A 288,358-nucleotide genomic window follows, 5' to 3' on the forward strand; every position below is an offset into this window, starting at 1 on the left:
TTTTCTTAACTTTTTACTCTAGTTATCTGACGATATGCGTTAAAGATTTCAGTATATCGAGTTTGAACAAAATCTGATATAAAGTTTGAACCAATTGTACCCCCAAGCTCTGTTTGTTTTAAAGTTACTATAGAAATTTTATTAAAAACAATACCTATTTTTTCACTAAAAATTTTCTTTTAGGAGTAAATTATTAGAATATGGTATCCAACATGTGGAAATTTGCGAATAATAGATCAATTGACCTTAATTATGATTGGTTCTGTTTTACATCAGACCATATTATTTGCACGATTTTTGATATTTTCGTCATTTTATAGTGGTTTAGTTAATTTTTAAGTCCAATATCAGCAGAAGTGGCAGAAGTACAATGATTTATGTTGTTGCATAAAACCTAATTGTTAAAATATGCAAAAATACCATGAATGCTACTGCAAAAATAGCAGCCTATTTTAAAAGAAGGAAAAATATCAGATAAAGAATGCTGTTCGGTGATTTGGTTGCTAACCAACTCTTTCTCAATGCAATTTAAAGGGACAAATCGATCATAGAGTTAACAGTTCAACTGCCATAAACTTCACAACAGTGCCACTTGAAAAAAAAAAATCGATTGAAGGTAGGAAACACTTAGGTATGTTGTAAGGGTTAGCAGTTGTTCGGTAAAAAATGTAACAGTGTGACTTGAAAGAACAGCCTATTACAAAAAGAAGGATACATCTCTGATGGAGTGAGCATTATAAGCAGCAGGAAGTATAACCTGTGTGACGAAGTGGGCATGGTGATCATTCTACCTGTGGATTCAATGAACATTCGGCCTGATGTCCATTCGGGCTATTTTCCATTCGGCTCTATGAACTTCGTCCTAATAGCCGTCGGACGTACACTTTTTCCTAGTTATGCAAAAATTTCTATTTAATTTGTATAAGAACCCCCTACACCCTCTGGAAGGATTTACAATATCATGGACATTCCATGCCTTCAAAAATGTCCACATGCCAAATTTAGTTCGTTTTGTACATATTATGAAGACATTCTCTGTATTCTGTTTCATTGGGGTGACTGGGTGTTGCGCCCAGATGAAGGATGGGTCGTTGACCCTCAACTTTTGAAACATTCCTTGTCTTCAACACACTCTACATGCCAAATATTGTTTTATTTGCTTGATTAATCTTTGAGTTATGAGTCATGTTTTATCTGTATGAGAGCGTTTACCTTTTCCCACCACCTTAGAAACATTTCTGGTCTTCACATACCTTCTCATTTTTAGTAATAAGAAGTCAAACTTCTATCAGTATATGCGTATTATCTGGGAAACTCACAATTTGTGTTTAATTGTCTGAATAAATATTATCTTATGTCGATTTTTTTTTCTAGAATGCCCACTCCTTCATTACAGTGTAATGCGAAAGATTTACCTATTTTCAAAAGAAAGAAAAATCACAGATAGAGTGAGCAGCATAAGTATCAGAAAGTACAACTTGTGTGACAATGCGGGAATGATGATTATTCTGCCTGGTGGCATTTTGGTTCAATGTCTATTCTGCCTAATGTCCCTTCGGTCGCTTGCGTATATTATTCATTTGGCTGCATGACGTTCGGCCTAATGGTCTTTTCCCTTTTCATAGATGGAAGGGAAGCGTTAAAACTTCCATATGCCAAATTTAGTTCCCTTTGCTTTTTTACGGCTTTGTAACCGTTGGGTTACAAATGATTGGTTTTTGTTTCGTATTTTATATTGAGTTTCGGACCTTTCACGTTTCTTGTGTAAAAACAATAGGAAAATATAGAAGTGAAATAGTTTGTCGCTACCAATTATGTAACATTGCTATAGAAATGAGCGACAACGAAATAGCAAATGACGGGAAAGGGAGAAAATTAGAATTTTAGCGGCCACCGCCTTAAATCAGCAGCTATTGCTAACGACGTCCGTGTGCTGTGCATGTTTAATCCTTTATAAGGCAGTGGCAACTATATTGCCGCCTAAACTTTTTTTTCTGCTCGATAACAGCTTATATCGAAATTCTTTTTTGGTACACTCATATATTGTATTAGGGCCCATATAGCCGAGGCGGTAAACGCACGGGTATTCAGCATGACCATGCTGAGGGTGACGGGTTCGATTCCCGGTCGGTCCGGGATCTTTTCGTAAAGGAAATTTCCTTGATTTCCTTGGGCATAGAGTATCTTCGTGCCTGCCACACGATATACACATGCAAAATGGTCATTGGCAGAGGAAGCTCTCAGTTAATAACTGTGGAAGTGCTCATAGAACACTGAGAACACATAGAACAGCTGAGAAGCAGGCTTTGTCCCAGTGAGGACGTTACGCCAAGAAGAAGAAGAAGATATATTGTATTACTAACAACTCTGGGTATGCTTTTGATCCTGAACTAAACTAAACATTAACATTTTGATCCTGAACTAAAACCGATGAGGGGACTAATAGCTCGGCCCGAAGGCCCTAAACGCAAGGGAGCCAAATGTAACCAGGCGTCCGGGTGAGTCAGACCGAGTGTATTGAAGTTCCGTAGAGTTTGTATTAACCACCCCCCACTCCCCTTTGTTAAGGAAGGGATAAGGATTGTATATCCAGAATACCTCCATTCAGGTAAATCTGCAACAACCTCATTTCCATTGGCCCACCAGATAAAAAAAATTATCCACTTTAGGACCTCGTATCCGATATATTGTCTATCCGGTTGGAATCAAAACCGACATTCAATCAAAAATTGCCATTTTCTTAGTCTACATGTGTCGCAACTATTTCGCATCTAGTGCGCTGTGTTGCTGACAACAACGAGAAGGATGCGCACTACTTTTGACATCAAGGGGTACCCGGATAAAAACTAACCATAGGGTATTTGGTGAAAACCATTCCTGTACCATACAGTGTACCAGCTACAATATAGTGTATTGTAATGGAATGGTTCGCTAAAAGCTTTGCACATTGGTAGCTACTATACATTTACATCCGATCTTTATGTAACAATATATTATACTGTTTTTCTTACGTTTGAACCATTCACTATTCCGAAACAATCTTTTTCCGTGCATTTTTAATTATTTATTCAGTTTATGATTTTTTCCGTGCTTTGTTTTGTTGATGTTCGTGACATTTTTGTTGCAAAGGAAATGAAAGAGAAAAAAGTGAATAAGTTGAAACATCTATTTAAAGTCAATAAAATGTTTAAATAAAGTGGTAAACCAGGTGTCCTAAGGACTGCATATCCAAGAGATATGGTAGGCTAGGTATGTAGAGTGCGATGAGAGGAATACGAATGTAGGTCAACCCGGAAAGACGCAGTCCAGATTACCGTAAATCAGTGGATGAGTTCAACACTATTCTTTCTCTTCTTCTCTCATGTGAAATTGCCTTGTACAACAACCGAATTAAATGCGATTTATCTTTGACATTTTTAACATAAGGACTGGACACTGAAAAGACTTCTGATATAAGTTCGTCTTTGCTTTTTAACCTAACTTATAGTTGAATCGAACTTGACAGTTTTCTCATGAGTTGTTATGTACATATTTCATAGTTCAGTCAAACTGGAGCCTCAATATTGCAATAACGGTTAAGCACGCTGTAATGATACTTATGTACCTCGTCACCCACTTCATGCAACTACATTAGTGGTCTAATAACACTTAGCGCGCTAGGCATAGTTCCATCATGCCGCTCAAAGTGTTGCCACAAATAATGCTTAGTTTGCAAAACCCAGTTATCTGGCTGGTGGGACATGGGAGCCTACCCAAGTAACCACAAGCATTATATCATTGCACGAATTAGACTGAATATCAACCTTTGCAATGCGAAATGCAGTAATTCCACACTTGTCATGCAATAATCCTTTAGATTGGCATTATCAATGTAATGATGCATTGCATGTTTCTTTACATTAGGGTTCATTAAATGGTGATATAAGATATTTCAATAATTCAACACTGCAAAAACTGAACAAATGCAATGCACAAACTAGCAAAGTTTGCTCTAACAATACAATTATAAAAGCTTGACTCTAATAGTAAACAAGTGAAATCAAAAAGATTGAACAAATTTACGGTCAACTCAAGCGGTCTTCAACGTTTCTGGTTCGACTCCCGGCCAACTTAATCCCCGTTTGAGCCACCGATCGACGACAGCAAAACCTTTTTAGAGATGACCTTTTCTCTTTTCTGTAGGCTGCTATCACATGCCAATAATGATGGAAACCACAATTAGCATATGAGCAGTATGCGAAGCGAAGGGTGTTTTAATCGTGCCTTTAATTTTCTTATATTGATTAAATATCTTTGAAAATGCATTATGTATTTATCAGTAATTTATCAGATTGTGATAAATTACTGTATCCTATTACATATGACATAGTCATTTTGCCCTCTACTGCAATGATTGAGACAGAAGAACAGTTTCCTTTAAGTTAATGAAATATCTGTTGTTATCACTGCAGCAGAAACGGTCCAAGGCACCAGCGCGTATGGAAACCATCTAGCGGTCTTCAACACTTCTGGTTCGACTCCCGACCCGGCGACAAAAAAATAATGATCAAAACATTCATGTGGGCATCAGTACCGTCGATAACAAAACCGGTGCTAAAAATAGATTTTTGTTTTGGTTTTTCTAGTTGCACGTATCAAGCATGTGCAAATGCAAATGTACAGCACATGCATTTATGTTACTTTAGCAATGGCTGTCAGCGTGCTGCAATATGTGGCACTAATTGGATTTTAGTGGGGCCCTTTTCGACTTTAATATTGCTTCAATGAGGTATTTAAAGTAATGCAGCATTATATTCACAATTTTAATTGTCAATATACGGCAAAATTGGTGCACTTATATATGGCTTCGTGGTTACTTGGGTAAGCTTCAACTGTTAATGCAATCAGAGGCTACTCAGACTTAGACGAGTTTAGGTTAGTTTGGCTAGAACTGCCATTATCGAAGGAACATGACGAGATAATATAACATTATATGGTTTATCTAATGTAAAACAATACAACATAACAAAAGAGAACCATTCCAAAACCATGATTAAATTTATAACCTGTAGTGAAATTACAATTAAAAACAATATATTTACGGTACATTTTATTGTTTGAAACCATACGTGTACCATACAATGTACGGTATATTAAAGCCCACGTATCAGTATTTCAAACATTTCATTTACAATAAAATGTATGGTTTTGTAAAAAAATATATATGGAGAAAAATATTTTTTTATATTGTTACGATATTAGAATAACTAGCCACAGAAGTCCAATGTCGCGACTGTTCGTGTGACTAACATCTAGTTTGCCACGCCCTTACAGCGTCAGTAACGGTACTAGAAGTGTCAAATCAATTTTGTTTACCAAAACAAAAGATCCTCTACAAGCTTAACACTTAAAATCAATCATTTATTACAAATTAAAATATTAATTTAATTAAATAGGGAAAGTGACTACAGCGCCATTGGAGTTCTAGTGTATTTCTATTGTTACGATACTTAACAACCCGTATAGTATATTGTAAAAATCTTATTTACAATTCACCATACAGTTGTCTACATTACATCTTATTGTTTTTGTATTTTTTATTTTTACAGTGGTGTTTATTGTAACAATATGGTTCTAAATAGTACTGTTACAATACAACATTTGGTTTTTCTACTGTATTTTTTATTCGGGTAGTCACTCTACACAGTGTGCCTTGGGCACACCGGGCACACCAGTGGCACCGAGTGGCACAGATGCTATAATGACGGATGCTATAAATAAATTTGACAATATATGTGCCAATCCCAGCAAACCTTGATTCCGAAGTAAATTAATTATCTGTCATCATCAGAATTTTTAGGTTGATTGATTTGTATGTATCAATTTTAATTATATTATTTCTTATTCTAGGCCAATGGCGTTTGGACTTCTATTTACGCAAGAACAGAAATGAACCTAAGGCAGCTTTCGTGATTAGCTTACATTACTGATATCTTTGAAAGCAATGAAAGATAGTCCCTCTGGTTTCTTCTATCATCCCCATTTGTAGATATTTAAATACATTGTTTAATCTACAGCATCAACGATTCAGTTTGTCATTCCGGTACCGAATTATCGTTTCTATTTATGCTGTTCAAGACACTTCTAACTGTCAGATATTCCCGGACAGAAGCTAGATCTGGGAGCCCTCATAGCGCTTATCAGTTTCGTTCTTAAGCGGTCCAGCATTCGATTTACAACAATTTACGTACAAGCCTTAAACCAGCCATCTCAATCCATTCCAAAAGCAGGCAAGCTAGACATCCATCTACACCAGAGCTTCCCTGCTCTGCAGGTCCAACCAATCCAGACAATACACAGACAACGTTCCAATTACGGTGTGAAATATTTTGAACATTCATAATCGAAAAGTAGTTAGATCATGTAAACCTGGGACAATTAATAAACTGTTCAAAAGTTTTGTTTTTATAAGTAAAAATACAACATAAAATCAATTCATTATTTTTTTTCAAAAGAAACATTCCAAAAACTCAGACCGGAAGGCTGGAGCTTGAGCAGCTCTTCTCGCTGGGATTGAACTTTTGGGATGTTACAGCGATGCCGTTTTATTTGTGGTCTTTCATTCTCACTTGGCGAATCCTGCTGGATAGTGCTAGGCCAGGAAAACATTGGAAATCTTTGGAAAAACTTGTGTATTTTTTCGCTACAGAATCCAGTTTTGGAAGACAAGCTTATCACGGAAGTTGCGATGACGAGTTGAACAATAGTAAAATCGGGTGTTAGGTTCAATCCTGTGCTTCCGTCAATATATGTAAGTCCAAATGCCATTAACCTAAAATTAAAAAGAATACAATTAGCAAGTTCTCTTCAATTTTGAAAAAAATATCCTGCAAGTATTTTCGTTGACAGTTTAGGAAAAAGCAAAAACAATTAAGTACTATAAATTCCACGGTTGCTAAGAACAAATAATGCCAGTGCGGCGCCGCTTTTTTATAGCAGTCACCATAATACATTTTGGAGCCTCGGCACCTCAGCACCTCGGCACACTAAGGCACACCAGTGCACACTGGTAGGCACCGTTGGCACAAATCAAATGTGTAGAGTGACTTTTGACATGATTAAAAAACGTCGCGAGTTGGGTCGCGTCGCGACTTGATTGTGCGAAGTCCGGTTTGGTGGCGGCCCGACAATAAAACGGTCACACACGGCGGCTCGGGAGTCAAGATGGCTCCCGAGTCTAATAGCAAAAGACCCGCCATCGTCCACTGCAAGACGATTGCCTCAGGCCATTGGCCTTAACCGTAAAGGAGGGTTTCTTCTCGGCACGGTCGTTCCGGTCTCGTCCTGGGCCGTGCCAATCACGACAAAGATGCCTGATGCCCGAGTCCATCCATCAACGCACGCTTGTTCCCTGTCGGTCGAGCACTGACCCGACGTACCGCCATTTCATTCCCGAGCTGCCCCGGCGGCGAAATTCCGGCCACACGGTAGCGTAGGAGCAGCTGTGTGGGTCATAGCAATGAGGCGGTAGTCCGTAGCAGCAGTGAGTAAATAGGCACAATTAAAAAATCTCGCTTACACACTTTTGGAATTTTGATTGTGATAGCTGTCTCGGCAAACGTCGTACTGCCTGCCTACTGTGTTTTTTGACGTGCAGCTCCATAGGGACGTTCCCCGCAAGGTCATTTGTATGGGAGCCCCCCGTTCCAGAGACCGGAGAGGTCTCACACCAAGCTAAGAACCTTCCCCGACCCCAAAAGTATCCTCATACAAAGATTCAAGCCGATCGGTTCAGTAGTTTCTGAATCCATAGCGGTCAGACAGACAGACAGACAGACAGACAGAAACCCATTTTTATATATATAGATATAGATACACCTCGTCCTTTTTTTACGTCCATGCTTGGCTAAGCCACAAAAAAATCTACCCCTAAGACAATGAGCAAACTCGACAGTTCGTGATTGTGAGAAGTTAGTGTACAAAAATATAAAAATGTGTATTTTGATCATTATTTTGCCGGTAGAATTTTTTTTCGCTAAGCCAATAGTGGACGTAAAAAAAGGTTTGGGTGTATTTATGATAGTACACTATTATACATGATCATGAGCTGAAAATTTCAATGTTGCCAATAATTCACATGGGAAGTTATGGTTCCACTGGCAGTATAAGCTCCTATGATTTTTCTTAAAACTGAACTGCCGTGAATCGCAAGTCAGTCCCATATGTAAAAAGTAGGCATTGAGAAAATGGACCCTGAAGATTTCAAATTCGACTTCTATGTGAAACCTTGTGAAACTTTAAAAAATCGTCATGATTTCTGAGAAAAATTTAAAACAGAATAAAACAGTGTTCGGTTTTGTACTGCAGGGTACACAAGCTGATAATGGGACTGACTTGCGATTATTTTTCATTATGGGGCAATCTGACTTGGTGTTGTTTTTCGGTTTTACTGAACAAACTATATATTTTTATTCACGCAGCTGAAAGATCGAAAACTGCTATTAACTCAATTTTGCCCAAAATGCAGATGGGACTGACTTGAGATTCACGGCAGCTGAAGGCAGTTATAACCAGTGGTGGAAAGCATCATGCGCTTGACGTGTTTTTTGGTTCGCATCAAACACAATCTTTGCTCACGCGCTCGCGAACCCAAAAAGAGAGAGCGGTTCACGATTTCCCGGATCGACGAACCAACACAAAACAAATGTCGAACGAGCAGAATCGCAGTTGGTTCGCAAGAAGAATCACAATGTAGAACACTTGGTTTGTTGCCATTTTTTGTACACTTAAAGGTAATTACAAATTCAAATAAAAGTCTAACAAAAAATATAAAAAACTGAGTAGGCCTTAAAAACACCAACTTAATCTTCGACAACGTATGGTCCACTGCACGAATTTATGCTGGCCTGCTTACTCTCAAGGGATATTTGACGTTTGAGCGGTGCCGACACCGCTCAAACGTCAAATTTCGTGTGAGAGTAAGCAGGCCAGAATATATTCGTGCAGTGGACCATTCGACGAAACAAATTAAAGTCAATCAGTGAATATACTGATACATAGTGAACACGACGCACTGGTCATGCAGTGCAGTACACCGACGAAGGAACCAGGGGATCAATCCGGGGAACTTTCGGTATCACGCGTAAATAGTGGGAAACAACGACGTACTATGAGGCGATGTTTATTGCACGGGCTCTTACAGTGAGCTGTTAAATGCAAACCTAATATCAATTTCTTACGCTGAAATCAATTTCATTGTAATCTAAACGACAAACGTGTTGTTGAAATCATAAGCATGAAATTATGTTAAATGTAAATACCATAACATCAGTTAAATTTACTAAAACATTAGGGGTAGGTATTCACTAAACAGATTAAATTGCTTTGTAAAGCGCTGTTTCGTGTTCAAAAGGAATCGCTCACGAAACTTCTTGAGTGATTCCTGGTAGAAACTTTCTACTGTGACTGCCATTTGAACTGTCATTTCTTCGCAACTGCGTACTGCGATAGAAGAAAATACCGTTTCTTGAGCGATTCAGGCAAAGAATTTCCCATGCATCAAGATAAGCCCAGTTTCGTGTTCAAAAGGAATCGCTCAAGAAAATTCTTGACCGATTCCTGGGAGAAACTTTCCACAGTGACAGCCATTTGATTTGTTATTCCTTTGCAACTGCGTACTGCGATCGAAGAAAAACGGTTTCTTGGGCGATTCAGGCAAGGATTTTCCCATGCATCAAGATAGGCCAAAACATTCCTTCTGAACTGCAAACAGCCCTATAGGCTGAGAAATTCCTTGTGAACTGCAAACAGCGCTTAAGCCATGATTTTCTGCTTATTTGAAATGTTTCATGATTTTGCGAATGAAATAACCAAAGATTGCCTTGGTGATCGCAACGTTTAATCAGTTTTATCAGTTCACGCGGTTAAGTGAATCCTCTATTGTTGTTCTGAACTTATATTATGGCAAAATTACCCACTATCATCAATGCACAATCCAATCGTGGTTTGTGCTTTCCGATCGTCCTTCGTCCACTGACTGGTCCCTACCGCTGGCTTCACGTCACTGATCACTGCTCCTCTCTGATCAGGAGCATTTCCATGCGGAAATTCCAGATTTGCCAATTCTGGGTTGTTCAACCTGGCAATCGCAAACTTGGTCATATCCGCCATTTTGTTCTCAAGCACACACACCGCTGCAGCAATCACACATAATTTCACACACGGCGCATACGAAAGAATCACTTTTTCTTCGCGAACCGGAACCCTTCCGTCGGAACTCCTGGGCCCATAACCTGTTGGACAGAGATGGACACAACATACGCAGCATAAACGCTGTTCACTTAATCACGTCTTGACTCGTCAAGCTTCACATAACTCTACGGCGCAGCCAGCATCCAGAAAGTGGCCGAAGACGGGAGAATATTGAGGGATTTGCACAAAAGTGCACGCGGCCTATCGCTTCCGAAAGGTACAGCCGCGGTTTTCCTACTGGCGACAGCAGCTGGAACAATTCCCACAACAGCCAATTTCATGCTAAACAACTAAAAATCACATGGATCTGCTAAATCTCATAACTATTTTTCATTAGGCAGTAGAATTTCAACTCAGAATGTTCGGAATTCTTCAGGAATTTGGAAACTAAATTTGGAATTTTCCACATCTCAATAGTAAACAAAGCAGCCACTAGCGCAGTTTGCAGGCTAACACAGGAAACTCGCCCCTGTAGTGTCGGAAGGTGGCTTTCGGATGCATCACAGAGAGAGACGTGTACACTCGACGTTGGTCTGAAAAGAACTGACTTCTTTATTTACATATGTATCCACTACGAGTAGGTGACAGCAAGCACTCTAAGATTTATGCACACAATATTCTTAATAATAGTAGTGCGGACACTACATTCCTCCCTTTCTTTACATTGTTTAGAGTTATTTATTTAAAATCAATGCTATCCGTCCTTCGAATCATTTCTCCACATTTAGGACCCACATATAAGTTCTCTGTATACATATAAGATTTTCTTTTGAATTTTTACATTGCAATCACTTGAATGCTTTAACTGCTTGATAGTTCTTCGTAATCTTGCATGCCGCTCTAATCTGCTTTATGCTACACGGTATACATCTACTGACTCCTCTCAATCGTTAAGTCTATTAAGCTTGTAACGTCCTCTGCTCATTGTTAACAATGCGCATTAAGTTTTCCATCTTTTCCATATCTGCATCTAGTTCCTCATCCAATTCGCCATCTTCCAACAGTTGATAGTGCATATTTTCTTCCACTTTTCCTATTTGACAACCGAATTTCCCGTCCCGATCGTATTTGGTATTACTTCATCATCATCATCATCATCATCGGTCAGGCTAAGGCCGGGGTGGCATCTGCTGTACATAGTAGCCGCCTCCATTCCACTCGGTCCATGGCTGTTTGTCTCCAGTTCCGCACTCTGCGTAGGGTCCGCAGATCGTCCTTCGCTTGATCGACCCACCTAGCACGCTGCGCACCACGTCTTCTTGTACCGGTCGGACGACTATCGAGAACCATTTTGGTCGGATTGCTATCCGACATCCTGATGACGTGACCCGCCCACCGTAGCCTCCCTATTTTCACGGTGTGGACGATGGTTGGTTCTCTCAGCATTCTACAAGTCCTGTCTTCCATATGCACTCCGCCGTAGATGGTACGCAACACCTTCCCGTTGAAGAACGATATGATATTACTTCACGGCTAATCTTTTCCTACTTGGTAACATTATGCATGAGGACAGTGTACTGCTTGATAATCGTTGATGGATCACTACTAATTTCCAACTGAAATTTGAGCCTTCAGCGTCATACTTTGAACCGCCAACACGGTTTGAAGTTCCTTTGAGGCAACAAAACTCAATAACGAATAAACCGATCAGCATGGCTCTTGCATGGTTCGATTCGTATTTGTGGTGGCTGTGTTTATATGTACTATAAGTTACGGAAATCTATTGAAAAAGTAGGAAAATTGTAAAATTACTGATTTTTCATGAGTTGAGAAGAAATTTGACATGATTGAAATAAAACCAATCTAGAGTGCGGTGCTGCAATGACCTCAACAGTTGTCAAACCACCACAACCGGGCAAGACAAAGTTTGCCGGGCCAGCTAGTATAATATATAACTAGCTGTCTCGGCAAACTTTGTCTTGCCGTCTTGTGGTGGTTTGACAACTGTTGAGCTCAAAATAGCACCGCATTCTAGATTGGTTTCAATTCGATCGTGCTGATTTCCTTCCCAGGCCATAAAAAATCAGCATTTTGTCTATTTTCTTACATTTTTAGTTCATTTTCCTTACTTTTTTGAACATATAAACACAGCCACCATGAATACGAATCTAACCATGCAAGATTCATTCTGATCAGTTCAGCCGTTCGTGACTTTTGTTGCCTCAAAGGAAAGTCAAACTCATTTTTATATAGATATATAGAATAGATAGATAGATAGATAGATATAGATATAGATATAGATAAACAAATTCTGATTGCTAGATTGAAAATAACAGCAAAGTTAATACAACACCAACCACGTGGTAATCATAGCAACTCAAGCGGATATATGTGGGAACGGTTAGGTACCAATCGCGCGCATACGCGGCTGCACTGGCGATGGCATTGCCTCCTTTTGGCGGTCGTCCTGGAAGCGACACTGCGCCGTATATGTTTATTATTTTCCCTAGACAGTTTTATCGCTTTTCCATCAAAAGTGTGCAAAAATAAAATAGTTTTCCCGATTGATTGCAAAACCAGTCAGAGACGGTCGCACATTTCGTTGAAATCCGGATTGATTGACAATTTTTGCATTGGCACTGGAATCTGGGACGAAACTTGGGAGAACGAGGAGAACAAACGTGCATAGCTTTCGCGCTTCACAGGGTTCTGTGGCTTTCGCGTGACACCGAGAAGTGCATAAATAACTGGAACGAAGTGTCCCAGTTATTGGCCGTCGTATCAACACAAGCTGTAAAGGTATGCTATTCCTATTAGGTATCCGATTTATTGTTTATGATGGCTTTCTGTGCTTATATCCATGCAGTATTTCTGGATTCGGAAGGAAATTAGATCATTGCGTGACTCTCGCTTTCCGCAGGCTCGCGGATTCGGATTGAAGAGTTAGAGAACCTGGCTTTTCCGACATAGAGCCGAGTAGATGTCAACTTCGGAGCCCAAGCGAGTTTCCACCAATTTGGCCACCATTTACGGCAGGTGAGTTGACTGACGAAGGGAAGGTCGCCCGAATTGGGCGGTGGTCGTATATGCCATTTTATGTTTTTCAATATGAATAGTGGGCAATAACCGCATATTCTTGAAGTCGCGTTGCATAAGCGAGACCTAGTTGTGATTGGGTCGTATTGAGGTAGGTGGGTCACCTGCTTCGGAGATGGTACAATTTCGGTCGCGGTCTCAGTCGAGAGGTGCCATCCGAGGGAGATCGATCTACCTGCCTTGCCGTTGTTATAGTGAATCGTGAACGTTAGATGACTACGCGGTTCAAGAGGATGCGACGTGGTAATTGTGGTTTTGTTTCTAAATAATCAGGTTCTACAGAGCGTTAGTGAATAATCTATGATTGATTAACTTATTTTTAGTAGGGTCTGTGACCATTTGAGTAGGAGCACCTGTTTTGGGCACTTGCTGCTACCACTTGGTCAATTTTAAACCGATTGACTTGAATTTTCGCACATGGCTGGATAGGTGCTCCTACCCAAATGGTCCAAGATCCTACTTGAGGTGAAACTATATTTAGTTTCACCTTAAGCCATTGATAGTGTAAAAACCCGATTTAATCCACCTATGGTGAACAGAACCCTTCTTACAATTATTAAAACTATAGTTGCGTTATTTATATTTATTTTGTGTGATGGGCCAAAAGTTCTAGAAAATATTGTGGATTTGGTATCTAGCAGATTGGTTTGCAAAACAGCATCATGGACCATGGACTAAACTACCAGAAATGCCAGACAGCTTCTAGAATCTTGTATGAAATTTTTTAAAAATAGCTTACAAATTCTGGAATATTGTATCTTTTGTTAACTGCCAAAAGATCTTGAATCGATTAACAAATAGATAAGAAAATCAGCGAGATACACTTTGTCTAATATCTCTTAATCAGTCGAATAAATTAGCTCCGAAGTACTTGGTATTCATGGTTATGGTGTAAAAAGAACAAAAATGATATATCTACTATGCTAATCAGTTTTGGAATTCGCTAGTTATTTTGGCTGTCCAGTTCTTGCATTTTTCCCACAATATATAAATTCAAAGCTTTCATTCAACATATTGTTATTTTTCATAGAATTCCTGTTTATTTGTAATTTGTTATTTATAATTTTATTGAAAACAATAACCTGCTAGTATACACTTTATATGAGGTCAGCATTATTTATTGAACAATAATTTCCCATAGACTGGTCAAAAGCTCATGCAAGATAACAAACGAATATAATAATAAAAACCCGATTTAATCCACCTATGGTGAACAGAACCCTTCTTACACTTATTGAAATTATTGTTGTATTATTTGTATTTAACATATTTATTTCGTGCTATTGACCAAAAGTTCTAGAAAATATTATGGATTTGGCATCTAGAGGATTGGTTTCCAAAATATCATCATGGACCATGGGCAAAACTACCAGAAATGCCAGACACCTCCTAGAATCTTGTATGGAATGTTTAAAAAATAGCTTACATATTCTGGAATATTGTATCTTTTGTTAACTGCCAAAAGATCTTGAATCGATTAATAAATGGATGAGAAAATCACCGAGATACACTTTGTCTAATATCTCTTAATCAGTCGATTAAATTAGCTCCGAAGTACTTGGTATTCATGGTTATGGTGTAGAAAGGACAAAAATGATATATCTACTAAGTTAATCAGTTTTGGCATTAGCTAGTTATTTTGGCTGTCCGGTTCTTGCATTTTTTCCACAATATATAAATCCAAAGCTTTCATTTAACATATTGTTTGTTTTCATAAAATTCATGTTTATTTGTAATTTGTAATTTATAATTTTGTTGAAAACAACAACCTGCTATAGTATACACTATATATGAGGTCAGCATTATTTATTGAAAAATAATTTCCCATATACTGCCGTTCTAAGCATATCTGTACCATGTTGTTTTTCTACGCATACTGTCCCACCGCTCTAAACTAAAACAAAAAACTAAAAATCAATGTCAGAAAGATGCTTGACGTTATCGTGGAATATTTATTTGTAATGCAAAATGAAAAAAAAATATTAAATTAACTTCAAATGGCTCTGTTACTGAGAAAAACACGGTAAGAATGCAAAACAACATGGGATAGATATGCTTAGAAGGGCAGTATAATGGTCAAAAACTCATGCAAGATAACAGTGAATATAATAATAAAATAAAAAAAAGAATTTATTGAAATACTCTTCATAAGATATCTCAGTAATCAAATGTCGAATCGTAATAAAATTTCAGGGCCTTTTACAAGGATACTGCAGCTTTCATTTGGTGCTAAGAGAACCCAAATCGGTTGACAGACGGCTGGCATATTTATTATGGTACCCTTGGTCAAAAATCTCTCAAAAAGTTAACATGTATTACTCCCACGTACTCTTCGAAACATATCTCGGTAACTAAATGTCCAATCCTAATGAAATTGTATAGGATTCTACTTGAATGTTGTAGCTTTTATTTGGTGCCAGGAGAACCAAAATCGGTTGACAGACGGCTGAGATATTTATTATGATACACTTGGTCAAAAATCTCAAAAAGTTTAGTTGTATAAATCCATAGTACTTAGGAATCGAAAGCTATCTCTGTAACCAAATGTCCAATCGAAATAAAATTTCTGGGCGATCTACTAGGATGCAGTAGCTTTCATTTGGTGCTAAGGGAACCCAAATCGGTTGACAAACAGCAGGGATATTTATTATGATACACTTGGTCAAAAATCTTAAAAAGTTTAGATGTATGACTCATAAGTACTCTTCGAGAGATATCTCGGTAACCAATCGTCCAATCGAAAAAAAATTCAATAGCGTTCTACTAGGATGTATACTGCCGTGAATCGCAAGTCAGTCCCATCTGCAAAAAGTAGGCATTGAGAAAATGGACTCTGAAGTTTTTAAATTTGATTTCTATGTGAAACTTAAAAAAATCGTCATCAATTGAAAACTTCTGCGATCATCATGAAACTTTCACACATTGTTTCAAACGTGAAAACGTGAAAAATATAAAACTGGCTAAAACAGTGTTAAGTTTTGTATTGCAGGGTACACAAGTTCGTAATGGGACTGACTTGCGATTACATTTCATTATGGGACAATCTGACTTGGTGTTGTTTTTCAATTTTACTGAACAATATTTTTATTCATGCAGCTGAAAGATCATCCCAAGAAAGGTCGAAAACGGCCATTAACTCATTTTTGTCCAAAATGCAGATGGGACTGACTTGCGATTCACGGCAGTATAAGCTTTCATTTGCTTCCAAGAGATCTCAAATCGGTTGACAGACGGCTGAAAAACGTGCGTGACTTTTTTTGTGACGCACACACATACACACACACACACACACACACACACACACACACACACACACACACACACACACATACAGACATTTGCCCAGTTCGTCGAGCTGAGTTCATTGGTATATGAGACTCGGCCCTGCGGGCCTCGGATCGAAAGTCGGTTTTTCGAGCGGTATTTATACCCTTCTTATGGGTGTAACAAGGGTAAAAAGTGATTTACAGACCTTTTGGCTCACGGTGCACTTAAAAAAAATGTTTCGTGGTGCACCTCTTCATTATTGTCAAATAATGCAATATCACTTTTTAAAATGTCATAAACATATTTTTGCAATTTCTCATCGTAATAGGCTGTTTTACCTCACGCAAATCTGACAGGAAAAGGCCTACTTTCCCACACCAAATTAACAGTGCTGTAATGCGTTGCGTAATGAACTATTACAGCACTATTTTCAGTTTTGGTCAACTTTTTGATGCTTTCTGGACGCAGTTTTGAAAAATTGTGACAACTGCACAGTTTAACCTATTATAATCAGATTTTCTTAAGCATTGGCTATGAGCATCAGTGTGCAGTTTGATGAAAAAGTTTTGTTGAAAACTATCCTTAAGAGTAATTTACGAAATTGCAAAAAACGTTGTACGCAACTCGGTGCAGAACTCGATTTTTCCAGCACTCGTCGTAATTATCCAACTCGGCAAGCGTCGTTGGATAAATGTACGACTCGTGCTGTAAAAATCGTCATTCTGCACCTTGTTGCGTAAACTACTATTCCCACACTTTTATAATAACATTGGCTGGCAATTTGTTTTTCGTTCTTGTAGAAACTTAGTACGAGTAAAAGAATAGTTCGAAATGGAGTATTTTTATACTGTGGATATTTCTGGAAACTTTCAATCAAGATCCTTCGGAATGTTGAAGATTTTCAGCAAATTCATAGTGAAATACCAGCCAAACCAGTGTTTTTTTTTGCAGGTTTCTAATGAAAACGTCGACGAAGTCCTACGTTGACTGTTTGACAATTTATAGTATACTTTTTGATAGAAGTTTTCTCAAGACTATTACTGGATTTCTGGACAGCAATCCATACAAAGTCATTGGAAGCATTATTTTAAAACTTCGGCATATTGCTGGTAAGTTTTCCGTAAATTTCCTCCGGATTTTCTAGCCAACTCATTAGGAGAACGAAAAACTTTTCAGTAGAGTTCCTTGTAAACTGATTTAGAGATCATTGATAGATCCCGTCTCAGCCCTTAAGTAAAACCACAAACATACTAGTTAGATTGCTTCTGATATCTTTAGCAATGAACTTGAAGGTACATTGCAGATGCTTGGTGCTATGCATGTCCATGACGAATTCTTGAGAAAAACTCTCATTACTTGGAAAGTAGAGGCAGAATTTCTGAAGTGTCGCAGTGCACTTTTAAAGCCTTTGTGGTGCATCAAGATTTGGAAACCTCTGGTGTATGAGATTATTTGAATTCTTGACAAGAATGTATGTATGTACAAACATTTATTTTACCTACATTTTAGAAATCAACTATAAAGCGAAACTTGTGAATTTGTTAAGCAATTTGTGGCAGAATTTATAGAATTTAAGATATTTAAGCAATCCAAGCAAAAAGCTTTAAACGAATATGTCTACACATTTTTTTTCTATCCATGAATTGATCAATTTTTTTGAATCCATGAAGTATTTTCTGGCCAGAAACTGGTGTATTTTTGACGTTGTCACAAGGTATTATTTTAACCGGTTAACGCCTAAGATATATCAAGATGATGATAAATTATACATGCATATGTATCATCATAAATTCATCATCATCATCATCATCAGAATTTTATTATTCACTGTGAGTTGGTATGGGTATAGGAAATCATATATTTTTAAGAATTGTATTAGATTGTTTTCTTTCATATAGGCCAAAAATATGTTAGCAATGTTTTTATCAGTTTCGAAAAACGATGAACTCAACCGAAAGATTCTGGGATTTTCGTTTTAAACAATTTCTGGGATTTTCGTTTTAAATTAGTTAATTTCGTTTCGATTTAGTTTTTTCTTGAGATATATTCAGAAGTTCTTCCGGAAAATCCACTAAGAGTTCTTCCAGGGATTCTATGACAGTTTTTTGGATTTCCATTGAAAGTGCCAACAGCAATTGCTTCATGAGTTCCTACCCATGCGATTCCAGAAGGAACTTCTCTAGACTATTTGTAGAAGAAACTTTTGAAAGTGATGATGAACCAGGGCGTGTTAGTGGAATATCTGTAAGTAAAAAAGAAAATTGGGTTAAGTACTGCTCCATAATTCTACTAAGAATTTACATTGTTTGACAGATATGTATTTCGACCTCAACTATAAGGTCGTCTTTAGAGTCTCGTCAGTCGAGTCAAGTACGAGACACTGAAGACGACCTTACATTTGAATACAGTTCAGTCGAAATACGTATCTGTCAAAGGATGCAAATTCTTAGTGGAATTAATAGGAACAGTACTTAACCCGATTTTCTTTTTATTCAACTTTTGGAAAGTTTTGGTCTAGAAGTTCCTTGTGGAAGCGATTCAGGGTTTCTTTATGGGAATCTTCCAGGAGTTCTTTCTAAAAATCCGCCAGAATTATGAAAATTCTTTAGGAGCTCCTTGTGATAATCCTTCAGAATACCTGCACGACTTCCTTTTTATGGGGATCATCTAGTATTTTTTTTTTCTAAGAATTCTCAAACAGTTCGTAAGTATCCTTTAAGCGTTCCTGGAGAAGTCCCTGAACCAAATTCCTGGATTAATCTCCAGAAGAAATTCTCGGAACAGTTCTAAATTAATGGAAAGGGGGATGACTTTTTCAGTCTTCGAATCAATAACGATTTTTTATCTACAATCCCGTCGTTTTGGCTTTTTCTAAATTAAACTTATAAGAAACCTCTGAAGAAATTCATGGAGAAATTTCTAGAAAGAATCCATAAAGAAATCTGAACGAATGCACAGAAGCCATTCGTGGAGAGATCTCCATAGGCAATTCCTGAAAGAATTCCCAAATGGCTTCTTTAGTGGTGTTGAGATAATTCCATATTTTGAATCTTCACGCCAAACTGAGCCAAAATCCAAATTTAAAATCAAGTTGAAGTTTGTGTGGAAGAGATTTGTCGAATCACTCCTCGTCGCATGTTGTACTGGGCGGAGCTGTCAAGCAGCTGCTGAGCTATCAAAAGGTGATATGTATTAAAAAATCTGTTTGAAATTGATTTTAGGTATCAGAACAAAGTTCAAACAATTTGAAAAAAAAAAACATAGTGGCTCAGAAAAGGGTGCTCTTTTGTATAAAATTTAAAAAAATCAACACATTTTTTTTAAATTTAAAAACCCAATTGGAAGGAACACTCTGGAATTTTTGGAGTAATCCCCAGAAGGACTTCTTGAAGGAATTCATGAGATGTCTATCGTAACCGATATAGAGTTCCAGGGGTAATTTTTTTTATTGACGGTTTCCCTCCTTATCGAACGCGACGATTTGAATCCGTCGCGGATGAAAGCAAAGTGTAACGACTCATACGAAAATTTCTGAGGTCTCATACAAAAAGTGTGATATCCCGAGCAGAAGAAAATAACAAGTGAATTGTTAGGTATTAGTGAATTGAATTAGGTATTTATCTTAAATACTACCATACCTTGATATGCCCTTCATTAGGTGGTAATAAGAGGCAAAATAACAAAAACGAATACCAAAATTGTGTATAAATAACACCTAGGAAATAACAAGTCGTGGTATTTCAATAATGAATGCATACCTTAAATTTCAAAAGCCGTATTTGTTACCTAAAATTATTGAATAACAAACCAATAACATTTCTTGTTATTAAATGTTTCATATGTTCGATGCCTTCATGATGTAATAGCAAATCTTGTTCTTCGGTTGTTTTCACTGCTAAACCAACAAATACTACATCAATATCAAACTCTGCTCAAATACCTCCAACGGTTATTGTGATGTTTTCATAACATTTCGTTGAATACCGCAGCAATAACAATGTCAGGTATTAGAGCACATGATGTTCTTCGCATGGTATTTGTAAGGTATGTCCTTCTGCAGGCTAGTGTTATAGAATCGTTTCAGGGGGTTTCAAGGGCCTTCCATGGTGTTTCAGAGGCGTTCCTAGGAAACCCCTAAGAGTTTCAGGAGCGTTCCAGGATTTATCCCTGATATCCTGGAACAGTTTGAAACCGTTATGAATATTCTTTGAAACTTCCTTGAAATCCTTGACTGAAAAATTATGGGATGTTGGGTCAAAGTCGGGTGAACTTGTATCTAATTTTGGACCACTGTTGGACCCACGTCCGATAACTGTTTGGTCTATGTTGGATTTGGCGGCCAATATAAAAAAGGTCTATATGGCAGGTTTATGTCGAGTTATATACGTCATCAATTACGAACAAAGCTTGAAACATTCGTGAATCGTCAAACATTGGGATAAGCTAGCCTAACGAAGCCTTCAACATTTGGGCTACATATTTCCCTTACAAATGTTATATTTTCTCTTAAAAAATTTAATTCAAGGGAATTTAAATTCAACGGAAAGCATCAGAAATAAGTAGGTCTAGAAGTTCTCTGGATATTTTCCAACAACAGTAGCATTATGCACGGAAAAACAAATGAAAGCAAAAATTTCAGTACTAATTGTTGACCAATTGGGCTCCAGGAATCTCCGTGCAAAACTATTTTTAAAATGCCTTTAAAGTTTGTGTGGGGATAATATTTTGTCCGGGGCTAACTGTCATTTTATCGATTGAACTGTCATTCTATCCACGGAAAATTTTATTTATTGAACAAACAAATAAATCGGAACGTAATAAAAATAGCTCTATCGATTAACGCTATAGGTTCCCAAACTTTCAAGTGCGAGACCTCCTTTCACCAGCAGACGTACTTTTCACAACCCACCTTAGGGATGCCCTCATTTGTTGTCTGTTACAGTAAACACCCCCTCCCCCTCCTGGTTATGGACTGGCGATCTCTCTGGGGGGTCGCGACCCACAGTTTGGGAAACAATGGATGAGGCCAAGGATGAGGCTATAGAAAAAAGCAACAATCCAATTGACGAATTATCCTAATCTTTGCAACACACTTTGCGCCACGTGGTGATCTAATTTAGAAGTAATTGCTTATCAAATTTGAAGCATTATTCTTGTGAATAACTGCGCTTTGAAGACAGTATGTTCGAATATAACAAATTTTAGTGACAATTCCTCGAAGACATTTTGGCAAAAAAAATCCAATCTATGTTAACCCGGGAGCGGTCCATGAAAAATACACGCTTGTGGTACACAGCGTGAGCGCGGCGTCGCTGCAGGTAGTCAAAGACGCGACTGCTCGAGGATTAATGGCTGAAGGCTTAATTTCTCAAATAAAATACTTTTCATACAAACCAATATAACATGGCATACGAGTATGATTGTTTTTTTTTTCTATTTTATTTCCTTGATCAAATCAAAAATTGGCGATTAATCATTTGATCAATCACTCTCGCTCTGGTTCTAACCATGAACTGACTTTAGAATCGCTGCAGGACACGAACGGATGAAGATATGCTTCTGCACGGATTTGGACAAATCCGTCCTGATCAATAACTTTGAGAAGCGTGGTTGGGTCCAGGTGTCGGCCGACGATGACTGGAACTTCTACTGGGCCGGCACGGGAACATGTCGTAACATCTTCAGCGTGGACAGTGGCTACCGTATGCACGACAACCAGCTGATAAACCACTTCCCCAACCATTACGAACTGTCGCGGAAGGATTTGCTGGTGAAGAATATCAAACGCTATCGGAAGGATCTGGAACGGGATGGTAATCCGTTGGCGGAAAAGACGGAAGTGAATATTCCAGGGGGATCGAAGTATTTATATTTGGATTTTATTCCGGTGACGTTCGTTCTGCCAGCGGATTACAATATGTTTGTCGAGGAGTATCGGAAAAATCCGCAGAGCACGTGGATCATGAAACCGTGCGGGAAGTCACAAGGGGCCGGCATATTCCTGATCAACAAGCTGTCGAAGCTGAAGCGGTGGTCTCGAGAAGCCAAGACTTCGTTTCATCCACAAATCGGAAAGGAAAGCTATGTTATTTCCAGGTAGGTGCAAACATAAATGAGTTGATCTCGTTTGGCATTCCTTTGGTATAATAGTCATCTCCGGAGGTTATCACGATTTGAACAAATACAGTGGTACAAATTCGTTTAAACGCACTTGATTTTTGAATGGTAAACTTTACATTAAGGCCATCTGTGTTTTAGTGGTATATATTTTGATAGACACTCACGCAATATACTTTCTGCATGAGTACACGCTCAGAAATCCGTTCTGAAAAACGTGAAAAAACAAACGCAAATATGAGAACAAGCAAATATACACCGTGAACTGGAACTAGTTCCAGCTGTCAATATGGGCGTTCTAGAAAACGTGAACTCTAGTTCACGGTGTACATTTCTTATTGTTGTTATCGTTGCTATGCATAGTTCCCGTTGCCGTGACTGGGAGTTCACGTATATCGGAACGGATTTTTTTGCGTGTACCGAAGAATTGTTTTCAATTCGTTTTATTTTTATAAAGGAATATCTATATAATTTTTGGAGGAAAATTCGTTTAAACGCACTTTTTTCGGGTTTTCCATATTTGTTATTGGTGAACTATTTCACAATTTTTGATATCAATATACATATTAACAAGTACTATTACTAGTGATAGTTGGAGCGTTATTATCATAAATTTTGATTTGCAGCAACACAAAGAGAATGTTTTAAGAAGTTAGTGCGTTTAAACGAATTTGTACCACTGTATTCTAAATCTATGAAAATTGTAAAACTTAGTTCAAAGTACTATTCACATCTTAGCCAATTTAGGCGTTTCTAAAAGACCGACGCAACACAAAACGAAACCGAGGAGGACAACTTAACCGAGGGCTCCGGACGAGAGAAAGAAAGACACGTTTATACTCGTTGGTAGTCAAACTCGAAGTGAAGATTTTATTGTCATAAACGGAAATACATAACGCTAATAAAAACAAGTGTTGCCAGAAAGGCTGCATACTTGGTGTAGTCGGTTGCGTACTCTTACACGGTTAACACCCCCCTTCAAGCCGATACACCTAGTAACTTACGTAATTTTTCGAATTGTACTCTAGTCAGACCCTTGGTCATAATGTCAGCGATTTGCTCTTCTGATGGCACATACTCTAAACGAACTATTCCCCTTTGAACTTCGTCTTGCACGAAACGGTAGCGCACGTCGATGTGCTTTAGGCGTTTCGTCATCCTGTCGTCTTCAGCTACGGTGATGCAAGCTTGATTATCTTCGTGAATAACCGTAGGACCGCCAACATCTCGCTGGAAATCCTTCAGCAGCATCCTCAGCCAGATCGCCTCCTTTACCGCACCGCTCAACGAGATGAACTCGGCTTCAGCCGACGAAAGCGCCACAGTCTTTTGCTTCTGTGCTGTCCATGAAACGGTCGACTTGTAGACTTGGAACACGAAACCGGATTGGGATTTTCGATCCGCTGTGTCGCCGGCCCAGTCCGAGTCGGCGTATCCTTCTACCAATGAACTGCATTCGCTGCGCCTGAAGGTCAACTTGAAATCGAGGGTCCCTTTTATATACCGCAGTATACGCTTCGCATGATTCCAATGCTCGTCGGTGGCGCAGCTTTGAAAAGAACTGTAGTAGTTGACAGCTGCTGAGATATCAGGACGCGATGTAACTGCTACGTAACTCAAACAGCCAATGAGTTCACGGTAGGGCTTGGTTGTACATTTATTCGGGTCGGTGCATTTCTCTAATTTCACGCCAGCTTCCAGAGGTGTCTGTTTCGGTTTACAATCGGTCATACTGAATCGGTCCAGAAGCCGCTCCAGATAACGCTTCTGATTGATGTCCATGACGCCTTCATTCTGTTGCCGAACGATGGTCAGTCCCAGAAATGTTCGCACCTCCCCAATGTCAGTCATTTCGAATTCGGCCTTCAGCTTTCCCTTCAATTCGTCAATTACTTCCAGTGAATGACAAGCGATTAGTATGTCATCAACATAAATGATTAGGAACACCGACTTCCCAGCGATTGTCGCAATGTACAGACAGTTATCGATTTCGCTGCGCCGGAATCCGAGGGCCGAAACGAATTCATGGAATCGGGAATTCCAGGCTCGTGAAGCCTGTTTAAGCCCGTATAACGACTTCTGCAACTTCGCTACCAGGCCACCAGAATCGAATTCTTTCGGTAAGCGCATGTAGAGTTCTTGATCCAAATGACCGTTCAAGAATGCAGTCTTTACATCAAGTTGATGCAGATGCATTCGCTCCTGGTTTGCGATGGCCAGTAAAACCCGCAAGGTTGTCAAACCGGCCACGGGGGAATAGGTGCTGTCATAATCGAATCCCTTGCGTTGCGAAAATCCTCTCGCGACTAATCGCGCTTTATACCGATCGATTCCTCCCACATCATTATGTTTGATCTTAAAGATCCATTTACTATCGATAAGGTTCTTACCTGGGGGTAGCGAAGTCAGAGTCCATGTCTTGTTCTTGACGAGGGAAGCTTTTTCGTCTGCGATAGCAGCTTCCCATTCCGGCCAATCGCTCCGCTTGCGAAGCTCTTCCACAGAGCTCGGGATGTCCTCGACGAAATTCTCGGCGCACAACGCAGTTTCAGCCAGTTCATAGCAATCAAACCACGCTGGCTGTCGCCGAACTCGACCGCTCCTCCTCACATCTGCTGGCTGCTGATTCTCAGGTTCCGAATCCGAATCATCGTCCGGACCAGCCACATCAACCGGATCCACCGCATTCTGATTCACCGCATCATCACACACTAGTTCAACCACTTTCGGAACTCTTTTCTTCTCCAGTTTATTGTCACAGTACAGAGAGTTCTCATCAAACACTATGTCTCTTCCGACCACGATTTTCTTCTTCTCGGCATCCCAGAGTCGATAGCCATTCACAGTATATCCCACATGATACAGCTTTTTGCACTTCGGATCTAACTTTGCTCTTCGCTCTTTCGGAATGTGGAGATACGCCGCGCTTCCGAAAACCCGCAGCTTCGAAACGTTGGGTTTGCGACCATTCCAAAGCTCGAACGGCGTTTTCTTTTCATCCACAGCTGACGTTGGACACCGGTTTGTAATGTACGTGGCGCAGTATGTTGCTTCACCCCACATTTCTTTTCCAAAACCACTTTCCGCCAGAAGCGCCCTAGCTCGTTCCATCAGCGTACGGTTAAGGCGCTCCGCCACACCGTTCTGCTGTGGCGTATACGGCACTGTTAACTGCATCTCGATTCCCTTTTCCCGGCAAAACGCACGCATCTCGTCGTTAACGTATTCGCCGCCATTGTCCGTACGGAGTTTCGCAATCCGCGTACCGAAATGCGATGTCACTAGCGCTTCATATTCGCGAAAACGATCGATCACTTCATCTTTTGTTGCCATTAGGTAAATCACAGAAAAGTGCGAGAAATCGTCCGTAAACGAGACAAAGAACCGCTTTCCGTCCCACGTATGTGGCGTAATCGGTCCACAGACGTCACTGTGGATCAGTTCTAGAACCCGCGACGAACGTCGTTCTTCCGCCGAACCGAACGGAAGCCTCTCGATTTTTCCCGACAAGCACGGTTCGCACACCACTGCATCAGCGTCGAAATTGGTCAGCGTTAATCCATTTACCATGTCGAAGCGCACTAGTTCGCGAAGGCTATCACAGCCGACGTGGCCATATCGTTGATGCCACAGCACAGCATTTCGCGACACTTTTCCCGTAACTAAAGCCGACCCCATTTCACTCCGTTTACAAAAGATGTTCAACTCATACAGCTTGCCTCTTAACTGCCCATCAGCCAATGAGGTACAGATACAGGTGGCGCAGATAAACATTGCAAACCACTGGTTGTCTCTTTTGTTCTCCCGCTGATCAAATGCAACTCAATTAGTGACGTCACTAATTGAGTTGCATTTGATCAGCGGTAGAACAAAAGAGACAACCAGTGGTTTGCAATGTTTATCTGCGCCACCTGTATCTGTACCTCATTGCCCATCAGCCACCACTGTGTCATTATGCAGAATCTCAGCCTTTTCACCATCAAAACACACACGCAGTCCCGACTTCGCGATTCGTTTCACCGAAAATAAATTACAGCTCAGCTGAGGCAAATACAAAACGTTCTTTGCCTCACACTTTTTCACCGTTTCGCCGACCACGGAGTACATCGTGACGTCACCACAATACTCGGCAGACACCTTTTGTCCATTCGCGACGACGATTTCGACCGGCGGGTCGAGCTTTCGCATCGATGAAAAGTAGCTCGCGTCACACAGCATGTGTTCAGTCGCGCCGGAGTCGAGGTACCAACCAACACGAACAAACTCATCTTCTTCGGCCGTCAGAAAAGCGATTTCGGGTTTTTCTTCTTCCGTTCCCACGTTCGCTTTTTGACTGTTCACATCTCGCTTCGCTTTCGGGTTGTTTTGGTGATTCGCTTTCGGCTGTACGTTCGCACGATCGAGCAGACGACACTCGGCCTTTCGGTGGCCTAATTTCCCGCACTGGTAGCACTTCATTTTTCTCTTCTGCCCGTGTTTGCTCGCCATCGCAACGCCGTTCTCACTACCACAAGCATCATCCACTGCACACACATTTCTTCGCTTCATGTCGACATCCAACAGGCGCTTTTTCACGAAGTCCATTGTGATGTCTCCCGGTAGCGTCTCGATGGCAGTGACGACGGAGTCGAACGAGGCCGGCAGCGTTACCAACAAATGGCACACCGCGTCTGCCTCTTCCACCGTTGCCCCGCTCCCTTTCAGCTCACGAATTAACTTGTCAAATCGCAGCAAATGATCAGCCATGCTCGTGCCTGCCCCTTCGACATATTTCAATGTCAGGAGCTGTTTGCGGAGAAACAACTGTCCGGCGACACCGCGTCGTTCGAAGACGCTTTTCAACTTGTCCCAAATCAGTTTCGGCGTGGGGCAATCTTTTATCAACTCTAACTGATTGTCACTGATTGCCTGCACGATTATTGACTTGCACTTCTTCTCTTTCACTTTCCACTCGGCCATCTTCTTTTCTTTTTCGGCACGCACCACCGCGGTATCGCTTGCTTCAACGCGAAATTCGTCGATTTCCGCCGCTTCCCGCTGGAGACATTCGAGCAAATCGTGCATGTCCAAAACCGTCTCCAAGCGGAATTTCCAATTATGGAAACCACTTCCGTCGAACGCGATAATCTTCGTTTTGTCATCCATTGCTGGGCCCATAACCTAAAAGACCGACGCAACACAAAACGAAACCGAGGAGGACAACTTAACCGAGGGCTCCGGACGAGAGAAAGAAAGACACGTTTATACTCGTTGGTAGTCAAACTCGAAGTGAAGATTTTATTGTCATAAACGGAAATACATAACGCTAATAAAAACAAGTGTTGCCAGAAAGGCTGCATACTTGGTGTAGTCGGTTGCGTACTCTTACACGGTTAACAGTTTCCATGCTGTTTTCGCTCATATTTGATAGATATGTAATAGGCTTATTTATCTGATTCCTCTATATTCAACGCTTCTTACCTTTAGATACATCGAGAACCCGCTACTGATCGGTGGTAAAAAGTTTGATCTTCGATTATACGTCTTAGTTACTTCATTCCGACCTCTCAAGGCTTACCTGTTTCGATTGGGATTCTGTCGTTTCTGTACCGTCAAATATGACACCAGCGTTACGGAATTGGACAACATGTATGTCCATCTGACGAACGTCAGTGTTCAAAAGCATGGCGTAAGTTGCATTTGGGTTGCTTCCTTTCTCATGCTAACAAACCTTCATTTCTAGGGTGAATACAACAACCATCACGGTGGCAAATGGAGCGTTCAGAACCTTCGACTCTTTCTGGAAGGAACTCGTGGCAAAGAGGTTACCGACAAACTGTTTGGCTCTATCACCTGGCTGATCGTACACTCGCTGAAAGCTGTTTCCAGTGTGATGGCAAGTGATCGACACTGCTTCGAGTGCTACGGGTACGACATCATCATTGATAACACCCTGAAACCGTGGCTGGTCGAAGTCAATGCATCGCCCTCGCTCACGTCCACGACGGCCAACGATCGAATATTGAAGTACAAGTTGATCGATAACATTCTGAATATTGTGCTTCCTCCCGATGGAATTCCAGAGTATGTTTGATATAAGTAAATTATTGGAACTGTCATCCAGCTTTATCAAGGGAATTTCTTTCAGCGTTCGGTGGAACAAGATCCCCAGTCCCGATATGCTCGGCAATTTTGATCTGCTGATCGACGAGGAGATCGCTGCCCAGGACGAAGGTGCCCCCAGCAACAACGGCAAAAATAGATCGAACAACAATCGGTGGAAATGAGAGTAAATCGAAACGTGCGTGCAATTTTCTTTTATTTTCGTTTTATTTTCAATAATTCAGTTTCGGGACATTTCCCCCGTTTCTTAAAAGATTTGCTTGGTTCTCTATTGAAAATCGATTTGATTCGCTAGTTTTTTTTTGTTCTCACAAATTCTGACTTCGTGTTCAAATTGATTGATTCAAATGCAAATGCCACCAGCGTGAGCGAGTGTGGCTCCAAAATATGACAAGTTTTTCCAATTTGTCTATTGGTGGCTTCGTTGAGGATATCAACATCAATAAACTGCGTCTTTGCCATCTCGAATTTACTACAAAACTCAAATTTCCAATGCTTAATCAATCGATTGAGTAGATTTGTTTTATCTTTTCATTAAATATTTTTCTCTATATGTGTTATCTTCTGTTATCATCTGTCTTTTTCGATTCTATACAATAATTGTGCGAACGTTTTCTTATTTGTCGTTATTTCCAAATATCAAGTCTCTCGCCCGAGAACGGATCAATACCTACCGTGCTATTTAAGTGTGGTTATATAGAAACAAAAATCCAGAATAACCTAAAATCAACCGTAACTTGAAAGTAGACATTACACATTTCGCACGAATAATAGTGAAAATAAATAGCAGCAACAACTAAAAAATAGAAAATTTAAAAGTAGTCTGTAGAATGGAAATAATTAACATGGTTTCGTACACACTTACTACAACATGTTTGTACTTAGTTAGAACTTTACCGTATAGTGTTCAATAAACTTCTTAAATAAACAAAACAAACTACTTTTGGAATCATAAATAAAATGTAACGTTTGCTTCTGTTCCTGATGAACTTTAGTATTAAACACATACAATAACAACCCAAGCAAACCAATCTGTCGCTGAAAAGATTATCAAAATGAGATCTCGGCAAAATGGTTGTTTGCTGATTACTCGGCTGTGCAAATCTCGGCAAAAGAATGGGAAAATGTTGACATCCCGGCAATCTGAAATAAGTGTGTAGGAGTTCCTTTGGATTGTTTTCGGTAATTCCTTTTGAAACTGCTTCGGCATTTTTTTTAGATGATTCAGCCCTTCCTTTAAAAAGCTCGGTTGCATTTTACGTGGGAACTCATACAGAAATTTCATAAAAATCTTCTTTGGCTATTATTTTGAGAATTATCAGGCAATTCCGTTGGAAACATGTTCGGAAATTTCTCAGGAAATGTCTTTATAAAGAATAGCAACACAAAAACGAAAACATCTCCAGGAGCTCCTTTCAAGATTCTTTCAGGAAATACTTCAGGGATTGCTTCAAGAATTCCTTCCGGGATTTGTATGTTAATTCCACTGAAAATTCTTTCTGAAATTCCTCCATGAACCTCTTCCGCGCTTCCTCAAGGAACTACTTCCAGGATTCTTTTGGGAAATCCTTCCGGGATTCCTCATGAAGTTTTTACAGGATTTCCTTGCGGAAATACTTCACTAAGTATTTTCTGATTTTCTTCCAACAGGTTCTTCCGGGATTTCATTACTCCAGAAATACGTTTTGGAAGCCAAAAAAAACTTCTTAACACGTTCTTACAGAAGCTATTAGAAGGATCTCCGATGGAATTCCTGGAGGATTCACAATAGTCCTTGAGAAATCCCGGAAGAAATCCTTTGAAGTCCCAGAAGGAATCCCAGAAAGAATCTCAGAAAGAATCCTGGCAGGGGTTCCTGGAGGAATGTCACGCGGAACCTTTAAGGAATTTCAAGAATTTAAGAAACTTCTGAGGAGAACCCCAAAAAATCCAGATATAGCTCACTGAGGAATTACAGAAGGAATTCCTAGAGGGATCCTAGGATAAATTTGTGGAGAAACCACGGTAAGATATCCACATAGTCACCTACAAGAATACCAAATTGATTGAGCGCTTACAGCGCCACCCAGCGGCAAAAATCGAATTCTGCGTACGTTTTGCCAAGTTTCCCCATACAAATTTCAAGCTCAGTGAGCGCCCTCTTAATCTTAATCGAATACGCTCAAATTTTGAACGTAGTTTCTGGGCGCCCAAAACAACTGACTCAGGAGGTATGTTTTGCATTTTTTTCAACATTTATTTTGAAATTTATTTCCGATATTTCCTTGAAACCATTGAAACCATTCATGAATAAGGTACCACTTCGTTAGGCCGAAGTTCATAGGGCTGAATAGGTCAGTAGTGTGCTGGATCGTTATGACGCAACAGTAACACTGGCCGAACTACGTTAGGTCGAAGTACATCAGGTCGAAAGTGTCACTAACCCGAATGGGTTATTAGGCCGAATGACTTTAAGAAGACATCAACATAACATCAGAGAATGCAAATATGGCTGCCACAATGACCCACTTGGTCCCCTACTCACGTTTTCAAGAGCACAAATCTTGAAAATGCGTTAACAAATGCGCTCGATTTTGAAAAGCTGCCTCTTTTTGCAAGTGAGCAAAGCCAGGAAAAAAGGGCGGCTTGATTCGATGCTTCATTCGTCAGATTTGTGCCTCCAAAGTTTGTATGTAAAATACAAATTCTTGATGTTTCACCGTAAAAATAAGAACTGGTACATGGCAGCCAAGTTAAGTGATTTGATGATTATATATTCCATAAAGATACTTCGAAAGAATAGTATATTTTTTTTTAAGAAGTTGAAATAACTTTGTTTCACAAAATCAAGATTATATAAAAAATAATGGAAGAAGTTTTGAAGAAGAATCATTTTTTATATATCAACCAAATTTAACTTACCTGACAAAAGTATTCATTCCATATTATACCGAATTTATCTACCTGCCTTATCGGGTCGTGATGAACATGTTGAGCTCATGAATTGATTTACCATGATGAAAGCGCCAAGTTTAGCATCTTTCAAAAAATATTTCAGAACATATTTGTCGCTCTCAAGAACTGCTAGGTACTGTAAAACTCAGACAGGGTACAAACTAAATTATAATAGTTTTCAAATTATGCAAATTTCGTATAACACTGGAAGATGCATGGCAATATCATACACACGAACTATGTGTTATAAGGATAATAAACTTTTTTACAAATCTTTACGTTTCTCATGGCCCATTTGAAAGTGGTTTCAATCATACAAAATTGCATGTTTTCATTAGAAACTCTTATCAGTTTCAAAATTGGAATTCAATGATTTTTTTACCAACTTTTAACATTCACGTAAAAGAAAAATCAAAATGTTCACACTACTGACAAACAGACGTAACACTCTTCAAAAAGGTTTGGCACATGCATTTAACAATCAATTCAAATTTCATTTGATTTGCGCGATCCTTCCGCCAGAGGTGCTAGTGTTCGATCGCTTTGACGTTTGCCAGTGTACACGTTGCTGAATGATGCAATCGAAAATTACAGGCGATTTGTGTAGTAGTGTCACAGAGAACAGACATTTAAGCTCGAACAAAAATACGTCGAAATCGTGTGTAAAGGATTTAAGTGAACCTCAACGCCACCAACGGAGACTGCCCCACTTATAAAGTCGATTTGACCCCACGATGGCAGTGATCACCGTTAAAATACACTAGCCCACAAAGCGACACGAGCGCCAAACGGCCAAAAACGGCGAGCACTGAAAACAAATATGACAACACAACAATGTAAGTGATGGGACGCTAGCGCCGCGCAACGGGAGCATAACCACATACTCTGATATGACCGTTGCAAAGTTTTACACAAGGTAGAAAGCGAAGATAGACGTCTGTTCTCTGTGGTAGTGTGCGTGTTAGACAAACGTCAAATCGAAATTCAACATGGCCGACAGTGTCTCGCGCGGTTCTACCAACAGTGGGCTCAGGAAAAAGACACCGGGTAAAAGTTTTAGATGAATTTCCTCTTAGAGTTACGTCTGATTGTCTGTGTTCACACCATGATCATTTCGGAATCAATTCAATTAAAAACTATGTAGCCAGCCCGGGCGATCCGTCTTAAAACACGTGGCTTAAGCGCCACTCCACAAGGGAGACCACATGCCCAATTTCAATTTGCCCGGATGAGACTCTCCTGAGGGCGAGTCCATTTAATATTTCCGAAAGGAATTTTACGGATCGTTCCAGCCAGCCTACGAACCAAACGACCGAACGGGTTCACCCTATTACCTCAACGCAACCATTAATCCCGAAGGCACTCAGAGAGTTCGGTGAGAGAATCACGCATGCTCAAAGTGAGACAACATTCGCGGTTGCTCACCAATTCTCATCACTGGCAGACAAGTCACTCGCCGCGATACGCAACAGCAAAGAGGAAACGGACTGGGAACCCCATCAATCAAACTCCGATGGTGGAGGACGGGAACGATAACAAAACGCGTAGTGACGGGCAATACATGAAAACTAATCAAACATATTACAGGGGGACATAATGAGGGTTTATTTAACGGTCAACTTAAACACTACATATTGGTTTCAAACAAATATTCTTGGTAGATTTATTTCTTACATGCTAGCATTTATTCATTTGGTTGTGTGTATGTGTTCGTTCTCTCTATCTTCCTATCTTGTGTGCGATTTTACTCTCCCTCTCTTCCTATCTATCTAACGTGCTCATGTGCTCTACGTGTTCCTGTGACGTCACGACCTTCGGCGGCGCATCTGCGGGCTAGTCTGCGCTCCTGGTGTGACAACCGGATCTGCGGCGGCGGCAATTCGTCACGCACGCACGACGATCTCCAAACTTCTTACGAGGCTTTAGCGGCACATCGTCTTCAGTCTGTGACTGGCAAAAAACACTCCGAGGCGCCCTCAGCGGACGCCCCACTCCACAAAAAAAAAGTTTTGGTTGGACTCACCGACTTCGCTGGCTTACGTTACCGCTGTCGTTGACCTGTGGCCCAGGTCAGTGCCCCGTCCGAGACGGGCGTGTTGAACGGCGATCACCAATGGCCGCTATCGGTGAATGGTGTATCGCTCGTTGTAGCCAGTGACTGTAGACTTGCAATGGCGGCCGCAGTCCGCTTGATGGAGTAGTTGGCTTGGCCACCGATTCCACGAGGTCCCCTGAGCCTCACTCGGTCGATTTGGTGACGGATCGACCGACTTCCGGCAGGTTGACAGTAGGCCGGGAGGAGTTCCGTTCGTCTAGGGGAAGTTCACGCGCTTGGGTGCGGGTAGTATCGCTGCGAATTAAATAGCCTTACGGCTAAACCGAACACTCAGCACAAGCACAAGCACAATATGGCACAAATGAGCACAATTACCTATTCTTAATTGCTGCTAAGCTACTTCGCACACAATTCCTACACGACGCACACTTCGTACAACTAGAGAACGAACCAAATATATTTAATTAATTAAACATGCACTAACGTCACTTTAAAAATCCATACTTTGCTATGGCAACGAACAAGTTACAAACGCGCACACTTCTTATTGGCTGGGTAGTCACGAACGAAATGATCGAGTCTGTGATCCTCAGATTAAGACAAGTGAATTCTCGGACGAACCGGAAATTCGTCATTTCCCGAAAACTCATCGTACGCTTTCGTGATCGCAAGTCACGAAGGATAACTCGATACAATGGTCGTGCTGCTGTCCCTTTCCAACCTTTCGAAGACAAAAGTGAGCCCGCCTCAGGAGAGATTCAGCAAAATGTTCGCAACCTTCGATTGCCTACGCTAAGGGAATTCTATTCATTTAAACTTATTCACGCTCAACATTGATTGAGTTTTCATAGTCTGATTATCGACAGACATTTATATAATATTTACAAAATTTACATTAGAATATACACAAAAATTATATACAAATTTCCTGACTGCTACATTGCACCAGGGCTATTTTACGAAAATTTGGTTTAAGGACTTAAACCAAATTTTCGTAGTGGTAAACTGTACAAGTTATGTACATTATTTCAATAATATATTCCCTTAGCCAAATCATGTATAAATATTTCAAATTCATCCGGGTTCCCAACCTATTCTCCATAATAATAATACCGAAAAAATCGAAAAAAACTTTTATGTACACACTATTCCATATTTATATCTACAACAATATTTACAAAACTCAGGTTCACCCCAAGGAAAGATTGAGCTGCTTGACGTTCTCAGACTAGGTAGAATATCGACACCAACATATAATCTCAAACCCCAAAGAAATCCTAAAAACTGCATTGCTGCTGAAACCTTTCAGTCTCAGCAGAAGCATCATCCCAACAACACGTCATTAACTAACAGAATATCTGATACTCAATGAACATACACCAACACAGAACAGGTACATATGGAGAAATCAAACACCAAACCTAAACGTTGATTCCTTACATTTCTCCCATATGACCGCACACACTCTACAACATCTCTGGATCATTCAGATTCGAAACTACACCAATCCTTGATGTTGGTAACACGTTTCTCCTCTGAATTCACCGCAACGATTCTGTCTCACAGAGAACCACCGAGCCTGCTACCCGGTATCCATGCCTCTGTGTAGGACAAAACGTAAACATCAACCACAACACAAAAACCGCCACAACACCAATTAACTCGCCAAAAATTCTCTGGCTTACGCTAATCCATGTGTGCGAATCCTAAATTCTCCCAAACAACCATTCCAATAACGTTTCATACGCCGGAGGTTCTCTCCAGCTCTCACGAAGCATTATTAAATGAGAAAACACAAATCACTCACAATTACGTCACTCAGAGAAATTTTTCTCCGGACACTCACGACACTCAAACTCTGATATATCTACCCTTCCTGAGAACCGTCAAACGTAAACAAAAACATTGAAAGTGCAGTGGCAATTAAAAATCGTGAAAGTTTTTAAGGTAATTTTCCACGAAAAACGGACCAAGAATGGCTGCAAATATCGGAAAATCACGGGAAAAGTAACTAATAAACTGTAAGTACTAATGTTTTCTATTTTCTTTGTGGTTTAGGTCAAATACGGAAGGAAAATGACTGGCTGACGTAGGCTTGAGAAATCCTACGTACAGGATTCGCTCGCTGTACTGGATCGGGATATTGGAGAACGACCTAGCCTTTGAAGACCACCTCGCCGGCCGGATGAGGCTGCTTCTGGAGACCTGGCTGTCAGGTGAGTGTGTTTCCAATCACTTCACAGTAATGGAAACGGATTTTAATGCTTTATTCTTGTTTTTAGGTACTATCGGACGGACGACGAAGAGATGACGTCACAGAGGGGTTGCCATGCTCAACATAAAGCAACATAATTTTAAGTTAATTTTAATAGAAAAACAATAAAGAAAAATAATTTTAAGTACTAAATTAGACATATAAGATTACCTTTGTGAACTACCTTACTAACATTATTTACAAATTGCCAAAATCTCCCTGAAATGTCTCCATAAGAATGATAAATTTTGAAAATTTTCACTTTCGGGCAGTACTCCCACGATAGAGCCATTTTTTTGAAGTTGTTGTGCTATCGCTCGATTGACTCGGGTTGCTCAACACCATTTTTGATCGCAAAAACTTCTGAGTCTTTCTTTTCGATCAGCGTCTGGCAATCCCCAATGCCAGACTCACGAATTAAACTTCCTTGCACAGTACTGCTCGTCATCGCACTACGGCTCTAAGCTTCTGGTTTGAGATCATCGCCCGGGAAAACTTCCAGGGCTCTCTCTGACTTCTGGTCGAGGGGATCGCGAATAACCACAACTACTTCCTTCCAACGGTTCTACTTTGAAAGAACTGACTAGTTCCATTCTTCAGCACACTGCAAAGCTTCTTCTTGGACTGTTGAACAGTCCAAGGATGCCCCTAGTAAGCAAAAGGTTTTGTAGGGGCGGCAGCTGATCCAAAGATCAGCGCTAAGCTTTGCAATGGCGAGCCAGTATGTTATTTACCCGGAGCACAGCTTCGACGGGATAAGAGTAACTCTTGGGTGAAACCCAAGAGCCTCATAGCTGGAAAAAGGTTCATTTCAAGTATTTTAGTGAGACCAGACCTTTGACTGGTTCCTTGTCACTGCTTCGGAAACAGTTACATAGCTGAAGGTCATGCAAGGTCAAACTATGGAGAGCCTGCTCTGGCAAGTTTTTAAAGAACTTGCAATGGAAAATGCCAAGTCGTTTCCCATCCAAACTCTCCAAATCATTCCAATGGCTGCCTATTACCCTCTTGATGGTTGCTGGAATGCATTCCGGTGCCAGCTTAGCCGATAGTACCAGACAGCAACTAATCTCAACGGATTGAATGACAAATTCAACTTCCGTTAATAAAATTTTCAAAAACCATACGTTCCATCGTTCCGAAGTAAACGACCACTCGATCAGCCCTTCATTTACTGTTCTGACATTCGCTGTTTTCTTCGTTTTCTTCTCCTTTCTCCTACTCAATCGATCTCTTGTCTTTCTCCGACCCTTTCCGCTTCCTGAAAATCCTCGCCACGGAACTACCTGTCTAGAATGCCTTTCTTTACTCGCGGATCTCAGAACGTCATATTCCCGGAACAACGTTTGTTTTACTGGCAAAACAGGCCCTATTTTCTCAGTCTCACCGGCTATTTCGTGATCTGCCATGAAGCAGTTTCCTAGACTTGCATTGGCCACCACTTCTAGCTCTGAAGTCCTGTTACTCTCGGTCTCGCATTCCGGTACAAGACCGCTTGCCAATTCTGGCTGTTCCTGTCCTTTTCTCGCCTTCTCTTCATCTAACTTACGCCAGAGTTCAAGAGTCCTCTTCCTTCCAATACAATCATCTACCACGTGATCGTATCCCTCACAGTACCAACATGTTGGTGATTCTGGTAGAGGTTTCCTCTCATGGTGCTTCGTACCCTCGACTATCAACTGCTCTAATGCAACACTTTGGACCACCTCACATTCTTCCTGTCTCTCTTCCTGCTTACCGGCTCCTCTCATTCTCCTTTCAACCATTGCAATCAATGATTTCAGCCTAACCACTTCGGCCTCCAGAGCCCGAATCCTCTCACTCCCCGGATCTTGCTCACCCCCTACACCTACGTTGCTCTCAGTACAACTCATATTGTACTCTTCTATGTTCTGAATCCTAGTTTCTAAACAACTCGTAAACGCATAACTGACCCAATTCAAGAACGATACCACGTAAAACACACTCAATTAAGGTCGGACTCATAGACTCCATCATCCAAATCCTATTTCTCAAACGAGTACCTCAATACCGGAATTTTCTCAACGTCATTTAAAACCTAATCAAACTTCCCTCACATTTCCAGTTCATAGCCAACTTCCTCAATAATCAAGCGGTCCATATATGCAGATTTTGCAGCCATTTCAATGAAATAGTAATAATTCAACAAAATACACGAAACGAAAATAACCGAAACTTTGTCAACAATAGATACATAAATACTGATAACTCAACACTATATTCTACTGCACAAACTCAATCTTTATTCTGCTCAATACTTCCCAAAATGTTCCTAAATTCACAAAAATCACTTAAACACTCAAAGATCATCCACAGAAACCAAATACGGATAAATTCACATCATAATCCCAAAACTATCAATAAGTGAACCTCAAACTTTCCATAAATATCACAAAATTCTTAAATACACATAATTTTACATCAGAAACTCCACAAATACCCAAATATTTCGAAAACCTTTAGTTGGGCGCCAATTTGTAGCCAGCCCGGGCGATCCGTCTTAAAACACGTGGCTTAAGCGCCACTCCACAAGGGAGACCACATGCCCAATTTCAATTTGCCCGGATGAGACTCTCCTGAGGGCGAGTCCATTTAATATTTCCGAAAGGAATTTTACGGATCGTTCCAGCCAGCCTACGAACCAAACGACCGAACGGGTTCACCCTATTACCTCAACGCAACCATTAATCCCGAAGGCACTCAGAGAGTTCGGTGAGAGAATCACGCATGCTCAAAGTGAGACAACATTCGCGGTTGCTCACCAATTCTCATCACTGGCAGACAAGTCACTCGCCGCGATACGCAACAGCAAAGAGGAAACGGACTGGGAACCCCATCAATCAAACTCCGATGGTGGAGGACGGGAACGATAACAAAACGCGTAGTGACGGGCAATACATGAAAACTAATCAAACATATTACAGGGGGACATAATGAGGGTTTATTTAACGGTCAACTTAAACACTACATATTGGTTTCAAACAAATATTCTTGGTAGATTTATTTCTTACATGCTAGCATTTATTCATTTGGTTGTGTGTATGTGTTCGTTCTCTCTATCTTCCTATCTTGTGTGCGATTTTACTCTCCCTCTCTTCCTATCTATCTAACGTGCTCATGTGCTCTACGTGTTCCTGTGACGTCACGACCTTCGGCGGCGCATCTGCGGGCTAGTCTGCGCTCCTGGTGTGACAACCGGATCTGCGGCGGCGGCAATTCGTCACGCACGCACGACGATCTCCAAACTTCTTACGAGGCTTTAGCGGCACATCGTCTTCAGTCTGTGACTGGCAAAAAACACTCCGAGGCGCCCTCAGCGGACGCCCCACTCCACAAAAAAAAAGTTTTGGTTGGACTCACCGACTTCGCTGGCTTACGTTACCGCTGTCGTTGACCTGTGGCCCAGGTCAGTGCCCCGTCCGAGACGGGCGTGTTGAACGGCGATCACCAATGGCCGCTATCGGTGAATGGTGTATCGCTCGTTGTAGCCAGTGACTGTAGACTTGCAATGGCGGCCGCAGTCCGCTTGATGGAGTAGTTGGCTTGGCCACCGATTCCACGAGGTCCCCTGAGCCTCACTCGGTCGATTTGGTGACGGATCGACCGACTTCCGGCAGGTTGACAGTAGGCCGGGAGGAGTTCCGTTCGTCTAGGGGAAGTTCACGCGCTTGGGTGCGGGTAGTATCGCTGCGAATTAAATAGCCTTACGGCTAAACCGAACACTCAGCACAAGCACAAGCACAATATGGCACAAATGAGCACAATTACCTATTCTTAATTGCTGCTAAGCTACTTCGCACACAATTCCTACACGACGCACACTTCGTACAACTAGAGAACGAACCAAATATATTTAATTAATTAAACATGCACTAACGTCACTTTAAAAATCCATACTTTGCTATGGCAACGAACAAGTTACAAACGCGCACACTTCTTATTGGCTGGGTAGTCACGAACGAAATGATCGAGTCTGTGATCCTCAGATTAAGACAAGTGAATTCTCGGACGAACCGGAAATTCGTCATTTCCCGAAAACTCATCGTACGCTTTCGTGATCGCAAGTCACGAAGGATAACTCGATACAATGGTCGTGCTGCTGTCCCTTTCCAACCTTTCGAAGACAAAAGTGAGCCCGCCTCAGGAGAGATTCAGCAAAATGTTCGCAACCTTCGATTGCCTACGCTAAGGGAATTCTATTCATATAAACTTATTCACGCTCAACATTGATTGAGTTTTCATAGTCTGATTATCGACAGACATTTATATAATATTTACAAAATTTACATTAGAATATACACAAAAATTATATACAAATTTCCTGACTGCTACAACTAGTATGCACCTTACCTTTTTATGATTATTTTACCAACTTTTAACTACATTCACGTAAAAGAAAAATCATAATGTTAACACCACAGATAAACAGACGTATCACTCTTCAAAAAGATTTGGCACATGAATTTAATAATCAATTCAAATTTCATTTGATTTGCGCGATCCTTCCGCCAGAGGTGCTAGTGTTCGATCGCTTTGACGTTTGCCAGTGTACACGTTGCTGATTTGTGTAGTAGTGTGCGTGTTAGACAAACGTCAAATCGAAATTCAACATGACCGACAGTGTCTCGCGCGGTTTTACCAACAGGTGGCAGTGTGCTCAGGAAAAAGACACCGGGTAAAAGTTTTTGACAAGGTTGCGACCATTCATTTGCAAAGATTTACATTCATTTGCTATTATCTCAGTTCAGAAGCATGCTATCGAAAAACAATGTATGGATGAATTTAACCTTGTAGTTTTATCTGAAAGTTTGCCGAATAACATTGGGGTCGCACACGCATTCCAAAGTCGTGAGCGAGCTGTGAAGGCAACTTTCCACAGCGTGAATGAAATTTACATTCACCGCTTGGAGAGTTGCCTTCACAGCTCGCTCACGACTTTGGTATACGTTTGCGACCCTAATATTATTCGGCAAACTTTCAGATAAAACTATAAGGTTAAATTCATCCACACATTGTTTTTCGATAACATGCTTTTGAACTGAGATAATAGCAAATGAATGTAAATCTTTCCAAATGAATGGTCGCAACCTTCGTTTTAGATGAATTTCCTCTAAGAGCTACGTCTGATTGTCTGTGTTCACACCATGATCATTTCGGAATCAATTCAATTAAAAACGAGTATGCACCTTACCTTTTTATCCAGTTAATCCTGCATAATTTACCTACCAGACATACTAAATACAGAGATGTGCGTGTGAAAATTCCGTCTGCTAATTCGGCAACACTGTTTTTCTTGTTTACAAACTTGCCGGAAAATTATGATCAAACTTTATCATGACTTTGTCGTGTTTGAAATATTTTTGTTTATGTTTGCTCTTTATGGAAAATATATGATAAGGTGGCAAAAGTGAGGGAAACAGCAAAGGGTCAAAGTGCCATTACTAATCCTATACTCTTAAATTATCTGATAAAAAAGCGATTACGGCACCGAATTATTATTCCATTCTTTTTCTTATTATACGTGCTCACATCTTACAAAAAAAAACAAATTAGAAACAAAACAAACAGCATTTAAATCTTTCGTTTTAAATAGGATAACATTGAAAGCAACTGATGGAATGGTATCACCTTTATCTTTTTCTTTAAACATTCTCATTTCTCATAATTTATTTGATGTCGACTTTATTCCTACAAACGATAAACTTTTTCATTTGGCTCCCACTTTGACAGTTTTCGCTGCTTTATTGGCTTACAATGGGCAGTTGCGCACATCTCTGTGTTTAGAATTTCCATTTCCAACGTTATCAACAAACGCATAAAGTGTTCAACATAAAACTGTACGGATCAGAGAGATAGATGGAATAGAACAAGTCATAAAGGGAGAGGAAGTAAGTGGCTGCGTGTAGAAATGATAGTAATCAAACACACAATGGAATTCAGTGAGAAAGAAAATCGTCTAATTCATTGGGTAATTGTTCATTTAATTGGCTTGTTTTATTAAAAGAAATTGTTAAAATATATATTTAATATAAATATAAAGACCAAATAAAATTACAATTTTCTAACCACTATACACTGTTCTTTTGTTCATAATTGTTTCTCCGTTTCCACGTCTGTCTTGAACTGTTTTCTGCTGTTTAGTAATTTCATTCGGTTTCAGTGTCTCCATGCTCTAAACTATCGAAACGAGTGGGTTTCATTCGATTTCCTGAATGACCTTCGTTACATTGTCTTCGTCTTCCTACCTTTCGTCACCATGGATTCTAATTTTTGTTGTTTTTCCATTACTTTTTTAAATTTTATTAACTAGTATTTACAGGAATTTATTTATACTCGCTAGGATTAGAAACTTAACTAGTGATAGTTACATGACAGTTAATTCATTTTTGTCCTACCATACATTTTGTTTAGTTCAATTTAGAGTTAAATTTTATTGTATGATTTTCTTTATTACAGTTTTGTTCGTCTGTTCTATTTAATCTGACGTTGAATACAGCGCAATCTATATCTCACCGGCGCCATGCTACATTGCATTCATCAAAAGGCCAAAAACTTAGGAGAGTATCTTCAAATACACAGTCTAAAAACAGAGAGCATTTTGTTCATTGTTGTTTCCGTTGTCGAAATGCAATTACTAACGCCCACACGTGTTAGTGTGCTTGTGAGTTCTGCACTTTTGTTTGTGTTTTATTCACACTTTCTTTGTTAATTGGAGCTGATTTTTGCTTGGCAAAAAATAAAATAACAGCGCAGAACGTTTATACCATATATACCTACTATGCTTCTCGCGTACAATATTTACAGGCACACCAAATACGCAAATTGTCGGGTCGAAAGGCATGACAGAAAACCGCGGCTGTCACACGAGTTGAACACAAACAAATTTCTACATGTAAACTCTGATGCAGTAAATTGCGATGGTTTTCTATGGGTTTATTTTCTCAGTTACATTGGTTGTTATTGTTTGTGGTTTGACGAGCTCGAGTACGTAAACTATACTATCGTTTACTTGAGTTGCAATATAGGTGTGGTTTGCTCTAAAAGTACACACACAGACATATCTTATATTTTTCCTCTTTTCATTCGTTTATTTGATTTACTCTTTCTTCTCGTCTCTTATTCAACTGGTTCAATCATTAAAACTTTCAGTATTGATTCATCTTCATAGCATTTGTGGTATCGGATATTGGAGATAAGGAACTCATATTTTCTTTTTCGACTTGCGCTTGTGTTCGGGAAAACAAACTTATTTTCGAGCTGACTGGTATTGGTTGTTGTTATTAGTCAATTTTTTTTAAACTTTCGTTCAGTGTGTGTGTGTGCTTCAACCCTCTTTTTCATGTATTTTATTAGAGTCTCCAAAATGTCGTTATGGTTTTCGTTTTTCGTTACTGATTGTTAACAGTTAGAATTTCTTCTATTTATTTTTACACTTTTTTTCCTACAAATAAAAATGCACTTTCTTACTGTAATCAAAATATCGTCTTTCTTTCTTTACCTTCCTAGCGAATGTGTTTGATTGTTTCGTGTTGTTTATTCTTGTTCACTGTCCTTCTATTACTTTAATAGCGTAAATGTAAATGAGGAGAAAAAATGTTTTGGTACCGAAAATAAGACTTGGTAATAAATAAGTTACACTTAATAATTAACTGAAGTTGACTAGAATGGGACAATTGACCGGTTGTGAACGAAAACATTGAAACAATAGCGGCTTACACATTCAATTGTAGCAATGTATCTGTATTGGGTAAGGGTCAACACTTGGGTAAAGTGCATATCTTGGTAGTAGTCACTCGGTATTGGTAAGTAAACCAAAACTACACTTAAGCCACGCTGCTGTTTCGATAGAAACAATCACGGTCACGTCACGCGCAAAGAAATAAATAATGTACGAACAGGGTTATGCGCCACTTTTTTTGTTTGTTTAGTAATAGGGGCTTTTTACATACTATTCAACTATTATGTACAGTTGCAAACGTTTTTGTTTATTCTTATACATACTGGTTTCGACATTTTTTCACTGCATTCTGCCTCACACTTCAACACGTTACATTCCTTGCAATACTATCAACGTCAGCAATTTTGTTTGCGATCAATTTGTTAGGTCAGGAATGTTTTTTGTGACTACCGGTATTGTTTGATTGGAACTAATTTCCATAGATGCATCTCAAATCGGATTTTATTGCTTGAAATAAAAATTCTAAAGCAGTTAAAATTGAAAGTTCTCACTTATCCGACAAGATTTCACTCCAATGTGAGGAAGCTAATCGACTCAAATTCAATGTGTATCTTTTCAAATGTTTACTATATACTACTTACACTACCATAGCAATGCAAAAAGTAGGCATTAAGAAATGGACTCTCGCGATGACTTGAAAAATACTACAGCTATCATGAACATCAATACATTAAAAGACACGGAAACGTTCAATACATAACTGTAAACAAAACTAAATTAGCTTTACATTTTCTCAGTATAAAAATCTATTGTGGGGCTGCTTTTCGAGTACTTTCATTATGGGAAAATTTGACGTGATGTTGTTTTTCTATTTTACTGAGCCTCTGGAGCCACAACACAACATATATCGCTATCTAATATATGGTGGCTCCAGAGAGGATTCGACTGAAACTAGTTCGGTACGACATTGACAAATTGACCGTATGTATGTATGTGCCTATAATCAAAGAATAATAATATCAAGAATGCTCATTCCCGTGGTGGTCGGGGAGACACTTCCACATCACTATCTCTGGATCAAAGTTGAATCACCATGTAATTGTATGTGTTTCTACTTGCATGCGGAGGCAATAACATACGCGCAGCATCTTCTTTTATGACAGATCACGAACACTAATAAAGAGAGCTTCTATCTCAATACGCCTAGAAAGCGCCACTTGTCTTGTCGCTTGACGTTAACATAGAAAAAGGGCAGAGTTGCCTTTCTTTATATTTTTATTCTTTACTATAATGTTACCTCACAGCAGCTTTTGACAAAATAACGTCGAAGAGGCGTAACGCCTTGTCGAGCAAGGCAACACAAAAAAAAAAGATTTTGACCTGCTTCTCGCTCTCTTAACGTTTTCACTTCCTCGTCTTTGCACACTCCAGCTGTTGTTAGGTGGAACTTTTTTGCTTATTTTAGTAGCTATTGTGATTTCAACGATTAAAATGTTACTCAACAACTCATGGTTGTGCTGCTCAAGGCAAAACTGGAAGCGTTTCTTCATTTTTTGATTTTTGATTTTTTATTAAATTACGAAGCAATATTTTCAGAATCGGTTTTCTGCAAAAATGGAAAACATTCTCCACCACGAAAAAAAATCAGAAGATACTGTGATCCATGTTCTACACGTGTACGAAAACCGGTTTTGGAAAAAATGAGGAAATGCTTCCAGTTTCGCCTTAAGCAGCTTCATGCCCCAGAATGTGCTATCAGCGTGCGCTGATTTTATCTTCCGCGTTATCCTCAATATAAAAAATGACTGCAAAACAATTACAGCTTAAATTTCCAACCCGATATCCCAGAGCTATTCCATAGTTGATAAAGTATTTTTGTTCCCTCTGCGATAATTCCCTCTTCCGTCTTCAAATCCTTGTATTCAGCACACATTTTTCGATAAAATTAGGTGCGGTAATATTTCGATGATCATGTTTCCAATCCAAAGCAGCTCCAGCAACATTTGCTCAAAAGCTTTTGGACGAATAAAGGAAACACGAATAAGTAGCTGAGATGTCTTAACCTGTCAACAAGTGAGTAAAACGCACGGTATGTGCTGTCAAAGACATAACATATGTATCTCCCATACTTTTAACTCTTAACATTTGGGTTAAAATGCATCCCGATGTTGACAATGATTGAACAATGAACAACCATCATAATGCGTTTTCAGCTTTATCTGTTGAACGGTTCTTTAAAACGGTGCTCTACAAAATTTGTGATATGTACTCCAAGTGCCCAGTCCTTAACTAAATTTTGTTAAAAATGCCTATGGGTCTGACTTGCGGTTCACGGCAGTAAACTTCGACAAAATCTATAGACGCTCTACTAATGCAGACTGTCGTAGAAATGCCAACCAGGTCAAGTTCATAAAATATCGGGTCTCAGATAGTATTACATGGTGGCTCCAGAGAGGACTGCACTACACTGCTTAAAATATGAAGCATTTTCCCCCAAACGAAAAAAAAATTGCTTCTCTTTGATCGACGCTTTTCAATCAAGAGCGGTAGCTATTTCCTTGCCGTGGCAAATGTTGAGTCATTCATCATTCAAACTATTCAAAGTTTTGTGTGCACGAATCAAACACTAATGAATGTTTTATTTTTTTTAAGACACTAAGAACATAGAAAACAAAAGAGATTGGTAACAGGCATTAACTCAATTTGAATGGAAATGCAGATGGAACTGGCTTACGAGTCATGATAGTAACCTTTGTCGAATTATATATCATATGGTGGCTCTAGAGAGGAGTCAATCGAAATCTGTTTGAGACGGCAAATGATGGAACATGAACCACTTTTGAGACAATGCTTGAATTATAAAAACCTGAAGAATAGGTTACTTCATTGACAATAAACCACCAACGTATCTTCCAAGCATAACTTGATGCTAAATGAAATCCGAAAATGAAACACTTCCATGGAATTCGTTCCAATCAACCTCACCTTTTCGAAGCCTTTTCGCTTCAACTGGACAAAAGTATATATGCTTTTACTCGCACTCCTCCATAGCTAACAACGAACCGATCCCCCCGAGACCAGCTTTCTTTTGATTTGGGTTTCATTTCATTTAGCGAACTTTCGTTATAGACCTCCTAAGCGTTGTTGTGTTGTTTTTTTGTCTCTTGTTTGTTTGCAATTTTCAACGTCTTTGATATATACTTATTGACTTCTTACTTGATGCGCTTGGTTACATTTTTCGTGTCTTATTTTTCGTTTAACTTTTTTTTTGTTCGTCTGCTTTCTTCGTTCGAGACCATTTGATTGATTGAAAAGACTGAAAGATAGAGCGAGAACTGGAGAATAAATGTTTGAGAGAAATTTCGCTGACGGTAGATTTTGGATTGAATTTGGTATAAAGTATTGTTTTTTTGTCGTTTTGGGCGATTTACTTTAGTGTCATAACCGTATTCTAGATTTCATTTGTATTTGGAGTTAAAAACTGCATTTTAAGTACAAAGTGGCTAACTTTTTCTTTTGTTTCAGGAATTTCTAAAAAACTCGCCTTACTATGAATGTGATTTGTTTGTGTTTTGATAAATTGGCTCAACCGCTTGTTCAAATTACAAAACAATTGTACACGTAACTACGCAGGTAACATAGGCGTTCACATAAACATCTTGGAGCATTTCGTGGGTGTGGCTGAGACTTGGGGCCAATGGTTTGTTACGAGAGAATATCGATGAATTTGAGTATGGGACAGGAGCCTGGGAGTCGAAGGGAGTGCGAACTGCGCTTACCGTCGGGTGATGATCGTGGGACTGACCAGCTCGTTCCTCGATGTGATGAGCTTAGTTACCAATGTACCTTCGGAGAGGTGTGGCAAACGGGGTGGTCTCGAGGATGGCGGTCGCATCGGATGATAGCGATCGTTTGAGTAGCTTCTTCGCTGTATGTGATGGGTTTCTGGAGCGTGACTTCGACTGATGTTGTGCCTCCTGCTGCTGCTGTTGCTGCGTCGTGCGGGTAGAACTTGGCTTTGGTATTGCTGATGCTGATGTGGTAGATGAAGCTGATTGAATTTGTTGCTCTGGAGTAGCCACAGCTGCTGCTGCTGATGATGGTGGCATAGTCGTGGCTGTCGTTGTGGCGGGACTACTGCTGTAGTCTTCCTTCGGTTGCGGTGATGTCTTTGGGGTCGTTGTTTGCGATGATTTACTATTAGAAATACTATCCTTAACACTATCATTTGCAGGAGGCCCTTCAATCTTTCGTAGTTCATCGTCATCACAACGATCATCGTAACGGCAGGTGATCTTACCGTCCTGTGGTGGGTGTCGTTGCGTAGCGTCAGGTGCCGGACCGAGTTGCCGTATAGCCAGGGAAGATAACAATGGAAGGCGCGTTCGATTGTTTTGCGTATTTCATAGCAGGTGTGTGTGGTACAAATGTGATCGAGTGTCGGTGAATGGTCGTTGCAGGTGAAGTTTGTTCGACGGCAGTGATTGTGGTGGGAGATAAAATCGTGTGTAATGTTCACAGAGTAGTGTCGTTGAACGCAAAAACAAAAAAGGTGGAAAGAAGAGAGTGAAAATTAAAATCTGTGGTTTTCGGCTTTGTACAATGTATTGTTGTATCGAATACTTCTATTTCTCGTGCAGATTGGTTGCAGTGAGCTGGTCGTTGGTACGACCACTCACGTTGAACCAGAATGAAGAAGATGGTGGAATGCTTCAATCCGTAAGAGATTCCTCAGGAATTCCTCCAAGGGTTTCTCAGGAATTCCTCCAGGGATTGCTCAGGAATTCCTCCAGGGATTCCTCAGGACTTTCTGCACGGATTCCTCAGGAATTCCTTCAGGGATTCCTCAGGAATTCCACCAGGGATTCCTCAGGAATTCCACCAGGGATTCCTCAGGAATTCCTCCAGGGATTCCTCAGGAATTCCTCCAGGGATTCCTCAGGAATTCCTCCAGGGATTCTTCAGAAATTCCTCCAGGGATTCCTCAAGAATTCCTCCAGGGATTCTTCAGGAATTTATCCAGGGACTCCTCAGGAATTCCTCCAGGAATTCCTCAGGACTTCCTCCAGGGATTCCTCAAGAATTCCTCAGGAATTCCTCCAGGGATTCCTCAGGAATTCCTCCAGGGATTCCTCAGGAATTCCTCCAGGGATTCCTCAGGAAATCCTCCAGGGATTCCTCAGGAAATCCTCCAGGGATTCCTCAGGAATTCCTCCAGGGATTCCTCAGGAAATCCTCCAGGAATTCCTCAGGACTTCCTCCAGGGATTCCTCAGGAATTCCTCAGGACTTCCTCCAGGGATTCCTCAGGAATTCCTCCAGGGATTCCTCAGGAATTCCTCCAGGGATTCCTCAGGAATTCCTCCAGGGATTCCTCAGGAATTCCTCCAGGGATTCCTCAGGAATCCCTCCAGGTATTCCTCAGGAATTCCTCCAGGGATTCCTCAGGAATTACTCCAGGGATTCCTCAGGAATTCCTCCAGGGATTCCTCAGGAATTCCTCCAGGGATTCCTCAGGAATTCCTCCAGGGATTCCTCAGGAATTCCTCCAGGGATTCCTCAGGAAATCCTCCAGGGATTCCTCAGGAATTCCTCCAGGGATTCCTCAGGAATTCCTCCAGGGATTCCTCAGGAATTCCTCCAGGGATTCCTCAGGAATTCCTCCAGGGATTCCTCAGGAATTCCTCCAGGGATTCCTCAGGAATTCCTTCAGGGATTCCTCAGGAATTCCTCCAGGGATTCCTCAGGAATTCCTCCAGGGATTCCTCAGGAATTCCTCCAGGGATTCCTCAGGAATTCCTCCAGGGATTCCTCAGGGATTCCTCCAGGGATTCCTCAGGGATTCCTCCAGGGATTCCTCAGGGATTCCTCCAGGGATTCCTCAGGAATTTCTCCAGGGATTCCTCAGGAATTTCTCCAGGGATTCCTCAGGAATTTCTCCAGGGACTCCTCAGGAATTCCTCCAGGGATTCCTTAGGAATTCCTCCAGGGATTCCTCAGGAATTCCTCCAGGGATTCCTCAGGAATTCCTCCAGGGATTCCTCAGGAATTCCTCCAGGGATTCCTCGGAAATTCCTCCAGGGATTCCTTAGAAATTCCTCTAGGGATTCCTTAGGAATTCCTCGAGGGATTCCTCAGGAATTCCTCCAGGGATTCCTCAGAAATTCCTCCAGGGATTCCTCAGGAATTCCTCAGGAATTCCTCCAGGGATTCCTCAGGAATTCCTCCAGGGATATCTCAGGAATTCCTCAGGAATTCCTCCAGGGATTCCTCAGGAATTCCTCCAGGGATTCCTCAGGAATTCCTCCACGGATTCCTCAGGAATTCCTCCACGGATTCCTCAGGAATTCCTCCAGGGATTCCTCAGGAATTTCTCCAGGGATTCCTCAGGAATTCCTCCAGGGATTCCTCAGGAATTCCTCCAGGGATTCCTCAGGAATTCCTCCAGGGATTCCTCAGGAATTCCTCCAGGGATTCCTCAGGAATTCCTCCAGGGATTCCTCAGGAATTCCTCCAGGGATTCCTCAGGAATCCTCACGAATCCTCCAGGGATTCCTCAGGAATTCTTCCAGGGATTCCTCAGGAATTCCTCCAGGGATTCCTCAGGAATTCCTCCAGGGATTCCTCAGGGATTTCTCCAGGGATTTCTCAGGGATTCCTCAGGAATTCCTCCAGGGATTCCTCAGGAATTCCTCCAGGGATTCCTCAGGAATACCTCAGAAATTTCTCCATGAATTCCTCCAGGAATTCCTGAGGAATCCCTGAAAGAATTCATTTGGAATCCCTGAATTCCTGAAGAACTCATAAAGGAATTCCTGATTTTGACGAATCCCTACAGGAATTCCTGATCCTGAGGAATCTCTAAAGAAATTCCTGAGAAATGTCTGAAGGAATTCCTGATGAATCTCTGAAGGAATTGCCCAAATGAATCTCTAAGGAATCCCTGAAGGAATTCCTAAGTAATATCTGAGGAATTCCTGAAGGAACTCCTGGGAAATCCCTGCAGAAATCGTCGGGAATTCCTAAAAGAATTTCTGGAAATCCCTAAAGGAACTCCTAAGAAATTCCTGAATGGATTCCCGAATAATCTTTGAAGTGGGGAAATCCTGAAGGAATCCCTGAAGAAAATTCGGAGGAATCCTTGAAGGAATTCCCGAGTAATGCCTGAATGAATTTCTGGAAAATTCCTGAAGGATTTTCTGAGAAAATCCTAAAGGAGTTTCTTAGAAATTCCTGAGGAATCCTTGGGAAAATTCCTAGAATATCATTCAAGGGACATCTAGAAAAATCTAGGAAGGAATTGAGGAATCCTTGAAAAAGTAAATGTTTAGGAATTTTTGAGGAAACTCTTTATAAATTTTCGCTGGAACCGACGAAAACATTCTTGAAGGAATCCCTGAAGAAAATCTCAGATATAATGTTTCCAGATTGCTGGATTCCATATCTTCTTCATTTTCTGCCATCTACATAAAACAAATTTAAACTGTTACAATCGTGTGCTGGTATGGATAAATGTAGAAACCGTGTTTGTACAGATATGTACAACTAATCACATAGATGTGTTATGTTTTCAGTGTAGGATCAATAACAGATTACTGTGCACTAAATCGTGAATCAGTGAAAGGACACATCTAAAAAAATATCTCCAATATAGGAACAACTGTACACAACGAAATCTTTGCTTTTGCACACAGTTGAGAACTGAAGTTGGCGGAGGTCGATCGGTTGGTATTCAGTTCAGTGTTAGTTTAAATTAGTCTTATGCACTATGCTAGACTAGATCTACGCTACTATCTGTCTACGTTCTAAAATGTATTTACAAGCATGCGATTAATTGGAACAGAAAATTCGTTAAGAGTCTACGGATACATAACTAAACATAAGAAGACGAACCCAAATCGGATTCGGAACGCTCAAACGGTAAAACGAGAAAACGAAAAATAGAAAATTTGGAACCCAAATGGATCTCTAAGATCGTTCTTGTTTGGAAGGAGAATTGAATTTGCTTCGATCTTGGTTGTGATGAGAAATGTTGTGTATGATGAATGTGAGTTCTTTTCGTTGCGGGTGGGGAATGATTTTCGGGAAAATTCAGGACTCAAAGCTCTCGTTTAACACCAATCAGAAGGTTTGAGTGTGCTGGCAGTTTGGGAATGATGTGTGCGATGAAACTGATCACTGATTGTCGGAGAGTTGGCGGGACTTGCAGGCCACACTTGAACATAAGAAGAGGTAACGTAAATGGATAAATCGCTAGAATTGAAGAACGCTAGTGTCAGCAAGAGATTTCGTTGGACATGCTAATAAAAGTCAAAAGGGAATATAATCTAGGCAAGCTCAACGAAAAAAAAAACGGATTTGGAGTTTCGTCGCCGAGGAATGTCAATTGACAACGAAACCGGTGCTCGGTTGGTGCTGTGGTGCAGAGTGAACTCTTAGATTTGCAAGAAAATGTCGTTGCTCTACATTGATTGCGTTTTGAAGAATTGGTTGATTGCCAAAAGGGGTGTGGCTGATGTAGTTGTTTGAAGTAAAATAACTGTAAACGGATAAACAAAACTGATAACGAAACTCAGGGAACTTAAAATAGGTTCAGAACTGAGTCGCTAAATGAACGAAACTGAAACAGTTTAACCAGTGTGGATAGTAGGAAGAGGGATTGTTCTTTCTAGTAGCGGAACATCTATGAAGGTGCAATTTTGACTCCTTGCTGCGAGAAGGGAATTTCTTTATGACTCGGTGAAATATGAATGAAGCGTTAAGAAATGTGATCAGTTTTTTTATTTTCCTCGATTCAAGATGAACAATTTATATACATCTTTCAAGGGTGAGATTTGGAAAACTGAACGTGCTTTTGATAAATACAAAGAAGTGTTTGTATTTACATTTCTGTTTGATTGAGGAAAAAAGGTTTTTTTTTGTGAAATTGCTAGAAATACACAAACATTGCTCATTATGGTTATAACAGTGAGGTGAGTAAATAGAAAAATGTGATTCATTGTGATAGAGGAATTGAACGAAAAATAATTGAACTGATAAATCAAACCTTCCGGCTGGGAAACCACTTGAGTTCAATCAGAAAGCAGTTGAACACGTCAGCGTTCAACATCCACCTCGAACCAACCCAAGCAACCAACCCAGCCGGAATCGGTTTGCATATACATAATCTGAACTAAGGAAAAAAGCCTTTTGGAACCGAAGAGGAAGATCAAACAGTTGGCCAGAGGAACGCAATGGAAACGATAATTGTAAAAACCAAACCGAAGAATACCAAACCATAAGGTCAAAAAACGAATGTTAGTGTAGTTAAAGAGTGATTTTTTACCGATGCACACAACACGCGGAATTGCTCACCAGTTGGGCACAGTAGGGGACCTGGAATGTAATTTGTTCGCAGGTTACAGTGTTATAGGTTAATATTATTCGGTATTTGAAATTATGTTTTTTTTATTAATACGGTAACTATGATTAGATAAATGATATGGCTGCAAATGTGTAAGGGAATTTCATTGTTTTTTTTTATAATTTGCGTTAGTGTTTATGATGTAACTTTGCATGGAAAAGGAGAACATAACAGAATGAATGGCTCACTACCAAGCGACGATGATACTTTTCAGACAGATGAGGTAACAGCGAACGAGGAGAAACGAATAAGATATCAGAAAAGAAACTTCCGAAACGAGTATGTCAACAAGAGAATTTTGGCAGATGGTTGTTAAGTGATGAAAAGGTGGAAGCAATACTTCGAAGAACACTCGAACAATTTGAACATAGGGGCATTGAGAGAAATGATTACATCAATGTAGTGTCTACATGTCCTTAATATCATTCTTGTTTATACTTGTAGGCCCCAAGTATGATTATTTAGTCTACCTTTCTGAGCTGATGATGGACATTTGAGTCACAGGGCAAAGACTGTTTGAGATTCAACATGTTACTCGTTTTATTCTCTTCATTTTAAGATATAGAAGCCAGTCCGACAAACAATCAATGTTCAAGCTATGTGTGGCAATGATAGCCATGAATTATCTAAACAACAATAAGTCAGCCAGCTAAGTGAATATCTGAGCTGGAAGGATTTTAAAGTCGGAGTAGTAGGGTGGCCCACACTTATATCAAAAACAAAAATTTCGAAAAATGCCAAGTCTTACCTCCTAAATCAGTTGTTTTGAACTCCCAGAAGCTACGTTTAAAATTTGAGCAAAATCAGTTGAGCCCAAGGGACGCTCAAAACGCTTGAAGTTTGTATGGGAAAACTTGGCCAAATGTATGCAGAAATTTTAAGTTTCCGAATTTTGTCGCTAGGTGGCGCTGTAAGCGTTCAATAAATAAACCCTTTGGTATTATTGTAGGGGACTATATGCCAAAAAACTTTGTCGAAGACCGCGGAGTGATCCGACGGCTGTGAAAAAAGTTGTACCCTGGGCAAAGTGAGGCAAAGTATGGAGATTTCATTATTGATATTATTCCTTTACATGTATTGGAAAAACAACAATAAAGTTTAGCCTCACTTTACCTAGGGTAAAACTTTTTTCACAGACATTGGATCACTTTGCGGTCTTCGACAAAATTGTTTGACATATAGTCAGCTACAATAATAATAAAGGGTTTGATTATAGAACGCTTACGGCGCCACCTAGCGGCAAAATTCGAAAACTTAAAATTTCTGCATACATTTGGCCAAGTTTTCCCATACAAACTACAAGCGTTTTGAGCGCCTTCTTGGGCTCAACTGATTTTGCTCAAATTTTGAACGTAGTTTCTGGGCGTCCAAAACAACTGATTTAGGGGGTAAAACTTGGCATTTTTCGAAATTTTAGTTTTTCATATAAGTGTGGGCCACCTTACGGAGCAGGTATTACGGTAGACGGCTGGTTTCGTATTACGTGAACGGAATACATTGACCAATCTTAACAAGCAAATTACATGTTGCCCTTAAATGGCATTTTATCAGATTTGCTGGTATGTCTGAAACAATCTGGAAAACTTGTAGTTAGAAGGAACGAAATGTTGCTAACTGACAAATTGAGAGATGAAATTTGTGAAAAAAACGCGTTCTGGTGGGATTCGAACTGACGTCTTCGTATTTGCTAGACCGGCGCTTTAACGAACTAAGCCACAGGAAAGGTAACGACTCTGCGGAATAGAAAGCCAAACTGACTTCAAAGCAACACCGTGGACACTCTTTTTCACAAACCCATCTCTCTTGCGGCTTAGATGCCAATCCACAACACACTCGCGTTTGTGCTCACTAACTACAAGTGAGAGCAAATTGTCTCAGCTTCATAAAAACAACTCACTAGTGTTCACGGTGTTGCTTCGGAGCCAATTTGGCTTTCTATTTCGCAGAGTCATTACCCAATGAGAGTATATCGCAGGTGGGTAAGAAGAAGAGATGGCTATGTATTAGTAAGGAAAGAAAAATGTAAACACAAATAGTGACGTCACTATTTGACACGCGTTCTTATGGGAGCTCGCTTTGCTTGTAGTAGTGACATGTTTTGCACCAGACACGGATCTGGCGCACACGAAGTATCTTCTTCCCCACCTCTATTGGACTCTCATTGGTCATTACCTGTTCTGTGGCTTAGTGGATTAATCGTCGGTCTAGCGAATACGAAGTCATGGGTTCAAATGCCACCACAACGCGATTTTTTCACACATTTCATCTTTTAAATTGTCAATTAGCAACATTTCGTGCCTTCTAATTACAAGTTTTTTCCAGTATGTTTCAGGAGAATTGTCAAATTTAAATGAAACTCACCATCGCTTGACTTAAGATCTTCATATCTACTTTTGATCATCAGTAAATATTAGAGAACGAACAGAACTGAACATCTACGATACAATACTTAGTAAATCCGGTCATGGTTCTGCTTCACATATGTCATACATGAACCACGAGCTCTCTATACTCTAAGCTGAACGCAGCATCCTGAAAGTGATCAAAATTTGGAATGGTACAGTAAGCAGAGCATGTTGCAAGAATGTCGGACAACAACAACAATTGGTCTTTACCACCGGCCCGGTTGATACAAGAAGGCGAAGAGCGCAGTGTGCAAGATGAGAGGACCACACCGAATGCAATGTTGGGAGCATCGCTCCATCATAACCGAGCGCCGGAAATCATGATGGAGAGCGTCGGCCGCAAACCGATCATTAAGGCGGTATCGGTACTCTGTATCTCCTTGAAATGAAAAGCAGGACGGTAGTTTATGAGGGCTATTTTATAACTCGAGTCGATTAAATCGGGTCGCCTGCTATCACTGTCGAGTCGAGGAGAAAAGCTATGACAGAAACCGACTAGCTCGACAGTCGACAGCAGAAGAGTGGTCGATTCGCGATTTTGACAGTTTACTGAGAAGAATTTTGTTTACACAAGTTTTACACGAGCGGCCGGGTCGTTAAATATTGATGTCTGCAGCAAACATCTCCAGCTGTGTGATGCGTGTCTGGTAGTGGTCATGTGGAACTGGCCAACCCAATCTGGTCCTGTTGCAGGCATCGGAATTACCCCCGCGGGGACCTGGATCGTGGACATTTCAGTCAGGGCACCAAAACCAGGCATGCGAAGGCTCTATCTACATGATTTTTTGAATTTATCTACTTGGTCACCGTAAAACGTCAAACGGCCTCCCTGGCCAACCACTGGTCAACCCGTGGCCACCGGAATGTGCTCCTGCATATTTTATTTATTTATTTCTTAAGGAACTCCTGGAGGAATTTTATGAGGAACTACCTGGGAGAATTCCTGGAGTAATTCCTGGAAATTTTCGAAGCAAGTCTCGGAGAAATTCTTGTAAAAACTCTTGCAGGAACTTTTGGAGGAGCTCGCGAAGGAACTTAAGAGGGAATTTCTTGAGAATATTCCTGGAGATTTTCTTGGAGGAATTATCGTAGGAACTCCCGGAGAAACTCTAGGATTATTTCACTTAGAATTTTCCCGGAGGAATCCACGGAGAAGCTCCTGAAAGAATTTTAGGCGGAGTTTCTGGAGAAATTCTTTGGGTGATACCTGTTTGAATTTTCGGAGAAAACTTCTGGAGGAACCTCCGGACTTTTCGGAGGTAATTTGTGCAAGAGTGTTCGGAAGCATTTTACGCGAAATCACCGGAAAAGAATTTCTGGGAAATTATCTGTTATTAATTTCTGGAGTAACCCCCACAACATCCAAGAAGCATGTCTAAAAGGAATTCTTGGAGAAATCCCCGGAAGCAAATCCCAGTAAGAAACTCTAGGAGGAATCCCTTAAAGGAATTCCTGTGACACTTTCCGGAGGAAACTCCGAGAGGAATCCTCGGAATGAGTTTTTGCTATTTGAGGAATATCCGGAAGGCATTCCTGTATGCATTCTCAGAATGAATTCCCAACAGTGGCAGTTTCTGGTTCAAAGCATAAATATTAGCAATTAATAGCAATTAATGGTTCCGCTCGCGAACTCCAGAAATGCCTTGAATACCAGGTCGCAACGCATCATCTGTTCATCGACTTCAACGCGGCATACGGCAGTATCGACCGCACGGAGCTATGGAGAATCATGGACGAAAACGGCTTTCCTGGGAAGCTGACTAGACTGATTAAAGCAACGATGGACGGTGTGCAAAACTGCGTAAGGGGTTCGGGTGAACTATCCAGTTCATTCGTTTCTCGCCGGGGACTGCGACAAGGTGACGGACTCTCCTGTCTACTCTTAAACATCGTGCTGGAAGGTGTGATGCGACGAGCCGGGGAACAGCCGGGGAACGATTTTCACAAAATCCGGTCAATTTGTGTGCTTTGCGGACGACATGGACATTATTGCCAGAACATTTGGAACGGTGGCAGAACTGTACACCCGCCTGAAACGCGAAGCAGCAAAGGTCGGACTGGTGATGAATGCCTCAAAAACAAAGTACATGCTGGTAGGCGGAGCCGAACGACCGGATCCGTCTGGGTAGTAATGTTACGATAGACGGCGATACTTTCGAGGTGGTGGAGGAATTCGTCTACCTCGAATCCTTGCTGACGGCTAACAACAACGTGAGTAGTGAAATTTGGAGGCGCATCATCAGCGGAAGTCGGGCCTTCTACGGGCTCCAGAAGAAATTGCGGTCGAAAAAGATTCACCCACGCACCAAATGCACCATGTACAAAACGCTAATAAGACCGGTGGTCTGCTACGGATACGAAACATGGACCACGCTCGAGGAGGACCAGTAAGCACTCGGAGTTTTCGAGCGACGCGTGCTAAGGACGATCTTCGGTGCAGGAGAACGGTTTGTGACGGAGAAGGATGAACCACGAGCTCGCTGCACTTTACGGCGAACTTAGCATTCAGGAGATGGCCAAAGCCGGAAGGATACGGTGGGCAGGGCATGTTGTAAGAATGCCGGACAACAACCCTGCAAAGCTGGTGTTTGCTACTGATCCGGTTGGCACAAGAAGGCGTGGAACGCAGAGAGCATGATGGGCGGACCAGGTAGAGCGTGATCTGGCGAGCATTGGGCGCGACCGAGGATAGAGAGCGGCAGTCACAAACCGAGTATTGTGGCGTACTATTGTTGATTATGTATTGTCTTAAATGTGATGTTGAACAAATAAATTTATGTATGTATGTTAGAGAGTCAAGTTAGGAATTTAGTACTTCGAATATAGAAACATAAAACAATCAATGACAGCTATGCATCGGAATGATATGCAGAGACTTTACGCAACCATTAAGATCTGGCTGTACAAGACTGCACAAATTCCTATCAAATGGTATCAAGTGGAAAATGTGCTGACTAAAAGACAAAAGTGGTAGACAACAGAACTGAAACTTCGAGGGCGGATGGATCACATGGTCGCAGGCTACAAATTCTGCCGTAAGATTATCCCAGTACGAAATGATGCTGTGAAATTGGAGTTCCATGTGGTGTGTAGGTCTGTTGAGAAAACTTAAATCCCTATGTAGTTGTAATGTATGTGTGATTTTGAGTGAGATACATTCAGCTAACTCATGAACTGTCTTAATTCTGACTAGCGTGATTGCTTTCAAGCCACTGTAGGCATATTGCAACGATTTGAACTGCTTTTAATGAATGAAAAATAAAAAGGTTAGAAACAGAATACGACAACATAAAAGATATCATAAACAGGAAGTTATTAGCGGACGGCACTAGCGATACATATCCGATTGATTATATGTAATTAGGATGTACTATCTTTTCGGGCTAGTAATTAAATGTAAGCTCATAGTTGGAAGCACAGCGAAAGTTACATGCCATTATTTGTTGATTAGTTTGCTTTTTAGTTCGATTAGTTGGACGGCGGATGAATGCATGATCGAAATGAACGGAAACCGATAGAGCAAATCAATCCTAATCAACAACAGTGACTTTGACTTTTCGAAAAGGAACGTAAAAACGAGGAACGTTGAAACATAAAATGTCTGCTCTAGTAATATTATTATCCCTAGTCGAAATTACTGAAAGTAGGGTTTCCCGAGCAATATAACCTTCTTACAGACTAGGGTTTATATGCATCCACTGGACGAATGAAATGAGAGGAATGCCATTCGTCCAGCGATGCAAGTAAGGGAACAAACGGATCAACTCACCTTACAGGAACAGGTGGCACACTCTCTGGACGAGTACTTGAACGACTGTCCAGAGGCGTAGATGTGCTGGTCGTACAGGCACGAGCTCCCGGAGCCACCGGTGATGCCGTTGGCAGCGGTCGTGTTGTCCAGCCCGCACATGTCATCCGGACACCGTGGACAGCAGTCACCCGGTCCCAGCGGGAAAGGATTATCACAAGTCAGCGGTGGACACTCCAGCTTCCAGCAGTCGAATTCACCGTACTGTACGAGACGGAAACCATGTTGACCATCATCAAGGAATATCCAGAGTAACCCTCCGAAAAAATAACTTACCAGACACTCGCACGTCTGACACTGGTAAATCCACTGCTCGCCGCTGCGGAACGTCACGTGCTTCAGCTCCTGGTGCTGGCAGGACTCTTTGGGATCGCACTGCGGACAGCACAGGTCACGCCCGCTACCCCTCCGCCAGGTCGTACAGTTGCACGGTGGTTCCACGCAGCTAATGACCCCCCTGGAGCAGGTGCACACCTTGCAGGGTTGGTTCCGGGGCGAGATCTGCCCACCGTCCGGAATCTCACTGTCCTCGAACACACAACTTAACCTACAGTCGCGGGACGCGCCGACGAAGCTGCTGGACGACAAGGCGGCTAACGTCCCGCTGGATGACCGCTCCTCCGCGGCGACGGCGGCGGCAGCAGCAGTGGCCGACGACGGGCATACACACTCGAAATGTCCCTGCGTGTTCACGCACCGGGCCGTCGCGTGACAGCTGTGCGTGTTCAGATAGCACTCATCTATATCTACACACTCTTTTCCTTTGGTTTCAAATCCAGGCTTGCATTTGCAGAAATACCTGTGGGGAAGAGAGTTTTGATGGCTGATTATTAAAACATTTCCTTATTTATTCTTAACGGTACAAATAAAAATAATGTCATGATATGTTTGCTTGTTTATATTATTCACACTAGGAAAAACTTGAAAATTAGAAGACACAAAGTGTTGATTAATTGGCAAATTGAGAGATGAAATTGTGAATCTGGTAAGATTCGAACCCACGACTCCGTATTCGCTAGACCGGCGCTTCAACCAACTAAGCCACAAAACAGGTAGCGATTCTGCGGAACAGAAAGCCCACACCATGAATACTCCTATTTTCGCAATTCCATCTCTCTTTCGGCTTAGATGCCAACTTCTCAACACGCTCGCGGATGTGCCTTCCAATTATACAAACTAGAACGAATTGTTAGTCGCCGGCTTAAAATAGCACTACGGACCACCTGCTCCGGGGATAAATGCGCCAGTTGAGCGGGGTTCAAATAAACTTGATAGTTAACGGAGTCTGCGAGATATCAGGGTAACCCTCACAGTAATTTGTGCTATGCCGCGATAATGCAGGGCTTAGATGCGGTCGACCTTTTTTCTCGAGGTACTAGTGAGGTATAACGTTTCTCAAAAAGTGGATTAACTAGGTTTCCCTAATAATCGGCTTCGTCTTCTTGAAGAGTTGTATCAGCAAGGATGGATAGCAGGGATTGCCAGAACTCTGGAAGTTGATGCTAGCGGCCAAACTAGACAACCAGAATCTCACGGCAGCGCCAGAGCCTGTGAAGCTTGGCACCGATGTCTGATCTAGACTAGGGCATTTGCATCGCGGAGAGCCCGATCCAGACGCAAAATGCGATTGCGTACAATAAGCAATCGAAGAAGCGCGTCAAGGGATGAGCCACCCGTTGATACTCGCCAGGCAAAGAGAGTGTTAACCCAGTTGGGAAGTTCAGAAGTCTGGGTAGGACAGGTTTGAAAAGCTGGCCCGTTCCTGGATGAAGGTAGTAGAGGGCTGTAACCTTGTGGGGGTCACCACAGGTCAGGACGGGTCAGAGGATGAACGCACCTTGGACCCTAGTGGAGAGGATGAAAAAAAAAAGAAGAAGACAAAGAGGAAGACGATGTAGGAACAGGTGCGTAGGGACGCTAAGCCAAGGAAAGGCAGGAGGCAGGTGACAAGCGAGAGAAGAGTGACACGCTCGTAATCAAGACGGACGAGTCTAAGTATTTGGAAGTCTTGAAGGCGATGAGGAGCGTGGATCTCGGAGCCGACGTATGCAGTATTCTACGTACTCGTACCGGAAAAATGATACTCGAGCTCAAGCGTAACAAAACCTGCAAGGCGCCGCCTACAAGTGTCTGGCGGGACAGGTCCTTGGTATGTTGGGGTTATCGAGGTGAGGGTTCTTATCGTTGAAGTGACTCTGAAGGTCAGAAACTAGGACAAGATCACGGACGCGAAAGCCTCGTTACGGCACTGTGCAAACAGTGCGAAGTACAGGTGGCCACCGCAGTCGTTCGGTTACGGAAAGGCCCTGCAGGAATACAGGTGGCCTTGGTTCAGCTACCTGCGGCAGCGAGCTAGAGGTGGGCTTGATCGGTTTATTAGCTGGTCAATGGGCATACACGAGCTACCGGAGTTTGCTTCAGATGTCTTGAACCAGGACACAAGCCTTGGTACAGTAATGGCGCTGACAGGAGCAAGCTTTGTAGGCGATGTGAAGATGAGGGTCGTAAGGCGCAAGGTTGCTCAGTGCACATACCCTTTAGTGCTTAATTTGTTTTGGAAAATCTGCGAAAAGCACTCAACGGTAGACCCAAGGTGCCCGGCTTTTAAAGGAACCACAGATGCCATGTCACAATGCAAGCAACGCAGTCAAACGTGAAACACTGTAATATAACCTAGCAACTGCTGTGTCAAACAGTCGCTAAGTAGTAGGGACGGATATCGCTATCACTGCGAACCCATATGGAGTATCCGCCGGTAATAGCAACTGGGTCGTGGATAAATTCAAAATGGTGGTGATATGAACAATGTGGTAATATCTTGTCCATGAATTGGTGTCTACATCCTACGAAAGATTCGTGGTCGCCAAGATAAACGGGGTCTTCTCTAGCTGCCGAGCATCGATCGAGCAGTTCATGCAGATGCCAGACTGTATGACGGCCCTGTAGACAAAACGGTGTCAGGCCATTCGGACGAAGGCCATTCGGCCGAAGGTCATTAGTCCAAATGGTCATTAGGCCGAATGGTCATTAGGCCGAATGGTCATCAGGCCGAATGGTCATCAGGCCGAATGGTCATCAGGCCGAATGGTCATCAGGCCGAATGGTCATCAGGCCGAATGGTCATCAGGCCGAATGGTCATTGGGTCTTCTTCTTGCCGATACGTCCCCACTGAGACAAAGCCTGCTTCTCAGCTCAGTGTTCTATGAACACTTCCACAGTTATTAACTGAGAGCTTCCTCTGCAAATGACCATTTTGCATGTGTGTATAGTGTGACAGGCACGAAGATACTTTATTGATGCTGAATCTACTGATATTTTACCCACGAATTTTTCCTTCTTTTAAATATAGGCTGTTCTTTCTAGTATCATTGCTAAAATAGTTTTTGGCGCTGAAACTGCTGAAATTCAATTCATAAATTTTTCCTTCTTTAAAACATAGGCTATTCTTTCTAGTTTCATTGTTAAACTAGTTTTTGGTAAAAAAATGTTGGAAAAGGTAAAACCAACGGCTAACTTTCAATTTGTCCTGATGACCATTCGGCCTAATGACCATTCGGCCCAATGACTATTCGGCCTAATGACCTTCGGTTTAATGGTCTTCGGTTTAATGACCCAGCATCAAAACGACGGCCAGTGGTAATAGCGGGTGACTTCAATGCCTGGATATTCGAGTGATCAGCATGAAAGAGCAAACAGGGATTGCAAAATCAGGCGTGGCTTTAATCAGACGTGGATAACTGACACTGAGGAAGGAATCAAAAGGTACGAAACTGATTACACTCATTCGGAGAGGGTATTCTGCTTAGAGGGTTCGAAAAGTCGGCACAAGTGGCTTTAAAGTTAGACGTTGCAGAGGACGTTGTAAGGACGACGGAGTCTTCCCAAAGGTTTGTAGGGGTCAGAACCTGGAGATCCGTCGGCATATACCAATATGCTTGCTCGACATGTCTAGGAAGGTGCTCGAGAGGATCTTCCTCAGCAGGTTGTTGAAGCATACTACTGAGGGTGTAGATGTCTTGAGCTATCGCCAAGATGGCTTACTAATGTATGAGGAGCAGAATTCGCTACTGTGCAGTAGTGACCCTTGACAAGGGATGCGATCAATAGCGTCAGCTAAGCAGCTATTCCCAGAGCGCTCCTAGTCTGGAGATTCCAAGCACCTATATGTACAAGCTTCTCGAAAATTGTTTATGCAATTCAGTATCATAATTAACATTTTATATAACTCATTTTGGTATCATAATGGCCAATTTTTCCGAACTGGCTCATTATGCAACTGAATTGAGTTGCATAATGAAAAATAGTTGTATAATGTTTATAATGCAACATTATGCAACTCAAATGGGTTGCATTATGAAAAAATCATTGCATAAAATTTTGTATGGAACTCGTTGCAAAATTAGATTTTTTCAGTACTCTTCGTATTTATCCAACTCGGCAAGCCTCGTTGGATAAAAGTACGACTCGTGCTGAAAAAATCAACTTTTTGCAACTCGTCACATAAATAACTATTTCAGTATCGAGTACTGGTGTACGACATTGGCACACATGTCCCAAATAAAGAATAACATGTCTCTAGAGCCGGCCTTTTTATACTGGTATACAACACAGAGGTGGATCGGAAGTGCTTTCGCATAACCTCAGGAGTTCTGTAAGGTTCCATTCTCGTCTGGTGTTGTGGAGACCTCTGAAAATTTTCTATGGGTCGTCACACTTTGCTGAGCCCTCTGAGCGTGTCGAAATTTATGGATGTTACCCCCGTTTGCCGCCTATTGTATTAAACGTCTTGGGTATCATTTAGTGGGTATTAGTGTACTATAACGAAAAAATCTATTAGAATATTTGCCATTTAACAAGAATTACTCACCATCCTGGCATGTTAACACAGTTCGTTGTCTCCTTACACCGGTGCACCCCGGTCGCACACTCATCCAGATCCTTCTCGCAGGATTCACCGACATAGCCGGCACGGCACGTACACACACCGGGCGTCCGGCATTCGCCCCCATTCAGACAAGTTTGATTGCACACCGCTGCGGAAAGGAAAAACAATAGAAACTTTAGTCAAAGAGTGACCTTTGGATAAGTAGATTCGCAAAGTTCAACTCACGTTTACAGTCGTACCCGTCGCCCTCGTAGCCCGCCTTGCAGCGGCAGTGATACGAGCCGGCCGTGTTGATGCAGTCCGCGTGCTGGTGGCAGCTGTGCTCCCCGGACTTGCACTCGTCCACCTCGACGCAGTTGAACTTGTCCAGCTGCCGGTAGCCGGGCAGACACTCGCACACGTACGAACCGAACGTGTTGACGCAGCGCGTGTTCAGATGGCAGTGATTGCCATTAAGACCACCTTGCTGAGCGCACTCGTCGATGTCTACCGGAAGGATCGGGAGGTGCGGTGAAAAGGAGAAATTGGTGAGTGAGTTTCGGGGACCAGATTTGGCGCCGACCTGGGGCCGACTGACTCCACGACCGATCGAAGATGTTCCGCACGTGCTAACAAACTTGCAAAATCTCTTCCAGCTGTTTGGCAGACGTTTCTCGTGTAGGGGGCGATCAGTCAGTCAGTCAGTCGGCCGGCCGGTCGCGCCAAATCGTAATCGCGGATGATGTTTCGAGTTAGTATCACATCGTGTTGACAAGTGTAAAATCTCACACATTAAAATGAAATATAATTTCTAGGGAAAACCGAGATGAGCGGGGGTTAGCTTGGTCGTTGAAACAAATCAAACGACCATTTTTCATATGGGGGTTATATGGATATGAGAGCGCTAGAGTGGAGAGTAAAAAATGTTATAAAACGCATTCATATATCTTCACCTTCTGTCGACTGAACCACCTCGTTTTTCTTTTTCTGTGAGTGTTTATTTTTGTGGTGTTGACGTCTACCGTGCGTACGCCGTCGTCGTACTTTGCGCCTATGTGGAGTATCTAAATTATTGAATTATTTATTGCAGTTTTCTTAATTTATTAAGATGTGGTTTTAATCTGTGACTTGTGTTTTATTTTTTAAGTCTTTCCCATTTCGAAGAATTCAGGAGGAGAGTGTTGACGGAGCATTACCCTTTGAACAGATACATGTGTAATTACTAATAAATTGTCAGACATGATTTCTGACAACTTGACAATGATTTTTCTCAAGGGCCTAACTGACTTGATCGATTTCTCTTCGTCGACTCTCTCTTTCGCTAATAACTTGATCAAAACAAACAAAATCATTATTCTTTCTGTTTCTAGAGCAAGATGTAGTCGTCGTCTTTGCATTTCAACCAAAAAATCTTTGGAAAACTTAATACACTTTCCGTAATAACACAAAGAGAGGATCGATGAAGAGAAATTGAAAATGTCAGTTAGGCCCTAATGAAGAATTAGTGTCGAGCTATTCATTGAACGATTGTTCTATTTGAATAACTATCATAATTGGGGAAAAATGTAACATGAAGTTAAACTTTTGAAATTTTGTCGAATGAACTTTGATTACTCATCAGTTGAAATTTTAGCTTGTACGGCATTCTTTTTGTCAGACACATGTTTGAAAAACTTCAGAACCCGTCTCAGGATAATCGTGTCCGACCTGTACATCACGTTACGCAAAAATGCCTTTTCCAAATGAAGCTGATACGCGCAATGGACTAAAACTAAGTATTCGGATCGCAGACGAAGTATCTACCTCGTTTGTGACCTTGGATGAATTGAAGCAGGGTGATACTCTTTCGAATTTGCTGTTCAACATTGCACTCGATGGAGCGATTAGGAGGTCTGGTGTGCAGAGGAATGGCACTATCATCACACGGTTGCACATGCTCTTTGGCTTTGCTGACGATATTGATCTCAGCGGCACCGAACCTAGGGCAGTGGAGGAAGGTTATGCTGCTTTGAAGAGAGAAGCAGCGGGGATAGGCTTGACGAAGTACATGATAACGGGTAGAGACAGAGGCAGGCCTAGTGGTGTTAATGATGAGGTAGAGATTGATGGGAATGTGTTTGAAGATGTGACAATGACGTTTCCCGTGAAGTCAAAAGCCGTATTGCAGCTGCAAATAAAGCCTTTTACGGATTGCATAATCAGCTTAGGTCCCGTAACTTGCAAAAGCAAGCGAAATTCGCTCTAAAACTCGGTCACGTGGCGTGGAGGTTAAAGGAGATAGACCAAAAAGCTTTCGAAGTTTTTGAGAGCAAAGTGCCGCAAGAATCACGAGTTGTTCCAAGCGTACAAAGATGCGAATATAGTGAAACATATAACATACGGCAGACTACTACAGGGCTGGACATGTCGGCAGAAAGAATAGCGAAAACAATATTCAGCAGGGAACCAAGTAGATGTCGGCAAGATCGTGGGCGGCTGCGAACACGCTGGCTACACGCGGTTGTAGAAGACCTGCGATCCCTACACACTCGAGGAAACTGAAAGAACATCGTCCAAGACCGACGCAGATGGTGGTCTACTACAAGTTCGGCGTTGGAGTAAAGATATTTTGTTGCCAACAAGGTATCGAGGTAGGATAGGTACCTTCTTATGCTTATCATACAAAAAATCAGCTTATTAGTACAAATCTAGTACTCCACCGAACGTGCCCCATTATCAGAACAAGTCGTGATAAGGTACATTATTGATGCTGCCTCTGCCAACTGAGATTTTTTGAACTTCCGGGAATAACTACACTGGATCCGCTTTTTATGGTATTAGCTGGGAGTGTATAAGTTAAAAATGTAAATATAAAGTCAGAGCTTCAATGAGGGAATCTAGCTAGTTAATTGTTCCTGGGTAATTGAGATGGGGTCATGGGGATACCTAGGAACAGAACCAAAAAAAAAAACCGGGAGTTTTGGAGTTGTTTCAGAGATTTTCAGGTGCCTTTTAAGGGCGTTCTGTCAAGTTTCGTTGACGTTTTAATGGGATTCATTAAAGTGATTAACAGTATTGAGGGAGATTCAGAGGGCATTTCAAGAGGTTTTAAGGACCACACAGGAGAGGGGGTCTCAGGAGCCTTTAATGGGTGTTACAAGCAGTTTCAGGAACGGCGTTTCTAGTGTTTCAGGAGCGTTTCATAGAATTTCAGGGGCATTTTAAGGAGTTTTCATGTACGTTTCAGGAGGTTCCTGGAGCTTAAAAGGTAATCTAAGGGGTTTCAGGGTAATTTCAAATTGATTATGATGATTTCAACAGTGTGCAGGGGATTGATTGCAGAGGTTGCAGGGGCGTTTCGAGACATTTCAGGTCGTATTAGGAGGGAGAGGTTTCTGAAGCAGGCGTTTTAGGAGCATCCCAAACCCTTCAAAACCCCCAAAAAGGCCTCCGTGATACCTCTGGCATTCGCCGAAAATTCTATCACCGGACCAGAGGCGGAAAATCTGCAAGGACCATTGCAAGATACTCTGGATAATTTGTCTGCTTGGGCTGTAAAGCTGGGTATCGAATTCTCTTCGGAGAAAACTGAGTTAGTTGTATTTTTTAGGAAGCGTGATCCAGCCGATCTGGAGCTTCAATTTTTGGGTAAGGAACTCACTCAAGCTCTTTCGCATATGTATCTAGGGCTCTGGTTCGACTCTAAAGGCACCTGAGGAAAGCACATCAATTATCTGTATCAGAAGTACCAACAACGAATCAACTTCATGCGCACACTCACCGGAATATGGTGGGGAGCCCACCCGGAAGATCTGATAAAGCTTTATCGTACAACGATCAGTTCAATTGAGGCTATTTGCTCAATGAGGCCGGTAAAGCACTCCACGTATTTCCTAAGCGAAATACGATCATTTTTGAGTGCTCTATCGAATCAAGCATATAACATCACCTTGGTTTGGATCCCTTCGCATTGCTTGATCCCGGGCAATGAGAAAGCGGACTCACTCGCCATGGTGAGCGCTATGGAAGGTGATATTTATGACCGTCATATCGTCTTCAATGATTTTTTTTTCGATGGCTCGTCAGCATGCCTTGGTCAGTTGGCAACAAAAATGGGATGCAGGAGAGTTGGACAGGTGGTTACTTTCAATCCTCCCACAGGTATCGAAGATGGCATTGTTCAAGGTGTTGGATATGGGTCGAGATTTTATCAAGATAATGTGCCGACTTATGTCCAATCACTACTCTCTGGGCTCGCATTTCTATCGAACAGGGCTCACAGATAGCAATCGTTGTACCTGTGGTGCAGGCTATCAAGATATCAATCATGTTGTGTGGGAATGCCCTGAATACGGTATTGCCAGATCCGATTTATATGCATCCCTCAGGGTCCGAGGGAAACCAGAAAAGGAAGACATTAGAGATGTGTTGGGTTGATCTTGAGTATATGAAGCTTGTGTACCACTTCTTGAAGTAAGCTGAAGTCTTCGTTTGATATCCCCGTCTTGTTGTTCCACTTGTCCTATCGATCGGTAGCTTTTTCGGAATTCACACTCCGTTCATAGGGGTGTGCCTATATCGCAGCGTGTTCTACCTATTAGCTTTTTGGATAGAACACTTTTCTTTTAAAGCCAAACTTTTTATATCATATTCTGATTTATCGACCGTACTCTATTAATAACTTAATCATTTTATAGCTACATCAGTCTTTATCTACTCAGAGTATAAGGGAGTAGAGATCAAAGTGGATAATGAAATGATAGATATAGTATTCGCTAGGTTGCGAACATGTATGATTTTTTTTTATAGAAGGTGAAATTAGGCAAGTAGGCCATGTATTGAACGAATACATCGAATGCGTGAAACTTCCACTTGTTCCACTTGTCCACCTCGTGTCTTTGTTTGATATCCCAGTCTAGTTGCTCCACTTGTCCACCTCGTGTCCCATCGAAAATCGTCTTATGTATCGTTTCAGGTTGTTTGTCCACTCTACGTTTGATCAACAGCAATACGCCACACCATGCTGTTACGTGTCAACGAAAAGCCCCATCACCCTATCCTTTCCTCAAATATTTTTGTTCCCCCTAACCTCGACCAAACCGCGAGTTTTTCGGTTCCCTTAAACACTAACATAGTTTATAAGTCAAAACAAAAAGTTTTAATTGAATTCGGATCCGTTATGCCTGTTGGCGCATGAGCCTAAAATAAATGATTAAGTAAAAAAAAATCGCCGAAATTCTCTGAAGTTTCGTGTAGAATGCCATCGAAACCCCCTTAAAGTTCGAACGCACATGAGATTTTCCGAAAGCTCCGAAAACGCCTCCGTAACGCCTCTGAACCTCACCAAAAATGCTCTAAAACCTATTGAAATACCTACAAAAGTCCTCCTAAAACTCCCACGGCTTTCATGTAACGCACCTGAGACCCTCCGAAATCCAAAAAAACCCCTGCGTTACGCCTCTGATGTCCGCCTGAAATTCTCTGAAATTTCGTGAAATGTCTCCGAAATCCTCCTAAAACCAACCTCGAATTTCATGTAACGCACCTGAGACCCTCCACAACCACCGAAACGCACCTGTAACGACACCAAAAACAACACACCGTCGAAAATCCTCTGAAACTCTCATCAATGCCTTCGGAAACCCTCTAAAAAACGCCCATGAAACCCCTGAAATACTCTGAGACCCTCTGAATCGCCCTAAAGATCCCATGAAACCCCGTAAAGCCCTCGGAGAGGGCTCAGAATCCTCCTTAAACGACTTTGATATCTCCTGTTGCCGTCTGAAACCCCTGGGACCCCTTTGAAACGCCCCTGAGATCTCCTGGTACCCCACTGAAACTCCTTGGATGGGGTTCCCCTGAAACCTCCCTTTGTTTTCCTCATAAACGCCACCACGGGACGGGAATAAGTGCATATGACGAAGTAAATTTTTACCCAAGAAAATCGACCGTGATGGAAAAATGTATTGTAGCTATTGCAGATTGTATCGTTGATTTATTAAAAACCAAAGTTTATTTTCCTCATATTCACCGATAATATTTTGATCCGATCACCGCTCATTTCTAAACTCTTTGATCCCGTCGAAGTGAAAATGACACGACCAAGGTGTTTCGTTTATTTCTCTCCCATTTGCACTTCACTTTGCATCGCTTGCACAGTGCAGTACGTATACACATGCACCATTTAGAATCAGTGTCAATTTATGTGCGCCGGATTTCCCGATGATTTTGGCAAATTAATTAGCTGGCATTTGCCCGTCTCGCCCAATCAAGCCGCCTCATTTATTAAGTCACCCGCAGTCAACACACTTGTGCGCCGAATACGGTGGTTCCTCCATGTAGTAGGACAAATTTAATATCATGCTTGTCTACCTCGGATCCTTACTGATGGTTGACAACAAAGCTAGCCGTGAAATACGTAGGCGCATCATCAGTTAAACTCGTACCTGCTACGGGCTCCAGAACAAGCTGCAGACTAAAAAGATTCACCCACGCGCCAAGTGCTCCATGTACAAAACGCCAATAAGACTGGTGGTCCTCTACGGACACGAGACATGGACCATACTCGAGAAGGACTTGCAAGCACTCGGAATTTTCGAGCGACGCGTGGTAAGAACCACCTTCGGTGGTGTGCAGGAGAATGGTGTGTGGCGGAGACGGATGAACCACGAGTTCGCTGGTCTTTACGGCGAACCCAGCATCCAGAAGGTGGCCAAAACCGGAAGGATATGGTGGGCAGGGCATGTTGCAAGAATGCCGGACAAAAACTCTGCAAAATTGGTGTTCGCAACTGATCCGGTTGGCACAAGAAGGCGTGGAGCACTAGAGTACGATAAGCGAACCAGGTAGAGCGTGACTTGGGCAGCATTGGGCGTGACCGAGGATGGAGAGCTGCAGCCACAAATCGAATACTGTGGCGTACTTTTGTTGATGATGTCTTATTATCTTATATGTAATATTGAACAAATAAATGCATGTATGTATATATGAACCGCAGAAGTCTCCATTTACGCGATTGTATAGAGTTTCAGCGTTTGAGCCAAGTAATTGGTTTCCTTTGTTGAACTAATGACCATGCGTCTTCATTTCTGACTTTAAGCTTAGTGATTACCCATTTAGTCAAAATCCCGAACGCAACAACGCGACAAACGGGACCAATCGGTGCCCTCCATGCGAGGGTTTACTGTACTGTCGTTTGCGAAAACCGTGACCGTCACGTTGAATCTACCGGCCCGGCCTGGCCCGGCGCTAGTGCTTCCAATGATGTGGTTTTATTTATTCGGCCGAATTATGAAGAGATTATTTGCGAAACGTGTCTGTCGTGGGAAACACATCACGCCACGCCACCGCCACACCTCCGTGCCGTTACGGTTTTCATACGACACCGACCGGGATGGATCGTCTGTCGCCAATGTTGTTGGCAGGGGCGTCCCGCTTTGTGGCGGGATTTTGGTTGATGATGGCGGCATTAGCCCGAAACGAGATGAAGACTGGGAATAATTAAGGCAAAAGGAACCGGCTCACCACACACGAAGCAGTGTGTGCAGTTGTGAGATAAACTATTTTTGGGGTGACAAAGTTTGGCTGCGTCTTGTGATTCGGTCTCTTAATAACAAGGTGTTTTCTGGTAAATTAATTCTGATTTGCTGGGGACGTAGGTGGAATCGCATGGGAACCGTTAATTTGCGGAAAACATCGGCGGAGAATGTTTACCAGCGGTAAGCCATTTCCGGATTCGTGATTTGTGAATGTGATTTGACGATGAGTATGAGATTTCATACTGTGTCGACCCTGTACACCGTCATGGACGCACAGGACTGAAATCAACGACTAATGCTTGCAACACATCGAAGATGCACTACAAACATTAAAGTGGCTAGGCTTACTGTTCAGCGTTATTTGATAACTTGACTCCACAATAAAATAATAGATTGGGGACATTTCGTACAAACAACTCAGTAGCAAAGCAAAATACGCGAAAAAAGATTGAAGTGACGTTGTTTAGAAAGTTGATGTCACTATTAAGCCGTAAGCTTTCAAAGATGGGACACAGATATTCCCTCAGTGCCATTGTCGCTTCGAAATAATATTTTGTCGATTATCGATTTTTTTAGTTTGTATCAGTTACCTTAAATGCGTGAATATAAGAGCTTTTCACTTTTAGAATGTTAATTCCACATATTTTGGTTTGTTTGTACCGTCATGGTGGACAAAATCTCACAGTAAAACTACCTATCGTTATGAATATTATGAACGAGCCCAAAGGACCATCTACGCCACCCTCTCATTAAAAGGCTTCTAATTAGGACCACTTTTCGCCCTCAATTATGGTGGCATTATGAAGTAAGCCTGGACCCGCCCTCTCCCTCTTTGCCACCGCAAGTTACACGTTGAAATCCTCTCTCTCGAAAATCTCTTGCCACTGTGCCGGTCGGTATACTTTGTGTTTGTGTTGTGGTAGAGGTATTATGGTATGTTACTACATTATGGTTTGATAGTACACACTTCCAGCACCGTTTACAACAATGAGCAAGGGTGGTTATTAAAGAACCATTTCAACCTAGTTTTGCGGCCCTCGCGAAAACAGCTGTACGTTGTGAGCTTGTGTTAGACGATGATGGTGATGGTATGGTGACGGTGACCCGATCAGATCCTGAGCGACCAGGTGAGTTTCTGTATGATGTCGGGAAGGTAGGTGAGCGGGTGATACTTTCCCATTTCGTTAATGGTGTTTTGTGTTCTTGGAATTCTCTGTTATTAAATATTATTATCGGTTAAGTGTTAAAGAAGCTTTTACCTGTGTACCCGAGAAGGGGTACGTAGGGGGAGCTACCTAAAGAGATTATCATTATTATGGTGATTATAGTTTTCCTCTTTATGTTTTAGTTGGTTCGTTACAATGGCGTTGATTAGGTTGCTCTACCTGATTGTGTGGTGGTGTTTATGTTTTTGATTGTTGTTGTGTTGGTTTGTTTGAATGTGTGTAGGCCCTGGTTAAATGTTGTTGACCTCGCAGTAGGAGACGCTAAAAAGTTAGGAGTGTTTCCTGTGTATCACCTGGGTTATCAACGTTAGATGTGTTGTTGTTTTTGTTGTTTTCAACTAAGCCCAGTATGAGAATGTTCAGGGTTGTCACCCGGATTAGATAATGAATGCGTTTTATAGGTTAATCTCCGCCGGTTAGACTCATTAAAATGGATGTTGTGAATACGATGTTCAACTATACTTGTAAAGAAAAGACAAATAAAAATGGTTAAATGGTTGTTCCAAATATGACTTACCAGAGCAATCATACCCATCTCCGTGGAAGCCCGAGCGACAGGTACACGTGTACTTGGTGTTAAGATTAAGACACGTAGCGTTAGTATGACATGCGTGACCCTTTGAGCAATAGTCCACTCCTGGAATTTCGATGAGCGATCAGGCCGAAAAGCATCGTTGGGTCATTGAACACCCCGTGGAGTCCGTTCGCAAAGGGTCATTGTGCGGTCACGGGGTCGCACATTGTTGGTTAGTCCAAGATGATGGAAGATTGTCGATTTTGACGAAGATGTGTTAGCAAGTAGTAGCAACATAGCCCAATCGAGGGGTTATTTAGAGAAGCACAGCGGGCACAGCCAATTTTTGCGGTTTGATGAATTCACGATATGTGGAATCGTTCCGATTAATTTCAAATGGTTGAAACAGATATTCAGCAGGACAGCAGTGGTAGCAGAAGAAGCACGTCACATAATACGATTTTTGATTTGAGTGGTAGGGCACAGTTTTTGAAGAAAGCGAATTTTGGATGGAAAAGAGTAAACATAGAATGAAAATTGGGTTATTATTAGTATACGAAACCTGTGAAAAGATTATGAAGCTCTCTTGGAGGAATTATGTCGAGGGGAGCACCGTTGTTAGCATCCAGCAATAAGTCATACGTTAATCAAAGCGTTTTAGGAACATAGTTTGGAATGATTTGGTTACGGTTCAGAATAAATAGTAACAATTCATAACAACAAATAACCGCTAATATGCAGATTACGCTAGTCGCAAGGAAGAGAAATGAGAGAAGAAACAAGAGATAATGTTAAAACACATTATACCAAGTACAGTGACACCCGCTTGAGAGCTTAATGAACCAACAAAGTAGGATTGAATTCAACGTGTCTCTTCCGCGGCGATTCAAAAAAACTTCCTAATCAAATACGTGTAACAATAACAATTCGAAGCGGGACTGCATAAAGTGGGCTATCGGTCGTCCCGATCTTCAACAAATTTGGTATCGAAGCTGGCCTCTCTCAGCTCGTCTTGCTCGACTTCGTCAACTTCCATCTGAGCAAACGACTCATGACTATTGCTGTTGCCGTTGGTATCCGTCGGGCCATAACGGATAGCGACGCTATCGGATCGGAGGCCGCCCGACTCCAGGATAAACAATCGCTCCTGCCCTCCTGTACCCTGCTCCTCCTCCTCTTCCTCATCCTCCTGATCATTCTCCTCTTCCCCTCGTAGTACTTCCTCCGGCCGGTCCTCGTCGGGGCCGCGGTGGCGGGCCAGCGCCGACGTGGACCAGAATGATCCGTCGGCTTCGACCCTGACGGGATCCGGGTAGTACTGGCGGAGGTACTGGCTGGCGCCCACTATACCTTGACAAAATTTACAGCACTCGTCCGTCACCGACATTTGCTGCTCCGGGGGGCACTTGAGCTCCGGACACTGCAGCATATCACACATCATATTGCCGTTTATGCACGAGCAGTTTCTACAGCCTAGGATCTGCTTCTCGCCGTGTTCATAGTCTTTCTTATTAATATAACAATTTTCTGAAACGAGAAGAGTGGGTAAAGGTGATAAAGAATGGAAAATGTATTAGTGGAATAGATATATTTTCCGTTTTTTTAAGAGCGAAATTTATATAAAAAATCATAAATACTCGGTTATGTCATACGTTCTTTCGAAAAAGTATTCGACAGTAAGTTTTTTCCCATTCACCTGTGTGATGTATAGTACGGTATCAATTTTTGCTATCCAATTACCCAAAGTGTTCAAATGGTTTGTATTTTGGCGTACATCAACATTTTCCTAATGAAAATTTAGGCCAAGTTAAACTTTGATTTATAGTTTTGTGACATTCACATAATTAACACAAACAGCAGAACATATCTCCGCTGCAGAGAAAATAAGTCATTACAGTTACGGTTGCATGATGTTAATCACGAGATAATTACAGGCGATAGACATAATGATCAAATATCAAACAAAAAATATCAAATTTTCACTACAAGTTGATCAACGAGTTGTTTGTCAGTGGTCCAAATTTTGGGAAAGATCGGGCTATTCTACATGAAGCTTAAACATTCTAGTTTTCAAAATGCATAATTATGTGATGGCTAACTTTAAACTGTTATATATCTGGATTCAATTAAACAAATGCAATGAATTTGTATATTATAGACCACAACAATGATACACTATGCCCAGAGAAGTCGAGAAAAGTTCCCGACCGGAACAGGAATCGAACCCGAGGTAGTTTTGACTCAAAAACAACAATGTCTTGAAATGCTTATATCTCATGGAATTGGTAAGATATAAAAGTTCTTCAAGAGGCATTTGAATGTGTGACCTAAATACAGCGTTATTTTTTAGATTAGGATAAATCGACTCCAAAAAGCCCCTTAAAAAATCGAAAAACTACATATAACTCATACAATTTTGAAGATAGAGTCAAATTGTCTTCGAAAAAATGTAGGTTTTTACCATGCCAGGAAATCCAGTACAATTTCCTATGGAAATCTTCCTCAGATTTTAACCGGAGTATTTTCTATGGATTCTGTTTTTTAAACGTATCTCCTGAGTTTCTGAAATGTTAGTTTTTTTTCTCTAAGGTGTCAGATCGAAACTATTTCGAAAGTACCACTAAAAATGACGACAGAACTACACACTCTATTCTTCCCCCAGAAATTTTTTAAGAACCCATGGCACATGACGAATATTTGACTTGTTCATTTACAATGAACTCCTTAGGAATATTGTCGCTGAGTTTCGTAATTTTTAATTACTGCATTCTAACTTCAATTAGGAATTTCTAGAATTACAAAAAATATCTTCTTTGAATTCGAATTAATCTTTTAAAATCGGCTTGAAAATAATATAACTTACCGGGAATTTCCTTACACACCTAGAAAAAAACTATGTAATTTTAGATTTCCTGAACCTGATATGAATATACACAGTTCTAAATTGTTACATCTAGTTCGCTATAACCTCAATTGCTCTCAAGTCTCTATCGCATTGTATGGTTGTCTGCAGTATGGAGCTTATCTAAAACTTTGCACACAAGAAATTATTTTACGTAAAATTCGTAAAATTAAATTAAAATGTTAATGTTCTAACATCTACTTCTAGTGCAGTTTTATGAATTTCTTTCTACACAGCAAAAATTTCTGAAAATTACATCCGACGTAAACAAATTTGACACACACATTTATATTCCATCTCACTGAATTTTACATTAAACAATTTCTTGTATGGAATATCGAACGCAAGCTTCCTACAGAGAGCAAGCTGTAAATTTGAAAACTGATGGTAAAATGTATGCGATATGACGGAGTCCTTTTGTTACAGGTTAAATGATGTAACATTTTTTAACTGTGTATATACGAACGTCTACGAAGACGTAAATTAACATCTTGTGAGACTTAATTCTTATCGCGTTGCCTACAATTTCCGCCGTTCAAGCCTGAGTTTCACAAGCAAGACATAATTTTCAGCGTATTGTTTGTGGATTTGAATTGTTTTAATGTTCACGTAATGAGTAAAGAAATTTTCGTCTCATGTAAATTTCATTTTTTCTTAGTGTGTAGCCATTGCAGGGAATGGGCATTTCTTCAAAAATTCCGCTACATATACAGTCAGAACTCCTCAACAATGTCTCAGTCGAGAATCCTTCCTTTTGTGTTATCCAAACAGAGTATGATAAAGAGATAACAAGTTCAAATTCATGAAATCTTTGATCTGTGACCGAATGACCATCAGTATTTAATGTACCGAAAAGATGCTTACTACGTGAAGGATGCCACGCTTCCGAGAATCCGGAAGATTTGTCTAAAGGTCATTGGGTGATACCATTAAACTAAGATCCTCAATGTTTCGAGGAAGCAAATATCTTAAGTATATCTTAAGAAGATGCGTGCTGTTCTAGCATTATTATTGATTTTTTGTAACATTTTCGAACAAATTTATCTCAGTTATATAATCTTATGAATAAATCATCATAATTCTTAAGAACTACAATAGTAGCCTTGGGCCCCTATAGTCACAGCTGTAGAGGCGTGGGTTTTCATGACCATGCTGAGGATGATGGGGTCGATTCCCGGTCTGTCCATGAATATTTATTGTCTTGATTTTTTTAGGCATAAATTATCTCCGTGCCTGCCCCACGATAAACATATATACTTTGAAACGGTTCTTAACTGTTCTAGAGTTTTAGATTCAAGAGAAAAAAAAATCGATTTTTTTGTCGAATGAGCATACGCTAATTCTAAAAAATTGAATTCCATTGTGTTTAGACATTTTCCAATCGCAAAAGCTAGCTCCCCGGGGTCTTTTCGGCCGTTTCATAGAAGCTTAAGAAACGTTTTTTTTTATCTCAAATCACGTGCAATTTACAAATTTTGCGTAAAAACATTTTTCGTGCAGTTTAAATATAACCATATTTCTTAAACTGGCAACTCTGCCAATTTTTTTTTTGTTTCACATTCTCTTATTTAAGACTACGTACACATCAAAAAACACCTGATAACATATAAAAAAATGTTTTTTTTATTAATTGTATTTGGTATAATAGTTAGTTATTTAACGAGTTGCAAAAAGCTGATTTTTTCAGCACGAGTTGTAAATTTATCCAGCGAGGCTTGCTGAGTTGGATAAATACGAAGAGTGCTGAAAAAAAATCGAGTCTTTTTACGAGTTACATACAAAATTCTATGCAACTATTTTTATCATTATACAGCTCATTTGAGTTGCACAACGTTCATAATGCAATCCAAATGAGTTGTATAAGGGGCTGTCCATTAATTACGTAAGGCTTTATGGGGGTAGGGGGGGTTTTAGAAATCTTACGCGCCATATAAAAATTTTTGGGTTCTCATACAAAAAATCTTACAAGGAGGGGAGGGGGTGTCGGAAAATCGCTAAAATTCCCTTACGTGATTAATGGACAGTCCCTAACGAACATTATGCAACTATTTTTCATTAGGCAACTTATTTCAGTTGCATACTGAACCAGTTTGGAAAAATTGGCCATTATAATACCGAAATGAGTTAAATAAAATAGAAATTATGATAATGAATTGCATAAAAGTTTTTATGTAATTGAGGTTTTTGCAATAGTATTGCTATATTTAGGTAGAACTTCCGCAAATAATAAGATTTAAAAATATAGAACAGCAATTAAAATTCATTCTTATCCATTACACATATTTTTTTTAATATGGTTTTCTTATTACCTTGGTCTCATTTAGTCCAAACCACCTTTAAATTGTATCCAAGAATGTTTTCTACACGAAATTTGTAAATTGCACCTTATTTGATATAAAAAAAATCCAAGCTTAAAAATGCTGTATCTCTGGAACGACTCAAAAACCTCGGGGCTTGCCTCAGGGAATTAAGCTTTTTCGATTTAATAATGTCTGATAAACATGATGGAATCAACATTTTTAGAAAACGCATGGGTGTCCCTGAGAAAGTCATCGGCCTCGTTGAAGCACAGTACGGGGCATTTTAGTGCAGAGTACTGTACAAAGATGTCTTGTCCGATCCAATACTGGAGCGAGGCAAGGATGTATCTTATCACTGCTACTCATTACTCACTGAGGAACAATAGTAATCGACGAGATCCTGATAGGTGCGATTGATCGTTAACCAAATGCAGCCCGTTACCATGGAGCACCCAAAAGACCATATGTTTCGTGGTGGCATGCCAGTCTTGACAAAAATAAAAACACTATTTATTTTATTTTGTCCGACGTTTCGGTCCGTTTGGAACCTTCTTCAGGGACTCAATAGTTATAGTGTTCTCGTCCAGTGTGATTCGGTAGTACCTGTGACTGTCGTTTTGGACAATCACACAATCGCAGCCAAATTGGATGCCCTATCGGGGGAAACCCGTTCCGAAAATTAGGACTCCGGAATTTAGAACCTACTTCGAAAACGATCACCATAACTTTCCATCGACGTCAACAAGATCAAATCGTTGGATGTAAACATGGTCAACCCTTCCACCTTCACGGTAGCTGGGCAAGCAGTGGAAAATGTTGAAAGCTTCCAATATCTTGATAGCCAAATGGCGGTCGAAGGTGGCACCAAGATCGACATAGGTGCACGGATCAAGAAGGCGAGGGCTGCCTTTGTGAGTTTAAGAAATGTATGGAAAACAACTAGATTAGTCGACGCACCAAAAACTTGGTGTGTATCAGCGGAGAACACTCAACGGCTGCAGGTCTTCGTCAATAGAAGTCTGCGGTATATAATTCCTGCATGGTGGCCTAACAATTGGATCTTCAACGTGGAACACCATCGTTGATGTCATCTAAAGCCAATAGCGACAGAAATTCGGGAGCGAAAGTGGATGTGGGTGGGACGCAGGGGCAGGAACGAAATCTGCAAACAAATGATAGATTAGAACAGGGGTTCTCAAACTTTTTCAGCTTGCGACCCACTTTGGTTTTTAAAAGAATTTGGCGACCCACCAGCACGCAATTTCATAAAATACGTGATTTTTGCATATTTGGACTAACTTTTTAAGTAAATACAATTTATCACTTTCAAAGGTTTTGATAAACTTACGTTAATAGTACTCAAACTTTTTAACAGTTTTAATTATTGATGGTGCTCTTTTTTTTTTTTTTTAAAGTCTGAGTAAGTTTAAGGAGCCCTAACCAGTTTAAGTATACTCTTAGAATTTGAGATAAGTTTCCAAGTTTCTAATACATTTGATCAGTCTTGCTCCATGCAACACTACATTCTCACACATATTTTAAAAGTGAACAACAATCATTCAATTTATACAAAGGATTTGAAAACATAGTGGCAAAAGCATAAACTGCAGAACTTTAAAATCTACTTCAAAATGAAAGATCGATTTGAAAATGCTATAAATATTTACAGCGAGTGGGTGGACATCAACTAGAGATGGTCAGGAATTGGCTTTAGTCGTATGCTACATACACACTTATTTTATTCCAATTTTTATTGACTCCAGACTTAGACTTATAAAACAGAATTTTGAAAAGAATTAAGGAGAAACTGAATTCCAAGAAAAAACAGCCGAATCTCCAAGAGAATATTTGTAAATTTGAAAAGCAAACAATATCATTTGACTTAAGCTAATTAAAACATTTATTACAATGTTGCCCAAGCCTTCGCGACCCACCAGAAATTAGCACGCGACCCACCAGTGGGTCGCGACCCATAGTTTGAGAAACGCTGGATTAGAACCCAGCAGGACATTGCAACAGAGGCAGACCCAGAGGCTCATGGTGGCGCAGCCTCAACAGAGAAATAAAGGAAGTCGGCATACTTCACCATGGGCAGCACCATGGGTACTCAGGAGGACTGTAAGTAAGTAAATACAAAAAAAAAAAAAAGATTTTAACCCTAATAAGATGTTGGGGTTAATATGACCCAGATAGGCACATTGGGCGTGCACTACACCAGCATGGCGCACCAATCCTAACATCCAAGGAGGGTTAAATAAAAATCGAATAATAACATATTTGGCAACACTGTATCAAACAATTTTTTTTACTAGAATCCTCAGACAATTTAAAAAAAAAGCCGAGGGTTAAAAATGTGTAGGATTAAATTAAAGCAAGAAAGCAAAATCTTGAATTTTTCTTGTACATTTTGGCAAAGACGAGGGGTTCTACTACGGTCCGATCGGCACCAAAATATGGATTTTTTCTGCCCCCATTAAACAAACATTACATCCACATTTTGGTCTATATCCGTAACACTTGATGTGGTGTTAAAATACTTGTTCCATTAAGTTGTCATGTGAATTATAGCTTTTGAAACTCAACTTTCAAATCCGCCTTCCAGTTTTATCTTTTCTCAACTTTTTAGCTACTTTCGTTTCAACTGATACCGTACCATACAAGCCCGCCCCCGTCTTACGAATCAATCGATCAGTCATTTACAGCCCCGTTCAGAGGGGCCATTATTTCTCATTACCACCAATAGCCATCGAACTCAATGCCAAAACCATTCCAATTCTCAGGTCGTCCATCTTGGGACTTCGATCGAGGTAATCAAAAGTCCAAACACACAGTAGTGCTACACAACACACGTCTCAGCTACACAGGTAATGCAACTTTTCTAATGTCTCACTTAAAATCGTCTTATCCGCGAAACACCTACCACCATCCTTTTTAAGAATGGGATCCTGTTAATTGTACCGTATGGGTCAATACTTTTGTTTTTTTATTATTCATAACAAGCGGCCAACTATAAAGGTCTATTTATGAGCCTGAGCCTGGCACAAATTTCCCAAATGGAGGAGAACGTGCCTCTGGAGCCGACCTACTGCTACCTGAGTCAATAGAACTTTTGACAATGCTTCAGATATAGGTATCTTTAGATTAACAAATATCTTCAAGAGATTTTTAAATCAAAAAATAAGACAAATAGCTGGTGCAATGTGAAATAACTAATGTAAAAAAAGCATCATCAAAATTTAAGTTATATACTGAGTTGAAGTCAGGTATTTCGTCGAATTTGTTTATAATTGGTTCTGATAACCCTCGAAATCGAATGAAAATCGAAAAATATGCTAATTTATCGATCGATACTGTAAACAACTAAACGCGTGCGGATCACCCCAGGGTAATAGGAGTTAAAATGCAATATCGAACCCACCCGTCAACCCCCTCCTGTTGGTGCTTGGGGGAAGGGAACGACGTGTATCGATCCTATGACAATTTATTGACAGGTACACGTAGTTACGCGGGGGGCGGGCGGTAGTAACTTGGTTTCTATCTGATTGTCAGGTTGGTTCAAACGCAAGTGGTGGCGGCGGCGGCGGGATGAGTTTGCGTTTGCCGGGGAGCCGTAAAACTTTGAAATGCACGTAGGATCGTAAAAGATGGTAGTATTTCATTCGCGTGTGCATTTCCCCTTTGCTTGCCGGGGTTTATTAAGAGATATAAAATAATCTAGCGGTAATAAAGTGAGCTTGTACGGTGGGTTAGGGGGGGGAAGTATACGTAGATCAACGGTTAGGGTGTCGCTTCTTTATAGTTGAATTGGTAAAGTACGGGGAAACGTATATTTGGTGCTAGAGTTACTATTTGAAATTACATTGTGATGTTTTAAAAAACATTCATAATTTTAGCTAAATTCTGAAAGTAGTTTTACCCAATCCTAGATGGACAGTTTGTCAAGGAACTGAGTTACACCCTAATCCAATTGAATCCATTTGGGGACAATCGTCGAAGTTGTTGTCACCGTTGTTGTACGCAGCACAATGAATTGATAATTAATTGAGGCGTCGTAAAATAAGGGATTAGTGTTTAGCCGTTTGATAATGATCGATATATACTACCGTACGTCGTGTTGGTTGGATGAATGCAGATGAAGTCTGAAGTTGGAAGACCAACCGCCGTGCCGTTGTTCAGGTATATTGATTCACCAACTGTCAGCCCCATTAGGAGAGAAATACGACTTGGGAAATGGAATCTCGATGGGTGGTAATGAGAAATTAGTGCCGCCGGTATCTTAATCTAAGCCAATAAAGGGGAGGGTGCCATAATTCAATCATTTCCGCCATCGATACAGGAATACTTACTTAAACACTTAGGACAACATTCACCCTCCTCTAATACTGGATGTTTACACTTAACCTCTGGACATGGTCTTGGACCACACGTGACATCACCACGCTCACATTTACACTGACTGCAACCTATATCCCATATATCACCATCGTTTTTACTTGTACCATTAATTAGGCATGATTTTTTACAATCACATTCCTCTATACTCGAAACGCGTTGCTCTGCAGCCACTAGCTAATGGAGAAGGCACATGGGTTAGTCAACGATATTTGTCGAAACTTGCAAAATCATTAGATACTCACCCTTCTTGATAAATGCGTAATCATTTCTTTTAATCCTAGTAAAGCATTCTCTAACTCTAAGTACTGCCCGCAGGTGGGGCATTGTGCATCCATTAGTTCACATTGTGATAAATAACCGTACGGGCCGGTGATAATACGTGCATCTTTTAATTCACCCTGCCGGTGTCGATGTTGTTGTTGGTATCGTTGACGATGGAAGCAGCCGAGGTGTTCGGATTTGGGGAAGAAACAGAGAGAACGAGAGAGTCCAGTTGGGAAAACGGAAACGATTAGAGATGGGGCTGGAAGTTGGGTAAAGTGTTTGGATTTGGAAATGCGTGATGGGAGACTGGATAGGGTTGCCGTAGTTATGGTGGTTGACATTGTAGTAACTAGTGGGCAACCCTATTATTTCTTCTATACTCATAGCAGAATAATTTATGGAATGTGCCATTTAAATGTGTTCATTTATTACTTTTGATTATCAATTTTGAAACTGCTCAATAATTCACATTTTTTTGTGATTATTGTTTAAAACCTTATCCACTTTTTTTTTTACCAAAAACATTGTTTGATTTTGTGACATCGCTTATCTTATTAGTTCTTTAATACCCAACTCTGTCTTAAAAATGTTTTTGATAATTTTGATCGATATTTTTGTCACCTTTTAAGTAATTGTTTCTTTTAATACTATTGCCACGATTTATATATTTTGAATTGTCTTCTTAATCTTTCTATCACATTCAAATTTTTGTATAGTTAAACGAGAATCAAAATAGAATAGCGAACCATTTGGGCAGCGGCCGATATTTTGGACACTCTTGGCTATAACGCAATCAATTCCAAACCAATTGACTTGAAATTTTGTACACGGCTATATACTATTCGTATCTCATCGCGTTTCAAAAATGGTGTCAATTGGTTCATAATTGGCTGAGTTATAGCAGAAAAGTGCCCAAAATAGGACCCCTGCCGAAATGGTTCCACTTCCCTACATTAACAATTATCACAAAATATCCAAATTGTGTAGACACAAAAAAAAGATAATTAAGCATAGTGCTCCCTATCCTATGAAAAGGGTGGATTAAAGCGCTGTTTGCTTTATTTTTTTGTATTTTTTTCTACAAGTGAGCTATATGAACGGAACAAATCGGTGCTATAATCAATAGTTGAGTTTGGAAACGTGATACTACTAGTGGCTCTGAGATCCTACTACAAATGCGCTGTGTGGAAATTGAACTGCGAACAGTTTGCAAACATAGTTGTGTTCGCTACTAAATTTATTCAGCGGAAATTGTTTCACTCACTCTATTTGTAAAGCGTTTTGGTAAATCCTTGGCAAGTTTTAAGGCATTTTTCGGAATTGCCACCGATAATTTCTTCATTATCTTTTCGACATATATATTGTGAAAATTCTTGGTTATTAAATAACCATTGGGGAAATTTTCTTCCCGACTTGGAGATTCAAAGAATTATAACTCAATTATATTATATTATTTTATAAATGTTGTTCAATAACTCATTGTGAAAAAAAAAAATAGTTTTGATTCTTTGACATTTAGAAAATAATGTTACTAGACGTGTGCTCCGAAGCAGTTTTCATCGGCGGCGGCGTTTATAGTAATTTGAGGCAGCGACGGCGGCGACGCGCGCCGGCGCCACGCCGTATGCCCTATTCGGCGGCGGCGTAATCTTCGTGACCTTTTTTTCAAGTGAGGTACAAAACGTCAATACAGAATCATTTGTTCCCTGTACCTAAAGTACAATTTTCTTCTATTTTGTAATAAAGGCTTAAAAGCATGTAAGTCAGAAGTTACAATAAACACTATCCTCATAAAAACTAAGCTATACATTTTAGAGTGAATTCTTGAGGACGTTTACTAGGAAAATTATCAAGGATTTCTTAAGATAGATATTCACAACATCGCACGTGTCTTCGAAGGATAATATTTTTTAAAACTCATTTCAGGAATTCATCCAGGCATTTTTTAAGGTTAGTTTCTTCAGGAATTCCTCCAGAAAATACTCAATAGATTATTTGGGAAGTTCCTCCAAGGGGCTTCCTAGAAAGATATTCCTTCACGGGTGGGATCGTAAACTTCTCTAGAGAATCATAGAATCCTTCTTTCAGAGATTCTTTCAGATTTTTTTTTCCGATGACCCTTAAAAATCCCTTCAAAGATTCTTTCAGGAGATTTTTTAGAAATCATTTCAGGATTTATTTCTTGACGTTTCTCCAGAAATATCTCAAGAAATTCTTTATGGAATTACTGCACAGCATTCTTCAGTTGTTCAGGAATTGCTTTAGAGATCCCTTGAAAAAAAAATAATAAATATTAAAAAAAAATATTTTGGCGATACCTTTAAGAATACTTCACAAGTTCCTTTAGAGAAATTGTATTAGAGAATTTAATCCACTAATACCATTCAAACATTCTGCAAGAAATTCTTTCAATTTCTTTCAATCCAGAAGTATCTCCAGGAGTTCTTCCAAGGTTTGTTCCAAATCATCCTTCAAAAGTTTATTTGGAGATTTATTCAAGAATTACTGTAGTACCTCTATCTGCAATTTCTGCACTGATTTCCGGAGAATTTCTTTCTAGAATTCCTTCAGAAACTTCTTCATGATTTAATTCGGAAATTCTTCAATGATGTGCTTCAAAAATGTCATCAGGGATTTTCTCAGAAACTTCTCCAGGATTTTTTTTTCCTAAAACTTGCAAAAAATTCTCATAAAATTCTTCTACAAATTTCTCCAAAGTCATCTCAGGAGTTTTTTTCTCCTACCCCTCTGTTATTGAAATTAAGCCAATTGACTGAACTTTTGTGGCGAATCTCAGGAGTTCCTCCAGGTATTCCCCAAGAACTTCAACGATTGTTTCTGAAAATTTTTCTATGAAATAAAATCTGAACCGGGAATTTTTAAACATTTCTATAGAAATTCCTTCGGGTAACCCCAATGGTACATGTTCATGTACATGTTTTATGTAATTTCATGAAATACTTCTGTAAACATCTGTGGATGAATATCTTTAAGAATTCAAGGAGGAATCTCTAAATATTTATAAATATTAAATAAATATTTCTGAAAAAAAAATACAGCACGAATTTCAAAAAGAAACCTAGGCATATTTTTTGCCACAATAGTTCAGCCTATTGGACGCAGTGGCTTAATTTCCCCAACAGGGGAGGAAAAAAAAACCTAGGCATTTCATCGGTAATTTCTGACGAAATTCTCTAAGGGACTCCTGGAGGACCCTTGGGAAAATTTTCGAAGCAATCGCTGAAAATTCTCTGAACATTCTGAGAATCAAAAAAAAAAAATCAATGAAAAAATGTTTGAGGAAACTCAACAATTCCCAGAGGAATTCATGAAGATATTTTTTATAGGAATCCCTGAAACAATGTCTGAAAAACTCTTTTACTTCTGAAAAGATTTCTGGAAATTTCCAAAGGGATATGTGTAAAGCTTTCTAGGAATTGCTACTGAAGATATTTCTAAATTTCTTAAAGAAACCGAGTAAAAATTTCTAATTGTATGCTTAAAATAATTTTAGGAGGAGTTTCTGGTGGAATACTCGAAGGAACTAATGGAGGAATCTCTATATGACTTTTTTTTGTATTTTTAAATCACTGAAAGAACAACCCGCGAAGAAATTCCTGAAGGAACCCTGGGATTGCTATGTAAATATATATCCTGGAGTTATTTCTGAAGGGGGAACGTCCATAAGTTACGCCACGCTTTGAGGAGGGAGAAGTTCCGAAAAGTGTGATTATTTCAGGTCCTATATAAATAGTGTGCCTTAGGGGAGACAGGGGTTAAAAATGGACTTTTGTTGCGTGACCTAATTTATGGAATCCCTTATAAATAAATCATTTCAGGAGGTTCTCCATAGAAATTCTTTGGAAAATTTATGGAAGAACTTAAGACAAAGTATTTCTGAAGCAACATTTTTTTTAAGAATCACTGGAGCAATTCCTCCAATGAAGGGCCCATATAGCCGAGGCGGTAAACGCACGGGTATTCAGCATGACCATGCTGAGGGTGACGGGTTCGATTCCCGGTCGGTCCAGGATCTTTTCGTAAAGGAAATTTCCTTGACTTCCTTGGGCATAGAGTATCTTCGTGCCTGCCACACGATATACGCATGCAAAATGGTCATTGGCAGAGGAAGCTCTCAGTTAATAACTGTGGAAGTGCTCATAGAACACTAAGCTGAGAAGCAGGCTTTGTCCCAGTGAGGACGTTACGCCAAGAAGAGGAGAGAGAGAGAGGTGGAGCAATTCCTGAAATTATTCTGGACTCTTCATTTTCTTAAAATAAAACGCTGATAGAAAGTGTGGAATCTATGTATGGTAATCTGGAAGATTCACCAGAGAAATTTCTGAAATAATCAATGGAGGAGTTTCTTGAGCATGGATTTTTTTTTAAAGAATTCTTGATAAAATATCTGGAGGGTTCTCTATAAGAACTTATGATGATTTCATGGAATTTATGCATCTAATTATTCATAAATTCCAATTTTCCAAAAAATAAACAAAGAATATATAGAAGAATGTGATTGTGGACTTAATGAGAATATCGCCAAGAATTTTGTTGGTAATCCGTTATGGCTTATTACTTAAAAAAGAATTAGTGAGGATCTTAAAAGTATTGCTAAATCATTAAATAAAGTCACAAAATTGTTACTAATGATTCACAAGGTAAACTTTAGAAAAATACGCTTATATGCACAAGAAAAAAATAGAAACTGTTTAAAAGTTACCACTTCATTGCTATCACGTTTATAAGGAGATTCGTTAAGTGTCGACGAGAAAAGAAATGTGTGTCGTTTTCGCATCGGCGTGAGAAATTTTGTTCGGCGGCGTGGAAAAATATGAACAGCAGCGCGCCGGGTCAATATAACTGGCGGCGGTGGCTTGGAAAAATCGTCGGCGACGGCAGCGCGGCGCGGCGGCGCACACGTCTAATTACACAATATGATAGAAACTAGTTTCCTAGACACTAAAATTCATATAATATTTGGCTATAATTCTGATCTTATTGTAACAAAATAAGTTATCATTTTGATTTGATTGGTGTACTAGTTACAATTTTAGTTATTTTAACATCATCCGGCATCTAGTTTATAACAAAATAAGTTATTGAAAAATTTTATGACATCATAACACAATGTGTTATAATCTTGATATATTTTCATAGTCGGGTTTGGAACTCCTTCGAATTCGTTAATAGCTATTCGTTAATATGCTAGCCTAAGGCTAAAAATCTCGTTAATACAAATAAGAAAAAAAAACAAATATTCGTTTATAGCTTTGAAAATGCCGAGTAGTAATCTTTTAGAATCAACTTTAGTGAATTCCTTCAGTTGCTCATATGAAAAAATAAGCAATTTACATGTAAATTCTTGTAGTTTCTTAATGTCATAGACATTTTTTAAACTTCTTTGGTAGTAAAATTGAACACTGTTTCGGAAATTAGAAAATTCTTTCAGGCATTGATTCGGTTATTACTGGAAAAAACTTAGAATTTAGTAATTAGAATGCACAAAATGTTGCTAATAGACAAATTGTGATATCAAATTTGTGAAATTTGACCGACGCTTTAATTAACTGTCGCTATACCGACGCTTTAACCAACTAAGCCGCAGAATATGTAATGATTCTGCGGAATAGAAACCAAACTAGCTTTCTATTTCGCAGAATCATTACATTTAGAAACAAGCCTTGTAAATTGAATAATATTGTATTGTTTTGATGCATTTTCTCGACACGAATGCACCATAACGGTGTAAAGTGTCGTAAATAAATAAAACAACAACAACATTACATGTTCTGTGGCTTAGTTGGTTAAAGCGCTGGTCTAGCTAATACGTAGTCGTGGGTTCGAATCCCTCCAGAACCCGGTTTTTTTTCTTTCAAATTTCATGTCTCAGTTTGTTAATTAGCAACATCTCGTGCCTCTTCTTATTATAAGTTTTTCGTTTATGGTAGGATTATTGAAAATAGCTCTGAGTAAAATTGATGTTATATAGTAGTTTTGTTTTAAAAAACGTAAATAAAAGAAAATCGGGTTAAGTACGGTTCCTTTGAATTCCACTAAGAATTTGCACCCTTTGACAGATACGTATTTCGACCTCAACTGTAAGGTCGTCTTCAGTGTCTTGTACTTGACTCGAGTCAAGTACAAGACACTGAAGACGACCTTACAGTTGAGGTCGAAATACGTATCTGTCAAAGGATGCAAATTCTTAGTGGAATTCAAAGGAACCGTACTTAACCCGATTTTCTTTTATTTACAGATATTCCCCTAACAAGCCCAGGTTAATCATCATCATTAAAAAACGTATTTTCCAGAATTTATGGCGATTTTTTAAGAAATTACCTACCCTTAGGCGTTTAATGTGGGACATTCAGGAACTTACTACATTTGATGTTATTTTTAACATACAAAATACACTGCAATTCGTTGTGAAATTCTTCGAAAATTTCTTGGGAATTTCTTAGAAAAATTCATTTGGTCATTTTGATAGAAATTTCTTCAGAAACTACTTTCTTTGTAATGTTAATCTTTTGGAAAATTATTTAGACAACTCCTTTGAGAATTCGTTGAACAATTATTTTGTAAATTTCTTTGGCAATTCTTATAGAAATCCGATTGGCAATTCATTTTAGAATTTTTTTGGTAATTTGTTTTAAATTTCTTTGTACTTTTTGGAAAATGACTCGACAATTCTGTTTTGAAATTACTTCGCCATTATTTGAAAATCAGCGATCTTTGAAATTTCTTCAGCATTTGTTTTGTGAATATCTTCGTAATACATTTGAAAATTGCTTTAGCCATTAATTATTAAGATAAATCCTGAGATCCTGATGTTCTCCAGAGCTCTGAGAAGTATTTCCATATTTGAAGTTCTGTGAGAAATTCCTCCAGAATTTTAAAAGAGACACTTCCAGAATTCCGAAAGGAATTCCTGTAGAATTATGAGAGAGATTTCTTCAGAATGCTGAAAATGATTACATCAGAATCCTGAGTGACATTATCTAGAAAAGAAAACAGAATTCTGCTGGGATTCTCGTAGAATGCTGAGAAGGGTTTCTTCCGAACCCTTAAAGGTATCACAAAATCTATACGAGGGATTCTCCAAAATTCAAATTTCTCTAGATAGTTCTGCCCAGAATCTCGTGAGAGATTCTTCATTTATTAATAATTCTGAAAGAGAGGGCCCTAGAATCTTGAAAAGTATAACTCCTGAATCCCAAGCATTTCTCCAGAAACATGACACAAATTCCCCAGAATCTTGAGAAAAATCCTGACGGGGATTACCACAGAATCCTGACGGGGATTACTACAGAATGCCGAATTTTCAGAGAATCTTAAGAAGAGTACCCGCAGAATACTTAGTGATATTCTGCCAGAATCTTAAAAGGAGGATCTAACGCAGAATCTTGAGAAGGATATCAATAGAATCCGGTTGGGAATTCCTTCAGAATCCTAAGAAATATTCTCCCAGAATTCTGAGAGGAATATCGCCTCACTTTTGAGAATGCTGAGTATAATTCTCCAAGAAGTCTGAGAGGAGCAGTGTTGAGAATACTCACTTGCAAAAGTGATACTCACTTGCTTCTATCTCAGTCCAGAAGCATGCTATCAAAAAATGATGTTTGAAGGGCTTTTAGATTGTAGTTTAATCTAAAAGTTTGCCGAATGAAGTAAAGATCGCTGACGCATTCCAAAGTTGTGAGAGAGCTGTGAGTACGATGTGAGTAAAATTCGTGTAATTCATACTCACCTTGTACTCACAGCTCTCTCACGGTTTTGGTATGCGTGTGCGAGCCTTAACTTTATTTGGCAAACTTTTAGATTAAACTACAATCTAAAAGTCTTCCAAACATCATTTTTTGATAGCATGCTGCTGGACTGAGATAGAAGTAAGTGAGTATCACTTTTCGCTAGTGAGTATTCCCAACACTGGAGAGGAGTTTCTGAGAATGCTGAGAAAGAATTCTCAGGATTCTGAATGGGATCCTAAGTGAGGGTCTTTCAGAATCCTTAGAGGAATAAATCCAGATCATCCAGAAATGTCTTAGAATCCTAAAAGAGATTTCACCCGTGATAGGGAACCCTGGTAGGAAAAACCCCAAAATCCAGGAATAAATTCCCTTGAAATCCAGAGATTCCCTAGAACTCTGATAGGTGTTCCCATATAATACTGCTGAGAAAAATCCTCCAGAATGTTTAAAGCGACTTTTCCATAACTGTGACGATTCCTTTAAAATGCTGTGAGATATTCCTTCAAAATGCTGAAAATTATCACTCCAGCATCCTGAGAGAGCATATTCTAGAAAAGAGGGAAAGACTCTTCCAATAGGAATTCTCCCTGAATTCTAATTGGGATTTCGCTAGAATCCTCGGAGAGTTTACTCCGATTTTCTGAGATGGATTCTCTCAGAATCTTTAATAGAAATTCTTCCAGAATTCTGAGGGATTTCCTCAGATTCCCGAGATGGATTCTTCCTGATTCCTGTGACGGATTGCCTCAGAATATTGGGATAAGTTTTTGCTCGGGATTCCCCCAGAATGCTTAAATGAATATCCCCAGAACACCCTGGCGGATTCTTCCAGAATCCTGAGAGGGATTCTCCTGCAGTATTGAAAGACAACCCGTTAGAATTGCCCAAGAATCCTGAGAGGGATTCTCCACATTATTAAGAGAAATTCATCTAGAATCCTGAGAGGAATTCTAAAGAACAAAAAAAAAACCGCAATCCAGAGATTGACTGACCTAGAATCCTGAGGAGGATGCGCTAGAACCCTGAAAGGGACTCTCCAGACCATAAGGAGGATTGCTTTAGAACCCTGAGAAAGATTCACTTAGACTCCTGGGAGGAATTGACCAAGAAACCTGATATAGAGGTATGTCTCGATTTAGTGGACCCAAAATTATAATATAATATAAGTCACATTAGAAACAAATACTTACAAAAGTTAGATGTGAACTGTCAACTAGGGAATCGCGCTACTTGGGCGGTGGCATCTATATTCGTCTGTTTTCCACTATAACTCAGTCAAACTTGAACCAATTGACACAACTTTTGAAATGTGGTGAGATAGGTATAGTACCTACCCGTGTACAACATTTCAAGTCAATTGATTCAAAATTGACTGAGTAATAGTGGAAAACAGACGAATATAGAAGCCACCGCCCAAGTGGCGCGATACCCTACATAAGCAGATTTTTTATAAATATTGTTTGTGGAGAACAAGCTGTTGAGTGCAAATAATAGTAGAATTATTGAAAATTTGAATGGCAAATCCCAAAGACTTCATTCCGCCATGAGTATAGAAAGATTTTATCTCCATATTTTCTCGCTTGATTTACGTTAACCCATCCCCAGCAGACTTACCTTAAATAAATAATGACTATTTGAGTTTCTTTGTCCGACGAATAATTGCATATTGGAAGCACTAAAATTTCTATCTGGTAAAAAATGAGTCACTCGTTTATACAGTGGATGGCAGTCGATGTACAGCTGCACCTCGGTGCCGCTGACCGTTAGCGCCACCTTGTGCTCGGCGTCGTCGGCGAGTCGATACGGAAAGGACTCGGTGTGGATCTGCGTCGCGCCCGCTGCTGTTATGTGTGTGTAATGAAAACGTATTTCGTCACGTCTTCCACTTGATTGTAATTCTAAATACCTTAACATTAATATTAATTATTACATTGTTTCGATTAGGATTAGAAAATAGATAGAAAGTTTTTTTTTGTTGTGTTTCGATAGATAATGAAGGGAGTGGGAAGGGGGAGAAGGATGGGAAGAATAAAGAGCAAGAGAATGCTGCAATAATCGTCGTCGGTTGGTCCTGTGGGATTCGCGTATCGGACGGACCGTGACCAACGATTATTGCCATGATTACTGGCAATCAAGGAAGGGAAAATAAATGGGGAAGCGCAAATGAATAAGTGAATTAGGAGCTAATGACAGTGGCGGCGACTGGTGGTGGAAGTTTTTATTGCAATGATTCTTCATTACTGATTCCCCCTCGGGGATCATTAACGAGGAGAAAAATTTTCCTTTCAGCGTGTGCCGACGACAGTTGAAAATTTATTGACACCAGTCAGTGCGCGTCATTAGCTCGGTAGGGACGAAGGACGAATTCCAGCAATCAATGGGAGGGAGGAAGAGATGCCGGTCAGGTTTATCAAACATAACAGGATCTAAGGACGGGAGCAAGTCGGTGCGGTTGTGGGTGGTGGATGAAAGTCGGAAATGGAAAACAAACGACATCGAATTGAACGAGAAACCTACCTATTGTTTTCGTACGAAAAGGAAACGATGGCCCCACAGTTAGCTTTCTCCTGCTTCAGGACGACGGCAAACGTGAAATCTGGCGTCCGCTTCATCTGGTCCACGGCCCGGTGAAAAACCGACGTCGGAAGGACAAGATTTCGATCGCCACCTGTGTGTCGGAGAGGGGGAGAGAAAAAAAAAACATCGAAATGGATTTAAAAGCAAAAGCTCGTTGTGATAAATTTCAAGAGAGATGGGTATTTATTTGTTGTCGAATGAAACAATTTAAGGCACATATACGTTGTTAACATTCGGGGTGAAACGGACGACAGAGTACAAAGAAAAATTGTAAAAATTTCATATAATCTCATAAGTTTGTAAAACTCTGGTTTATGATTTATTTATTTGTTTTTATTTCTGGACGAAAATTCGCCACTACTTGTTTATTAACAATTTAGATACATGAAATGACGACTTCAGCACGACTGAATGACGACTGACATTCTTGATATACAGGGAATGGCTAAAATGTTTGAAATAGGCAACTTTTTTCTCTCACACTCTCTGTAACTTTTCATAGAGTGCATAAAAAAATCTCAAATTTTGACTTTATGTAAATCTATGGTATGTGCGTCATTGGTACAAATTTGAGCTCGATTGGTTAATCTTTTGCGAAGCTAGATGCGTTCTCGTAAAACACTATTTTTTAGTTAACTAATTTTTGAACTGGAATATGTCGGAAACCAGTGAACCGAATTGAATGAAATTTTTAACGTTTATCAACAATATATTGCTACTTGATACGACGTTTTAAAATGTCATATTTTCTCACAACGAATAAAGTTATACCAGTTTGACATTTTCATCCATATGTAGGAAAATAAGTAAAATTTATAATACCACACAAAAATTACTAAATCTCGTGAACAGAAGTAGAAAATCTTTGTATCTCAAAACTCAAATGTATTGCCATTGATGTAAAAAATACATTTTTTCGAGAAAGATCCAAAAACTGTCAATCCATCATAACTTTTTTCTACGTTCAAAAAGTACCTATGCTTTAAAGACTTCTGAAGCAAAAATATGTAGTAGATAAACGTTAAAAATTTAATTCTATTCGGTTCACTGGTTTAGGAGATTTGACAATTAAAAAATTAGTTGATTAAAATTGAATTAAAAATTAATTGAACAAATGACGTTCTTTATTTGCGCGACGTTCCGACACGGGGGTTGTGTCTTCCTCAGGGGTTAAATATTTGTACCGTTATTTGTCCTATGTTTGGTCTTACTGTAGGGTAGGGTAATTGTGTATAATGCGCCCCACCGGGGCAAAACGCCCCCTTCATTTTCTAGCGATTTAAGCGCTAACGTGTACGTGTGATCGACTACAAATCTTAAATACTAAAACATAATTGCTATCACGCTGATCAGTTTATTGATTGGTACAAAAAATCAATAAAAACATCAATAAGTCTGAAAACGAGGGTTTTGACGTAACGGACTTGGTGGTCTAGTGGCTGCTGCTTCTGATTCATATGCAGAAGGTCCTGGATTTAATTCCTGGCCCGTCCCTTTCCTTCTACTTTGTATCCACTTTCTCTATACCAATCATGTGTATCCATATGTTCATAGCCATCGCTAGAACAAGAATCGGTTGAAAAGCCGTTTCCCTTGCTTCCAACTTTCACAGCACAGTGATTCTATCAGATAACGCCTACAAGTTATGCAATCAAGCGAACTGCGCCGTTTTAGCCTCATATCAATAATCGCACTAATCTAACATCTTACGCCTGGCATCCACGCACCAATGTGTGAGCCCTCTGCCAACCATATCCCACTAACACTCCGACATCAGCATAAGTTTGTGCAGTCGCAGAGGTATAATTCGGTCTGATGTGGATACAAACGATTGCAATAATCACTTCCTTCCCTTTCCCTACATTGACCTGCAACCTGACGCGGCAGGCGCCATTGTCGCCTAAAAATAGAAGATCACCAAAACTTACACACTGAAGATGCCTGCTAGTCCCCGGCAGATAATTTCATTGTTTCTTTGTGTGAATGTAGCTGGTCTGGCGATACTGGAGTAGATGCGGTCAATCAAGCTCAAGCTCAAGCTCAAACGTGGTTTTTGACGCAATATTCTGCCTCTTGTAAGCAGACTTCATTGTTCGTTCCCTTGTGCTATTTTGCAACTTTTATGCAGTTAAACAGTTGTTGAAATACCCTTCTATGAAAAGCATGTTGTGAAATTATCCTCTGGGACAGTTTTATCACGGGGCTGAACGGTTTTTCCTTGATGGAGCGTATTGCTCAGGTTGCTTTGAAACGGCAAAATTTGAAACGTTTTGGAAAAACGCACAACTTGTACTGTCAATGGCACAATCTTTTTACTTTATAGTCCCTCGTTTCAAATACTTACTCCCTGAGGAAGACACAAACCCCGTGTCGAAACGTCGGGCAAATAAAGTACGTCGTTTGTTCAAATACAGTCGGGACCCGCTGGTTGGTAGTTTAATAGTTGGGTGGCTTTTTAGTTGGGCCCCCGTTACTTGAGCTGTCAGCCAACTAAAAAGCACATGTATGTCATAATTCAATGTCGAACTAAAATGACAACCATTGTGTAACTCCGAGGGGCGAGCAAATGAGTTTTTGGTTTCAACTTCACTGGTAATCGAGAAGAAGTTCTATTTCATATTTCTTAAAAAAAAAACAATAAGTTCAAATATTACGAAACAAAAGCAAAACATCGGCAAACTTTATTTTGTCGATCATTGAAACCGTTTTGTGATTGCACTTTGGTCCGGGTGGTTTCATAATCATCTGTATTTTCACTTCACCGACTAAAAATGGATGAGGATAATTCATTCTCGCATTGGTTATATATGTGTCTTGCAAAACGTATCAGTTTTGCTCTAAATGTGAAACAAATGGAAAATATATAAAATTTTACTTTGTACTTTCAACCTTAACATGATAAAAAAAGCAATGCGCACACTCCTTGTGCTGCTGTCACTTCACGCAACTAACGAATTGAATTCGTTGGTTGGGTGGAATTTGTGACTCAACGAGCGAATTCCGACTGTAATAACCGCGTAGCCAAGCAAAGTTAAAAATAGTGTTTTACGAGTTCTAGCTTCGCGAAAGATTGACCACTGAGCCCAAATTTGTACCAATAATGCTCATATAATATGTTGACAAACAGTCCAAATTTGGGATTTTTTATGCACTTTATGAAAAGTTACAACATGTTAATTGATTCAGAGAGAAAGAGAAAAAAGTTGCATATCCCAAACATTTTGGCTCTCTCCTGTAATTTCTGTGCAAACGTATTCACAGATTATCAGGAACATTTCATTTCCGCGGTCGAAATATTTTGTATTTTAAAATAGATATCAGACTGCATAAATTCTAAGATTAAAAATAATGGTGTCCGGCCATTTGGCCGAATGGATCGTTGGTTCCAATGCTGGTTGGTCGAATCAAAATAATTCAGAACAAGTTTTTGACATTTTAACTGCTAATATGACCATCAGAAATATTTTTTCCTTTAGGCTATTCTTCTTAGTTTTGCCATTATGTCATCAAAAAATCTACCAGTTTTATCAGTCTGAAACGTTTTGAATTCCTTCTGAAACGAATCAATGACAAAAGGTCGAAATACATAAGGTCGAAGGACAAAAGGTTGAATGGACAAAATTTCGAATGGGAAAAAGGTCGAAAAGGGCAAAAAGGTTAAATATACTAAAGACAAATTGGAAGACATTAAAAAGTGATCATAATTCGACAGAAAAGCGACGATAGAATTAGTGAGTGCCTATAAATTTAAGAAGGAAAAATTCCTGAACGAAAAATCAATCTAAATTGGCATTAAATCAATATTACATTAACACAACTTGAAAGAACAGCCTATAAACAAAGGAAGGGACAATTTCCTATAGAAACGTTAGTGGCTGAAATGCATATGATTTCTTTAACAGCAGTACCATGTTTCTCTCAATGAGCGGCAACAAAGACTTCTCAAACATGTTTGTTTTATAAGTAAATTGGTCTATTAACATTTTTGTTCATTCGACCTTTTGTCCCATTCGACTTTTTGTCCCATTCAACCTTTGGCCCCTTCGACCTTTTGTCCATTCGACCTTTTGTCCTTCGACCTTCTGTCCCAAAGCCCTCTGTTACTACTAATATGGTAATCTCAGATTATACTTCATATGATGAAACAAACACTTATCATTACATATGTATAATCAAATCATTTGCAGTACAGTACATACGAGGCAAATTGTTAAAAAGAGAGGGAAGATAGGAAAATTAACACGGCGTTCCGTATCATCTCAAAACGCCTCGAAAATACCACTGAAACTCACCTGAGAGCAGGGATCAAAAATGTATTTTCAAAAACTGTAGGCTTTCATTTTCCCTACAACTACTGTATCTCCCTTGAGATCTTTCCAAATCCATCAATATTCCTCTGAACTCCGCACGAAATCCACTGAAACTTCCTGAAATGGCTAAGAAAATCCTTGAAACCACTTTGGATCCCACGTAACGCACATGGGATTCTCTGAAACTTTCAAAAACGCCCCTGCAATTCGTTGCAAATGCGCTGAAAATGCTCTGAAACTTCTGAAGTGCTTGCGTATCTACCTGAAAACCCATTGGACTATCTGTAATGACATGAGTCCTTCCGAAACCCCCGAAAACGCCCCTGTAACGCCTCTGGATATCATGAAAATCCTCTGAAACTTCCTGAAATGCTACCGATAATCCTATCTCCTCGTACCCTATGTTACGCACCTGAGACCCTCTGATACCCCAGAAAACACCTATGTAATGCCCGCGGAACCCCTTGAAGATCATCTGAAACTGTCTGAAATAACTCCAAAAACCTCCTGGAGTTCCCTCGGACCCTCTAAAACACCCAGAAAAGGCCAGTAAAGCCTCTGTAATGCCTCTGACGCACCCAACTGAAACTCCATTAAATGTCCTCTGAAACCCTGAAAAAAAAAGTTGAGGCAGTCCCGATTCAATACCTAAATGGAAATTTGGGTGTGCTGAGATAGCAGGCGTTGTTGTCCCAGTGTTCCACACTTCCAAGGCAGTTAAAAAGGCCAATTGCGGCACCGGCTATTTTCGGTCACAAGGGGAGCATTGTTAGTTCGATAATTGTTTTACTAGAGACCGTATACACCTCTGCATATTCACAATTGCCTCGGGAAGGAGGATTTAGGGTATGGTACAATATTAAAAATCAATACTCGTAATTGAATTTGCCTTATTCTAGATGCCTTGTTTTACGGCAGTGGTGCTCAGCAATTTCCGAATTTTTGCACAACATTCGAGAAATCAATAAGTTTATTTCAAACGTTATTTTAGCGACACTAAGTGCTAGATTTTTCAAAACATATGAAGCTAAGCATTGTATACCCGAGCAAATTCCAACAACATAATGATAGCAAATCCAAAACACGATTTGTAATCAGCAGCAAATTTATATCACATTTTGATATCGGTTTATCTTGCTTATATTTGATTTCAAATTTTGATTTCGTTGTGCTGTCACTTCAAATTATCATAAATATTAAATTGTTTAAGTAATTTCAAAACTTCTAGGCATTCTAGTATAATTGGTTTAATCAAACATCATTTGTACAATTATCCTATCGCATTTAGATTTCCATATTAATCGCAAAAACTCTACATTTCAAGATTTTTTTCATTTTTTGCACTGATTGCAAAAACAGTTATCAATTTGATATCACTGATGGCAGGAGCTGTTTTCAACTTGCTGTTACGGGAACATTTTTCTGCTCTCATTTTTGATTTTTAACCGTTAAAACGGCCAAAACGACAACAACCTGAGCTATCAAAATTTGCAATATCACAACATCAAAACTAGCTTTCAATTTGCTATCTGACTTGACTCGGGTAGCCACCCACGATGTGTACAATCGCCTATACTATGATATGCTATGCTAACATTCGATTAGAAATCAATAAAAACTAAAAAGAAGTTTTACAAATTTATGTTTAATCCAAAGCTTGGTGTTGTAGCTAACTTTTTATGAAGACAAACTTTTGTCATATTGACTATCTTTCGACATTTGCCCGATTGAGAAAATAATTTGATGCGGCCCGCACTTATTATTGCCGAAAATCGTCAAACTACAAAAAAATTCCGAAACTAACTTCAGTTTAGTTACTTTGTACTCAGTTTGAATACAAATTTGCATGTCATGCAAGTGGTTTTTGATAAGTTTTAAGCAATTTTGTTGAAAAAATGCGAAAAGTGCTGAGCACTACTGTTTTACGGTATTTTCGAAAAAAATTGTCACAATTGCATGCCTGACTTCACTTAGAAAAGTGTCGCACCTAATTTAGGTCTCACTTCCGCACACTATCTCATGTGATGCAGAATGCAACCGAACGCATGTTCACACGCGATACAATTTATTGCACCAGAAAGGAAATGAAAAATGTCACAACATCACTCTTCTGATACACTATTTTCACACCTCTGTTTCTGCCACCCATCCGTCTTATGGTGGCCTGATCGCCACGGGTAGAACGAGTTGCCGCAAAGCCTTCTGAAATGTCCGCGTGGGAAAGCATAACAAATTATTTCAATTTCAACTTTGTGGCAGCCCGCAGCACTGATAGAATCAAAGCAGAGATAATTTATTCCGATTGCTACCTAATGGCCTATTTCCCGTTAAATTTCTATTCTAAAGCGGATCCTCGAGGCACTAAAACCGCCACAGAGTTCGATTGGTGATCAATAGAAACACAAATGGAAAGTGCACTGTCCCACTCCCAATAAAGTGGTGAATTGAATATGCGAAGGCGTTATTGGTACTTAGGTGACAAATTACCACTCGCCCAGAGTGTAATAAGTATTCACATGGGCTTTGCTGCTGCGCACATACAAACGTTAATTGGAATTTTATTGAAGTAATTTTTCACGCTGCCGGGCGCCGAACATGGGACAAGTTGTTTCCTACTACTTTGTTTGGACACGGGGCCGGTGTGCGATTGACTAGAATCGTGAAGATCAAGCAAATGGATTGAAATGAACCTAAAACAACTGTAAATTCTGCTGGTTGGCATCGATCACCGTAGTTTGCGGTTTGATGCAAGCGAGATATGGCAATGGGGAAACTAGATAAGTCGATAGAATCGGTAAATGATAAATTTGTGAGTGTAATTTAGATGTTTTTGAGAAAAGAAAAGCGGATTTTAAAAACGACTGACTTTTAAATATATTTCTAGGAGTTGTTTTATACAAAAAAAAAAGACAAACCATTCATAATAGGATGCTATTGAGGGTTTAATATGGGAAAAAATCTTAGAAGTTTTTGTACAAGCCCTTCAAGTTGTAACTTGACACAATTTTCCTTACTTTCTATATAAAGTCCCTGCCGAATAGCCGTTGTTTCCCTTGAAGTGATATGATGTCTCTTTAATACGGCGAAATTGGCCGTTACTGTCGGCGGAGTGATTTATGTTTCAAAACAAATCTTGCCCATTCCTCGACGACGGTCGGCGCGCGGATGCTGCCGGGGAAAAGGAACCACCACCGTCTCATATGCCCAATGCCCACAGTCAGTGAGTGTGTTCACGCAACTGTGACTGCTCTCTGATCTCCGCGCGCGCGAGAGCACGTCCGTCTTGTTTTGAAATTTTTCTGCCACTACTACCGACTGCTGGCTGGCTGGTTCGCGGCACCAGCTGTGTGTTCGATATTCTACACACGGAATATTTCAGGGGCAAGACCGAAGACGTGACCGACCTACCGACCGACCGACCAACAGCCAAAGGAAGTGACAGTGCATGCTTTCACACATGTACCGAACCAGATTCACACACTGACTGTAATATGAAGATCACGACGAAGGATGGCGCGATGATGATGGTGATTTATGGCGAGTTATGGGACATTTGTTTACTAAGTGAAAAATTTGATGGGTATATTAAAGAGTTGGGTTGTCTCGTGAGAATGGCATTAAATCATTCGATGAGAATTAAAGTGGTCCGGAATTTTACCGACTGCGGCAGTTGTTTGTGAGTTCTTATGTGTGATGAAAAAATACCAATAATTTAATTGACATGTGCTTGCGTCGATTTGCATTTATATACAAAATGAATAATTCAACGCATCAAGACCTTTTCAGATGTTAAACTACCCAGTCATACGCGCATTATATTCAATCCGACAAGTCGCACATATATCATAACCGAATCTATAAATGTCTTCAACGGCCACCTAGAGCGGAACGGTCGGTCGGTCGGTAATGAAAACTAGTGACACCATATGAAAGCCATTAAACATCCAAGCTGACGTTGGCGCCACTGGGAATCAGACGCGTAATTGTCATAAGCCAGTCATAAATCTACCGGTTTAAATTTCCCGCAAATGATGTCTCAATAGGTGCTCCAGTCGCTCCACAGCACCCAATATTCTAGGTTTTGGATTATCAGAATGACCTCTGGTTGTAACACGAAAACAATAGCTATAAAGCGTATATCAAATGGTATCCGACGGGAAGGAGGCAATCCTTGTAACTTTGGTCTAGGGCTGTACTACCTACGAAATTTGCGCGACTTGCTTAATGCTTATGTTTACTTTTTCTGTGGTAACCAGGTAAATGATTAAACCATGACAATTTCTTATACGCTTTTTCGCCAAGGAAAGCATCCCATTAAACCCCATCCAATTTCCAACTCCAGATATCTATGAAGTTGGCCAAGTTCTTGGACATCTTCTAAGTAGATATCTAATCAACATTTCCTCCCCATCCCCGCTGATCGTAAGGACCTGACCAGGTGTCGAGAGTTTGTTAAATGAAAGGTTTGTCAAGTCCCAGGCAACCTTTCATGCGCATTAAACGTCTCTATCGACAGTCACCCAGGATGTGTACGGTCGGATTTGCTATGCTATGCTATGCTATACTCACAAAAAAGATCGTTTTTTGTCTGCAAAAGAAGACAAAGAGAATAACGAAAACTGTAACTCCCTGTTTTATTTTCGGTTCATCTTCGTCGTGGTTTCTTTGTCGGTCGCTGATGATGGTGCAAGTGACGGAGTTTTATTTGCTGACAATTTTTGTTTAGTTTTCGTAGTTGGTCGGTGACGAAACATTTTTTTAATGTGTATTTTAACTTAAATGCTAATTCTCAACTAGGTGACGAAACAGATGGTTGCCAACCCTGATCCCCATTATAATCATTCTCATTTCCAATTACACTTTTAACACATATTTCATCTCTCATCTACCATCTCTTATCTATCATCTCTCATCTCTCACAAATCCTATCTCATCACTCATCATCATCTCATTTCTGATTTTCCTTCTTTTATCTCTCACCTTCCATCTCTTATCGCTTATCTCTCATTACTAATCACCATCTCATCTCTCAGCTTTCATCTCTTATGTCTCATCTATCGACTCTCATTGCATCTCTCACCTCTCATCTCATCTGTCATTTCTCTTCTCTCATCTCTTATCTCTGATCTCTTATATCTCACCTCTCATCTATCGAATCTCAACTCTCCTTTCTCATCTCTCATCATCATCTCACATCTCTTATCCATAATCTGTCACCTTTCATATTTTATCTCAAATCTCTCATCACTCACTTCTCATATCTCATTCTGTATCTCTCATCTCACCTCTCATCTCATCCACTTATCTTTCATCATCATCTCTCATCTATCATCTCTTACCGCTCATCTCTCATTACTCATCTCTGATCTCTCATCTCTGATCTCTCATCTATGAACTCTTCTCCCATCATCTCTCTTCACTCATCATCATCTCATCTCTCATCATTATCATTTTCACCATCCTCATCATCATCATCATCATGAACATCATCGTCAACAGCTTACCCTCTCGGGAAAATTCGCTTTTTACTATGGCTTACCCTCTCAGAGGAATTCAGCATTGGCTTACCCTCTCGGCAGGAATTCATCATCGGCTTACCCTCTCGGGGGAATTCACTGGTAGCTTACCTTCTCGGGGGAATTTGCTTTTTACTATGGCTTACCCTCTCACGCGACAAAATAAGGACTACGATTGGAAACTTGGAACATGGAATTGCAAGTCACTAGGTTTCGCAGGATGTGACAGGATAATCTACGACGAAGTACATCCCCGCAACATTCAGAGCTCATTATATAAGTCGTAAATGGTCAAAATTTCATTGCATTTGGTTCATTGAATCCGGAGATATAACAGCTCAAAGTTGGCTATCGGATAAATATACCTTTTCCTAGAATCTTTATAACTTCGTGCAGAATATCCCGATCTTTTCCAAATTTTAACCACTGATACACAACTAGTTTATCCACTTACAGTAAAAATTTGAGAATATTTGATGCACTTTTAGAAAACTTACAGCTATTTGAATATTTTTTGAGAAGGGAAAATTTTGCCTGTCCCGATCATTTTGTCTATCCCCTGTAGGTAGTACCTCGGCTACAGCACTAGGCTTCGTGACTCCGAATCACAGAAACGACTGGTACGACGGCGAATGTGAACAGTTGAAAAACGAAAAGAATGCAGCATGGGCGAGAATGCTGCAACACCGTACGAGAGCGAATAAGGCACGTTACAGACAGGCGCGGAACAGGCAGAACTCAGTCTTCTGGATGAAGAAGTGCCAGCAGGAAGATCGAGATCGCGAAGCAATGGAAGAGCTGTACCGCGCTAAGGACACACGAAAGTTCTACGAGAAGCTGAACCGCTCGCGCAGAGGCTTTGTGCCACAAGCCGACATGTGCCGAGATAATCACGGGAATATTCTCACGAGCGAGCGTGAGGTGGTCGACAGGTGGTGGCAGCATTACGATGAGCACCTCAATGGCGGCGTTGCAAGTACCGAAGGTGGCGTGGTAACAGGAGTATGTGCACAGGACGAAAGACTTCCGGCCCTGACCTTCAGGAGATTAGGAGGAGGTTGGCCGGTTGAAAAACAACAAAGTCGCTGGAGTAGATCAACTACCAAGCGAGCTTCTAAAATACGGTGAAGAAGCACTGCGGTGCGAGCACTACACTGGGTCATTACCAATATTTGGGAGGAGGAAGTATTACCGGAGGTATTGTGTGTCCCATCTACAAAAAGGGCGACAAGTTGAATTGCGGGAACTACCGCGCGATCACACTACTGAGCGCTGCCTACAAGATACTCTCTCAAATTTTATGCCGCCGTCTATCACCGATTGCAAGAGAGTTCGTGGGGCAATATCAGGCTGGATTTATGGGCGAACGCGCTACAACAGACCAGATGTTCGCCATCCGCCAGGTGTTACATAAATGCCGCGAATACAACGTGCCCACACATCACTTGTTCATCGATTTCAAATCGGCGTATGATACAATCGATCGAGAACAGCTGTGGCAGATTATGCACGAATACGGATTCCCGGATAAACTGATACGGTTGATCAAGGTGACGATGCATCGAGTGATGTGCGTAGTTCGAGTATCAGGGACACTCTCGAGCCCCTTCGAATCTCGCAGAGGGTTACGGCAAGGTGATGATCTTTCGTGCTTGCTGTTCAACATTGCTTAGAGGGTGTAATTAGGAGAGCGGCGATAAACACGAGTGAAACGATTTTCACGAAGTCCATTCAGCTGCTTGGTTTTGCTGACGATATTGATATTATTGCTTGTAAATTTGAGACGATGGCGGAAACGTACATCCGACTAAAGAGTGAAGCCAGGTGAATCGGACTAGTCATTAATGTGTCGAATACAAAGTACATGATGGCAAAGGGCTCCAGGGAGGAATCATCGCGCCCGCCACCCCGAATTCATATCGACGGTGATGAAATCGAGGCGGTTGAAGAATTCGTGTACTTGGGCTCACTGGTGACCGCCGACAACGACACCAGCAGAGAAATTCAGAGGCGCATTGTGTCATGAAATCGTTCTTATTATGGACTCCGCAGAACTCTACGATCGAATAAAGCTCGCCGTAACACGAAATTGACTATCTACAAAACGTTGATTAGACCGGTCGTTCTCTATGGGCACGAAACATGGACCCTACGTGCAGAGAATCAACGCGCCCTTGAAGCTTTCGAACGGAAGGTGTTGCGTACCACCTACGGCGGAGTGCAGATGGAAGACGGGACTTGGAGAAGCGAATAAACCATCAACTGCATCAGCTGCTGAGAGAACCAACCATCGTCCATACCGCGAAAATCGGGAGGCTACGGTTGGCCGGTCACGCCATCAGGATGTCAGATAGCAACCCGACTAAAATGGTTCTCGAGAGCCATCCGATCGGTACAAGAAGACGTGGAGCGCAGCGACCAAGTGGAGGACGATCTGCGGACCCTACGCAGAGTGCGGAACTGGAGACAAACAGCCATGGACCGAGTGGAATGATGGCGGCTACTATGTACAGCAGAGGCTACCCCGGCCTTAGCCTGATCGGTAAGGTAAGCAAGCCGCCATCGTTATCAGAAGCACCCTCAACCGACTCAAAGCGAGTGACATCCCAGACAATCAGTTCACGCCATCGCATCGTATTGCTGCAGGCTGTGAAAATCACCATCCTCTTCATATCTACACGCTTTGGTATGTAGCAAGGCATGTAAGTTAGGCCCCTACCGGCTGCCTTGTTGACGACCGACGACACGGTTGCTGTTGTTGTTACATACAGCAAGCACATGCAATCAGTACTGGTGCCGCAGTTTTACCGCCTTTCTGCTTGTCGAGCAGAAGAGCGGGCGACCGACCGCACACAGACAGTGCATGCAATATGCAAATTAGTGCATTAGTGACAGTGATAAATTGTGAACCAGTACGGCAGATAGGAATAGTTTCCAGCGCCGACGCCCGGTGGCGTTAGTGGAGGAGACCTCCGGCTGCTGTAGGCATGGCGCGAATGGCGCTCTCTGTGTCAAAACGCTCTCCACGGGAGGTATCGTAGCTTATATACTAGCGCCACTTGTAGAAAATTGTCTATAATCCCTTCAGGTTTGTTGTTCTAGTTTTGTTCAATCCATATGGGCTTGGATGCAGGAGGGTGTGGGAAATTATAATCAGTGCCTAAAGTAAACTAAAGCGGTATACGCGCGAGTGCACAGCTGAGATGCTGAGGGTGTGTGGGTTAGATTCTTGTCCATCCATAGGAAAATGATTGTTGAGAGTCGTAAAAATTAAAATCAATACCAAAACCCCAGAACTAAGTTTGAATATCGCTTTCGGAACCTGCGCAGAACTAGTTGAAATGCAAACTGCTTCTAACATAGGACAGGAAAACATACCTTAAAGGGCTACTAGCGAGGTTAATTACATATATCATAAGAAGATAAAATCTTATGAGACATCATTCCATCGATCAAAAACGTCCTTGAAAATCCTTACTGATTCTTGAAGCCCAACAAAACCATCTCGGCCAATCAACGTGCCATATCAATTTGCTACTGCCACCGCTGATGATGATTATTGAAACGATAGCACACAGCTGACCCCCTACCGCCAACCCTCGACTAAATGTGTGGGATTGGTAAATTTATTTTTATTGTTATTATTAAATTTGTTACATTTTGATAAACGCCGGCCGCTCCGTCCGAGATTCGAGGAGAGGGCCTCTCCGGGCCGGACGTGACAGCTGTTCTCTAAGCAGTCGTCGTCACCACCGTCTACCCATCATCGAGTCCGTAGGACGCGCCGCGTAGATAACAATTTAAATCAATTTGACTACCGACGACCGGCTGAACCGGACCATAATAACCGTTACGGTGGGATGATAGCTTCCCTCTGGTGTTGTTGATTCGGAGACTGGAGGAGACGCATGGTGTCTCAATTGAGGCGAACACACGTTGGTGGTGGAGATTTATTTTTATCTCCAGATGGCGCACGGTGCGGTGGGCTGACGAATGATGTCGTATGTCATCCACCCAGCTCAGCAACAACAGCACCTGATGCAGTTATGTTCCGTCAGCTACGCGCTCCGCTCAGCAGTCTCGTGCCGTTAGTGCGAAAGGAAACTGTTCCGTGCCGCATTATGGAACGCAAGGTGGTGGTGATATTTGCCGTCGTCATAGGTCAGCTGGCAATGATTGGCTGGGGTGCGAATATAGTGTACATCAGCAGTGTCGCGTCACCGAGTCATTTTCTTTGGTGGGTAGGTGATTTTGGGCAAGGGGGTTTCGGTGTGCTGCAGATCAGTTCTCGAAATGGCATATGTTTGGTTAATTTGAACGTATACCTTCGATAGTTTTATTGGAAACTTCTTTATGTCGTGTTCGATGGTATCTGCAAGGCAAGCCAAGGCAATAGCACAAAGGCAATCTATGCGAAATCATTGATAATCGTCTAGCATAGGTGAAAGAACCACTAGTGGAGTGCTTCGGCTTAGCGCCCGTCTGTTCGGGAGCCGATCGTGCGTTCCGGTTCTTTTCACTTCTCATCAACAGATTCATCAGTGAGTAGTAGCCGCTTGACTTTAGATAACGCAAAACATCGATGATAGGAAGTGATAAAAAGGAACAGAAAGGCACCCATCGACTGTTGGGCTTACAGATCGGACCTTTACCCCATTTTGTGGCATTCTAGCTTTGCCCAGAACGTTGATTTTGATATTCTGAGCCAACTGCGCTCTGCCCCAAGTAACATTTTAAGTTTTGTTCGGCTCTACAAGAGATCTTCATGGCCAATTTTATAAAACTTGCAATAAAACTGAATCATACATCAAAACCTCTTGATAACCTCTTTAAGAGAAACTTCCAGCTAAGTGGACCACTCTCGGAGAGGTTTTGCAAACCGCATTAAGAGTAGCAATAAACTTGTTTTAAAGAAAAATTCTCGATTGTTGTTGTTTTTTTTCAACAAAAACTATGACAGCTCAAGATGCAGAGAAGCTTCTTCGATGGCACGTAAAGTTCAGGAGGATACACAATTCGTATGTAGAAAGCAAATATTTCAAAGCAATATTTTAGTAGTTATTGTTATAGGCTTATGCGCATTCGAATTTACCGTAAATATTGGGGTTGCAGAATCATCAAATCAATGCGCTTCGAAAATAGTGAATATTATCATTTTGGAATGAAATAAATCAATTTGTAAATTTAGTAAAACTATCTCGAATCACAAGAAAACTCAGCAGAGAGAGTTTATTTATGTGAGCATGTTATGAAAATGGTGGCAACTATCAATTCATTGCTAGTTTAAGCAAAATTAACGATTTTCAATTCACGTAAGCTAATTCTTCAATATGGCGACGACCATAGGCAGCGAAAATAAAACGAAAGCAAGTTTACTTTTATGATGACCGCAATAAACCTAGCAGTGTCGTAGTTCTGCTTTTCCATCAATAGATGTCGTTACTAATCAAACGGATCGCCATCTGTTGAGAGTTTTAACAGTTTTATTGTGGTAATAATGATTGCCAGAAGGTTTACATATCGGAAAGTTTTGTTTACTCTTAAAATCTGTCTTTATGGATATCTTCAAGTATACTATAAAACATTTTATCAATGGTTTTCATAAAAGCAGTCATAAAACTGTGAGTTTTAATTATTGCTGTAATAAAACCCTAATAAAATCAAAGAAAACCAATCAGCAATTAAATTGTTACTTGGGGCACCACATACTACCGATATTGTTACATATCAAATTAGATCCACTAATCAGCTTTACTTGAGTCGGTCCAACAGATAATTTGATTGATCTGAATGATTATATCCAAGGTCTTACGTGGACCTGCGTCGATAACGGTGTTATGCAACTGTAGCTGAGGAACGGAGGTCAACTGTAATGGAGCCAATTCCGCTTTGTAAAGTTCAAGGTCTTCGGCAGAATAATACCCCAGAATGCATCTTTGACGAACTCAAAAAAATATTGTCCTTAAATTTCTGTAGCAGTAGTGCCCAGTGCAAGAACAGATCTTGAACTGTTCAGTCAAAAAGACCCAAGGGATCGTAGATCTTCTTCACGAAGTGCAACACCACCCTCTTTGTCGGTGCAATTGTGCATTCTGATCGTAAAGCAGCACAAATGCAGGTGCTTTTGGAAAGTCTCGTTTGTTCTCCATTGCATTGCGGTTCTCGACATACCGATACTGCACAGGAATGCATGATGCTTTGGAGATGATGACGGTAGAAGCCTCATAGTAACTAAAAGTTTTGTTCAAAGAATTAGGGAAGACAAATAGCAGAGTACACCAATGCCGTTTCCTGATTTTCACATGCATAACGACATAAATTTTTGGGAATTTTTGAGTGTTCTTCAAATTTTTTCTTTGTGATGAAATGCATATACTGCTATTTTCTTATTGAAATACGCTAGATGTGGAACAGAGGCTGCATCTCAACTTGAGAAACCCTAAATAGATTTGCCGGATGAGTCCTAGCAGAAATCCGCGGTGGAATCACGGGAGAAATATTAGAGAAATTCCTGGAGTCATACTTGGATTCCTCCAGAAATGATTGCAAAAATTCCCCGTGCAATTTCAGCTGAGAATCCTAGGTACAAAAAATCCTGTTGTGATTGCTTCAGGCATTTTTTCAAAATTTCACGCTGTAATTCTTTCAGAGATATCTTGCAGTAAGGAATGGGAACCATCTCGGCAGGGCTGATGGCACAAATTTCCCAAATGGAGGAGAACGTGCCTCTGGAGCCGATCTACTGATCTCGGCAGGGCTCCTATTTTGGGCACTTTTCAGCTATAACTCAACTATTTTTGAACCAATTAACACAGTTTTTGGCACGCGGTCAGATATGAATAGTACCTAGTCGTGTATAAAATTTCAAGTCAATTGGTATTCAATTGATTGAGTTATAGCGAAAAGTGCCCGAAATACCGGCCAGTGGCTCATTTCCCTATTCAAAGCAAAATTCCAAAAGAGAGAAATTTTGAAAAAAAAAACACTAGAGGTATTTCTTTAGCAATTCTCGGAGAAATCACAGGAAGAATTTCTATATGACAACATGGTCAAACCTCTGGAGCAATCTCAACAAAAGTTTTCCATCAGGCACTTGTGAAAAAATTCCAAAAGGTCTTTACCGAAGATTTCTTCATGAATCCCCCAAGAGTTCCTCTTGGCATTTCTCCGTGGATTTCTCCAAAAGTTCCTTCAAGAATTTCTCTAGGGAATCTTCCACTTGGATGCCTGCAGAAGTTCCATCTGTGATTTCTACAGGGATTTTTTTTGTAAGAATGCGTGTTTTTTTGTAAGAATGCTTGTTGGGATTCTCCCAAGAGTTCCTCATGTGATTTCTCCAAGAATTCCTTTTGAAATTTGTACAAGAATTACTGAACAAATTCACCCAGATTTTTTTTTGCTGGGAATCCTTCAGAATTCATTTAGAGATTCTTCCAGGAATTTAACTTCATATTATTCTGGAGATAATCTTCCTTTGAGAATTTCTGTTTAAATTTCTCCTGGAATGCTACTGTGATTTTTCCAGGCATTCTTGGTGGGGATCCTATAAGAAGTTTTGTTGCAATTCTTCAAGCAATTTCTGCTAGAAATATTTAAGGAGTTCCTGGAGGATTCCCAAGACTAATAACTGCAGAAATACACACCGGGAATTGCTTGGGAATATTAAGCACGTTTGCTCGTAGAAATTATAGTAGGAGTTTTTGAATGAATCTCAGCAGAAATTTTAAAGGTATTTCGAGAGGAACCCTCAAGAAAATCTCTGAAAAAACCACCGGAGCAATTGATGGAGAAATCCTAGGAGTTATTCATGAAGTAATTACAGAAAATTCTAGTGGAACATCATCAGACATTTCTTGAGGAATTCAAAGGGGATTTCTAAATAGGTTTTATCAGCAGTTCCTCTCGAAATTCCTCTAGGGATGCCTGCTGGGGCGTCTCCAAAAATTTCTCCTAGGATTCCTACTGGGATTTTCAAGGTTTTTCAGAGATACCTGCTATGATCCCTTCATAGATTTTTTCAAATATTCTTATGAGAAGTGCTCTTTGTAGGCCAGTGATTTCTACTGAGATTTTTTTCTGGAAATTCTCAAGCATTTTCAGCAAGAATATCTTAAATCATTACTCTTGAGAGTCTTCAGGGAATTCCAGGATGATTCTCCAGAAAATACACCTGGAGGAATACAACTGCCAGAAATGTCTAAAGCAGTGGTTCTCAGCTTTTCAGCTTGTAGCCCACTTTTGATTGTCATTGAATTTGGTGCCCCACCAGCACGTATTTTCATAACATACGTCATTTTAGAAAATTTGGACTAACTTTATGACCCATTTTGATGCTTTCATAGGTTTTGATAAACTTACGTTACGCAGCAAATTTCACAAATTTATAAGTTTTTTATATTTATTTCCAGTACTTTTCAGGATTGTTGAGGAAGTCAAAATTCCCACCACTGGATCGCGATCCATAGTTTGAGAATCGCTAGTGTAGAGGGATGTGTTACAAAAATAAAAGAAAATAAATTATTTCAAAGGATAATAAGGATACACAGAACCTTACAAATGCACAAACAAGAGACATTACCAATTAACACAGGACGACACCAAATATAAATGTGCCCTGTTATCCAGATGGACAACAACTTCCGATAACGAGGTTTCATTAATTGGGTTGGGTCCATCAGTCATCCTGGAATTGTGTTTTAGTTGGCAGTTAGCCTTTTAGTTCACAGTCTTTGTTCCTGTGTTCATAGCTATTTTTCGTCTAGGAAAACTAATCCTAATCGGGCATCCCGTTTCGGGTTTCATCACTAGAGTTCTATGACTTGAGATCTGTGCCAGGGGAAGGTTTACGTCTCTAGTACTTAATCGCGGCCCGAAATGGCATGAATGTGGGCAATCGAAATAGTATTGCACTTCATAGGCCTCTTTTCTGCCAGAACGCTATAATTGTTAATTAATACAAGGGGAATATTTTAAAGTTAAAATTCAATATGTAACACAAAGAACGCACGAATATTACACTTTCAACACATTAAACAATTATTCTGTTTTATTAATGTAACAAATACTTATACCCGTAACAGATGCCAGCAGCAGTCCAAGAGCAATCCTAGCAGTAGTTCCTAAAATAATCTAAAGAAGATTCCTAGTAGGAATCAAGGTGTTTTAACCTTGGTAGGAATACTCAATTTCTAAAGAGATCCATTGAGGAATCACTGGAGGAATCTCAGCAAGAATTTCCAGTGGTAATGCAAGCTCCTAATGCAAGCTGGTGGCCATCTGGTAGTATCTAAACAGTCCAAAACTGTGTAGAAACAATGTTCGATGGTAAAGTTGTAAGTTTTAATAGGAATAGAGTTAATTTGGTTGCGAATCATGAAAGAAAATACTCTGAATACCGGAAAAAAAGCAATTTTTTAGCAGAATCTGACCCAGTGACCCGGAATTCCGGTTCTCTGTCCACAGTACGATCGTACTGTAATTTTTTTTTTCAAATCCGTTGAGTACACTAGTTTACAAAATAAAACGAAAGTCATGAACTTCTGGCAACGACTATTTTTTTTAATGTATTATTATGTTCTGATATCAAGGTCGTGCTTCAAAAAAAAAAAAAAAATTAAGTGGAAAAGTTTTTCCTGAAAATCGAACACCATTGTTTTTTTTTTTAAATATAGAATTTATTAAAATTCAAATATTTTGCCATGCAGTCAACGAATTTTTAATCTTTTTAGATAAATAGAAACCTGAATATAATATGTTTCAATAAACTAAACATATTTTTTGCATAAAATTAGTGGGGTTCGAGATATTGGTGATTATATAGACCAATCTCCTTAAAGATGAGCAAAATTTTCAAAAAATAATGAAGATTTGTATTTATTTTTCAGTAAGAAAAAATCAATTATAATTTTTTTCTCAACATACATTTGAAACATTAGATGTTAGCCAGTTACAGTAAAAAATCAGCTCAATCGGAGCATTGGAAATAGAGATGTATGAAGAGAGCAACTTTTCTTAAAAAAAGAACAAAAATCGATTTCAAATCGACAGCCTTGTATGGAAAATCAATAAAAAATTCGCTCTATTGTAATTTTTTTTTTCTCACGGTTTCGAACTCAGGGCATGATTCTTCACTATAAATGATCATTAGCTTACCGAGTTCAAAGATGCTGTAAACTAGTGGTATTAATTGAACAGCGAGATTTTTGGAACTCTTTGAGCTAACTTCACCCAATCTGCAAGTTTTACGGTTCTCCAACTGACAGAGAATATTAAAAATTAATATGAAATCTCCCGAGCAGAAGAAAATATCTACAACATAATAGGATATGTTATTTTGGCATAATAACTGTATGATGGAATCAGTAATTTTTGTGTTATTAGCATATCTTATTATGTTATAAACTTGTCTGTCATAAGCGGCAAAATAACAAAAATCATAACAAAAAAATGTTCCTAGAAGACCAACTTAACAACATTTGTTGGATTCAATAACAACTTAATCACAATGAATTTTGCAGTGAATTGGTAAACTTGTTATTGTTGTGTTACAGTTCGTCACAATTTTGTACATTTTCAATAGTAAGAAAACATCAAAACTTGGCCTACAACAAAGTATATTATTAAAATGTTATTGAATGGATGAGTCTCAGTAACTTGATCATTGCAAAATAAGATTGCCCAACAAAACATGTTATACAAAAGCAATACTTTGAAAAGTTAATAATAACAAATTACGATATAAAAACAGGCTATGTGATTCTGTTGTTATGAATTTGATAATCTCCTCTGCTCGGGCTTTGAAACATATTCAAATGAACCTGGCTCCGTTATGATAAATGGCGCATGAGCCTACAAATAAAAAAAATAAATGAAGCTGCATACATACGACATATATTTTTAAGTAGTTGGACTCTATTGAATCTAGTGACTCCAGCGATTTTGAAAAAACGTTCATGTTTTCATAAATAATCCTCTTACAGTAAGGACCTGATTTTGTCAGCCCCATTTTGCGACAAACTTTTGGCTCTCATTATCTTTCAGTCAAATTTTAATTAATTTATTATTGTTTATCATATAACAATATGCAAAACATACAGGGATAAAAAGTTTAAAAACTGTTTAAGTTTTTGCAGAGAGCAAAACATGTGTTCCAAAAAAGGGCTGACAAAATCGGGTCACTTATGTATTTACGGAGCACTTAGTGAACTCTCACTTGTAAATTTTATTAATCTTTAACCACAATCTGTGCTATATTTCCAGGAGCCAACGGCTGTTCCAACGGTTGGCCAAGGTAGGCCACAACGTAACGGTGGTAAATCTCTACAAGGAGGGAACGGTACAAGGCGTACACTTGCTGAAATTGGATGGCGTAATTGATGGTCTGGATTCGGAAGATGCGAAGCTAGGGGAAGAGCAAGACTTCGTTGCGTTTGGACAAATGAATCCGATTGAAATGCACATGGCATTTGCGGAATTGGAACTGCAGGTATGCGAGTTGGCTATTCAAAGTAGTGGATTTAAAAGACTGTTGGAAGATTCGAGGAATATCCGAGTGGACTTAGTAATTCATGATCATTTAGCCGGACCATGTTTGCTATCCTTAGTGCCTGCATTCAACTACCCTCCACTCATCCTGGCGTCAGCATACAATCGAATCTCAACAATATCCGTACCATTAGGTACGTTGATACATCCAGGTTTTGTACCAAACCAAGTCTATGACGTAAACGAGCCAATGAGTTTCTTCACAAGAAGCTTCAACTTTCTACTTTCATTCTGGGAGCACTTCTTCAGAGAATGTGTCTATTACCCAAAGCTGGATAGATTTGTCAAGATGAATCTCAACCAATCGGACTGCGTTTCTGACCTAGAGAAACGCTCCTTACTGGCCATTTTGAACTCGAATCCACTTCTAGATCATCCTGAACCAACAACCGAAAACGTGATACGAGTTGGTGGACTACACATACGGCCGACAAATCAACTTCCAATAGACTTAATCCATGTAATAGACAATTCATCAGACGGCTTCATCTTACTCTCACTTGGCACAAATGCTCGAAGTGATTCGCTCGATTCCGCGATACTTGCTGAAATCCTCAAAGCCATGAGTGCCCTTCCAAGCATCACCTTCCTCTGGAAACTGGACTCGGAAGATTGTCTTCCAACCACCAACAAGCTACCACCGAACGTCATCACTTCGCCGTGGTTTCCCCAGAACGACCTGTTGGCCCATCCGAGAATTCGCCTATTCATCACCCACGGTGGGCTGCTTAGCAGCCAGGAAGCGGCTTGGCACGGAGTTCCGATTGTTGGGTTGCCCATTTACGCGGATCAATTTGGAAACGTCAATCAGCTGGTTCGGAAGGGCGTTGGACGTCGGCTTTCGATTGTGCAGTTGAAAGCGGACGAATTGATTGGTTGCATAGACGATGTCATTCGAAACGAAAGGTAAATAGTTAAAACTCACTTTGAAATGTTGAAATATAATTATATTTCTTATGATTCCAGTTACAAGGAAAATGCCATAAGGTTATCACTACTTCTCCGCGACCGGAAAGACTCCCCCTTAGACGTTGCCGTTTGGTCCATCGAATGGGTACTAAGAAATTCCGAGAGCAGTCACACGTGGAATCAATCATTAGTCAATTTGGGATTTTTACAGAAGCATTCGTATGATGTGGTTGCCGCTTTTGTTTGCATTGCAGTGGTGGTGGTGGTTATACTTCTAGTGATAGCGATTCCCTCAAGCATACATGTATTATTCAAGAAGAAAAATAAATCAAAAATTGAATGAAACTTCTGTCTCTAATGGTGTGTATACTTTCAGGTAAACCCCATCCCCAACTGAACATTAATCCTGCCGAGAAATAGTGAAGCAAGATACCGTCACGAACAGCAATTTCCCGACAAAATGTGTTGAAAACCCTGAAAGTTGTACTCTCTTTCGCCGTTAGGCTATATGGGGACTCGGTAGTGGACTGCGGCAGTCATGCATGGTTTGGGATATTTTTCGGTTCAAAGAATGTTTCTCAATGGAATCAACGGCACGTGAAGATTGAAAACAATATCTGCTGTACTAATATTGGAGTTGTGGTTTGTGGAAACGATGTGGTAAGGAAAAGGAAATATTATATTGGGATAGATTTATTCTTTTATAGATACTTCAACTAAGAAAACCCCAAATTTTCAAGTCATTTGGTCAAAAATTGAGCCTTGTAGATTTTTTCAAAGTTGAGGTTTTGTGTGGTACATTACTAGTGTTGTTTGTCTTTATTTTATGAGCTTTCTTCATGTAAAACTCAGGGAAATTTGGATAATGTGACAATATTATTGGTGTTTCTGGGTATAAATAACCAATACATTTCAGGGTTTGTTTGGCATCTAATCACAAAATTATTATGTTTTAACAACATGTAAAAATATTGACTTTTATGAAATTTTTAAGAAAAACTTCGTATTAATGAGATCCTGTACTTGTTTAGGAAACATCAGAAAACGGCGCCGTATCCTGGATCTGACGTGCAATTTTGTCTAGTTTTTGGCTCTATAGATCACAGATTGCGCATTTTTGCGCTAAGCACGAATTTTTTTTCTGTCAGGTCACAATGGAGCCGCATGGTTGCGGAAGAAGTAATATTGTTTGAAGTTTATATTTTATCTTAACATAATTCAAATTAACTTGAGGTAATTCTGATTCTAGTAAGATGCCTTCACTAAGCCACGTGATCATAGAAGGAGTGGGAGTAGAATATGGGAGGGGGGGTTGCTGGATAACGTAATGGTCACAGTCTGACATTTTTTAGTTATTTTTTTCTTCAATATTATTTTATTTTATGACCGAAAATCACAACAAGATGGGTGTTTCAGTTAAAAAAAAACATTGAACTGGAGAAGAGGGAAGTGATGGCTAAGAATGATTAAGTCTTTATTTACTTAGACACTATCTACATTCCGATTGTAGCTTCACCAAATACTCTTTTAACCATAAAAAAAATAAAGACACTACACCGTCTTCAGCCAAAGGCTGCACAGACTGAACATTACCATACACGAGACAACGGACAACACACTTAACACCCAGTGGCCCAATGGAGAATTTTCCGTTTGACGAAAAGTTTTCCCCGACTGGAGCGGGAATCAAACCCGCACTCCGAGGCTTACGAAACGCCTAGACGGCTGACGCCGCTAACCGCACGGCCACGAAGCCCCAATAAAGGTTTAACAAAAACTCTTTTAACCATAAAAATAAAGGCAAAAAACAATTGTGAAACACATGTGACAATAACTACAAACCATTGCTCATTGGTTTTCTTAAACTGGTCGTTTTTTCGTTTCATCTTAATCGTTAGAATTGTTCAAAAAGCTTGGAAGCAATCCATTCACGAACTTCTATCGTAGTTTCAATATTGCATCTTTTGCACCGTATTCGACCCCCTGCAAAAATTTTTTGTCCCACCACAATACCCAAGTAACATAACTTGTTATAATAATGTATATAATACATGCTTCATACAAACGTCTATGTTTTGTTTCAACTATGGAAAACTTATTTTCGTACACTTATATCACCGAAAAAGTGCAAAAAATGGCGGCTTATAAAACATCTTCATGATGTTACAAAAGATGTTTTTCCATATAAGATAACATAACATTAGATATCGAATATGTTTTCAGCAACATCGTAAGAACTTAGTTGATGGTAGCAGAAACATCACGATTTATCAAATGAACACTGCAAATAATTGTGACACCTATTATGTGATGTTCAGTAATGGCTGAAAATAATGTTCATGCCTTACATTTCATTTGTAATTAATTATCTCGATGTTCAATCACTATGACTTATTATCATGTGCCATTCGAAATTTATGGTGAAATAAGCACATTCACCTTTGATGTATTCATTCGCTTTCCATCAGATCGAGAACAAGAAGGAAGGTTTTAGTCATCTCTCTGGTTTTTGTGAGATTTTTGAACAAATTTCCAGACATGCAACATGGTGGCTACTTGACACAGCACCGTTTGGAAGTTTTGAAATGCTACTTTTAATCATTGTACTAAAGATTTACTTGTATTCGTTATATATAAATAAGGAAATTAAATCACTTTATTGAATGTTTGAACTGCCCCAGATAAATATTTTTTGGATAGGATCAATCATGATCAAACGGCTATATATACAAATATTAGTGTGAAACATTTTAGCAGGCACTGTAATCAAACAGTCCTGATAGGCAAAAATCCCGAATATTATAGTTACGTTTTAATAACATCGGGTGTACATCACAACAACATGTTTTTCGAATACTACTTGAATCAAATGAAATACATTGAAATAACATCGTAATAACGTTTTTGCAACATCTTTTTCCAAATGACATACAACGATGTGATTGTTGTTTTTGAATACCTGTTATGGACATAAATATAACAATAACAAAGTTGTAGTGCAGTTTCTGACTCCAATCTAAAAAATTTGGTTTCTAGTGTATCGCGGAATAAAAGTTAGAGTTTCTAAGTGAGATTTCGCTGTCACGTAAGTACCCAAAGTAATTTTTAAATGGCATATAAGGCCTGACACTGAGGTGAAGCTCAATGGTGACTTTCCTCTGCTGACCCATTAGGACTCGCCAAGAATTTTTTGAGAATATTCTTATAGCCGTTAAGCAAATTTGGAGCCTGGATGACAACGAAATATTAACTCCAGGCATTCAACAATCGCAAAGCATAAAATATTAGGGTTGGATTAGTTGAAAAGCTTCAAGTGCAAATGATTTTTCATAAATAATGTTCAAGTGAGAGAAGAGAGATATCAAATTGATAAACTTATACACCAACGTATTTAATACGTAAATTTAACGCATTCTTAAGAATCTTAACATGCTTCAGCCCAAAGGTTATAACTATGTGCTGTTGATGTTTTTCATAAAATCTTGAATTGAAGGAAGACAATGATACAAAACTCTAGTGCAATTGACGTTTAATTTACGTTACTCTAACTTGTGGTTAGGTTGATAACATTTTTCAGTGACTTGTTATTGCCAAACATAGTTAAAACATGATTTTAACATAGGATGTGTTCAGATTCGATTATAGTACTATACTACAACATCTTTTTCGAATTTAACTTTCAAAGATGTTTTCTGTGTTACTTGGGTATGTTCCGACCAGTTTTAGCATTCATTGGTTCGTTTCGCTGCTAGAATTTTTCAGCGTCGGTTACATTTCTTGGGAAGAGCATGGAATAATCGGTTTGTTTACTTGCTACTTCCTTTGGTGTTTGACGTGTGAACAAATATTTTAAACATTTGAACATTGGTAATCTAAAGAGCAAAGCAAGATGCAATATATAGAGACACAAATTCATCGACATCTACGCGTTTCACCTTTACACTCACATCGCTACAGTTCAAAGCAGCTGTCATCTATAAAATATAAAAAGAATTCACTAAACGGCGTAAAACGCTACGTTAAATATTTTTCGCGTTAACAACGCGATCACCAAGGCAATCTTTGGTTATTTTAATCGCAATTTTATGAAACGATCATTTTACGCTCTTTAGTGAAACCCCTTAATGTTTTATTGTATGTTATTCATGCGATTTCGTAGAGCACATTTCCACTTAACGACACACAGAGTTATAAAGATTTTGAAAATATTTGCTGGTGCTCTACTGTTCATCAATATGATTTCCAATCTCTGATGATCGTTTATCACCCTTCAATATTGCAAATATGTATTGCCATTGAAGAATTGTATTGTATTGAAGAAGATATGCGATCCCTACACGCTCGAGAAAACTGGAGGAACTTCTCCCAAGACCAACGGAGATGGTGTAACTCTACTCTACGCTCGGCGTTAGAGTAAAGTTACGTTGTAGCCAACAACGTGTCAAGGTAGGTAGCAGACAAAATTACATATACACTCCCGATCAAAAGTTTGGGGTCACCCCCTCAAAAACATGTCATTTTTTTAGGCCCATATCTCCGCCAGTTTGCGCCCGTTTTCAAAACCCTAGATCATAAGTCAAAAAACATGATTAAAAAAAACTTTTTCAAAAAAAAAAATGTAAACTTGCCAAATTTTCTAAAAAATGAATATATACTTACGGCAGTGTCGCTGGAAATTAGGTCGACCAAATTTTAAGATGAGAGTGGTAATATAACCCATTTTCTATAAGCTTTCAACTCCTTTTTACAGAACTTAGCTAAAAAATCTAGAAAAAAAAGTTACCAAGTAAATTAACTCTTCATGACATCGACCAAAAGTTTGGGGTCACTTTCGTAAAACATGGAAATGTGATTTGATGATATCTTCGTCATCAATAGTTCAATTTTAATTCTTTTTGGCTCATATAAAAGATAATTAACTAAATTTAGGTTTGATGTCTTTAACTTAACGTATTTAACGATTTTTGTATATAAAAATGTTACGTAAAGATAACACATTTCACCACATTTCAAAAAATGAGGCAACTTTACGTTAAGTTTTAGTATATCAATTTCAACAAATATGTGTGGTTCAATGTCTATGCAGTAAGTATCATTTATCATGTTTCAAATAAGCCAAGAAGAATTGAAATTGAATGAAAGATGACAAAGATATCAACAAATCACTTTTCCATGTTTTACGATAGTGACCCCAAACTTTTGGCCGATACATCATTTTGAGGGGTGACCCCAAACTTTTGGTCGATGACATCAAGGATTAATTTACTTAATAACTTTTTTTTCTAGATTTTTTTATCTAAGTTCTGTAAAAAGCAGTTGAAAGCTAATAGAAAATGGGTTATATTACCGCTCTCATCTTAAAATTTGGTGGACCCAATTTCCAGCGACACTGCCGTAAGTTCATATTCATTTTTTAGAAAATTTGGCAACTTTGGGTTAAGTTTACACACAATTTTTTTGAAAAAGTTTCTTTTAAATCATGTTCAAAGTTTCTTTGACTTATTATCTTTTGAATGAGACCTAGGGTTTTGAAATCGGGCGCAAATGACCTGTTTTTGAGGGGGTGACCCCCAACTTTTGATCGGGAGTGTATATTAATTTAATTCCATTAAAGATCTTATGATCAAAAATGAAACAAGAAGCACCCGATTCTTTTTTGCACGGTTCAATCTATAACCGATTCTGATGACATTTTCTTCCCATGTAGGTACAATTAGTACCGTGTATGTAAAATCAGGTCATTTGGTTCAAATTGGCAGAGTTATAGCAAAAAAAAACGAGCCTGGAAAAAAATGTAGAACCATTGTGCACTGCAGCAACTTTCACGAGTAAAAAAGAGAGAAAATTGAACCGGAGATGCATGTCAAATGAAAAATCGAGACGAATCCGGTGAATCACACACCACGTGCTGATCTGTGACATTTCTCGACGTCAAAATGTTGTCAGACTTGCTCATTTGAATAAGCAATAAAAATTAAGAAATTTCTTCTAATTTCATGAAATTTCGCCAAGTTTTACCAAAGTATTTGTAGATTTTGAAATTTTGATTATTTTCAAAATTTTTTTTTCTGAGAATTGTTTGACCCCGTTATCTTCTCAAGAGAATATGTGATAAAGCATCTATACTTGAATAGAATAACGAACTCTGAAAATTCGAGAAAATTCGAGTACGATCAGAGAACATCGTGAAAGTCCAATAATTGCATTTCTTAGTCATCATTTTTCTGCTGAATTATTATTGAAGAAAAACTTTTGACAGTTAAATAACGGTGTCATAATTTGCGGCAAAACTTCTTTTTAGACAGCTAAAAATATGGGGTAAAATGCATTCCCCGAGAAAAAAAAAAATTTCGAAAGTTTGTAAGTTGGCGCATCTGGATCACATATCAAATGAAAGCTCTTGGGTAATCCTTCAAAACGTAGTACATACTCAGTTTTTCATCCTAGTTCTGTTGGTTCGAAAACAGGCGCCCTGAAAATCGTCAAAAAAATTATGAAAACAACTTATTTTTTCAAATTAAATATCAAAGAATATCCAACGCTTGGCTTAAATGGAAGTGCCATAGGAGTAGAGAGCCCATGCAAAATTTCAGCTGAATCCGTTAACTTTTGCGGAAGTTATTGCGATTTTAGTGATTTTACCTATTTTTAGACATGAAATCTTTGAGGGCTATTTTACCCCACTCCCCCCTAACGGAAACATCTGAAAATCGGCCAGATATCATCTTTTATATGGAAAACCATACCCCGAAAATTTCAGCTCAATCGGAGCACATCGATACAAGAAGGGGTTGCGGCTCTCGCGAACTGGCTCTTAATAGTAAGAGATTATACGTGAGCTCTTGATCAATATTTACTAATTTGCTTGCATAAAAGTGTAAAATCTTATTAGTGTCTATGTAACTCGGGAAATGGCAGATACTCTCTGCTCAGGCGTCTTCCTTTTTTATTTCGATTATTCTGAAATATCGGAAAAGCCAAGCTCTTCCTATGCATCTTATTTTTCACATCGATCTCACTCCCAGAAAGGATATTGATTCGTGTATAGTGGTGGACATGACATGGCGACCGTGACAATAATGCTAACAACTATATATCTTCTTCTTCTTCTTCTTCTTCTTCTTTATGGCTCTACGTCCTCACTGGGACTTGGCCTGCCTCTGTTCAACTTAGTGTTCTTAGAGTACTTCCATAGTTATTAATTGAAGGGCTTTCTTTGCCTGCCATTGCATGAATTTGTACATTGTGTGGCAAGTACAATGATACACTATGCCCAGGGAGTCGAGAAAAGTTTCCCGACTGGAACGGGAATCGAATCCGCTATGGATTGGCGATCCATAGCCTTAACCACTAGGCTATCTGGAGACCATATGCACTCCTTTGAACATGCAATTTACTTTAAGGGTTATTTGCAATATTCTATTCAGCATTAATATTTGCTCTTCTATTTTTCTCCTTCAAATTTTGAATCAATGGGAACGGTCTGATTATATAAACTATATGAAATGTCTGGAACAACACACAATCTGAACATTGTAGATAACAAGTGTAGATATAAAAACTGTTCTTTGAAACAAAAAATCAATTCAACCCCCATCAGCAAGTTCAAGAATCAATTCCAAAAACAGAATCTAAACTCTGTTCCACAACTCGATAGCACCGCAAACGTCTTCTTTGAACTTCAGTATGAGCAGCACCCATTCAATGAAAACACACCAAATCGCTATTTGGTTTTCTTTTCACCGTCCGACACCATCGCCGTCGTTGTCGTCCTCGTCGTCGTCGTCGGTCGTCGATATCGTGATAGCCATGCGACCGAGTCTCTTTCGGTCGATGTTGATGTTTGGCAGAGTTGTTTCGGCCATCGTCGGCCGCATGGGCGGGGGGCATAAAAACAAGCCGGCTGCATAAAAGGGTAACCTACACGGTGTTCAATAAGTTCGGATACACAGTAAAATTGAATTTATTTCCCATCTGTAATTCAGTTTTACAAAGTGAATGTATTAATTGAAAGCTCACATAATACTGATCAAATACAGTATATGTTTTGAAATAAACTGTCCGTTATCCTTTTGTAATAATTGCAAATGTGCCTCAAGTTCCTTTTGGCCGGCACGCACGTCTGTCATTGGTATTTCGTCTAGCTTTTATTGAGTAATGGTGTTAAGTTGAATCAAATTAGGTTGTTGTCCTGAGCATTAGTGGTAGCAACTATGGCGATACGAAATAATCTATAAGATTCAGATTCGGTGAAATACGGACTCATTTTATTTTGATCTTTAAAATTGCTAAAATTGCCGCTGTACCTGGTTTAATGATTTTTGTTCTGTCAAAAAGCAAGGTTGCGTTATATCTCAGTTTAATCCATAGTTATGTTTTCCAAAACTTGATTATATCCCTATTGTGGCAAATTTGAACCAAAATTGGCTTTATATAATGTTTTTATGCCTTTTTCATAGATTTAAGCACATTTTGACTAAATTTGCAAATTTATCACCATATCATCACTGAAATAGCAGTGTAAAGGTTTTGTCTATTAATTTAGTTATTTTAATATAGTATAGTGAGATGTAAACTCAAAAGTCAACGTTTTAGACTTCTGTAGCTTGAGCAACTTATCGAAAATTATTCCAGCGTGCCGGAGCTAACAAACTTTAGATACATCACAGGCTTATAAAAAAAAGTAGAAAAAAGCTTTATTCAAAACCATATGCTATATTTGATCAGTGTTATATGACCTTTCAATAAATACATTTACTTTGAAAATCTGAATTACAGATATGAAATTAATTGAAGTTATATGGTGTATCCGAACTTATTGAACACCCTGTATGCGGCACGGTTCGAAACATGCTACCAAGTGGGTGGCGACCAGCCACCCCGGTCGGTAAGTGGAAATAGGGAGGGTGGGTGCTGTGTGAAACTGGGTGGAATGTTAGGAATCTGTACGTACACGCTCTGATGATGCTACTTAGGTGCTGTAAGTTGGGGTAAATTTGGTAAGGTCACAACAAACCAGGCGGTAGAATATTTCGTTTTCAACTATGACTGATTAGGGAAATATATGAAGCCAAACATTGAATCTTATGGATACAATGAAAATATGTCAAATAATGGAACACTATTATGCTTACTGAGTCACCGCAAGATGCTAAGATAGAGACAATTTGAAAGCTTATAAATTTTGGAGATAACGAGGATAAGATTTACAGCGACAGGAGATCCCCCCAATATACGGTAGCACCAACCGCAACTGTCACGAAGGTGCACCAGAATCGAAAAAAACTCAGGCAACGATTGAGGTGTTTTATGTACAACCAGCACAGTAGAGCTGTCTGATACAACATCGGTGATAGGCGCTCTGCTGCTGCTGGTAGTAGGTTCTCGTTCGTTCTCGCGAGTTTGTTTGCCGCTGATAATACCTAGTGGTGCTGGTGCTGCTGTTGCTGCTCTTCCGTGACGACCATTGAGGAAAATGTTGCGAGCGAGTGTGCGAGCTCGGACTGCGAACGAACGATGACGCGACGTGACGGCGCGGCAGTGGGCTGTGGCTGGGAGGGGACTAGACGGTATGAGGACGAAGGTAGTCACATGTTCAGATCGGTGCTTTCCCTGTCAAGTTGGTTGATGTTTGGGAAAGAGAGTGTTGGGAGAGAGTTGCGGCTTTTGCGACGGATATGAGCTGTTGTTGGTGAGGAAAAGCCTACGTGAGAAGGTTTGTGGGTATGTGTGCTTCTAGGAGAGAGCTATGCTTGAGCGAGGATTTTCTTCGAGAGAGACCTTAGAACGGTTTGAGCGGACTTGTGGCCGTTAAGGATAACGTGATGAGATTCGTTTATTCGATTACTTTCTCTCCAAACAGTTGGCTCTCTACAACATGCTTACAACATTGTACTCAGCTTTTGAGCAATGTGTGAGAATACATCACTTACAAAATTTCGACGATGCATATTGCGACTTTGGCATTTTAAAATATAGTTTGGGTCATTTCTATTATATTTTTGTATTCGTTGTAGATAGTCTTTTTGAGAAAAATAGGTCTTTGAGAGAGAAAGTCCATAAGAATACCCATAAATAGAAAATAGAAAAAGCCGCAAAACAAATGAACAAAAGAAGAAACATGAACATTACAGCTAGGATCACCTAAAAGAATATATATAAATAGAAAAGAAGTAGAAAAGATTTAAAAGTAAAGGCTTACCAAAAAGTAAGAAAAACTTAACTATGTATCAAGTACGCTCAATGAAAAGTTGACAGATAAATTTGGAGCGTGCGGGCCGTTAAACGGCGTTGATACAATCACACCAGGCCAGACAAGTAGCTGCCACCTAGCTATCTAGCGATAGGAGACGACCGTTGATACATGTTTCCTGATTTTTGTGTTGCCTCGGCCCGATGATGTGGAAGTGAAAAGAGGTCATTGCATTTCCATTGATCGATTTATGAGAATTTGCCGTGCCTGCCAAGTAATGCCGTGCTAGGTACCTAGTTGCGATGTTGCAGGACGATGCGGTTGTCCGTCGGGGTCGTCGTGGTGGTGATTGACTGTCTGATGGACAGCCATGAGACTACAAGCGAACCCACCCACAGTAGGGGGTGTGTATTGTTTTACGGGTTTTGTAAGCGATATCTGGGCAGTGGGAAATGAATCGGGGGATGGTCATTTTGCAATGTGATGTTTTGGGTGGTATTCCGTAATGGATTAAGCTAGTGACGGACAACATGCTTAGTATGTATCAGTATTCCTTTCAAACTACAATCTTGCCTTTCTTAGATCAGTTGAAAATGTGTCAGATTACAGAAACCAGACCGTGTGGTACAAATTCAGTTCAGATTGAAGAAATACATGCAATAAGTAATCAGTTTTTTGTTAAAAACACAAAATACTTTCATCCATCTTCCCCTTATTGTTCATGTCGCGACGTCCTAATTAGGACAGAAAAAGCTTTCTCATCTTAATCTTCTATGAGCACTTCAATGTTTATTAACTTCATTGTGACTTGATTATGTTTGTATATCGTGTTGGAGGTTAAATTATAAAAACCTCACCGCGAAAAAGCTGCAGCCTTCAAAGAATAAAAAAATCCTCAACCCGATTGGGAACCCCTGCGTTAAGTGATTGGAAATGTGCAATACATGGGGTCTTGGAGCAAGTGTTGGGTGGTGTGTAGAAGCAAAACCGTTCAGTTTAATTGCCTTTTAATGTGTCTATCGAATTGCGGGTGCGCTTTGTGCTTGCTAATGAAATTGATGTTTCCCCATTCGATGGGAGACGGGGAGGCTCGTTAGGATGTTGGGAAGGATCGGGTCGTCGTCGGGGAGTTCATATGTAGATAGTGTTTTGCATGGGTCGTAAAAAGTGAGCGCTCTGTGCAGCCAGTTATGACAGAGCAGCAGTGTCAATTTTTGCATAAACGATTTATTGCTTAATCGATTTATGGGGTGTGCTGGTCTCGGTGGCACTTGGAATTGGGCGTGAGTTCTTGAATTGAGGATAATTATCGATTGTGACTATACAGTGGCAGTAACGTTAGTAAACGGTTTTATGTAGGTTATAAATAAATTGGCCTTAAGAATTGAATGCAATTGTATTTGGAAGTAAATTAGAATAATGGTTGTACATTAAGCCGTCCCTATTTTAGCAAAAGATGGAAATGTTAAAAGTTACATATTGCAAAGCGATCGTTCTAGCTAAAAAACCATAATGCCAAGTGCGTATTCAAGGCTAAGTGGTCCCCCGCGAGGCTTAAACTTCTCAAAAATTGTATGGGGTCACAAAATCGATATCTCTTTTCGTTTTTGAGTTATCGGACAAAGTATGGCTGATTTCCTCAGGGATCTAAAAAAAATGGCGAAAACGTTCATTTTTAGGTAGTTTTTCGTCAATAACGGTCTGGGACACCTAACCGGTACCCCAGGAAGGGACCAGGTATAAAAATGCTACAAACCCATACATGCGGCACATCGAACTGCGGCATTTATGATAACCTGATGAACGGTAAGCAGGAAAATAGTTTCAGACCGTATTTGAAGCGGTTGTGTTCTGGAACCGGTTCCGGGTGTCTCGTCAGAAGCGGTCAAATTTAAAAGTGAACCAAACTTATGCATGCGACACACCAAATCGCGGCTCGTTAGGTCACCTAATGAAGGGTTAAAAAGAGAATACATTCAGACCATATTTAACCATATTTAGAACAACCGGTAGTGCTCTGGAACCGGGTCCGGGTGTCCCACCACAAGAGACTAAAAGTAAAAGAGAACCAAACCCATGCATGTAGCACATGAAACCACGGCTTTTCGATAATCGTATGAACGGTTAACAGAAGACTACAGCTTTTTTGATAACCAGATGAACGGTTAGTGAGGAAAATAGTCTCAGACTATATTTGGGACAACCGGCAGTGTCCTGAGGGGCTGTCCATTTATTGCGTAAGGGAATTTTCACGATTTTTCGATTTTTGACACCCCGTCTCCCCTTTGTAAGATTTTCTGTATGAGAACCAAAATACTTTTGTATGACGCGTAAGATTTTTAAACCCCTCCTCCTCCATAAACCCTTACATAATTAATGGACAGCCCCCGAAGCCAATTGGTGTCCAGCTGGGAGTGGTCAAATGTAAAAGAGTACCAATACATGCAATACATCAAATCGCGACTTTTTCGACAACCTGATGATTAGTTAGCAATAAAAAAGTCACATACCATATTTGGGACAACCGGTAGTGTCGTGAAATCGGTTCCGAGTATCCCACCGAAAGTAGTCAATCGCAACAGTGAATCAAACCCATGCATGCAGCATATCATCTAGCGGCTTTTTCGATAATCTAACGAACGGTAAGCAGGAAAACAGTCCAAGACAATATCTGAACCGGTAGTGCTCCGGAACCACATCCGGGTGTCCCACCGAAAGTAGTCAAATATAAAAGTAAACCATCCCATGCATTCGAGGCATCAAACCGCGGCTTTTTATCTGATGAACGAATAGCAAGAAAATATGCAAGAAACAGACGTTACTAGGGACTAACAATAGGTTTTCGAAACCAGCGTTCGGTGCTTCACCGAAATTACGAAAGTTAACCAAACCAATGCAAGTGATAAATATATGTAAAGAATGAAAACTAAAGCGATTTATTCAAATCACACCGTTTCAGATTGCTGAGGTGCTAATATACAGAAGGATGGGCCATCGTTGTATGGGAAAATTAGGATTTAATCGCATCGCAAATTTGGATGCGATTGGTTACGCCCTCGAGCTCGAGCTCTGTAATGTGGTTGAAATATGAATGGGATCAGTGAAGAGAATTGTCAGACAAAATAGACACAAAACAAGCAACAAAGAAGACGCGGCGATTACTCTTTATCCCAACTGGTAACAGATAATGACATGATTCCGAAAATATTTGTTGCAGACAAAACTACAGCTGAATTTGTTGCGTACTTTTCAACTCGTGAATAATCAATTATTACCAACCCAGAGATGAGCCAGCCTAGGGCTGCAAATCTCTTAAATAAAGATAATAATAATAATAATAATTATTACCAACCTAAAATTTTTTTTTATCTGTTTTAACGAGATTTTTAGCCTAAAATAGAAACTTTTTGATGATACATCTTCAGTAGCGTTGCAGTGTTAACCGACTCGAAGTTACCGCTCGAAAATCACAATGCATGGCTTAAAAATCTCTAAACTCGTGGTGCACGATCTTTGTCCTATTCTGTTCAAGTTGGGACAAACCTATGTCGCAGTGGGTAGAATATCGCAACAAATTCAGGTTGCGACATTGTCGTTATTGTTGCGCGATGGTTGAATTTTGATTCACTGAATGGGATTTAATGTGGAAATTTCACTTGCTTCCATATTTTTGCCTTTCACGTACACCAAAGTGTGCGGTAAGGCCATATGTTTACTCATAAAACGAATTTTCGATAGAAGGCTCGGAGGGTCAAGTCACATGTACCAATAAACTCAGTCCAACGAATTGAGATGATGCCTGTATGTATATCTGTGCGCAAAATAAGTTTACTCATTTTTTAAGGCACTTCCCATTGGCCGATTTCTCAAATTATAGCTCGAATCGATCTGGAATGTTAACACATTGTTTGCTATTTAAAAAGGTCCGGATCGGTCAAGGTATCCACAGCTATGGCCATTTCAGTGATCCGGTCCAGCACCGGTGGAACTGGCTGTATATAAAACTGAACCAAGCCCCATCATGCTACTGCACATCAAACTGCGGAGATTTTTGTAACCTTAAGCATGGATGACGAATTTCGTGCGGAAATCAACACTGGAGATCAGAAGTTCCACGATGTTGGCCCAAAATTCAAAATGGCAGCCTAATATTCAAGATGGCGGTTACAATTTCAAGATGGCGACTGTTTAATAGCGTTTTAGGCTCTAAAACCATGCAATATGGTATATTTGGTATTGGGAAGGTGTCCGGAGTCCAAAAATGGCGACCATAATATCCAAGATGGCAGCCCAAAAACCAAGACGATGGCTCCAAATTCAAGATGGCAGCTGTTTAATGGAAGTTTAGGCTCTAAAATAATGAAATATGGATATATTTAATATGTAGAAGATGTTCGGTCTGGAGTCCAAAAGTGGCGAGCGGAATTTCCAAGATGGCTGTCTAATATCCAAGATGGCGGTCTAATATCCAAGATGGCAGGCAGCTCCAAATTCAGGACGGCGGTTGTTTAATGCAGCTTTAGGCTCTAAAACCATGCAATATAAATATATCTGGTATGAGGAAGAAGTCTGGAGTCCAAAAACGGTGCCAAGCTAGGTGCCAAGAATACCCAAGATGGTAGACTTGGATTCAAAATTCAAGATATTTTGCGGCTTTTTCTTAAGAGTTTGAGGCTCACACATCAAAAGCCAGGTAAACAATATGATTTCTGGTGTCTGGTCTGGGGGTGAAATAGATTTTTTTTTGATATTTATTCAGGTATGAAAGTGCGATATTTATTAACATGCCACAAATTTTTACTCCGAGATGGCTTCCTCACCAACTCAAAAACAGCAGAACAGCTGATAAGGATCGTATCTCAGGCGATGAACACATCAAAATGGGTAGGGAAGAAGAAGGTAATTTTTACCTTCATCAGAGTAATTACCATTTTGAATGCCGCCCATAAAGTGCGATCCAAGATCAAGATCATCTTTTGTCGTCTGACATCTGAAGCGAATGAGTTTCGTGATTGCGGAGGCTGACCATTCGGCAAACGGGAGTAGAGGAACATGGCCCAATACATACAATCGTTTCTTTATGTGATTTGATCACATACAAAATTTCTATAGATAAACGGTGTCAAAATAATGTTTGTATAAAGAATACCTCTAGAAACTAGGCAAGCAAACCGCCGGAAATTCTGTTGATTCCCCAACTAACATTGGCAACTTCCGGTTTTTCGTGCTTGCATTTGAGGTTTTCTGGTCATTTAGTTACACAGCGTAACAAAAATTTACTTTTTGTCTGTCTCAAGAGCAAACTTATATGTCTCCGAAGGATTTTGGGCCGCTGAATCCGAATCCGGGCTCAGATTTGCTCTAACACGTCACAATTTTGAGCTATACCTCAATTTATAGGGCAAAATATGCGATTTTGTGCTTTTTTGACAGCAAGTCATTAAGCAAGGAAATATTTTTTTAAGCCATCAAAAGGTTAATTGGTCAATTAACATCTAAATTAACGACACATGCAAAATATTTCGTTTTACCAAATCGAATTTGATAGTTTTAAGCGATTTATGTTAGGTACGATATTTCCCATACAAGTCACCCTCCAAAAGTTGCATGCAAGTTTTCATACTAACATAAAATGCTTAAATCTATCAAATTTGATTTGGTAAAACGAAATATTTTGCATGAGACGTTAATTTAGATATTAATTGACCAATTAACCTTTTGATTGCTTAAAACAAATATTTCCTAGCTTAATGGCTTGCTTTAAAAAAAGCCCAAAATCGCATATTTTGCCCTATAAATTGAGGTATAGATCAAAATTGTGACGTGTTAGAGCAAATCTGAGCCCGGATTCGGATTCAACGGCCCAAAATCATTCGGAGACACATAAGTTTGCTCTTGAGGCAAAAAAATGTTGCGCTGTGTTATTAGCCATGTGTTTCCATCGAGATAGAGAGACACATGGAGGCGCATGGTTGTTGATGTATATGCTGCCCATGTGAAGTGGCATCTTCCAACATGACAGATGACAGATTTTTGCACGACTTCTGTTTTAAGAACCAACTTATTGAAACGCTATTGAAAATGTGTCTGATACAAGCAAATATACTTTAGCCAATCAACTTACAAATGAGAGGCCCAGAATCAAAGGGGTGCAAGTGACCATTTAATCGATTTTGAGCTGAGCATATCATAAAATTCTTCAGATTTCAAGCTTTCAGGAACTTTTTTAAGATTGTTTCTACGATGTTTGGAAAAATTACAGTAAATCAGAAAAAATTTGGTTGATTTTTAAACTCCATACATTTTGTATGGGATGAAAAATTGGTCAAAAACTTTAAACCATATTTACTCGAAAGTGTGTTTTTGTCACTTATACCCCTTAGTAGTGAAGTTATTCGTCTACACGCAGTAGTAATGGATGACAACAATGTGAGTCTTGACGGGACAGAGGAATCGTGCCTAGTCTTGACTTTTACATGGAAGGTGCAAATGATAGTGTACATTTTGAAGAAAAAATGAATGATATTCCATTAGAAATTTTTCAAAAAATACTACAGGAGTCGACTCGTTGTTAAGCTATCTTTCAGTAGAACATTTGTAATTTTAACCAGTATCAGTACTGATACTACATAGCATTTGAGAAACGAGATCATTGAACTTTGAAGGCCAAATGTGTGTATGTCTTTATTTATATTTATAGGGTCATTCCAAACGTCTAGTCAATAATAATCCAAAAATGTAACAAAATACTATCTATTAGGTGGTCTTTCCCGGAATTGGCAGCTAATGTCTACCAATCGAGATGAGTTAGTGGTGTCGCACGATGACTGGACATAAAACATGGCTCGCACACAACAGTTCGGGAAATCATTGAACCGAAACCCAACCAAATGTTCCCACACGTGGCATGAACAAAAAAAAATGTTTATCAAGCGTCCGTATCGTAGCAACGACAACCAAACCGACACGTCCTTTCCTATGTAGGCTGAATGCTTGGACACCTGGGCAGGGCACATCAGTAGTGCAAGAAGCGCGAGCTTAACATGCTTTTTTCATAAACCCCCTTTAGGAAGCCTCGAAGGTACCGCCCGAGCAGAAGAGAATAACTACAGCATAATAAAATATATTATTTTGGCAAAATAACTGAGTAACGGAAAGAGTTATTTTTGTGTTATTAACATAACATATCATGTTATAAACTTGGCTGCCATAAGCGGCAAAATAACAAAAATCATAACAAAAAAATGTTCCTGGAAGACCAATTGAATGACACGTTTTGTTTGTTTCAATAACAACTTAATAATAGTGAATTTGTAAAATATTTCAAGAACAAATTTTGAAATTAACAAGTTATTGATAACAATTTCAAAGCAAAATGAGTTATAAGATCTTATAAGGTCTTAGCTAAGGTCCCTAGGAGGAAGGGGGGTTTTAGACAATGTGACAAGCAATGTGTTAAGTATAGGAAAACCCCAGGGCCCATATAGCCGAGGCGGTAAACGCACGGGTATTCAGCATGACCATGCTGAGGGTGACGGGTTCGATTCCCGGTCGGTCCAGGATCTTTTCGTAAAGGAAATTTCCTTAACTTCCTTGGGCATAGAGTATCTTCGTGCCTGCCACACGATATACACATGCAAAATGGTCATTGGCAGATGAAGCTCTCAGTTAAAAACTGTGGAAGTGCTCATTGAACACTAAGCTGAGAAGCAGGCTTTGTCCCATTGAGGACGTTACGCCAAGAAGAAGAAGGAAAACCCCGTAAGAAGTGGGGAGGGGGTCGATAATCTCCAATTTTAGCGTGAAATACTTAATGGATGCTTCCTACTGACACAGTTAGAATGTAATGTCGGAAAGAAGAGGAAGAGAAACTGACGAGAAAACATGATTTTCTCAACAGTTCCTTGCGAAATGCTGTGAACAACGGCAATCTCGCATGGTATAGTTTTGATTGCAAAACTTGTTTTTGTTGTATTATTGATAATTAATATTTGCAAAGTCCCAATAATTCAATAATAACTGAACTTGTTCTACAAAAAAAAACATGTTATTGAAATGTTATTTGAAGAAAATATATTAATAGTACGATCATAACAAAATAAGTTTGTCCTACAAAACATGATATGGAAAAGTAATGCCTCAACTTATTGATTAATAATAACAAACCAAGATATAAAAACAGATTTTGTGATTCTGTTGTTATCATTTTGATATTCTCCTTTAGTCGGGCGCTAACACTCCCACACCCCGGCACCGAATGAAACAAGTTGCGTTTCGTTTTAACTCATACCCTATAAGGCCGTTGAGGATAAATTTTGGGAACTTCATAAAACACACACAATTATAAATATTCATTCCTTGTCAAGCGGAGAAATGACTTATGACTTGGCAAACTGGAGTGGACTGCACCCGTTGTTGAGAGGTCCCTGTTTGACCATTTCCCTATCGGCACCTTTGAATCGGACGAATGGAAAGTGGAAAAAAATGTGGATTTGCTGAAAGCTTACATCATTGAGTCGCGCCACACCAAAAGGAGCCATTCGAAAAGCGATCTAGAGCCGTGCTGTGGCCTGGCAGTAGGTATCGTAAATCACAGTGGCAATTTCCGCTCTCTGCTGCATGATTATTGAGGTCGCGCACTTATGTTGGGATTGCCATTTTCCATGTTATATGTGTTGTATGGTTGATATCCAAGCTCTTTTGGTGAGATTTTGAAGAGGTCAAATCACATCACATTTCCAAGATACATATGGTTTATGTTCATAGCAATGTTCAATCTATGCACACCTCCATAATGTCATAAAATTGTGTTCGTGGCCTAACGTGACCTGGCTTCACAAATTACCACAAGGAAGGTTGTGTAAAAATTTGGTTAAGAAACTCTGTGAGGATAATACGAAATACTAGATATGCTGAAGCTTATAAAGAGCTTCTGGAACTTGAACACAGATCCCAATGAAATTTGCTTTCTTTCTTCAAATGAGTGTAACTAAATCGAGAATCGGGTTTGTTGGCGATTGAACATTATTAGTGTGCATGGTTAAATCAAAAGATCACATTTTCTAGTTTTGTTAGTCGAACAAGCAAAACAGTTTCAATTCCCGTCAATAAAATGACAGCTTGCCCGAAGAAATAAAAATATCCCATAAACATTTCACGTACAATTTTAGTCCAAGTGGATCAAAATGATGATATTCTAAATTTCGATTCATTTACAGGTAAGATTATGAAAAAATCCAATTTAACCTATAGTTCTGAAATTGGCAATTGAAAGCCTTTTCTATTGAGCTTACTATATATACATATTCTGATAATAGAAATAAGAATTAAAAATGTTTCTTATCTTCCATCGCATGGTATAATTTCGGTCGATTATCCTACATCTAGATCTGGCACCGGCGGAAGTAAAAATCACGTGCATCCCGGCATAACCACCATGGAACCCATAGATATACTTTTTTTCAGTTTTGCTGCCAGTTGATATAATGTTCGTATCAACCAACAACAACAGACATTCCACAAACACGTACCATCAGGTTTCGCCCAATATGTACATATTTACGTACATACCCCCTCTTCAGTGTAGATTGCACTTGTACATACGGTGATGGCTCCTTGGTACCTACGCGATAATAAACACTGACCTAGGACATTAATTTTAAACAGCAAACATTCGTTGCTTGCTGGATGGTGCGGTGGTGCTGTTATGGTTCTTCGCCATGTGCTAGTGGCACAGGGCAGGACAGTGTAAGCGGAAAAGCTGCAAATGGGAGGTGCGGGGTTGTTTATAGTACTGCCGATGGCGAATACGTCAGCTTCAGCATACACACAGTACACATATGTTACGAAGAAACAGTTTTTTCCACCCTTGAGTTTCCACTACCGTATGATATGCCGCAGTTTGGACTTGGCAATCATACAGCTTGCTTGCTGCTGAAATGGAACAAAAAGGCGTTAAAATTATTGTCGCCGTCTATCGATTGTCGGTCGGTCAGATGGCCTTTGAACTATGTAGGTATTTTTGATCGGGTCTAAAAATGTCTTGACGAATATTTAAATTGATTGCTCATATGAATATGAAACAGAATGAAACTATGGCGTAGTATCCTTAAAATACTTTTTTGTTCAGACTGCAGCAGATCATAACTGTCAATTCAATGACAGTGCCTGTTGTAAATTACATACCGGATTTTGTGTTCAGCAGGTGAAAATTTGGTGAGTGCGTTCAACTTTACACTGTAACTTGATTGCAATATTATCTGAAGTTTTGTAATACATTTTTCTGTATGAGTGCAAATGCTGCAGTACTCGCTTTTTCCTAAATACATATGGAATTCGGCCAAGTTCATTGGTCTGGAAATGATAATTGTTGCTTGTTTGCTCTCAATAGATGTTGAACAGTGCTTTGAATCCAGACCCAGATAGCTCGGGTCTGGAATGAATTTGCAGACACTACTTGACAGGGAATTTACTCCTCTGAAATACGACCCACAGAAATGGAAGAAGGTTTTGTTTCAAAACGCAGTTATGATTGGGATTTTTATTATTATTGTACGGGTTTGGGCCGAAGGGTTTCAAATTTTCATGATTTTTTTTTTCACAGGCAGGGTTTGCTGAAATTTTTGGAATGCACTTTTTTTGTTCTTGAGTTATGGCCAATTTTGTGAAAAAATGTTCAAATGTGCCATATAAGCCTTTTCTTTGAGAAATCATAACTCAAGAACGAAGCATTGTAGAAACAAAGTTTGTTTTTAAGAAAATGAAGGTAAGTTTTCTCAGAAATCAAAAAAAAAAATATGAAGTGGGAAAAGTTTTCCACACAATTTTCCACCGTTGAGAAAATTTATAACGAAAAGCCAGAAAAACTATGTCCGAAATCGCGGAAAGTTAAAAAAAATTTTTTTTGAGAAGAATTTCATAACTTTTAATCGCTGAAATTTTTGGAATGCACTTTTTCCGCTCCTGAGTTATAGCCAGTTTTGCGAAAAAAGACCATATAATACGAATATACTGTATATTCTACAGTTAATAGCAAACCTTTTTATGAGTTCGAACTCACCCCGTTAAGGGTGTAAAAGTTACAATTACAAATCAAAAAGTGGATCATTGGCTACAGAAAAATGTATGAATGAAGTAAGAAACCTTGTTATAGAGCAGAACCAAACCTAACGTCAAATAATCAGTGTGATATGGGAAATCGAAACACAACTGTCTTTGTATACGTTGGAATCTCTTTTTACTCCATGAACTGAGCGTAAGCAAACTTAGGAAAAGGCTTTAAAGAGTGGAAATGTTGTGCATAAATTGAGTCATTGCTTCGAATGATGGGTTTTAGTTCTCCAGAACAGGGTTTGCTCGTGGAGGTTTGAGATGGAGCCAAGGGTATCCAGGAGTTTCAGGGTAGCCTTAAAGGACGGGGTTCTATGGAGTTTCATGCTTGTTTTAGAAGGGCTTTGCAAGGGGATTTATGCTATTTCAGGGAGTTTCAGGTGCACGTGCTTTTCTGATGCATTACAGAGTGTTTTTTTTTGGGTTTCATGAGTATTTCAAAGGGTTTAAAGGTTAAGTTTAACCCCCGAGCGATCGCGCTGTTGTATTTTGTACAACACGTTGAAAAAATCTCGCTTTTTGTGCTCAGCATTAACGTGGTGCTGACGTAGGTAGTCAACCGCGCGAGTTACGGAAGGTTAAGGGGGTTCAGGGGCTGTCAAAGAATTGAGACTTCCTGAAACGCTTTCACCATTAGAATATCCCCGGAATGTTTCAGTAAACATGGCGAAGCCCCTGAAAAAATCCCTGAATTTCCGAGACTTACTAAAACGTCTCTGAAAACCTCCTAAAATCTTTTGCAATACCTCCGGAACTTCCTTGGAACCCCCCAGAAACTCCTTAACATTTCCTGAAACCTCAAACAAACTAGAAATTCCCTAAGGGCCCTTCATACTTATGAAGCCCCCTAACTCCCCTGAAACATCTGTTCGGATTCGCGACAAACACTTAACGCGGTGAACTGGGTTCGAATGAAAAAGATCGCGTTTTATTGCTCGCTGTTTTATTTTTACGGAATAACACGGTAGATGCTTCTTGGTTGGAAATTTGTATTTGACTAACTCTAGTTTCATTTCTGGCTGTCTTATATGTAGGTATAGGATCAGTGTAGAACATTCAGGTAGAAAACGAATATTGCCGAGCTTAAGGCCTTTTCGGCTGATCGTGGCTCACCTACTGATACGTGTGATAAGGAGATGGCAGAAATAATGTCCGAAAAAAGGGCAACTACTGCTGGACACTGAGTGATTCAAATTACTAGATCCCTAACAACATCTATGGAAGCTTTCTGAAATCCCTTAAGAGCCTGTCCAAGAACTACGTAGACTCTGAGAGGGGGATGGGGGCTCTGACCAAAGTCTATGGTCCATACAAATTTCCAAAATTTGGTATTGAAAAATATCCACAAGAGGGAGGTGTTGCCCGTGTAGTTTCCGGCTTAGAAGAGCACTGCGGACTACCTTTTCCGGGGGTAAAAGTCCACCAAACAAGTTACCCCAATCCAAGGTGACGATTCTGTTGGAAGAATGGTTAACGCGGTTTAGATATGCTCGATCTTTAATGGAGCCCGTAGCGAGGATATTTAGATTACCTTTTTGGGTTGCGTTTCGGAGAAGGATCTACCAAACCAAACCCTAGTCCTAACTGCTTTCAACTAGCGGAGCATCATATTTAAGTATTCAAAGGAAAACACTTTGTTTTTTTTTACGTTTCACACCTTGTTAAAAATGATAGCTCTCAGTTTTGGTGTCGCCGAGATGGATCTTCAAAACAAGGATAAATATTTTATTCGTGGTTCACTGGTTTGAGGCAGTAGGGACTAGGGTTCCGATCAAGGTTCCGATGCATGTTCAATATCGGTATAATTTCTTGATTTTTTCGTCAAGTGAACCGAGTTTGACTGAGAAATGAGCGTGTTAAATGCGCCTATCAATAAGAATCCTTCCTAGCGATTAAATTGAAAATGACTACTTTAACAAAACCGAATACTTTATAACATCTCAAAGGTGATAAAGTAATACGATATGACTATACAAAGGACATGGGATATACCATAATAAATCAAATATTGGTCGCAGTGGTTATGTTCCCAACAGAGAAAAGAAAGGAGAAGGGTTGAAGTCTGAGCTGTCTAAGGCCTAAGGCCTAAGGCCTCCTAAAACGACCCTGACAATCTCTGAGACCCCCTGAAACATGTCCAACACATTCCTGGGTACTCCTGAACACCCCTGGGAACCCCTAACCAGGGTACTTAATAGTCATCGGAGCTGAAGCATAATCACTGACGACAAAGGGTAAAAAAGTTTGCGTCACTGAGTCAACAGCTCTTCAATATTTTTCATCAAACACGGTCAGTTAGTTTGCTGGTCGTGACGAAAAAGTTTCGCTGTTTCTCTTTATTGGCATTTTCGTTAACTGGCTTGCACCGAACAGAGCAAGCAATCGAATAATCAGCCTCACGGGAAAAAAAAAATGCAAAAATGAAACACGCCTTCATTCGGAATCGAACCACAAACCTTCAGATTGGCAGCACATCAAGCATACCATCAGCGCTAATTCAACAGCCCCGAAAGACCGAAGATAAATCGTCAATATGAGCTTGTCTGGATCGCCTTTCGTCTGCAATCGGATGCCATGTGACGAAAACATGTTCGTTTTTCGTCATTGCAAGGGGAGACAAAAGAGAATGACGAAAACTATAGACGAGTGCACTGCCTGCTGAAAGTTCACTCGGTCAGCGAATTTTGACACCACTGTGGGGTCGACTCTCAACAACTTCTACCCAGCTAAAAGTTTGTTTAAGTTATTTCATCTAGTTCTCGTGATAAAATTGTTAAAATATGGGCTAGTGCATTAACTACAACATTTTTAATGAAAATTCATGTAAAAAAATGTAAAGCGCATTTCGGTTATGCATCTCTGAGTAGAAGTTATTGAGAGTCGACCCCGTGTGGTGTCAAAATTTTTCAGGCTCAGTGAACTCAATATTCGTCGTGGTTCCTTTTTCGGTCGCTGATGATGATGCAAGTGACGGAGTTTTGTTTGCTTACGAACTTTTTTAATCTATCGTCGTTGGTCGGTGACGAACAGGTGCCTGACATGCCCTGAGTTCCCCCGGAATTCTGGAAGTATTGAAAAACAGTTGCAAAAAACGTTTGAAATTCATTAAGGACATGCTCAGAAAATTTTTTTTTATTCTTAATCACTTAACCTAATTTTACAGCTCCTTTGTCCACTAGGGCACTACGTGAGCGATTCCAATTGGACGCTGCACTAACACATTGTACAGCGCCTAAATGTATACTATTCGAATTCAACTATATCGAACTGGTGCCTTGTGCTGCTTTCACTTTTCTACCCTGTCCACAGTAGAATGATGAGCACGATGATGCTGATGTGTGGCTATTGTTCCTTTTCCAGTCCAATTGGGGGTCGTCCATTATGAGTTGCGGTTCGCCGATATCCAAGTTTCCGGGTTCGTTGGAGCATATGCACCGAAGAGGGTCAAGTGTCAGCTGCTCTCGGGGGGAAGAGCAACTGACGAAAAATTGCAAGTGCCGGGGCTGGGATCGAACCCATGACCATCCGCTTATGAAGCGAACGTGTGGACCACTACGCCACGGGCCCCGACAAGCTTTGAAAATATGTTTGGAGAATTTCTGAAGTAACTCCAGGAATTTCATTGGGAACTTTTCGAGCATTTACTTTTAAATCTCTTCAAATTTTTTTTTTTCTTTTTATTTGAATTTAGTATTTTTTGTTCATTCTTCATTTACTACAAATTCTTACTTCTGAGATTTTTGGAGATCCGCTCTTTTTCTGCTGTTGTTTTCATTTGCTGGGTTGTTCCGAAAATCCGGTATTTTTCTTCACAACGTGTTACATTTCAATTTATATTTTTTTCTTAAATAAAATTCTAAAGAAAATATTATCAAACTCCTCCTAAGACTTCGTCGAGTCAAGTAGACTGAAGACGACCTTGCAGTTGAGGTCGAAATACGTGGCATGCAAACACTGAGTTCGAATAAAATGGAAAAATATTTAACTCGATTTGATTGTTATTATTATTTTTCTTTATTATTGAGATTTTCAGCCCTCGGCTGGTTTATCATCCTGAAATTGGTTCTGTTCGATATCTCCAGAAATTTTACAAATGAAAATTCCTTCATGAACGCACTCAGCAACAAATACTTTAAGAAACCGATGATGACTTCCATTGACTTTTTGTTGACTATTGTTGTAACGTCATCGTTATCCTAAATGTATTGAAACAGGAAAGAAATATTAGACTAGGTCAACATAGGTAATTTTAAAAATTAAAAAAAAAAGCTTTTTATGATCTAGCCTAGATTACCGTCTTGAACAGATGCTCATAATTTGGGTACAATTGCTTGTGTTCATACATTTTGCATTGCTATTGAAATTTGTAAATCCTCCTAGGGGGTTTAAATTTGTCGAGAACCTTTTTACCGTGATAGGACATTGCATTATTTATGCTGTTGCTTTACATGCCAATTGTTAAGCTCGATCAGACGTTCCGAGGGGTTTGACTATTATCGGAAGTGTCGGATCGCTTTGCGGTCTTCGAGAAAGTTTTTCAACACTTCTAAGGCAGACGCAACCAATCACATCCCAATTTTAAACCGTTGTTTTAGACGCTAAAAAAATGCTTCAATCAAATTTTAATTTCTCATACTACGTTGGTCCACCCTTTAAATATGGACATTAGAAGATCATCATCAACAAAGTTCAAACCTTCGACCACCTTCAATAGACCACATTCTACCGCCACTCCTGGGTTGATGTGATAATAAACAAACTCTGTCTAGACGACGAGACAATCGCGTCTAGACCGCGTCCTAAACCGTTCAGCAAAGCCTTAACTAAAAATCCAGACAACGAGCGCGGTCAAATGTCAATCACTTGACGTGCATCACTCCACTTCATCACCAAACGGGAACCATGCGATTCGGAAGTGACAGCGGATGTGACCTTCACGCGAAAGCGCGTCAATATGTACGCGGGGAAAGTTTGCGTGAATTGGAACTGCTAGACAGTAGTGTGTGAAAAAGTTAGGCCGCGTCATCGGAATGATGAATGAGCCGATTCAGAGCTCCTAGAGGAATGTTGTAGAAGAGGAACGCACACAATTTGTCAAATGGTTTGGTTTCTTGTAGGCTTAAGGCTGCTGCTTGGCGGCATCTGTTTGTTGGTTGAGCAATTGCCGGAATATGTACAAATCAGGCAGCATGGTAAAACTGATGATGAATTTTGAACCCATGCCCGTCTATCATGATACGAGAAATATCTTGGAGATTTTTTGAATACCTCCGCTTGATTGCATTGCTCTTCGTATTCGAAAAGTGAGATACTTTCCTTGCAATAGCATTCCGCTTGTTATGATTTGTTTACCCATTAGTCCTCATTTATCTTTTATTTCTATGGGCGGCTAAGGCTGCCATCGTATCCAGTCTAACACACATTTACACGTAGACTAATTGATGTGTACGTTCGTCATTGCAATGCCAGCGATGCCGACAACGTGCGACGAAGGAATATCGAGAGAATATGGGAAAGGCTAATTACGGAATTGACAGGACGGCTCTTTAGTGTAGCAGAAAAACCGGAGATCCAATGGGTGCTCCAACTCTTGGGAGTGCTCCAATGTAAGTGACAATCTCATAAATTTGTTCTATTCTTAGCCGGGCTGTCTACCACCGATTGTATCAACGTTTTGTACCAGACATACAAATTTGTTGTGGCAAGGTTGCGCCATACTATGTACACTATAGTAAGTACACGGGTAATATGTATGATTGCAGTAATAAATTGATTCTAACCTGACAAATGAAATACCCTTTGATGTTGATACTCTTGTGTGACTGTAACCCCTTGATATTGGGATAAATTTGTGTGTAAACTTAGCGCGTCGAGAAGGTCGATGCCAGGGTCCAATGCGCCACCTGTGAAGGAAAAGAAAGAAAAAAATAAATGTTAGTATTGTAAAATATGAGTATTTCCAGCAGATGTCAAGAACAACGTCAGATCGGAACGATATGCGGAATATTTATGCAACATTGAATGGCACGTGACACACAACTGCGCCTGTGTCCGCCTTATGCATCACTGATTTTAAAACAGCGCACAATTACCGTTAGCTCAATTGATCACGTTGACTATGCATTCATTGCTCTCAAGGATGTTATCAGGAGATTTTTGTCTTTTTTGTAGGGCAGTTGGTTCTTCTGAGAACAACCTTAAATGGCAGTTTATCAAAATCATTCGATAAAATGTCACAAAGAGAAAACATTTCCCCAAATCAAGCAAACTGACACTATTTGGCATCTCCATTATCCCGACATCTGATATCACATTATGCCCAGCATTCTGTCTCGGACTGTCCCAACATATATCGTGATCAAACGTCCAAAGGCGGCACTTTTTCCCTTCTCGAACAATAATCGTCTGCCGACCAACCGCCGCCACAGCATGATGGACCTGTCAGCGCTCTGACAAGCCGGATCAAGATTTACGGCCTGTGAAAATGGCATTTCCACGCGTGCCACAACGATTCTCGCTGCCACCCGAGACTCAAGCTTGAGCTCTCGAGCGAAATGATCTGCGATGTGGCAGTTACTGGGATCGACATCGACTCGTCGTCTCGTTGGCTAAACAACAGCGCGCGACACGACGATCGTTAATTTGGTGTGAAAATGACTGCACGCGCGTGGGAGACAGACTTTTGTGGAACATGAAGCGTCAATTGGGTTCTGGTTGGGGATCATCGCGTGGCTTTTCATCCATAGATAATGAGGACCGTTAAACATGGGGTCTTAAAATCTGCTGAATTGGGAAGCTTTGGTCACCGTGGTGTAATATGAGATGGTTAGAAATAATGATGATGGAGATGGCTAAGCAAATAGTTAAAATGGTTGTTTTATTGACATGGTAGCGACACTTCAATGTAGGCGTTGATTCGAATAAGTTATTGAATTTAATGTGACTAGATCACATCTGATATGAAAGTGATAATAAATTTTTGCTATATTTCCATTCAAATTATATTTTATGAGCAAGAGTCGAATACTTCAACACGAATGTTGAAAGACAAATCAATAAAAATAAAACTTCAAATGAAGTTGAACATAACAAATATTTGGCTAAAGATGCTGAATATGTGTTTCAATAAAAACCAAAGCATTTTAACGACAGACTGAACACCGAAAATTTGTCCATGTTTTATGGGCTATCAATTATGATAACATAAGTTTACAACACAGCACCTCAATGGCGACGTTGTAAGCATTGAAGGTGGCGTGGTAACAGATTTAGGAGTACGTGCGCAGGAGAAAATATTTCTAGCCACTAACCTCCAAGAGATTAAAGGGGAGGTTAGCCGGTTTAAAAACAACAAAGTCGCTGGAGCAGATCAACTATCAAGCGAGTTATCAAAATACGGTGGAAAAAAATAGGAGGAGGAAATTTTACCGGTGGAATGGATGGAAGGCATCGTGTGTCCCATCTATAAAAAAGGGCGACAAGTTGGATTGCAGGAACTGTCGCGCGATCACACTACGAAGCGCTGCCTACAAGATACTCTCTCAAATATTATGCCGCCGTCTATCACCGATTGCAAGAGAGTTCGTGAGGAAATATCAGGCTGGATTCATGGGTGAACGCGCTACAACGGACCAGATGTTCGCCATCCGCCAGGTGTTGCAGAAATGCCGCGAATTCAACGTGCCCACACATTACTTGTTCATCGATTTCAAATCGGCGTATGATACAATCGATCGAGATCAGCTATGGCAGATTATGCACGAATACGGATTCCCAGATAAACTTATACGATTGATCAAGGCGACGAAGGATCGAGTGATGTGTGTAGTTCGAGTAGCAGGGACACTCTCGAGTCCCTTCCAATCTCGCAGAGGATTACGGCAAGGTGATGGTATTTCGTGCTTTCTGTTCTACATTTCTTTAGAGGGTGTAATAAGGAGAGTAGGGATAAACAGAGGAGCGATTTTCACGAAGTCCATCCAGCTGCTGGGTTTCGCCGATGATATTGATATTATAGCTCGCAAATTTGAGTCGATGGCGGAAACGTACATCCGACTGAAGAGTTAAGCCATGCGAATCGGATTAATCATTAATATGTTGAAGACAAAGTACATGATGGTAAAGGGCTCGAGGGAGGAATCATCGCGCCCGCCACCACGAATTTCTATCAACGGTGATGAAATCGAGGCGGTTGAAAAATTCGTGTACTTGGGCTCACTGGTGACCGCCGACAACGACACCAGCAGAGAAATTCAGAGACGCATTGTGGCAGGAAATCGAGCTTACTTTGGACTCCGCAGAACTCTACGACCGAACAAACTTAGCCGTCACATGAAGTTAACTATCTACAAAACGCTGATTAGACCGGTAATCCTCTATGGGCACGAAACATGGACTCTACGTGCAGAGGACCAACGTACCCTTGAAGTTTTCGAACGGAAGGTTTTGCGCACCATCTACGGAGATGGAAGACGGGACTTGAGAAGGTGAATGAACCACGCGCTAATAATAAAAATGGTTTTCGAGAGCCATCCAAAAAGACTTGCTGCGCAGCGAGCTTGGAGGGTCGATCGAGTGGAGGACGGTTTGCGATCCTTCGCAGAGTGCTGAACTGGGCCCGTATGAAGTTGATCTTCAATATTAACTTCTTTTCTCGATCAGCCTAGATACCTGTGTAGTGTCGGTAGCGATTGTCTCATTTGGCTAAGAATAACACTACGGACCGCCTGTTCCAGTGGTAAGAGGTCACCAACAGGTGACCCCTAATTCATGGTGTGATGCAGTTTCATACTTACCGTGCCTAGGAAACGGAGCCTGTGGAGTACCAGGGCACCCTCCACAGTATGTTGCCCTTACTGGACCTTGTGTTTCTCCGAGACAATCGGCTGCCCGTCTTTAGTCTCACTTGAGGCTAAATAAGGGCGGGATTATGAAGATGCTGTTAATTTTCACCTATATGGTTTCGCATTATGCGATTTACACAGTGTATTCTGTGTATCCTCGCCTTTGGCGTTTTCCAATCGATACCGATCTGGTTTTGTTGCTGCTGTTCTTTGTTGTGCTGTTGTTGCGAAGAATTCAATCTTGCCTAGTTTGGGTAGTGGCTACGGTTAGGATAGCTCAGATCAATCTTCAGCATAAAAGAACAGCAACAATCAATCTTTGCAGACTTATGCAAAATGGTTCAGCCCAAGTGGCCTTGGTCCAAGAACCTTACTTCCGTAAGGGGAATTTCTATCTAGGAAACCTTGTGAACCCGGTGTTTGCTACTTTCAGTAAACATGAAATAGCAAACTCGCGCGTCATGCCTCGGGCCTGTGTGCTTGTCAATAACGCAATAGTTGCTACATTCATCACTGAACTAACCACCAGAGATGTATGTGCTATCACAATTGATGTATCTGTTGGAAACCTCAACAGGAAATACGTTTATTTTTTGGTTTATTTACCGCATGATGAACCATCCCCTACGGATGCTTTCAAACAAGTTATCGCATACTGAACTTCAAAAGGCCTTCCGCTTATTGTTGGCAGTGATGCTAATGCTCACCATATCATCTGGGGCAGCTCAGACATTAATTTGAGAGGCTCCAGTTTGATGGAGTACTTGAGTAGTACAGATCATAACTTAACTTAACATAGGCAACCGCCTAACCTTCATGGTATCTGCGAGAGAGGCAGTGCTAGACATAACGCTTTGCTCTAGTAGAATTAGTCACGAGCTGACCAATTGGCGTGTGTCAGATGAAGAATCGTTATCTGACCATCGCTACATCTTTTTTGAACATTTGAATGCTACTTCGCAAACATTGCGTTTCAGAAATCCCCGGTAAACAAACTGATTTGGTTGCGGCCAAATTTCATGGATACTCACCATTGATTGACACTTCAAGTTATTTAGATGATGCCGTTGATACTACAACGACCTTCATCATGGAAGATTTTGAAGAAGCATGCCCTCTACGGTCTGTGAAGATCACAAGAGGAACCCCTTGGTGGAATCTGATCTGGCGAAACTCAGGAAACAATGTAGAAAGAGTTGGAACAGACGACGTTAGTTAGTTAGTTAGTTTTTATTTTTAACCAAAATTTAGAAAGAGGGAAAAGCCCCTTTGAGTGATTTCTTTTACTCTCAATGAAATCGTTCTCAAAAAGGCACAAAACCTCTTTTTCTTTTCAAAAACATTTACAAAGGTAATATAACTTAAAATAAAGGCTCAAACGGCATTCGCCCATAGCAGAGCCAAATCTTGAATATGGGCCGAAAATCCTCCAAAGTCTTGAATGAACCACAATTTTCATCTACCACTGAGATATTTCTGAAACGAGAAATTTAAAAAAAAAAGAGTATCATACTATATACGAAATTTCATTTAAAAAACTACAAAGTATTTTCATCAAACGAAGATTTTTATTACCTAAAATATCACGAACAGATTCTGGAACCCTATGATTATCTATCCTAATATTGCTAATAAAATTAATTCTAGGTACAGAATATCTCCTACAATGGAAAACTATATGATCAATGTCCTCATAGGCTGAGCAAAAATCACACAAATTAGAATCTTTGATATCAATACGATATAAATGACTGTTACATATATAATGATTAGACAAAAGTCTTGATAATGTACAAATGAAGTTTCGTCCAACAAACATATTTTTAAACCATAAATTTTGGTTGACTGTAGGCCAAATGGAATGACACCAACGTCCCTTATCACTAGAATCCCATGAATTTTGCCAATTAACTAACGAATGATTTCTCAACTCTGTAAAATATTCAGATGAAGCAATTTGTCGACAATATTCAACAAACAGACGACGTTCGGCTGGTTCGGAGTCTTTCAGGTCGGCTCGCAAGGTCTACAGGAAAGCTCTCCGGTCTGCTGAACGATCCGGCTGGAAAAACCTTTGTACAAACGTTTCCAGCTTGAGTGAAGTCAGTCGGTTAAACAAAATCCTTGCGAAATCTAAGGATTTCCGGGTGAACGAACTTCGTTTGCCAAATGGCGATCTGACTTCCTCTGATGAGGAAGTTCTGGAATGCTTATTCAGCACACACTTCCCTGGATGTGTGGATATTACATCTTCGGATGAACCTGATGTCTTTTCTTGTAGTTACGATTCCCTGGCTTCGGCTCGGAGTATTGCAACTATAGAATCGATTGAGTGGGCACTTAATAGCTTTGCTCCTTTCAAATCTCCTGGGGCAGATGAGATTTATCCTATTTTGCTTCAGAAGGGATTTGATCATTTCAAACATGTTTTGAAAAAAATACTTGTTTGCAGTTTTGCTACAGGGTATATCCCCAAATCCTGGCGGGATATTACTGTCAAGTTTATTACGAAAGTGGGTCGTGCGTCGTATGAAGATGCAAAGAGTTTCAGACCTATCAGTTTGACCTCTTTTCTTCTGAAATGCTTAGAACGCATTGTGGATCATCACATCCGTGATGTTCACCTGGCCAACGTGCGTCTTCATGGGAACCAACATGCCTACCAATCTGGTAAGTCCACTGTGACTCTTTTACACAAGGTTGTTTACGATATCGAGAAAGCATTCGCTCAAAAGCAATCTCTTTTGGGTGTTTTCTTAGATATCGAGGGTGCCTTTGACAACGTGCCTTTCGATGCCATATTGGAAGCCGCACGGAGTCATGGTATATCTCTAATGATTTCCAATTGGATCCATCAAATGCTCAAAAACCAATATCTCTTCTCGACATTGCGTCTAGCAGAGATTAGGGAATTGAGTGTTTGTGGATGCCCCCAAGGGGGAGTCTTATCACCTCTTTTGTGGAATCTTGTAGCAGATACGCTATTGAGGCAACTCAATAATAGCGGTTTTCCTACTTATGGTTTTGCCGACGACTACCTAGCATTGTTAGTTGGTATGTGTATCACCACCCTTTTCGACCTGATGCAAAGCGCCCTTCAGGTAGTTGAGGGTTGGTGTCGCCAATATGGCCTTTCGGTTAATCCGAGTAAAACATCTACAGGTCGGACTCGATTATACGGGTGTTCAATTAACCGGGGACCTGATTATCCGGGGCTCGATTATCCGGCAAAAATGGCTCGATTATCCGGGGAAAAGTTTGTTTATGATTTGTTTACAAGATTTAAGATTATAATATGTCAAAAAATGTGATAAACATCAAATACAACACCTGAAAATTGGATTTAACCTATTTGAAAATTGTTTTTATTTTTTCACATTTTTTAGCTAAAATTTCATGTTCAAAAAACATGGTTATAATAATATCTGACGTTAAGTTTAGGCACTTCAACGTCATGTATGTTAGCTTCTATGTTTAACGAACAGTTTTTGATTGAAGAACATTAAACATAAAAGAAAAGAAGCATGGCTCGATTATCCGGGTGATTCGATTATCCGGGGTGAAATAATTTTGGAGTCACCCGGATAATCGAGTCCGACCTGTATTGTTCTTTTTACGGAAAGGCGAAACCGTAATGGCGTTCGACTTTTGCGTCTCTTTGATTCTGAAATCCATGTGACTGAACAGGTAAAGTACGTTGGAGTCATTCTTGATTCCAAGCTTTCCTGGACACCTCACATTGAGTTCAGAATCAAGAAAGCTTGTATGGCCTTTGGGTGATGCCGGCGAACCTTTGGTACAACTTGGGGTCTAAAACCCAAGTATATCAAATGGATCTACACAACTGTTGTTCGGCCAATATTGGCCTATGGATGTCTAGTGTGGTGGCAAAAGGGCGAAATGAGAACAGTACAATGAAAGTTAGACCATCTCCAAAGGATGTGCTTAATGGCGATGTCTGGAGCGTTCTCTTCAACTCTCACGGCAGCGCTCATCTCAAACAAGAAGCACTTTCTTGCACTTACCGGCTACGGTTACTCGGTCTTCTAAAGGAAACTCCTGTGAACCGCACATCAACACACACCTCGTTGTTTCCACTTTTGATGAATTGGGACAAAATTGTCCTCGCTCCAAGTGATCTTACAATTGCTTGTAATTTCCCATTTAGGACATTTCCCACGAAATTCCCTTCCCGGGAAGAGTGGACATCTGGATATCTGGAAAGAAGTATTTCAGACGGCATCGTATGTTACACTGATGGCTCCCTTCTCGAAGGTCGAGCAGGCGCTGATGTTTATTCTCGTGAGCTAAGGCTGTTCAGTCTTATTCACTTGGTAGACACTGCACCGTTTTTCAGGCCGAAATCTTTGCTCTTATGTGCGGAGTGTAATCAGCACTTCAGCAGCACGTAATGGGCAAAGTAATATACTTCTGTTCAGATAGCCAGGCTGATATTCAAGCACTTGCTCCAACTCCAGATCGACGATAGTTATCGCTTGCCGAACTCAAATCGAGGAGCTGAATTCAGCAAACGCTGTTCATCTTGTATGGGTGCCTGGCCATTCTTCCATCGCTGGAAATGAATTGGCTGATGAGTTAGCTCGCACTGAAGCATCACATGACTTCATTGGCCCTGGGCCAGCTATTCCGATATCGAAGTGTTGGGTAAAGCTTCAGATTCACACCTGGGCTGCTACTTAACACAGACAATACTGGAATAGTTTGGGGTCATGTCGTCAAACCAAATTGTATTGTACTGAGCCATCTCCAAGGGTGGCGAAGTATCTTACAAATCTGTCAAAGCAGAATTGCAGCGTTCTGGTCAAAGCATTGACTGGCCACTGCCGACTCAGCTATCACATGGCGAATATTCAGCAGGCTGATTCATTTGCATGTGATAGCTGTGAATCCGATTTATGGAACTCAGTATCATTTGAAATGTAACTGACCAGTTTTTGCGCAACTGCGTTTCCGAGTATTCGGTAAACACTTATTAAGTGAAACTGACTTCAGAGACCTGAATATTCAGGATATTCTATTGTTCTTTACCCACTGTGGTAAAGAGCTATAGGCTCTCTTTCGCTTTACGCGTTATTACAGTGCCCTTTTCAGGGCGCTGTTTGATCCCATTGTAGTACGCTTATGCGTTAGTATCCTCTTCCAGGGTCTTCTTCTTCTTCTTTATGGCTCTACGTCCCAACTGGGACTTGGCCAACTTTGCTTCAACTTAGTGTTCTTTGAGCACTTCCACAGTTATTAATTGAAGGGATTTCTTTGCCTGCCATTGCATGAATTTGTATATTGTGAGGCAAGTACAATGATACACTATGCCCAGGGAGTCGAGAAAATTTTCCTGACTGCAACGGGAATCGAACCCGCCGTCTCCGGATTGGCGATCCATAGCCTTAACCACTAGGCTAACTGGAGACCCCCTCATCCAGGGTACTATTCCTATTTCCCTACCTGTCCTTATCCTCATCCTTATTCTTATTTCCTTCCTTTTCCCTCAGGTAGATGATGAAATAGGCTATTATTTTGGCGATGGCACAAATGTCCCAAATGGAGGATAATGTGTCTCTGGAGTCGGCCATCTGATAAGATAAGAGTGCTGAACTGGAGACGAACAGCCATGGACCGAGTCGAATGGAGACGACTCCCACGTACAACAGAGGACACTCAGGCTTTAATCTGACTCGTAAGGTAAGTAAGAGTTAGAAAAGAAAAAAAGCTGTCTACCCCAATGCTTGAATATCTTGAAAAATGAAGAAAGACTTTCTTGTTAACAACGCGTCCACATTTAAATTAGTCCACGCTCTCGTTAGAACTACACACCAAGTCACCGGGCGGCAATCCAAATGCATCGTTTGTTCTGTACGCCCTCTTCCCATGAACTTTCCCAAAACGTACCGAAAAATGGTTTCAACCTTACATTCGCGTTTGCGCTTGCGGTGAGGTGTATAAATTACCTGTTTGCTTAGCAAATATTTGCGCACACGGAACACCGGGGATAACGGAGGACAATTTCTCGCTTTATTTAGTTGTTTTTTTTTCGTTTCTGGTTTCTACCTTCGGCACATTGCGTCCGCATCGGTGCATATCCGACGCACCACCACCGGGGCGGGTGGAAGAACAGCGAAAGGGCCGATTCAATAAACGAACGATCATTGTCGATGGGATGCGGACTAGCGCTCTGAAAAAGAAAAGCGAAGGCGTCCGTCGCAACATCTTCGAAACCACAAATTCGCAGACAAACGACGAGGACGACGGGACAAGTCCGCAATAAGCAGCGAAAGAATCAATATAAGCAAATGTTTATTGCTTATTCTCACTTTGTTGCTCCGCGATGAGGTAGGTATGCTTTTTCCACCTCATTTGACATGCATTGTTACCGAAACACGCGGATGTGTTTCACTTGAGAGATGGAGAGTGCGAGGCGTTTTGTACCTGTCCTTTTTTGGAGGGCGACATGAAGAAGGCGCGAGCATCGACGTGGGATGAGCGTTGAACATGAGATACATTTGTCCGGAATGCTATTGGCACATGCAAATAAGCCTACAGTTCGCGGGAATGGTCAGTGTTGCAGGAACCACCAAAACCACAAGACCTCATCGGATTGAATCATGTAGACAATGTCGTTGAAATGTGGGCACGATTTATGGGACATTGGTTGGACCTATGGTTCGGTTTATATTCCAATAAAATTTTAGTGGGGATCACACAATTTTGACATGCGGATCTTTAGAAGTTATTATTATGCTGTCAATCACAGACCGTACGATATTGAGTGATTTATAAGGGTTTGAGTTATGGACTTAGTACTCAATTTGATTGTGTTCGTTTAATATGTTAATTTCTATCATAAATCAAATAAACTACCAAAGGTTATTCCGAAAGTCCTTTGAATAGACCTGTTAAAAGATACGGCGTGTTATTCACTGAGAACGTCCTTTACAAATTATCAATTTTTGCATTTCCAATACGGATTGATACCACCGTACTTTATCCTGATGACAAAAAACTGATTTGGCTTTGTAGGCTCGTATCAAGAAATATGTAAGCTAAACATACCTCGGGTGAAATCAATTAAATACACTAACTGCTACATATTTCTCATTTGGCCATATGGTACGTGAGATTTTCCTTTTATTCTTCTGCTGATCCCCGTTAGTCTACAAGATCAATAGAGTCCCGATCGAAAACTTGCAACACTACAAACAAGAATTGATTGCCAATTTGCTCGCCATAACAACCTCAAACTGCATTTGGTAGTCTGGCCTGCAGCTGGCCAATATTCAATTTCGCCCAAATAACCAACCAAATTTGCATCGTTCGACAACCAACAACGACAATTCACAAGACACCGCTACCACAACACCGTCGTGCAGGACTTGAAGCAGCGCCGACAACCTGGAACAATAACCACAGAAATTTATTTGCGTTGTCAATTTCGGTCGCGCTGGTGCGGTCGCGGTGACTTTAGGATTTCGTTTTGGCTGTCTTTTTTTTAATGCCACAACAACTGTGCCATAGCCGCAGGACGCTCGCGCGATATGCGGTACGGCGGTGTGAAAAGTACATGTGTAAAAGTAATATATTGCTTGTCTTTGGGACAACTTCTGCCTCCCAGGCGAGGATTGTTAGTGAATAATATGAGGAGCAGTATGTTGATACGTCTGTTCATTTTCCCGCTAATAATGTAATGATTTTCAGCTAACGACGTTTACATATAATTTCAATTTTTCTGTTTCTTACTGTACTTGCGTTAATGTTCAACATACATTTTCAGAATACTTGCAAAAACATTTCTATATTTGACTTTCAGAATACTTTTTCTATATTCCTATTAAAAAATAACGATTGCATGTATGCCACAATACCCGGTTTGTGGCTCTCTATCTTCGATCACAGGTAATAACAATCAAGTTCTCACTCTCAGTGCTCTCTTACGAAGTTTTCCAAAAGCTTTTTACTGCACCAGGGAAAATATGCAAACCCTTGAGACGGAGGGAGGAACACACCGGATCAGCCTTATACAAAGATACCATCCGAAGCTAATGGTCTGTGAAATTTAAGCATACTCAGCAGCGACAGATGATTGTGCAGAAGTCAGTAATTTGGTCTGCATAATGCATCGTTTCACACTTCACTGTTCACCAGTAGTTATAGTTGCTGTCCAGTGGTGGCAAAGAAAAGGTTGGTCGTTTTTCTTTCATCCCTGGCTAGTTTTTTTGCCTTTCTTTTTTGCAATTGACCGTCGTCGGCTCCAATGCTTCTGTGTAGAAAAACACCGGGTGTCATGAATAACTCATAATTCATTGTTTGTTGTACGGGTTAGGACTCGCCTTTTTGCATATAAATTGCTCCGCACAACTAACTTCATTTTACAAACCTAAAGAAGTGTAGACACATTACGTAATTCGTTCATCTACATAATTGACCTGACTGACACAATGTGACATTCTCAACAATCCATTAGGAAAATACTATTCTCAACCCACGTCTCAATGGGTGGCTTTCACACTTTACACTTCCAAAGAGTGCCACTTTGTCATACCAGCAACTATGCTGTAATAACCGTCATTACACAAAAATCCAAGAAATAGGTCTTGCACGCGATAGTTATGTAACCGAGGCTTAACGCCATATCGCCAAAACAGAGCGTAGCCGATGACCTCCACACTTGTCAAGACAATCATCACGCCGAAGCCTGGTCCTTCGGACCAGCAGTGGTCCTGGAAAACAATTGCAGGACTATTTTTCCTTAGCAATAATTTATATTGTTGTTTTCTTTCACGGTTCATGGTTGTGCTCCGTAGTATATTCACTTACTTCGTGGAGTGGGTGGTATATTCTACCTTCAGACCTTCCTTCATTTCACTACCCGACTGGTATATTGTAGAAAACACGAAACATAATCATTCTTCATATTTTTTCACCTTTCTATGTATATCGTGTGGTAGGCGCTCTATTATACAAGAAATTGAGTTTTGCATATCTGAGTTCATTCTCGGTATTTTTAAGTGCAAATTGATGATGAACTTTAAAATTATTCATAACTGACACTGAGGAAGACTACAAGTGGTAGTCGAAATACGCGTATCTGTCAAAGGATAAGCAACATAGGGCGGAATTAAAAGGTACGAAACAGATTACACTCATTCGAAGAGGGTATTCTGCTTAGAGGGTTCGAAAAGTCGGTACAAGATTTAAAATTATTTTTAAAAAAATCAGCAGACTCTGGAATGTTTAATTTAAGAGGCCTGTTTGTCGTATTATTCATGTTTTAACACTTACATTGGCTGTGTTATAAAACAGTATCTGTTAAAACATTTGGAATAATATTTCCCATTGTTATAACTTTGTTATTTCTTTCAGTTCCGGAACCACTAGTAACCTTATCTCGGCCATCGATCGCAATGCGTGCTCGGGCAAGTAGGTAAACTCTTTCGACGTGGCTCAGGCTTCACCGGTGAAATTTTCTTGGGGGATACAGCAGGGTGCACGCGGGTGAAGGGAAATTGCGAGCTTCAGCAGCCCGTCTAGACTCTATGCTCATTACGATGGTAGGAATTGCTTTCTTGGGAGTGTTTTTCCGCTATGTTTTTCTAAGGTAACACTTTCGAACACGATGGTAGTCCGAGGACAGTAACAGAACAGGAATATGGTATGTATTACCATAAGGAACGGAAGTGTTGTCTCCATGAATGCAGGAGTGGGATTGCCATCCACTGCAGTGGAAGTCGAGAAAACGGATTAACAATTATCTTTTATATCGTCTAGCCGGTAGATAGTCATCGGTTAAAATGTGTTAAGTTCACTTGCTTTATCTTGACCTGTATTTCTTCTTCTTAGATTATCTTGATCTGTGATAATTGAACACTTAGCTGAGGCTTTATCTTAGTTGAGACGTTACACCAAAAAATAAGAGAAGCAAAGATGACCGTACAATTCGTAGTTGCTACGCCGTGATTGACCAGAACAATCGAAATTGCACAAGGAACCAACAAACGGAGCTTGGGATGGGAGTAGCTACCGCTCTCAATGTGCATTTTCGAGAATTCAAAGCATTTTTAAGACAATAACGATGCCGGCCACGTCCTTACGGCCATCGAGGAAGAGAAAGAATGGTAGTGTGACGTACGTTGCTACTAGAGACCGAGATCACCTCATCTTCTCAACGACTGTCACGGGAAGGAGTTTTTTTGTTAGTGGGGAGGGGGAGAGTTACATGGTTTGGATTCACTTTGGTAAGTAATGTGATTCATGCAACTTTTATTTGAATCAAAACATTTATTCATTTTGACTAAAATATTACAAATGTCGACACCGAAGATGACGAACCATTCAAATTATTTTGTGAGTGCAAAAAAAAGAAATAAAACTATTTATTATCAACTGCTCTTGGAACTAATGCCGAAACATGACGTCAGTTAATACACAAAAAACAGCATAATTTTATATTATAATGGTGAATTTTATACATCAGCATAAACTATTATAATAAAATGGAACGAGCTCACCGATAAATATCCATCCAAGTGTCCAGTGCTCATGTACTGCAGCATCTTCCACTAACTAGCTTCGTCTCCGAAATAACACTCAACCGCTCCGATTACACCCGAGAAACGACGCTGCGCACAGTCAAATCGACGACGACGCGGCCAACCTGAATGAAAAAAGCGGCACTTCCACTTTGCCTCCTAAAACACACTAAACCGCTCTGACTGCACGCGAACACGACGATGCACATAACCGAATCAACGACGACCCCAAGAAAAAGAGAAGCTGGTTCTAAGAAACAAAGATGCCTTCCTTAGCTTAGTTGGTAGAGGCTACCCATAGTTTGCGCCGTAAATCGTTATAGAACGATTATTGAGAAAACTATTCATGTAATGATCATTTTTTATAATCTGAATAGCAATAAACAAAATCCATTTAAACAAGCATTTGGCTTGATACAATGTTGTCGATTGTCTGCTTTCGAAAAATTTTTCATAGATTGAAGTTCTAGAAGGCTCCTGAAATAAGTTCTGGGAAAATATCTGATGCAATTCCTGGTGAAATTGCAGCAGAAACGGCTTGCAAAATTCTAGCACTAATTCCAGCAGAGTTTCCAGCAAAGGAATCTGCAAATCCAGAAGAGATCAGAGCAGAAATTCGTTAAGAAATACCAAGACCTGTCGGAATACCACGAAGAAACCCAGGAGCAATCCCAACAGGAACCCCCGGGTTATACACATAAATAAAAACAAAAAAAAAGGAACCCCCGGGAAAGTCATAGAAGTAGCTCTATAGGGAAATCATAGGGGAATCCTGGAGAAATACTCTGAGGAATTCCTGGAGGAAATCTCCGGAGAAATCCCTGATAGAATTTCTGGAGGAATCCCTGCAGGAGTTTTTGAAGGAATCCCATCCCAAGGAAAGTTCCTAGATAAATTCCTGGATGAATCTGTGAATATTGCGTAAGTTACTGGAACAATCTTCCCAAGATAGCATACTTCAGTAAAATCTTTTGACATTATACATAGTCAATGACGTAGCAACATCACCCTGACAACTTCGTCATGCTGCTTGCTGTTACTGATGCTTTATAGGGGAAGGACAGGCAAGGGGAATGACACTATTCTTTGTTCACACCCCAAAGAATCCACTACGCAATTCTTGGTGGAATTATTGGAGAAATCCTTTCAGAAACTTCTGGATACCTCCCTAGCGGAGTCCCTGTAGAAATTGGCTTTAGTGGTGTTGAGATAATTCCATATTCTGAATCTGCATGCCAAACTGAGCCGAAATCAAAATTTTCATCAATTTTGGTGCCCGGAAACCTCGTCGCATTTTGTACTGAACGGAGCTGTCAAGTAGTTGCCCAGCTGTCAAAAGGTGATTTCAAAAAATCTCTTTGAAATTGATTTAAGGAACCAAAATGAAGTTCTAAAAATCTGGAAAAAATCATAGCTGCTCAGAAAAAGGTGCTCTTTCGTTTAAAAATAAAAAATCGTTGATATTTTCTTAATTTAAAAACCCAATTGCTGGGAAAAATCCTGCTAGAATACCAGCAGGAATTTCTGAAATAACCCCAATAAATATTTTTGTAAGTATGTATTATGGAAGAAATGCCTTGAAACGTTCTTATTATTATAAAAACTCCCGGAAAAATTACCGGAGGATTTCATGCGAGAAATCTCTGGCAGAATTCCGGCAATACCTTTTTAAGCAATCCCAGCAGAAAATCTACCGCATAAATCTCAGCATAAATTCCTGTAGCAATTAACCCTAAAAGGGATATATGGACCCCAGGCGCCTTTCAGAGTTCGTTTTTGATGGAACACACTCAACGAGGTGACGAAACTGAGGCCATGAATGTATCCCTTCAAGGGTTAACCACGTAAAACAAATATTGTGACTTTCCGAACCACTTTCGTTCAAATACTTGAAAATTTGTATGGAATGAAGACTCTGACCAAACAACCCTCTTGTATGTGATGTGATTTATGAACGGCCCCCAAGTTTGTCTGGTGACACTTTTGGAAAAAAGAAACGATTTTTTGCATTTTTCTATTATTGGGACCCATTGAGACGAGATTCAGTTAAGGACAGACTTGTTAGAATCCCAATATGGCCGCCACAATGGCCGACTTTGGCACCTACTCACGATTTTGAGGGCACAAATCTCTTCGTAAACAAAATCAGCGCACCTGAGCTTCTTATTTTAAGCTTATTACGAGTGAGCAAGAACAGAATAATAAAATGCATTGTTGTTTGAAGCTTGCTTTTTGAGATTTGTGCGTCTGAAGTTTTGATGCACTGTTGAACCGGGATTTCAACACGTTTGTCCTTAACCCTTCTTTGCATTAGGGTCATTTTTGACCCATACCGTACACTACGTCAGCGAGCTCTGACTCTGCATTTTCTTTTGTTTTTGACAGGAGCTTTCAGAAAGTCACTGCCTGAATCACTTTTGAAGACAAGGTGTAAATCGTAAGGTGGTCTCAGCGAAAATCACCCTGAAGAAGGGAAATATTCTATTAACAATACTGCAACAACTAAGTAAGATAATGTGATCTTAAAAATAATTTTATTCGTAATGAAAAAAAAAATAAAGCTAATGAGTAATGAGCTTGAAATTGACCAAAAAAATGCATTAAATTCTGGAAATCATCCATAAATATATTCACAGTAAAACTGCATAATAACTCGAATAGACAACACCCTTAAAGTATAAGAAGTGAAAGGCTGGTTGGGAAAATTGTAATCAAAATGCGCATAATGACTAGAGTTGCAAAGAAAGCTTGCGATGAAAAAGAATGTCAGTTCAGCTTCTGAAATGAGCTGTGAGCGTTTCAATCTAGATAAATCAAAATGACAATTTCAGCAATTTGTGCCTATTGTCCGTTCTGCTTATCGTACATTAAAGTTGCCCAATGACCATCAGATTTGATATCAGGAGGCTCCATAAGGGTATCAGGGAGATTTTAGGGGGATTTGAGAGACTTCTAGAGATACCAAGAAGGCTTCAGAGAAATTTCGGGTAGGTTCTGATGGGCTTTAGAGTAGAGTTTTAGATTTCAGGATGTTTCAAGGAATTGATGTGAGGTGGATGAATTATTTCTTGAACCCATAAAACAACTCGAAATCGTCAAGAAGCTTCCTGAAACTCTTCAAGAACCTAGAAACTGTGGAGCGGACCTGGTGTTGTGGTTAGAACACTTGACTATCACGCCGAGGACCTGGGATCGAATCCCACTCCCGACATACTCACGAAATGTGGGTTCTTCCTTCGGAAGGGAAGTAAAACGTGGGTCCCGAGATGAACTAGCCTAGGGTTAAAAATCTCGTTAATACAGACAAAAAAAAAACCTAGAAACTCCTTTGAAACGCCCTGAGAATCCAGAAATCGTTCCAAAACATGCTGAAACCCCCCGAAACACTTCCCTAGACATTAGGCCTGTCCACTTTTGTAAAAATGTTCTCTGATTCTCAAATTCACCCAAACGACGCAATGATTTGACTTACATTGACATACATTTGACTATATACAACTATTATTAAGCACAACATGAATGTATGTACTCCCAGCTCAATGAGTAAACAGAGATTCCTGTGTACCTATGACCAAAGCTAATAAAAATTGAAAATCATTCATACAAATCGTTTCACCAACTTTTTAATTCCAAACAAACAAGATTTACTTATAATCTTGTGACAGAAGAAGAATGCAAGGAAACAAAAAACAATGCATAAAAAACTGTTCTGCAAATATTGTCCTTTTCAACAGAACACGCATTTATCTGGACAAGGGGGAAGGGGGGGGGGGGGGGGGGTTCTATGTGCACCGTACCTACTTTTCACGCACTTGAAACGTTTCCCTATTTTCTTCAAACCATCCACTCCCACACCATTAAAAATTAGAAATCCAAAGATTTATCGTCAGCCAGAAAATCCTGCCCGAAAAAAGAACGCCCTTTGAGGAAACGGACTCACTCCCTTCAAGTGGCCGCTTGAAATTTGAAAACTCCACCACACGTACCGGAGGGGAGTAAAATCACAACGCAGCAGGAAGATTCTTGCCTGCCTCTCAGTTGGAGAGGGTGTCTCGGCCTCTTGAGGACACAAATTGAAATGGATATCCCTGTGCTGCTGCTGTTTTGAGATTCTCCTTCCGCATTGTGATTTCTCACGCTTGGTGTGGATTCAATTAGCGGCCTGTTCCGGGTACTTTGTCTTGATTTACTTTTCGCGGGCGCGTAGGATGGAGGCTGGAAAGTTTCCCTTCGCGTTTCGTTCGTCTGTGATTGACGTTCCTCAAGAGTCTCTCGAGATGAGTTGCTGCAGGCAAATCAGCACCTTATGCCGCAGCCGCATCATCAGTCAGCCGGTGAAGGATGCCCAGCCCATCGGGGCGCGAAGTTTATGACTCCCATAAAGCGAGACGGATCAATCGTTAAGATAGGAGGATGCGCTTCTTGAGGTTTGGTTATTGATGGAATTTTCTGCAGATGAAGGCTGAAGAACTGTTCTACGAGGCTCTACGTAAAATTCGGGTAATAATGTAATAATTATGTTTTCACGAAGATTTATGGTGAGATGGATTATGTTTTTACGAGCCTATTGAAAGGGAACACGCGCTACACTGTCTCAGTGAGCTTGACGCATTGGGCTGCAACGCCAGACAAGCTTCATCGATGGATTAATGGATTGTGAAATCAATCCAGACAATAAGCCATTTGTAATACACGAATCTCCGTTGCCCAGGAAATAATCTTGTCTTTATTATAAAATTGTTCACCAACTGGAAAGCGGTGTGTCTCAAGACGCGACATTGGCTACTTCGGAGGGCCGGGTGACCTTCGCATTCTTCTGCGAAGAAATGTAAGAAACACAGACGATGGGAAGGCACAGTAGACTAAACAGTCGTAAATCATGAGACAGATTGAAAGATGGATTAGGTTATACGGAACAAAGGCTGGACTTCACGGTATGAAGGTCGGTTTTGTGAATTTCATTAGCTTTATATTAAGGGCCGTCCATATACCACGTGGAAAGGAAAATCGTCCATATACCACATCACATCACAGTAGTACAGAGCTTGCTTATAATTTAGCGTGTATTTCTATTATGTAAAATCGAATGAAATGAAATGGAAATTTGAACATTCATATATTTACGTCACGTGTAGTTTTCAGAATTTCTTTCTGTGTAGGACTACTCTCTCCTCGACCCACTTAACACATTCCCATGGTCGCCAAGCCCTACGTTTGCCCGTGTAGCTGCCGGCTTAGAATAGCACTACGGATCACCTGTTCCGGTGGTAAAAGTCCACCAAACAGGTAACCCCAATTCAAGGTGTCAGGCGACCCGTGCTGAGGGATGAATGGTTGAGGGGTTTAAAATATGCTCGATCTTTAACGGAGCCCGTAGGGTGGGTAGATCGCCTTTTTGGGTTGCGTTGCGGTGAAAGATCTACCAAACCGAACCCTGGTCCTAACTGCTTCCAACTAGTGGAACAGCATAACTTAGTAATCAATGGAAAATACTTTAGTCCTTATTACAGTTTACATCTTGTTGAAAGTGATAGGTCTCGGTTTTAGGTGTGGCCGAGATAGACCTTGAAACAGGGACAAATGGATTAGTATTCCTATTTTTTTTTCGGTGTTCACTAGTTTGAAACAGTAAGGACTAGGGTTCCGATGCATGGTCAATATCGGTATCATTTCTTGACTTTATCGTTAGGGGATCCGATTTTGACTAAAAAAAGAGCGTGTTCAAAGCGGAACCTATCAATCAGAATCCTCCCTTGCGATCAAGTTGAAAATGACTACTGTAATAAAACCGAATACTTTATAACTTCTCAATGGTGGTAAAGTAATACGACATGCACTATACAAATGACACGGGATATACCACAATAGATCAAATATTGGTCGCAGTGGTTTATGTTCCGAACAGAGAAAAAAAAAAGCCCTACGTCTCTCCGGAACCGCCAAGAAGGCATTGTTTCAGAGAAGGACTAGTGCATATCGCACCCTCAAACAGCATCTGTTCTGGGATCCAACAGCTGAGTATGGAATCTATCGCGTCAATTATATCTAAGGAGACAGTCCCTTCTGTACACAGTCCTGATTAAGCAGCCTGCAGAAACCCTTGAACTATCAAGAAAAGCAAAAGTAAGAGTAAACGGAAAGTTTCAAAAAAATTAGACGCAATAAGACCAATTATTCGAAATTCGAGTCTTAAAACGTGAGAACGTTTAATGGGTTGGGTGACAGGACGTCAAAACACAAAACGTCCAAGTAACATAGCATCGAAAATATTTAAAATTGATTTCCTTTTCAAGAATAGAAGGATCTTTCTTTGCCAAGTTTATGACAGTTTAGTTCTGTTATGGACATTGTCCATTTCGATGGTATAGCATTCAATATTTTTGCATTTGACGTTTCGTCCCTAAATCCTTTGAATGAACCCGTACGTTTTGAGATCTTGGCTTGTAAACTGCAGGCGTGAATGTGGAAGCAATCCAAGAGATACGCTGGCTGGCACAAAACTGGGGAACGCGAATCTCGAGCGGTGGATCGCATCGCCAACATTTTATTCAAGTACCACATCTACTACACCATAAGGCAGAACATGGAAGTAAATGGAGCAAAAGCCTTGCGTACCTAGATGCAAATGCGCAGATCGAGAGAGAAGGTATCTTTCGACCAGTCATTGCCCAGACAACTATGAGCCACAAAAGGATGCACGCAGTACATCGTTCCAAGTACTTTTTTATGTTACTGTCGCATATGTGTACAACAGAGTGCTTAATTTTTATCGCATATCATGTGATTTTTTTTTAACTTATTGTAATGTGTCTGGTGAAGTCGTATACAAATCAACTTTCAAAAGGTGCGGAAATCACTCAAAGGGGTTTTTTTCCCTCTTTCCAAATTTTTAGTTAAAAAATAAATAACAATAATAATAATAACTTTCAAAAGGCATACCTACATCGTTGTAAACGATATTCTGATGTTTTATTACGATGAACTTTACTTATTCGCAAAATTGCACGCTTTACACACGCTTTACACGCTTTACACGAACTTACAAAGTGTTAAATGAATTTGTTTAATTGCGTACTTCGATGATTATACGATTTCACTTGGTACTTTTCTCATTATGTCAGTTATTACGCAAAAATAATGAAGCATTACAAGTGCACATTAAAATAGAACATCTTGTAGTGGAACCTTAAAAATGTGTAATAAATTAGGACATCACACTTGGACAAACACAACACAGAACATGAATCTTGCCCTGTTACCCTATTGGATAACAATTTCCAATGACAGGATGACGAAGGTTCATTAATGTAGTTGGTCCATCAGTCAATCCTGTAATCGTATTTTCTGCCTTTTGTTCACAACATAAGTTGCTTTCACAGCTTGAGTTTTGTCAAGGAAATTCTAATCCTAAGGGGCATCTCGATTCGGATTTAATCACTAGAGGTCTATAACTTGAAGTCTGTGCCAGGGAAAGGCTTACATCTCCAGTACTTAATCGCGGCCCGAAATGGCCTGAATGTTGGCAATCGAAATAGGATTCCAGGCCTCCATTCTGCCAGAGCCCTATAAATGTGCATTTATACTAGGGGAATATTTATAAGTTAAAATACAACATTTAACACAAAAATAAAACTTGTAATAACCACCGAAACTGAAGATTATCAAAAATGAGCACTTATTTTGTTAGCATAATGAATCATTCTAAATACCTTTAAATTCCACCAACCGAAGAAAAATGGTTTTATCTCTTGACGGTTTCTTTTTCCATGAAACATTATGAATATATTGTCAACTTTTTGGATTCGATTGCGATAGATTTTAGCTTGAAAATGGCTCTTCCAGTCTTGACAAAATTCAAATACAGCTATTTAATCTTGAGATTAAATAGGGTATATGTACCATTCCTTGGCCTAATTTGCAAGCCGCCTTGACAATTTAGACCGTAACTCATGAATTAATAGCACTAGAAATAATATGTTGACCCTTTTACACACTCTAGGTAATGCATGTTTCACCAATTGGAAGTAAACTAACGTAAATATTCGAGAATTTACGTAATTAAGTTGAAAAGATTAGATGCCATGGTATGCAACGTTGGTCATGGTACAAAAATTGGCCTATTAGTGGATACAACGTTGGCCTATTGCTTTCCATGCACTAGAACCACTTATTATCTCATTTTTCAATATTTCTGCTGAAGTATTATCTCTGTTTGTTCACCAATCTTACTTTTAAATTACATTTTTGGAACAAACTTTTCAAAAAACTATAAATAAATTACTTAAACAAAAGTTCTTTCTAAATTTAGTAATGAAAACAACGCAATCCTATTATTGGGTTATATTTTTACAATCACCGAACACAAAATCTTTCTTTCTGTTCGTTCTTTCTGGTTCTTACGCAAACAATGTTGTTCACGTCACTTTATCGGTGTTGTTGACACCACTTTACTGATGGACCAAGATTTGCGTACATAGTGAAACAAATGTCCTCAATATTCGGCCCACATTCAATTTGTAAAATAGTTATTATTTGTTGAAAACAAATATACAACTTCAAAATAGCGTCTTTGACCGTCGCATCAAATGTTCAGTTATTGAAAAGTCAATTTGAAATGTTCCAGAACCATGCCATTTATGATCATGTGCATAGACTACCCACTAAGCTGAAGAATCATGGCGTCTACAAAAGCTAAACAAAGAGACGTTTTCATTCAATTTTAATGCTCCAAAGGGCTAAAATTGAAACGAAATGTTACAGTTGTTTGGCGCATAGCTTTTCCGATATCCAGTTATGCGTGTTTGTTTGAGTTTTTGGTTTACGTTGAGATAGGTCGAACGAGGGGACTATGCCAACGAAGCATCCCGATACCCTAGCTGTATTTGATTTTTGTCAAGACTGGAAGGGCCATTTTCAAGCTATATTGTCAACGTTTACTTAGTTGGAGAAGGTTTATAATGGTGTCCGGCCATTTGCCGAATGACGTTTGACCGAATGCCATCTGGGCGAATGGGGCGTTTGGCCGAATGCCGTTTGGCCGAATTATGATCAAGAGATTCATAGGAAGTTTATTACACTCTAACTACCAATATGATCATCATAAATATTTCCTTCTTTTAATCATAGGCTATTCTTTCTAGTTTTGATATTCAGAGACTAGTTGGTGTTGAATTAGTCAATATTTTGTCATAGATTTTTCCTTCTTTCGCTGTTCTTTCGAGTTATACTGATGTGAGGAACAGTGGCATGGTCACTTATGTTTATCATTCATTTTTCGGCCAAATGGCATTCGGCCAAATGGCATTCGGCCAAATGACATTCGGCCAAATGACCCTTTCGGCCGAGTGGCGTTCGGCCAAATGACCCGGAACCGTTTATAACAATCTTGTTGATGAAGATTTATTAATGAATAGAAATCGTTAGATTAATTATTATCGATAGGAATGAATTCATTGTAAATTTTGAGGAATTGTTTAGCCCAGAGGTTCCCAAACTTTTTGTTACCGCGGTGCTTTTTGAAATTTTCAAAAATGTCGCGGCTCACCAACAACTTTTCACAAATAATTTGTATGATTTTAACACTTTAAGTTCTAAATTCCGTAAAAATGTAATGTTTTCTTATACACTCAAACCTCCATTTAGGTACAATCTATTTAGGTTCCTCCATTTAGGTAACGTTACCTAAATTGAATTTGATTGTGTTCAGATCAGTTGGAGTACTTAAGATTAGGTAAAAGGTTCGCTTACGGGAGAGAAAAAGTGAGTGGTGTTAAGGGGATCTGTGGTGAGGGGAGGGGATGTAATGTTGAGACATACCCCCTAAACAACTCCGCCCCCCCCCTTCCATGCAGTGTTGAAAAGTGTCAGTATCCAGCGTCATTTCCAGCTGAAATTGAGATAAGCAACCATCCTTCCATCATTCAATTGATATCAGCTCCAGCATTCATGACGTCAAACCCGACATCAACCTATCATTCACCTGTTTTTATTTTGGCCACCAAACCCAACATAGACACAACAGCTGTTCGATGTTGGTCCAACAATAGCCTAACATACGATAAAAATTGACCCGACATTCAATAATTTTTCAGTCTAGCGGAATTTTGTAGGGGTTACCGTGTTTCGTGTCCAGCTAGTTATTTGAATGACAATTCTGATCTAAGATCCTCCAAAACCCCCGAAAACATCCCTGATGCCCCTCCCCTCCTGAAACTCCTTGAAAGCCATCTGAAACTCCGCATGACCTCCTTTCAATCTCCTAGTAACTCTCCTTTCTTAAACTTTTTTGCAACCTTGTACTCCATTTAGGTAATAAACTGAATCCATTTAGGTAAAAATACTATTTAGGAAGTCCCGACTCGTTACCTAAATAGAGGTTTTGGTGTAATCCAAAACTGTTTTTTTATTGAATAATTGCTTAAAAATTCACAGAACTTTACAAACATTCAAAATCCCGATAATAAAAAAAAACAAAGAAATCCATAGTGATGTAAGTAAAAATGCCGTCCTAAAATTATTGAGACAGCATGAAGACCGGGAGATTTTCATTAAATTCTATGGAGAGAACTTGATAAAAGTTTCTTAAAATATTTTCTTTGAATTGCAAGCTATTGATAAATTGGAAAACGTAACAGTTTCAGAAAACGTGACAAATCAGAAATTCGGGAAACATTCCAGAACATTGAAATATTAACTTTTTAATGGAAACTTTGAGGGAAAACCCCTTTGAGTGAGTTTCTTTCAAAGGGGTCCTTGAAAAGGAAATACTTTGGTATGTAATACAAAACATGCTGTGAGGCATCACTTGTTTCACAAAACAAAACAAAAATATAATAAACAGGCTTCTTGAGAAAGATTTTATATGTTCAAGGGAGCTTTTCCCTCTTTCAAAGTTAAAAGCTGAAATAAGTAAATAAATAAATGAATAACAATGTTGATATTTTGCCTTCAATAATAAGAGTTTGTTCTTTGTGTTTTGGTCCAAAAGCCTGCGGCGCACAGCAAATGTTCACGGCACACAGTTTGGGAAGCACTGGTTTAGTCAAATGATCGTTTTGAAGGGGGGTCTTGTAACGAATGCTCGGGACGTCGATATGGGTTGTGATCAACCGTACGATCATTTTGCACACTAAGAGTAGGTTTGAACTGTTCAGTGTACGTTCATCTTTGGATTGAAAGTTATTGAAGTTATTCAAATGAAGTTATCGTATTTTCGACCGCCTACGAAAAGCTTCATCCTTAAATCCGTCATTCTGTTGCAATCCGTTCAAATGAGAAAATATTATTGACAAGCCTATTAGATTAATTGCTGTTAGATATTATGATGCTTGAATGTTGAAAAAAAACATCATCCCTATTGTTTTTTTTCCATTCAACAGCTTCACTATCCATTTACCAATATTAATTCCTACATTGATTCGAAGTTTTAAAAATTTAGGTTGTTTCTCAATGCTTTGCGATCTGATACCGCTCAATAAATTCGACAGTTTTATAATCAAATTTACATTCCTTCAGGTCGAAATGAGCGCACACGAATGTCATAAACTCATGATTGCAAAACCGTAGTATTTTAAGGTAAGCTGTTCTACGATCAATTGGTTCGACATCCCACGTAGATTTATTTTATGCCAATATCTATAACGCCATCACATCATCTCCAATCTTTTAGCTTAACGACGGATCAGCTAATATAAAAACACCATAAAATATTGAAACAACAAACTCGCTGCCTTTGAAGCCAATCATAAACTAAATAAATCAAGTTTGACACATCGTAAAATACAATCGCTCTGGGGGGAAACCGCAAACAAATCCCAAAAAACGTTCCACCGAAAATGATGTCCACTCGATTCGATATAATAGCTGTCAGATAAGGGACATCAACCATTGTTAACCAAATCAGCGCCAATCGAACGCCGGAACCCCATTTAATTTACCGACGACGAAATCTGCTGTAAGTCGAACAAATTACGACCGAACACCACCACGCACCACCACCGAAAACAGTCGTAAAGCCAGTCGATCAGCATATCTACTGCGAAGGCGCTCGACGAATCCAACTGCGGCCAGAGGTCGGTCAAATTAAATTGAATATTTCATAAGTCCCCAGCCGAAGCACCTGCGATGCGAGTATGAAGCTATCAGCGTGAATCGACGATTGCCCTTTTTTGGGGAGGCCTTTATCTAACACGCCTCACAGAACGCACAGGACACACCACCGCACCGCACCGGTTGGCTGTCTGGGGCTGGGCACGGTATACCCCGATGACGACGATTAGCAGCTCATTGAAGTGAACGATAATGCTCCTGCCGGGGTTCGTTCTACGATTGTAGGATGCGGCCTGCTATTTGCAGCACCATGGGGATTTCGGCTGACCGCGGGTTTGAGATGGCGGCTGGTTGTTTGCACCTGTACAAAACACAGGACTCACAATAGGAAATTGAAATATGTTTTACAATTATTTAGGAATAACTCTATGCAGCTTCAACTGCTCTACAATACTGCTCGAACTCCAGTAATTCTACCAGCAATTGGAACCCGTAATGGTTAAATGAGGTTCATCTGAAATTATTTGGTTAGGAGCAGTATACTGTAGTCTTCCAACAGTCGCAACAATATTTCGCCACCCCACCGAAACCCCACACCCGCGGCGAGCTTCTTTCTCATCAGATGCCTATTGTTGACCGCAGCTGGAAGCGCGGGATCGATAATTCCAATATTTATCGGAATGTTATGCTAATCGGAAGCCCCACGGTCGGTCCCCAGTTTCAATCGAGAGGGCCCCCACCATAAGAAGAGAACTGAACTGTATCGGTCGACTATCGATTTCTCTGTGAACTGAAACGATAAGCAAAAGGCTCACCGCTGCTGGCTGGTGCCATATGGTAATGAACGGCTGCTGCTGCTGCTGCGTGCGAGATGGCCATCGTTGTTCGTTGGTAGTCGTCGTTAAATGTGACCGATCAGCAGACGTGATAAGTTGAAACTGGTCCCCAGGCAGAAACGTCTGCTGCCAGGTTTTCTCACCGGTACAATTCCATGCGTCGCGTCGTCGGGCAGAGCCGGCAGCGGGAGTTGGGACTTTTTCGGTAGGTGATTTTTAGTGGATTCCTAACGCGAAATTTTAGCATCCGAAAGTTCGACTCTGAATTGCAGATTTTTTGTTTTTCGCTGATGATATTTGTTGTTCACGCCACAACCACATGCTGAGAAGAATGAAAACAATTGTGTGGGCTACCCTCATCAAAGGACATATTTTCTATTTAAGTAGACTGACTGCACGACTTCCTCGAAATGTCGGCTCGGCTGCTTTTCATTGAAATCTCATTTGTCAATTTCGCTAACCGATTACGACTGGCGACGGGTGTCGTAAACTTGGTTCCCATGAAGCAGGTTAGGGATTTCGTCAATAAATTATGATAAATTTAAAGGTAGATTTATAAAAATAGAAAACTCATTAGTTGAAGGATTCAAGCTTTCTGAAATTTGTTAACTAGGGTGATTCAAAAAATCAGATACAATAATTTTGTATGGGTCAGTTGCTATTAAATTATACATAATGCAAAGGGCAAATTGTTTTGTTAGACATATTTATTCGTATTTTAAAATTGTCTAGGATTTTGAATTGTTTTTGCATAGCTATTTTTCTTTGCGTAGCTATCGTGAAGAGCTCTCTATTTCTGGTTCATAATAGTCATCAAACATAATAGTCATCTCAACAACCCTTACATTTTTTTACCTGAAAACAATCACATGTACAAGAGAAATCAAAATCATGATAACTGTGAGAAACGTTGCTGCAAAACTAAATATTCACAAAAAAATTTGTTATATACTACAAATGCTATTCACCGGAACTTTTACTACATCATGATCAAATATTCATCTTGAAAATCAGCTGGATTCAGCAACACCTGCGACATTTCATGCAGTTCCTTTCAAAATTCCTTCGGCAATTCCTTTGGTAAATTATCAGGCAGTATTTTTTTTATATTTTCGAAAATTCTCTTGGGAATTGATTCGGCAATTTCTAAAAAAGGAATTTCTAAAAAAATATCCGAAGTAATTTTCTTGAAAATTGTCATTAAAAACCCATATGGTTTACTGAAGGAGTTCACTTAAGAATCGTCGAAGGAAATCTAAAAAAAATATTCCTGGAATTTCCGAAGGGATTTTATAAGAAGCGAATCGAAATTTGGTTCTGTGAATGAGGGATCCCAAGTAACGTTTTAAGTTTTGTTCGGCTCTATAAGAGATCTTCATGATCATTTTTATAAAACTTGCAATAAAACTGATTTAATCATCAAAACCTCTTGATGACCGCTTTAAGACCATCTTCCTGCTAGGTAGTCCACTTTCGGAGAGGTTTTGCTAACCACATTGAGAGTATCAATAAAACTGTTTTAAAACCTAGTTGAAAAATTTTCCATTCTTAAAAAGAGGTTATGATTTTGTTTTTCAACAAAAACTGTTACAGTTCAAGATGCAGAGAAGCTTCTTCGATGCACGTAATGTTCAGGAGGACACAGCATTCGTAAATAGAAAGCGATCATTTCAAAGTAACATTTTACTGGTTATTGTGTTGGTAGGCTTATGCGCATTCAATTTTACCGTGAATATTGGAATTGCAGAAACATAAAATTAATGCGCTGCGAAAATGGTGAATATTTTCATCTTGGAATGAAATAAACCAATTTGTTAATTTAGTAAAACTATCTCGAAGCACAAGAAAACTCAGCTGAAAGAGTTTATTTATGTGAGCGTGTTAAGGAAATTGCGACAAACTATCAACTAATTGCTTATTCGAGCAAAATTAACTATTTTCCATTCACGTCAGCTAATATTCTTCAATGTGGCGACGACGATACACTAGTTTACAGCATTTTTGAACTCGGTAAGCTGATGATCATTTTTGGTGTAGAATCATGCCCTGAGTTCGAAAACGCGAAAGAAAAAAATTACAGTAGAGCGGAAATTTTTTCGACTCTCCATACAAGGTTGATGATTTGAAATCGATTTTTGTTCTATTTTTAAGCAAAGTCGCTTACTTTAAACATCTCATTCTCCGTAATCAATCCTCCGATTGAGCTGAAATTTTTACTGTAACTCGCCTACATATGATATGTCAAATAAACGTCGAGAAAGAATTTTTCAGTTGGTTTTTTCTTATTGAAAAAAATACATTTCTTCAAAAATTTTTGGAAATTTTGCTGAAATTTAAGAAGATCGTCCCTAAAACTCGCCAATATCTTGAATTTCATCAATCAGACGCAAAACCTGTATTCAGATGATCGAATGGTATTGTATTCAGCTTTTAATTTATGGAAAAAGATTTAGAATTGGTTGAACAAAACGCAATATATTTGGATTTTAGTAAATTACATATTTTGAAAAGTTGCAAAACTCGATATTGAGCTAAAACTCAAAAACTGTTCTACTTAAAATTTTTTGAAGGTCGGTTTCGAAATCAGCACTAAATTGTGCTTCAAAAATTTTGGTCGTTGACAGAAGTTCACGACTTTCGTTTTATTTTGTAAACTTGTGTAATTAGCAAAACTAAAACGAACGCAAGTTCACTTTTATGATGATCGCAATAAACCTAGCAGTGTCATAGTTTCTGCTTTTCCACCAGCAGATGTCGTTACAAATCGAACGGATCGCCATCTGTTGAGAGTTTGAACAGTTTATTGTGGTAATAAGGCCGATGCAAATATTTAATTTGTTTTATGTCACCTCCTCCTTCAAAAATCTCAAAATATTGAATGGGCGAAAAAAAAAACATGGCGTCTCATAACTCTATTTTCAATAGAAAAAATGTTTACAAGCAACTATTTTTCAAAAGTTGGGAAATATTTTTTTCAATAGCTGGTAAAAATTTAATTTTTCAATAGTTTTTTTTGTTCAATAGTTTTTGTTCCTTATTTATGTTTGCAAACCCACCCCCCCCCCCCCCGTACCCAATGAGAGGTCTCGGACATAAAAGAAAAATAATATTTGCATTGGCCTAACGAATGCCAGAAGGTTTACACATCGGAGAGTTTTGTTTACTCTTAAACCTGGCTTTATGGATATCTTCAAGTATACTATGAAACATTTCATCATTGGTTTTCATAAAAGTAGTCATAAAACTGCGATTTTTAATTATTGCTGTAATATACCTAATAAAAATCAAACAAAACCAATTAGCAATGGAATTGTTACTTGGGTTAGCTGCTGAAATGATCTGCGGGCAATAGTAGCAGTTATCATCAGTGTTGAGTTCTGTTCAAAAAGCAAAAGTTTTTGCTGTTTTTTTTTTGGAGAAGAAATTTAGAAATTCGGTGAACGCGCATATATTATGTTTCGTGAACCATTTATCATGATTAATCTACACATGTCATTGTTTTCAATCAACTAAATATGGCAGTTATTACAGCGAGGGTTCGATTCAGTCATTCGTCGTATTCTGTATTATACATTTTTTTGTGGAAATTTCGAGGGTCTTGATATATACACCATTATTGTAACTAAGCTCCTTTGCGCAAAACGTTGTTTTCACGCCATAAAACAGGTGAACAATAACATTTTCTGTATTACACGTAGTTTTGTGAAGATTTTATAGTCTTAGTTTGAGCGTGCTCCAGAAAATTCTGTGCGATATTTTTTGCTGTATAAATGCGAGCAACTCAACAATTTGTATGGATACAATGCAACATCGAAAATAAGCCCTAAAACCTATGTTTGCTTGCTCTGGATGAGTGTTAAAAGAGTATGTTCATTGTATAAAACTGTAGGATAGATAACTGATATAGATATAAAAATAACATAGGGTATTAATATTCATAAATAATATAACTAAATGCGACGATACGTTTCGTATCAGTGTAGACTTTGAGAGAAAGATTCTGCAAAGAGAATGTTGAACCGGTTGACGCTGCGACAGCTTCAGAGAGCAAGAAAGAAGAGCGATCGGGGGAAAAGATAGAGGAGAAAAAAAGAGAAAGGTGAGTGATGGGCTGATTTCGGCGATTTCGGAGGCTCAGTTTTGAAACGGATTTTGTGAAGAGTAGTTGGTTTGGTGAAAAAAAGGTTAATAAAATAGAAAAGATTAGTGAAAATTATTAGAAATTGTGTTATTATTATTTCCCGACTCACGAACCCTACAAAAACCTCTGTTGACTCTAAAGAAATTAAGGTTTTCATATTACTGAATGCTTGAATAACGTGCAATGTCTAATAAGTTTTGAAAATGGGGAAGCATAACCTGCGAAAACCATGGGAGTGATGTGTATATTTTGGAAGTAATTTTGACTTTCTCGGATATCAAAGGGTACTGAAAGGGTTCACTCAAAAACCTGTTTTACGATAGAAGGCTCGGAGGGTCAAGTCACTTTACCGCAGTTCAACACAGTTGAATGAATGTAGGTGATGTATATACATATATGTGTATGTGCGCGTATTTATAGTGTACGTGTGTGTAAATGTATGTATTCATTTTTGAGCAGGCATCAAATTTATGACCCACGCGATCAAATACCATGGATTCACCTTCGCGATAATAAATAATTTCTGCATAGGATGAAAAATAAAAGTCTCTCACTCCAGCGCTCACGATAATTCTCTTTCTCTCTATCCATAACTCACGGATAAACAACAAAGCAAATTTTTCACTCCATCTGAGAGCATCATAACGTTTAAGGAGTTTAAGGAGTTTAAGGAGTTGAAGGCTCTAACCCATGGATCCGTTCATAAACCAGTAGATCAACATTTTGTCATCACAGACACCCCTCCTCCCCTCTTCGTAGACTTTTGTCCTTTCCTTACTAAAACTTTCAAATTAGTATGGAGGGTAGACGTTGCCAGAGACTCCCTCCTCTTAGAATACCCAAGATGGCTGCTCAAAATTTTAAATTTAATATATTTATATTTGAAATAAGTAAGAAGTCCGGAATTCCGAAGATGTTGATCAGAATATTCAAAACGGCAGCCAACAATGCAATATGGCGGTCAAAATTCAAGATGGCGTGTTTTTATGGAGTTTTATGCTCTAAAGTCATGCGATATCTATGGTATCAGGAAGCGGGCCTCTTATGTGTGTAAGTGTTGGTGAACTTTCATGTTTAGGCCACAATGGCGTCTGCCACGTCAGGTTGCAGGTAAATGTGGGGAAGGGGAAGACAGTGATGATTGTAATTGCTTGTATACACAACAGACTAAATATACCTCTGCGTTTGCAGAGATTCGAGCGAATGTCAGTGGCATATGGTTGGCAGAGGGTTCACACATTGGTGCGTGGATGCAAGGCGTGAGGTGATAGAATTGGCGTTATCTGATAGATTGACACTGAAGGAAGGAAACGGCTGTTTTTTTTTAACCCGTTTCTGTTTCCAGCGATGGCATTGAACGAACATATCAATGTACATCCCAAGTAACACACTTCTCACAGAAGAGTCATGGTGGTGCAGTTTTTTGTTGTGCAGAAGTCACTGTGATTTACTTCTAACAAATAAATACTTACTTGCTAGAATAAGTCACAGTGACTTTTGCGCAACAAAAACCTGCGCCGCCGTGACTCTTCTGTGACAAGTGTGTTACTTGGGATGGATGAAGCCCGTGCACAGAAAATTTGGCTTGGCAGGAGTTTTTCGTGTTTTCAGCATAGGGCGGACAGGTGCCTAGTATATGGAGCTTCATTAATGGGAGGGTTTTAACCCCCAATATTCTTTCCTTGGGCATGGGCATGACATGAATTGTATGTATGTTGAAAAGAGGAAGTAAGTACATAGAGAGATACAAAGTAGGAGGACGTAGTACGACAGGCCAGAGATGAAATCCAAGACCTTCTGCATACGAATCAGAAGCGGTAGCCACTTGACTAGACCACCAAGCCCGTTAGTATAAAAGTCATTTTGTTTGCTAAATGAGTTTTCATCACATGTTTGTATGACGTGATTGTTTGTTTTTTTTTTTCTAGCACCAGATCGCAAAAAAGATTATCTCTTGACAAAATATGACCACCTCTATCTTCGTTTGGCCTGAAGTCAATTGACTGCAATCTCCGACGATATTATGCAGTGGCTGTTTGTTAAATTGCTTTTACGTTCTCATATCCTTGGTTTTCTTTGATGTTGGCTTCACTTTGAAGAGTTTTGAAATTTATGCATTTTCATCATGCTATTAGACATTGTTTGGGCTTGTTCAGATTTTATTACACAAATTTTCGAAATGAAAACACAACGAACACATCTAGTTACAGGGGATTTTTTTTTCCTCCCCTGTTGGGGAATTTAAGCCACTGCGTCCAATAAGCTGAACTTTTGTGGCATACAGGGGATACTCAAAATGACTGGGACAGGTAAAATTTTCACTTTTCTAAAAATGTTCAACTCGCTGTAACTTTTCTAAAAGGGCATAAAATATTCTCAAATTTTTACTAAGTAAGTTCATCAACTAGTTGTGTATGTGTGGTTCAAATTTGGAAAAGATCGGGCCAATCTACACGAAGTTATAAGGATTCTAGAAAAAGGTATAATTATCCGATAGCCAATTTTGAGCTGTTATATCTCCGGATTCAATGAACCGAATGCAATGAAATTTTGATCATTTATGACTAATATAATGAACTTTGACAAACAGTTGACTTAATATGAAATTATTAATAAGAACAAAGTTATAGCGATTTCATTTAATCTATTTTTTTTAGTAAAATTATCTATTTTTCATATGCATCCCATTACTTTTTCAATTTAATGCCGGCTATTTAGTAGCTTGGTATCTATTCAAGTCAATTAGAGAAAATTTAAATGAACTATAAATACTATCTCGAATTTTGAAACGATGATGAAGTTTTGGATAAATTGATGTTAGATTAGAAAAATAATATAATCGTTATAATTTTCTGTCGTGTAAAGAATTTTAAGTTTAGTCAAAGGTTTTCAATAGCTTATTATATAAGCCATAAATGATCAAAATTTCATTGCATTCGGTTCATTGAATCCGGAGATATACAAGCTCAAAGTTGGCGTTCGAAAAATTATACCTTTTTCAAGAACCTTCATAATTTCGTGTAGAATAGCCCGATTTTTTCCAAATTTGAACCACACATACACAACTAGTTGATGAACTTACAGTAAAAATTTGAGAATATTTGATGCCCTTTTCGAAAAGTTACAGCGAGTTGAACATTTTTTGAAAAGTGAAAATTTTACCTGTCCCAGTTATTTTGAGTATCCCCTGTATAATACAATGTAGTTGATATTACCCTGTATCATCAACAAGTTGCAAGTGCAGCAAAAAAAAAACGAAAGTGCGATAATCAAGATGCCTAATGGTGGTAAATGACCTGTGATAAATAAATCAAATCTAAATTATGTGGCGACCGTCATACGTGCGCGAGTAACCGTCTGTCGTCGTTGCCATCTCTCGGTCATCCGTCTCGGTTTGATCTAACAGCACGGCTAGTCCGTCGGCGGAGATACCTCCACCGCACGTCATTTATCTCATCTCTGAAATCTGCACCAGAAGGTGACGACGACGACGATCGAATGAAGTCATTTCCACTACTAGCCGCAAATGATGGGACAAACGAGATTAAACTTTGCGGAAAGTGCAAGAATGATAAATTGGCGTACGTTAGATTAAATCTTCCCTCTAAACGAGCGTGGCGAAGCCCAGATAATTATCTTGTAAAGCGCACGATCCGAGTCCGACTACTGCACTAGTAGATGGTGGACTTGCACTTGCCATGCTATCAATCACGATGCCGTGATTGCTTCAGCTTCGCTCTCGATGCCCGAGATCATCCGATGAGATTAGCTTTTGACACTTTCGGATTAAAAATTCATAGAAGCTTGGGGTTATAAATTTTTCGTGAAATTAATTATCATAATTTATTGACAGGTTGGGAAAATTTTCCGACTGAATCGGACAGTAGGGTTTTGTTGAATCCTAACCAATTTATGATAACCTTGAGGAGTGTTGAGATTGATCGAGTATAAAAATAATGATTTTGTAATGTATTCAAAGATACAATCTTGACCTAGGCAATCATCACGGGTCGCCAACGTTGTGGGACCTTTGAACCATACCGCAACACATGCATTCCAGCACATTTTAATAGCCGACAGATAACCCAACTGCCATAAACATATCAGCACAACAGTGGCGTGTCGTTTTCTGACAGTTTCAATTAAAATGTAAGATTGCTGGCAGTTACAACGGGGCTGGCTTGGTGACGACATTGCACTGCTTGCCGCCCAGGAGATCTATAGAGTAGTTCCCGTGAACAAAACGTTTGCACAATAGCGTCGGAGTGGGTGGCATTGCTGGCTCTGGCTGGCTGACACATGTATATCGATTAGATCCTGTGAACTCTCAGGAACTCGATGCACACCGTTGTCGTCGTCGCCGGCCCAGTTTCACTGGGTGATCCAACCAGGGTGGCGACTAATAAATATTTCAATTCCACCGTCTTGAGTTGGCATTTGTACGATTGGTCTGGCGCGGGTATCTGTTTTTTCTGTTATTTCAATATTGTGTCAGTGGTAAGTACTTGGTGAATTAAATGAATAAGAGTGATTATAGTCACATATAAGTGGTGTCTTTATCAACAATGGATAAATAATCTTCTGAGCGGTACGTGAAAGTTTTTCTGTACATGAACCACAGTTACTTCTACCGGTGATCGAACGACTGTAAGGTTTAATCTTATGATTTTCGGCAACGCAGTCTTTATTGAATTAAATGAAATTTAAGCTATCTGCCCGACGTTTCGACACTGGATTGGTGTCATCTTCAGGGGGTACTGTAATTTAATGTGTGTTTGTACATTTATGTGTTAATTTTTAGTTGCTATGATTTACAATATTCGTTTCGTTATATGTCCAATGTTTAGTCTAACGGTAACTGTCGTGGTTGTTGGTTTTAGGTACATAATGTGAATTTTAAATTTGAGCGATTCCACGAACAAGTGGGAAATTTTTCCAGTTTTTATTTTTTGTATTTTTTGATTTGCATGGAACCTTGCATACAAGTTTTTGGGGAACAAAAACGCCGTTTTGCATACTTGGTTCGCCATTTTTAATCTAGCCTTACTTATGAGAAGTGCCTATGAAAAATGCACATGATATCTTCAAAAAATTGTATCTCGAAAACGGTTTGTCCGATCGGTTTGGTGTCTTCGGCGAAGTTTTAGACAATTGTTGGTGCTATATGGAGAAAATATGCACGGTAAAAAAATATGTTTGGTTTTTGTGATTTGAACTAAAATATAGTTTTTCCCTCAAAAGTGACATGTCAATATTTTTTTTATTATCCTTATGTTATAGCTGACTGAAAATGCTACCTAGTGCACAGTGGGTTGTTCTGGAGAAAAATAGGTTACAATGAAAAAAAAATGTTTTAAAAAATTACGGTTTTCAAAAAAAGCTATTAAGTAAAGTCAAAAAAGTTTGTCGCCCTAATTTTATGAAAGTACATCAAATTTGCAAGAAAAAAGTACTTCGGTAACATTTTTCTAAGATGCACCGTTTAGAAGATATTACTAATTTAATATTGATTTTTTTGATAACTTAATAAGTTTTAGCCCTTTTCGAATGTACTCCGTGTTTCTCCAGTTTCAAAAGTATTTTTTTCGGAAAGATTGGAAAATTTTGAGTTAAAATGACACTGACAGCTTAAAGATTTGAGTGAAATTCTCTGCCTTAAAAGTATTTTGAAAAACAAGTTACAAAATCCCACTATCAGGAACAATGATTTCTTCCAGTGGTTTTTGGTGTATTGTGTTGAAAATGTGCATTCAACTCTTGCATATCGCAAGCTCCTCAATTAGCAAGATTCAAAAGAGCGAATAAGGCTTATTTTTCAGGGGTGGTATTTGTGCGCAATAAAAAATAACATTATACTTTGTACATCAGTTCCTGTATTTTTATCAAATTATTGTTTACACAACTTTCTTAACAATATCGAATATTTTGGCATCATTGTCAGGGCAGTTTGAATAAAGCTTTGCCTTTATTGTATTTTCTGATAGAGGAAGAAATGAGTGGAATTTTTGAGTTCCTTGAATTGTTTTTGCATAATTATATTGATTATTTAGCTGCAAAGACATATTTTCGTATTCTTCTGTAGTAGAATAACAAACCCAAGCAACACACATGTTATAATAGAGTTACGACAGCGCCAGTTTTGGTTGTATAGAAGTTTATTTTACGTAATTCTAACATTGTGTTGAAATAACGTAAAATAAACTTCTATACAACCAAAACTTGCGCTGTCGTAACTTATATATAACATGTGTGTTACTTGGGAAATGACAACTTTGTAAGTTCTTCTTCTTTTCGTTTGTTTGCCCAATTAAACAACTCTCTTGCAGTCTTTATCGGGTGTTCGCGTTCTTTGGCTAAACTTGCTCTGGTAGCCATGCGTTTTATCGTACCTCCAATAGCATCGCATGGACCTTTTCCGTGCGATGTTGCGAAGAAATGCCATTCAGCGTCAATACCATACTTTGACTTAAACTTACAAAGGCTAGAAAAGTTTTTTGGGTTTTTATACTGTGAAGCAGCACCATCTGACATAAAATAAATTTTTTTCATGTTTTTATTTTGATCAATTTGTAAAAAAATCATCATTTTATCAATAAACAAATTAACAGCGACTGAATCATGTCTTAGTTCTTCTGAAATTATAATGAAGCTAAAATGTTTAATTTGCCTATTTTCAGTATAATATATTACGAAAGGATGGATTGTGGCCTGTTGCACGTTCCAATGGTGGGATTGAACTTCATCCTGCAAAACGAAGCTGTAATTTTCAGAAAAGTCACAAATAGCCAAAAATTCACCATCTTGCAAGTTTTGTTTTGTAGTTTTCAAAAAATTGGATTGTTCGGTTTTTACAAATTCATGCGGAATCAAACTTTCTAATTTTGAGCTGAAAAATGTAACAAAGTCATCGGTTTGCTTTACAATACCCAAGCAACACACTTTGTTATGGAGAAGTTTCTCGAGCTTCTCCAAAACATCTTACATTCACGGACTAAAGATGCGGCAACATGTTCCATGACTTTTGCGTGACCGAAAAAGCGCACGAAAAATGACTTCTGCAACATGTTTTGTTTTGTAAAAGTTTTGACGTAACTAACTGAAAACAAATAAACATGTTAGCAAGTTGTTATGATATACATATCATAGCTCAAAGACGGAAGCATTTTTGTGGTGTTTATTACTTTTAAAAAACAAAATTCTAACATCAGCTGACAAACAAGAGTGAGAGCACAATTATCACAAACACATAGAAGTATTATTGACTTTTTTGACAGCAGTTCGTCAGAAAAACTCAAACTAAATCTTGCTATGAATCAGACTCACAAATAAAATGGAGAAACGTAAACCTGAATACAGTTGAGCAAAACTTATCCAAAATTGAGTGATTCCAATGCCGGAAAAAGTGTGCGTTTTAAAATTTACGGTGGATTATGGCATTTTACATCCACAAAATTATTGCGCTATTCGATCGACTGAATATTTCTGAATATTTTTTGTCGATGTTCAACAAAGCTCAATATGGCGGTAGCACCAAAGGCCAGCACGAAGAATATACAGTGCCAACCAAAAACATATTCACATGTGATTTTTTAGTGTTATTTGTTTTCAACAAACTTATCAACTCATCGGTGGGGTAAACACTAAGATATTTCATTGTTATAAATGCATCCATTTTTCCAATAATGTTCTTATATTTATTAATATCAAATAATTTTGGACTCATAGAAGCAACATGATACTTCACAGAACATTGGTGGTAGTTGAACAAAGTAAAAACATGTTGTGGCAAAACTTCTAGACGGTACGTTTGATTGTCTCTTGTGTGGCTGCCAAGAATATTCATGTGTTTCCAGTTTTCGCATGCAGCTCTCAAATAATTTCTGTTTATCACGTTTGCAAGATAACGGCACGAATGAACGTTTAGTTCATTTTCGTTAGTGCCTTCCTTTTCCATCCCACACGAATTTTGACAGCTCCCAGTGGTTTGTTTTGATTCCCATTCGTTGCCGTTTTTTTCTCCCGCACGGCAAACATTGAGGTTAACTTTCCTTGCAGAACTCAATTTCTTTGTTGTAAATATTTTTGACATGCACTGTAACTGAAAACATATCGCCCAAGCAGCGCATGTATGAGAATTTGTGCGGTTATGTTTGTAATGCAAGCCTCTATTATGTTTTGAAATATGTTACCCAAAAGTATTGCAAAACAACATGACAAAAATCTTCTCATTTCGTAGCCCTCTCATCTTAACAACAATCAGCTGATTTGCACAACATGCGTCGCATAAACATACGGAAAAATGACAAAATTTCAACAAATTGGAGGATCTATTTCTAATTCCTGCAGTAGTGGATTTAATATTTTGTTGTAAATATCTCGAATCATTCTTCGTCGCTGTGTGGCAGTAGTGGGATGAAAGGAAACAGAAATTCATCCCCGCTTCGACGGTCGTCCGCCACGAAGAAAGATCAACAGCGCTCGAAATTAGAAAGAGGAAGACATGGAAGTTTTGCTTGGTTTCGCAGCCGAAACGGAGTAACAAACAATTACCGGCCACATAACAACAGTAAAAGAGGCAGCGTGATGCCTTCCATAGTGAGTGCAGGAGACTGAGCGAGATTCGTTAAGGTTTTTCTGGTTCGGGGAATGCGCATGATCACTAGCAGCTCAAAGCTGGAGGAGTAACTACACAAATCCGTTTTCGCCAAATGGAATCTCTCCTCGCTGGATTAAAGACAGTAATTATTTTAATCCGTTCTATCTATTTTTTTTACCAGAACTGCTCAGATTCACAGAACTGCACTCACTGACGGGTTCACGACAGAATGTAAACAAACATTTGTGTGTTTCATATTATGAAGGAATGATGTTATTCGTGTTGTTGATAAAACTAAGTTATAACAAGTTTAACAAATTTGAGTGACAAAACCATTACTTGGTGGCGAGACACGCATTTTTCGTGTTTGTTTTCAAAAAACATATTCGAAACACTACTTTGGATGCACATGTTCTCCAAAAACCTGTGAAAACTACTTTTTAACTAGGGATGTTTTTGAAAAACTTTTGTATAACATATTTTAACATATTTTTAGCAGCAACTTGTTTCGCTGTGTTACTTGGGTAGTTTCTAAATCACATCTGTCAGTGGTAACCCATTGTTCGAATGAAGGCTTTTCAACAAAGTTTTCTTCCAGTTGTTTCAATAAACTGTCTTCTAAAACTGAGGTATCTGGGCAGTTTTTACATCTTCGTAGATGGCAATGAGTTGTCTTATTTTCGCAAAGTAATCTATTCGTTAATGTTTTTAGATCATTCAAGACATTGTATTTTTTTAAGCTATGTAGAATTAAATTGACATTTTCATGCGTAGTGCAAACGCAAACATTATGTGTTCCTGTGATAGTCAATAGTTTACATTGCCTTGGCCGGAGGCTTGTAAATGATGAAAACCCTATTTTTACATTGACGTACACTTCATTAAAGCGATTAAAAGCTTCTCTTAATGTCATCATTAACAATCTTTTCTGAACAGCTAATCTCTTATTTCCTGTCTTTACGCTAACAAAATCTCTTTGGCCTGGCATTGCACGGCTTATATCATCGTCCTCAAAAAAAAATCAAAACCAGTTCTTTTGTTTCATTACTCAAAGCTTTTCCAGAGCTTGAACCTTGAGATGAATCTAATACATTATTTTTTTCCTTTCTTGCATCTGATGCCATATTTCTACTAGTTTTAAATTCGTCTACAATTTTTTGTACTGACCATGATTTTGGTAACAATGATAAAATTGATAGTTTTTCTTGCCTTGTGGCTGAATTTAAAAATTTAATTTTCATATTTTCTATGACTTCATTAAACTCGTTTGCTTTTTCTGTTTTAGCGTCTAATTTAAAAAGATTTCTTCGTACACCTTCGACGATTTCAGCGCACTTTTTTTCAGGATAGTGAACATTTTTAACCTTACCTAAATCTATAGGCGAAACACGAATAGCTGCTATTCCTCGGTTGAATATTTCGACGTCTACAGGCATCGTGAAGTCTTCATTTGATTGAATTGTGCTTAGCGTTGACGCTGATGGTATCGTGACCAAACTTTCATAGCTTTGCGAATCATGTACAACAGGTATGGTCTGAACAGTTGGCATCCTTGAGCCACCGGCTACGCTTTGTTCTTCGTTTTGGGTGAGGTGAGCTCTTGAATAAATATGTAGACGGCAAGACGAACAAATAGAAAATCCTTGGTGTTCAGTGTGGATACCTTGGAAAATCCAATTGACTTTAGTTTTTGGATGATACCATCCGTGAGATATCGCAGCTCTTTCGAACACTGAATGTCTTTGAATGGACGAATACATCTGATTTTACTCATTTTGTAATCTGTAACATAGAAAATATTTTCCAATTGTTAGTTTTGAACGAAAATATCACAACACATATAATTAAAATGTGTATTTAAAACTTACCTTTGCACCAAAACGTGTTACACTTTCCTTTACAATTATTATGTTATCAAACAACACTGGATCTAGTTCAAAAATACTGGATTATTAGCTGAAATTACTATGAAATCACTATGCTTCTAGCAACCTTTCTGCATTTACTGTTTGGTTTTCCCTAGTAGATACTGGATGAATTCAGAACCGAGTCAGACATTATTATACAGCTCACGGGTATAAATCATAGAATGCTGGGTAAAGACTGCTGGAAGATAGGTAGAGTTGAACGCTCAGGTATCGTCAGGTACGAGTTTGGAGAGTTGGAGCGAGGTAGATTTGCTGGCGTAGGTATATTGTTATTGAAGAAGATTGTAAATTGTATATACCTGGAATGAATAAAGAGTGCGGCGGTTGTTGATTGAGGTATCAGTCGGCAGCCGTCTAGTTTGATGGAAGGTGACTAATATTATACTAATATTATACCAATTTTAATCAAAATTGGCTGAAATCTTGCGAAAAGCTGGAATTATACTAATGTCATCGTGTCAGACTACGTTGATTTGATCCACTTTTTTGTTTATTGATCTTTGTTCTGCTGCTTGTGTTGTGTGTAAGAGGTAGCGGTCGCGTTCGAATGAAATAAAGCAAGCTGACACCCGACCGCGACAACGAAACGAAGGCAGTGAAAAGTGTCGAATGTTTACAAGCCTGGGCCAGCGTGGCCATGGTGGACTAGTTCCAACAAAGACCATGTTTACAATCACCAACTGTACGTAGTACAGCAAACTGGTATCTAATTACCTGTATCTAATACTTATTAGCACGTTTTCAGCAGAAGGCAATAAAAACCACTGGAAGAAATCATTGTTCTTGATAGTGGGATTTTGTAACTTGTTTCAAAATACTTCTAAGGCAGAGAATTTCACTCAAATTTTTAAGCTGTCAGTGTCATTTTAACTCAAAATTTTCCAATCTTTCCGAAAAAAATACTTTTGAAACTGGAGAAACACGGAGTACATCCGAAAAGGGCTAAAACTTATTAAGTTATCCAAAAAATCAATATTAAATTACTAATATCTTCTAAACGGTGCATCTTAGAAAAATGTTACTGAAGTACTTTTTTCTTGCAAATTTGATGTACTTTCATAAAATTAGGGCGACAAACTTTTTTGACTTTACTTAATAGCTTTTTTTGAAAACCGTAATTTTTTAAAACATTTTTTTTTCATTGTAACCTATTTTTCTCCAGAACAACCCACTGTGCACTAGGTAGCATTTTCAGTCAGCTATAACATAAGGATAATAAAAAAAATATTGACATGTCACTTTTGAGGGAAAATCTATATTTTAGTTCAAATCACAAAAACCAAACATATTTTTTTACCGTGCATATTTTCTCCATATAGCACCAACAATTGTCTATAACTTCGCCGAAGACACCAAACCGATCGGACAAACCGTTTTCGAGATACATTTTTTTGAAGATATCATGTGCATTTTTCATAGGCCCTTCTCATAAGTAAGGCTAGATTCAAAATGGCGAACCAAGTATGCAAAACGGCGTTTTTCTCCCCCAAAGACTTGTATGCAAGGTTTCATCCAAATAAAGATATATGAAAATTACTCGTTGCTGAAATGATATGGAACCGCAAATGTTATGTTATGAAACTGTTGTAAAATATTTAACAAAACTACCTTTTTGAACTCAAACTGTAAAAATTATTCTTTTTTCTCGCACAACTTGTATCGGCAATGGCGCAATTTGACTATCTTTCCGTTTGTCTTATGGATGGTCAACGTGCCCTATCGGTGATATTGAGTCCCTCTCATTAATGTTATTATCTCTCCTAGTCGTTTTTCGTTCGTTATTGCTCTTTATGTCGTGCAACACTGCTGCGTATGTTGTCACGTTCCAGAAGGGTACGTGATGATCTCTCTGGATGTGACTCTCTTCACAAACGTACCGCGACACCTAGTCACGAGGAACATCATCCAGCGATGGAAGGAGATTGACACCCGTGACGAATTTCGCCCCAAATCGTATTCGGAGTTGGCAGCACCCTCTCAGATTACAATGAAACTTTCTGGGTATGTACACCAAGACTAGATAAGCCACTTTGCATACTTAGTTTCTTCAAAATTTATCTGGACTGACTTTTGAAAAGGGCTAAACTTTTTTATGGATTTTTTAAAAATGTTTTTTATCAAAAAATGACTACTCTTACAAAAAAGTGTTGTATGGGTGATTATCACAAAATAAGTCAAATTTTAAGAAAAAAATCCAAAATGAGCCCTACACTGAAAAAAATCATTTCTAAAAATTCAAAGTTGATTTAAAAAAAAACCGAAACGAATATTGTAAGTCATAGCAACTAAAAATTAACATATAAATGTACGAACACATATTAAATTACAGTACCCCCTGAAGATGACACCAATCCAGTGTCGAAACGTCGGGCAGATAGCTTAAATTTCGTTTAATTCAATAAAGACTGCGTTGCCGAAAATCATAAGGTTACTTCTACCAATATAAGTTCAAGCAATACTTACTTGTTTCTTTGAGTTATTTGCGATGATCTCAAGCATCATCTAAGGTAATCCCTTTCATCATTTTTTCTCTTGTTGAACGGGAAGGTCCCATGCTAAATTGAATATTTATGTTCAACTCACCTGAAAGAAAAAAAAAAGAGAGAATTTCGTTTAGAAAATGCCCAAATATCTTGAAAACATTAAATAATATTGTGTTTTGGAACAGTGATTCTCAGCTTTAACGACTTTGCGGGTAAAAATAAATTTTTTAAAAAGACTGCAACATCAAGCCATGACCATGGCGCATTCAAGTATAATTTTCTTAAGTTTGCAGAATTGACAATAAAAAATAAACATTAGTAGTATATTCCGCAAAATTAAGCTGAAATTAAAAAAAAAAATACATCAGATCTCAAAATAACATCTAATGAATGTGCCTGGGGCATCTGATTTGATATTTATAGAACCAATCAATAGCTCGATTTTGGTTAGATTCTACAAGAGCCAAATACTATATGATGATGATGTTCCAGGAGTAACTTTTAGATATTATTTTCAGTGCTTTTATCTCTTATACCGATATTAATATCACTTCTTGATATCTATATCAAGAATCGAGAACTTTTTCCTCTACTCGGGAAGCTGCTTCCTGGAATCAATAGGTCGGCTGCAGAGGCACGCTCTCCTCCATTTGGGAATTTTATGCCATTGCCATTAACACAAGCCTATTCATCATTTACCAGAGGGAGAACCGAAGGAAAAAAAGTATGGGAAAGGGGAAATGACAGGTGAGGGAATAGGATCGTCATACACGCATAAGCGTAATGGGTTCACATAGCGCCCTGAAAAGAACGCTGTAATAACGCATAAGCGTATCACAATTGGTTCAAACAGCGCCCTGAAAAGGGCACTGTGATAACGCATATAGCGAAACGAGAGCTATAGCTCTTTACCACAGCGGGTCAAGAACAACAGAATGTTCTGAAGATTCAGGTTTCTGAAGTCAGTTTCAGCTAATAAGTGTTTAACGAGTACTCGGAAACGCAGTTGCGCAAAAACTGAGCAGTTACATTTCAAATGATACGAAGTTCCATAAACGGATTCACAGCTATCATATATAAATGAATCAGCTTGCTGAATATTCGCCATGTGATGGATGAATCGGCAGTGGCCAGTCAATTCTTTGACCAGCATACTGCAATTCTGCTTGGACAGATATGTTAGACACTTCGCCACCCCTGGAGATAGCTCAGTACAATAAAATTTTGATTGACGACACGACTCCAAACTATTTCAATTTCATATTGGCAGCCCAGGTATCAATCTGAAGCTTAGACCAACACTTTGATATCGGAATAGCTGGCTCAGGGCCAATGAAGTCATGTGATGCTCCAGTGCGAGCTAACTTAACCAGCGATGAAAAAATGGACAGGTACCCACACAAGGTGAACAGCATTTGCTAAATTCAGCTCCTCGATTTGAGTTCGACAAGCGCTAACTAACTTTGACCTAGAGTTAGCCGAAGCAAGTGCTTCAATATCTGAACAGAAGTATATGAATTTCCCCATTACGTGTTGCTGAAGTGATGATTGCACTCCGTACATAAGAGCAAAGGTTTCAGCCTGAAAAGCAGTGCAATGTCTACCAAGTGAATAAGACTGATGTAGCCTTAGCTCACGAGAGTGGACACCAGCACCTGCTGGACCTTCGAGAAGGGAGCCATCAGTGTAACTTATGATGCCGTCTGAAATACTTCTTTCCAGATATCCAGATGTCCACTCTTCCCGGGAAGGGAATTTCGTGGAAAATATCCTACATGGAAAATTACAAGCAATTGCAAGATCACTTGGAGCAAGGACAACTTTGTCCCAATTTACCAAAAGTGGAAATAACGAGGTATGTGTTGATCTGCGGTTCACAGGAGTTTCCTCCAGTAAACTGAGTGCCGATAGGCAATAAGTGCAAGAAAGTGCTTCTTGTTTAACCCTCTAATACCCAAATTTTTGCTTTTGATCTAAATATCATTTTTCGTCATATAAAATCGATTTAAACAAGTTTTGGAAGATGATTCGTTTTAATTCTCGATTTCGTGTATTTCAGTTTTTGATTTTTCTATTTTTTGTTTTTGAACATCCCCACACTTTTTTTTTCCTGGAAGCCAATTTGGGGAACGGATTTTTTGAGATGAAAACATTTTGAGATTTTATGATTATTGTTGAAATATTATTATTTTAATTTTTTTTCCCAGAAAATTTTATTTTCCGTGTAATTTTCAGGAAAATTATTTCAGAGTGTATTCGATTCCCTTAAACTATTAAACAAGGATAGAATGATTTGGGAAAAATTTAAAATATGTCAATTGTAGCGATTCAATACAAAATAAACAATGACTTCTAAATGGTGACTAAAACATCAATTTTTCAATGATTTTTAAAAAATGTAAATAAAGTACACCAAAAACCATTTTGAGATGTACAGAACAGTCCCAAATATCAGCCAAAAATATAAAAAAAAAGATTTTTCACGAAACAAAAATTACAAAAATGCTCAAACTATACCCCGTCTAAAGGCGGGATTGGGTATTAGAGGGTTAAGATGAATGTGTAGTGGGGCGACGTCAAAGAGAACTTCGAGCACGAGCCGTGGGAGTTGAAGAGAACGCTGATGACATCGCCATCAAGCACATCCTTTGGAGATGGCCTAATTTTGATTGGATTGTTCTCACTTTGCTCTTTTTCCACCACACAAGACATCCATAGGCCAATATTGGCCGAACAACAGTTGTGTAAATCCATTTAATATACTTGGGGTTTAGACACCAAGTTTTACCAAAGGTTCGCCGGTATTGCTCGAAGGCCAGGCTTTCTCGATTCTGAACTAAATATGAGGTGTCCAGCAAAGCTAGGAATCAAGAATAACTTCAACGTACTTCACCTGATCAGTCACATTGGTTTCAGAATCAAAGAGACGCAAAGATCGAACTCCATTACGGTTCCGTCTTTCCGTGAAAAGAACAATAGATGTTTTACTCGGATTTACCGAAAGGCCATATAGGAATTTTACTTGAGCGCTTTACGTGGCAACAGGAAACTTAGCTTAACACTGTTCGGTAGTCGTCTGTAAGCAAGTTGCCTCAATAGCGTATCTGCTACGAGATTCCACAAAAGGGGAGATAAGACTCCCCCTTGGGGGCATCCACAAACACTCAATTTTCTAATCGCTGCTTGACGCAATGTCCAGAAGAGTTGTCGTTTTTTTGAGCATTTTGTAAATCCAATTGGAAATCATTGGAGATATACCATGACTCCGTGCGGCTTTCAATATGGCATCGAAAGGCACGTTGTCAAAAGTACCCTCGATATCTAAGAAAACACCCAAACAAGATTGCTATTGAGTAATTGTTTCTCAACATCGTAAACCACTTTGTGTAAAAAAGTCACAGTGGACTTTTCAGATTAGTAGGCACGTTGGTTCACATGAAGAGGCACATTGGCCAGATGAACATCACGGATGTGGTGATCGACAATGCGTTCTAAGCATTTCAAAAGAAAAGGGGTCAAACTGACAGGTCTGAAATTCTTTGCTTCTTCATACGACGCACGACCCAGTTTTGGAATGAACACAGTAATATCCCGCCAAGATTTGGGAATATACCCTGTAGCAAAACTGCAAACAAGTATTTTTTTTTTTCAAAACATGTTTGAAATAATCAAATTCCTTCTGAAACAAAATAGGATAGGCAGATGGGATGCCCCAGGATGAAAGGAGCAAAGCTTTAAAGTGCCCAATCAATCGATTCTTTAGTTACAATACTCCGAGCCGTGGCCAGGTAATCATAACTACAAGAAAAGACATCAGGTTCATCCGAAGATGTAATATCTACACATCCAGGGAAGTGTGTGCTGAATAAGCATTCCAGAGCTTCCTCATCAGAGGAAGTCAGTTCGCCATTTGGCAAACGAACTTCGTTCACTCAGAAATCCTTAGATTTCGCAAGTATTTTGTTCAGCCGACTGACTTTACTCAAACTGGAAACATTTGTACAAAGGTTTTTCCAGCCGGACCGTTCAGCAGACCGGAGAGCTTTCGTGTAGAATTTGCGAGCCGACCTGAAAGCCTCTGAACCAACCGAACGTCGTCTATTCCAACTCTTTCTACATTGTTTCCTGAGTTTCGCCAGATCAGAGCTCCACCAAGGGGTTCCTCTTGTGACCTTCACTGACCGTTGAGGCTTCTTTAAAAGCTTCCATGATGAAGGTCGTTGTAGTATCACTTGGAGTGTCAATGGATGGTGAGTATCCATGAAATTTGGCCGCAACCAAATCAGTAAAAAGATCCCAGTTGGTTGACCGGGATTCCTGAAGCGCAATGTTTGCGATGTAACATTTAAATGTAAAAAAAAGGTGTAGAGATGGTCAGATAAAGACTGACACATGCCAATTGGTCGGCTCGTTACTAATTCTGCTAGAGCAAAGCGTTATGTCTAACACTTCCTCTCTAGCAGATACCATGAAGGTTGGGTGGTTGTTAAGTAATGCAAGATCTGTACTGCTTAAGTATTCCATCAAACTGGAGCCTCTCAAATTGATGTCTGAGCTGCCTCAGATTATACCGTGAGCATTAGCATCACTGCCAACAATAAGCAGAAGGCGTTTTGAAGTGCAGTATGTGATGGCTTGCTTGAAAGCATCCGTAGGGGATGCACCATGCGGTAAATAAACCGAACAATAGCCGTATTCCCTGTTGCCGTTACCAACAGATTCACCAATTGTGATAGTACATACATCTCTGGTGATTAGTTCAGAGATAAGTGTAGCAACTATTGCGTTGTTGACAAGTACACATGCTCGAGGCATGACACTCGAGTTTGCCATTTCATTTTTACTGAAAGTAGCAAACACCGAATTCACAAGGTTTTCTATATAGAAATTCCCCTTAATAAGTAAGGTTCTTGGACTAACGCCACTTGGGCTGTCGCTGTACCATTTTGCATAAGTCTGCAAAGATTGGTCGTTGCTGTTCTTTTGTGCTGATGATTAATCTGAGCTATCCTAGCCATAGCCAGATTACCCAAAAGAGGCAAGATTTCAACACAGAAAAGAACAGCAGCAATGAAACCAGATCGGTATCGATTGGAAAACAACAAAGGCGAGGATACAAAAAATACACTGTTTAAATCGCATAATGCGAAATCATATAGGTGAAAATTTGAACTAATTAACCCGTATCGGCCTGAGTCAGCGCATATGAACTAAAAATGTCGCCGATCAGCGAATACACAACGGATTGCAATAATTTTTTGACAGAACACTCGTCCATATTTCTAGTTTGTAAAAGTGGACAGAGAACGTCGGAATGGTCCCTATGGCCGGAGTTATTCCGGTGGGTCACTGGGTCAGATTCGTATAAAAAGGGCTGTTTTTCGGTACACAGAGTGTTTTCCATTATGATTCGTTATAAAACTCACTCTATTTTCACTAAAACTTATACCTCTGCAATCAAACATTGTTTCCACACAGTTTTTGACCGTTTAGGAACTACCGGATGTGTCCACCGGACATAATCTCCGGAGGAACCTGCCATATACTGTATACTGGGGTACACAACCATAACCCATTTTTTGCAGCTCTATGTATTGACTTTAGCGGTATAGTGTCTTAGAAGATTTTGTTCTGTATACTGAACTCTTTATTTTGGGATTTTCACTTTTGTGATTAATCCACCTAAAAGTGCGACAGAAATTTACTTTTTTTTTCAAAAATTAAGATAGAGTGTTGGTGTCTTCTGCAAAGTTGTAAAAAAATGTTTTGTTGGAAAGTTTGCCAAACAAACTATTACCTTATTTGCTTAGTTAAAAGAGATATGTGTCGTTTTTTGTGAACGACCCCTCAAAATAGTTTTTTTGTTATATCTTTTTTGGTAATTTTCGTGCGTTCTACAAAGTTGTTCTTTGTTATGAAATACACCTCCTTCTGCTTTTTTATCATTGGAATAACGCTCCAGGTGGAACAGAGCCTGCATCTCAACTTGAGAAAACGTAAATAGATTTTCTTAACGTGCCCTTGGAGAAATCCCTGGTGGAATCATGGAACGAATATTATAAAAATACCTGGAATGATAGTAGGTCTCCTCCAGAATTTTTTGAAGGAATTCCCCTTGCAATAACAAGCACTAGCGTAAGCAGCCTTTTCTTTTTTCATTAATTCTTTTTGATAAAGAAAAGTGGGATGAAAGAGAGGGCAAGTCCCTTGTCTTGTGTATTTACAACTGAGATTCCTACAAAGGTGCTGCTGTGAATCCTTCTGATATTTCTTTAAAATTTCTTGCTGTGATTCCTTCTGGGATTTCCAGTAGTATTTCAAGCAAAATTCCTAAAGAAAGAAATCTGGAAAAATCATTGGAAATATCTATAGAAATCCTTGGAGAAATCACAGAATGGATTTGTATATGATAACGTGGACATACTTCTGGAGCAATCTCATCAAGAATTTCAGCATTTCAGCAGGAATTCCTTGAGACGTTATATTTCTTCACTTTCCCAAGAGTTCCTCTTGACATTTCCGGCGGATTTCTCCAAGAGTTCCTTTAGGAATTCCTCTAGAAAATCTTCTAGGATACCTACCGTAATTTCTGCATTGATGCATTGTGTGTTGTTCTCAAAGTTTTGTGCCAAAGTTATCCTGAATCGGACACAGGAGAAAATAGACGCAGCTCTCCGGCGACAGCAAGACGGTTCCGTGCCGGAAGATCTTGTGTTAACTATATTGTCACGCTCCGTATTATACTGGAGCAGGTTAACGAATTCCAAGAGTCCCTCTTTTTGGTGTTCATTGAGTACAAAAAAGCTTTCGATCGTCTGAGCCATGAAAATCTGTGGGGCGCCCTGAGACGCAAAGGAGTTTTGAATAAAATCGTCAACCTCATGGAAGCGCAGTACGAGGCTTTTACATGCAGAGTCCTGCATAACGGAGCTTTGTCGGATCTCATCCGGGTAGTTTGGTACTATCACCGCTACTGTTTCTCATCACAATCGACAAGATCATGGTGCGGGCGATTGACCGTGAACCAAATCGTAGGCTAGTTTGGCAGTCCATTGTAATGGAGCATACTAGACCAACGACGCTCTAATATGCAGAATAAGCTCGACGACCAGACCGAACGCTCCTCTACGGCGGGTCCACCATCAACGTCAGCAAGACCAAATCGTTGGCTATCAACACGGATCAAGCCGGCTAGGACTGCTTTTCCGAATCTACGAAATATATGGAGATCCAATCAGATCAGTCAACGCACCAAAACTCGAATTTTAAATTCCAACGTAAAATCTATGTTGTTGTACGCCAGCGAAACATGGTGCGTGTCAGCAGAGACCATACAAAAGCTACAGATTTTCATCAACCGATGTCTGCGATTTATAATTCGGGCCTAGAGGCCTCACAACTGGATTCCGAGTACCGAGCTCCATCGACGATGTCATTTGAAACCGATATCAACAGAAATTCGAGAACGTAAATGGAGGAAGTCGACCACACACGACCACCACGAAAGAACGGAGACGAAATCTGCAACCAAGCGCTGGATTGGAACCCGGCAGGACATCGCAGTAGAGACAGACCCAGGGGCCCGTGGCGACGAAGCCTCAACAAGGAAATCAAAGAAGGCGAACCTGACCTGGGTCCAGGTCAAGGCTGAAGCCAGCAGCAGCTCAGGATGGAGATCTTTTACGTTGGCCCTATGTACCCCCAGAGGTGCTCAGGATACATGAGTGAGTGAGCTATTCCTGCAGAAGTTCCTTCTGTGATTGCTACAGAGATGTTTGAAAGGTACTTCCAAAAGTTTCCACCAAAATTACTTCATATAAATCCTACAGGAATTTCTTTCAAAATTATCAAATAATTTCTTCACAAACTCACCTAGGGTTTTTTTGCCGAATCCCTCTAGTGATTTTTGTCTGAATTCCTCTTTGTATTCTGGAAATCCTCTTCAAATTTCTTTGACAATTCCTGAAGTGTTGCTGGAATTCTTCAAGCAATTCCTGCTAGAAATACTTCAGGAGGATTCCCAAGAGCAAAAACTGCAGAAACACCATCAAGAAGCGCTTGAGAATTCTCAGCAAGAATACATGGAGAAATCCTGGTAGAAGTTCATGAATGAATCCGTGCAGGAATTTCTAAGGATATTCCGAGAGAAATTATTGGAGGAATCCTTGGGAAAATCCCTAAAAGGATGACCGAAGCAATTTGCGGAGGAATCCTAGGAGAAATCCATGAAAAATTCCAGAAATTTCCAGGAGAACCCATCAGACATTTCTAGAGGAATTCCAAGAGGATTTCTCAAAAGATTTGGGAAGCCTACTGGGGTGTATCTGAAAACTCTTCCTGGGATTCCTCAAGGGAACCTCTTGTAATTCTTCCAGAAATTTCTGCTATGAATCCTTCAGAGAATTTGTGAAAGATAACTCTAGGAATTTCTCATTGTATTCCAGTCATTACTGCTGAGATTTCTTCAGGAACTCCTACTGATTTTTTTAGAATTCTTGAGAAATTTCATGCATATTCAGCATCTCCAATTATTACTGTTGAGAATCTTCCAGGAATTTCTGGATGATTTCCTGAAGGTGGGAAACTCAGAAAAAATCCTGGAGGATTCCAGTCTGAAATTTATAGAAGAATCCCAGCAGCAGTCCAGTAGCAATCCCAGCAGTAGTTCCAAAAATAATCTGAAGAGGATTCCTAGTAGGAGTTCTTAGTTTCTAAAGAAATCCATACTGGTATCGCTGGAGGTATCCCAGCAAGAATTTTTAGTGAAAATGCCAGAAGAGTTTTTGGAAGTATCCTTGCAAAAATTGCAGGACCAATCTGAAGAATAAACTATAATGGAATCATTGGAACTACAGGCGGAATTTATGAAGGAATTTCGAGAGCAATTTCTGGAAGTATCTATAGAGAAATCACTGGAAGAACTATGGCAGGATTTATTAGAAAAATCCGTGGAAGAATTCATGAAAAAATACTTGGAGAAATCACTTGACAAATCACCGGAAGAATTCCTGGAGGAACTTCAAGTGGACTCCCTGGAAGAATCCTGGATGGTATCAGCAATCCCAGTAGCAATTCCTAGAGGAACCCAACAGGCATTCCGAAGACAACCCAAGAGAAATTTATGAAAACATTATCTTGGAATTTTTCAACAAATGTCTGTTAGGATTATTTTAAATACTCTTGTTGGGATTGCTTCTAAGGTTTCTGCAATAGTTCGTTTACATACCCTTACAAGGATTCCTCCAGAGATTTATCTAAGGGGTCCTATATAAAATATATGCTATGTCTCCAGAGATTTCTTCAAGAATTCGTTCAGGTTTATGTCTTAGAATAGCAACAGCTATTACTACTAAGACTTCTCCAGAAATTACTGCTGGGGTTTCTCAAGCATTTTCAGCTGAAAGAACTCCAGGATGATCTGCTACGAGAGATACCTGCATAATCCCAGCAAAAGTTCCTGATGGTTTCTACCAGAAATTTATAAATAAATCCCAGCAATATTCCTGAAGTAATACCAGTAAGAATTTCTAAAAGAATGTCAAGGTGATTTCCAATAGGAATTACTGGGAACATTCTAAGAACATTTTTGTAGTAATCCTCGTAGAAATCCTTGAAGGAATCACAGCAGTAAATTTCGAAGGAATCTCAGCTGCAAATACTAGCTTTGGCATGCTTCTCACTCTCCTAAATAAGCACAAGACAGAGACAGATGGAAGAAGGGGATTAGCCCTCTCATCCTTCATCCCGCTTTTCTTAGTAGGATCAAAAAGAATTAATGAAAAAAAAAGAAAAGGATGCTTACGCACAACAAATAAGGTAATACCCAAGTTACCACAAGCATTATATCTTAACATTAATTCAATCGTATTATAGTTTAGCTAATGCAAGATAACTTTTCTTCTACATCTGTCAAGTAATGAAGCGTTTAATCTACATTATGAAAGCATTGAAGTAATATGGGATTTTGACAGTTCGGTATAGTTCTATAGGGCCGTTGTTTAATGCTTCATTGCATTACCGTGTTAAAAGCTTTATGACAATCAATAATGCAAGCATGTATTACTTTATATATGCCATTACTAAAGCTTCCATCGTTGTAAACAAAAAACATCCTCAGTTCGAAATAAACTGTAAAACATTTTTAGAAACAAAACCATTCAAAGGAGAAGGAAAACAAACCCAAATTTTCATGGATTGCTGCGTAGCAATTGAATTAGCATGCTTAGATGTTGCTGTGTGAAAATTTGATTTCTGGTAGGGATTGTCTTCATATCAAAAGCTAAGGGAACAAACATTTGATGGGGTATTGGCTTCCTTATTTAACATAGTGCCCCGATGTTATAAAAGACTGGATCAAAGCGCTGTTTGATTTGTTTCTTATTTATTGTATTTTTTTTTTGTAGAAGTGAGCATGTATGAAAACAAAAAGAACAGGATCAACACAAACGAATTTATATATTTATATTATCTTCGTTTGTGGAATCAATCGATTCTGTAATTCAAACATTCAAACCCCAGCACTTTTTGGAGCTGCTGAAAACACAACTCAATAATGCACGAGCTGAGATATGTTACTTTATGTTGCACATTTTTCCAGGTGCAAAATATATAGCAATCATAGCACACGGCGTTAGCGCGTCCGAGTTTCATCGTGGTCCTGTTTCAGCAGTCTAGGTTCAATTCCCGAAGTATAACTAAAAACATCAGAGTGAGAGTATCGGAACAGGTATGAGAAGATGAAAATAGATAGAAAAAAAACTTTTTTTCTTTTGTTGACATGTTGCCTTACATATGCATTCCATACGATTTCATTGCATTAGCTGTATGGTACAAGCATTTTATATACTTTAGCAATTATCACAGTAAAGCTTGCTCTAAATCAACAATAGTAGCGCCACTTTCGACTTTAAACGTACTTTAATGGTACCTATATGACAAAACAACTTTAAATCGCATGTCATATAATGTACTATAAAGCGAAATTAATGCTCCTTTAATGGTTACTTGGGTAGTTTGTTTGGCAAACTTTCCAACAAAACATTTTTCTACAACTTTGCAGAAGACACCAACACTCTATCTTCATTTTTGAAAAAAAAAAAAAAAGTAAATTTCTGTCGCACTTTTAGGTGGATTAATCACAAAAGTGAAAATTCCAAAATAAAGAGTTCAGTATACAGAACAAAATCTTCTAAGACACTATACCGCTAAAGTCAATACATAGAGCTGCAAAAATTGGGTTATGGTTGTGTACCCCAGTATACAGTATGTGGCAGGTTCCTCCGGAGATTATGTCCGGTGGACACATCCGGTAGTTCCTAAACGGTCAAAAACTGTGTGGAAACAATGTTTGGTTGCAGAGGTATAAGTTTTAGTGAAAATAGAGTGAGTTTTAGAACGAATCATAATAGAAAACACTCTGTGTACCGAAAAACAGCCCTTTTTATACGAATCTGACCCAGTGACCCACCGGAATAACTCCGGCCTTAGGGACCATTCTGACGTTCTCTGTCCACTTTTACAAACTAGAAATATGTACGAGTGTACTGTTAAAAAATTTTTGAAATCCGTTGTGTATTCGCTGATCGGCGACATTTTTAGTTCACATACGCTGACTCAGGCCGATACGGGTTAACAACATCTTCATAATCCCGCCCTAATTTACCCTCAAGTTTGAGACTAAAGAAGGGCAGCTGATTGTCTCGGAGAAACACAAGGTCCACTGCACCATTATTGCTCCGGTTAGCGCAGTAAGGGCAAAATACTGTGGAGGGCGCTCTGGTACTTCACAGGCTCCGTTGGCGGTTAGGTTTTTTAGACCCCCTAACCATTCATTCCTAAGCACGGTAAGCATATAGCCGCATCACACAATGAATTAGGAGTCATCTGTTAGAGGACTCTTACCACCGGTACAGGCGGTCCGTAGTGTTATTAGCCAATTGAGACACTCGCTACCGACACTACACAGCTATTTAAGCTGATCGAGAAAAGAAGTTAACATTGATGATTAATTTCATATGGGTTCGAACAGAAAAACATGGTTCATGTAGTATAAAACTTTAGCTTTAGCTTGATTGACTTCCGAATCAGGCAAACACAAGTTTTGTTTTAAAGACCATTTCCGACTCCTTTTTTAAGTGAAGTTCTTTGAGCGACAAATACTGCTGACATGCATATTATTAATATAAAGTTATTGAAACCTTGTCCAATAAATATCCACCACAGGCCCTAGAACGATTTATAGTATTCACACCAGGAACCAGAACGCACTGCCTGAGCTCGACCAGTCCAGACGGAGATCATATCTCACGCGTAGATCTTCTGCAAGGCACTTCCTTGCGGCTCTAGACATTCATTCATTTTTCACCTGCCCAGTCGCACTTACCCATTCATAAATTTGCTCTTTGTTTGCCAAAGGCATTCAATCGATTAACCCTCCCCCGGTAGAACCAATCAATCAATCAGTCGCTAGATCAGCACGGCACGGCACGGCAACGGATACATCGCGTCATTCATTAATCAATCAAGCGCGTGTGCCTCGAAACCGCACGGCACGGATCATTATTCACCTGATCGTCAAACGCGGCGATCGGGATCGGCAACCTCCGGTGAACTTTACTGCAATAAAACCACAATCTTGCTCGAACGATCTCGGTTGTTCGTCGGACGGTGGAGCAAAAAATGGTAAATAATCCGAGTGGAAGTCAGTGCCTGGCACGCTTCGGTCGCAAATCGGTAGCAAAGCGTGAAATTTGAGTGATTGTTAACACCTGCCCCCCAAAACAGTCGTAAAAGTGGTTTTACGACTGCTGTTGATCCAATTGACGGGATGATTGAAAGGTGACAGCTTCGACCTGACAAACAGACATGATACCTCTGGTTGAATTTGTTATGGCTTCGTTTATGATAATTGTTCCATATCTGTTGAATTGTAAACTTTAAATTTAGGTGAAATTTTGTTCGTTATATTCAAATTCGGCACTACGAAAGCCAAAGCCAGCTTTAACTTAACATAATTTACGCAAAAGCAGGATCAATCCATAAATAACCCACTTTCTCAATGCTCGTCGTCTTTTTCCCCGCAAGACGTCATTTGTTCAAGGATAATGGAGCCACCGTTCTCCAACAATAAGCAAGTCAGCACTTTGGCGTTGTACAAAGTAAGTAACTCCTTCTGGTGGCGAACGATAGGCACTGGAAGCGGGTGAAACTTTTCTGCCAACGTAATCTTCTTGCGTGTACATTCGTGGATCTGCATAGCTAGGAGAGAGCTGTGCAGAATGTGCTGACATACGTAAGAATGATCCAATGAGCAGAAACTCACTCACAAGATGTTCATGAGTAACTTACTATGAAGATTTCTAAAAATTTCTGGATTCTGTAGAGACTTTACCAAAAAAAGTCGGTATTTCCTGGCATAGTTGCTGAGTGCACTCTAAGCCACTCTCCCCAACATATATCCTTCCAAGCTAAAAGGGAGACGAGTAGGTGTTTCCAGTCCACTCGAGGAGGAAAGCGAACGAATCAAGTCGTAAATCTCGAAAAGCCTCCTTGCGGCAACCTCCATGGTGTGAACGAAAGTGTCACAGTTAATCACCGCGGTGCTGCCTTGAGTCCCCACTACCACCACCACCGACCACCATTTGGTGTTGGTTTTTCGGATTTGCAAAAGCGCTAAATTTATGAATCTTTTAGTCGCACTTGAAGCCGATTACATTCGGCTCGATGGGTACCTGGTTACGACTACGGTGCTAGAGCATATCTCCGCCGGCTGGCTTTCAATTAATAAGCGGTTACCGGATCGAGAATCTTTGCCCCATGGGCTTCAAACGTGTTCGGTTCGATCTGATCTAAGCGTTTAACTAATAAAGTGACAAATTAAGACAGCTCAGCCGGCGGTAATCCTTTCGTCATCGTATATTTTATGAACGAGCAGCTACTTTGCTCGGCTTAAGATAAGACACAGGGAGGCTTACCTTGGCTTGGATTCATTTGCTTTGACTTTTCAAGGAATCGTAAAGTCGAAGATTTGCAGCTGTGCCGACGATACTCAAACGGAATGATTTTTTGATTAACATTCTTCAAAGTTGCCCAGACAGTAGAATCTTAGGATAACGACTTCAATTCTCATCCATCCGCATCAGGAAGCGCTCATTTGTTACGTAACGAGCGACAAATTGTCGCTCCTGGTGAAAAAAAAAAAAACGAACCCAGACAGTACTGCAGCATTGTAAGCCCGAAACGCCGCCAAGTCTAGACGGCTTAAAACATTTTCCCGGCCACAACTGTCAGCAGTCGTTTCCGCAACAGATACCACACCAGCCAGCAACATAAAACCTGGTCAGAAAGAGATATCAATGCGAGCGCCGGGCACTAGTTAGCACTACAACCGCACTCGCCAATAGAACCAAATTAAAACTGTCACCTTCTCCTCCTCGTTCTCCACGCAGCCAATATTTAACTACAGCAATCACCCGTTATGGGTGTACTTTTCCTTCGCGGATTCAGGTCAGGATGGTATCAACTGAATTTTTGAAAATACTTGTTTAACCCTCGTTTGGCGTTGAGGTTATTTTTGACCCAAACCGTTTTGTGTATTTCTAAAAAGATTTCTTGAAAGTAATCGTTTATTTACACTGGAATCTCCATAAAGATAAAAGTAAAAATGGATTCAGTTTGTTGCCCTAATGGATTTCAAGGTTGCAATGATGTTTAAGAATGGTAGTGGCTAGAAAATTTATGGTGAAGTCATGCAATATATCAGGTAGCTGGTTTAAGTGAAATATGGAGCCGTATCAGGGACATTTCAATTCGCTTCTGGAGATTTTAGAGGGGGGTTCCCACGAGTTTTAGGAGGAAGGAACTTCACAGGCTTGCAGGTGGGCTTTAGTGAGGTTTCAGAGGATTCGTGGTCATGCGGCTAGTGTCACAAAGCATTTAGTCGCATCGTGTTGAGGAGCAAGGGTTCGATTCCCGCCGCAGCTGTCAGGAAAGTTCTCGGCAGTGCCACTGGGCGTGGCATGCTAGTCCATTGGCTAGTGTCGTGCTTCCTTCAAAGAGCGAATAGCCCACTGGAAGCATTGAACGTGTCCGTCTTTTTTAGGAGAGCTTCAGTAGAGTTTAAAGGGATTTCAATGGTGCTTCAAGGTGGTTCAGAAGGGTTCCCGGGAGCTTTTGGGGGCGTCTCAAGCTTTCGAGTGAGCTTAAGGGTGGTTTCAGAGCGTTTCAAGACGTTTCAGCGGTTTCAGAGCGCTTTTATCGGATTCTATGATGCTTCGCAGGCCTTAAGGTGTGCATCATGAGAGTTACAATGCGTTTTAGGGCAATTCATGGCGTTTCAGATTTTTATCTGTACCGAAGGCTCAAAAATCTTTTGCAGCTGTACCAGATACTTGAAAAAATCTGTACCCAAAATCTGAAAGGTGGAAGGAAATGAATTAAATCCAGGGTCAGATTAAAAAATGTGGGGGCCCGGGGTCACAGTTTTGTGGGGCCCTTTGTGTAAAGGATTATTTTTTTCTCATAAAACATGGAAAAATCTTAAAACATATTAATTATTCTTACAAATATATTATTTAAGGTATTAATGTCGTTCTTGAAGAATTAGTTTCTGAACCAATTAGCAGTGCTAGGAAAAATGTTGATATGTATTTACTAAATTTATTCAAAACAGAATTGAAATTATAGCATCAAATGAAAAACGAAATTTATATAAAGTTAAAAAAATTCGTTCATCCCAGATTTAGCAAAATTTGTGACGGAGTTCATAGAGAAACTGCAAGAAAAATTTATAGCTGAAATTTTCAAGAAATTTCTTGTAAAATTTGTAGTACTTTTTTTTGTAAATTTTATCTTTTTTACGCAAAGAGAATTTCTAGATGATTTCTGCTTCAATCTCTGGAGAAGTTGCTGGTCGATCTTTATGGTGAATAAACACTAAAAAAAAGCTTACTCTAACGGGAACGCTATCTTATCTAAGAGGAAATACTAATTAAAAACAAATAAATAAATAAAATAAATTAAGAAAATCTATTAAATTTCTTAATCATCTTTAGCGGAAAACCCGGACACATTTTAAGTCAATTTCTCCACGAATTTCTACTGAAGTACTCTGAATTTACTTTGTTAGGAGTTCGTTATGAATTTATCCTTTTTCAGTAAGCAAATCACTCAGATCAAAAAATTTGAACTGGAACTCAAAATAATCTGCCTTAAATTCATGATAAATTTCCTCTAAAAATACTTCTAAATTTCATGAAAACTTTTTTTTTATTCTTTCAAGAATTCTTCAGAATGTTTGCAAAAACTTTAGACAGAAAAAAAAAACAAACAAATCAAGCAGGAAATTTTTGACTCTAAAATTTATGAAGTAAAGGAATTTAGTCGAAGATTTTCTCTAGGATAACCGATGATTTTTCTTTAGCAATTGCACAAAAAATGTAAATAAGTTTTGGAGTCAAAATTTCAAATTTCATAAATAAATGGACAAATAATTTCAGTTTTTCTCACAAGAATCACATACATCTTGCCAGTAGACAGCAATTTGAAGTTCGTATGGCAAAAATCAAATCATGAGAAGTTTCTTGCACTACCTTGCTTCACATTTTTTTTCGTGAAGTGAAAATTTGGAGCGATCCTGAAATGTGGGACCCTGGTCCCCTCGCCCCGCCCTAAATCCTTACTCAACTTTGAAAAGTGTTGATTTCCTGTAAACTGTAACCTGCTTTTGATATTGTGAAACAAAAATTTTCGAATAAATTAAGAAAATAATATTGAAATATGATTCCAAAACATTTTGGGGAACAAATTTTGACATCTTTTCTATAATTTCGAAAGTCTGTACCAATCTGTACTTTTTCCTAAAAAATCTGTGGTCTGTACCATAAAGAATATGTCTAAAAAATCTGTACCAAAAAGTCTTAAAAAATCTGATCTTTCAAAATAAATAACCTGTACCTGTGACAACACTGCTCGGAACCCGGGACCGGAACAAGCGTTTGAGTGACCTTCAGGGTGATTTCCGGAGGGTTTTAAAGCAGTTAAAGGTGTTTCTGGAAGTTTCAGGGGGTTTCAGGGGGTTCTAGGGGCTTCGCAGGCTATTAGGTTAAGGTTACCATCATGGAGATTGCAAGGCATTTCAGGGTATTTCAAGGGGTTTTAGAGATGTTCTTGAAAGATTTGAGGGGCTCCGCAGGCTTTCAGGTGAACTTCAGAGGAGTTTCAGATGGGTTTCAGAAGCGTTTCAAGGCGCATGTCAGGGGGCAGGAGTGGTTCCCGGAGGTTTTACAGGGCTTCATAGAATGTCAGATGAACTAAGAGAGGTTAGAGGGGTTTTGTAGGCGTAGGCGTAAAATATACGACTGCCCTCGTGACTCCCAGAAAGAAGGCTGGCGTCCCCCCAGGGGGTCTCGACCCACGGTTTGGGAAACCATGCCTTAGGGCGTTTCAAGAGTTTCAGATATATTCCCGAGGGGATTTAGGGGACTTTGGAGGTTTTTGTTTGAGCTTGGTGTGGGGGGGGGGGGGGGGGTCAGTTTTGTTTCATGATGATTCAGAGTATTTCAGGGCATTGCAGAGGTCTCAGAGAATGTCCGGCTTTAGTGGGCTTCACAGGATTCCAGGTTAACTTAGGAGGGGTATCATAGAAGTTTCCGGTGGTTTTATAGAGCTTCATAGAATTTCAGATGAACTAGGTTTCAGAGTGCTCCCAGGGGCTTTAGAGGGCTTTGACGGCTTTCGGGTGAGCTTCAGATGTGTTTCATAGGCATTTCAAAGCGTATCATGGCGCTTCAGTGTGTTTCGTGGTGGTTTCTGTGGGATTTCAAAACGTTTCAGACTGATTTTTCTTGTACTTGTGTTTGAACTCACTCATAGAGCGCAGCTACCTGAGCCTGTGTGAGTACGAACCTTAATTACAAAGCTCTTAGAGACAACAAATAACATTTGTAGAACCAATTGCTAAAGAACGCTCCAGAAAGTATGGACGCAGTAAGAAAATACTAGCGTTTTCAAATTATTGACGACTACCCAGTCAACCAGTAATCGTATAACATGTTGCATAAGATGTTAAAGTGGAGGCGATATGCGTACATTTCACTTGCGCCTAAATGGAGGCATGCACGCATATGACCTCCACTTTATCATCTTATGCAACATCTTATACGATTACTGGTTGTCTGGGTAGTTCTTTTGGAAGGCTACATCCTGTTAATTAACCTATTCTCTCAGCATTTGTATAGCGGTCTGTTCAATTCCAACAGTTTGTTTCAAAATACATCAACTTTCAGCGGAACAATGTGCACAAATGAAGTACAGAGCTTGAATTCTCACTAACGAAATAAACAAAATATGGAGGGAGCAGTGTCGCGAAGCATCAGCGTACAAGTCACAAAAAAGCTGATAAACACCAAACTTGTATCACCCTGTCTCTGCGGTTTCTGATTCGCTCTCTCTACAGTCGCTAACACCAGAAAAGGCAGAATCCCATCATAGTCACCCGGTCACCCTTGTTTTGCTACAATCATCCTGACTTGGATACGGCTCATGTGAGTGTCATGACTCTCTCCGTCGCCTCAAGCAGATGCACGCGCAACAGCATGTAAACCCGAGCAGGAGAAAATAGCTGAAGAATAACTAACTCAAGTATGGAAAACCGAATACCTACAACCTGAATGAGGTATTAACTAGCCCTGCATAAGAGGTAAAATACCTAAAATAATAACTGGTGTGTATTCTGTGCATAACGCGTGAATAATGACATCAGGTGTGGCAATACCTAAATAATAATTAGTGATTTTTCCATACAATTCGCGATTTTTCCATAATTGAATAATACCTCAAGCAGTCCTCAACACCAAACCAATAACTCGTTGAGGTATTTCATCAATACCTACAAAATACCAAAATAAGTTATTTTCAATACCTGGATAACCGACCAATACCTTGTCCTGGTATGATACCTGACTTTGGTATACTCCAGTTATGTGGCAGTTATTCATTCCTGATCGGGAAACTATGCATGTGTATTATCACAAGCACGGTACTACGTCATAAATCCTATTCGTTTTGCATAGCTCAGTTTAAACGCACACATTGAGCGCACCACGCAGTTCGCCCTGGCCACGGCAAACGCTTTCACTTCGCCCGTTATGGATCGTTGCTCAGAGAGATTGATTCTCTCGCAACCCGCCTGAAGCATACTCAGCAACTGCTATCGCTGCAAAGCTGCGAAGGGTGGAACCCACAACATGTTTATCATTCCAGGCGTGACACGCTAGCTGGTTCGTGTTCGTATCATCTTGGGAACGGTGACTCCAGAAAGCGGTTTAAGTGATTGTCTCGTGATGGTCGCGATTATTCGCAAGACTGGGAGGAAGTAAGTGAAAAAACAGTGCAAGAAGCAATCAAGAAGAACAGTGAGGGTAACACGTTTGAGCATAAGCAACAATTGAGTCATAAACAAAGGCCCTGCTAACTCTCGTTTAGATCAACTTATAGTGAATGCATTTGAGGACAAGCTCTGAACTCAATCAAATTTCATTAAGGTAATTCAACTTTTAATCATGGTATCTTAATAAATTTACCTAAATTGAGGTTCCAGTGTAGTAAATTAACAGCATAGTTTTAGGAGACCTTATTTAACTAGGACTCTGACCAATCATTAAACATTATGCTCAAACAAATAAGCATTTAACAAACTAAGAAATTATTTTGATATCATAAGATCAAATTAAGTCACAATTTCCTTTCCAATGGATGAATTATTCAAATTCATAAATAAAGCCATATCACCGAAACGAATTGCTCGAAGAACAACCAAGCAACATTTTGAAGAGCAATTTGTTTTGGAAAAAAATGGAAACTGTCATAAAACCAAAATGATTTTATGTTGGCTTTACAATGGTCCTATAACATTTCTCAAGTCTATTAGACATAATCACTAGACATAATTAAGTCGTTTTAGTTACTACTCGTTCAAATTCATGGTTTTCATTTCGATTTTATCAAGATTTTCATTTCGTTTTTATCACAGTTGTTCTAATACATTCCGAAATCAGTATAGAATGAATAGAGCATAGCCCAGTCCACTAGAACTGTTAAAAAAGTCAAAAGGTTATTGCAACCATAACAAATTGCAAATGCTCCATAGAAAATCAAAATGCGCTCCATAAAAAATGAACATATGTTCCATGAAAATGTGCAATGTTACCCATAAATAATTGAAAACGTTCCATACTTTATAAAAAATGTACCGGTATAACATAAAATTTTCTCATTAAAAGTGAAATTTCGCATCAATAAATACCCAAGTAACCAGTAAGCATTTAAAATAGCATTCCTTCAGCATTATAGTAGCCTTTACGACAAGGCGTTTAATGCTAATTAAGGACTGTATCGGAAATTAACTATATATGTTCAAAACATCCTAAAAAATCATTTATTCAAGTTATAAATAATTTTATTTTTGGAGGTACTATATAAATCCTCAGAAAAAGGAATGGCAATTTTTCTTTTGTAAAAACAATTATTTTACATGGTCATCAATCTCAAAGTTTAATCGCATGATCTTGAAATTTTGGACACCTCTTAAAAATTTGAAATTGCGGAAAAAATGGAAATTTTTTTGATTTTTTAAAATATATTAGCGCAAATATATTCTTTCCCAGATTGCTCATAATATAGGTTAAATTTTTTTTTCAAGAAAAAATTCGATTCCATTTTAGCGCAATTCTTAAAAATGAAAAAAGGTCATTTTTCAGGGACCCTATTTTTTGATGCTCATTCAAAGCACGATTACGCAAATAAAAAATACATAAAATTGATGATTCATTTTTTTTTTAATTGGAAATGTTTTTAAACTTCACGACGAGGTAGCTTTAGTAGAGAACGTAATTGTATAACCTTTGATGATATTTAAAACAGACTGTCAAAATTCGACAAAAAATTAGTGTTTTCTTAGGATAGGTCATTTTTTAAATGTTGAGGGTTTTTCGATCATAAATATATTTTTTTAAGTTGGTGCTCGGTGATATGTTATGTGTACATAACTGCTAACAATAATTAATATTTTTTGGATTTTTCGCCGTACAAGTGTAATGCTGTGTCTTATTTTACAACACTCGGCGGTGATATCGATTAAGAACGACGTTATGCGTTGAGGTCCGAAGACCAAATTGAACTGATTTATTCGGCCTGGGAAGACCCCTTTTATAGGGCCAGCCAGACTGCCAAAAGTATATCATACAATGTGTTTACATAGAACCTTATGGAAGTTTCCTGGAGTGATTTATGCTTAGGTCAGCGGACGACGCGTCGTCGTCGTCTCGATCGAACCGTCGTATGCTCATATCGATTTGGCGAGCGATACATTGTTGTAATTAATTTGCAAACGTAAGCGTTGGGATACGAACGATAGCACGTTCGTCGCGTATGTAGAATTGGCTCGTTTTGCACTACACCTTTCCCCTTTTTCAGAAGAATGGCGTAGCTATTCTGATCAAGCATCACTTAAAGAATCTTTTACAATATATTTTGTTACATTTTTATGATTCGGTTTTTATGTACTTGTATTTTTTTTTTGTTGGAAATATCGATTATTTTACAATGTATATTGTCAACTTCTTTAATTTTGAATGGACCTATAAAATGTGGCTCAAGCTTTTTCCTATTTTCGTTTGATAAATACACCAAATCTCCTACAGAAACATCTATTGGATTTAAGTTATTATTCAAATTTTGTGTTCGTTTGATTTTTTGTTCTATTAAAATTTTCCTAGCTATTTCGCTTGATTTTTGCAGTTTGAATTTTAACTCTGTGTAGTATTCGTCCAAATTATATATCGGTTCTGGTGTAACTTTTTGCATATCCTGAGGAAGTTTGGCTTTTCTACCGAATACAAGTTCAAAAGGTGTATATTCGGTATCGGTGTGAGCAGTAGTGTTATAGGTAAATTCATAAAATTTAGTCCACTCATCCCAATCATTGTGGTGTACGTTGGAAAAATTTCGTAGGTATTCGTTTAAACACCTATGATTTCTTTCTAGTGCTCCAATGGATTGTGGATGGTAAGCAGTTGAGAATGTTTGTTTAAAATTAAGTATTTTACTAATCTGCTTAAGTACTTCGTTCTTGAACTCTGTACCTTGGTCAGATTTTAACTCTAAAAATGATCCATAGATAAGTATAAAATTCTGCACCAAAGCTTTCGCAATGGTATCAGCTTCCTTATTTTCTAATGGTATAATTACAACATATTTGGTTAAATCGTCTTGCAATGTTATGCAATAACGATTGTTTTTCGCAGTTCTTGGTAACGGACCTACTGTGTCAATCGAGATAATATCGAATGGTTTACAAGGTGTAGTTGTTACCAAAGATTCTTCTTTTGTCCGTTTTGTTACTTTGTTCATTTTACAAAGTTTGCAGGCCTTTACAAACTTCGTAATCGAACTTCTCATGCCTTTCCAAAAGTAAAGGTCTCTGAGTTTGAGATAAAGCCGGTTTTGTCCAATATGACCACCTGTTGGAGTCATATGGAAGTCATGTAGGATGTTATTGATCTCTTCAGAATTCGTCAATTCTTTCGGAGGGCGATATAGTATTAGTTCGAATTTACGGATGACGTCTAGAGCGATCCGTTTAAAATCTTGTAGTGGTATATGTTTTAAAATATCTTCTTGTGTCGACATTGCAATTTTTCTATTTTCCAATATTTTATTCATCTCTGAAAGAGCAAACTCTAGCGTCTGACTTTCATTTTCGTGAATAATATCTCTTTCAAGCGTTATTAAAGTTTTGCGCATATTTTCATTCATTAATTTTATAATAATCATTCCATTTTGCATGCATATTTTCATTTTATTCAATTTTTTAATGTCTGCCGGCGATTCTGTTTCATAGACAAGAAGGTGATCAAGCTTCTTTTTTTGTGAAACAGTTTTTGTTTTGTCAATTTTGTGTTGATTTTTGGTCATAGATCTAGTATGGACCATGAGATTGTTTTGATTGTTTCAATAATATTAGCCATTTCTTCCTCCTGATATTCTTCTTCTAACTCTTCTTTTTCCCCTTCTACTCTGTCTTCTTCTTCTACTTCTTCTTCTTCTTCTTTTTCGATTGTTCCTGCTTCTTCTACTTTACTTTCTTCTACCCCTGATTCTAGTGCTGTCCGTGAAATTCCTAATTGTTCGTTCTCGTTTAGTAATGTCAATGATTGGTTGATTTTTCCACAAATTTCTGTACCCTTTTTTATAACTGCCTCATTTTGCAGATCTTTATTAGTTTTTAGAATGTTTTTAAGCCTTTTCTTCAAATCACTTAAATATTTCACCTTTTGTAGTCGCGTTTCCTCTGAAAATCGGTTGTACTTTTTCAAACTTTCCAAATATTTATTAGAAATTTCATTTATTTGGAAAAATTCGTCCATTGAAATTAATTAAAATCTTCTATGAGGTAAATTGAAGGAGGTTTCCATGTTTAATTTTACCTTATCTTGAAGTCGGAGCAGGATCAGGTGACACCCAGCTGGCACGGCCCCTATTGTCGCTAGGTCGTTGGTATCTTATTTTTGTTGCTCGAGGTTTAATGCTTGCCTTCAGTTGCATAGCCAGCATTTTAACCTCATCCACTGGTATTTTTACGCGTGCGCCCCACTGGCGCATGTTTTCGTCTGAACGGTTGACGTTTAGTGGTATATATTCAATACCATCTTTTTTCACTTTTTGTCCAGTAGATTTTTGTGTGGTTTTTACTTTTTCAATTACACTTTTTAGTTTTTGTTCACTTGTCGGTGCACCTTTTACTTGTTGTTCATTTCTTGGTCCGAATTTTCTTACGAGTTCTTCTCTTTTTCGGCTTACTTCTTCTAATATTAGGCCATGGTAAGCCTGCACATTTGAGGTACGATTTTTCTTCATTTCACTTTATTTTTCTTTGTCAATGTTTTAAACTTTGCTTAATGTTTCTGAGGATTTGCATCCTTTTTCGAAAGCTCTGCGCCTGACGTGTTTTGCGTGCCATTTGTAGGCAGTCACAGATAGTTGTATAATATTAAGAGCAAGAAGGATCCACAATTTTATGGCATGTTCTTCATGCAGGATACTGTGATCTTCTAGCTGGTTCACTATATTCACTTGTGGGTCGCCGCTGATTGATGTTGTTTTGGACTGTTGTTTTCCCATCACGAGTTACGCAATCACTTTGAAAATTTCAGCAAGCGTTCCTTAACGAATCACACAGTCACAGAATTTTCCTCGGAGAAGGTTCGGCCACTTGGCACGGTCAGCCATGTAATTGCTGTGTCTTATTTTACAACACTCGGCGGTGATATCGATTAAGAACGACGTTATGCGTTGAGGTCCGAAGACCAAATTGAACTGATTTATTCGGCCTGGGAAGACCCCTTTTATAGGGCCAGCCAGACTGCCAAAAGTATATCATACAATGTGTTTACATAGAACCTTATGGAAGTTTCCTGGAGTGATTTATGCTTAGGTCAGCGGACGACGCGTCGTCGTCGTCTCGATCGAACCGTCGTATGCTCATATCGATTTGGCGAGCGATACATTGTTGTAATTAATTTGCAAACGTAAGCGTTGGGATACGAACGATAGCACGTTCGTCGCGTATGTAGAATTGGCTCGTTTTGCACTACACAAGTTTTGTTCGCTACAGGTTATTGAAACGCTGAAAAATCTTTAAAAAACAACAATTTGTCCAAAATTTTAATTTGTGAGATGTATTCATTCTACAATATTTTCAATAATGCTAAACATTTTTAAATTTTTTTCAGGCTGTTCTAAACTTGACTGTATTGTGAAGATTTGATAGAAGAACCGAAATGATAAGACCAAACATGCTTCGAGATAGAGCATCCTGAATGTTTATAGTTAATTTCCGATACAGTCCTTAGCCGTATATGCGTCTATAGTGCTACCTTACAGCAGGTTTTGGCAAAATAACGGGCTGTCTTAGTGCTATCCCTTCAGGAACATCGTGACGAAATGCCAAAGAAGCGTAACGCCTCGTCGAGCAAAAAAAAACGAAAATAGATTGACGTCTGCTTCTCGTTCTTTCAGCCTGCTTCCCCACTTCATCGTCCTTCCATATTCCAGCCGGTGCTAGGTGGTACTTTTTTGCTGATTTTTGTAGTGATGTAGGTTTGAACTTACGACCCGGAGATTGATTAATCATACCTGCTTCTGATTCTGTTGCGCCTGATCCACGATGATAAAGCTGTTCAGGTGGCGTGCGTTGATTTATTCGCTCGCCAATATAAAGAATGATTCGATAACAGCTTCAGATTCAACATCTAAAACTTGTTTTCATTGAGATATTTCATTGTGGTAGAGCATTACGATCCCACAGATTAAATATCTGTGGAATATGATTCTTTCTTCCCTCTTTCAAACAATCCTACGATCCACCAAAGCATGCACCTACTCCGACGAAATGATAAATAATTGGTGATTTTTTGATGGACAAGTTCCCAATCTAATCCAGCAGCAGTAATGATTTCTTTGGTGCTTTTGGATGAGTAGGGGGAAATGAAGAAACAAATAAGATGCACAAATTTGTAAACAGAAGCATAGGCTCTGTAAGAGAGAGACAATATGTGTTGCCAAATGCGTAACATATCTCCCAACCTTTTTTCTCCTAGCATTTAAAGAGCAGTTGAAAAGCATTCTGTATGCTCCCAAGTGAAACCACTTCAAGCAGTTGAAATGCTAATTAACAGCTAAAAGATTTTTAACAGCACAGCTTATGCTAACTCATGGCAGCTATGCATTCGAACTGCTTATGTAGGGCAGCAAGCAGTTTAAATGCGTAATACGGGCTGATATACGGCTTAAAAAGTCCCAAAAAAATGACCACGTGGTTTATGGACAGCCATAGCCCTGTCAAATAAATTATGAGAATATGCTATCTATGAAAGATCATCGTCAATTTTTCATGGAGCAATTTATGTTTTCTATGGTGCAGTTTGATAATACTTAAATGGAGAATTCTTTTATTGTCTATGGTGCAATTTCAATTTTTTATGGTGCAATTTAATTTTTCTATGGAGCAACATTCAATTTTCTATGTGTACAATTTTAATTATTTATGAAGCATTTGTATTTTTCTATGGAGCATTTGTATTTTAATATGGAGCATTTCAGTATTATTTATTGGTGCAAAATTTCACTTTTGATGAGAAAATTTTATGTTCTACCGGTACATTTTTTCTAAAGTATGGAACGTTTTCAATTATCTATGGGTAATATTGCACATGTTTATGGTACATATGTTCATTCTTTATGGAGCGCTTTTTGATTTTCTATGGAGCGTTTCTATTAATTTATGGTTGTAATAAATAAACTGCCTAAGATTTGAAAGATTGAAAAAAATAATAATAAAGAAAAGTAGTTAAAAGTTAGTCAAGTTTACTATGTTTGCATGTATTTGTCAACTTTTTTGTAAAAAACCACTGTTTAAGCGCCATAAATTAGAGCTCTGAGTCGGGAGATCACTGTAGCACCCCGCCAGCGATAAAACAGAGCAATGCTCAAGTCTCCCACTGATTTGAACTTTCACACCGTCGTCGTCGTCGCGTCGTCCATAGTCGTTCGTAATCTCCGTAGACATGGTCGTAGCCTGCAGACGAGAGCACGCACATTCTCCGCATACTCCTCCCCCGCCTTCCTTCTAGACGACGACCGACGATGACCACATTAGACGGCGCTAACAGTCAGCGACAACGCGACGTGCTTTCGAACTTCGGTTCTGACCGGCTGCTGCCTGGGCTGCGCTGGTCGTCGCCGCCATCGTCGGTCATCTACAAATCAATTTTAATTGCTGTTTGCCCCGTTCGCACCTCTTGCCCACTTAACCACCATGCCGCCGGGTGGTGGGATTGAATTTGGTTTTTCTGCAAACTCGAAATTACTCCAGCCTCAAACGTGGTTCTGGCTGGGGTTTGCTAATAAGCCATCAACTCTCTCAATAGTCGCGCCTTCCCAATAATGGGACAGGCGGGAACGTAAGGTGTCGTTTTGGGGTGGACCCGATTAGCCGGCAATTTTACTGCGTTAGTAGTTATATTGAATAATTTATGGCCATGTTAATTGGTACTACATGGGGGTATCGACAACCGCAGCTAGGCAGCCGGTGAAAACGGCTGATTAGGTGGACTGGTTGGATTATTTGGATAAGTTTAGCACATTATTTAGGAGGGCGGAGTTACATGCATGCAATTTTTTTTAATAGTCGGTATTTCCCATAAAAAGCATTACCATAATACAAAGCCGTTATCATTCTTCTTCTTCTTTATGGCTCTACGTCCCCACTGGGACTTGGCCTGCCTCGCTTCAGCTTAGTGTTCTTTGAGCACTTCCACAGTTATTAATTGAAGGGCTTTCTTTGCCTGCCATTGCATGAATTTGTATATTGTGAGGCAAGTACAATGATACACTATGCCCAAGGAGTCGGGAAAGTTTTCCCGACCGGAACGGGAATCGAACCCGCCGTCTCCGGATTGGCGATCCATAGCCTTAACCACTAGGCTAACTGAAGAGAGTCGTTATCACTGCTTCTCATATTTGTGACTATAACGGCGATGTCATTCACATGTTCGTCGAAGTATTGCTTTCACCTTTCAACCCCATTGCCTCCATTTAGCAATGACCTATGAACTTGCAAGCTACACTGAGTATGCATACCATATCCTAATGTAAACGATGAAATGTCTGAAATTTATGTAACCACATGGTGTCTTTGAAATGGAATTTTCATGCGGTTCTCATCCCAATTGCAAAACTTTCATCCACACAAGCAATAAATTTGACTAATGTGATTTTAATGCTTATTTTCCCTGCACAGATTTGCATTTCTCATATTTTTGTTTGTTTGCCAAGTTTTCGTCAAGGAGTGAGTATTGTTGAAAAGAAATCCAGATGCACACTATCTCTTCAAATATTTAAACTGAACCAATATGACAATTTTATGGTACCATACGCGTCTTCCACTTAAATTTTCCTCTCAATTTGTCTTTGCTGCAATTCTCCTTCAGAGTTAAAAAAATAACGTCGACATCGGAAACGACATAAATAAACCAGCCTTCCCATCACAACCAGCTTCGCAAGCAATAGGAAAACCACACGCGCACGCGATACTACTCCTGTCTGGACCAGTTTTTCTTTTTGCGACGCTCTGGCTATACCACCGTCACCCCCATCTATTTTCCGGATTTAATCATTCGCTCTAAATGCGTCTTTTTCTATATTATACAGCCCACTATTATCGGCAGGGGAGCAGCCAGCGACAACACCGACGCGCAATACCACGACGCGAATAAATCATATTTTCTAGAATGCGAGTTCGGAACCAAGGAAGTGGATAAAAACTATGATGGCATCCTGCGCGCTTCCTTCCACCTTCTGTGATGACGACGACGACGACGATAACATTCAAAACGACGGCCGAACGTCTGGAGATGAATCTTTATGGTCGTATGTTTCATAGGAAGTTCCCATGCGGTGGTGGCGTGGTGTGTCTTGTGTCTTGTTGTTGTGTTTAGTCGCATCAAATTTTATCGTTCCTGTCAGCGAGCTTGTTGCTTTTCTATGCGCCGTCTCGTGTCACGTCGCGTCGTCGTTGAGGTTGGGGTTTGGTCATCATTATTGTTTTTCCGGGCGGACGAATGTCAGGAAGTCTGGAAAGTTCTGGGCTGGGCTGGGACACACTCGACGGCGCATCGATTGAGCGATAAAATAACGATCAGATCGTATCGGAATTGAAATTTACGACTTTTGTGTCGGCTTCGTTTTGGGAGCAGGGTGATATAGTGCTTCTCGAAAATATATGTGCGCACACTAGAAAATAAATTAAATTAGTTTTAGATATAACATATTTAGATCCCTAACCCTCAAATGATCGTGCTGTTGTATTTTGTACAACACGTTAAAAAAATATTGCTTTTATATAGCATTATCATGGAGACGGTGGTGACAAATCGCGCGAATTGTGGAAAGTTAAAAAAGGCATTATGGATGTGGCCGAAATACCGAATTAAAACTTTCGAACCAGATTTCTCAATACAAAACGTCTTCATACTCCGAAATGAATGGGTATTGAAAAACTGTGCGTTTTCCGATGCTCGCGCCTTTTTAAATTATGGATGCAAAGGTAGGGATTCCCGAAATATATTGTCCTCAGTTTTTTTTGACAGTTTTATTGTTGAATACAGGCTCAATACTTCACACTGTTCAACACATTCACAGCTTGTGAAACTGTTCGATAATGCCTACATTCGGAGATCAATGTGGTCTCCTCTATGGAGCCACCTTCTTAACAAGTGGCTAATCAGGTATCAGAAGGCCGGCTCCAGAGGCACGTTATCCTCCATTTGGGACATTTGTGCCATCGCCAAAATAATAGCCTATTTCATCAGGGTACTAACGCACAAGCGTACCACAATGGGTTTAAACAGCGCCCTGAAAAGGGCACTGAATTAACGCATAGAGCGAAAGAGGGCTTATAGCTCTTTACCACAGCGGGTTAAGAACAACAGAATATCCTGAAGATTCAGGATTCTGAAGTCAGGTACACTTAATGAGTGTTTACCGAATACTCGGAAACGCAGTTGCGCAAAAAATGGACAGTTACATATCAAACGGTACGAAGTTCCATAATCGAATTCACAGCTATCACATGCATATGAATCAGCTTGCTGAATATTCGCCATGTGATAGCTGAGTCGGCAGTGGCCAGTCAATGCTTTGACCCGAATGCTGCAATTCTGCTTTGACAGATTTGTAAGATACTTCGCCACCCTTGGAGATGGCTCAGTCCTATACAATTTGGTTTGATGATATGACTCCAAACTATTCCAGGAGCTCAGGTGTGAATCTGAAGCTTTACCCAACAATTTGATATCGGAATAGCTGGCTCAGGGCCAATGAAGTCATATAATGCTCCAGTGTGAGCTAACTCATCAGTCAATTCATTTCCAGCGATGGAAGAATGGCCAGGTACCCATACAAGGTGAACAGCGTTTGCTGAATTCAGCTCCTCGATTTGAGTTCGACAAACGATAACTACCTTCAACCTGGAGTTAGCCGAAGTAAGTGCTTTAATAGCAGCCTGGCTATCTGAACAGAAGCATTGCCCGAAGGCCATGCAAGTTTTCCTGATTCTGAACTCAATGTGAGGTGTCCAGGAAAGCTTGGAATCAAGAATAACTTCAACGTACTACTTACATACTGACTTACGTACATATTCAGTCACATCGATATCAGAATCAAAGAGACGCAAAGGTCAAACGCCATTACGGTTTCGCCTTTCCGTAAAAAGAACAATAGATGTTTTACTCGGATTAACCGAAAGGCCATATTTGCGACACCAACCCTCTACTACCTGAAGGGCACTTTGCATCAGGTCGAAAAGGGTACTGATGCACATACCGACTAACAATGTTAGATAGTCGTCGGCAAAACCATAATTAGGAAAATCGCTATTATTGAGTTGCTTCAATAGCGTATCTGCTACGAGATTCCACAAAAGTGGTGATAAGACTCCCCCTTGAGGGCATCCACAAACACTCAATTTTCTAATCGCCGCTTGACGCAATGTCGAGAAGAGGTGTCGGTTTTTGAGCATTTGGTAAATCCAATTGGAAATCATTGGAGATATACCATAACCCCTCGCGGCTTCCAATATGGCATCGAAAGGAACGTTGTCAAAGGCGCCCTCGATATCTAAGAAAACACCCAAGCATCTAGCGAATAAGCAAGAAAAAATTGAGAACCATGTGAAGATTCGGTTCTGATTTACGTTACCAGGGTCATAGAACATTTCCCTCTTAGCGCCAAACGAATCTGGAGGCTCTTAGCTTTCATTTGGCTAATGACTTGGCGATACTGACGATACATCTCAAGCAATGAATAAATGTTTGAAAAAATTAAGCCCTTCTGTTTAAAATTATTAGGATGCTCACATGAAAACTAATAGTGAAGTCCATGGAAGAAATTTTTGAAAACAGATTATTTTCAGATGATTATATTTGGTTATCAAAACAGTTTCCTCTCTGGAGCCACCATGTTAATTATTCAAGTATATAACGATGATTGGGGCCCATATAGCCGAGGCGGTAAACGCACGGGTATTCAGCATGACCATGCTGAGGGTGACGGGTTCGATTCCCGGTCGGTCCAGGATCTTTTCGTAAAGGAAATTTCCTTGACTTCCTTGGGCATAGAGTATCTTCGTGCCTGCCACACGATATACACATGCAAAATGGTCATTGGCAGAGGAAGCTCTCAGTTAATAACTGTGGAAGTGCTCATAGAACACTAAGCTGAGAAGCAGGCTTTGTCCCAGTGAGGACGTAACGCCAAGAAGAAGAAGAAGAAGAAGAAGAAGAAGAACGATGATTCAAATTTCCTCTTTCACAGCTCTCCTTGAGATCATTTACGCTTGGCTTCACTTGGCAGTAGAACGAATACTAAGAAATAGTTGAAGCCTGACCTTCTAACCTCTATCCTCTTGTACCGACGTTTCGAACCGGCAAAAACTTATTGCGATCATAACAAGTTGCAAACTAAAGTTGCATTTTATTATGTAGAATTTGTATTTTACTATGGCGCATTTTAGTGTTATTAACATTGCACATTTTCATGGAACATATGTTCATTCTTTATGGAGTGCTTCTTGATTTTCAATGGATCGTTTCTAGTTGCTCATGGGTGCTGCCGTTTCGAACCATTTATTTAAGCAGAATACCCTCTTCGATTGTCCTCATGTTGTCGTAATGGTTTATCCCGGTACTCAAAATGTAGAACTGTCTACTACAAATATGTCAAATTTTCATTGGCAAATTTCATGGCAATTTCAGAAGGGGTTCGAAGCAATTCCCGTAGGCACCAGAGGACTTCCACCCAACACCACAGTAGGATTTCAAGGAGGTTTCAGAGTAATTTTAAAGAGTTTCAAGGTGTTTCATGGGGTTAAGGGGAGTTTCAAGGGTTTTAAGAGGAATCTCAAAGAATTTCAAGGCGTCGCGGGAGGCTTCAGGTGATTTTAGGAGGATTTGATAGTGAGTTCAGAGGTTGCCGAATGCTCTCATGGAGGTTCCAGTGATGTTTCAGAGGGGCGTCGAAGCACTGAAAGTGTCTTCAGTGTTTCAGAGGTTTCAGTGGGGTTTTAAGACGTATTAAAGTGTTTCCAGTCGTTTGAAGACGTTCATTTGGCTTCGGAAAGCGCCCGAAATCTCTTGAAACGCTCCTTGAAAACAAATGGAACGTCCCTGGGAAGTTCCTAAATCATCCCGAAACCCCCTGGTTTTCCCTGGAGCGCCCCTTAAAACCCCCGAGAGCACAATGGAAACCTCTTGAAAGCCCTTCAAACCCTCTGGAACATCTCGGGTACATTCGGCAACCACCTGCAATCCCTGAAACAACGCTTGAACACCCATAGTTCACTCCTGAAACCACTCGAGGTACCAGAGCACCACTAGAATGTCCCTGAAACCTCCTGATACCCCTTGAAACGCCAATGAACGTCCCTGAAATCCCTCGAAATTTCCAAAAACGCCCCTGCAACCTCCTGAACATCTCTGGAACCTCTCTGCAACCGCTTGAAACCCCTTGAAACCCTCTGAAATATATATGATACCCCCTGAAACACTCTGAGACCGACTGGAAATTCTAGAACGGCTCTGAAATCCCCTGGAACACTCCTATACTTCTCTGAAATCTCTTGGAGCACCCTGGATTGCCTCTTAAATCCCAAATTTCATTCCTGGAATGCTCTTGAAACCCCTTGAAAATCTTTGGAATGCTCCTGAGGAAACTCCTGAAATGCCAGATATCTCTTAGAACGCCCCTAATACACTCTGAATTTTTCAATTATTTTGTAAGAATTGTAAGACATCGGTGCAATATAATGGTGTATACGCCTTTCAATCATTCAAAACACTGATCTGGAAATTGACAAACGAGGACTTCAATTACGAGAGATGTTTTTTACGAAACAAAAAAAAACCAGAAAGGATCTGAGAAATAACTTGAGGTAATATCACGTGACCTTGATGAGATTTAGATGTTCCTAAGAAAGTTGGAACAATATCCTGAACATAATGATGGAAGGGCCCATATAGCCGAGGCGGTAAACGCACGGGTATTCAGCATGACCATGCTGAGGGTGACGGGTTCGATTCCCGGTCGGTCCAGGATCTTTTCGTAAAGGAAATTTCCTTGACTTCCTTGGGCATAGAGTATCTTCGTGCCTGCCACACGATATACACATGTAAAATGGTCATTGGCAGAGGAAGCTCTCAGTTAATAACTGTGGAAGTGCTCATAGAACACTAAGCTGAGAAGCAGGCTTTGTCCCAGTGAGGACGTTACGCCAAGAAGAGGAGAGAGAAGAGGAGAGGAATGATGGAATTCCCAAAACTATTCGGTAAGGTACAGGGGGTGGCCAAAATGTTTGGGATAGGCAACTTTTTTTCCTCTCTCAAAAAAGATCAACATGCTATAACTTTTCATAGAGTGCATCGAAAATTCTCAAATTTTGACTGTTTGTCAACCTTTTATATGTGCATCATTGGTACAAATTTGAACTCGATTGCTTAATCTTGTTAGAACCGTTCTCGTAAAACACTATTTTTTGAACAACTAATTCTTGAGCTTTCATATCTCGGAGACCAGTGAGCCGAATTGAATGAAATTTCGAGCGATTATCAACAATATATTAATGCTTGAAAATTCTTTAAAACATAGGTACTTTTCAAACGTTGAAAAAAGTTATGATGATTTGACATTTTCACATATATAGAGAAAAATGAGCCAAATTTACAATGCCGCACAAAAAATTCTAAATGTGTTCTTTCTTTTATCAAAATGGGCTCTAAAATATCTTATTATAGATATCTTAACAACAGAAGTAGAAAATATTTGGCTATCAAATATAAAATTTAATGACATAGATATGGAAAATTTACATTTTTTCGAGAAAGATCCTAAAATTGTCAATCCATCATAACTTTTTTCAACGTTTGAAAAGTACATATGTTTTAAAGAATTTTCAAGCATTAATATATTATTGATAAATGTTCAAAATTTCATTCAACTCGGTTTACTGGTTTCCGAGGTATGAAAGCTCAAAAATTAGTTGTCTAAAAAATAGTGTTTTACGAGAACGGTTCTAGCTTCGCGAAAGATTAATCAATTGAGTTCAAATTTGTACCAATGATGCACATATTATAGGTTGACAAACAGTCAAAATTTGAAAATTTTTAATGCACTCTATGAAAAGTTACAGCATGTTGAACTTTTTTGTGAGAGAAAAAAAGTTGCCTATCCCAAACATTTTGGCCACCCCCTGTACCTACTATGAATACTTCTAGCTGGAATGTTCAGAGAAATACTTCAAGAAATTTAATGAGGGGTTCCCAGAAGTTTCTTTAAAACAACTGAGAAATTCCCTGGTGGAATGAATACAGTATTATTGAAATTTATTCAATGTTAAACGATGAATTATTTCAAAATGTTTCAAAATGACACTGATTTCCATGTCGAATAGTTCAACGTTAAATGTGGTCATACCATTATAAACAGCACTTTAATTTTCCTGGTAGTGCAGAGGTTGAGTGTGATAAATGTTACTCTTTCATCGTGACAGGTCTGTGGTAATTCAGTGAAATCACTCTAAGGAAAGCAAAGAATCAAATAGAAAATATTGGCACGCTTCCACGGTGGCCCGTGCAAATAAGACATCATGAGGATTTCGCTCAGAGCACATAGCTGCATAGAGAAGAAAGGTGGATGGGTGAAATGGATACTTGAACTTGACTGTTGAGAAAAACATCGAGGAATTCAACGAACGATAAAAGGCCATCTGAAATGATAATTTGGACAAGAGATTTCGATTTCTCTTCCCACTGAAAAAAAAAAAACTAGGGAAGGGTCATAAGCGATGTGAAAAGTTTTTCCGATTTTCTTACCAGTCCAAAAAATAGCAACCAGTTATCATAAGATGCCGGCGATGGTTCGTTCCTATCTGACCATTGTCCACCACAGATATCTAGTCAAGAAAAAAATATCTTTTGGGAAAAAGTTTCCCTACAGAGCATCGATGTCTACCCCTCATCGAACCGTGAAACTTGATACGCTTTCCATTATGCGCCCATAGATAGAAAATTTGCTACTTTATCAAATCCATACACGCATCTGTGTATGTCGTCTCACGGTGCGGTTTTCGGATAGACCCAGACCCGGAAGAACGGGGTACCTATACCGATCCATACACACAGACACTATAAATCTGGTTATAGTCGCCCTATGGGCGCCATTTGTGCTATTCCACGAACTTCCTTCCGCTTCCGACGGCGCTTCCGTGTAAGGATGATGTCGATGACGACGCCGACGACGACGACGAACCACCAGGACCAGACACGGATGCTGGCTGCGTGCGAAATCGAGTAATGTGTCTCGTCGCTGCCGTCGCTCCGCTTTGTCAGGCCCGTTACGCAGTAGACAAAAAGCTCCCGTTCCGACGGAATTCATAGTTCGAGTTCCGCGTTTGCTTTCAATATGCGAAAGATGATGCGGTTCGATTGTAGTAAGGGCTCGGTCGGAGCCTGTTGGTATGGAGGATTTACTTTGCATGGAAATGAACTTTTTGACCCCGCTGACTGCTGTGCACTCTTCTGCGCTGCCTCCTCGAGTGCGATTGGAGGGTGAATCAACCCAGAACTGCGTATGCTTGGAATTGCAAATTGAAATTGGTTCGCTTTTTATTGCAGTTTCTAATCTAGAGGAACTGCCAACATAGTTGGGTCTCCTATAGGACACTGTAAGTCACCCATTGCACCCACACCCATCGTAGTTTTTCAACGCTTACATCTAAAGAAGCTAAGCTTATATAGTACCGAACGAAATAAAGTGCGCATTGGCGGTTTCTTATACAAAATGCTCGTTTTCAGGGGGTCAATTCTCAGATTATAATGCACCGATTGATCCAAAATTTTGTCTGGACATTCGTAATTACTTGAAATTTGATCTGTAAAAAAAGAAAATATTTCTGAGAAAAACTTTTTAAAATATCGTAAAACTCCCATTTCAAGCAAAAAAGCTAAATTGAGATTTTTTAATTATTTTGTGAACGGATTACTTGAACTAAATTGTTTGTTCAGAAAAGTTGTATGTTTCGTTAGACTTATTAACTTTGCAAAAGAATATATTTACCTAAAAATTGAAATTTCGGAAATATTCCAAAATCAAAATTTCTCATTTTTTTTTAAATTGGAATTTTGCGATATATTAAAAAGTTCTGCTCAGAAATATTTTTTTCACAGATCAAATTTCTAGTTATTACGAATGTCCAGACAAAATTTGGGATCAATCGGTGCATTAGAAGCTGCGAATTTGACCCCCTAAACGTGAGGATTTTGTATAAAAAGCAGCCAATGCGCACCTTATCTCGTCCAATACTGTACCTACTTTGTGCATGACAAGGATCTTGAGTATACAGCCCTAGCGGAGAACGCTTGGGTATCCAGTAAGACCAGACTTGTATGACTCCTGGCCCATCCTGGAATTTTTCGTACTGGAAACTTCCTTGACTTCTTTCGTATCTTCGTACATGCCACAATGCATATTATACCAGTGGGGTCATAGAGAATACTCCCAGTTACTCACTGTGTAAACAGCTCTTAGGGAGCATCCATTAAGTACGTCACGCAAAAATTGGGAATTTTTGACCCCCTCCCCCCTTCGTACGGGTTTTTCCTATACCTAATACATTGGTTGTCACACTTTCACAAACCCCCCTCCCCCCTAGGACCGTGACGTACTAAATGGATAGCCCCTTAAGGTAAAACTTTTTTTCGACTTCCAGTATGTGCACTAAGGTGGCCCACACTTACATGAAAAACAAAAATTTCGAATAATGCCAAGTCTTACCTCCCGAATCAGTTGTTTTGGACTCCTAGAAGCTACGTTTAAAATTTGAGCAAAATCGATAAAGCCTAAGCGGGCGCTCAAAACGCTTGAAATTTGTATGGGAAATCTTGGCCAAATGTATGCAGAAATTATAAGTTTTCGAATTTTGCCGCTAGGTGGCGCTGTGAGCGTTCAATGATCAAACCCTTTGGTATTATCGTAGGTGACTATATGCCAAACAACTTTGTCGAAGACCGCAAAGTGATCTGACGTCTGTGTAAAAAGTACCCTACGTAAAGTGAGGCAAGACATTGTTGTTTTTCCATGTAAAGGAATAATATCAATAATGAAATCTCAATAGTTCGCCTCACTTTGCTTAGGGTATAACTTTTTTTCACATCACTTCGCGGTCTTCGGCAAAGTTGTTTGGCATATAGTCACCTACAATTATAGCAAAGGGTTTATCTATTAAACGCTTCCAGCGCCACCTACCGGCAAAATTCGAAAACTTAAAATTTCTGCATTTTGCCAAGATTTCCCATACAAACAACTCCAACTCCCATACTCAAGCGTTTTTTTTATTCTTGATCACTTAACCTAATTTACAGCTCTATTGTCCACTGGGGCACTACGTGAGCAATTTCAATTGACAGCTGCACTTACATTTTTGTACAGCGCCTAGATTCTATTCTACTTTATCGAACTGGTTGCCTTTCTACTGCCTTCACTTTTTCTACTTTATACCTAGTAGAATGATGAGCACAAGGATAATGATGGATGGCTGTTGTTCCTTTCCAGTCCGATTGGGGGTCCATTATGAGTAGCAGTTCGCCGATGTCCAGGTATCCGGGTCCGTTTGAGCCATGGGGCTCAGAAGAGGGTCAGTGTCAGTTGCTCTCGGGGGAAAAGCAACTGACGAAAAATTGCAAGTGCCGGGGCTGGGAATCAAACCCATGACCATCCGCATATGAAGCGAACGTGTGACCAACTACGCCACGGGCCCCGGCTACTCAAGCGTTTTGAGTGCCCCCTTAGGCTTAATCGATTTTGTTTTTGAACGTAGATTCTGGGAGTCCAAAACAACCGATTCAGGAGGTAAGACATCGTATTTTAAGAATTTTTTGTTTTTCATATAAGTGTGGACCACCCTAATGAGCGCCCTTGCAAATGTTAAAAAAACAACTTTGCTTTTCCATATAGGTACAGGGGATAGACAAAATGATCGGAACAGGCAAATTTTTCCCTTCTCAAAAAACTTTCAAAAAGCTGTAACTTTTCGAAAAGTGCATCAAATATTTTCAAATTTTCACTGTAATTTGATCAACTAGTTGTGTATCAGTGGACAAACTTTGGAAAAGATCGGGCTATTCTGCACGAAGTTATAAAGATTCCAGAAAAAGGTGATCAAAATTTCATTGCATTCGGTTCATTGAATCCGGAGATATAACAGCTCAAAGATGGCTATCGGATAAACCTTTCTCTAAAATGCTCATAACTTCCTACAAAGTTTCCCGATCTTTTCCAAATTTTGTCCACTGATACACCACTAGTTGAGCAACTTACAGTGAAAATTTGAGAATATTTTATGCACTTTTTGAAAAGTTACAGCTAATTGAACATTTTTTGAAAAGTGAAAATTTTGCTTGTCCCGGTCATTTTGTCTATCCCCTTTATGAACTGTAACAAAATAGATTCTCAGTGAAATTAGGAAATGATTTTCGCCTTCTCGATGTAGGAAAATCACCTACGTGTTTATTTCAATATTTTCGCGTCCTCCAAGCCCATGCACAGAAAGGCGGCAAGGGAAGGGTTTTCGTATTTTCAGTAGAAGGCGGAGGGGCGCCTACTATTTGAAACTTGGGTATTGGGAAGGGTTTCCCCTAAAATCCCTGTATTGGGTATGAGCTTGGCTCCCTCATATATATATATATATATATATATATATATATATATATATATATATATATATATATATATATATATATATATATATATATATATATATATATATATATATATATATGAAAAAAGTGCTTTAGCTATAGCTATAGCTTCCCAGGTGTGAAAGAGCGCTTTGAGGAGTATTAAATTCGTATTTTTTCTACTTGATGAAACCTAACAATGTTTTCATCTTAAAAAAATCGGTACCTATCCTTAATAGGTTTCCATTATTATTATTGATATTTATTAGAGACACTTTACCGCTTATGTGGCATTCGTGTCTGGTAAATAGGTCTCCAGGAAAAATATAGAAGTGTAAAGATGTTCAAAAATAAAAATTAAAAAAATTAAAAACCGAAATAAAAAAAATACCATCCAAAACTTGTTTGAAATAAAAAATTTGGGAATTAGAGAGCTAAAAAAATCTTAGAGAGATTCTTCCAGATAAGCATGGATATCTTCAGAAAATCATGATAAAAAATCGTCCTGGTATTTCATTAGAAATTTCTTCAGGGATTCCTTCACGAAATCTACCAGGGAAATTTCCAGCAACGACTTCAGAGATTTCTCAGAGAAATCATGCCGTAGTCGATCATTGAAGCCTACTTTGTTGGTGCTCGCCATATCAAAACAAAGGCGCCCTTGTATACGGACTTCAACATGGTTACAGCAGTAGAGTTTTGTGAGACACACAAGGCTACGGTGGCGCTATCTGTAGTTTCCTTTAAAGTTTTCTAATTACCCCGGAAATTAGTTAAGGAATTTGAAAAAAAAAGCTTCCCAGGATTTGTTCCTTCCAATATTTCTCTATAGATTTCTTCAGAAAATCCGTTAGGAATTCTTTTCACAAAGTCCAGTATTTACTTCCAAATTTTCGTTGCAGAATCCTCCAAAAATGTATCCATAAATTCTTCTAGAAAAACTTCCATGGGCTTCCTTATAAAATTCTCCATAGTTTTTTTTTTTTTGTTGCAGGCGCTCGTACGAGAATATGTTTGTAATCTCCTAGAACAATGGTTCCCAAACTTGTCGGAGCAATCGCCCCCTTGAAGCTGTTGAAAAATATTTTCGCCCCCTAAGTCTGCATTTTTTGAAATAAGATTCAAAATTTTGGAATTGTATTAAAATCTACAAATTCTGTCTATTTCGTAGGTTACTGGAACAAAGTTTTCTTATTTTCACTGTATTTTTTTAATTTTTTGAAAATGTTTTGACGCGCCAACAAATTTTATTACATTTTCATTCAAATTCCAGTCTATAATTTATAAACAGAATAGTGACTAAATAACTTTATATTATATTTATATTTTTTGGAGAATTTTAAGAAAATGTAACTCAATATAATTATTTTCAAATATCGAAGAAAGAAGATTGAAAGTAGGGATTCAGCTTTATAAGTCGTCTTGGTTTTGCTGACAAAAACTTCAAAAGTTCGGCAAAGATTGAAACTTTACCGAAAATAAGATTATCTGTATTAAATATGCCAAATTACAAAACAAAAACCTTTCAAGTGGAGTGGCAAATATCAGCAATTTTACCAATTATGTAGGCGTAAAATGTCATCTTGAATATCAACCGAATATCGAGAAATTTGTAAAATCAAAGCTCAAATAAAATCATTAAGTTTCGAATTTTGTTTAAAATTCTATCACAAAATCTCAGAATACATGAAGCATGAAAAACTCTGGTAAAATCAAAATACTTTCAAAGTTTTCCAATATCCTGAAATATATGAAAGCTTTAGCGTTTTGAATTCACACCTGAGACAAATCAAGGACAGACAAGTTTCGTATTTCTTGATACATAAAGAATCTATAAAATCATTTTATTGCAAATTTCCATAATTACTTCATATTCAAAAAAATATCAGAAAACAAAAGTGTAACATGCTTTCACACTACGTAAATGTTTAAATTTCAAACATGTATTAAGTATTAAGTACATTAAGCAGATTTATTATTTTAAATCAGATGTTATTTGATAGTTCGCAATTTTCAACCGTGGCTGTGTTCCCAACAAAAACAAAAATTGTTATTTTAGAAGAGAACTGAAGAGCTTCCACTGAATGGCTGATGACTCAAAAAAAGAACATGATCAAATTTTCCGAAATAATTGGACTTTGGTTGAGATTTGATTTTCAAAGTGAATGTTTCTATAAACAATTAAAACCCCTTGAAGGGGAACTTATTATATTTATTGGTAACTGTGTTCTGTTCGTCAAGGGATGATATATTAAGCCTGTTGAATCTGAAATTGACATAAACATTTTCCCAATCGAGCTGAATTATTCGACCAAGGTTCGGACAATTCTAATGACAAAAACTTCTCTTGACGAGGAGACCAAACTGCCAAAAAATACCTGAAATCACTCTAAATGAAATGGTTTTTGGAGAATCGCCCTCTTGTTGGATTTTTTGCTCCCCAATTTCTAATTTTAAAATTTTCGCCCCCTTTGAAATCGTTTTCGCCCCCTAGGGGGCGATTTCTCCCACTTTGGGAATCACTGTCCTAGAAGAAATGCTTGAACATTTTTTGGAACTATTCCTTCTGAAACTACACCAGGAACTAGTTTTTTTCTTAGGATTCTTTTAAAAAAAATCATCGTTAATTTCTCCAAGGACTCTTCAGAATTTTCTGTAGCGATTCCTTTAGAAATTCTGTCGAAGAGTCTTTTTCCAATTCTTCCCACGATTTATTCGGAAAATTATCTAGGGATTTCTTCAGAAGCTCATTCAGGTATTTTTTTACAGATAATCCACCAGAGACTTGTGCAGGAATTGCTGTAGGGATTCTAATTAAAATACCCGCATGAATATTTCCAGGAATTTCTCAAGGGATTCAAACGGAGATTAGTGTATTATTACCTTAAGTGATTCAGGCAGGAGTTCGTACTGAGATTTCTTCAGGGTTTTCTTCAAATATTCCACCGGCTTTTCCTCTATGGATAACTACAATGACTTCTTCATGGATTCTTTAAGATTTTTTTTACTAAAAACATGTCCCAGGAATTTGTGCAAAATTTCCTTTAGAAATGTCTCAATAATTTTTTTCTAGGATTCCTTGCACGTGCTTAGTTATGCGTTTCTCCAGGAATTCCTACAGGGTTTTGATGCTGTGTTTTTATATTTTCAGCAATTCGTCCACAGATTTCTCCAGGAATATGATCCGAAATTTTCCAAAAAATTCCACGAAGTACGTAAGAAATCCCTCCTGGCAATCTTTCAAAATGTTTCCTGTGATTTCTTTAAATATTACTTCAGAGATTCATTTAAAATTACTTCTTAAGATTTCTACAGGGATTCTACTGAAGATGTATTCAGAAATTCATTCAGAATATAATTTTAGCAAGGTATTTCTTCAAAATATCTTTCATGGAGTTTTTTTTTCAGAAATTGTTTTATTAATTGCTTGGGAAACTTTTCTCAGGGTTTCTACAAGGCATCTACGTGATATTACTTCAGCGAATTCTGCCGAAAATTTTACAAAAATTTCGTTATAGATAATGTGGTTCGATCAGAATATCTCCTGAGATGTCCTTGCACATTATTTTTAGAATTTCCTCCAGGGAATCTCCAGAATTCTTTTCAGAAATTGAATTAAAATTGCTTTAGAATTCTTAAAGAAATCCCTGTAGGAATGTCCAAAAAATCCTTTAAAAACTGGAAATAACTTTCAAAATTTCTAGAGGAAATTCGGGAACAATTTTTAAGGTGATTTCTAGATGAATGCCTTATAAGAGAATAACAAGGAGAGTACCCGAAGAAACATATTAAGACACCCCCTTAATGCTCAGAAAAAAAAATGAGATACTTTTGGAGGAACTCTACGAGTAATTCCAAGGAATAAGGAAATGTTTGAGAAGTTTCTACGGGGATTCCTGAAAAAATCCGTAGAGAAATCTCTTAAAAAGTGTCTGCGGAAATCGCAACTGGTGGAACTGTTGAAGAAATCCCTCAAAAAGTTTCGGAGGGATCCCTGGGGGATTCTGAAGGAATGCTTGAAAGAACTCCTAGAGATTCTCCTGAAAGAATTTTCCGAAGAAATGTAATGTAATTTAAGATAAGGTTTGTACACAAATATACGTAAACTGCTATCAAGAGAAATTTCTGAAAGAAAGCTGCTGGAATAATTTCAGCAGGAACTGTTGAGAAAATCTTTGAAAATATAAACTCAACGAATTCCTGAAGGAAGTTCTAAATGAATTCAAAGCAATGAAGGACTGGAGAAAAAAACTAAACGGCGAATGGCATTTTCGACCTTTTGATCTAATTATTTTATATTTCGACCTCTTGACCCTTCGACGTTTTGTGTCTTTTATTGTTTTGACATTCAACGTTTTGTCCCTAAGTATTCCATTGAAGAAACTATTGGAGAAACCTTTAGATGAAATTCCTGAACAATCTTTCTAACCGTTTTAGAGGAATTTCCAAGTCAACGTTCGAGAAAATTTCTGAATAATTGGAGCAATACATGAACGAACCTCTGGAGAGATTCAAACAACTATTTCTAAAAAACTTTCTGGAATGATTTTTTTAAGAAATTTTTAAAGAATTTTTGGAGAAATCTCAAAGAAAAATTCTTGAAAAAAAAATCAGACAACTTTTTTTTGCGGAATTACTTCAGAAATGTTTGAAGAAATACATGATGGAACAAACAAGCATGAACTTATGTATCAATACTTGAAGGAATTTCCTTTGAAATCTTTTAAGGAATTTCGGAAAAAAATTCTGAAGAAACCCTTAAACCACGTTCCAGATAACTCTTCTGTTAAATTTCTTGATTAACTCCTGAAAAACTCAAAAAAAAAAAAATCTTGGAGGTATGACTGTGGTAATCCCTGGGAAAAATTTGAAAGAAATCCATGGACAATAATCGGAACTCTAATGAGCTAGAAGTATTCAGCAAAGTTGTTCAGTAGGCTATGAACTATCTTAAAACAGCGATATTGGTTAGGAATTCATCCACTAGGTGGGGCCAGTGTTTAAACCTTTATATCTCAGAATCCAGAGAGGATAAAATGATGATGTATTCGACAAAGATGTTCACTGTTCAGCAAGCTAAGAACTATCCGACAATTGAGTCTATGGTTCGTGATTTATGCGCTAGGTGATGCCCGAAATTCTAATTAATAATTCCTAGCTAAAAGTATGCCATTTTCAACAAAGTTTTTCTGTCTGACAACAACAACTTTGGCCTTAGATTCCTCCACTAAGCGGTGCCAGTGTCCCAAAAATTCATACACCTACATCTCAGAATCCTGATGAGATAGAATGACAGTAAACAACACCGAAGCGGAATTTTAAGCTGGCGATTAAATTTTCCAAGCGAGTAAGGGAATATGGTTTTGATTATATGCAGGCCCGGATTAAGGGTTGTGGAGGCCCGGGGCCCGAGCGGATGTGGAGGCCCCTCGGAGAGATAACCAAAAATGGTTTTTCTTATTTTCGAACAATGCTTGAGCAATAAAGCTAATGTTATCATCCAAAAAAGTAATTGTGGGGCCCCTAAAATGTGGAGGGCCGGGGTCCGGAACTCCCCTGCCCCCCCCCCCCCCTTAGATCCGGCCCTGATTATATGATATCATAAAATTATGATTCAATTTGAAATCCTGAAACGGTTTACATATAGCGAGCAATTGAGCGTATCAATAAAAAGCCAACTAGCAAGAATGTTAGCTATTGGAGATGTGTAGAATCTTTAGAGTATTTCCAAGAGGGAATTATTAAGATTAGTTTTTTTGAATGACTATTAAACTACGGTAAAATCAAAATTTTAGCTTGAGCTGATTGTCGTTTAAAAGTTTCCTCGGCGATCTCGTTAATGACCAACTCTTAAATTCATGCAGTGTATCACTTTCTTTCTGGTAGGTGTCAACTTATCAAAGATTGTTTCAAAAAAGAACAGAACGTTCGACAATCGCTGCTGGGTCCTTAGCATGTGTATGCATTGCATACCAATGACAGCAATGCATAACCAATGCATACCAGACTGACAGCTGATGATCTACTTGAACAGTTTTGCTTTCAACTATTGAACCACGAATGCAGCTAATTATGTCGAATGAAAGCTATGGCATTGCTCGTATTTCTTGACATGATGGATTTTCTATTTTAAGCAGTGCGAACATTGCTAGATGGTTTCTTTAGTTAAGTTCAGCTAGTTATGTGTAAACCTAGTGAAAGTGATGATGACTGTCAGATTATTAGCATGGAGACGCCACCTTTGAGAAGTGATGATAGAATGTTGAAATAGAGCAACTGTCTGTCATACATTGCTGATCGAGTCAATTTTCTAAAGTACGAGTGAGTTAAGTTTACAAAGGGGAAATTGTTTCGATGCTGTATTGATCATTAGCCAATTGAAAAGACTTAATTGCTTTTTATTTCTTTCAATTAGCGCATTCCCTTTTAACAGTTAAATTCGATTGGCAATTATGTTGTTACCAAAAACTGCCATCGCACAGAAGCATCTGAAAAATGTTCAAGGTTGCCGATCAGCGCATCGAAAAAAAAAAATCGATCGTACGATGAAAACATCCACGGGACGAATGCCCAACATTAGCACACGTACCAACAAACAAGCCCCTAAATCAAAGAAAACTGCAAGAAAGCAGCACCACATGGCAACTTCGAGAACTCGTTCGATCGGCGGTTCCTCTTCAAAGGGAACCGCGCGGCTTGCAGTTCTCCCGGCAGCAAGATGATTTAATTAGCCGAACGGATCTCGCGCCTCACGTTCTTCGCCAACATTGTGCTCAAATTGGCCCATTTTGGCCCCGGGGATGTGTTTCCCTTTTCTTTGACATTCATTCCCGAAACCGGGCCCGAAACTGCATCCGATGCAACAAATTAGAACCGGTTTTTGTGTTCTTCGGCGTTATCGAACGATGATTCTAAGCGGGTTTGGCGCTTTCGGGACGGCTGGATGGTCAGGAATGCGAATGGGGAACGAGTCATTTCTCCAAATCGCGCGAACACATAACTGACTAACCGCGTGCTGGTCCTTCTGGGAACGTTAAAAATTCCGATCCCATCAGAACCTGATGATGACCGCACCAGTTGCATCATTTAATTGGCAAGGAATTGGACGTGACGCGTTGAGAAGCAAACTCCGCGGAATGCCTTTACGATGACGAAGAAGCAAACCTCTGCTGAAACTGCTGATCGATGCCCAATTGAGTTTTAATTTAGCCTTGTTTAAATCTATCGAGCGGGTCCAAATATTTCCCCAGGGCTGGGGTTTCTCACGATGGACTGGCTCGCGTGTGCATCATCGATCGGAATGCATTTCTCCTCTATATGGTGGAGAGGCTTGGTCGTCCGGTCGCCAATTGTGATTGGCACTGATCCTTGACCTTTTTCGGGGAAATCAATCGCCATCGCCGACCGACAAGTGAAGCAATATTGATATGAGAGAAGAAAACAACTCTAACGGAATGCACCACATGGAATTGATGCAAGGTTCTGTGCCTCTGTGATACCGGCTTCTCTTTCAAGACCACGGTCGGGGACGTCGCCGTCGTCGCAAAACTGGAAATCAATGTCAGCCCGGGATGGATGCTGCCGCACTGGACTGTGGAAAGAAGAGAATTGCGTAATGAAGTTTGATTGAATCAAATTCAATTTTTGTGTTTTCGAACTGGTGCGACTGGTACAAACTGGCGATATGCATAAATTGAAAATGGAATGTAGGTTTTTGCGTTTCTGAATTCAGGAAAAATCTTACTACTATCAATCAATTTTGCAGTTGAGATATTTTTACAACATGTAATGACAACGCATGTTTTAGAATTTTGCACCTTTGTATACTAAATATGTCATAGAGTTCAGCATAATATGTGTTTAAATTGACAGTTATTGGATACAATTCTCAACTTGTCAATCTTTACAAGATCATTATCCAAAATGGTCTATGTAATTAGTTAGTTTTTATTGGAAATATTGTATAATCAGAATTATATAAAAAAAGCAATACTTTGTACATCTTCTTTTTTAACCTTCCGTAACTCGCGCGGTTGGCCACCACCGCCAGCACCGGGTATCTTTAAGAATCTTTGAATTTTCTAGCAGCATTACTGCAAAATATGGTTAAGTGCTTCTTTATGGAAATCAAGTCACATGTGGGAAAAAAATCTGGTTGAATTAGCCAAGGTTGCGACCATTCATTTGCAAAGATTTACATTCATTTGCTATTATCTCAGTTCAGAAGCATGCTATCGAAAAACAATGTATGGATGAATTTAACCTTGTAGTTCTATCTGAAAGTTTGCCGAACAATATTAGGGTCGCAAACGTATACCAAAGTCGTGAGCGAGCTGTGAAGGCAACTCTCCACGCGGTGAATATAAATTTCATTCACGCTGTGGAAAGTTACCTTCACAGCTCGGTCACGACTTTGGAATGCGTGTGCGACCCCAATGTTATTCGGCAAACTTTAAGATAAAACTACAAGGTTAAATTCATCCATACATTGTTTTTCGATACCATGCTTCTGAACTGAGATAATAGCAAATGAATGTAAATTTTCGCAAATGAATGGTTGCAACCTTGGAATTAGCAATGGAATTCCAGCAAAAGCTTTTGAATTCCTAGTGAAAATAGATGTCACATAATAAGAAATGGTCCACGTAGCTGAAGCATAAACGCGAGTGTATTCATTAAAACCATGCTGGAGGTGATTTCTAGTCGGTCACTATTAATTTCTTTTATTTCGTGGGCCAGGGGTATTTTTGCGTCTATCAAACAACGCACAAATTCAAATGGTCATTGAGCAAGTTTTAATATATTTAAAAGCTGGTGCTGCAAGGGTTAATCGTAATCTTGAAGGTATTCATGATTGGACTTGTAAAAGACTTGGTATTCATGAGATAATTATGAAAGAATTCCTGGATGACTTCTTGGAGAATTTCTTGGCTTCTATGTCCCTCTAAAATTATCTTAAAGAATTTCAATACAAATCGCTGGAGGAATTCCTCTAGAAATCCTTCAAATTATTCAAAAAAATTACAAGTAATCCTAAAAAAAACCCTGGGGTGAATCCCTGAATAACATTATGAACGGAATACTATTTTTTTAACTAACCGCTGAATAAATTTAAAAAAAAAATCCCGAGAGAAATTTCGGAAGAAATTGTTACAAGAATTCTCGGAGCAATACACGCAGGAATCCCTGGAGTAATTTCTGAAAGTATACCTGGAGGAATCCCTGGCTGAAATCCTGGAAGAATCCGAAGAGCAATTATGCTAGGAATTTCAGGAAAAAAAAATCTGAAGAATCCGCATCAGAAATCCCTGTAGAAATTACTAGAAATTTTTTTAAATGAATCCTTGGAGGAATTTCTGGATGCATTCCTGGAGGAATCCCTAGAGGAATTCTACAAGAAATCACAGGATGAAATCCGGGAGAACCTTCTGGAAAAATTCCATGGGGAATCTCTGGAAAAGTACCTGGACTAATGCCTGGAGCATTAGGGGATTTTTTTTTATTATCGTACAAATTGGTACGAATGTTCTGAAGGTTAATGAAATTAGATAGGGATTATATATATTTGAAAAACTAAATTGAAAAAAATCAGGGTCGCCTAATTTTCCGGAAAACTCCAGTGAAAAACAAACATTTTCCACAGACACCACCTACTTTAAAAAATCATTACTCAAGAACGAAGCATCATAGACACATTTTTTTTGTGAAATCATAAGCAAATTTTCTCAGCAATTCCTAGATGTATTTCTGCAGGAAATCCTAGTAAATTTTCTGGACAAAATCCTGGCGGATTCCCTGGAAAAGTTAATGGATAAATTTTTGAAGGAGGTATCCCTGGATAAGTTCCTGGAGTAATGCCTGGAGCATTAGAGAAATTTCTGATGAAATTCCAAGATAAATTTCTAGAAGAATTCGCAGAGGAATTTCTGGAGGAACTCCAAGAGGAATTTTCGGAGGAATCTCACGGAAAAATCTTTAGAGGAATCCCTGCAGGAATTTCTGGCATAATCTTGGAGGAATTCCTGGTGGAATTTCTAGACGAACCCGTGAAATAACTACTGGACGGATTTCTAGAGCAATCCCTGGAGTTGAAATTCATGGATTAATTCCCAGAGGAAATCTGCAAGAATTTCCGGAGAAATCCCTTGAAAACAAAACCTATTGAACTTCCTGAAGAATCTCCTGAAAGAATATCGGAACCAATCTCTGAAGGATTTCCTGAAGGAATTCCTATATAAATTCCTGAAGTACTTTCTGAAGGAATTCCTGGGGTATTTCTGAAGAAACCTCTTAAGGAATTCCCGCAAAAATTCTTAGAGAAATTTCTACAGATATTCTTGGAAGAATCGCTGGATGAATTCTTGGAAAGAATCCTGGAGAAATCCCTGAAACAAATTTCTGGAGGAACCTTAGGAGGGATTCATGGAGGAACTTCCGGACAAGTTCCATGTGGAATCTCAGGAGAAATTTCTGGACAAATCTCTACAGGAAATCGTTGGTAAATTCCATGGAACTCATGGATGAATTCCTGGAGGAATCCCTTAATCAATTCTTTGAGGAATCCTTCAATGAATTCCTGGAAGAACCTCTAGAGGAATTCTGGAAGGAATCCATGGAGAATCCATTTCTGAATATATTCCTAAAGAAATTCATAAAGAAATTCCTAGAGAAAAACCCAGAGGAGTTCTGAGAGGAATTTCTAATGGAACCCCCCCCCCCCCCCCTCATGACCACGTGGTTTATGGACAGCCCCTTACAGAAGCAAAAGGAATTTCTGGAAAAAATACTGGAGGAATAATCGGTGGAATTTCTGGAGGAATCCATGAAATAATTCCTGGAGGAATGTGTAGAGGAAACCGTGGAGAAGAAATTCCTGGATTATTTCTTGGGGGAAACCCTGGAAGGATTTCTGGATGAATTCCTGGAACAATTCCTGAAGAAATTGCTGTACGAATTTCCGAAGAAATTCCTGGAGGTATTCCTGGATCTATTTCTGAATAAATTACCGGAGGTATTCCTGAAGAAATACCTGGGGTAGTTTTTGGTGAAATTCGTGGTAGAATTCCTGGAGAAGTCCCTGGAGAAATGCCTGAATGAATTTCTGGGGATATTTTTAAAAGAATCCCTTGAGGATTTGCTGGAGGATTCCTGAAACAATATTTGAAGAAATTTCTAGAGATATCTGAAGAGGAAATCATTCAGGAATCCCAGGAAGAGTTATTGGAATATTTCTTGGATAAACTCCGGGAGGAATTCTTGGGGTATTTTCTAAATGAATCCCTGGAGGATTTTCTAGATAAATTAAAGAGACGAACCAGCCAAGGGTTGAAAGTCTCTATAATAAAGATAAATCAATCAATCAATCTAGATAAATTCTTGGCAAAATTGCGGTAGTAATTTCTGAAGGAATCCAGGTTTAATGCCTGGAGGAATCCCTATAGAAATCTCTGGAGGAACTTCTGGAGGAATGCCTGGAGGAACCCCTGGATAAATTCCTGGAAACATGCCTGTATCAATTTCTGGAGGAATCTCTCGAGAAATTCCTTAAGAAATCCCTGGAGGAAACCTGGACAATTTCATTGAATTCTTGGACTAATGCCTGGAGTAATCTCTGGATACATTTCTAGATGAGTTCCTGGTGGAGTTTTATTAAAATTCTGGGAGCAATCTAGTGGAGTTTGGAGTTTTTAGAAGAACTCCCGGAGCAATCTCTAGATGAATTGCTGGAGAAATCCCGGGATGAGTCCATGGAGAAACTCCCAGGAGAAATTTCTAAAGAAACCTCTTGAAAACTTTCTAGAGGAATCCTTACAGAAATTTCTAGAGAAATTCTTGGAAGAATCCCTGGGAAAATTCTTGGAAAAATCCCTGGAGGAATCCCTGAAGCAATTTCTGGAGAACCTCAGGAGGAATGCCTGGAATGTTCTTGGCAAATTCCTGCAGGAAGTTCTGGACAAATTCCTTGCGGAATCCCAGGAAGCATTCCGGATTAATCTGTGAAGGAATTTTTGGGGAAATTCCTTGGAACTGTCCCTGGAATAATTCTTGAATGAATTCCTGGAGCAATCTCGAGAGAAATTCTGGAAGCAATTAATGGAGGAAATTCTGAAGAAATTCCAAAAGAAATTTCTGAAAAAATTCCAAGAGAAATTTCTGAAGAAACTCCAAGAGAAATTTCTGAAGAAATTCTAAGAGAAATTTCAGGAGGAATTACCAGAGGAATTTTTGGAGGAAATCCAGGAGGAATTCCTGAAGGAATTGCGGTAGTAATTTCTGAAGGAATTCCTATGGGAGTTCCTGGATCAACTCCTGGAGGACTTTCTGAAGGGATTCTTGGGGTAATTCTTAAGTAACCTCTTAAGGAATTCCTGGAGGCATCCTTAGAGGAATTTCTAGAGAATTACTTGGAAGAATCCCTGGGAGAATTCTTGCAAAAAACCTGCAGGAAACAATTTCTGGGAGAACCTCAGGAGGAATGCCTGGACAAATCTCTATAGGAAATCTTGAAGAAATTCCGTGGAACTATTCATGGAAGAACTCCATAAGGAATCCCTAAATGAATATCTTGAGAATCCCTGAATGAATTCCTGGAAGAATCTCTAGAGGAATTCTGGCAGGAATCCATGGAGAAATTTCTGAAGGAATTCCTGGAGAAATTTTTAGAGGAATTCAGAAAGGAATTTCTGGTGGAGTTCCAGGAGGATTTTCTGGAGAAATTACTGCAGGAATCATCGGTGGAGGGATCCATGAAATAAATCCTGGAGGAATGTGCAGAGGAAACCCTAGAAAAGAAATTCCTGGATTAATTCTTGGAGGAAACCCTGGAAGAATTTTCGGAGGATTCATGGAAGAATTCCTGGATCCAAACTTGAACAAATTCCTGGAGTAATTCCTGACGAAATACCTGGGGTAATACCTGTAGAAATTCTTGGTAGAACTCTTGCAGAAGTCTTTGGAGAAATGCCTGAATGAAATCCTAAAGGAATGCCAGGAGGAATACCTGGATTAATTCTTGAAAAAAAAAATCCGGGAGGAATTTCCGAAGGAGTTCCTGGAGGAATCTCAAGATTCATTCCTGATGAAATACAACGTTCGATTTCTGAGGGAATTCCAGGAGGATTCTCTGAAGAATTCTCAGGGGAAATACTGAAGAAACTGCTGAAATTCCTGAGGAAATCCTGAAATCCTGAATTAATTCCTGCGGGAGTTTCTGAAGGAATCCCAACAAGAGTTTTTCTAGAAATGTTTGAAATAATCTCGGCATTCGTGTTTGTAAGAATAACAGAAGAAATTTCCGGTGAATCCCTGGAGAAACTCTTGAAGTAATTTCTGAAGAAACCCGATGAGGAATCCTGGAAGCAAGCGCTATGAGGAACTCTTTATGGAATCTCAGGAGAGCTTTCTTAACGAATAACTGGAAGAATTTTTGAAGGAATATTCCTGGATAAAAAAAATTGCAGAAATCAATGTCTGCAGTAATTGTTGAAGGAATACTAGGATCCCTAAAGGTTTTTTGTACAAATTTTTCAAGCAATTCTTGGAGTGTTTTTTAAGAATCTCTAAGTAAAATTTTCTAAAAGAATTTCTTCGAATCATTCCAGATGTAATTATTGGAGCAAGCTCTAGTGGAATTTTGGAAGGCATGGAGATATCCCTGTAGAAATCTCTGAATACCTGCAGAAATACCTTAAAGGATCTCAGGAGAAATTCCTGAAGGAAACTTCGAAAAAAGCACTGGAACAATTACTGGAGGAACCTGTAAAGATATCCCAGGACAAATCCCCGAAAAAATGTCTAGTGGAATCCCTAGATGAATTCTTGATTGATTTTCTGGAAGAAGCCAAGATGGAATCACTGAAGTAAGCTATGGAAAGAAATCTTGGAGGAATTGTTCGTACTCATTAGTTTACGAAACTATGAACAAATCTGAAACAGTCATTTTGATTACTCAAAACTACAATACCGATTTGCATATTCACATATCGGGCACCCATCCCGCTTAAAATTCATCTCAAGTCAGGCCCCCCCTGGGCTCCCTCCAGGAAAAAATCCTAGTTACGCCAATGCACAATGGTCCGAATGCACGTTTTAGCAGGAAAAAAATCCGTATCTCTGTTTTCGTTAATTTTAGGCATTTAGTGTCTTCAGAGAAGTTGTTTGAATTTGTTTGCTGCATCTTTTCCAAAAATTTTTGATTAGGGTGGTCCGCGTCTTAACTCAAATCTGGAATAGAACTTTTAAATTTCAAGTCATACGCGATCGAGTTCTTCAGAAAAGTTGTAGGCAATGCTATTTTGAGCAACTTTGCCGAATACGCCGTTTATCTAGCTCTTAATTTGAATATAGTAGGTCAATTTTAAGTTTTGACTTAGGGTGAGCCACCCAAAAACGGGTTTTTCGCAATAACTTTTTTATTTGATTTTTTTCGAAGATGTGAGCTTCGGAGCATTTGAAGAGCAAGTAATGACGCATATTTGTTCTGAACATCGCATGTTGCTAGGTCTTGTCATTCAAATGTTATGGGCAATTTTGGCTTAAAAACAACGATGTCTTCAAATGCTTATATCTCATGGAGCTGGTAAAATAAAAAAAGTTCTTTAAGCGGCATTTGGAAGGTCACATATAAAGCCAAATGTGGAGCAATTATCACAAGAACGTTATTTTTTAAATTGGAATAAATCGACTCCAAAAATCCCCTTAAAAACTCGAAAAACTACTTATAACTCATAAAATTTCAAAGATAGAGTCAAACTGTCTTCGGAGAAAATGTAGATTTTTGCCATGCCTAGAAGTTTTCCATACACGATTTTTTTGCAAAACGTGAAACAAAAGCTTGAAATTGATAATTTGATTCTTAGGGGTACATGCTATGTTTTTCTAGGAAATCAGAACGATTTTATTCTTTAAAAACAAATTATCAATTTCAAGCTTTTGTTTCACGTTTTACAAAATAGTCGAGTATGGGAAACTTTTAGGTATGGTGAAAACCCACATTTTTTTCCGAAGACAGTTTGACTCTATCTTTAAAATTATATGAGTAATAAGTAGTTTTTCGAGTTTTTAAGGGGATTTTTGGAGTCGATTTATTCCAATTTAAAAAATAACGTTCTTGTGATAATTGCTCCACATTTGGCTTTATATGTGACCTTCCAAATGCCGCTTAAAGAACTTTTTTTATTTTACCAGCTCCATGAGATATAAGCATTTGAAGACATCGTTGTTTTTAAGCCAAAATTGCCCATAACATTTGAATGACAAGACCTAGCAACATGCGATGTTCAGAACAAATATGCGTCATTACTTGCTCTTCAAATGCTCCGAAGTTCACATCTTCGAAAAAAAATCAAATAAAAAAGTTATTGCGAAAAAAAACCTTTTTTGGGGGGCTCACCCTAAGTCAAAACTTAAAATTGACCTACTATGTTCAAATTAAGAGCTAGATAAACGGCGTATTCGGCAAAGTTGCTCGAAATAGCACTGGCTACAACTTTTCTGAAGAACTCGATCGCGTATGACTTAAAATTAAAAAAATCTTTTCCAGATTTGAGTTAGGACGAGGACCACCCTAATCAAAATTTTTTGGAAAAGATGCAGCAAACAAATGCAAACAACTTCTCTGTAGACACCAAACGCCTAAAATTAACGAAAACAGAGATACGGATTTTTTTTTCCTGCTAAAACGTGGATTCGGACCATTGTGCAATGTCTGTTTGACACTAACGAAAATTCGATCGGGTCAAACCAGATGATTGAGTACCAAGTAAAAAAATCCCATCGTCTTAAGTTCAAATGAACATCTAAACTGTGCAATTATTATCATGTCAATACTGGCGGCTACCTTCCAGTAGCATAGTACCTTCTTTCCCCCTCGAAGCAGTCAAAACGATAGTTAGTCGTCGGCAGAAAAGAAACCGAGAGTCGTCAAATGGGACCCGAGAAAATGAATCGTATAAATTATGTAAATAGAGAATTTTAATGAGAAATGAGTGCTCGCCGCCGCGCCTTGTCCCGTCCTGCTGCGCGACGATGGCCAGTCACGGGGCTGCCGGCCGCCGGTGTGACCTCTTTGAATCAAGTGTCTGCACGCCATCGCATCGTCCGTCGTCGCGCATTCAACTGCTGCAGCCCAGTCGCAGTCTGTCGGGACCATGTTAGGTGCATTCTTGTTCAGGCCTGGCGGCAGCCGTCTGGGAGATTCCCGGTCCCCCGGGTTAATTTATCGATTGTTCTAGCCTTTTACTCCTCCGGGAGCAGGCGTTTCATCTTCCCTGGACGGACAAGCAATTATTCACTGGGCCTGTCTTGGGCAATTAGTGTTCTTCTTCGACGAGTCTTCATCGTCTCATATGGACACGGTGACGCGACGCGACGGTGTGTGGCGATGCCATAGCGTGAACTCACCAACCACCACCCCAAGGTCAACATAGACCTCTCCAGACGGGGTCCCTGAAATGGGGTTCCGATGGCGAGAGGTGGCCGTCGTCGGTCGTCGTCAGTAGGTCGTTAATGGGTCCCCGACCGACGTTTGCCACCAATCAGATTTGGAATAATTTCTCCATTAATCCAGTTTCGTCACAGGTTACCAAGTGTCCCCGTTTGGGTTTTATGAGTGGATGGTCGAAGTTGTGTAATGTATAAACCTGATTAAGTCAATGGGGGTCATCAATATGATTCACTAGACGACCGCCCGGTGTGCAGGGGGGTGGTTGATTATACCCGACGAGACGCATCAGGAAAAGGTGTTAATTAGTAGTGGTGCTATATCGGCCAAAGGAAAGTTTAGAAAGCAGGGCGTTGAACCCGGTAAGGGTTCGGTCAGCGATAATTTATTCAACCTGCCTCCATGACGTAGCATTCAAGTATGAGGGGTCGTTGGCTAGGGGATTTAATTGATATCGATTGCGTCATCTGTTCATTCATGACTGCAAGTGGAAGAGAACTTATTAGTAGAGGTGAAAAGGGGCTGATGAGCTTTCCAACTAAAAGAACATGTAGAGCAAAGATTGAACAACTTTCATTATTCAATATAGTATTGTGCGTGTCGTTATGTTTGGTGAAATGCTAATCATGAAACAAGGAAATACATGTTGTTCAAGGATAACAAGGTGGGGGAATTCGAGAATTATTGTCTTATGTTGATGTTTTGCTTAGTCGTTTGTATGCAAAACGTGCAATGTCAAACATAACTTAATAGCACGAATTGTTCAGAATTTAATTGAATTAATTTAGTAAAGAACTGGTCTGTCGTTATACACACAATCGTGTGTTTTTAATCATTTTGCTGATGTTTAAGAAAATTGCGTATGACGTACTTCATTCGCAGACACTATGAAGAGCAATTAACCCTTTGAAGCCGAAGGGGTCATACCTTCTGCTCAAATATGAATGTGACTCTTTAAATAAAACACAAACGGTTAATTACTTTTCAATATTTATTTTATCTTTTTCAGAATAATCTCATTTGGAAGCGATACACAAATGTTAACTTTTTATTCCATTCCTTTTACCACTTTTCATACCCCTCTTTTGGTATCACATTGCGCTGTATCTTCGAATTCTCTTATATGACTTCAATCAACTGAACAGGGTTACTATTGGCAATTTGAGTCTGGGGATGAGGCTAAAGTCACATGATGCCATATCAGGTGAATACGGCGCTTGAGGAACAATGTAAACGTTGTTACTGGTCAAAAAATCGCGATCTAACTTGATGTGCGAGCAGGTGCATTATCGTGATTCAAAAACTTTGACTTGTTGTCCCACAATGCTTTCCTTTAGAGACGAATACTCTCACGCAAACGCTTCCAAACGCCCAAATTATGTTCAGTATTGACAGACTGACTCTTCCGGAAGCAATTCGAGTGCACCACACCTCGGCATTTTCGATGATTTCTTCGTTTGTTGATTTTGCTAGACGACGATCATGGGACAGACTTTCAACTGATGTATGACCATCTTTGCTATGGGTATGAGTTACGTTCTTATGTATTTATTTAACCTTCGTCAAGATTATTAAAAAGTATTTTACGTTCTGGGATGTTCTAGATGTTCCAAACTGTCTTGTAGTAAAGTCCTTCAAATCTACAAAAATGACTATGTGTGTTTTCGCCATAAATAATAACATTACATAATCTACTGGGATCTATGAAGTTTTTGAAATCTACAATGCAATTGATAGACACTATAGGGATATTCTAAGTCAGTCAAACTACCTTGGAGTTCAGAACTTCAGGTCTATATTCATAACAGTAGCCATATCTGATATACTGAGTAACATTGCATAATCAATCGCGATTACTGGACCAATCTGAAGTCTACTTGAATATATTATGAACCTTTGGGATATTTAGGGTCGTCCAAACTGTCCTATAATGAAGTCCTTTAAATTTACAAGAACAACTTTATGCGTTTTCGCCATAATTAATAGCAATGCATATTCTGCTGGGATCCATGAAGCTATTGAAATCTCAAATGTCATTTAGAGATATTATAGGAATATTCCAGGTGAGCCAAACAACCTTGGAGTTTAGAACTTCATGTCTACATTCGTAACAGCAGCCATATCTGATATACTGAGTAACGTTGCATAGTCATTCGCGGTTGGTGGACCTGCCTGAAGTCTACTTTATTTTATTATGAAACTTTGGTACATTAGGGGTCGTCCAAACTCTCTTGAAGTTTAGCTCTTGACAGTAGTTATTCTCACAATGAACTGTAGCATTACATACCCAACTCTAATATGTAATCCTCCTGGCATTTCATGAGTCATTCCAAGATACCTAAACCAAATTTCTTCGGAGACCATTGCTTCAGGTCTACACTTGTGACAATAGCTTTTGCGAGTACGTTAAGTAGTGTAACTTCCACTGTATTTACCAAAGTAGTTCGAGGAGCAATAAGCGCTGTTATATACTTTTGGGATATTATGTGCCATCCTCATTGTTATGGTGCTTACTTGATAAAAAAACACTGTAACGTAAGGTGATTTCGTTTTGGATAGTAATGTTACACACATGCAAAATGGTCATTGGCAGAGGAAGCTCTCAGTTAAAAACTGTGGAAGTGCTCATAGAACACTAAGCTGAGAAGCAGGCTTTGTCCCAGTGAGGACGTTACGCCAAAAAGAGGAGAGAGAGGAGAGGAGTAATGTTACACAACCAAATATGATCCTTGAATCCTCTTAAGGACATACATAAGGGAATCCAAAGATGGCCGTCACAATGGCTGCCTTTCAAATACCGAAAGCACAGATCTCGTCATCCAAGCAATAAACAGAGCTGAAAAAGAACAATGAGTTGCCTTGCTCACTCTTGGTAAACATTGAGTAGCATTTTCGTTTTCGGCCATTTTGTAGATGAAGAGATCGGTGCTCTCAAAGACGCGAGTCGAAAATGCACCTGGACGCGCTCTCATTTCACCTTAACTCTCTAGGGTCACTTCCTAATGGATTTGTGATAATTTTGGTCACCCAATCTTTCATGGAGTATACAACTATATAATCTACATTTGCAATGCTAGCGTGCTACAATAAATAATAATACATAATGAACCATATTTACTAATAACCTTCAAAAACTGGTCGGCATTGTTCTGTACCGTAAACTGGGGTGTAGTTGATCAGTGGGGTGAACCTGATAATTCAATTACCAGCGTATATCGACTTTCAAGGGAGCAACAATTCTATTTTAACCATTCGCAATCCAATGACGTAACAATAAAATGGAATGGTAACTTCCTTGAAAGTCGATTTTCGTAGGTAATTGAGTGATCAAGTTCACCCCACTGATCAACTACACCCCAGTTTACGGTACCTTTGAAAGATTTAAGTATGTTCAAACCTTCATGAAACTCATTTTTTGAACCCTGCATTCATTGTAGTCATTATTTGTGCAATAAAAAGTTACGTCACCTAGCCTAAACCACCCAGATTTGTGAACTTCTGTGAAACTCAGAGCCATTCCAAAATACCATTGAGGTATTTAAGGATTACTAATTTCCCTACAACTAAGACCTTCCAGCTAAGGTAAATATTTGACGAAGCCACATCTCGTTCACAAATTTGAAGGCAAATTTTGGACTGCAGCCACGAACCGTGTGTTGTGGCGAAGAATGGTTGATTCAGGTTTATTAAAGTAATTGTTATTAACGCTTAATAGATGAAATAAATACAATCATTACAATTGGTAATGTGGTATAGCTCAAAACAGCAAAAAAGATATTATTACGACTGTAAATTCCAAGTTGCATGTTGTCCATAATGTAGGGCAGTGTGTACGATTCTGTATATCCCTAAGCTGGATCTTGGTCTCTGATTGTATTCTGTGAGCTCCAGTAAGTATAATAGATTATCCAACATAACTCTATATAACCAAAACAGAAACTTCAGCTGCTGTAGATGCTAGATTTTCAACATCATAATAGTTTGGATGACCCCAGCCGATCTGATAATGTCCAACGAACATTTAGAAGATATACTGGACATGATAGATTACAAATCATAGCTTAGTATAATGATAGAAGTTACCCTTACACTCGTAGGCTTTAGGATCTGAACTCAAGAACAGTTTAGATGACCTAAGATATCCAGAAAAATATTTGGCGTCATAGGGAAATGGACGTATTTTGGCCCATGGCATGCATTTTGGCCCACTTTGGGAATTTCATTACATTTATCATATAACCTCTACAGAATCTTGGCAAATTATTATTAGAACTTTCAATAATCGTTTGCCAAGATTTTGTAGAGAATATACGATAAAAGTAATGAAACTCCCAAGGTGGGCCAAAATTCATGCCCTGGGCCTAAATGAATGCACCCTATTCTACCCTGTCGAAGCTGTTGAGCACCAAAACCAAAGAAATACGTAGAAAAAACTCTATAATAAGGCTTGGAAAAAATCCGGCTTCAAAGGGCTAAAACAAGTTGTCTGATTGCAACATTTCTTCGCATATCTGGAGCTTTACCTCCGGGAAGTTAGCGTCACCAAGCATCAAACCGTATCATGCAATCGGGTGAGAGATCGACGCCCACGCCGGGCTTCTAGAAACCATGGAGTCCATAGCATCCTCACAGTTGTCTCGGGAAGGAGTATTTGTTAGTCGGATAGGAAGGTGTGAATCAAGACGTCACCTTTTTTGGTAGGTAAAAATGACCTACTCCATGATCTGATTCCACAGTAATCCCAGCAATTTTCCGCGGTTTTTTCATAAATTTGTCTCAGAACTCCTGCAGGAGTTTCTTGAGAGATTCCCATGGATTTTTTTATGAAATTCTTCCGGAGATTAATTTAGGATTCCTTCAGAAATTACCTCGAGGGTTCTTGCAGGATTTTCTTCTGAGATTTCTAAAGAGGTTCCGTCTGGGATTCCCTCAAGAGCTCTTACCAGGATTCATGCAGGAAGTACTAACGGGATTAGTCCAGATATTTTTTCCTGGTAGGTTTGGGTTTTTTTTTTGAAAACTCCTTCTGAATTGTCTCTAGAAATTAATTCCAAGATCCCTCTAGGATTTAACTAAATAAATGAATGTATCCCTATAGAATTACTTCTTCCAAAATTTCTCAGGGATTCCTCATGGAGCTATATCTGAGATTCTTTTTGGGGTTTCTTCTGAAGTTCCCTCCCTCTGAGCTCCTTCCAGTTGTTTCTTCTGATATTGCTAACAGGTTCCATCTCAGAAACTCCTTCCAGGATTCCTTCTGTAATTCTCTCTGGGACTTCAAGAAAATTCTTCCAGGCTTTCTCATGGAGTTTTGAAAATCCCCCAAGAATTCCATTCGAGATGCTCCTAAATACTAGGAAAACCAGAAGGAACTCTGTGGGATATTTCATAGGAAATTCCATCAACAAAAACTGCAGGGGAAGTTTCCCACAATACTGCCTAATATATTTCTGAACTTATTCTTGGCGAATGCCTGAAAATATGTTGTTCGAAGGAAGTTGGCTCTCTCAGTCTTTGAAAGTTAAACGATTTTATTCTATTCTGCCCGACGTTTCGGCCATGGTATGTGGCCTTTTCAAGGGAAAAATAGGTCAATCGTTCTCGTCCTAAATTGTCTGTTTTTGTAGTTGTCGGTTGGTCATGATCTGGGCTTTTTTGTGGTGATTTTGTGGTAACATTGTTCATCAACTTTTCACAGTACTTCTTGATCCACCAACGACTGTTGGCCTTTTGAAAAAGGACAACTTCCCATGGCCGAAACGTCGGGCAGAATAGAATAAAATCGTTTAATTTTCAAAGACTGAGAGAGCCAACTTCCTACGATATACTCCTGAAAAATTCTAGTATGAACTTCCAGAGGAATTCCTGAAGGATCTGCTGCAGTTCCAAAGCGAACTCTTGAAGGCAACCAGAAATGCAGTTCCTGAAACAATTCTGGAAGAAATAATCCCAGAAAGAGTTCCAAAAGGAATTCACAAAAGAGTTCCTGAAGAAATTCCAGAAGCAATTCCTGACAGAAATCCAGAAAAAATCCCCGGAGGAACCCCTGATGGAGCTCCCGAAGAAATCCCGAAGGATTTCCCGAAAGAATCGTGGAAATAGATCTTGGAGGGATCCCGGAAGAAGTTTCCAGTGGAATGGCCGTAGGAACCCTGAAAGGAATACTTGAAACAATCCCAGAAGAAGTTCCTGGAAGAATCCCGGAAGGAGTTCCAGTTAAAATCCCGATAAAGTTCTTGTAGGATTCCTGGGAGGATGTCATTCAGAATTCCTGAAGAAATCCCAGAAGGAAGTCTGGAAGTAATCTCGCATAAAATTCCAGGAAGGAATTCCTGAAGGAACTTCAGAAGGAGTTTCTGAAGGAATCTTGGAACGAATTCCTGAAGTAATCCTCGAGAGAGCTCCTGGAGTAAAATTGCTGGAATACCCAGTACCACCTCTAATTTTTCTTGAATTTCCTGCTCAAATCTGGCGAAGAGTCAAAAAAATTGCGGGTGCTGACAAGTTTATGAGTTACGTTCCCGCGCAACGGCATTCCGGCTGGTGGTGCAACGGCAAAGCAACCCCCAGTGAAAAATGATAGTTCATGCTCGCCGGTCGTGGGTGCTGGGTTCGTTCCAAATTAAGATAACTATCAACTATTTGATGATTCATTAATCAAACCATTCGTGTTTTTAATTAAGTGTTGAAGGGTTCGTCATGTATAATGTTTTAGTCGTAATGAATACGTGGTTTGATTCAAATAAAGGTTGCATGAATCGCATCACTTACCAAAGTGAATCCAGATCATGTAACTTTGTCCCCTCCCCACTAACAACCTTCCCGTGACAGTCGTGGAGAAGATGATCATAGTCTCTAGTAACAATGTACGTCACACTAACGATCCTTCCCTTCCTCGATGACCGTAAGAACGTGGCCGGCGCTGTTATTGACTTAATAAAGTTTAGAATTCCCGAAGATGCACATTGAGGGTGGTAGCTACTCCCAAGCTCTGTTTGTTGGTTCCTTGTGCAATTTCGATTGTTCTGATCAATCACGGAGTAGCAACTACGAACTGTACGGTCATCTATGCTCGTGCTCATGCAATTTCCTGCTCAAATCAGATGAACTTCCATCGAGAAACGATGGCTCATGTTCAGAGATAGTATTTCCAAGTGGTGGAATTACGCTGAAAGTGAACCTAATAGTGAACCCCGCATGATCCAATGTAGGATAATTTAAGCCAGATTTGAAATGATTATTTTATGAGAAATATTAGGTGTTTTGGTACGGTTTTTGTACGGTAGTTTTTGCAGATCAACTACCAAGCGAGCTTTTAAAATATAGTGGAGAAGCTCTGCACTGGGTCATTACCAAGATTTGGGAGAAGAAAGTATACCGGAGGAATGGCGGGTAGGTATCGTGTGCCCATCTACAAAGAGAGCGACTAGTTGGATTGCTGGAACTATCACGCGGTCATCCTACTGAGCGCTGCCTACAAGGAACTCTCTCAAATTTTATGCCGCCGTGTATCACCAATTGCAAGAGAGTTCGTGGGGAAATATTAGGCTGGATTCATGGGTGAACGCGCTACAACGGACCAGATTTTCGCCATCCGCCAGGTGTTGCAAAAATGCCGTGAATACAACGTGCCCACAAATCAAGTGTTCATCGGTTTTAAATCGGCGTATGATACAATCGATCGAGATCAGCTATGGCAGATTATGCACGAATACGGATTCCCGGATAAACTTATACGATTGATCAAGGCAACGATGGATCGAGTGATGCGCGTAGTTCGAGTTTCAAGAACACTCTCGAGTCCCTTCGAATCTCGCAGAGGGTTACGGCAAGTTGATGGTCTTTCGTGCTTGCTGTTCAACATTGCTTAGAGGGTGTAATTAGGAGAGCGGGGATAAACACGAGTGGGTCGATTTTCACGAAGTCCGTTCAGCTGCTTGGTTTCGCTGATGATATTGATATTATTGCTCGTAAATTTGAGACGATGGCGGAAACGTACATCCGACAAAAGAGTGAAGCCAGGCGAATGGGATTAGTCATTTATGTGTCGAAGACAAAGTACATGATGGTAAAGGGCTCCAGGAAGGAATCACCGCGCCCGCCACCCCGAATTTATATCGACGGTGATGAAATCGAGGCGGTTGAAGAATTCGTATACTTAGGCTCACTGGTGACCGCCGACAACGACACCAGCAGAGAATTTCAAAGGCGCATTGTGGCAGGAAATCGTGATTACTTTGGACTCCGCAGAACTCAACGATCGAATAAAGTTCTTGAAATATTTAGGTTATTGATTATATTCGGTGATAATAAAGTTCGCCGTAACACGTACTTAACTATCTACAAAACACTGATTAGACCGGCAGCCTTCTATGGGCACAAAGCATGGACTCTGGACTCTACGTGCAGAGGACCAACGCGTCCTTGGAGTTTCCGAACGGAAGGTGCTGCGTATCATCTACGGCGGAGTGCAGATGGAAGACGGGACTTGAAGGCGAATGAACCACGAGCTGTATCAGCTGCTGAGAGAACCAACCATCGTCCACACCGCGAAAATCGGGAGGCTACGGTGGGTGGGTCACGTCATCAGGATGTCGGATAGAAACCCGACTGAAATGGTTTTCGAGAGTCATTCGACCGGTACAAGAAGACGGGGTGCGCAGCAAGCATGGTGGGTCGATCAAGTAGAGCACGAATTGGGGACCCTTCATAAAGTGGGGAGCAGGAGACACAAAGCCATGAACCGAGTAAAATGGAGACGACTCCTACATAGAGCGGAGGACACTCAGGACTAAGTCTGACCGGTAAGGTAAGGTACGCAGTTGAAGTAAATTTGAATTATTCACCGCTTCTAATCTCAAGTATTTGTAGTAGTAAAAGATCCATGGTGAATCATATTACAACCGGTAGCCATCGATAGTCCATGCCCGTTGCAATCCACTTTGGCAGTAAATCTTGCCCCAGCGAATGACTTGTTGTAAAACTTGTACTGCTTAAGCTGTTTATGAACGATAAATTTTGTTCAACAATGCAATTCTAATCAACGCCCCGATTGTTACATGGACTGCGAATGCCATGAAAATAAATACACACATTTGCACTCATGCATGCGGGTATATGGAGAGGACCGTGCACATAGCTTAATCAAAATGAAATAAAATCTAATAAAATAAATACCCCGATTGACTTTCAACGCGATTGAACCGGACTGCAAATCATGAAACTAAAACGACACGATAAAACTCGCTCGGCGGGCAAAAGGGTAGTAAAATTCAAATCACTCAACTCCGGCAACCCAACGCAACCCGGAGAGTGCTATGACAACAAACAACCCGTGACACCGGGTACTGACAGTTTCGAGTTGTTATGGTTCTAGTGTCCCATGACAACTTGCTTCTGTGAACAGTCTAGCTCGTGGTCAATGCGCATAGAACCTGGATCGCACCCAATGCTCGCCGGGTTCAGATTTTCCCGGTGAGAACATCCACGGGTGGACGGATCGCATGACTCTACGTATTTCAACAAACTCAGCAGGTGGTGAACGGCAGCCGGTCAGCGGTGCTTACATCGTAAAAACGTGGTCACTACTGCCGGTCAACCGCTGGCAACATGGTTGGAAATCAGTCGTAACTATTTCATTGGACCACTTGTGTGCGCACGGATTGAATTTCCCACTGCGTCTATTGATTGGTGGAAAGGTAGAACGTGTTTTTTATTGGCGGAATAGCTGTGTCGGTTGACCTGAGCTGCATTTTTCAAACGACCCTGACCTAAGGCAAGCTCTGTCAACTTGTTTGGAAATGCACTGGGATCATTAGCACTGGTTGAGCTTCATACTCCAATAAACTACACCTGACTGTCTCCTGCATCCTCGAATATCTAGATTATTTATACATAAAATAGGGTATCGCGCTACTTGGGCGGTGGCTTCTATATTCGTCTGTTTTCCACTATAACTCAGTCAATTTTGAACCAATTGACTTGAAATGTTGAACACGGGTAGATACTATACCCACAGACAAACAGACGTAACACTCTGATAATTCCTATCGTACTTCGATTTAACGATCTTTTTCAAAATTTGATAGTTGGCCAACTACCCACCTGTGGCGTTCACATCGTTTTTGTTCGAGTTTGACGTTTGCTCACTATCGCCACCTAGTTGATGGTCGGCCAAACTTAGTCATTTTAGCATTGGGCGAATATGTTTCCGTGACTATGATTTGAATCGAAAAATGTTCGAAGTGTTACGTCTGTTTGTCTGTGCTATACCTATCTCACTGCATTCCAAAAATAGTGTCAATTGGTTCAAATTTGACTGAATTATAGTGGAAAACAGACGAAAATAGAAGCCACCGCCCAAGTGGCGCGATTCCCTAGTCAAATTGATTAGGAGAGCATTTGGTTTTCAATTAGGGTATATCAAGTCCAGTCTTTCAATGTCAAAGCAAACTTCAGCTTTCCAAAGAAGTCAAATAAGCTCTGTTCACCTGATGACCAGCCTTCAAATCCCGTGGGAACCTGCTACGAACCAATAGCACCAATAACACTGAACCGAATCCTATGATGGAAACCGAAACGAGCAACCACTTAATTTATTGCATTTTAAACAGCAATAAATAGTAATTTATTATCTCTCACTGCAGCAGCACTAAACCACTTTACGAAGAATAAACGGTAGAACTCTCACTCTCGACTTCACCAAGCTGCCATCCAGCCCTGATGGCGTGTATAATTCCTCGTGTGTAACACTTCTCCCAACAACGGAGACGGTATAATTTTCCAACAGCAGCATGTTCTTGGGCCGCACCGGTGTGATGGCTCGGTAGTTAGAAGGAATCTCGTATTGTTTGTTATACAACACATGTCTCACACATCTCCGACCGACCGACCGACCGGCTGGGGGGCTGGAAGTGGCACCTGAATAACACCAATAAGCCTGAGCGAGCAGCGCTCCGAGGAGCTGAGAATTGCTTAATTGCATTCCTCCAGTTTGAACGAGCTGTGGTCCCCTAACGCAACGCAGCAACGGGCCGGGTGGATTCCCGGTTTCAATTGGTTTGAGTTGCGGTGGGTTCTGCTGATGGGATGCTCCATAACTTTCTTGTTGTCTTGTAGTAGGGCGGTGAGCAGAAGGTTGCACCGACCGGGCCGAACAGTGCCAAGACAAGATGCTGGAATGCAGTTGTGCAGCCGGTGTGTGTATGTGTGATGTCAGAGTGCAATGCGAGAGCGACGAGAGGAAAGTGGTGAAAAGCAATTTGAACATGCTTTGCTTGCCGACTGGCCTTTTGAGACGCATTCAAAATTCTTACCATTCGCACTGTTCGGGTTGAGTTTTACAAGGCTCTCACGAGTTCAAATGAGCTTTTAATTGATGCTTCGAGACGGTTATCTCTGCTGGGGTAAAGCAAATTAGTGCAGGATGTGCTGTTGCATTTGGTATGCAGCACTAAGAAATGTCCGAGCAGTTGATGAAGGGTGTTCACGATAAAATAGTAATAAAATGGATGCACAGACTAGACTAGATTAGACTAGACTAGACTAGTAGGATTCTAGAGAGAATCCTTCCAGGATTCTGGAGAGAATCTTTCCAGGATTCTGGAGAGAATCCTTCCAGGATTCTGGAGAAAATCCATCCAGGATTCTGGAGAGAATCCTTCCAGGATTCTGGAGAGAATCCTTCCAGGATTCTGGAGAGAATCCTTCCAGGATTCTGGAGAGAATCCTTCCAGGATTCTGGAGAGAATCCTTCCAGGATTCTGGAGAGAATCCTTCCAGGATTCTGGAGAGAATCCTTCCAGGATTCTGGAGAGAATCCTTCCAGGATTCTGGAGAGAATCCTTCCAGGATTCTGGAGAGAATCCTTCCAGGATTCTGGAGAGAATCCTTCCAGGATTCTGGAGAGAATCCTTCCAGGATTCTGGAGAGAATCCTTCCAGGATTCTGGAGAGAATCCTTCCAGGATTCTGGAGAGAATCCTTCCAGGATTCTGGAGAGAATCCTTCCAGGATTCTGGAGAGAATCCTTCCAGGATTCTGGAGAGAATCCTTCCAGGATTCTGGAGAGAATCCTTCCAGGATTCTGGAGAGAATCCTTCCAGGATTCTGGAGAGAATCCTTCCAGGATTCTGGAGAGAATCCTTCCAGGATTCTGGAGAGAATCCTTCCAGGATTCTGGAGAGAATCCTTCCAGGATTCTGGAGAGAATCCTTCCAGGATTCTGGAGAGAATCCTTCCAGGATTCTGGAGAGAATCCTTCCAGGATTCTGGAGAGAATCCTTCCAGGATTCTGGAGAGAATCCTTCCAGGATTCTGGAGAGAATCCTTCCAGGATTCTTGAGAGAATCCTTCCAGGATTCTGGAGAGAATCCTTCCAGGATTCTGGAGAGAATCCTTCCAGGATTCTTGAGAGAATCCTTCCAGGATTCTGGAGAGAATCCTTCCAGGATTCTGGAGAGAATCCTTCCAGGATTCTGGAGAGAATCCTTCCAGGATTCTGGAGAGAATCCTTCCAGGATTCTGGAGAGAATCCTTCCAGGATTCTGGAGAGAATCCTTCCAAGATTCTGGAGAGAATCCTTCCAGGATTCTGGAGAGAATCCTTCCAGGATTCTGGAGAGAATCCTTCCAAGATTCTGGAGAGAATCCTTCCAGGATTCTGGAGAGAATCCTTCCAGGATTCTGGAGAGAATCCTTCCAGGATTCTGGAGAGAATCCTTCCAGGATTCTGGAGAGAATCCTTCCAGGATTCTGGAGAGAATCCTTCCAGGATTCTGGAGAGAATCCTTCCAGGATTCTGGAGAGAATCCTTCCAGGATTCTGGAGAGAATCCTTCCAGGATTCTGGAGAGAATCCTTCCAGGATTCTGGAGAGAATCCTTCCAGGATTCTGGAGAGAATCCTTCCAGGATTCTGGAGAGAATCCTTCCAGGATTCTGGAGAGAATCCTTCCAGGATTCTGGAGAGAATCCTTCCAGGATTCTGGAGAGAATCCTTCCAGGATTCTGGAGAGAATCCTTCCAGGATTCTGGAGAGAATGCTTCCAGGATTCTGGAGAGAATCCTTCCAGGATTCTGGAGAGAATCCTTCCAGGATTCTGGAGAGAATCCTTCCAGGATTCTGGAGAGAATCCTTCCAGGATTCTGGAGAGAATCCTTCCAGGATTCTGGAGAGAATCCTTCCAGGATTCTGGAGAGAATCCTTCCAGGATTCTGGAGAGAATCCTTCCAGGATTCTGGAGAGAATCCTTCCAGGATTCTGGAGAGAATCCTTCCAGGATTCTGGAGAGAATCCTTCCAGGATTCTGGAGAGAATCCTTCCAGGATTCTGGAGAGAATCCTTCCAGGATTCTGGAGAGAATCCTTCCAGGATTCTGGAGGGAATCCTTCCAGGATTCTGGAGAGAATCCTTCCAGGATTCTGGAGAGAATCCTTCCAGGATTCTGGAGAGAATCCTTCCAGGATTCTGGAGAGAATCCTTCCAGGATTCTGGAGAGAATCCTTCCAGGATTCTGGAGAGAATCCTTCCAGGATTCTGGAGAGAATCCTTCCAGGATTCTGGAGGGAATGCTTCCAGGATTCTGGAGAGAATCCTTCCAGGATTCTGGAGAGAATCCTTCCAGGATTCTGGAGAGAATCCTTCCAGGATTCTGGAGAGAATCCTTCCAGGATTCTGGAGAGAATCCTTCCAGGATTCTGGAGAGAATCCTTCCAGGATTCTGGAGAGAATCCTTCCAGGATTCTGGAGAGAATCCTTCCAGGATTCTGGAGAGAAACCTTCCAGGATTCTGGAGAGAATCCACCCAGGATTCTGGAGAGAATCCTCTCAGGATTCTGGAGAGAGTGCTCTAAGGATTTTGGAGAGAATCTTCTCAGGATTCTGGTGAGAGTCCTCTCAAAATCAATGATAACACAAGTTTACAAAATAAAACGAAAGTCGTGAACTTCTGTCACTGACCAAAATTTTTGAAGCACAATTGAGTGCTGATTTCGAAACCGACCTTCAAAAAATTTAAAGTAGAACAGTTTTTGAGTTTTTGCTCAATATCGAGTTTTGTAACTTTCCAAAATATGTAATTTACTAAAATTCAAATATATTGCGTTTTGTTCAACCAATTTTAAATCTTTTTCCATGAATTAAAAGCTGAATACAATACCATTCGATCATCTGAATACAGGTTTTGCGTCAGATTGATGAAATTCAAGATATTGGCGAGTTTTAGGGACGATCTTCTTAAATTTTAGCAAAATTCCCAAAAAATTTTGAAGAAATGTATTTTTTTCAATAAGAAAAAAACAACTTAAAAATTCTTTCTCGACGTTTATTTGACATATCATATGTAGGCGAGTTACAGTAAAAATTTCAGCTCAATCGGAGCATTGATTACGGAGAATGAGATGTTTGAAGAGAGCGACTTTGCTTGAAAACAGAACAAAAATCGATTTCAAATCATCAACCTTGTATGGAAGGTCAAAAAAATTTCCGCTCTACTGTAATTTTTTTCCTTGGCGTTTTCGAACTCAGGACATGATTCTACAGCAAAAATGATCATCAGCTTACCGAGTTCAAAAATGCTGTAAACTAGTGTAATAAAAAGTTCAAATAGTTTGACGATGGGTATTATCGGCAGGTTTGTTCTCTTCGTCAGGAGGGGTTTTTGTTGGCCAAATTTCCTGAAACTTGGTCACATAACTCAGCATGGATGGGAAGGACTTGAGGCCAACTTTGAGTTCAACAGCGTTAAAAAAAAACCATGATGAAGAGAATATAACAGCCGAAAATACACGATTTCCCTTATTTACATAGTTTCCCCTATTTTTTCGTCTACACCCTTTATCGGTCCAATGTGGCAGTCTCTCACCCGTACATTTCAACATACTCTGCGTCCACTTCAATAAGGCTTATCTCTAATGACACGACCTGTTTCGATACTACATTAGCCGTTGTTGTAATCGTCGTTGGTGCGTGTGCGTCCACACCAAAGCACTCCATGTCAATAAGCCGACTTATGTCGGAGGTAATTCGGCGTATAAATCCAAACCCACCCCTGCTTATCAAAAGGCAGCCAAGTTCAACAAATCCCGTCCACATCCCGCAAGCCACACGAAACCATATCAACATGTCAATATTAACGAACAACAAAATGAAGTCGTCTCGAGTCGCCTTACTTGATTGCCAGTCAGAGCCACAGTGCTCGTATTGACGCGCGCGGGGATTTAATGCCTACTTAAGCCGCCAGGCCCCGTCTTTACCACGTCTGGATCCCGTGTGTACCTACAATCGCCCCATGTTTACGGGTATGAATTATAGCTAGATAAAAGCCATTCAATGTTGGAGATCCAACCGACGCTGTTGGTCCGGCCTTTCGCTATGTTTACCAATAAAACCTCAGTACCGAGACTATCTGTCTATCTCAGTCTAACGCACTGGTTCGGCGACGAGATTACACGGTTGACCGATGGTTGACTGGTGGCCTTTCTTCCAACCAACAACCTCCAATCACAACATACATCAACTCGTTGTTGTCGTCTCGTACTTCAAAGCGCCCTTCCACATCTGAACAGTCAGTCCTCACACCTTCTCGCCCCACCACGCTGTCAAGAAGCCATACTTGCGTGGTCAGCACCGTCGTCGTCGACGAACGACGACAACCACGTGTAGTGTATAGTGTGTACACCGTGTCCAATAAGTTCTCATACAAAATCAAATTCAATTCATTTCTCATCTGTAATTAGGATTTTAAAAGTAAATTTATATATTGAAAGGCCAACTAACACTGATCAAATGCAGCATATGTTTTGGAATAACCTGTCCTCTATCCGTCTCTGATGATCGCTTATGTGTCGTAAGTACATTTCAGCTGGCACGCACGTCATTGCATTGGCATTTCGACTTATTTTAACGAGTAATGGTTTTAAGCTGAAACAAATTAGGTTCCTGTCCTCACCAATACTAGTAGCAACTATGACCATAAGAAAAACAATATGAGACTCTGTATTGGTGAAGTGCGAAGCCGTTTTATTTTGTACAAAATAAAACGTAAATTCAGGGCCGGATTTAAGGGGGGGCCAGGGGGGCCATGGCCCCGGGCCCCCACATTTCAGGGGCCCCCAAAAAAAGTTACTTCAAATGGGAACCGAAAAAAGTAGTACTAGAAACATCTTGATTTAATTTTTATCACAAGTACTTCTACTCTCAAGATGTGTGTGAAATATTGTACATCAAATTAGAAAGAAGCAGATGTCTGCCATTTAATAAAAATTCAAACTTTTCCAGAAAGTTGTTAAGATTTTCAAGGTTTGAATTGATCACTCTTGTGAATTGCACAAGTTATTTTAACGAAAATACATGAGGAAATCTCTATCTGAATTCTGGATGAAATCTTAAACGCTATCGAATAGAGAGTCGAAAAGTTGCTGCTGAAAATTCGTGTTTATTTCTGTCGAAAATTATTGGTGTTATTTTTAAAAATTTCCTACATAGTTCTTTGAAGATTTGCAAGTGTTTCTATCAGAATAAAGAAAAGTTTTAAGAATTGTAGAGTTTCGCTTACCAAACTTAGAAATTATTCAAATCAAACCCCAGAATTGTTGAAATATTTATTTGAAGGAACAAGCAAGAATTCTAGGTCGGATTTAGGTGGAGATCTGATCCGATTTTCCTCAATATGATTAAATCCTTGACGAATTTTTCTTCCTGGCGTGAATGTGTAATTTAAGGCAAACTCTTAACAAATCCATAGGTTCCTTATGAAAATTGCAGCAGATATTTGTGGAGAAATTATTGGAAGATCCTGAAACATTTAAAGTTTTCCAAACAATTTTTGTTTCAATTGGCTAAACATTCGTCCGTCAAAGATTATTATGAAATTTTACTTATAATACTATTCAAAGTAAAACATATATTCCATCAGCAACTCATTATGGATTCCCGATGAAATTTCTTCAGCAGCTTTTAGTAGATTTTCCGCTAAAAATACCACTATGGATTGTTTGCCTCTTGAAGTTTCACAAGGAGTTCTTAACAATTATTCTGCGCGTTCACCAGACCTTTTCTCGAAGTCGCGTTAGGAATGTTTATGCTTAAGTTCCACAAAAAAGAATCCTGGTAATCGGTCAGCAACTCTATAGATTTCATCAATGATTCCGCAAGAAATTCTATTTGGAGGTTTTGCAATAACGGTTCCATAGATAGTGCTATAAATTTTATCTGAAATTTATCGAAAATGTCTCCTATAAAATCTAGTTATAAATTTCTTAAAGGACGTTCTAATGAATTTCGACTTGATCAATGGAATCTAATACAATAACCACTCTCGGATAAAGCGTTATTTACTTGATAAAATTTCTTTTACAATCGTCTTCAGACTAGATTTTCATATCTGGATCTTTGTTATGCTTAGTTTATAGTGGAAGCCTTTTTTCTAGTTACGCTTATTAAGCTAGATTAAGGCGGATAAAAATTTCATTTTGACCAAAAATTCTTCAACAAATTCGATGAGTCTGGGACAGAGGTGGGACAAATAGTGAAATAAATATTTGTATCGGCCCAATTTCTTCAATAACAACCCTAATTTTTGGAAGAATTTTTCATATTTTCTGTGTTTTTCCACAACGGAAAAAAATATCCTCTAAAAAGAGGGCCCCCACAACATTGTGGCCCCGGGCCCCCACGTTTGTAAATCCGGCTCTGCGTAAATTAAACAAAAATGTCCATTTACCTGTTTTAATGAGATTAGTTGTGTTAACGAGGGAAAGCTGTATCTTATCGTGTTGATTCACACCATTCTCACTTCTAAAACATGCTTGAATCCCTATTGTGGTAAATTTTGTCCAAAATTTACGTTTTATAATGTTTATCTTTAATATAACGGTCATTTTCAAGATAATCCGCCCAAGTTGAGCATACTTGAAAATTTCTTACCATATAATCACTAAGATTGTATTGTTTTATCCTTAGTATATCCATTTGGTACAATACTTGAGATAAAAACTCAAAATGTAACCTTAAAGACTCTATTTAGCTACCGTAGGATGAAAAACTTTTCGAACATTTTTCTTGCGTGCCGGAGACAACAGATTTCAGAAAACGGAAGTGTACTGCTAGGCTTATAAAAACTAATGGACATTAAAGTTATTCCAAACCGTATGCTTTATTTAATCAGTATTATGTGGTCTTTCAGAATACATGCATTCATTTTGAAAATATGAATCTCAGATGTGAAATAAAATTATATTTTCTAAATTTGAATTTTGTATGAGCACTTATTGGACACGGTGTAACTAACAACATAATGGAAAAGTCCACACACATCCATCAGCCTGTCAATCCGATCGAAGTGGTATAAATCAACGTAATTAAAGCTGCTCTACGACTTTCTTTGGCTGCCGCCGCCGCCGTCTGCCGGCGCTAGTTTCTTTCACTCACTCGATTTTTCATCGAACCGGTGGTGGTGGTGGTGGTGGATGAGGACGACGGTTTGGTTAGCCAGCAACGGATGGACTGTTGATGGCACTTGATCTTTTGATTGGCTAGCGCTAGGGAATGACTCGGTTGTTGGGGGTTGGACAAGTGGGACTGGCCTCGCTGCAGAAGAGGCTGCACGTTTGGCACGTGTCGAAAATAGAGATAATCGTAAGTGATGATTATTATGTGCTATCATTTCGGTAGCAACGATAGGCAACATGTGATTGAATTGTATTAATGTGGATGAATTTGACACACAGCTTATTTTATCAACTATACCAAATCCAAATGATTTCTGAAAAGTATAATGTATATAATAGTTACACAAATATCATATAAATTTTTCAAGTCATTTCTGCAGACAACATAGACCTATTTACAATAGATATATTATGTAGATAGAGTTGGAAACACACTTAGAAAAAGTTGTTCTATTCAATATGTAAAATCTACTCACTCAAAGTGCAAATTTTTAGTAATACCAATCCGTGTGGCCAATTATGAATTTCAAATACCTCAACGTACATATGTCATCTGTATGTACATATTGGGTAAATTGTTGGTCAAATTGGTAAAAATCCACAGCTCAGGTGAGATTTGAACTCACGACCCTTTTTCGCTAGACAAGTGCTTTACCAACTAAGCTACCGAGCCAATTAATGACCCGGAAACTTAGTTGAATCCTGAGAAGATTCTCTCTAGAATCCTGGGAGGGTTCTCTCCAGAATCCTGTGAGAATTCTCCTCAGAATCCTGGGAGGATTCTCCCCAGAATCCTGGGAGTATTCTCTCCAGAATCCTGAGAGGGTTCTGTCCAGAATGCTGAAAAAATTCTCTCCAGAATCCTTGGAGGATAATCTCCAGAATCCTGGGAGGATTCTCTCCAGAATCCTGGGAGGATTCTCAAATGATGACAACTAAGTTGCCGGGTCATAAATTCGCTCGGTAGCCTAGTTGGTAAAGCACTTGTCTAGCGAATAAGGGTCGTGAGTTCAAATCATACCTGAGCTGTGGCTTTTTACCAATTTAACCAATAATTTACCCATCTGTACATATGTACGTTGAGTTATTGGAAATTCATGCAAGATCTATTTTCATGATTTAAATATGCCATACAAACTATCCTTGAGTATACATAATTAGATTTACGAGTGTAGAAGTAACGTTTAACATCATACAAAGCTGCGATGCGTAATCTACTAAATCCATTGAATCTTCTTAAAGCTTAGCAAATATTAGAATATCAGTTGCCATGTTCTAGTTCATCCAAACTTGAATGAAGCTAAGATTTTAGGACCTACAAAGGTTAGAGTTTATGTTTCGGTTGCATAGAGTTAAGTTACATAACCAATTAGGCATATTGGAGCTCATAGAATATAAGTCAAGACTATGAGATACTTTCGAGATATTCAGTATTATCCAAACTGTTCTTCAATTCAGAACAAACACTTTTTTGTTGCTATTTTGAGTTACGTCACATTACCAACCGCAAGAACTGTATCTCAGGAAGTGCTGAAAAATTCATTTCGTCATATCTAAGTTCAATCACCTACAGCTCATTTTAGAAGCTGAACCAGAGAATATGGTATATAAAAAGTTTGTGCGGCAAGACCAGTTCTGCAAGAAAAGCACGGAAAACCCACTGTATTTCGAATATTTAAGGTAAATGTCACGGACTACCTTCGAAAAGGGCCAATGATATTCACGGTGAATATCATTTGGCATTTTTCAAAGGCAGCCCGTGACATTTTCTTGCAGAACTGGTCTAGCCGCACAAGTGGTTGTATTTAGATATGATGAAATGAAATTATCAACACTGATCTCAGGAGATTAGAGAGACCCGTGGTGGTGATCCAGGTAGTGGCAAATCGCCACTTCTGCCGCGTAGGTTAGGAGCACATAATCTCTGGACACTATGATAAATATATGTCAGTGAGCTCGTTCCATATTATTAAAATTATTAATTTAAAACTAAACTAGGACATATCGCCAGTTATTGCATGACTAAAACACATTTAGCCGAAATTTGGCAATTTTCAACAAATTTTCGGAAAAACTCCATTACTGAATGCTCAGCAGTTGAGATTTCGGTAAAAATAATAAATCCATACTCGATGACCGTAAGGGTGTGGAATTGAATGTAAGGGCTGTTTCTCCGAGAAGCCCAAGAGATACATCAGTCCTGTTCAACGACGTAGGTTGAACTTGCTCGAATTTGCTGCATCCTACTCTTACCCATTTGTCAACAAACGGGAAAGACCGTGATGGAGCAAGTTCGAGCAACCCAAGTAACACACTTGTCACCGAAGAGTCACGGCGGCGCAGGTTTTTGTTGCGCATAAGTCTTACTTACTTGCTTGCTTACTTGCTTGCTAGAAGTAAGTCTCAGTAACTTCTGCGCAACAAAAACCTGCGCCGCCGTGACTCTTCGGTGACAAGTGTGTTACTTGAGAAGTTCATCCTACGTCGTTGAACAAGACTATTTAGAGGAGTTCCTGCAGATGCTGGAACTTCATCAAACTGTTCATGGATTCATAACTAGGAGGTTACCACTGTTAACATGGGTTATGGGTTAGGGGCCATTCATAAACCACGTAGACTTTTTGGTGAGAGGGGGGAGGGTCTGGCCAAAGTCTACGCGCCATACAAATTTCAAAATTTTTGTATGGATAAGAGTCTACTAGGGAAGGGGGGGGGGGGGGTCTGAGATTTTGTCTACGTGGTTTGTGAACAGGTCATGTTGTTCAAGGTGGCTAAAGAGCGACTGGAGGTAGGGCTGAAGGCGGGAGACATGTCAGAGTTCTTACAGGTTCACAAGGGATGCAAGGGGGGGGGGGGAGGTGGGAGATATGACAACTGATGGTAATACATAGACAACTAAAAAGGATTGAATGGACGTTTTCATAAAGGTGGTTCCTGGAGTATAATTTTGTAAAGATCTAATTTAAAGAAGTTGTAGGTTATCCAAGAACTTTCGCGAGTAAGCGCCTTAAGATCAACAAGCGTAATTAATGGATTGTTACTACATTACTGATACACCGATACAGTGCAACATTCAACAGTATCTTGAAGCATACCTCTGTAGAGAAATAGTTTTCAAAGATGTTTCTCCAAGAAGTACAGGCCTTAAAATTTACAAACGTAATCGATTAATTGTTGATACATTACTGATGTGGTGCAACATCTTACAGATCCATGGAGCATGCATTCCAATGATATTCTAGGTTTTCTTCTGCGGGTGAAGGCCTTATGATGTACAAGTGTAAACAATGGGTTTTTGTTGCATTACTGTAGAGAAGTAATTTTCCAAGATGGTCTCTAGGTTATCCAATAACTTCCATAGCTCTGCGAAGAGCTAGAAAGATTTTCTAGATCACCCAAGAACTTCTGCAAGTAAAGGCCTTAAGATCTACAAGTATAATCAATGATCTGATAATGCGGTGAAACATCCTACAGGTCATGGCGCATGGTTCTGTGGAGAACTGCTTTCCAAAAGTATGCTAGGTCATCCAAGAGCTTCCGCGGGTAAAGGACTGAAGCACATAACATAAGTGGAACTTCCCAGTCAGAGCGAATGAAAAAGTTGATTGATTTTCCAGCACGCGAAATTGTTATATCTTTTATAAAAGGCGTCGAACTGTCATTAATTTTGGTAAACAAAAAACATTTGATCCAGCCAGTATTCCAGTTTTGGCAAAGAATACAGGAACGAAGATTGGCATCTAAGATATGCGCAAAACTAGCTGCTAGGAATCCAGTTATTCATTTTGTCGTAAATTCATTGAAATCTTCGAAATAAAACATCCACGTTTCACATATCGATCTCTCTTTATATTCAAAGCTAGAAAACGTATTTTTGACTTGTGTTTACAAAGTTACTTCATAATTTACGTCCTATTTAGGATCTCCACGTGTTTCCAGTCCAGATCTATGAGGTCTTTGTTTTAATTCACAGCAACGAAAAATGGTATACATGCTGAAAAATGGCATGGCAATAATGTTTTAACGCATTTGACATTTCGATGCCCTGTATACCAGCGTACGAAACAAGAAAGGCATCAACTTTCTGAGCCAGAGTTCCACTTATGTTATGTGACTGAAGGTCTACTAGCGTTAATCAATCAATTGATACATTACTGATACGGTGCAACTTTCTACAGATCCATGGAGTACGGTTCTTTAGCATTTTACTCACATTACGGTGTCTGAAGCACCTCCTTTTTGAAGGATAACGAGCTATTTATTGTTTGCAATCGGCATAACTAACTAGTAAGTCAGCAACATTTATATTTCGTGGCGACCAAGCCCCACCCACTCATTTCACTATCGGATTCTTTGCCAATGCGAAAACTCAATAGCGAATCCAAAGTTGACCAAAGTGCATAGCTATCGCAGTCGCCGTTGACAACCGGAAAACCAATAGGATGTTGCCCCATATTAGTAGTGTAACAACAATTCATTGATTACCCTTGAAGAACTTCAGGCCTCCATTTATGGAAGTTCTTGTGGAACCTAGATTATCTTTGAGAATTACCTTAGCAACATACTTGTTACAGAAGAGTGACTATAGCTCAAGTTTTGGTTGCACAATCACTGTTACCTTCTTCTAACACAATGCTAGACGTCAGTCATAGTGACTTCTGTGCAACCAAAACATGAACTGTCGTGACTTTTCTGTGGCATGTGTGCTGCTTGTGTAATTCGTTACAGACCAATGCTCCATGGACCTGTAGGGTGTTTCACAGCCTTAGGGCAAATTTCTTCACCCTGGCTTAAGAGTTAAACCAGGTTTAACTATATGGGTAAGCCTGACTTACCGGTTAATTCGAGGTGAAGAAATCGACCCTTAGTAATGTAACAAAAATCCAATGATTTCCCTTGTAGGCCTTTATATAAAAAAGTGCTTGGAGAACCTAGAATATCTTGGAAAATTAATTCTCTTCAGCACTACGATTCATGGACCACCCAGTCAACCAGTGATCGCATAAGATGTTGTATAAGATGCTGAAGTGGAGGCGATATGCGTACAGTTTACATGCGCCTAAATGGAGGCATGTACGCATATGACCTCCACTTTATCATCTTATGCAACATCTTATGCGATCACTGGTTGACTGGGCAGTGGGGTGTTGCACCGTATCGGTAATGCTAGAACAGTCAATTGATTACGCTTGTACTGCCCATAATCGCATAGTTGACGTAAGCGCCACTGTAGTTTTCAGCACACTTTTGAAATTTTAACAGTGATTAATGAAAAGTTTATGATTTTTTTCAAGTTGATATCTAGCTAGTGATTAAATCTTGTGCTCAATTGAATAAAACTGGTCACAATTATGCACATTTGATAGATATTAGCTTGTAAGTGATGACATTGACAATGGTGGTTACGTCAACTATGCGATTATGGGCAGTGTAGTTCTTGAGGCCTAAATTCGCGAGAGTTTATGGAGGACGTTCAACATTTTTGGACACACCTACTCTGCAGAACCATATTTCATGAACCCATTGATTGTGGCGCATCAGTAGAAGGATAACAAAAATGCATTCCTAACGTTTGTAGATCTGCTGAAACTTTCCTGAAAACTCCTTGAGCCTTATGCCCCACCCAAAGACAGACTTATATCACAGACAAAAAGACGTATCACTTGAAAAAAATGCGATAAAAATCATTATCGCCCAATTCTAATTAAGGTGTAGTTCGAAAACCCACTGAGTAGATGGCGGTAGTGAGCAAACGTCAAACAGGAGCAAAAACGATGTGACCGCCATGTGCGAGCGATTTGCAAACTATGGAATATTTGAATAATCCGTCAAAAAGGGAAACGATGGGAAGTGAGTAGATTATGTTTGTCTGTGCCTTTGTCTTCTTGAATACTTCGTGTCAGTCTCCATGATCCTTCGCTTCATCCGTCTAAAGCGTCCTTAACACCATAAATATCCTCTACCGTACCAGAACATTTTGGATGACTCTAAATGTCCCAAAACATATACATAGTAATATCTATCTTATGGAAGAGATGTGCGAGAGTTCGACTGTTAGATCTTTGTTCTAGGTTATGAAATTCGGCTTATCAGTCCGTGACTTTGAAAACCACTAAAAAAAGAACGAATCTACTGATTTTCCCCTGAGGATGGTAACAATCGTTACCGAAATGTAGGGACGAATCATGAACGTTTTCGTTCCAGAAAGTCCATAAAGTCAAGGACTAATAAGCTGAATTTCTTAACCCAGTAAAATCTGGCTGACAGAGTAAGTTCAAGTAGGTGCAAATAGGTTCAAATAGGAAATCGTACACAGTACGAACAAAATCTGTAAATTTATGACGAACTGAATGTAACAAATTGACTTCCATCGTGTTCGATAGAAATTTATGTGTGATCTTAAAATTACACTGCTGATTGCTGAGAGAAAAGTGTTAATTAAGCATCGACTTTTCAGAGAAACTTAAAAAATCTCCATACGAGAATCGAACTCAGATCTTCCGAGTGAGAGTTCACGCTTAACCCCTCTAGGCTGTCTCACCAAGCTGAAGAGAGAGCAATCAAAGAGAAACATGTTCCACCATAAAGGAACAAACTGTTGTACCGCTTCGGCCACAGAGAGCGAGAGAGCAGTCTCCGCAGTGAGGCAGACGACTGAGCGTAGCTTCCTCGTTTACGTTATTGCATGTAAATTTCAAGCGGATATGTCTCAAAAAATGTAAACAGTACGCATGATTGGCTGATTACTGAGCGGACACTATCATCTCTCGGAAAATGGCTGTAATTTTGTAGCTTCTGCTATAATTTTCAGTCGATGCTTAACTTACGTGCTGTTTAATTTTCATGATTTCTTTCTGTGTATGCTACGATACATTGTATAACGAATGTACTATTACAAGTGAATATCTTATGTTTTGTTCTCTTGAATAGTTTGGTTGGTCAGGAATATCCAGAAAGAAAGCTGGACAGTTTGAACGACCCTGAATGTCCCAAAAGTATTGAATATGTAATATAAATTAGTATTGCGAAGAGGCTTTGGTGAACAGACTTTTTAAGCCAATATCTTTGAAATCAACCACTAATTGCTGTTTAATGTACTGCTGTAAATATTTCTATTATACTAGATGATGACATTAAATATACTTAGTAGAACTTACAAATTCGATAACTGCATAGTAGAAACCCGTCACCTCTTCACTAGTTTCACATTACAATTAGGATTCCCTATTATCAGCAATGCTTTGTCATATATGTGTGATACATAGGGGTCCTCAATAACGAATCTAAAGAGCGCTAAGCACAACAATCAGTTTTTTAGTAGGTCCAGTAACCATATTTAATTATGAAATGTTACTCTGTAGTCTGTAAAGCGGTTATGGCAACTGCTACCAATGCAGACCTGAAGTTCTGCTCTTCTTAGCAGTTTGATTGGTCTGGAGCGTCCCAAAAGGACTTTGGAATGATTCAAGGGTCCATGGTGTGTGATGTTACCGTTCATGGCAATAAAATCACTAATGTATAGCGGTCAAGAGCTAATCTTCAGAACAATTTGGATAAAGCGGAAAACTAAACTTTGAGTAAGTCCAGTGTAAGTGGTTGGGCAACACTACTCTGTATAGCGGATATAACTACTGTACCGAGTTATTTTAATTCTGATGTTCTGCTCCTCGCTGGCTGATCTTCAACCCCCCAATGAATGGAATGCTCCGTACAATTCCAATGCAGGTCATCGATAATAGTGAAGTGATATTAGACTTTATAGTCAATAAAACTAATGTAACAGCTGTAGATGTCAAGGACTGAACTCCAAAATGTTTTGAGCTTGGGTTTGGGCGACCTTGAACGTATGTTATGACATCTATTAGTCATCAAGCAGGTCTCGTATAGTTGATTTGCAACGTCACTCTGTAGAGTGGATATGACCTCCGTTACGAGCATAGATCTGAGGTTCTGACCCCCAAGTTATTTTCGATGGTCTGCTGCATTATCCTAATGATGTCTATGAGTGGTTTCCGAGATTACAAGAAATTTACGGACTACATCAGATATGCAATGTAATAATTTGTTAATAAAATGAGCAAAATTAGTCTTATGGATTTGAAGGACTGAATTTTAGAATAGTTCGGACTACCTAGAACATCTCAAGATATGATAAACTTTTTCGATATTCATAGAGACATGTGAGTGTAAACCACATCCAAATTCAACATTTACTCTACTGATGTATGTTTAGGATGTCAATGATATCTTTTTCTTCTTCTTTATGGCTCGGCGTTCGCATTGGAACTTGGCCTGCCTCTTTTCAACTTAGTGTTCTTAGAGCACTCCCACAGTTATCAATTGAAGGGCTTTCTTTGCCTGCCATTGCATGAATTTGTACATTGTGTTAAAAGTACAAATGATACACTATGCCCAGGGAGTCGAGGAGATTTTCCCGACCGGAACGGGAATCGAACCCGCTGTCTCCGGATTGGCGATCCATAACCTTAACCACTAGGTTAACTGGAGACCCCATGTCAATGATATCTCAAACCCAATTGTGACAGCTATTTTTCATTTGGGGCCTCAAAATGATTCCTCCGACCCCAAATGGTTAAGTAAATGGCAGTTTTACATGTAACACAAATAGATTTCAATCAATTCGACTAATTGATTGTTGTATTCGTCGTCAAGCTTTCTCAATCTGTACGATGTTGATCGCGTGCATATAAAAACACCTCCTCTACAGGTTGACGTCAGTTCTACTCGGAGGACACATTTGAATATTTGAAAAAAAAAAAAAAAGCAGACCTGCGATACGAGTGAGCCTCCCCAGTAGGTATCATGCAAAACGGGACGAATTATGAAACCCGGCGTCGCGGCAGAAAGAAATTAAACATATTACATATATTTTATGCCGCGACGATTGGTTCTGGCTGCCCCTCGTCAAGACCCACTACAGCTCGAGGGCAACGATAACGATCGACGGCGATCAACAAGACCAACAAGAAGCAAACCGCAAAACCCAAACATTAAAAACGTGTTAGCAAAGTGAACATAAAAATAAACATTAATATTTAGCGATTAGCGTGCATCTCAAAAGACCGACAGATGGCGCACCGCTTGCCATCGTCCGCCGTTCGCCTTCCGTCGTCAGTGGCCTCCAACTGGAGTTGCCCTGGACTAGGGGAGGGGGTGCCAGAATGCCCCTAATGAGTTTTTAAGCAATTTATTGAAAAACACTTGAAAACAGCCGAAAATTGACCATTTTCAGTAGATGTCATAGTGCAATCACTGTATCTCGGAAACGATCGGCAGCATTTGGCAAAATTATGCGTTCTTCCATAAAATAGGGGTCGAAAAAATTTGAAGTATTTCTCAATTTTTTTCAAAAATCTAACTTAGTTAAACAAATATAACTTTTTTGTCCATAATTTCTCCATTTTGACCCACAGTGTAATGAACTGTATTATATGACCGCTACAGCATATCAGAAAAATAAAAAAAAATCTAACATTTTTTTCTAAGACAATTGATTTTAAAGCTATTTTTTAAATATTTTTTTTAAGGTTCTAAAATTTAAATAGAAATGCGCTCATGTTGGTTCGTTCTAGACCGATTTCCCCTCTAGGACCACCTCGCGCAACCGGGAACAGGATCAACCGTCATCGGCCGCGGGGCCAGCTTTGAAGATCACCGCGTGCGAGTGTGGAGTTGTCCTATTAACACGACTCGAGTCGTCTCTTTTGTATGAGTTGTTGTTGTTGTTGCGGTCGTAGATTGGAACACCTTGCTCGACGACGATGTAGTTTTGTGGTTTCGTTTAAAAGGAAGAAAAAGTTCAAGTCACGACCGCCAACGCCACCGTTGCCGATGGCCACCAGGATCGTGCAGAAGCGTGAGCTCTGTCGGTCCAAGTCGCGTCGTCGACGGTCTAATTGCTGTCATCAATCTCGGTTGGGGCCATATGATGGGCTGTCGATGGGAAAATGGTTTGCAGATTATCGATGCCCGCCGTGGCAACACGCGTGACAACTCGTAAACGAGGAGAAAACTGGAAATTTAATGTCTTAATTTTGCAGCTGCCAATCGGGGCAGGACAGAGCGGTAAATTTGGATTTATTCCATAAAGTTGTTTCTGATCCGGTAATATACTACTTTCATTGTGGGAACGTTGAATACAATATGAGGTATATGGATCGATGTGGACTTTTCCACCATAGGAAGAAAGTACCCAGATGTGGCCGATTAATTAAACAGACAAGTTAATTTATCAGTTACTTCAATCCAATTAAAATCATTACCATATGTGAAAATGTCATCACGCGTGTTCTGCAGAAAATGACCCCGCTACCCTTCAACTCACCTCTCTTCATTCAATATTAATCCGTAAATTGATTGTTGATTTTAACCTACCCGCACCGTGGCACTTTGACCTGCATGCAACATTAAATGGTCTGTGTGACGCAAACTGTGTTCCACTTGTCGTGGGTACCTGGCACCAAGAACTATACTAGCATGACCTGACCGAGCATACGGTTCGTAGGTCACCATCGTCGTCACTAAGGATAAAATAATAACAAAACTCTCATCGGCTACCACATGCAAAGTCATTTGACTGTCGCCCCCGCACGGAGCGCTCCACTACAGTCAGTGGATAACAATCTTCCACAATTGTGAATTACCATAGCGATATGACTTCGGAAAGCATAAATTGTGCTTTACTGAAGGCATGGCTCTAAAAGTCAAAAGGATAATTATAATCAGTCAACGGTCGAACACCCACATGCAGTGGTGGGCTGAAGCAATATTCGTTTAAAAAAAATAGTGTGACACATTGTTTTCACAGACGGACAGAAAGAAGGTCACTTTAAATTCGTAATGTTTTCGCATGACTAACGAATAAAAATGGCTTATTTACGGTCTTATAGTGCATCGCTCAAACCTCAAAGATTCTTATAGTAGTGCTCTTGGGTCATCCATTTGATTCTATTTAAAACTTAACTCTAGTATAAGAATTATGCGATTAGTATGGCTTGTGGTACGTACCTGTAAAGATAAGAACACATAAATAGCATGTTAATAAAAATTGATTGCATAAAGAACCGTTTACACTGGTGATAGTGGAAAAGTTAGCATAATGTCAGTAAAGAGAAATATACACTCCCGTTCAAAAGTTTGGGGTCACCCCCTCAAAAACATGCCATTCAATTAGGCCCATATCTCCACCAATTAGCGTCCGATTTCAAAACCCTAGGTCTCATTCAAAAGATAGTAAGTCAAAGTAACTTTGAAGTGAACATGATTTGGGTGAAACTTTTACAAAAAAAAATGTATGTAAACTTAAGCTTGAGTAAAGTATACATACAAATATTTTTATAAATAATTCACCCAAATCATGTTTCAAAGTTACTTTGACTTATTATCTTTTGAATAAGACCTAGGGTTTTGAAATCGGACGCTAGTTGGTGGAGATATGGGCCTAAAAAAATGACATGTTTTTGAGGGGGTGACCCCGAACTTTTGATCGGGAGTGTAGGAGCTAACCATCATACCAATTAATTGCAACCGCTAGATGTTCTACTAATGAATAATAACCTAGACCTGAACCTCAATGTTTCTTATATTAACCCTCTAATGGATACCTGGGGTCCATTTGGACCCCAAATTTATTTCTCTATATCTTTTTATTCTGTTGTTTCAAAATATTCATGTCTTCGTCAAATTTGTTCGGTAAGTCAAGCGCTATCTGGCGGTGAATTGGTTAATTCGAAATTTCGCCACTAGATGGCGCTGTTTGGAAATTACAATTTAGTAATATAATGTCTTAAAACGAAATTATCGGAAGATCTATAGCTTGAAGAAGCGTCACGTCTTCGGGAAAGTTGCTCAGTAAGTCAAACTCTTACAGATAATGGATCGATTGATTTGAAATTCTACCACTAGGTGGTGCTAGTGTGCATGCAAATTTGTATCTCATAATATGTCATATACATCACTGGATCCTTATCACTAAGAAAGATGACGTCTTCGAGAAAGTTGTTGTGTTGGTCAAGTACTTCTAGATGATGGGCCGTTTGATTTGAAACTCCACTCATAGGTGGCGCTAGTGAGCATTCTAAATGTACATCTCTTATATCTCAGGATCCTGATCACATAGAAAGATGGCGTGCTCGGCAAAGCTGTTTCATAGATCAAGAACTTCCAGATGATGCAAAATTTGTTTCGGAAATCCACACATAGGTGGCGCCAATGAGTATGCCAATTTTATACTTCAAATATCCCAGGATCCTAATAACTCTCTTATCATCTCTACTATCTTTAGCAAAGATGTTTGGTAGGTCAAGAATTTGCAGGTAATGGATCGCTTGAATCGAACCTCTGTCACTAGATGACGCTAGTGAGCATACACGTTTTGAATCATTTAGATTCTGCAAATAAAGTTGCAAGAACTTATAAATGATGAGTCGTTCTACTCTGAATTTTGCTCATAGGTGGCGTCAGTGAGCATGCAATTTGTATATCTCATATCGCACAAGATTCTAAGTAAGAGAGGAAAACGCACAATTAAAATCATAAAATTGCTCTTATGCAGAGTTTATGTGCGGGTGACTAGACTCCTAGAAGAAGGAACATCAACATCTTAAAATATCAGAGACAAATAGACATATCACTGACACAATTTCTCGCCCATATATCTCAGGGTTTTGAATATTCTTAGAGTATTGGTGTGTTGGGCAATACTGTTACGCTGGTCAAGGACTAACAGTTCATGGGCCGTTCGATTCGAAATTCCACTAATAGGTGGCGTTAGCAAGCCTGTAAATTTTAGTTTTTAAATATCTCAGGACACTGGTTACTTAAAAAGATTATTTCTTCGACAAAACTGTTTGGTAAGTAAAGGGATTACAGTTATTTTTTAACCATTTAATGCAAAATTTCATCTCTAGGCGGCGCTAATTACAAATTTGCAATAGGTTACAAATGATTAGAATTTCTAAAAATGTATTAAACACACTGTAACTTTTTTCCCTTCAGATATATTTGAGTCAAGTTTAATGATAATCGAAGATCTATGGACTTATACATAGATACATTTTCAAAATTTCATTAAATTTGGTTAACTTAACCGTAAGATATAGTAGTTTAATTAACTGCAGTGAATTAAGGAGTATTTTACTGGAAACACTTCAACTTCACGCAGAGTTAATCAATCAAGCACAAATTTGTACCAGTTATAGCTAACTAGTTGGGAAACTTGATATTTTAATAAGAAGTTACAGCTTGTTTAAAATTGTCTAGCTAATAATTAAAATTTGCTACCAGCGCCACCTAATGACAGAAACTATATCCAAATAATAATTCAAATGAAAGTCCTTGATCTTCTGAACAACTTTGCCGAAGTCACCATATTTATAAATAATCAGGATCCTGAGATATGTAAAATTTAAAATTCGCTTTCACTCTAGCGCCGCCTAGCGGTAGAATTTCGAACCATACTGTTCATCATCGAAAAGTTCTTGAGCAGGCGAATAATTTTGCCGAAGACACCAACCATCTAAATATATGGGAGAGAAATTTTGTCAGTGTTACGTCTGCTTGTTTTGACATCACATAAATCACAGACAAACAGATGTAGCTGTAACGAAATGCCAATCCCATATTTCTCAGGACCCATTACATGGAGCTTTTGTGTCTTCGGCAAAGTTGTTTGGCTGATAAAGGACTTACAGATGATGGTACGTATGATTCGTAATTTCACCGCTAGGCGGCGCTAGAGTGCAAACAAATTTGAAAATATGGCGTGTTCGGCAAAGTTGCGTAGTAGATCAAGGGGATTGGTTTGAATTATTGTTTTATTCGAGTTTCTGCCACTAGGTGGCACTAGTTGGAAATTTGCATCAAATTTTAATTATGTGCTGGAAAATTTTCAACAAGCTGTAACTTTCTATTGAGTGCACTAAAACTCTCAAATTTTGACTGATGGTTGCCCAACCAGTTAGCTAACCTGATTAGAATCCTGCGATATATGAGATATATGAAATATGCGTGCTCAGTAACGCAACATATACGTGGAGTTCCAAATCATACGGCACATCATCTGTAAGTCTTGACCTACCCAACAACTTTGCCGGAGTAATCATCACTCTAGGTGCTCTCTAGGATCCAGAGATACGTGAAATATTAAATTTGCACGATTAGTTGCGCCATCTATGTGGAATTTTCAAATAAACGGTCCATCATTAGTAAACACTTGGCCCAATAAACAACTTTGCCAAAGATACCCAGTTTCTATGTGATCAGGATCTTGATATAAATGTGGTCATATACTTAATGCTTACATGCTCACTAGAACCACCTATGTGTGAAGTTCCGGATCAAACGGACCAGCATCTGTAAGTCCTTGAGCAACTCAATTACTTGGCCGAAGATACCATCATTCTAGGAGATTAGGATCCTGAGATATATTAAAATAAAAATTGCACGCTCAGTAGCGCCACTTATGTGTGAAATTTTCAAACAAACGGTCCGTCATTAGTTAACACTTTACCTAATAAACAACTTTGCTGAAGACACCAAATTTCTATGTGGTCAGGATCTTGATATATATGTGCTCAAATACTTAAAACTTACATGCTCACTAGCGCCATCTATATATGAAATTCCGAATTAAACAGTCCAACATCTGTAAGTCCTTGACCAACCCAACAACTTTGCTGAAGACACCGATCTTCTAATAAGTCAGGATCATAAGATACAGAGGATCAAATTTGGGGTCCAAATGGACCCCAGGTTTCCGAAATGGACCTGTAGAGGTTTCCTGTAGAGGGTTAACATCAGCGAGGTTGCGTTGATGAGAGAAACATAGTTTAAAATGCAATAGTGGAGTAAAATGGCCCAACGGTGTGCGGTGTCACCGATTTCATTTCATTTATTTAGTACAACATCAAATCCATGATAATACCAAATCAACCATTGGCGCCATAATACTCGATTACGTGCTTTTGCACGTGCGCTGTCATGTCAGGTGTGCGCTGTCATGTCAGGTAGTGGGAAAATCTTAGGCCATTGGGTGAATTTGTCGATGATGGTGAGAAAGTACAAATTAGCTTTGGACGGTGTAAGCGGCCCGATGAGATCCATATGGATGTGCGCAAATCGGTGTCGCTATCGGTGTCTTGTTGTGTCGCTGTACTTTAGATTTCTGGCATGGAATACAGTGGGTAACGGACTGTTTGCAGCCACTACGGATAACAGGCCAGAAGAATATCTCAGAGACAAGACAAGTAGTGGCGCGAACACCGGGATGAGATACGCCATGCAGATTCTCCAAAATTCTTCGCCGAAATTCGTGTGGGACGAACGGGCGGATTGCTTCTGTAGTGATATCGCATTTCGGGTGTGAAGATCACTCAAAAATTTATGAAAATAGAACCAAACGGTTACATATCAATGGAGCTATAGTGGGAAAAATCTCTAGAGAATCCCATAAAGAAACCTTGAAAAAACTATAGAAAGCATGAGAGGTATACCGAATGTTATCTTTGAAGTGATTCATAGATGATGCCGGAATGAATCCAAGGTAGAATCTATCTCTGTAAAAATCCATAACAAAATCAGAGTACAAAAATCGAAGCAATTATGTGTAAATTGTACAAGTATTTTGTAGAGGAATCACGTATGAAGTTCCAGAAGAAACAAAACGTCAAAAGACAAAACGTTGAATGCCAAAACGTCGAAAGAACAAAACGTCGAAAGGACAAAACGACGAAAAGAGAAAGATGTGTTTCTCTTAAAAGTATAAAGATCCTAGGTATAAAGAACTCACTATTTGCTTATATAACTCGTTTTCGGTGAATTCGACTTTTTGGCATTCGACAATTTGTCTTTCGACATTTTGACCCTAAGCCGATAATTTCTTGTGCCAGCTTCTAGAGGACACTAGCTTCAAAAAGTTTGGGAAGCACTGCTGTAAAGCGTTATCAAAATTTGAAAGCTTGAAATAACGTTAATATACTGATGATGTTACCCGCGAAGTGAAAAGACGGATTGCGGCTGCGAATCGGGCCTTTTTTGGTCTGCGAAACCAGCTGAAGTCCCGCAGGCTGCAAACGAAGACAAAACTCGCGTTGTCTCTGATTCTTCCGGTCGCTTTATACGGTCATGAAACGTGGACGTTGAAAGAAGTTGATCGGAGAGCTTTTGGAGTCTTGAACGTAAAGTGCTGCGTACAATACTCGGCGGTAAACTGGAGGACGGCAACTGGCGGCGTCGCAGGAACTACGAATTGGGTCGTCGGCTTCGTGGAAGGCCGCGCACCCCGAGTAGAGGAAAAGTGCTCAATAATAGCATATTTTGATATGGAGATCAAAAAGTGATATGGGTTTGTTTGACATAAGAGATAAAAGATCTACAAATAAAATCAAAAATTTACTCCTGGAACATCATCATCAAATCATATTTAGATTTCGTAAGATCTAACCAATAGCAGCGAGCTATTAGTATGATCTTGAAATATCAAATTTTGATATTGTTCAGATGTTCCAGGAACATTTTTCAGATATTATTTTCAGATCTTTTATCTCTTATATCAATCAAACCAATATCATGTTTTGATCGTCAGTATTTTACCTCTACCCGGGACACGTTGGCTTTTTGCAGTTGAGGAGGGCCTTAGGACTCTAAACGTTCAGGGAGACTGGAAGCGATTGGCCCAGGACTGAGGCCAGTGGAGGCGGATACTTCATTCGGCGTAGACTCACCGCTACGAGTTGTAGCCCATCACGTATCAAGTAAGATGATGCCGTGTTTTTTAATCTTCAAAAAAATTTCAGCGCGTCAACATCTATCAATTTAAATATGTATCATCTCAATTCAACTTGCGGTCTATTGCTCTCTTCTTTAGATATACAACTCATATTCATACGTTCATAGAAATCGCTAGATCCAGACACGGGTTGAACATTCGAACTTCAATCTTCAATAATCTGATCAATACACATCTGTCACCTTGCTCTTGGCATCCACGCACCTAACGAGAATCCTCTACCACGCAGCCATTTCTAAAAAATACTCAGACATCCCAGCATTAAAATGTGCAGATGTGAGGACTCAAAGGTGTGCTAAAAATTAGAAGAGCTTGAGCTTGAGGTTGAATACCAATGAGATATATCTGCCGAAGATAATTCAGGCATATTCAGTGTGTGAATGTTGGTGATCTTCTATTTTAAGGAGACAATGGCGCCTGCTACGTCAGGTTGCAGGTCAATGTGGGTAAAATAAAGGAAGAGATGATTGCAATCATTTGTATCCAAAGCAGACCGAATATAGATTTGTGTCTGCGCAAATTCATGCGGATGTAGGAGTGTTGGTGGAATATGGCTGGCAAAGAGTTCACACATTGGTGCGTGAATGCCAGGCGTAAGGTGAAATGCTAGCGTGTTTATTACTTTGAAGATAATGCGGCACAAATCGTTTGATTACATAACTCGTAGGTGTTATCTGATAGAATGACATTGTGTTATAAAAGTTGGAAGGAAAGGGAACGGCTTTTTCAACCCGTTTTAGTTATGGCGATGGCTATGAATATAAGTATACATGAGTTGCATACATAGAGAGTAGGGAAACAGAAATAGTAATTATCAAAATAGAAAGAAAAGGAAGGGCCAGGAATTGAACCCAGGAACTTTTGAATACGAATAAGAAGCGGTAGCTACTAGACCACGAAGCCCGTCCAGCCATTCTTGCTGAAAAGTAAAAGATCAGCTAAGTTCACATAATGAAGATACCTATCTGGCGTAACATTTGAAAAGGGCCTATCTGCTTCCACCTACGCACATCGACACACTGGACAGATAGCTTGAAGATTGCTCTTGCTAATAAGGGTGTTGATGTTCGTGGGTGGATTAAGAAAGGCTCTATAGAGACGGCGTCGGTGGTGTAGTGGTAAGCGTGCCTCTCACCCCAGTCGTTCGGGGTTCAATTCCCGTCGACGCCGATGGGATTTTCTGAGACATAAAATCCGTGATCACGTCTTCCCTCGGATAGGAAGTAAAGCCGTATGTCCCGGCCAATGTGTTGATGGGTTTGATATGTAGGGTCCCAGGTGCGGTGGCTGTCTCCCTGGGTGCTGGAATTTAAGGCTTAGTTCCTAGACCCAGCCGACGTAAAACGCAACTGGCGGCAAACGGTGCTAGTTGGCCAGAAAAAAGAAGAAGAAGAAGAAGAAACAAAAACTTGTTTGTTTTCAAAAAAAGCACATAGACCCTTTTAAAATGTTAGGCTAGTCTTAGTTCCTGGCGATACTAGACGGGCGAACAACCAAGCTCAAGTATATTTATGTGCAATGCCTAAAAAATGGTTTTGTAGGATCTGTGAACAAATTGTGTTGTGATTTCGTAGATTTTCGCAGGAATTTATCTAATGTCAATCTTGTGGCCACCTTTTGAATACTTCCCCTATAACTATATTTTTCGCTATTCCTTTGCATATAAAACATCCTTTTACACTTTACAACCTCGATCAACAATTTAAACATCAAACCATCCAAATCACCCACCGCAACATCCGATTCTCGCATCCATGATATATGACAGAGATTACAGGAAAGTTATGCATAATATGTAAACATTAAAAAGTCACCCCGACTGCCCTTATATGGTGATCAATTTTTCGCGTTCCTAAATTACAAAGAAATGATGAAATATCTCCTCCGAAGGGTCGATCCCGAGCACATTTTTCACGCCGAAATTGCCACTAAATATGTCGCCTGTAGGCCAAGACCGCACAGGGCCTGTGTTTATTTACGATATTCGAGCTATCGGAATTCCTTTTGATCGTGTGCCTGTATGCGTCGTCCCTCGCACACAGATCGTCGCCGTCGTCACAACAACCGAACGTAACAAGGGGCCTTATTGATACGGTTGACCGCCTTCACAAGGATCGATAATGTATTCATACACGGGGTAGCCCTCTCAGCAGGGTGCGAATTCGTATTTGAGTAGCCCCGAAACAGTATGTCAAATAACGTCGTTGCGGTTTTGAACTTATGGCTTGTCTAGCCGCGGGTGGTGTCCGTAAAAAATGTGCGATGATCCTCCCGATTTGGGATGTTGAAAGTTTCGGTGAGCGTGTTCGTTCGTTGTTGGATTGGTCGAGCACGTGGACCTTCAAGTCGGAATGTGAAGCATTACGACTGGGGTCGGTGGGTTTACAACCAGTTGGTTCTTCGATTTAGCCGGATGGTTGTCGTTCCTGTTATCGGAAAGCCGTTTGTCAATGGCGGAACTTGCTCTTGAAGCACCGGTAAGCCACTTTTATTATGCCATTCCGGATAGCGTCGCGCTCTCTTTTGGGGTGTTCAAAGAGTCCCGCTGACGCCACTGATTTCACCAGAAACCCACCTCCATCGGGGATCGTTAATTATGACTTCAAGCCAGATTGTCCGCACGGAATCACATGAAGTCCTAACTAGCGTGTTTTGGGGTGAGAGTTTGGCCTTTGTTGAGTGAGTTACGTTACCAGATATCTAATTGAACAAGTTTTGAAGGTTTCCATGCCGCGGATACGTTGTGCGATGCGAAATCTAAACATTGAAATGAAAATAAAATGAGGCGTGAGTACGACCGACTTACTAGATGGAGCTTGGTGAGATCTTTCCGATTAATTTGTTGTACACTTAATAATAATATGACCACGTTTCTATCGATCATTGGCAATATTTGCCATTCTATCACCTATGGGAAGCTGTTTCAGGTCTGGACGCATTCTAAGTCTATTATAGGATTTTAAAAAAGGAAAATGCTTGTAAGGACTTGGCCAACTGTGTGAAGATTTTTTGCCCCACAGCGCCCTATGGGCCGGGTCACGAACCAACACCTCCAGTCGCCCAAACAGTTCCAAAACGCGACAAATATGCTCATTTCAGCACTAATACCAACCGGCAAGCCGCGGCGGCGGCAACGCGATTAAATTTTGCCAATCACAACGGGTTTTGTTTCCAAGGCACACGGACTGTGCGAGCGGGTTATATTGCCAAATATGCAAAACGAAACCAGTGCTTCAAGCGGACAAAGTGATGATTCTGCTCATTTCGCCTGCCCGCGAGAGCCCTCGTTCGTTTGTTGATGATCCCCGATCCAAACCCCAAACTCTGGGTTGTGCGGGGCGGGCTATGCGGCCCGATAGCCGGCTTTATGAATGAATTCATTTTGGCGGTCGGGGACCAATCTCCGAGCTGCGGCTTCAAAACTGTAAAAAGTGCAAACTTCGAATTTGTATTGAACACCCACCCACCACTCATCCATCCTTCATCCTCGCTTTCCACAGGGTATCCGCCGCAAGTTTAAAATCTCATTAGAAGTAATCATTAAACCATAAACGGGGTGGATTTGCGCGCGCTGACTGGTTGCGGTTGTGACGAGCGCAATATCGACCGAGACTCAAAACGACGAGCGAGGACCATGACGAACCAGTCAGCGAGTTTGTTTGTTCATTCTGGCCCGGTCGGTGGTGACGGTGAAAATCGGCGAGAAACTTTATGACCATCAACCCGGCGGCAACGGCGGTGGTTCTCGTTCGGATCTTGGTGTTTGAGCTTTTTTTTTGCGCTGCTTGACAATATGGAGATTAGCTGTTTTTACGATGACGGAGGAGGACGATCACAAAAAAACGAGACACGATACGCGCAAAGGAGTGGGACGACTGATTCAGAAGGACAAAATCCGATTCAAGTGGATCAAGAGTACGGCAGATACTGTTTCCCTGTGTTCGGAGTGACGATGAACTGGTTGACGGGAAGATGTAAAGTTGAATTTAATTAGAGGTTTTTATTGTTTTTTGTTTTTAACACATAGTGAAATGAAGTTTTGAGAAGGAGGACTAAAATGGAAAATTCTGAGCTTTGCGTATTTTAGGCAGCTCCCAATGCGGGTTCGACCCGTAAACACCAATTCCACTGTTGGACTTGTGTGCGAATTTCAGGAAATCCATTGGTACACTAATTCAAAACTACGATTGCTAGTAGCAATAATAAGTAAATGTTGGCTAATGCGCACTTATATGGATAAGTAGACCTCATTGAAGTCTCCCTGCAACTGAGTAGTGTGCGGTAGTTCGGGATCAGCAAAGTTTCGCGCGCTGGCTTTGCTAGATTGTTGCAATATTTATTCTTTCTGCGAGGCTCCGACGACGGGACGTCCAACATTTAGTAGTGTGCGGTAGTTCGGTAGCAGCAAAGTCACATTCGCGCGCGCTGGCTTTGCTAGATTTTTGCTATTTTTACTTTCTTCGCTTTGCTGGGCTCCGACGAGTTTCGTAAAGCCATCCGGTCGGCGCACAGTGGAGCACCTAGTACATCAAAACTGATCAAAATTATTTTGACGCATTTTCGCAACCCAAATGCAACCCAAATTAGTAATGAAACGTATTTCATAGTTTTCGTATATTTTTTATTTCGTCGTTATGGTTACCAATTTTATGATTGTAAAAGTCACGATTTTTCGAAACTAAAATTTTTCAAAAAATCACAACTTCTGAACCAGTTGACCGATTTTAAACTTCTTTTTTTTGCTTGAAAGCTGTTGAATTCTAGTTTTCAGCAAAAATACGTTCAGATGGCCAATTAGTGTTTTAAGGCAAATAATATCATATAATAATATAATTATCACGATTTTTTCAAAGTGTTGCAACTTTTGAAATCGGAAACATCCGGAAGGTTTTCTTTCTGCATTTGGAAGAGGAACAATAGTTTTATCATACACTAAAAGCAGATTTTCCGGAAACAGCCGGAAAATCAACTTATTTCATTTTGAATGTTCGGTAAAAGATTCCATCAAATATTTTTTTCAATATTTTCATAGTATATATGTAAATTCAACGCCAATTTGTTTGGGTTTCAAATTAACAGAATATTAACATTAACCTTCTTTAACAAACTGCATCGTTGAATTGATTGACTATCAATTTCATTCACTTTGTACGGTCAAAACTAGCACGCGCTGTGAGTCATATCAAAGAAAACGTCTAAACTTCAGCTTCACTTAACCTCTTCTGATAAGCGTAAACAAAACATTTGGACACTGCTTAGCTGTCAAACGATTACATGATAACTACACTTAGCAAAAACACAACGGAAAACCCAATTACTTCATTTTGAGTTTTTCCACTTATGATCAGGTTTTGATGTGATTTACTCCAATGTGCGGCGCACGTGTGTTCGTTCTTCTCCAACTGAAGTAGATGCGCGGGTAATTAGTGTTTACAATGTACCATGTTGTGAATGCATAAGCTTTGGTTTACTGATGTGTCCTTTGTTGCGTTCAGTTCATCCCTGCGTGGAATGGACTAAAAGTTTCTGCTCCCTGATGGGGTGGGGACGCGTGACAGGATTTCTTTTATTAGATATGTTTCGTATAGAAAAGTGGTCGATTGTGCGCGAAAGTTAGTGTTTTTGATCCATTGTCAAATCATATCACCAACCATAGGTGACTCCCAGACTGTCAATGCACCCACCCCTACTAACAAAAAATTCCCTCCTGAGACAAACGTAGAGATGCAGCGATTCGCGGTCTTTTTAACAACGTTTGTCTTACTAACATTCCCTCCCTTCCTCGATGACCGTAAGGACGTGGCCGGCGCCGTTATTGACCTTAATAAAGTTGAGAGCTCTCGAACTGTGTACATTGAGAATAGTAAGCTAGTCCCAAGCCCTATCCATTGGTTCCTTGTACAATTTCGATTGCTCTGGTCAATCACGGAGTAGCAACTACGAATTGTGCGGTCATCTATGCTCATGCTCATTGAAGTCTCCCTGCTACTCCTAACACTAACTTCTAGGAACTTTTTATAGAAGTTCGGGTAACAACCCCAGCTGAAATGATGGTCGAACGCTGTCAAGGAAGATGGCTTTGCTTCTGCAAACCTGAAGGTATATTCTTCAGGTAAGGAGCGGCTCACTACAATGTCTGTGCACCTTGTTAGAAGTGACTGAAGGTAATTTGAGTGACCCTTGACTAAACTGACCATTGCGGACCTCTGGAAGTTTTTGGAATTGTTGTCCGGTACATCGAGGTAACAGCGGCAACGGAAAGCCAATAAGAAATAATGAACCGAAATCAATGGCGACGATCCCAGTGTCGAAGAAGGACTACTGATTTGAAAGCCGGTACGTGAAACTGCAGATTTCTTAATTTCACAGGCACCCGCATACTTGCCGTTCTACTGAAGAATTGGGGGTTCGGCAGTTTAGCGCTACAACAGATGTGTTGGAGAGGATCCAAGGGGAGAAAGTTCAAAGAAAACAATATCATCTGCTAGAGATTCGGCATAGTACGTGAGCTGTGAACAGATTTCATTGAGATTGGTTGTATGCAGAGCACAAGGATGCATCCAACAAGTAACCACTCTCAGAAAACACAGAAATTCCACAGACAAACAGACGTAACACTTGAAAAATTTCCATCGACCACGCTTTTAACGATCATTTTAAATTTTCATAGTTGTGGCTTTCACAACCAGAGGTGCGCGCATCGTTTTTCTATGTGTTTGACGTTTCACACTAGCGCATTCTGTTGACGATATTTCACAACACAGTGATTCGTGCAACCAGGTGATGGTAGTGTGAACTGGGCGATGGATTTTCATGAAAATCGTTCAAGGTGTTACGTCTGTTTGTCTGTGGAAGTTCTATCAACAGAAGCTTAACGCGTCTTGCAGCGGCCTTGTTCCGCGAGCCGTAGGGGTGGTGGGGGTAAAGTGGACAACCTAAGCATTTTGGTCGTTTCCCGCGGAAATGCGGCAAAATCCATCTGCTTTTCCGAGTAACATGGAAGGTAATGATATACTCCAGAAATCTGGTAAGGGGTTGCATTTAAAAAATATTGTTTTCTTTGATTATTTTATTCACCAAATGATGCATCAAAATAGCTTGAAAAAAATTGGTGGGGGTAAAATGGACAATGGATGGGGTAAAATGAACAAGTCGTTTAAAGTTATATAACAGCATATTGTTTCTATGTTTTTAAATACAAACTATCAAATTTCATACAATACCTTTATTTTGTTGTTTTCAAACTTTTAATACAAACTTTGAAACACACTTAAATAATTATTGTAAAAATAGTGTAAAAAACAAGCACTGTTTTGGATGAAAATTATATTTTGTTGATATAAAATATTTTTTTTATAACTTTTTACTTCAATTATCTCACGATAGGTATGACGGCTGATGATTCTGAAGTTTGCAAAAAAAAAAAATGAAATTTTGGTGAAATTTGAACCGATTGTCCATTTTACCCCCACGGTCTGATTTTGTTGAAATTATTTCCAAAACTTGTTTTTTTACAAAACCTAAATTTTTTTTTCGGTCAAATATATTCTTCTACGTGGACTTTATTGGTTTAGGGTGTAAAACTTATGATAATTTGAAAATAACTTACGAGAAAACCTTAGCAATTATAAGCGGATTTTACATCATTTCCGATTTTTCACGTGATTTTTAAAGTTTTTGTCATCTTGAAGAGGTTTATTTGATTTTAATGTTCAAGATCAGCAAAAGTATAATGATTCATGCTTAGGCATAAGCTTTAATCGATGAAACATTTGAAAAAACAATAAAAGCCATGAAACTGTACCCTGTCCATTTTACCCCACCTGTCCACTTTACCCCCACCACCCCTAATTTGTAGACTTAGACTTGGTAGTCAGTCCCTTCGTCGAAGTATGATGTTTTCCACCTGCGAGGGTCTGGCCTTGGCCTAGTCGCCTCTTCATCTACCTGCTGCCTGCTATTGTTATAGCCCATACTGTGTAGCGAACCGTCAGGTGATCGCTGTGAGTGTGCGTAGCTATCGTCTCCTCTTCAGAACGATTTTTGTTAGGCCAGGACTACAAAAACTAACGTCAATAATCGACTCCGCGTCGTTCCGATTAAAGGTACTCTTGGACCTTCGTACCGACATTAGCCAACTGTATAACCAGTGTCTCTAGCAGGATCTGATCCCGCTGGTTTACAAAACGGCTTCCCCCTTCCACGGCCCAGGCATTAAAGTTACCAGCTATTACCACCGGCCTTTGTCCTGTCAGCACGGTCGCCATACTGTCCAGCATCTACGTGAATTGCTCGATCGGCCGCCGCGGAGGCGCATAACAGCTACAGAAGAAGACCCCGTTTTCTTTGGCGGTTACGAAGCCCTCAAAGGTGGTAGACACCAATTCCTGGACGGGAAATTCACCCGTCGTCCATATCACCGGCATTTTTCTGGACCCATTCGCGAGCCAATTCCCGTTGCCGGCGGGTACTCAGTATGGGTCCGCTATGATGGCGATATCTGTCCCCAACTTAGAAACCACCTGACAATGCTTTTGCTGAGCTGCGTCACAGTGGTTCAGGTTCAGCTGAGTTTGCACTGTGATTTGTTCATTGAAGGTCGGATTTCCCGGTACAAATCACACAAATGGGTGGACACGTGCAGCCTTGTGCCTTATGGCCATCGGCGCCGCATTTCCTACACAGTTTGCTCGTGTCAGAGCCTTTGCAGTCCCGTGACTTGCGCACTAGCCTACCTTGATTCTCCATACGAACTTTTTTACTTCCGTCACTTCAGCTAAACCAAGACTACCTGTTTCCCTGCCGGCCGCTCCCATAGCCGAGTGCCGCAGAGCCGTGAAGAATTCTTCCGCTTCGGTGACCTCGTCTATGGTTTTTTAGAGTCGCCTCTGCTGTAAGTGCCCTAACCTCTGCCCCTTCGCCAAGGACCTTTTCCGTCGGACTTTTGTAAGCGCCGCCCTTGCGTTCGTTGTCGCGCTCCAGCTCTAGGATTATTTTTACTCATACGAGTACGTCTGATACTGCACACGTCGGCTCCCAGATCCACGAGCTTGGCGTTGCTTCTAATCACCTTCAAGACGTGCGGGTACTTAAACTGTTCGTTCTTGATGACGAGCGAGTCGACTTTCACGCCCTTGGCACTTACTCTTTTACACCTTTTTTGTTTGGCGTCCCTGATTTCCTCAACCTGCGACATTTTCTTCTTCTTCTTCCGCTCGATTTTCACCCATGGGGTTTCCTCCCCTTGGTTCACCCTAGTCTGTGAATGACCACAACCCCCTGTTTCCTTCCATCCGGGACGGGCCAGCCTTTTCAGGCCCACCCTTTCCAACTTTCCAATACGCCTGGCTAGGGTCCGACTTACCGGCATTACTGTCGAACTTCGGGGTTATTTTTTTTCTAGCCTTGCGGGCACCACCAGACAGCTCAACAACTGTCGGCTGCGTCACGAACTTCTGCGAGTGCTTATCATATGCAGTCGCATCAGCCACACCTTTTGTAGTTCCTGCGAAAGCGAAAGCCCTCATCTGGGTAGACTTCGTAACCATTACTTTTGCCGGTTCCACCACTGCTGTAGTTTTCACGAGTCTCACGTGGTCCTCCTTGGCAACATCTATCGACTTACGAAGTCGCAACAGGGCCATTTTCAGGTCCTTACTTAAATTGAACTTCGTGGACGCAAAATCGATGATCTTGCCAAGCTGCTGCTCAGCCACATCGTTCGCGGACAGTCCTTCTCGCTTTTGGCTGATGGCCATCATCAACAACGCTTCGTCCAATATCTCTCCCGGCAGGCTAGCGGGGGAATGGATCGGAGCTCCCACGCTTGCGAAGGTGTTAGCCTCGCCACTACCACTCTGAGTGTCGCGGACTGACTCAATATGCTCTCTCAGCGGGAGCCAAACATCGGGAGCCAAACATTGAAGATTGAGGTTATGTTAAACCTTGTTGAAACTGTATGATTGATTGAAGAGTATTGTTATCTAGGTGCTGCGGATGTAATCAAAACTGTTGTCACGATATCTCCATTTGCCGCTGTCAAGCCGTTGGAAAGCGAGGAGAAGGATAAACATTGTTTTGAGCCTATTTTAGCTATTTTTTTAACAACTATCCATTAAAATTTCCATCGCGAATGGAAAATAATAAACTTTTAACACGAGAACAAAATTGGAATAATGGTGGATTGATCATGTTTACCATTTCCGAACAGCGTCGCGACGGCGTGTTTGACAACCGCGCTGAGAGAGGTGATTGCAAGAAAATTGAACGCTCGTGCGTGTTTACAAGCTGTGTGCCGGGAGTGTGTAGGTATGTGTTAGCTAGCTTGAAAAATAAAACCGCTTCTATTCGCACCACTCAGCTACCACTAGCTTGTTTAAAATGATGTGAAAATGTAGGGATAATTATATTGTAAAAGTTAACGTCCAAATTAAATGGTGCGGGCGGCTGAAAATCTAACGCTTCGAATGCGCGGTCTGAGGAATGGGTGGCCGAGCGATCTCAAGAATGAAAAGGCGGATGCAGCAAAACGCGGCACCCACGTCGTCGAAATTGAGTGCTGGTGGGGGCTGCCGTGATACGAGGCGGATTGAAATAGAGAGTTACTAAGCGACTATCACTCGGCGGAATGGTCGGGGCCCGTGGCGCAGTGGTCCACACGTTCGCTTCATAAGCGGATGGTCATGGGTTCGAACCCAGCCCCGGCACTTGCAATTTTTCGTCAGTTGCTCTTCCCCCCGAGAGCAGCTGGCACCTGACTTTCTTCGGACCATATGCTCTAACGGACCCGGAATTTGGATATCGGCGAACCGCAACTCATAATGTGGACCCCCAATTGGACTGGAAAAGGAACAGCAGCCACACATCAGCATCATCGTGCTCATCATTCTACCATGGACAGGGTAGAAGAGTGAAAGAAGCACAAAAGCAAACCAGTTCAATAAAGTTGAATAGAATAGAATACATTTAGGCGCAGTACAAAGTGGAAGTGCAGCGTCCAATTGGAATCGCTCACGTAGTACCCTAGTGGACAAAAGAGCGGTACACCGAGAAAAATTTCTACTCAATGACTGAGTTGGCTTTACTCAGAAATCAAAAAATCCTTTGTTTTCTTACTCAGTTTCAGCTAAAAGTGGAACAACCCATTGGCAATGGGTTGTCCCACTTTTAACGGAAACTGAGTAAGAAAACAAAGAATTTTTCCATTT

General features: G+C 39.7%; 3 protein-coding genes and 1 long non-coding RNA gene across 6 annotated transcripts; 3 read left to right on the plus strand and 1 right to left on the minus strand.

Moving 5' to 3' along the window:
- Positions 1 to 12,531: 12,531 nt before the first annotated feature.
- On the plus strand, positions 12,532 to 30,657 carry LOC109400801 (polyglutamylase complex subunit TTLL1). Of its 3 annotated transcripts, XM_019673300.3 has the most exons (6): positions 12,532 to 12,969; positions 13,037 to 13,206; positions 22,057 to 22,629; positions 28,117 to 28,318; positions 28,373 to 28,713; positions 28,778 to 30,657. In XM_019673300.3, exons 2-6 carry the CDS (start codon positions 13,151 to 13,153, stop codon positions 28,914 to 28,916), a joined length of 1,311 nt encoding a protein of 436 aa, XP_019528845.2. In that variant the 5' UTR covers positions 12,532 to 12,969; positions 13,037 to 13,150; the 3' UTR covers positions 28,917 to 30,657. The 3 variants fall into 3 exon arrangements, with proteins under 3 accessions (XP_019528845.2, XP_062711836.1, XP_062711835.1); XM_062855852.1 differs by lacking the exon at positions 12,532 to 12,969 and having other exon boundaries at positions 13,067 to 13,206; positions 22,068 to 22,629; XM_062855851.1 differs by lacking the exons at positions 12,532 to 12,969; positions 13,037 to 13,206 and adding an exon at positions 13,230 to 13,509 and having other exon boundaries at positions 22,068 to 22,629.
- Positions 30,658 to 30,659: 2 nt separating this feature from the next.
- LOC134289658 (uncharacterized) lies at positions 30,660 to 41,382 on the plus strand. The gene is made up of 2 exons (XR_009998598.1): positions 30,660 to 32,826; positions 41,197 to 41,382. It is a non-coding gene; the product is annotated as an uncharacterized LOC134289658 (long non-coding RNA).
- Positions 41,383 to 41,986: 604 nt separating this feature from the next.
- Positions 41,987 to 143,126, minus strand: LOC109400785 (protein kinase C-binding protein NELL1). The gene is made up of 13 exons (XM_062855850.1): positions 142,982 to 143,126; positions 93,562 to 93,712; positions 92,659 to 92,950; positions 83,272 to 83,427; positions 82,981 to 83,203; positions 74,783 to 74,959; positions 73,436 to 73,555; positions 64,422 to 64,682; positions 64,179 to 64,344; positions 59,587 to 60,109; positions 59,272 to 59,514; positions 53,049 to 53,069; positions 41,987 to 47,999 (listed from the first exon to the last, which is right to left on the minus strand). Exons 2-13 carry the CDS (start codon positions 93,654 to 93,656, stop codon positions 47,526 to 47,528), a joined length of 2,751 nt encoding a protein of 916 aa, XP_062711834.1. The 5' UTR covers positions 93,657 to 93,712; positions 142,982 to 143,126; the 3' UTR covers positions 41,987 to 47,525.
- Positions 106,866 to 124,736, plus strand: LOC115267827 (UDP-glucuronosyltransferase 2B15). The gene is made up of 3 exons (XM_029875292.2): positions 106,866 to 107,684; positions 114,707 to 115,897; positions 115,958 to 124,736. Exons 1-3 carry the CDS (start codon positions 107,356 to 107,358, stop codon positions 116,241 to 116,243), a joined length of 1,806 nt encoding a protein of 601 aa, XP_029731152.2. The 5' UTR covers positions 106,866 to 107,355; the 3' UTR covers positions 116,244 to 124,736.
- Positions 143,127 to 288,358: the final 145,232 nt, after the last annotated feature.

This window comes from Aedes albopictus, chromosome 3 (genome assembly GCF_035046485.1).
Source record: "Aedes albopictus strain Foshan chromosome 3, AalbF5, whole genome shotgun sequence".
In the NCBI taxonomy this organism is placed as follows: Eukaryota; Metazoa; Arthropoda; class Insecta; order Diptera; family Culicidae; genus Aedes; species Aedes albopictus.

Coding starts and splice junctions, on each gene's coding strand:
- LOC109400801 (XM_019673300.3), top strand. CDS start 13,151: ATGTCAACTTCGGAGCCCAAGCGAGTTTCCACCAATTTGGCCACCATT. Junction 22,630..28,116: donor GAAAGCTATGTTATTTCCAG/GTAGGTGCAAAC, acceptor TCTTACCTTTAG/ATACATCGAGAACCCGCTAC. Junction 28,714..28,777: donor CCTCCCGATGGAATTCCAGA/GTATGTTTGATA, acceptor AATTTCTTTCAG/CGTTCGGTGGAACAAGATCC.
- LOC109400785 (XM_062855850.1), bottom strand. CDS start 93,656: ATGAAGCGGACGCCAGATTTCACGTTTGCCGTCGTCCTGAAGCAGGAG. Junction 92,951..93,561: donor TTTTCGTACGAAAACAATAG/GTAGGTTTCTCG, acceptor ATTAATGTTAAG/GTATTTAGAATTACAATCAA. Junction 64,683..73,435: donor AGATGGGTATGATTGCTCTG/GTAAGTCATATT, acceptor TCCTTCCGGTAG/ACATCGACGAGTGCGCTCAG.
- LOC115267827 (XM_029875292.2), top strand. CDS start 107,356: ATGGTGTCTCAATTGAGGCGAACACACGTTGGTGGTGGAGATTTATTT. Junction 107,685..114,706: donor TCACCGAGTCATTTTCTTTG/GTGGGTAGGTGA, acceptor CTATATTTCCAG/GAGCCAACGGCTGTTCCAAC. Junction 115,898..115,957: donor GATGTCATTCGAAACGAAAG/GTAAATAGTTAA, acceptor TTATGATTCCAG/TTACAAGGAAAATGCCATAA.